Here is a 288,358-nt window from a genome sequence, read left to right on the forward strand (position 1 = left end):
CTTCTGTGTGGAGTCTGCATCTCCTCCCTGTGTTTGTGTGGATTTGCTCTGGTGCCCTGCCATTTTACAAAGACGTGTCTGCAGTATTAATCCCTGCGTCTCTGCTGAAAATTGGTTTTGTTCTGTCCGCAGTAAAATTGACATGCATTTGAATTTCAGACTTCAGGTTTCTGAATGTTTAATTCCTTGCATATTTGATGGTGCAGTGGTAGTATTGTTGCCTCACAGCTATAGATTTTCTGGTTTGATTCTTGGTTGGGGTGGTTTCTGTGTGGAGTCTGCATCTCCTCCCTGTGTTTGTGTGGATTTGCTCTGGTGCCCTGCCATTTTACAAAGACGTGTCTGCAGTATTAATCCCTGCGTCTCTGCTGAAAATTGGTTTTGTTCTGTCCGCAGTAAAATTGACAGGCATTTGAATTTCAGACTTCAGGTTTCTGAATGTTTAATTTCTTGCATATTTGATGGTGCAGTGGTAGTATTGTTGCCTCACAGCTATAGGTTTTCTGGTTTGATTCTTGATTGGGGTGGCTTCTGTGAGGAGTCTGCATCTCCTCCCTGTGTTTGTGTGGATTTGCTCTGGTGCCCTGCCATTTTACAAAGACGTGTCTGCAGTATTAATCCCTGTGTCTCTGCTGAAAATTGTTTTTGTTCTGTCCGCAGTAAAATTGACAGGCATTTGAATTTCAGACTTCAGGTTTCTGAATGTTTAATTCCTTGCATATTTGATGGTGCAGTGGTAGTATTGTTGCCTAACAGCTATAGGTTTTCTGGTTTGATTCTTGGTTGGGGTGGCTTCTGTGTGGAGTCTGCATCTCCTCCCTGTGTTTGTGTGGATTTGCTCTGGTGCCCTGCCATTTTACAAAGACGTGTCTGCAGTATTAATCCCTGCGTCTCTGCTGAAAATTGTTTTTGTTCTGTCCGCAGTAAAATTGACAGGCATTTAAATTTCAGACTTCAGGTTTCTGAATGTTTAACTTCTTGCATATTTGATGGTGCAGTGGTAGTATTGTTGCCTCACAGCTATAGGTTTTCTGGTTTGATTCTTGGGTGGGGTGGCTCCTGTATGGAGTCTGCATCTTCTCCCTGTGTTTGTGTGGATTTGCTCTGGTGCCCTGCCATTTTACAAAGACGTGTCTGCAGTATTAATCCCTGTGTCTCTGCTGAAAATTGGTTTTGTTCTGTCCGCAGTAAAATTGACAGGCATTTGAATTTCAGACTTCAGGTTTCTGAATGTTTAATTCCTTGCATATTTGATGGTGCAGTGGTAGTATTGTTGCCTCACAGCTATAGGTTTTCCGGTTTGATTTTTGGTTGGGGTGGCTTCTATGTGGAGTCTGCATCTCCTCCCTGTGTTTGTGTGGATTTGCTCTGGTGCCCTGCCATTTTACAAAGACGTGTCTGCAGTATTAATCCCTGCGTCTCTGCTGAAAATTGTTTTTGTTCTGTCCGCAGTAAAATTGACAGGCATTTGAATTTCAGACTTCAGGTTTCTGAATGTTTAACTTCTTGCATATTTGGTGGTGCAGTGGTATTATTGTTGCCTCACAGCTATAGGTTTTCTGGTTTGATTCTTGGTTGGGGTGGCTTCTGTGTGGAGTCTGCATCTCCTCTCTGTGTTTGTGTGGATTTGCTCTGGTGCCCTGCCATTTTAAAAAGACGTGTCTGCAGTATTAATCCCTGCGTCTCTGCTGAAAATTGTTTTTGTTCTGTCCGCAGTAAAATTGACAGGCATTTGAATTTCAGACTTCAGGTTTCTGAATGTTTAACTCCTTGCATATTTGATGGTGCAGTGGTAGTATTGTTGCCTCACAGCTATAGGTTTTCTGGTTTGATTCTTGGTTGGGGTGGCTTCTGTGTGGAGTCTGCATCTCCTCCCTGTGTTTGTGTGGATTTGCTCTGGTGCCCTGCCATTTTACAAAGACGTGTCTGCAGTATTAATCCCTGCGTCTCTGCTGAAAATTGGTTTTGTTCTGTCCGCAGTAAAATTGACAGGCATTTGAATTTCAGACTTCAGGTTTCTGAATGTTTAATTCCTTGCATATTTGATGGTGCAGTGGTAGTATTGTTGCCTCACAGCTATAGGTTTTCTGGTTTGATTCTTGGTTGGGGTGGTTTCTGTGTGGAGTCTGCATCTCCTCCCTGTGTTTATGTGGATTTGCTCTGGTGCCCTGCCATTTTACAAAGACGTGTCTGCAGTATTAATCCCTGCGTCTCTGCTGAAAATTGATTTTGTTCTGTCCGCAGTAAAATTGACATGCATTTGAATTTCAGACTTCAGGTTTCTGAATGTTTAATTCCTTGCATATTTGATGGTGCAGTGGTAGTATTGTTGCCTCACAGCTATAGGTTTTCTAGTTTGATTCTTGGTTGGGGTGGCTTCTGTGTGGAGTCTGCATCTCCTTCCTGTGTTTGTGTGGATTTGCTCTGGTGCCCTGCCATTTTACAAAGACGTGTCTGCAGTATTAATCCCTGCGTCTCTGCTGAAAATTGTTTTTGTTCTGTCCGCAGTAAAATTGACCGGCATTTGAATTTCAAACTTCATGTTCTTCAGAATACATAGTAGCACAACCTTTTTTCTAGCAATTTTCTAAGTTTATAAGATGAATATTTTAAATTTGTCCCTATTTTTGGGACTGTATTCCCCCATTATTGGCTTCGTCCAGGTTTTTGTGCTAAGGTTGACAGCTATGGCAAGAACTGAATTCACTGAATATGTTTGAGGGCTGTATTCCCTCATTACTGGGTTTGTCCAGGTGTTTTGTACTAAGAGGTTGACAGCTATGGTGAGAACTGAATTCACTAAATGATAGCCATTTAAGTTTCAGTCTTCCTCTCTTTTACAAAGCAGCTGATGTGGCATAGTGGCATGTTACTCTGACTGTTTTTTGCTCAGGGACCTTGACAGTAAAATATATGGTGGCAACACAACATTTTATTCTAGCAACTTTCCAAGATTATACAAGCAATGTTTAATGTGTCCCTGGTTTTTGGCTTTTGACCCCAATACATTTTGGCTTTTTCCAGTTTTCTTGAGCTGCGAAGTTGAGATGCAGTTGAGTATTGAGTAGATTTTACAAGGAGCTGAGAGCTGCAGGGGAATAGAAATTTAGTGCTTTGCCTAGTTAATACTATAGCACAACAGGTTGTGTATTTGCTTTTGATGCAGAAGGCTGTGGGTTCTACTCCCACAAGGGGTGGATGCTGCCGTACTGAGAATGTTCTCCTTGGTGAAGATACTAACTATGAGTTCGTTATCAGTTTGCCATCCATTTCCTCTTGCAATATTATTACTAGCTTATCATTTTTTAATGTAATATAGGCAATTTATTCCTGAGGGGCAACAGACACTTTATTTTCGATGAAACCATGAAATATAAAGGTGATTGCTAGCAGCAACCACTTCATTAGTTACAGATTTCTTTAATGTGGAATTATTTAGATGACTTACTTCAGCGATTGTGCATATTTACTGATAATGGACTGTAGAATTGTGCATATTTACTGATAAAGGTGGACTGTAGAATTGTGCATATTTACTGATAATGGTGGACTGTAGAATTGTGCATATTTACTAATAATGGTGGACTGTGGAATTGTGTATATTTACTAATAATGGTGGACTGTGGAAGTCTGAGTAGACTTTTTTATGATAAATGTTCTCAACTGGGCAGTTTTGCCATTATGGGTGCATATGGTTTGTTTCATTGCTTACTGGAAAAATGTTCAAAACAAATTTAAAACGCCCTCTAACAAGTGTACTGTATTGTACAAGGAATATAATTTTAGTACAATGAGGATGGTGTATCAAAGAGCACATGTATGTTTCATATGCAAGGGGCCTATGATTTGAAAACAGCCCAAAATTAATCTTTATCTGCCACTGGCAAAATGTATTTTCTTTGAATGTGGGTTTCAATGCTGTTTCAATGAATGTGAGTTTCAAGGGCAGAGAAGTTTTAATGCTAAGTTTTCATTGTGGGACTGCATTGCTTTGTTTAACAGATGACTTAGTGTTTGTGCTGTAAAATACAAAATAAAACTTTCAAATGAAGTCCAACTCATCATAGAAGTAAAGCAATATGCACATTAGTGTTTATGGTAAATGGAGTGAAATAGCCAAGTAATGGTTCATTGGAATGGCTGCAGAGGCTCCATTCAACCATTATTTTGTCAGGGGGGAAGGGCAGCAAACTCAGACAGGCCCAGCTGAACTATACCTCCCAACTGTCCAGATTTTCAAAGAATGAATAGATTTTTGCTTCTTATTTTTGGTTTGTTGTTCATAAAATTTGTAGTTTTAATTCCTAAATGATTTGCCAGAAGTCACTAAATAATAAGTTTCAGACTTCATAACCTTCAGAAAAATGCATGTTAAAGTAAGAGCTGTTCTATCAACTGTCTCAATTTATACAAGAACAATTTTTAGTACTGTTTATATGTGTCCCCAATATATTTGGCCTTGTTCAGATTTACTGCATTAACAGGTTGAGAGGTACATGCAAATAAATTGCTTTATAGAATTAGGCATAGCCAACCTCTCAACTGTTCCCAATTTTTGGCTTAAAATGTTGCTCTTCCCCCTAATAATCCCTCCGCAAAATAGCAATTTTGGAAGAAAACATGGAGGGTTTACAATTAAGAAATAACTGTAATAATCAAAGTTATAGATTACTTGAAATGCATGTAGATTCTTTTATTTTGTCAGCTGTTCAAGGTAGCAGTACTAATATTAAAGTGTCCCTTCTTTGACAGGTAGCAGCTGTATTGTGTGTCTATTTTATATTTTTGCATCACATTTTTGGTCCATTTTTCATAAAATTGTGTTTTTGGCAAATTAGTGACAAATCACTAAAGACTGAAGTTAGAAAATGACAGACATTTGAGTTTCAGATTTTATACCCTTCAGAAAATTCATACTAATGCCAGACCTATTCTATTATCTTTCTAAGTTTATTAGAGCAATATTTAAAAATTGTCCTTATTTTTGGGCCTTTGTCCCACTTCTGTGTATGGCTTTGTCCAGATTTCTTGCTCTTGAGGTTGAGAGGTATGACAAATGTGTCAGGGCCATCACAGTCAGCCAGAGAGATTTCAAATTGTGACATGCTTGTTGCACCCCACTCCCCCATGTAGTGACTCTAGATGTGTCCAAGCAAGGCAAGGAGTAGTTGTATCTACCTTGGATGGGGAGGACACACTGCATAAGTACTACAGTGGCTTTTCATCTGTCCTTGATTTTGCAGAATGGTCTGGTTTCTGTCATATTTTTGTACTGTTGATTTATGCTTATTACTCAAAGTGCCTGTTGCTCTGTGTTTAAGTAGCAATGCTTTAATGACCATAAGGTAAGCTTGTCTGACATCGTAAGATGCAAGTAAGCTTTAATAAGCATACTGTTAAAGAATTGCCAACATTGAAAGCCTTTCTGTTGTTGCCATGCAGAGAATACTTGACTGGATAATGTATAAGCCTTGGGTATTAAAGGACAGGATTCCATTATTTTAAAAAGCTCATTACACTTGTTGGAGACTTCCAGTCATCTCTACAGACTTTACCCATAAACTAAACAGAATGCCAATCATGTGTGGTCCATAACCTGTACAGTAATCCTTTAAGCAATGTATCTTGAGCTTGTTTCTTGTTTGCTTTTCATTTTTACTTTTATCATGTTTTCCCTTGAAACAAGTTGTCAGGCAGCAGGTCTTTTTGGATAAGAAACATTTTTACAAGTGGGGGCATCACATAGATTTCTACTTTCAGCATGTTACTTGGTACTTTAATAAAGCTGAATATATTATAATTAGAACTGCAGTGCAAGGAGAAGTGATTTGAGTTGAGTGCTTCTGGTTTTTCTTATACTTGATTTTGACTGGCATTCCAGTAATGTATTTAAAAAGTAATTTATTTTTTCATGCCTCACAACCTTTTGTTTCCATCTAGATATTAAGTAAACTGTCATGCAGCCAATGCATTGAAATATTTTTATTCTTCTACACTTATTTTTGTCTTGATTGGACTTTCATAATAATGGTTTGCCACCCAGGGCAGCGTATTTAATTAAAGTTAGTTTTTTGTGGTTTTGTGCATAGCTCCTCCCCTTTGTGGTTGACCACACCCCTCCCCCTTGACCCCACCCATTCAGCTGTCTCCTGCAGCCCCCCTGTGATTTGAAGTCACCAGCCGCCACTGACCCCCTGGGTCCACATGGGAGGAGGAACAGGAATAAAGAATGAAAAGTCATTCTAGACTTCTGTCTGGCAAATGGCTGGATAGCAGCCAACACATGGTTCAGAAAGATTTTCAGTCACAAGATCACATACAAGAGTGGCCAACATGCAATTCAGGTAGAATTCTTCTTTCTAAGGAAAGGGCACTGGTAGAATCAAAGATTGCAAAGTCATTCCCAGAGAAAAAGTTGGCCCACAGCATAAACCACTGGTTACCACAATCAGCTGCAAACAGTGGTCAGAGAAGGTTGTGAGGTCAACAGAGACCAGGCTGAAGACCTGGAAGTTGACTGGAGAAAAGAAGACAACAGTTCAAGGAATTACTCATGGTTCTAGCACCTCAAGAAGAAGAGGAAAATAGAGTTGAAAAATAATGGCAGTACCTCAAAACAACATGTGCGAGGACTACAGAACAGATATGTGGCCAAGCCAGGTATGGAAATAAGGTACAGAAGGAAAGCCGGTGGTGGAAGTCATAAAAAAGGAATACATGCAGGAAAAAGTGGGAAAGAGAAAAGACACACCAGGCTAGGAAGGATTGCTGGCTGACTAACAAAGAGGTTAAGGAGGAGTTGCAGTAGCAAAGAATAAGGCATCAGAGGCACTCTACTAGCTTCTGGAAAGTGACTCAATAGAAGCCACAAAGAAACTATATAAGGTTGCAAGGCAAAGACAGAAAGATAAAGAAGACAGTCAAATACCCTTTATAAGGGATACCAGCAACATCTTGCTCACCAGTCCACAGAATATCAAAGGAAATGGAATAAGTACTTCCAGCAGCTTCTGAACAAAGAAAAAAAAAACACAGAAGCTGCACTGCCTCCAGACACAGCCTACAATGAGAGAAGTGGAGAAGCCCACCATAGAACAAGTAAGAACAGCACCAAGGAAAATTAAGTCAGGGAAAGCAGCAGGCTCAGATGAGGACACAGCAGATATGATAAAGATGATGGGTGAGACAGGGGAGAAATGGCTCCTGAGGGTACTCATAGCAGTGGGGAGAGAAAGGCATATCACAGATGACAGGCAAAAAAGCATACTAGTTCCAGTGGTCAAGAACAAAGGGGACATTCACAACTGTGAATAGTACAGAGATATCAAACTTGTATCAGAGTGCATGAAACCTATGCAGAGGATGATTGATAAATGAATGAACAGACTAGTAGAAAGTAAGATGGAAGAAGAGCAGTTCAGATCCATATTTATTTATTTATTTATTTACTGACATATGTTTACTGGGAAAATTCTATTGGGCACAAGTGGGCTTTTTCAAGGGAAGCCTGGGGAGAAAAGCTCCAAGGTATCTTATTTTATGCAATCAGTATTTACAATAATATTTTTATAATGCAGTTTCAGTGAATATATAGCATAGTAGTCAGTATAACAAAATTTGTGTTGACATTCACAACATTAAATTTATAAGCCCTATACTAACACTTTACAGATTGAAGAGTGATGTATAATATAAGAGTAATTTAAGAAAAATAATAGAATGAGGCATTGGAGGGGATAAGCAAGTTTGAGTGTTAAACAGAGAAGTACTGATGGAATAATAATTTGGTTGTGATAATTAGAAGTCGGTATAGTAGTTTAAAAAGAACAATGAAGTGAGGTATTAGAAGGACATAAGCAGGTTAAGTGGTTTTGTACTTTAAGGGAAGGTATAAGAAAGGTGATGAAGGGTGTTAGAGATCTATGTCCCAGATGAAGAGCAAGGATAAAGCCAGGAGGCAGAGACAAAGTCTTTTAGTAATGGTATGAAAAGATGACGGTGTGTGATAGACCTGATTGATATAGGAATTTATTCCAAGTTATAACTACACTATTGGAATAGAGAAGCTCTTTATGGTTTGTAGATAGTAAGCAGCTGTTTATTATTGGACTGAAGAGGATGATTTGGAAGATAGTATTGGAGTAGGAGTCTAATTGCTGTGCAGGTGGATAAGGTATGGATGATTTTATGGATTAAGTGGAGATAAGTATTAGATAGTTTGTGAGGAAGGTCAAGCTAGTTAAGGGTTTTTAGAGCTAAACACAGTAAGGTTTACTGCAAGCGAATCTGTCAACATTGTTATATGACTCTTTGAGTTTAGAACTAAGCAAGGCATGTGTGTTGGTCATGATAGGAGCTCCATACAGGAGAAAGGGTAAGAGGTAAGTGGTAGCTAGAGTTACTTTGGCAAAGTCTGTACAGAATGTCTTTACTGTATGTAGGGTGCCTAGTTTTAGAGAGAGAGAGAGATCAAGGAATGCAGAGCAAACAAGTTTGCCTTTGTCTCTGTGAAAGTTAATAAGGCCGTGGCAGTGCTATGGTGGGTCAAAAACCATGCTGTGTTGGAGTCAAGAGTTCTTCCTGAAGAATATGTTAAAGAATTTAAATGTGAATGCACTTCTACAGAATTTTTGGCAAAGGGTATAATATAGTGTTAAATCTGAAATTGGTTGCATCAGATGAAATTCCTCCTTTATGAAGGAGGGATGATGAAGAACTTTTTCCATAGAGATTCCTTGATAGATCTGTTAATTAAAAGAAACACAGGATAGGCTATGAAACTGACAGCCAGCTTAAGGTATTCTGCTGGGAGATTATCTACTGAAGGAGAACAGGGTTTCAGTTTAAGAAGTAGTGATTTAATGTAGGTGGTTGGGATGGGTTTTATGGTGAAATAGGGGGTGTTTGCTGTCTGAGGAGAGGGAATGTCAGGATTGTTGGGAGGAAAATCCTTTTGTAAGGGCCTTAATGCTCTCTACAAAATGTGCTAAACTGTGCAGCTGTTTCGGAGGGTGTTATTTGGGAGAGGATTAGGAGTAGTGGATGTTCCAGCGTGACGTATATTATTAATAGAAGACCAGAATTATTTAGGGATGGAAGACTGATTTAGTAAGGGGTTACAAAACTAGATTTTATTGTCTGCAATAATCTGCCTTTTAGTACAGTTACATAGTTCTGTAAAGTGTTGAGGGGTTTGGGGAGGTCTGTATTTAACCACTCTTTCCGAGCACTATCTCTTTTATACATTAGGTGCCTGCTTTGACTGGATAACCAAGGAGTATGTAATTCTTTATTCTTTTTGTTCGAGTTGAAGGGAGACTATTGAGGGTTTTCAGGAAAAGTGATCAGGATGCAGCATAACTGACCCAATGTTTGCAGTGAGACCGATACTTAAAAAGGAGAAAGAAATGAGGAAAGAGTCCAGCTATGCATTCCTTGACTTGGAGATAGCATATGAAAAGGTCCCAAGAAAGCTGATTTGGGGAGTTCTGTAGTGGTTGAAGGTCCCAGATACATTAGAGCTGGGAACTATCGCCCCATTAGCCTGACGAGTCTGATATGCAAAGCTATGGAATGCATCATTATGAACCTAATAAACAAGGATATAGGGACTCTCCAAACTCTGAATTCCACACAGTTTGGTTTTGTGAAGGGTAGATCATGCCTGCTCAGCCTGGTCGACTTCTTTAAGTCAGTCACCAGAGCTGTGGATGAAGGCCTTTGATACCATTCCCCACTCAGGATTCAGAGAAAAACTTACTAAGCTAGGCATCAACCCCTATATCACTAGGTGGGTTGCTAACTGGCTCACAGATAGAACCCACAGTGTGAAAGTGGCTGACTACAAGTCAGACTCCGGACCAGTCACGAGTGGAGTCCCACAGGGTTTGGTCCTGGGTCCTCTCCTGTTTGGTATCTACTTTTCTGAAGTGCAGGCCAACATGAAGGGACTCTAGCTGACAAAGTTCACAGACGATTGCAAGTTTGGTGCCATAATTAACTCTCCAAGTGATGTTGACATCCTACAGAAAGGCCTCACTGAGACCAACAACTGGTGTCAGAACCATGGCCTTAAGCTCAATGCCAAAACAGGTGTTGTCATCCCCTTTGGGAAAAACCCTGGTTCCCATGAATTACCACATCGATGGTAGTCCACTGAACACAGAAGGCATTATAAGAGATCTGGGAACACAGGTTGACAACAACCTCTCTTTTGACCACCACATTGCCACTGTGGTCAGAAAGTCCTTCTATGTGGCACATCTCATCACTAAGGATTTTGCATCCAGGAAGAAAGAGATCATTGTCTTCCTCTACTCTTCCCTCATTAGGCCAGTTATCGAGTACAATGCCCTCATTTTGCATGTACCTCACTAGACACCTGCAACAACTGGAGTGGCCACAAATGTACCTCACAAAGAGGATCCAAGGTCTTAAACACTTGTCCTATATGGACAGACTCAAAAAACTCCAACTATTCTCTGTCTCATATCGCCTACTTAGTGGCTATCTCTGCTTGACTTACAAAGCCATGTCTAACCCAGCTCTGTTAGAAATGCTACATCTAAAGAAATCCCAATCCCTCCACACTACACACTCCAGAGACCTCAACCTTATTACCACAATCAACAGAACAAGTTGGAGGGACAGGTTCATAACCCAGAGGCTACCCATGCTATGGAACAGACTTCCCGTACATGTCAAGCGGAGCACCTCACTGGCCCTCTTCAAGAGAAATCTTGATGAGTGGATGAGAAATAGAAAATTCACCCTGGGGATCACACCAGTGACTCTACTCGACAGAGGCACTGGGAACTAAGATCAGGAAGCATGATGCCAGGGTAATCCTATGGGCTAGGCTTGTAAAGGCTCCAGGGCCATTAGCCTAGTACACACCTATGAATCTATTAGTGCAAGCTATGTACAAGGACCCAATGACTCAAGTATGAACAGCGTTCGGCCTCACAGATGGGTTCTCAATGGGAGTGGGTGTGCATCAGGGTTCAGATCTGAGTCCATTGTTGTTTATACTGGTGATGGACCACATTAGCAAACAGATCAGAGGAGACAGATCAAAGAAGTTGCATATGCAGACAATGTGGCATTACAGGCAGACTCTGAGCAAGAACATTAGCAAAGGATAGGAGAATGGAATGCAAAACTAAAGGCACATGGGATGAAGCTGAGTACAGATAAGACAGTTGTAATGGCAACAAATGGGGGAAATTCAAAGAAGATGAGACATACCTCTCAACCAGGAAACATCAAAAATATGGACAAAGGCCCACAAAAGTAGGGATCACTGGCCAAAAATCTGTACACTGATTAACATGACATTTGCATACATAATTATGTAACTCTGTCCACTCCAATGGAATTATGTGATACCAGCATTCAAACACAAATGGAAGAACAGACAAAATATTAAACACAAAATATAACCAGAACAATAGTGCTTTTATATATATATATATATATATATATATATATATATATATATATATATATATACCTGTCTATCTTCTGTCTGTCTGTCTGTCTATCTGTGTTTCAGTGATGTGCCAATAAACCTCATTGTGGCTTTATATGTTTGTGTGTTTCTCGTGGAGTGCATGGTATTAAATACTTTTTTCTGGCATATGTCTTATTCCACTCAGAGGTCACCACTGTTTTAGTAGAGTTTCTTTCTTTCTTTCTTTCGTTCTTTCTTTCTTTCTTTCCTTCACTATTTGTGACCAGACTGTATGTTGCTTCATTAACATACCTCTCAACTGTACAGATTTTCACAAAATGTCCAGATTTTTGCCTCATATTTTTAGTCCATTTTTCATAAAATTGTGTTTTTTCTTTCTTTCTTTCTTTCTTTCTTTCTTTCTTTCTTTCTTTCTTTCTTTCTTTCTTTCTTTCTTTCTTTCACTATTTGTGACCAGACTGTATGTTGCCCATACCTCTCAACTCTACAGATTTTCGCAAAATGTCCAGATTTTTGCCTCATATTTTTGGTCCATTTTTCATAAAATTGTGTTTTTCTGGTGAATTAGTGGCAAATCATTAAAGACTGAAGTTAGAAAATAATGATGGGCATTTGAGTTTCAGACGTCATATTTTTCAGAAAACTCATGCCAATGCAAAACCTGTTATCCTACCACCTTTCTAAGTTTGTAAAAGCAATATAAAAAATAAATTGTCTCTATTATTGGGCCTTTGTACCACTTTTATTTATGACTTTGTCCAGATTTCATGTTCTAAGAGGTTGAGAGTTATGTTCATTGCATCTGTCCACCCTGCTGTGCTGAATGCATGTGACATTTGTACCTTTTAGTAATTGCAAAATACTCAGTGATACTGTTCCATTGACCTGTGTGTGACCTCAGTGCCAAGTTGACTGTTTCCCATCTACGTGTTGTGCTGTCCATTGCCCTACTCTCACTTCTGTAGAAACGTTACAAACTCTTGTCTTGGCACATTAAACACGGTCAGCCTGGCACAGGTCTAAGTAATACTTATCTCTTTGAATCTAGTCCAATTTTTGACTAGTTTTAACATGTAACAGATGCATGACAGGCCATTTTCTATATAATGATCACTTGTATTATGGAAAAGTGAGTGAGATATTTCTTCACTAGAGCAGTCTTAAAGCAGTGAATAAAAGGAAAGATTAACTTGACTCACTTTACAGGCAGCAACATTTAAGAGTTAGAAAATATTAAAAAGCTACTTAATCCTGTTTACATTTATTCATCTGTGGCTCATTAAGATAGGGAAACTGATGATTTAAACTAAAACGTTCCATGCAGATTAAACTCAGCAGCACATATGTTTAGTAAAATTCATTACATGGCTTAACCTCATACAATATTCCTAGAAAACAACTGGACCCAAAAGTGGCAGAACTCTCTAGGTTAAAACAGTGTTTACTGCAAAATCATGAGCGATTTCGCAGCTACTTAAAAACTTATCACTATATTAACTAAACATCAAAAATAAAAGATCTAAAACACAGTAATAAAAAATGTATACATTCATAAAACATACAGTTAAAACATACACCAAACAATGTTGATGCAAATATTCACCTAATTAAAAGTCTAGACTTCAGTTTAGGTTTAATATGTACAAATTCATTCAGCTGTGCCCATGGTCACCCCTCAACCTAATTATCCATTTGGCTTCAGCTTGTTCCGTGATGTTCCTAATAGCACCTCTCCTCATAGTCTTAAATACTCTTGCTATAGCCATAAATTTGAAGCTATACGTAAAATCTGGAGCCAAAACATGCTTAGATAAAGCACTGAATGTACTTCTCCTATTAATGTGGTAAACATATTCTTTGACTCTCTCTCTCTCTCTCTCTCTCAATGACCTATCGGTCTTACCTACATAAAATTTTAAACATTTGATACAATACGTTAAATTAACAATATGCTCAGTACTGCAGGTGGCAAATACTTCAAAATGATATGTTTTATTCTGGTCTGGATGTTCAAATCATGCAGTACTGTCAATGAAAGGGCATCTAGAACATTTACCATATGGTAGAGTAGCTTTAATATTAAATTCTCGTGATCTACTAGCAGGATAACAAAGATGACTCTTCAGAGACTTCATATTTTTAAATAAAAACTTTGGTCTTGGATCTATCAGTTTACTTATGTCCCTGTCAGTAGTGAGATTGTTCTAAACTGAAGTCTAGACCTTTAATTATGTGAATATTTGCATCAACATCATTTGTTATGTTTTAACTGTATGTTTTATGAATGTACACATTTTTTATTACTGTTTTTTACAGCTTTTATATTTGATGTTTAGTTAGTATAGTAAGGTTTTTAAGAGTGGTTGTCATGTGACTAATCATTAAGGAATGGTTATTTAATACAGTAGTATAGTGCAATTGTGATTAGCATCTGATGAAGCAGCAGTAGCTGAGAAATGCTCATGATTTTGCAATAAACACTGTTTTAACCTGGAGAGTTCTGCCACTTTTGAGTCCAGTTGTTTTCTAGGAATATTCTGTTTCTTCGTTTTTGCTGGACTTTTTTGCTTGGGTAGACTGGTGGTTGTTTTTATTTGCTTATTCTTGATTTGGTTTGTTACCACCAGATCCCCAAGCATGATGGCAGAAGGATGTGACATTGCAGACTTAGATTATACTCCAAAAATATCACAGTTTGAGAAAATAAGAGGCAATGAAAGACTACATAAACTTATGAATAACAGAGTGAATCCACTTGTTGATTGTATCCCTAACAACACAGAGAACGATGTCCCTTTGGTGGATATTGTTCAGTTAAAAATCAAGTTACAATTTATTGAGAACTTATTTAAACTGAAAAAGCACCAGTTTCAGAAATTTAATTTAGAGGTGTGTATCAAGGAAGAGATAATTCTGAGGGGCTTGCTTGTTCTGAAAATGCCAACGCAAGCAGAATCTGATGCTGAATTGCTAGCCGAGTGGCAAAGGATTAATTTAAATTGTAGTATGGGGTACTTGAAGCTGCTAAATAAATTTTCTAGCAAAGAAGTTGAACATCTTTCTTTGCTAATTGAACAGCACTATAATGAACTACTCACTCAATTTAGTGCTGATGTGGTAGATAAACACATGACTGACATTCCTGATACACTTTCAGTGTATGAACGGAAACTAACTAGGATTAAATTTTAAAAATTAGCGAGAGATTGCTTTGATTTTCAACAAGGGAATGTGTTTATGTGGCTGAAATATAATGAAGTGAAAGAGAATGTTTCAGAGGCCATTGAACCACTGGTTACCATGATGACTATTACAGCATCCAATAGTATAATGATTCCTCCTTCTGAACCTGAAATGATGTTAGCAGTTGCTGCACTAAGAACTGAAGTAGAGAAAGACTTAGGAGCCAGAAGGAAGACGCTCCTGGTTACTGCGCAAGTGCATCAGACAGAGAACGCAAACAGCAATATTCGAAGAGAAAATTAAGATTTCCAGTGCTTGAATGATCAGCACCCTTAATTCAGCAAAAGCTTCCGTTCCCTTTACCCATAAGAAAATGGAAGCCACAGCAGCAGAATCAACGCATGTGGAGTCACAACAGGCACAAGAGGAAACCATAAGGGGACCTGATAGGTACTCCAAATATCAACAAGGCATTTACAACATTAAAAACAACTTAGTCTGTAATTTATCGTATTCATTAATGCACAATGAGCAGAAAGTTTTGCGGAAAGGATTTTTATTTATTCCAATGAGGTATTCAGACTTTACTGATGTAATTTTAGATATTAAGTTGTTCACTAAGAATCTTATGTTAAATTTAATGTACAAAGGTGAAGCAAATACTAATTTGACAATGTTTAAAAAACCTAGTACTTTTGTACCTGTTGTTAATCTTTTAGTTAATGCCTTTGAAAAACTCTGCATAGATGAGATATATAGAATGCATAGTTCTAAAGTCAAAGGCAGCAGATGTTTTAATCTAACAAGAGAAGAATTTGAAGCTTTAAAGAGCATTCAAAATAACAATGATATAATAGTTAGGCCTGCAGATAAGGGAGGCCCCATTGTAGTTTTAGATCAATTCTGGTATGACAATACTATGCTTAGTATGCTTAGTGATATCAGTTTTTATGTTAAAATCAGTCAGAATAGGGTTCAACAAATGTTGGTGAGTATTATGCAGATTTTGAAGAAGTTAGAACAAAGTTTAATACAAAAGGACTTGTTTGATTATTTCATTGTCAAAGACCCATTAACATTTACTATACAAGGGCTACCAAAGCTCCATAAGGATAGTGTATGTCCTCCTTTACGCCCTATAGCGGCAGGGCGTAATTGGTGTATGGAATCAATTTCAATTTACTTGGAAAAGTTTTTGAGACCTATTCTAAATAATGCTGAACATGTTTTAAAAGACATGCAGCAGTTTCTTAAAGATATATACAATTTTTTAGAACAATTTACTATGTCCATTACTGATTTGATGCTAATCACTCTAGATGTCACGTCGTTGTTTACAGTGATGCCCAATGAAGTGGGCATATTAAGTATTCAACAATTCTTAAGATTGTATTCTGAGATTGATGATAATCAGAATACACTTGTTAGTATTCTAATGAAATGTGTTCTGGAAAACAATATCTTCTTGCTTGGTGAGTGTCTCTACTGGCAAAGGAATGGTGTATCTATGGGCACTTCTTGTACCAACATCTATGCCAATTCCATTATGATAATGTGGGAACATGAATTTATACAGCGAGGTCCATTTAGTCAAGATGTTGTATTTTATAGAAAGATTGTAGATGACTTGTTCCTTTTGTGAAAAGGAACACTGGAGCAGTTTAGAGAGTTTGAACATTATATTAACAATACCGCCACGTTTTTACGTTTTACTATCAGTACTTCTTCTAAGAATATAAACTTTTTAGATGTAAGTATAGAGGTAGATGAACAAGGTACCCTATTCACTAGAATGTATAGGTACCCATGCCATGTTAAGCACCTTTTGTCCAGGGACAGCATGCACACCCCACACATTTTTAATAATGTGGTTAGGAATCAGATACTTAGAGCCTCAAGACTGAATGTTACAGAGAATGATTTCAATGATCAAGTAGATCTTATATATAGGGAGTTAGAATATAGAGGCTATGAGACAAATAATATTTTGGAAAATGTTAATGGCATCCAACATTTAAGGCTGACTAAAGCTAAACCATATTTTTCTAAAAATGAGTTGTGTCATGAACAGGGTAGGCAGACTTCATTGGAAAAGAAGTTGAGAGTTCATTTATAATATTCTACTAATGTTTCCTCTTATATGGAGGTTATTAAAAAACATTGGAATGTTCTCACTACTAACAGGGACATAAGTAAACTGATAGATCCAAGACCGAAGGTTTTATTTAAAAATATGAAGTCGCTGAAGAGACAACATTGTTATCCTGTTGGTAGATCACATGAATTTAATATTAAAGCTACTCTACAATGTGGTAAATGTTCTATATGCCCTTTCATTGACAGTACTGTATGATTTGAACATCCAGACTAGAATAAAACATATTATTTTGAAATATTTGCCACTTGCAGTACTGAGCATATTGTTAATTTAGTGTATTGCATTAAATGTTTAAAATTTTATGTAGGTAATACCAATAGTCATTGAGAGAGAGAGTCAAAGAACATATTTACCACATTATATGTTTATAATATATTTGAGTATACAGCTCAGCAAGCTCCTACCTGGTGCCCTGCAGTGTTCTACAGCAGCAGAGATAATAAAGAGAGACTTTGGATTGATTAAGTATCCTTTTTCTGCATTTTCTTGCTGCCTTTAGCTAATTCTGCCTAAAACGCAGATTTTCTAGAGTTTCTGTGATTTAAAAAGCTTGTTTCAGCTACATATTGCACTTATTTTACTGCCTGTACTTTAACAAAGTTGTTTTTGTGTTTAAATTACCTGTTTAACTGTTGTAGGCTACACACTCAAGTGTGATAGCCATTTCTGTGCATTTAAAGTGTTTTTTTTATTGTAACTGCTTTATTTTCTGAAAAAAAACAAAAAAATACTTGTTTTCCCGCCTTTCTAAGCTAGTATAGTCCAGTTTTCAGGTTAGTGCTGAATTCAGGGTTGTGTTACTAGTTTCTGTCTTTGCCCATACCTTACTTGGATAGAAGAAAGTTTCTCTCACTGTTAGAGACGGAGCTTTGAGCAGCCTATCTATCCCAGGAGGAGTGGTTTCAGCTCAGAAATTAGTAGTTTATTGGCCATTTTGGGCTAATTTCTATCTCTTTCATTTCCCTGCTATAAAACCCGCATTTGCAAGGTTTTTGTGCTAGTATACAGCTCAGCAAGCTCCTGCCTGGTGCCCTGCAGAGTTCTACAGCAGCAGAGAGACAAAAGAGAGACTTTGGAGTTATTAAGTATAATTTTCTGCATTTTCTTGTTGCCTTTAGCTAATTCCACCTAAAATGCCGATTTTATAGAGTTTCTGTGATTTAAAAAGCTTGTTTCAGCTACATATTGTACTTATTTTACTGCCTGCACTTTAACAAAGTCGTTTTTGTGTTTAAATTATCTGTTTAACTGTTGTACTCTACACACTCAAGTGTGATAGCCATTTCTGTGCATTTAAAGTGTTTTTTTGATTGTACCTGCTTTATTTTCTGAAAAAAAACAAAAAAACAAAAACAAATATACTTGTTTTCCGCCTTTCTGAGCTAGTATAGTCCAGTTTTCAGGTTAGTGCTGAATTCAGGGCTGTGTTACAAGTTTCTGTGTTTGCCCATACCTTACTTGGAAAGAAGGAAGTTTCTCTGTTCACTGTGAAAGAGGGAGCTTTGAGCAGCCTATCTGTCCCTTGAGGAGTGGTTTCAGCCCAGAAATTAGTAGTTTATTGGCCATTTTGGGCTAATTTCTATCTCTTTCATTTTCCTGCTATAAAACCCGCATTTGCAAGGTTTTACTCACCTGGCAGCACCAGTTAGCTAGGGTATAACTATTCCCAGCTCCACAAAGTCTACTCTTCAGTTTTTCCCTTGGAACTAGACAAACTTTCAACTTAAGCACTCAAACCATTCACTTTTCATATCGACACTTGCTCAAAACTGATAGCAAGTACTAATAAAACTTAGCACTAGACCCCCCCCCCATACTGTAGAGAAGGACAAGGCTCTCTATTCGACCTTACCACCCAATCAGTAAAATAGTTCACTGTACCTATCCAGGCATGTCCAAAGGGCAGTTTGTCCAACTGGTGAATCTGGGCATTTTGAGGCAATGTTACAATTGCCTCATACACAGACAGCCCTCTCCTCCTTCCACCAAACACTAATACATGCGAGAGATGTAATTATACAGCCAAACTGCAGGCTAAGCTCTCTCAACCCACGACTGGACCAGGCAGTCAAGAGGAGAAGGGAATTACTTGCATCACACCACCAGTCTCACATAGACCTATGAAACCAGCACCTGCAAAAAACACACATAAATACATGAAAACATACTCGGAGGCTCTAAATAAAAATCTGCAGAAGCAACAGAGACCTCCAAAGCAGACATCCAAGCAACCTCCACCCCTCCAACACAAACCATGAAACACATACTTCACAAAACCAGTGTGCTACACAATCACAGCCCTTAAGGCAAAATAACATACCCAACACACTAGTAATTGGTGACTATAGTCAGGCACACTGACATCCCACTCACTAGGCTGAACAAGGAGGAGGTTGCTGTTAGCTGCCTGTCAGGTGCCAGGATCCGCCACATAACACAAGCACTCAGATCACTCCAGAACAAGTACAAATATGTCTCTGCCATTGTCCATGTTGGTGTGAATGACCTGAGCCATACCTCCCTGGACTACATGAAAAGAGATATGGAGGAGCTCTTTGATCACATAGCCCAGGCTGGTATGACCCTGACCCTGAGTAGCATCCTGCCCTCACCAAGAATGATACCACGGTATAGAGAAAAAATTATCAATTTCAACAATTGGCTAATCTTCTGGTGTCATTCATTGGGGATCCAGTGTCTGTCAGCCTGGGATGACATGCTCGTTACTTAAGACTGAGGTGGGAAATTTCAAAGCCCCCATGCCAAAGGATAATGCTGTCCAAGCTGCAAAATCCTTTACTAATGCACTCTATGGGCACCTACATTAATGCATGGATTGTGCTATCCCAAATAAAACCAAGACTCACTCCTCCAAGAAAAGGAAACCAGTCTGGTGGACCCCTGCCATAAACAAGCTATACAATAGAAGGAGGAAACTAGTACAGAAAAGAGTAAAATCCCAAGAAGGGAAGACATCCCTGATCAGTATCAGCAAGAAACTATGTTCCCTCATAAAATCATCCAAGGCTAGCTTCGAAAGAAAAATTGCCATGGACTCCAAAGATAACCACAAGGCATTCTTTAGGTATGTCAAGAATCTAAGTGGCAATTCTCAGATCTGCTCGGAGTTAGTGCAGAATGGCACAAATACACTGAACCAACCGATATAGCCAACATCCTGGCAGAAAGGTTCAGTGCAAACTCCACCCCCCCCTCTCACCCCCAAAAGGGCCCATAACTATACCAGAAGAATGTAGTGCCCCTGAAATCACAGACACTCAGGTTAAAACAGCTCTCTCCAAAGCCAAAAACACAGCATCAATGGGACCGGACGGTGTCCCAGGTGGCGTCCTACATGAGCTCAAAGATGAACTAACCCCTCACCTAAACACACTGTTTAAACTCAGCCTCTCCACAGGCTACGTGCCCACAGAGTGGTACACAGCAACAGTTATTCCACTCCACAAAGGTGGAGCCACAACTGATCCCAGGAACTATCGCCCTATAAGCCTGACTAGCTTGGTCTGCAAAGCTATGGAGCACATCATCATGAATCTCATTAACAGAGGCATTGGAAACCTCCAAATACTGGACCCTACCCAGTTCGGCTTTGCTAAGGGCAGATCATGCCTCCTAAACCTGGTGGACTTCTTTGAGACAGTTACCAAGGGTATAGATGAGGGAAAGGTGGTCCACACAGCCTACCTAGACCTTGCAAAGGCCTTCGACACCATTTCCCACTCAGGTATTATAGACAAACTCACCAGTCTGAACATAAACCCCTATGTCACAAGATGGGTTGCCAACTGTCTCATGGACAGAACCCACATGGTAAGAGTTGCGGGAACTAGGTCTGACTCTAAACCGGTTACAAGTGGCGTTCCCCAGGGCTCAGTCCTAGGGCCCCTCCTGTTCGGCATATACTTCTCAGAGGTACAGGCACACAGGAGGACTATGGCTGACCAAGTTCGCAGACGACTGCAAACTAGGGGCTATAATTGACTCTCCAGCTGACACAGACATCCTCCAACAGGGTCTCACTGAGACAGATACCTGGTGGCAAAACCATGGCCTCAAGCTAAATGCCAAAAAGTGCATAGTCATCCTCTTTGGAAAAAACAAAGTACCCACAAACTACCACATAGGTGGTATCCCCCTAAATATGGAAGACATAATAAGGGAGCTGGAGACCCAAGTAGATAGTAACCTCTCCTTTGATAATCACATTGCCAAAGTGGTTAGAAAATCCTTCTATGTGGCCCACCTATTCACAAAAGGGTTTGCATCCAGATCGAAAGAGGTCATTGGGCCCCTCTATGCATCACTCATCAGACCCATCATAGAGTACAATGCCCCATTTGGGATGTACCTTACAAGACACCTGCAACAGCTGGAAAGACCAGAGAAGTACTTCACCAAGAGGATCGCTGGCCTCAAGCAGATGCCCTATGCAGCTCGACTGAAGAAACTCCAGGTGTACTCGGTTGCATACCGCCTACTCAGAGGTGATCTCTGCCTGACATACAAGGCCATGTCCAACCCAGAATTGATGGACATGCTCCACCTAAAGAAAACCATATCCCCTCGAGCCACACACTCCAGGGATCTAAACCTCACCACAACAATAAATAGGACATGCTGGAGGGATAGATTCCTGTCCCAGAGACTTCCCATGCTCTGTAACAAGATTCCAATCTACATTAGGCAGAGCTCCTCGCTAACCCTCTTCAAGAGAAACCTTGACGAGTGGATGGGAAACAGAAAGTTTACCCCAGGGATCACTTTAATGGCTCTGCTGGACAGAGGCACAGGGAACTAATCTAAGGGGGCAGCGAAAGCTAACACATTTCGGCTAGGCTTAAAAATGCCTTCGGGCAGATAGCCTAGTACCTACCTATGAACCTGTGAACCTATTAACAGGAGAAGTACAGTCAGTGCTTTATCTAAGCAAGTTTTGGCTACAGATTCTGCACATAGCTTCAAATTTATGGCTATAGCAAGAGTATTTAAGACCATGAGGGGAGGTGATATTAGAAACATCACAGAACAAGCTGAAGTCAAGTGGATAATTAGGTTGAGAGGTGATTATGGGAACTGACTGAATAAATTTGTACCTATTAAACCTAAACTGAAGTCTAAACCTTTAATTAGGTGAATATTTGCATCAACATCATTTGTTATATGTTTTAACTGTATGTTTTATGAATGTACACATTTTTATTACTGTTTTTAGAGCTTTTATATTTCGTGTTTAGTTAATATAGTAATAGGTTTTAAGAGTGGTTGTCATGTGACTAATTAATCATTAAGTAAAAACACCAGCAACACGACCATTTTAATTTTTAATTAGTGCTTACCCCTTCCTGATATACGATCTAATGAAGGAAATATCTGAAAGCGCTTATCATTCATTCGTTTCTGGGGACTTTTTTTACTGATTTTACAACCAACTATTGGATATTAAAAGAACCTTTAACTGTGTGTTATTGATGTCTTCGTGGTGGTGTTGCTGGTGTTTTTACTAAATTTGTCCTCTTTCTCTGGCACACCTTTAGAAGTTACAGGTATTTGTGTTCATTCAATTAATCATTAAGGGATGGTTATTTAATGTAGTAGTATAGAGAGATTGTGATTAGCATCTGATGAAGCAGCAGTAGCTGCGGAAGTGCTCATGTTTTTGCAATAAACACTGTTTTAACCTGGAGAGTTCTGCCACTTTTGGGTCCAGTTGTTTTCTGGGACTATTCTATTTCTTCATTTTTGCTGAACTTTTTTGCTCAGGTAGGCTGGTGGTTGTTTTTATCATACAAGTTAATGTTGAGTTGAGAACATTTTAATTTATCATTGTTGTGCCTTTTCTGTAAGATAGTATAATGGACGGTTAGTGTCACAAGAGGAAGATGCATAAGAAATGATGACAGAATCAATATATGTACAGCGGTTTAGAAAAGACAGAATAGGAAGGAACATCATATGAACAAAGAAATCCTTTATTGTTAGTATCTGCACAACAATACTCTTTACGGCAAGATAAAAACAAACTGGATACCGTGATCTGTGACAATAAGATAGAGATATTCCTGAATATTTGCATGTGATCATGACGGTGGATATTATACAAACTGTGCCTTCTTTCATAGTAATTTACTTCAAACTGGTAGTACATGATAATGGAAACGTTAACGGATGCTTTTATGAACTCCAGCTAGTAGCAGCTACTGATCACAGACTTCACAGTGCAGCAGAATCATTTCTGATACACACATTTTGTTTTTTATTCTTTTTTACTTACCTGAAGGCTAAGCCACCAGACAAAGTAAATTTTCTCATCCTAGCTAGTGCAGACATGGGTAGGCCCTGGACAGAGTGTTCTGCAGAACTTAAATAAAATCGCGCACACAGCTCCAGTCCAGAGTCTGCTCGCTGTTGCTGCTGCTGCTGGTGTTATAATATAATACAATCTGAATTAACAGTGACAATCTGAGTCTTCAGTGGAGACCAACCAAGTCCAACAGGTAGTGGTCTGCCTCATGAAGCTGATATCTTTATACACACCCCAGCTGAAAAGTAAGGTGTACAAAACAGAAGTGCGATCAGTACTACTGTATGGTATAGGAACCTGGGCAGTAAAGGCAGAGCAGTTGAGGAAGCTAGAGGTGATGGAGATGAAGTGCCTGAGAAAGGTGATAGGATGCATATTGTGGGACAGGCAAAAAAATGAGGGTATAAGAGCAAGAAGCCAAAGTAGCTCCAGTTGCAGAAATGGTCAATGATAACAGATTACGGTGGTCCAGGAACATCTGCAGAAAAGCAGAAGACAATCTGGTGAGGAAGATTTGAGACAGACAGGAAGAAGGTAAGAGGAAATGAGAATGTCCAGAAAAGAGGGGGCTGGACTGTGTGAGAAAAGACTTGTGACAGTCAGTAATGAGTGCTGAAGAAGGTAGGAGAGTGGCATTGAATAGAGAGAGAGAGAGAGAGAGAGAGAGAGAGAGATGACAACAGTTGACGCAACACCCTGACCTCGTGTAGAAAATGGGAAAAGGGGGGTAATGATGATGAAAATAGTGTACCTTAGAGGATATAAAATAGACTTTCCCATACAGAAGGACAATCTAAAAAATTACTGGACCCAATGAATCAAGGTAGAATTTCATCTTTTAGGACTGGAGTCCTGTCCACATCATGTTGGATGTATAGATGAAACCATATTCATGACCTCAACAAAGATGACAAATTCAAACTCAGTCCAGTAAAACTGTGGGATGTTCATATCAGACGTATTGCAACATTCCTTGAATGACTCCAGAGGGAAAGACTGTCTCACCTTGATGATATTATTTGCAAAGAAGCAGGCAATTTCATCACACTAACTGGAGGAAACAATTTTCAACAATAAGGCAGGCTATGCTATACAGCATATCCACGAGATGGATGGGATAAAATAAAAATCTCATTAGATAAAAATGGTGCCTTCTTATATGAGGTTTTTGTTTGGCATGCAGAATAGTATACAAATGAACCAGGTCTTTCAGTCAGATGGCATGTCTTCCATCATCTTGACTCGTATAGTTACATCAGTGTGCGACCAAATATTACTACAATGTTACTTTATTAAATTGCATGAATTGGACCAGGGTGATATTGTTACATTCAGCTATGCAAAGACTATTCTAATGAACTTTGGTAAATCTAATTATAACTACTCATACGCAATAAATGGAGTAATTATTAGAAATTGTGAACTGTATGAGGATTTTGGAATACTTATTCAAAGTAGCTTGAAATTCTCAGGCTATGTAAGTAAATTATTACAAATTGCTGAGCTATAATGAGAACAATATTGAGAGTTTATATTTTCAAGAGATGAAAACTTATAATTCTATTATATAATGTCATTAATAGACCTCTATACCAGCTAGCTCTGTAATAAGACACTGTGGCAGTTAAATGGTGATACCTCCACACCTGGCTTCACTATAAGTCATATATAAATAATAATTTAAAAAAAACTGAAAATGAAATATAACTAAACAGTTCAAGGAAAATAAAATCCCAGAATAAGACCATGGAAAGTAAACCACAGTCCTTAACCTAAGATGTAATTAACATCTCTGCACCTCTTAGAACCCAGCTACAGAAGATTCACAGCCTTGCAAGCCCTCAAAATAGGTCAGCAGAAAACAATCACATTCATTGATCTAAGGTACATTGTATTTCCATTCTGACTTAGAAATAAAACAGTATTGAGCATCCGTAGTCTCCAAAAAAAAAAAAAAAAAACAGCCAAGTTGGAAATTCTCCTCTAACATTTCATTCACAAATCCTGGATCACTTAAATATTTAAGCAAAATCAACAAAATACAGTAAGCCTTAGGTTTAAGAAAACTAGTCATCAGTATGTGTCAGAAAATCTAAAAGTGAAGAGCCTTCAGCATATAAGGTGAAAATATTCAAGTATTTTAACCCAACCCTAAATAAATCCTTTACAACCAGGCAGCAGTCAACAGAATGCCGAGTAGTTGATGCTCAGCATTGGAAAGTGAGGCACTGTCCTGGGAGCTTTTAGTCACAGGACACAATGATACTCCAGGACTTCAGTGATCCCACAATGCAGTTACAGTACATCTCCATGATAATACTATTCACATCACCTGGAGGCAGTAGCAAGCAAGGTGATTACAATGATAATGGTAATTATTCAGAAAGGTCCATCGTCTGACTGGTTTTCTCAGAAGATGTCTACAAGCATTCATCTAAAATAATGTTCAGCTTTCCATCTGCATATTCAGATGCTTCTCTTGTGAATTACTACAGTTCAGATCAGAATGCAATATACCTTAGGATTCAGAAAACAAAATGTCAGAATACAGAATTTAACAAACTAGAAACACATTGATACTAGAACATGGTGATGTGAATCAGTCCAAGGAACTCCAAAGATAATACTTTCCTGCCATATTATATTTATTTGTTTGTTTATTTTCCATTTACCAGGTAGAGCACTATTATTAAGAAAAGAACTGCCGAGAAAGTAATGCATAAGGCAGTGGCAATCAGTCTTTTCGTCTTACATACCATTTTGCATCATCATCATCATGTATGCCTCTCCTTGGTGATCATTACCATACGCATCGTCATAATGATCTATATGCCTTTGTTTTCTCTTTTGACTAATGCTGCTCTGACTAGCCCATCCCCCATTTCCTTCTGGGCTGTCTCCTTGATTAGTGTCTGCACTGACAGTACACTTCCTTAAGTGCATTTTTATTATCTCATTTGACCTTGCAATAGTCCCAAATTCTTGCAATACTTTCCATTCTCCTGTTCTTTCTTGATTGAGATGTAAACCATGCTGTAGTATATAGTCACAAATGACCAACAAGTCTCGCACCTTCAGATCCTCCACCTCCAAATGTAGAACTTTCCCTCTTATATTTTCATCCCCTCTCTGACTAAATCCTAGTCCAATACCTCAGTAATTTAATTCTCTTTTTCCACACTATGTGCTAGCATTCTCAGATCCACTGCAGTCTCTCCAAGCTACTACATTCTTCCGTTTTCCATTTCCTGTTAGTTGCAATCAGTGGTCTGTGAACAATGTCTGAACAGTACATTTCTCTATCCCTTCCCTTCCGTGATTATCACATAACCAGCATCCCTTCATCTTTCCACTCCCTCACCCCTTCACATTCATTGAGCTATATTCATTCACAGCCCTTTAATAAAATGACATTATGCTGTATCGTTCATCTTCTATCAGACTTGTAAGCACTAGTGACAGGAATAACCATGATCTAGACCTAGCTGTCATGTGCTCATGTCTCCTATTACCTCCGCATCCAGCTCTATTACTTTTCTTCTTAAGTTGTAGAAACTGTTCACTAATGTTTTCCATCGTGGTATTGTATTATCCTTCACTGTATCTACTTTTCCCCATTCAGAAAATCTTATTATTCCTTGTGTTTCTTTCTACCTTTGGCCTCCTCAGATAATCCATCCATCCATCCATCCATCCATCCATGAATCTATTCCACCTTTAATCATCCATTTACCATCTCTAGCATTATTTCCTCCTCCCTTCTATCTTAGTTTAAAGTACCAAAATTTAAATCTTCTTCTAAAGAATGTCTTTTAATACTGTTATATTACTTTTCCTTAGTGACTAGTTCCTTTTTCTTACATGTCCTTACTCAGTCTCCTACTGTTGTATATTCTTGCTACCTCCCGGCTACCTGAGGCTGCTCATACACTGACTGCCACACCTCTTTTTCCTTACACAACTGGTCCTTAACATAGGCAGCTTTCAAAGAATGTTACCATGCAACTTGGCAATCTATATGTTGTAACAAGCTATCTGCTACTTCATATTTCGTCCTCAACAGTTATTATTTATTTATTTACTGGGAAATTCCAACTGGACACAGGTCCTTTTTCAGCGGAGGCCCGGGGAGAAAAGTTCCACAGAACAGTAAATGAGCAGCAGAGTACATGAAGAACAATTGAATATACATATAATAGCAAATAATACATACTGCAGCAAACAGCGGCTATACATACAATATGTAACAGTTCCTTTCAATAAGTCATTGGAACTTATATGGGTCATTATATGAGGACACATCCTACCTTTTTTAGCAACCCTTGTTACTGCCTGGCTTTCCATTTATACCTCACCTATAAGGACTCTGTCTGCTTTCTCCAAATGTAGGCTTCTTGCTATTACAGTCCAGGCTTTCCATTTATACCTCACCTATAAGGACTCTGTCTGCTTTCTCCAAATGTAGGCTTCTTGCTATTACAGTCCAGTCTTGATTAATGTTCCTTTTATTTCTTTCCTAAGACTGTTCTGCTTCCTCTATTTTTGTATCCAGTTAACCTCGCTTGGTCCCTCCCATTCCTTTCTTTTTTGCTCCTTTTTAGGTATGTTAGCCTTAATCAGCCCTTCTTCCTGGTTGCTTTCTTAGTTACCCATACCACCTCCTGAACTGCATACTCTTCATCTCATATTTCTCTTGTTTTCTTTTGCCTTATTTCTCTTCCTTCAACTTCTATATTTGCCCTGATTTTCATGCCAGTATGGCCATTTGTCCATTCCATCTCACTTCTACTTTCTCCTGGGTACAACCCTCTGTAGAGCATCCATTCTTCCACTCCCCCCATCCTTCTTATTTAACCTTTAAGCCCCTCCATTTTCTTTCCAAGTCAATAAGTCCTAGGTGCCTCCCAGTCTTCTTCTACCCTTCCTGTTGTGTTCCTCTCAACATTGTCAGTCTTTGTCACACGTTCCCTACAGCCAGTATAAACTGACCATCTGGCAGCATGCAGCCATAGCTTTTCCCACTCAGCTCCCTAAACCATACCCCTCACCCTGTCTTCCAGCTAGATCATCTGACTGACCAACATCTTTCTATACCCTCTAACATCCATCTCACCTTCCAATTGCCTGCATCCTCCCAAAGCTTTTTTGAGCTAAAATATGCTAGAATGTGGATGCTGCAGGAAAGAATATGTGTCTCCAAGTAGTTAAAGTAATATTTGATATCACCAGCTATAAGCAGAAGGCTAATAGCAAAAGCAGTATCAGGAACAGAGTAGTGAGGAGGGCCTTAGTGCAGTAGTAAAATAGATAATGTGTATAACTGATTACGAGAAAAGATATAAATGCAAGAATTGATGGAGACAGAAAAATCAACAATTGATATGCTAAAGGAACCTGAGATGCAGAATGATCCCCCTAGGGGAGCAGGACATGGTGGTTGTAGGAGAAACAATCGGCAGTGAGATGGAAAAGGAAGTTAGGTGCAATACAGGCAAATGCATTGTACATATGATACATGATACAAAATGAACAGGAATAATAAGCCTACAGAAAAATGTTCACAATATAAACAAGCAGGGCAGGGGGTGCTTATGTACAACATTCCTTCGCAACGTTCACATGATTATAGTATGCACATTGCCTACAACTAACCAACTTAGAAGTGAGGGAAATTCTAAACAGACCATTTCAGTTCACATCCTCATCAACAAATTGTTACTCAACCTGAACATTTGATCAAAGTCAGACTTCCTTAGTTGAAGTGAAAGTGCCACGGCTGTACCACATCTGTATCATGCTACTTCCTATTTTATAGCTGCGCCTCTCTGTTACTATTATATTCGAATCTGAGCTAATGTCATTATTTGTGTAGTACAACTCTACGAACCGTTATGGTAAACCACTAATGTTATAAAATACCTCACATGTTTCATAGCTGTTTCATTTGGACACATTTGCTAACAAAGACAAAGCGAGTAAGTGATGGGAAGCACTATTATGGTAAGTGCACCTTTTTTCCATTCTCTGTTGCACTTGTCTGTGAAATTATTATATTACAAAAACTGATGCATTGCAAAACAGTGGTGTAATGATGAGCAAACACTTTGAGGTCAGAGTTGTGGTCTAGCTGATAGGATATATAACCTTTTTTCAGATTAAAGCAGCCCTGTTTGAATTATTCTTAAGTATTCTTAATTTACAAAGAGAATGTTAAAATCTCAAGATGATTAATTTCATAATTTATTTTTGTTTCCCAAATAATAAACATTAAATAGTATGTCTAAACACAGATGTTGCAGTTTAGATTTTTGTAATTAAGTACTGATTAATGTACTGCTAACTGAATAAGCACTGTTACCTTCTACGTTGTTTTTTTTTTTTTATTTTGTAAAGTTTTCCTCTTGAGAGTCTAAACAGTTTGCAAACACTGCAAAGCAAGTCTTGACTTTTAACTATCTCTAAAATCTGGCTCTTGAAAATATGTCCGGTGGCTCCCATAATTTATTTTATATTGCAGGTAAAGTAACAGTGAGTGAACATCTGTTTATCACATTATCAAAAACAAAGTTCTTCTCTTGCTCAAACTATATCCTGACAGATGTCATCATCTAAAGTGTGGGGGTGGCCTTACTGCTCCTCCTTTTATTTTTGCGCTTGCTACCTGTCTTACATTTATAGAAATGATGCCATCATAGCATTATTATTTCATTATCAAACATATATTATTAACATATGTTATTAAAGTTGAGCCTTCATATCACCTTTAGCAGAATACTATTTTTGTATCTGATCTCTGATTATAAAGAGGTGTAGTGCTTGAAAATTACTGTGAGGGATATAAGCAATTAGCATAGTACCGACCACTCTCAACAGAAACAATTTCAGAAGCTAGGGTATAGCTTCACATTGACAAAGAGAATAGATAGATAGACAGATAGATAGATAGATAGATAGATAGATAGATAGATAGATAGATAGATAAACAGACAGACAGATAGACAGACAGACAGACAGACAGACAGACAGATAGATAGATAGATAGATAGATAGATAGATAGATAGATAGATAGATAGATAGATAGATAGATAGATAGATAGATAGACAGATAGATAGATAGATAGATAGATAGATAGATAGATAGATAGACAGACAGATAGAGAGATACATTAAACATATCCTTTTTTCTTAGCCAGTCAAAGTTCCCTGTAAAGTAAAACTTACACTAATGGCAAACCAAAGCATGTTGATACATTTTTATCTTTAGTTAAAAATGCAGTTTCTGGTCTGGTCACACCGTCTTTATTCAATGTGTTGCAGTTGTGCAGGTGACAAGAGAGGAAGAGCATCTGCAAAATGAGGAAAGTGAAGAGGAAGTCTCGTGTTTGAGAATACTTTCAGCAGACTCTGTTCTCATTATTTTTTATTCTCAGTTGCTTTAAGCAGTAGAGTGAGATACTGAATTAGCTGTAAAGGTATTACAGCATGTAGGTCTTGATGTGATTCGCACTTCTTCCATTTGCATGCCTTGTGTTTGTACGGGTATCCTGTGACAAGAACAAAGTGTGCATCTCCCTTCAGTGCAAAAAAAAAAAAAAAAAAAAAAGCAAGACAACTGTGCCCAATTTGCCTTATCTGTTAAATAATTTATGATTTCTGAAAATGCTCAGACAAATTATGGATGAAATGAATTTTGACAGTAAAGAGGAAAGCTTCAGGAGGATATATTTGATGAAGCTATAGAAGCAAACTAGGATATTATCATTCTTAGTAATATTACAAATCCAGTCCTACAGGATGAGCACTGAAACCTGCTATATATGTCAAACATTTCCATAAGCCACAGAGATGGAATAATAGCTGGAATTAACTTTGTTATGTCTTCACTTTTTTTTTCTAAATAGTTACAATTTTCCTGGAACATTTTTCACCCCAGCAAGTGTGTGTGTGGAGGGTATGTTTCCTTCTGAGCAGTAATCTGTGTGGCTAGCTACGTTGCTGAATAAGGTATCCATCACCATCTTGTTAAAGTTATGAGTACTATGCATGTTTAGAGGTGGGCATGTTGTGCCAAAATGAAGGCTTTGAACTCTGGTTTTGTTGTAGATGGGATATCAAAATTGCTAATGAGTATGACAAATATTCCCCAACTTCAGTTCATCAAAGCTTTAGTGTCAACACTAACTTATTTCATTCCTTTGTTCAACATATTAGCTAAAACACAGCTTGATGACCTCTCCTTACATGACCTCTAGAACTGAAAGGTCTCGAGAAGGAGCATTACCTCTTTGCCTCTGTAGAGTGCACCTTGAGCATACTCCCCAGAATCCTGTTTGCTGCCAGTGTCCTTTCCCTCTGCTCCTGCTGGTCCAGTCCAGGGGTAATCAATACTAACAAATTCTGTTTTTATTCTTTTGCCATCAGATCTGCACCTCTCACATGATGCATTTTGTCCCAGTTATTTGAACATAGTGGCAGTTATTTATTTATTTAAAGTTTCAAATGGCAAATTCCTAGGCACTGAGAAAAAAAATCAAAAAACAACAACTGCAGTATTCAAATATGAAAACTAGAAAATGGTATACATTTTTTAAATGACAAAAAAGAAATAGTAACTTTTGCCTGGACCAATAAAAGCTGTACCACGAAAGAACCTCCTATAAGAAACCTTCATTTCTATCAGGGGAAGTAACCAATTCCAAATAGCAGCATCAAGGCAGATAAAAATAATCTGACCTGAGGTCTCCAACTGAGTCATTGGAATGTATAGAGACCCACCCACAACCTGATGATTTGACAGCCAGAGCAGGAAGTAATGATGTAGCAGCTCTTTTAAATAAACAGGACTGAAATATTGCAGGGCACAGAAACACCTTGCTACAACACACCACTTGTGCAAATCATGTAGCAGAGGTGTGACAGTACAGTACCATGTATTTGTCCTTACTAAGACTCAGACGCTACCTTGCTGCTCACCTGACTAATCTTTCTTAGACTTTACTACCTCATCTGCCACTGCTGCACCTCTCTGTGTCATCTGTATAGAGGCTACTCCCATTGCGTATTACCATACATACATCTGAACCAAACACTGAACAGTACTGCACCCAGGACCAGCCCTTGAGGGGCTCCAGTGGCCATTTTCTTTATCATTCAAATCATCCTTTTTACCACAACCCACAAAAGTAGATGGTACAAAAGGCAAATAAGGACATGGCAAATTTCTGGAAAAAGAGCAATGAGATTTTAAGTTGAAAGAGAGAAAAATTAAAAATCTCTTGAAAAATATGCTTATTGCAGGAAATACACCAGTATGAAGTGAACTTGATGAGGTTAAACTGAGAGACACATAACATTCTTGCTATAAGATATGGCTTCTTAAGGAATCACTAAAATACTTTGTTTCATAATTCTCTCAAGTAGCAGACAGCATTGGCAGAGCACCTGCATCAGCAAACAGTGCAAAGAGTGTCTGGCAGTTAGCCTAGATAATTAAAGCTCTGATCTGTTAAAGAGCTACTTCCTCTATCAAGGGTTTGCTTCCTTCCACATCTATTTGTCTCCCGTTTGATTCTGAACGAGTAATTTCATTAGATCGTACTCCCAAGTTGCCCATAAAAATGTGCACTTGTGACCAGTGGGCTTAACTGGTTAACAAACAGGAAAAAGGTGTTATTCTAAGGTTGCAATCCAGCGCAGAGAATGAGTCAGTAGTGATAACAGATATTTTTGTAAATCATTATGTGTCTGCAAATGGTCTATAGTGATCAGTTAACTACCCCTGTAAACAAGCTAAAATAAATAAATTGGTTATTTACTACTGAAACTAAGAATAGAAAAAAAGGCAACAATATTCAGGATTTTTTACAGGAAGCTGGGATCCCATGGGTAGCACAGGATCAGATGATAGTCCCTCTAAGCATAGAAGAAATCTGGGAAGTGATGCAGAGACAGGCCTTGTGTAAAACCCTGGTGAAGGTGATTTATGGACAGAAATTTGAAAATATAATAAGGATAAAGAGCTTCATTATTGGGGAAGAGTGTTTAATGATATTGTTACAATTCAACTAACAGCCCAATCATGGAACCAAGAAGTCGAAGCAGTACTGACAACTGAGGAAAACGTTTTGTGTTTTTCATCCTTCTATACGCCAACATCTCTATTCAGCTATGAGTGTAAATTATTTATGTCTATTATAGCCACTCATTTAAACACATGCCACAGCTGGTATATAACTGATCAATGTGGATTCGTAGGCAGGAAGGATTGTGTGTGTGTGTGTGTGTGTGTGTGTGTGTGTGTGTGTGTGTGTGTGTGTGTGTGTGTGTGTGTGTGTGTGTGTGCGTGCGTGCGTGCGTGCGTGTGTGTTTAATTTTAAAGACAGGGTTGCAAATGAAGGCAGAACAAGAAACTCAAACTTAATTTGTAATACTAAGTGTAAATGCAGAAAAAAAGCATTTGATACGGTGGAACAGTTTTATTTGACAATTACCTATGGTACAAAGACACGAGGGCCTTTCATTCTCCACGAGACCACTGAGCAAGAAGCAAAAAGTGACTTAACAATAAATGAAAGACTAGGTAGTAGGATATTTAGATCATTGAGGAAATTAAGATGTAAAGTACTGAATAAAATAAGATAATGGAGGAATCAGACGTTGAATCTTGGGGCGTATATGTCGTCTATAAGATACATAAAAATTCAGAAAGCTTATTTGTGTTTGTATATTTTTTATGCTCCAGCTAAGTTGTGACAAATATTTCATCAAGCAGATCTTCCATGCGGGGCTGTGATGTTGATGTGCAGTGTGATATATGGAAATATGGATCTTGGTTTGGTAGAGTTATAATGAGTGTTACAAAAGGTACTGAGCAAGACATTGGCACTTAAAACTAAATTGTTTCTATTTTAGGTTATGATAAATTTCTCGTGTTAGTCCACTTAATAATGATGGCAACTAAAAAAAACTAAAACTATGAGGTAGAAATCCAAAACCGTACCAAATATCAGGCATGTAGTAGACTTTATAAGTGTCACAGACCAGAGTAAAAGTAGAATTGCAAAAATATACTATTGTTATCAGTACGCTTTTAGATAGTAAGTAGCAATCGTACACATTTAAGGCATCAGTATCATTTACACTTATGAATACTGAATTAAACTAAGCAGGTTATATGGTGATTTTTGTAAAACATGAATGGTGGAAACTATCTCTCAGCTTTGGACTGATAATAAACCAGGAGTGTAATGGAGTTGGATCGGTGGCCTGGACAGAGGAGAGCCAGAAAAAAATATTAGTAAGAAAATATAGCCTTCTAATATTTTTAAAAAAGTGATGTTAGGCTGCTGGATGGACAATGTTGATTTACTGTGCAATATTTTTCTAATATTCATAGTGCATGGTAATGAAAAATATTAAGCATTTATTTTTTGACATTGGCATCTCTTTTCTTTTTTTATTTATTTTCTTGGAATTATATGTTTTTATCATTTCTTTTTCTGGGTGAAACACCTAAAGTGGTGAAATTAATTGTGTGTGTATACAGTGTCATGATGGTGCACCAACCAGTATATCTGTTGTCTGTTAAAATATGAAACCTTTGTAAGCCTCGATTAAATATGTAAAATGATGATAAAATGCAAATAAATGATAATCTGCAAATATTGTGTAGCAGCAGACCTGCTAGAGCGGTTAGAAAGAAATTGGTTATATGGCCGGTCACTATTTTCATAGTTCGATATTTTGGTGTCGAACATTTCAGAGTCGGCATTGTGAGCTGTCGACAATTTAATATAGACCCGAATTTTTCCATTAACATCTGTTTTTAGCCTTACTTCCCAGTCCCTACTCCATATATTTTTCATCACATATTTTTATTATTTTCATTTAGTTTATTACATAGTGAAAAAAAAACAGTTTTAAATCATGCTTATTTATATAAGAAGTCCTAAACTGCACATTTATCTTCCTTTTTTAGTTGTAGCTGCAATTTGTGAAATAAATAATCTTTCTGTGGGACTACTGCATTTCTTTTTTCAGTCTCAGGCACACATTTTTCCAGTAAATTAAAGCTTTCAAATGTCACTTCACAATTATTTCGGCACCCAAATGAATTAAAGCTCTTGTGACTTTAATGTTAAATCCTTGTGGGAAAATAATACTATCCATAATGTCATATCTGTTCAAGCTGCCATCACTTTTACTTTTTATTCTTACCACTGGGTGTGTCCTCCGTGCCTGTTGAGAAACCACAACTGTTTGTCTAACCTCAGTTCCTCTTTCCATTGTTCCTTAACTTTGCTGCATCTGCGTAATGTCTTCTTTCTTGTGACAAAAAAAAAAAACTGTTGCGCAGGTAAACCCTGAACATTGGCTACTCCACCAACTGAGAAGACCTCCTTTGTTTTCCCTTCACCAGTAGCTGTTTGTGTTTTCAGCCTCTCAGTTTCTCCTTTTTGTAACAAACTCTCATCTATGTCACTCCATCTAGCATCTCATTCCTTTGGCTCTGCCTGGTTTATTACATTTATCAGTACTCATATCTCCAATCCTTAATTTTCCAATTCTGTAACAGTTATTTCACCTCCTTCTCTTTTCTTTCTCCTGTGCCTCTCTCCAAATCTGCTGGACTCTTCTCCATCATGGGATTTCCAGAACAGCATTAACAGCCCTCCCACACCACCTAACAGCTCCAGAGAGTGCTACACTGCCTCGCCTCAAAAGAGTAGGGGGAGTTCCCTGACGCCTTGCACAAATTTCCCATGGTAGTATCAACACTACTTCAGGTCTTCTCGGAAAAGAAGATACTAGTGGTGCTAACCTGATCAACAAAAGGATAAATAAAAATAAATAAAAATCAGATGCTTAAGAAGTGAAATATAGCAGAATTAGCACCTTTAAATATAAATAAAACATTAACCTTCAAAAAATACAAATATTACACATATATGATCACAAACACAGTAGGCATTCAAGTGCTGAGCCTGAGTTTGAGTAATGAAATGCTATGAGTACTAAAGCATGCCAGGAATCTTGAAATCCTTAGATCAGTATAAAGAATACAGTTAGTCATAACCAAGTGCAGCAGCCTATATTCAATAACAAAAGGTACAGTAGAAATTAAGGTGGTCATAAAATAACATATACAAGATTATTCAATGTCTCCGGAGTAGTAACAGTCATTTGTATTGACTAGATGAGCATTTAGAGACTTCTTAAACAATGTATCATTGCCACTGTGTATACTAGTTTCAGAAACAGAGTTCCATCTTGCACAAATGATTTTGGAAAATGATCTTTCATAGGTAGACAGAGTAAATAGTGGCTTTAGAACTATATGGAGTTGGTATTATGGACAGAAAAGAATAGGTTTCTAATGATCAGTTTATTATGCAGTGGATCGCAATTAGTTTCATGCAGAAGTTTAAAAGTAAGGGTGAGCCATAGCTAGGTTATCTGTCACCCTGTGCAATTTCCTGAACTGACACCCCCCTCAATTCAAAGTTGAGAAGCAAAATAAATAAAAAAACAAAAAAGTAAGGATCCTCTCATAGTTGAAGAACAAAAAAAAAATCTTTTCAAGTTTGAATCTTTAGCAAGCCACATTCTACAAATGTAGTAACTGGCATGCTGCTGTAAAAATATCACGCTTCAGCTATGACTGCAAATACAGTATCAGTACTCCTTTCTGAATGCTGATACTCCACTACCGCACCATCGATATCACGCTTCAGCTGTGACTGCAAATACAGTATCAATACTCCTTTCTGAATGCTGATACTCCACTACTGCACCATCATTATCACGCTTCAGCTGTGACTGCAAATACAGTATCAGTACTCCTTTCTGTATGCTGATAGTCCACTACTGCACCATCGATATCACGCTTCAGCTGTGACTGCAACTCCAGTATCAGTACTCCTTTCTGAATGCGGATCCTCCACTACTGCACCATCGGCATCTATCAGTCATGCATCCCACCACCTTGCACCTGTGGCACTAATCCCCCCTTCCCCACCCTAGCTATACCTCTACAACAGTTGATCTATCTATAACAGTGAGCCAGTTACATCTGCATAGTGTAGAACTGTGGAGCACTCTGTTCTTAGGTAGGTGACTAAATCTAAGTATTTTCTTTGGCTTGATTGAGGATGATATTTTTGAGGAGCACACCACTAATAGGAGGGTCATATTCCAATCTGGGGAGCAGAACATTTAGTGTTATGACACATCTAGCTACAATGGCTAGAAAGTTAGAACTCTTGGAAGACAATTCTAATTGAGATAGAATTTTATTTACTTGGAAATTTGCATGTGCTTTAAAATGAGGTCTTGGTCATATAAGTGGTCTAGTTATTTTTTTGTTTGAGACATGATAGATGTGTAATTAATGGATCTGTAATATTGACTCTGTGTATTTCTAGCTTTTGGGGAGTACTGAATAACACTACTAAGGTTTTTAGAGTATTTATAATTAATATATTGTTATGAAGCCATAAATGGCTATGACGTCATTCTGAAGTTTGTCAGACAGGACTGATTTTTATTACGTTATGTAAGGACATTATCATCAGCATACAAAATACAGCTGATACGTGGTTGGTCCCAGGTAAGATCATTTACAAAAAGACAAAATAGGAGAGGTCAAAGCACAAAAACTGAAAGTACACTTTTGTCCTGCTGATAGGAAATTTGTGTATAGGATGTTAATGTTTTGATGTATTCTCCTTATAAATGAAATTTAAAAAGCAGTTAGAGATTTGAAGTTATATGTTTCGGTACGTCTATAAGATAATGCACCTTTAATTAATGTATTTTTAAGCTCTGGTGACATACTTTGAGGTTTTATTACCAACTGTTTAGTCTTGGGGCCAAAATGTAAAGTAATACTGTCAGAGAGGGGGTTACAGTGATAACAGAACAAAGGAACAGCAGGAGGCATTCAGAGGCATTGGTTAATGCTTTGCATGTCCACTGCATACAGAGGATATGTCTTCACTGCAACTTATGATCAAGAGTTGCTGTGCAAAGGTAAACCATGTGACAAAATTAAGTATTTATGAGGAATTATCAATCATAAAATAATTAAGATGAAACCTGCATTTCAAATTAAATATGTTTGAGAGAACTAAGTAGTCCCAGATATATCTTGTTCAAGACTAAAGTCTTCTTACTACCCAGTTGGGGGATAACATATATTAGTCGTGACCACAACTGGTCACTATAGTTTCTAAGGAATGCACTAGCATTTACAGTGGTCCTGCTTTGAGAAGTTGCCTCCCAAGACCCATGTACTCTGGGTGATAATTACACATTGTTTACAAATGAACCAGGAATATGTTTAATAAGAGAGGACTATTCCACTTACAAGATTTGAACATGTAGAAATGTTCTGTGTTCAAGTCCTAAACAATTACTTTTATAGATGCAAACCAAAAGTATCAGCAGGTGCGTGCAATAAGAACAGCCAAAAATCCAACAAAATGCTTAAAGAGTGTAAAATGCATACTACCAAGAGTTCCAGAGGTAAATCCATCAATAAAACATAAGAGATAAAACACAAGTTTAATAAGTGAATATCCAAAATGTATAAACTTTAAAATACAAAAGTCAGGTTTAGCTTCAGTTTTTGAATGTTCATAGGTATTGTGTGTTTTATGCTCTTTTAGACTTTTATAGATGCATCAAACTATAGTTTTACAGTTTTGTTTGGGGGCCTGTTTTCTTGTTCACAGTGTTTCATCCTAAAGAGAGAAATATTACTGCAACAGCTGATAAAAGAGTTGCCTTCTTTCAAGAAAAGGGCAATAAAACAATAATCTGATCATTGAAACCAAGTAAATAAATGTATATTGTGTTTACACAAGTAGAAATGTCAACCAAGCGGTAATATGCCTCAACAAAGTCAGTTGTATTAAGTGACTAGACAAATATATCTAGTTTCATGAAAAAATAAAACCTTGCGAATTTCATTTTTCTTTTTATGCTACAGCTCTAGAGATGTTTATTCAAACAGTGCTGACAAATTTTATGAGCAATTCTCTGCTTTTGGCTGGTTTGCAAACAGAAAATACAGCTGTGAAACGTATGTTAGAAAAATCATGGGCAAAGCAGGAGAATGCTCATGATGAAAGAAAACAAGGGAGGGTGGTAAGGCGATAAACAGCAGTTTGGTCTTGCCTATGTTTTGCATCACTTTCCTTTGTTTTATCTACTTATAGGTTCTTGTGGGTACAACCACCTACTCATATGGGTTTCAGTATATTTAGTGTGGGCAGGTAGCTTTCACAGATGGAGTAGTGGACAATCAAACAAAGTGCCTCAGCACAGGTGACAGTTACATACATGTTTCACAGAGCCCTGCAAATAAGAGGCAGATGTTAGTTTCCTAACACGTTTTCAGATTTATTTAGGTGCAATACAACCACATGGTGTTGAGTAACTACATCATTCAAGGAAATGTCTAAACACCTAAACACACACACACACACGCGCGCGCACATACGCACGCACGCACGCACACACACACACACACACACACACACACACACACACACACACACACACACACACATACACACACTCAAATACACAAATATGCACAAACACACAGCACAATAAGTCATTTCTCAAATGAGGATGGCTACGTGCTACACACGTTTCCATGTAGAATTTCTGTTATTACCATGTTTCTAACATGAATACTGAAGCCATCCTTTTCCCATTCTTCCTCCTCATACAAACCTTCTACATATCTATCTGTATATTTTCCATAACAACTACCCTCCAGCCATACATCCTAATTGTCCAGTCATGTTAGGCTACACTCCCCATCTTATCCTATGACTATATTATATCCTTCACAGTTAACAGTAATGCTCATGTAGTAGGACTCCACCACACCAGTTCCACCTATGTCAGATCACTCCTACGTCTTATCTCTTAGCCTAGTCATCATATGTGATTCATACTATTTATTTATTTATTTTACATTTGTTGACCGGGCCAGTCTAGCTGGACATATATCCGTTTTCAGTAGAGGCCCGGGGATAAAAGCTCCAAAATACAAGCAGTAAGCAACCATTAACAACCAAAAAAAAAAAGACAATAGCAAGCAAAAATACAGAATGGTACAATGGTAAGCATGAGTAAGACTAAAAGAGGAAAAAAAGAAAAACAAAAACAGACTAGCCAACTCAAGACCATAATTAACAAAAATAAATGAAACAGCTGGTTAAAAACAGAGATTTCAGGTATGCAGGATAGAAAGTTAAGAGTAATAAAAAGAGCAGATTAGGAAGCCCCCAAATGGCATAACATGGAGAAGAAAGAAAGAATAGGTCAAATTTATGGAGGATTCAAAATAAGGAAGTAGCTGGTATCAGTAAGTGTGGCATTTAGAGGCAACAGTCAGGGGAGAGTGAGTGAAGTTAGGAGTAAGGGGGAAGTGTTTTCAGTCAGGGTTAGCACAGGGACATAGCCAGTGGGTTTTTAAATGCTCTTTGATACTACTTTAAACCTAAGCTCTTTCTTTACACATCACAATACATCTCATCTTTTAGATCAATACCAGTACCATTCTATTTACCAAAGAAAACCTCTAGTTTCATCTTTCCTATCAGCCCACTGCTAATTAGAGGAGACAGTCACCCAAATCCAGGATCTGCAAGTCTCACTTTCTGTAACTCAACTCCTGTATCAGACAACAATAATAACCCAATTTTAAAGACTTTCCACATAAATATCCAAAGTCCATGCAATAAACTGCCTCAGTCCTGTGCCTGGGCTACTCTGTACTCCCCAGATATAGTAGTGATTACTGAAACTTGCCTCAGATCAGTTGCAAAACATGAGGAAATAGCACCACAACACTGTAACATCATCAGTGCTGATAAACATGCAGGGGAGTGGGAGGAGTAGCTATTCTATACTCAAACTGCAAAAGGTACCTTTTCCACTTGAAATTCCCAATTTTTGTAAAGCTGAATGACTACTCTCCATCATTAAGGTTAACCAAAAGAAATCAATCTGCCTAAATGACAGTTGCATCCCTGCTAATAGCAGCCTATCCACTATTGAAAATATCCTGTCCTGGGCCTCTGCTCACATCCCACAGGAAATCATTGTAATAGGAGATATAAATCTGGACTGGAACACTATCAATCAGGAGTACCCTCCTAACCCATTACTTCTATTTCAGGTTGTACAACTTATCTTCTGTCCTACCAGACATAATAAACTTACAAATAGAAGTGCTAATCTTGACCTGATACTAACATCATTTCCATAAAAAGGGGGAAAAATCTGACTCACAGAGTGGCCTTCACCAGATATATGCTTTCCATCAGTGCTGCAAAACTCATAAAATCACTACTGAGTAATTTAACTAACTTCAATATAGAAAGCTTTAACCATACTTTATCACAGTGATACTCCCTAAAATATCTCCCACTTGACTTGATGAGGCTGTCTCTGCATTAAGTAATATCTTCCTCTCTGTCCTAAATTCTCAGGTTCCAGCTTGACAAAAAAATTTAGAAGTTAACCCAGTACCGTGGCTTACTTACTCAACAAAGAAAATCCTACATCAAAGAGATAAAGCCTAAAGAAATGTGGTAAAAAAAATATAATAAGACTTCAACACATATAGGCACCTACTAAAATATCTAAATCCCTTGTTAATGCAGAGGACAAGAATTACTATCTTATGTTACAGGAAACACAATCTGCCAGTTCTAAGTCCTTCTTGTCAAACATACACAAGCTTCTAAAATCAAGTTAGAATACCCTATCCTCCATGAAAAAGATTATTTTATTACTTTAAATTCAATAACCACTTTATCAGTTCTGTTATCTGCCTCCTAAAGTCCAGTCTCCTGAGCACTATTTCTTCTTCTTTAAAACCACATCCATAACCAGATCCACTGCCTTCTCCCTTCGACCAGTATCAATAGGCACTATAGCAACTAGAACTCACAACACTGGCAGCTGATTACCTTTCAGCAGAAGACTTGAAGATTGCACCCAGTCTATAGCACTTCCAGTTTCCATTCTAATCAAAAAAATCCATCACAGAATCATATGTCCCAGCATTATGGAAGCAAACATTCACTGCACAAAGGTGGCAAATCAACTGATCTATCTAATATAGACCTGTTGTTGGAATTGCACCGCTATCCAAAGTGCTTAAAAGATTTGTTCATTCTCAACCCATGAAATACCTCATGGATAACAAACGTTTAACTCCTACCCATCATGTCTTTCATTCCAACCACAATATTGACACAATCTCACTTGCATTTGTAAACATCATTAACCAAAAAAGAAATGAAGGGCAAATAGTTTCAGCTTTATTCTTAGACTTATCAAAGACATTTAAGATTATGTCCTATTGAAAACTTATCCAAATTCTTAAAAAAAACTTAGCATGCACTTACAATGTGTAAGATGACATGATGCATTTTCTGAATATCTACATGTAGCAGCCAGTGTTCCCAAAGGTTCCATACTTGGCTTATGTCTGTTCAACATCTATATCGATAACCTGACCTTAGCTAGTGAGCAATCAATAAATGTCTAATATGCAGATGATGTCCTTGTCATTTCTTCTACCTCCTCATCTGCAGAGCTCCAAACTATAACTCTAGAATCATATACAGCCTTTAAAAACCAAGTCTCTTCCATCTACTCCTAAATACAATAAAAAATAAAACACAATCAAACAAACAAAATTCATGTTATTCCCTCCCAAGACATTGGCTGATCTTTGAAAAACCCTTTTTATTGATTCCTCAATAAAATATCCAGATTGAAATAGTTACCACCAAGTTCCTTTGAAACACTATTGATGAGCATCCAAAGATTGATGATCAAATCCATAACATCATTAGTTAAACTTCTTTATTGTGCCAAACCATTCCTAAAGCAAAACACCTATCTAACTATTGAGCTCTAAAGACAAGCATCCATTCTGCACAGAAAAATCACACAATGCGCACGGTGGGGGGGGGGGTGCTCTTCACTTCGCATAAGTTGTTAAACTACTGAATTCCCTCCCAAACATATTGAGACAAATTAGCAATTCTCAACAGTTCAAGAAAAATCTTAAAGCTAATGCACAGGAGGGAACTAAAGGTGGAGGAGTGTCAGTCTATATTAAGACTAATCTCCCATCCAGACAAGTTAAAGTATATGACCCACTGGAACTCCTATATGTGCAACTCACCATAAACAGGGTGCTGTACCATATCTTTGCAACATATAGGTCCCCGTCCATATCCCAGGAAACCCATACTGCCTATCTTAATGTAGTAGAGTCCCTCACTGTTCAACTCAATACAATATTCATGGGGGATCTCAACTACCCCTCTCTAGATTGAGAATCCTACATCACTTCTAATGCACCAGCCCACTGATTCCTAAACTTTGTTAATACCAACATGCCAGAACAGTTGGTCTATTCTCCTACCAGGGGTACAAACATCCCTCCTTGTACTCATGGACATGGAGGGTCAGTGTTCCCCACCCAATGTAATATCTTTGCTCATCAGATCTAACCATAAGGCAGTATTACTTGAAATAAAAATTAAATCTGGGGATCCAGCAAAACCAAAAACTTTTAGGAAGTATTCCAATGCTAACCTCTCTCTACTAAGCAACACCTGCTCTAAATTCCAAGCACCACCCGAACACAGTAAACACCACAGAATACACTGAGCTATTTACAAAATCTCTGCAGACCCATATTGATAGCTGTATATAGCAAGATCAATCAGTTATACAACAAAAGAAAAAAATCTTGGCCAATCAAGGAACAAAGTCATACATTCTAAACTCCCCCTGACCAATCTAAACAGGCAGCTAAAAGGGTAATTATTCCTTCAAAGGTTAAATTTGAAGAAAAAAATAGCTTCTTGGACAAATGACAACCACAAAGCTTTTTAAAGCTATGTCCATAACCTCAGAAGAAATACACAACAATGGGCAGAACTTATTGTAAATGGCATCACCCACACTGAACCAGAGGCCATTGCCAACCTTTTGGCTGACAGGTTTAGCTCAAATTTCTCCCCCTACTCCACCTAGTAGTCCAAAGAAAATACCTCATAATACAATCCTCCCAACCATTACTAGAGAACAGGTCATTAATTCACTTTCCAAGGCCAAAATCACTGCATCGGTGGGCCCGGATAACATCCCAAATTGCTTAATAAATGCCATCAAACATGACCTCTCTGGTCCTCTTGAATCACTTTTTAGCTGGAGCCTTCAGTCAGGCTTTATGTCCAAGGAATGGAAGATGGCTGCAGTTATTCCCCTGCACAAATGAGGTCCAGCCACTGATCAGGATAACTACAGGCCCATAAGTCTTACCAGCCTCATATGTAAGGCCATGGAAAGAAGCATCATGGACTGTGCACACAGCTTTCTTCAATCTGACCAAGACTTTTGATACAATACTCCACTCAGGCATTATAGATATGCTCACTAATTTATGTATAAACCCTTTTATCACCCACTGGATAGCCAACTGGCTCATGATAAGACTAAGGAAAAGGTAAAAATAGGTGAGGTCACCTCCACAGAGAGGCCAGTCACTAGCTGATTCCCCCAGGGTTTTGGGCCCACTCCTTTTTGGCATATATTTCTCTGAAATAGAAGCAAATGCTGGAGGTTTATGGCTGGCTAAGTATGAAGATGATTGCAAGCTAGGGGTTATTATCAACTCTCCTGCAGGCACTAGTATTCTTCAAGAATGTCTATCTCTGACTAATAAATTGTGCAAAAGCCTTAAACTCAATGCTAAGAAATGCATAATTGCACCCTTTGGTAAATCTACCATCCCGGCTAATTACCATGTTGATAATACACCCCTAAGAGTCGACCCAGTGGTCAGGGATCTGGGTATGCACATAAACAGTAGCCTTACTTTTAAATACTATGTGGCCACAGTGATGAAGAAATCCTTTTATTTTGCACAACTTATAAATAACGGCATGGCATCTAGGTCCAAAGAGGTCATTATCTCACTGTACTCCACCCTTATCAGACTAATCATAGAGTACAATGCTCCCTTTATTATGTACCTGACCAGGCATATGCAGCAACCAGAGCGACCTCAAAGGTTCCTTACAAAAAGAATACAAGGCGTAACAAACTTGCCTTATGCAGAGTGCCTTAAAGCCCTTTACCTCTACTAAGTCTGCAATAGATTGCTATAGGGTGATCTATGCCTAGCTTGCAAGGCATCCACAAACCCCAGACTTATGAATCTCCTACATATTCGTAAGTCAAACAGCACCAGAAATACAAGGTCTAGGGGCCTGAATTTTGTCTGTGACATAAACAGAGCATGCTGGAGAGACAGATATGTGTCCCAAAGACTGCCCTTCTTATGGAACAGGCTTCCAATCCATGTGAAGTTGAGTTTGTCTATTACTCAATTTAAGCACTACCTGAATAAGTGAATGGAGAATAGGAAATTTACATTGGGCTTGGCACCCAAGTCCCTTATGGACAGAGGTAGCTTAAAATGCCTGGCCCTCAATGTCCTATTTGGATGCAGAACATCATTATTCTTTCGGGGAAACTTGGCTAGGCTTAGAAAGGCCCCCTGGGTCATTAACCTAGTAACAGTCTATGACTCTATGAATCTAATGAACAATAAGCTCTGTCTCTGCAACTCTCTCAATGGTTGACCTATTTATATCAAAAGCTTCACATGTAATGTGCTATAAATATTGCTGATCTTGCATTTCTACCCATACAGTTTATTACTATGATTATGTATATTCTCATCTTCTTTGTGTGATTATTAATGCCATCATCATGAAGTCATATTTTTTTTCAAAATAATTCTACCATCCAGCTGAAATCTGTAAAATGTTTTTCTGTGTTATTTTATTATCTAACATACTCAATTGTTTGTTGTCTATTTTAAGATGTATTTCTACATTTGTATTCAGTTTTTCATGATGCAAACACATGTACTGTTTTCTATTATGCAATATGCAAATGGGGAGCTTTTCTGCCCAGGCATCTGCTGAAAAGGGGTCTTGCACGGCCCAGTCAAAATATACCATAAAAAATGCAAATAAATAAAGTAAAGAGGAGAAGAAGGAGGAGAAGGAGGAAAAAGATTAAAAAGAGGGAAGAATGAGAAGAGAAGTGGAAAAATACAGCAAACTTGAGGACATAACAGAGGTAGACATATGTCAATATGTTGGAAAAGGTTGGTTTGCAATAACCTCAACAGTAGTGGGGTTGGAGTATCCATTAATATCGGAAATGAGAAAGAAGATGTTTAGTGTGGATAGAAAGAGTTCTGCAACCTGTGCTAATTATGGTAACCCAGACATTTGCATGGATAACAGTAAAAAGTGGGAAGAATCTCAGGATGATTGTACATGTGGGGACAAATAACATCAGAAAAGATTGTAAATAAGCAATCAAGTATATTTGTAAAGTAAATTGCTCATTTTTTTGCAAAGAACTTGGATTAGATATAACTTTTTGCAAACTATATAAACTGAATGGTTCTATGGTTAATCATTAAAGACAATATCCATCAAACATCTTTTAAGTGAATACGAACCATCGAATGTGCTTTTTATCGTATAAGCTCATCATCGTACATCTATTCATCAAATGACCATCTGCAAGGAAGTAGCACAACAGGAAGCTTAGATTAATACCAGAATTTCATTATGTGGGGAGCTGTGCCCCCCTCACTCCTGGTAATTATATACATTAACTCCAAGATCGCACTATGGTGGGGAAAGGGCATGTTTGCTATCCTGTACTGAAAAAGGCCAACTATGAGTATTTAATGAATGGATTTACAATGATGAGCCTATACAATAAAAAGCACATTCAATGATTAGTATTCACTTAAAAGCCATTTGATAGGTATTGTCTTTAACGATTAACCATAAACCCAACTGAACGGGAGTTTGCAATCATGGTACAACAGGAAGCATCTTTTCTTTACTTAGTATAGTGCTTTAACATAAGATAAACAGTCTCTAATAAATGATAACATTAGCCACAGCTGACTGGATATTTAAATGATGGTTCAAACCAGGGACTTCCAGTATAACACATTAGGTATCTGTAAATCACCTGGGTCACTGTCCCTTAAGCCAAATTAATAAACTGGTCAAGACATTACTTTAAAACAGGTATTCCTGAACTGTTTAATAAAACATCATTAACTACAGTTGGTATCCTGTTTGAGAAAGAAATACTGTTACAGGAATACTAGAAAAACCCATATAGCAAGTGCCAAACAGTGATCTAAAGAGAGCATTGCCACTCCAGAATTAATCCAGTCAAACATGAAGGAAAGTAAGTCTGGTAGTACTCTGATGATAAGCTCTAAACTTTCACATGACATTATACTTCCAGAAATTCAAAAAAATCAACATCAAACGATGCCTTTATTTCCACAGCAATGAAATAAGTCACTTGAAATTGATGAGGTGTTATCAGGCCATTATGGTGCTACTACGGCACTAGAGTCTGTAAAATGGGCTATTTAAGATCAGGTGGTGCAGTCAGAAGCAAGAATCCAGATTTTATAGGACAAGTTAGATGGTTTTGGATGACTGATCTAGAAGGATGAACCTCTGAATAATAAGGATCATGGAGTAGCTTGAGAGTTGAACTTATGTGGTATTTGTCCAGCAGGACTACATGAAAGCACTGTAAGGGCACAAAGAACTTTCAAACCAGCAGCAGTGACCACATCAAGATGTCCTCATCATATATTGGTCAGGATGGAAATATATGCCACCAAGGAGCAGACATTGAGTACAATTTGTCATACAGGCAAGATCTGCAAGGTAGAACCTTAAACAGAATATACTGTGAATGACAATTCCGCAATTACTTGAAAGAAAAGAGCTCAGTTTTCATCTGTACTGTGGGATTATAGAGACAGGAAGATTTACTTTAACTTACTGTAACCTCCATCTTTCAAAGTCCTCCTTGTCTCTGAAAACTTCTTTTATGACACCAGCACAAGCTTTAGTCTTTCTAATGAAGTGTTAGGAAGAGCCTTTCCGGAGATCAAGACAAGTCCCAACAGGTGATTTCTGGAGAGTGAGGAAGACACACGGATGATCAGAGCCCTTCAACACAAGGAGAAATATAGAAGGTGAGTGTTTTTCCAATTTTCTGACAAGTACCAATAGGTGATATCTGAAGTGTGAGGAAGACACACATGATCAGAGCCCTTCAACACAAGGAGGAATATAGAAGGTGAGTGTTTTTCCAATTTTCTGACAGACTTTCTTTTCCATTGGGAAGAAATGAGGCACAGGAAGGAATACAAATGGATGGTTACATTAAACAATTTGAGCAAAAAAGCAGCAGGACTTGTAGGTATGTCACTTAGTCAGAGGGCCTTTGTCAAAGCACTATGCAGCTTAAGATCTCAATAGGCTTACGTTCCTTTTAAATATTTTATTAAAGCATTGTGCCATTTTCATCACTGATGGAATATGTACAATGGGGGCAATCAGGTGATAATCTAAATGGATCTGGATTCAGACTAAAATGTCTCTTACAGTCATGCAACATTTTATAGCCAATGGTGTAACACCTTAAAGAAGAGAAGTATACACACACACACATTACAAGAAGTGTGCTTAGAATTTAGGAGGATGCGCATTTGTGAAAGCACACATGCATCTGTTGAGACAGCTATATTGGAGGTCATAGGCTGCACAGGGGGTGGGGAAATGACAATCTGCAGGGCTTGCAGACTGGCCTGGTCTCTAACACCCAGCTCTTTCCTCCACAAGGGAAAGAATGGGTTGGAGAACTATTGCCTTGATAGAAAAACAAATTAGATATTAGGTCCATGAAGGGGACTAAATGGACCAATTTTGAAAACTGCAAAACAAACAAGTTATATAATCTTTTTTTCTATACATTACACAAGCAACAACAAATGAGAATAAAATATGCTCAATACATGCATTTTGCATTTTATTTGTATTTATTTATTTTATTTGTCCTTTGACAACAGGGAAAGTTCGACTGACCCAGTGGCCCATTTTTCAGCAGAGGCCTAGGGACAAAAGCTCCAAAACAGATTCAAAACATTTAAACAGACGTTGATGAGCAATTATATAGAAAGAGAGAAAAGCCCCACAACATATTAGATATTTTACAATTAGGTGGGGAAAAGGGTTCCACAAAAACACACATAAAAACATTTTATAGTATCTGCTAAGTAATTATATACAAGGGGAGAAAATCCCCACAAAAGATAAAAACATAAACAGATTGAAGTACATTTACAGAAATATTACTAATATAAATTGCAATCAAGAATACAAAATGTCCTGCAAATAGCAAGACAGTGCAGTAGTGGATAACCTATGTCAACTCAACTAATACATAGTTATTTAAAATATTGACTGTATTTCTACTAATAAATGGAGGTGAGAAATAACAGAGCATTCTGCTGCCAAAATAGACAGAAAAATAGAATGAGATGAGAAAGACTAGTGAGCAGGAGGGAAAATTAAGGACATGGAGAGAGAGGTGATTATTATTAGAAAGATGCAAATGTCATGGAAGGACATGGGAGAGGAAAATAAATCATAGTAAGCCTTGACTGAAGAGCTAGAAGAGTATGCCTTAGTAGTATGGTATAATTAAAGGGAGAGCAAGATATGGTGAGATATTGTGGTCATATTTGCTATGAAGGCCATAGTGCTTATAATTGTCTTTCTTTAAAAAAACACAGAGCTATAAGAGCCACTCCGGCTGACTGCATACCACTCCTTTTATTTTTATTTCGAGTAGTACATCACTGCAAGTGTGTGTGTCTGTGTGTGTCCATGAGTTAGAGTCTTTGATTTATTATACTCTATGCTTGTTTGATATATTGATAGTTGATCAATCTTTATCATATATGTTAGATGTAAGGGGAAAGTCATTTTGCATAAACTAGCAAAATCTTGGTTTTCTGTTTGTATATAGGTACCTGTAAAGCTAGCTGTTAACAATTCATCACATTATGTCAACAACCAAATATAGCAACAGTAATGCATTACGGGAATGCAGGGCTCCCTGTGCCATATGTCATTTTCATGATAAGTAGAAGCAGCTGTGGAAATCCTTTTCATTGACACTATTATAGGTTCATAGGTGTGTACTAGGCTAATGGCCCTGGAGCCTTTACAAGCCTATCCCATAGGATTAACCTGGCAATGTGCCACCCAACCTTATTTTGTTTCTTTTTTTTTGTGGTGCTAATTATGTCACTGTTACCTAGTTAAACAGTCACAAATGGAGGTAGTGTGACAAGAAATTGTATATAATCTCTGGATACAAGTGTTCATCTTCATTTTTTATAAAATTCTTCAGTTCTTTTGAAGTATACAGAAAGAGATGTACCTATGTTTATATAGTACTGCAAGATACAGGTAACCCCCCAATGCCCAGAAGCTGAGAAGCATAGTCTTGTAGTGGTTAGAGTCTTAATTCACTGTATTTGAAACTCCTGTGTTCAAGTTTGTGTCATAAGTGCCTTTAAGTGTGGTTTTCTTCAGTATTCTGGCTTCCTCCTACATGATAAGATATGCCATAGGTGCATTAGTAGTTATCTGATTTGCCAGTAGATCAGCATGCTCTGTGTGTGTGTGTGTGTGTGTGTGTGTCTGTATCTGCATTTTGCTATATTGTTGCAGTCCTATTTGGGATTAGTTTATTTGCCTTTTAACCACTAAATGCCTCAATATGCTCCATTTCCCCTATGTCCATAAACTGAGGGTAAACAGGGAATAAATGAATAACTGTACAGAACTTTCTTATTATTTCTTAAATCCTAAATTTAGGAATATAATTTACCTCTCTGAGCATAGAACAATCGTATTTGTACGTCCATTTAGTTATGCCTCATTATATAATAATAAACGCTCCCGTTATCTACAAAAGGTTTTCAGCGCATACACGTTATTGTACTAGCTGCAACCCCAGTGTATCTAAAACTAAATTATTACTATGCATTTACATATCTGCTGATGAATATTTATGTAGTGCATAGAGCACCATGATTATGGTAAAAATAACTGCCAAATTACAACCTGGTTTAGCAGTGCTAAAGTGCGAGACCTAACCTTAACAACTTTTAGAGGGTGCTCAACAACTGTTAATTGTTAAGCACTCCCCACATGCTGTTAAATTCACGTCTGCACTAAAAGCAGACAGTGCTGCCCAATAAACAGCAGCAGGTAGAAACAGCTTTGTTTCAATGCCCGTTTCTACTTGTTAATATTAAACTACATAGAGTATTGAATTAAACACATTCCCTTACACAGGGAATATATTAGGGCTTCTCACTCCACTGCTTTACTGTCTTTAAAGCCAATACAACACATTTTTTTCTTGCATATTAGTTTTGACTAATTTGTAGTACGGGGGAAGATAAATGTCCATGCACTACAAAGAATTATAATCATCTCTCCGACTGTAACTATATATTATGTGTTCTTGACATGAATTAATTTATTGGCATCCATGTCTAGAACACATAATAATTAAGTTACAATTAGCACCCCAATCATAATCCTCCATATTAAATGCATGCACATATAAATATTTATTTTTGCAACAAATACAGGATAACATCTATTCAGATTTAAAAAGTACAGCTCATGAACACAGATCACTTCATAGGCTCCCAACTAAAATGTCAGAGCTCAAAAATGCCAAGTGCAGACAAGCTGAAAAAAAAACAATGAAAACACAGAAGAGTGAATCTCAAAAATTACTCTTATCCTTAAAGCTTCTTTTTGCAAGGGGGGCAATCCCCCTGCACCTCCCATGTTGAGGGCCCCCACACCCCTGAACGTATACAAGCCAACTATGAGACTGCCATACCTCAGAGAAAAGGGAATATTCTGAGAAATGATATTGGGGACTTAGCATATGTACATATATTCCATTCAGTCTCCACATATCCAGAATCGCTCTGGCAGGTCCCAACATTTCAAATGGTTACCCATGTCACTTCAGTTCAAATGGATACCAAAGATGGCTCTAACTCTAGAAGCCACATTAGTTTACTTAGGAATAATTATGTAGAATATTATATTTATAAACTGGAGGACAGCATTCTAAAAACTGAACCATTGAAGGGATGAAGAAGGGAAAATCCAATATTATACCATGATCCCCCCAAAACGTGCACGCTGATTGGCCAGCGTGCCCGTTGTAAATCGAGTTATACTAATGGAAAAAGGTCCGGTCGCCCGGACTTTTTTCCATTAGTATAACTCGTTTTTTTAAAACACTGTCTCGCTATGTTAAATGGGTTTAACATAGCGAGACAGCTTTAAAATAAGCAACGGAGCCGTTGCTTATTTTAAAGCTGTCTCGCTATGTTAAACCCATTTAACATAGCGAGACAGTGTTTTAAAAAAAAGCAACGGAGAAAGCAAGATCTCCATTGCTTTTTTTTAGTGTTTCGCTATGTTAAATGAGTTTAACATAGCGAGACAGTTTTAAAATAAGCAACGGAGATGTCCGTTGCTTATTTTAAAACTGTCTCGCTATGTTAAACTCATTTAACATAGCAAAACACTAAAAAAAAAGCAACGGAGATCTTGCTTTCTCCGTTGCTTTTGCCCACAGCTCTGATGTACTGCGCAGGCGAGCAGTACATCAAAACTGCCGCGGATGCCAGACATCTGCGGAAGGGCAGTAAACAGGCATTATACTATGCCATTATTTAAGAAACGTAATAGTTTCTTTTCTTAAATAATGTCATGGTATAATAGCAATAACCCACTTCTGGGTGTGGCTAATGCTAAATTTACCCACAGTTGGCTTTGTTTGGTCCTCGGGCGCCCTCGGGACCAAACCACGCCAACCGTGGTAATTAGCATTACCCACACCCAGGCGTGGGTTATTGCTATATTATACCATGATCCCCCCAAAACGTGCACGCTGATTGGCCAGCGTGCCCGTTGTAAATCGAGTTATACTAATTGGAAAAGGTCCGGTCGCCCGGACTTTTTCCCATTATTATAACTCTTTTTTTAAAAACACTGTCTCGCTATGTTAAATGGGTTTAACATAGCGACACAGCTTTAAAATAAGCAACGGAGATCTCCGTTGCTTATTTTAAAGCTGTCTCCATGTTAAACCCATTTAACATAGCGAGACAGTGTTTAAAGCAACGGAGAAAGCAAGATCTCCGTTGCTTTTTTATGTTTCGCTATGTTAAATGAGTTTAACATAGCGAGACAGTTTTAAAATAAGCAATGGAGATGTCCGTTGCTTATTTTAAAACTGTCTCGCTATGTTAAACTCATTTAACATAGTGAACACTAAAAAAGCAATGGAGATCTTGCTTTCTCCGTTGCTTTTGCCCACAACTCTGATGTACTGCGCAGGCGCCGCAGTACATCAGAACTGCCGGATGCCAGACATCTGCGGAAGGGCAGTAAACAGGCATTATACTATGCCATTATTTAAGAAAAGTAATAGTTTCTTTTCTTAAATAATGTCATATATAATAGCAATAACCCACTTCTGGGTGTGGGTAATGCTAAATTACCCACGGTTGGCTTTTTGGTCCGGGCTTAGCCTCGGGACCAAACCATGCCAACCGTGGGTAAATTTAGCATTACCCATACCCAGGCGTGGGTTATTGCTATAAGAACACATGAAACTAAGGGTAGAAAAAACAGGCAGGAAAGGGTAGAAAGTAAGTGAAGGAAACTAACGAAGGAACCACACCATTAGGAACAACTAATTTGGAAGGGAAAAGTTAGAGAGTTGGATGAAGCCACTCAACCGATTGAACTGCAAGTCAGAGATTGCCTTCTGTATCACAGAGTGCTGGCAGAATATAGACAGAGAGAGAGATGAAAATACTGAGTGAAAGATCAGCTCTGGTTGTGCTGCTAGAGGAACCAAGAACAGAATATGCTATTATATAAGAGATAATTACTAGTGTGTGTGTGTGTGTATATATATATATATATATATATATATATATATATATATATATATATATATGTATGTATGTATGTATGTAAAATACTGTATGGCAACTATAAGAAACAATCACAGGAGATTAGTAAAGAATGGGAAGGAAGAATAGAATGTCGAATTACAAAAGAGTAATGAATAGAAATGTATAAAGTCTCTAGGTATGTTAATAAATGCAGAAGAGTTCGGATTTCTGCATGGATATGTTTGCTTATACTCTGGACAGAATTCAGAGGATTTTTCCTTAAGCAGAGAGCTGATGTTAGAGATCTGAAAGAAATGAGAGAGGAAGGTGGAAACATAGTTCATAGAGTTCATAGTTCATAGATTAATACTAGGCCAACTGCCCTTATGAGTCATTTTAAGCCTAGCCAATTACCTCAAGTGAGAGTCAAACGCTGCACCTTGTGTCTGTAAGGTAAACACCTTAAGCATTATGCCAACCTCCCACTCCCACATGTTTTGAGGATTATGTGAAGATAGTTGAGAATGACCTGGCACAATTATTGGGAGATATACTGTATTGACTAAAGGTGATGATGCAAATTAATTGGAGTCTAGGTTTAGAATTATTAAGGCATTGTTAAGGCCTTATTGAGTTTAATGTTACAATTTGCTAAAAAACAATCACACAAAGTGGAAACCAAAGATTAAACCAGCTGTAAATAAAGAAGACTTAGAGCAATGATAGCTAAGGGATAGAGGAAGTGAACTTCATAAAAATAAATTGTGCATTTGGGAACAATATATACAAAATCATGTTCATCTAGACGAGGATTAAAATAAGGAGGCTGGTAGAAACTGAGAAGTATATGAGTCTGTTGAATGGGAGTAAAGAAGAAAGTTATCATAGAAATTCTGTGTTTAAAACACGTATTATTATTATTATTATTAGCAGTAGTAGTAGTATTAATGTATATGGATTCATGTTGCAGATCAATAATGTGATGAATAAATAAATCTGTTTAAAAACAATATTCAAAAATCAGTGTTTAGAAAGGCATAATGTGTAGAAAGGGTACACTTTGTTCATGAAATTACTTATTTATTTGAATGTGTTCTAAAAATCTTTCCTTTTGCATTTTATAGGCTTGTGGTTCCAAGGCTTTTGTGACATTTCTAATTTTAAGCTGGTCTACAAAAGGTCATGCTGACATTGCATGTAGGAATGATGATGGACAACCTGTGGATTGGTGAGCATGATTTTGTAACATTATGTGTCTTAGTGAACTCATTAAAATAAGTATTTCAGCTTTATCCAGTATTCACCCTTCAGTCTTGTTACTGCTAAATCCTTTCCCTTTTTTAATTAAATTGAAGCAAAATACTGTGGAAGGGATAGGAAAGTGGTTCAGAGAAAAATAAGAGAGAAGTGGCCATTTTAGGTAGAATACGACTTTCACAAAATTAAGACACCATCAAAACTTCTATTGTGGATATAAGATAAACAATAAAGAAATAACATTTGCACTAACTAATATCAAAAAGCTTCATTAGAAATATAATCATGCAGATCTCATCAAAAGTCCCATCTTATGCATAACTAAAAGTTCCGGAGTATAGTACTTTGTTAAGAGAGAGAGACTTCTAATCAGCCCACCAAGAGGGCTTAATTTGTTTACTCAACAGTGTCAATAAGTGTTTTGTAGATCTTAGAGACAGGAGCATGAGCTAAACTTTTTCACATGAGACTTTGATCAGTAAATCTGCAATAGAAGTATTTTTATTATCAGAGGTCTCAAGCAACCTGTGCTTATCTTCCAGTCATTTTAAAGCTGACCCTTTTAATACTGGATAGAAATACCAATAATCCACTTACAGAAGAATTTTCTTCTGACAATACCAAAATGCAATACACATTCCTGCACTAACCACAACCAGCAATATGGTTTCATCCTCTGCCAAATACATAGTGTATTCAGTAACTCAATATGCCATATTGTGAGTATCCCAGCAAAGGTTTCCACAGTATCAATTTACGAGTTCTAAACAATTTCCTTGGAAAAAATGTCCATATCCCCTTAAAATACAATTTAATTATGCAAATTCTTTCAGCCTAGACATTAATGGTTAAGTGATCATCCAGTAACTATGTGCATTAGAAATATAAAAATTATGATTTCCAGCAAAATTCTTTAAATAGATCCTCTTAAACTTTCATATTGTAGATGTACCCAGAATGTAAAGGTATAAATCTTTTGCTTCACCTATCAATACTGACACTTGTGTTGGCTAAGACTCAACTAATTAAATGATAGTAGTCAGGATTCAACCTACTGAATAAAATTAAAAGCAAGTGTTTTTGTTTGTTTTGTTTTGTTTTTTTGTAGGGGAAAGTCACCGTGTACCCTCCTCTATCCTATGAATGTATATATATGAATTCCACAGTGACACAAACTTGAAGAAGGCAGAAATCTCCCAAAACAAGTGGAATCTTCATCAAGGTGGATCTCAAGGAAATGGGGGGAAGACAAATCATAACAGCAAATGTGTGGGTATCAATATCGACAAACTATGTACCTCACATTTGCCTTGATCCTTCCACTACTGGTAATCCAACCCTTATTCATATAGGAGTCCAACAATAATTATATAAATATTGACCTTATCATCTACCTTCCTCAGAGAGGATAGAGACAGTCACGGGATAAAGACATTTAGGAGTTAATGCTCAACTAGAATGGTTTTTAATATTGTTTATTAGACATCCCATAGTTTGCTGACCATAAGATGTGCTTTCTTACACCAAATAATTAATGTATGGAGATGCAAACACCTTAGTTTAATTTTTCCCGTAAAGTATTAAAACAGTCTCCAATATACAGTACTCAAATTGTATAGTTATAGGTTCATAGGTTGGTACTGGGCTATCTGCCCGAAGGCATATATTATCCCAGCCACGTTGTGCGGTATTCACCGCCCCTTTAGTAGTTCCCTAGACCCTTGTACTAGCAGCTAGTACCCTTGGCCCCAATCTAGTAGTGCTATTGGTGTGATCTCTGGTGTGAACTTTCTGTTACCCATCCACTCATCAAGGTTCCTCTTGAAGAGTGATAGTGAAGGGCTCTGTCTTATGTAGATCGGGACCCTGTTCCATAGTAAGGGAAGTCTCTGCGAAGGGAATCTATCCCTCCAGCATGTTCTATTCATTGTTGTGTTAAGGTTTATATCCCTAGAGCATGTAGCTCGAGTAGATTTGGTTTTGCTAAGATGGAGCATGTTCAACAATTCTGGGTTGGACATGGCTCTGTACGTTAGACAGAGATCGCCTCTGAGAAAGTGGTATGCAACAGAGAACAGTCTTAGCTTTTTCAATCGTGCTGCATAGGGCAATTGTTTGAGGCCAGTAATCCTCTTGATTAGGTACCTTTCTGGTCTCTCCAGCTGCTGGAGATGTCTAGCTAGGTACATTCCAATTGGTGCATTGTACTCAATAATGGGTCTGATGAGGGAAGAGTAGAGGGGCACCATTACATCCTTAGATCTTGATGTGAACCCTTTCGTGATCAGATGGGTCACATAGAAGGATTTTCTAACCACTTTGGCAACATGGTTATCAAAGGAAAGCTGACTATCTACTTGTGTCCCTCGATCCCTTATTTCTTCTTCAGATTTCAGGGGATTACCTCCTATGTTGTAGTTTGCGGGTACTCTGTTTTTTCCAGTGGGGATTACTACGCATTTTTTTGCATTTAGCTTGAGACTATGGCTTTGACACCATGCATCAGTCTCATTTAGGCCCTTCTGGAGGATCTCCATGTCGGCCGGATACTCTATTACATCACCCAGCTTGCAGTCGACCACAAACTTAGTCAGCCACAGCCCTTCTGTGCTTGCCTGTACTTCTGAGAAGTATATGCCAAACAGGAGGGGCCCCAGGACAGAGCCCTGAGGCACACCACTCGTTACTGGTCTGGATTCGGACATAGATCCCGCTACTCTTACTTTATGGGATCTGTCTGAGAGCCAGTTTGCGATCCATCTTGTGACGTAAGGGTTATGCCCAGGCTGGTGAGCTTATCAATAATACCTGAATGGGGAATGGTGTCAAATGCTTTAGCAAGGTCATGGTAAGACGTGTGTACCTCCTTTCCCTTATCTATAGCCTGAGTAACTGTCTCAAAGAAATCCACCAGGTTCAGGAGGCATGATCTGCCCTTGAAGCCAAACTGTGTGGGGTCCAGCAACTGGAGGTTCCCAATCTCTCCATTTATGAGTTCCATAATGATTCGCTCCATAGCCTTACAGATCAGACTGGTTAGGCTTATTGGTCGGTAGTTCCCAGGGTCAGTTGTGGCCCCACCCTTGTGTAGCAGGACCACCATTGCATGCACCATTCTATGGGCACATATCCTGTAGAGAGGCTGAGACTAAACAGGGTATTAAGATGCGGGGTTAATTCCTTTTGGAGCTCGCGTATGACACAGCCTGGGACACCATCTGGTCCCATGGAGGCAGTGTTTTTAGCTTTAGATAGAGCCTTGTTAACCAACGTATCAGTAATAATTGGACTTACACAATCCCCTAGAATGGTAATAGGCCCTGTAGGTGGTGAGGGGGGGGGGGGGGAATTTGCACTGAACCTGTCAGCCAAGATGTTGACAATGTCAGAAGGGTCAGTGTATTTTGTTCCATTTTGTACTAGCTCAGAACAGACCTGAGCGTTGCCATTTAGGTTTTTGACGTAGCCATAGAAGGCCTTATGGTTATCCTTGGCATCCTTGGCAACTTTCTTTTCAAAATTAGCTTTAGTTGACTTGATGAGGGCCCTCAATTTCTTACTAATGCTGATCAGGGATGATTTTTCTACTTGAGATTTGGCCTTTTTTGTATAAGTCTCCTCCTTTTATTGTAAAGTTTGCTTATGGCTGGGGTCCACCAGACTGGTTTCTTCTTGCTTGAGGAAGGAGTCTTGGTTTTATTTGGGATAGCACAGTCCATGCAATCCTGAAGATGTATACAGAGTGCCTTGGTGTAGAATTCCACATCCTGGATATCATTATCCTTCTGCAAGGGAATAGTGAAGCTTTCCACTTCGGATGCAAGTAGTTTGAAGTTTGCTTTGGAAAGGTTTTTGACTATGGTTTCTTTGATTGGGGGAGGTGGAAGAGTGAGGATGTCCAGGGTTATCAGTTTGTGGTCGGATCTGACCAATGAGGGGGTGATAACGGGTGTGGTACAATGGGCACCCATATTTGTGATGATTAAATCCAATATGTTGTCCCCTCTAGTGGGGGAATATACTAGTTGTTCAAGGGCATTTCAATTTATAAATTCTATGAATCGCTGAGCATAGGAGTTGGAACATTGGTAGTTCACCCAGACTATACCAGGGTAGTTGAAATCACCCAAGATTATGGTGTTGGGTAGGACCTTTATATTTTCCAATGTCTCAAGGAATGCAGAGTGAGCATCTTGGGACATGGTGGGCGATCTATAACTGGCTACAACTTGAAATGTGGTTTTGCCTGCTGATAGTTGCGCATGGATGATCTCTGGGGCATCATGCTGTGCTACTAACCTGGAGATATGGGTATCCTTGATGAATATGGATACACCTCCGCCCTTTGTACTGCGATCCGGTAACTGAGGCCAGAAGGTATGATATGAATTGTAACCCGGCAGTGCTGGGGTGCTCTCTTGAGCCTTGAACCAGGTTTCCGTCACTGCACAAACATCGATTTTCTCCATGCTGAGGAGAGCCTCGAGTGTGTGCATTTTGAGGTTGAGACTTCTGGCGTTGAGTAGCATTACCCTTAGTTTTTGTTTACCTGTGCTGGTTACGGTGGTTGGTTTGTCCTTTGAGCCTTGCCTAAAAAAGGCACTATGGGGATGGCAAGAGCCTTGGCCAGTATTCGAAAACCTAGAGGTGACAGGTGCAACCCATCTCTGGCAAAACAGCGAGGATTGTCTATCATGTCAAACCAGGCAGACAGACACTGGATCCCCTTAGAATGACACCAGAAGCTTAGCCAGTTGTTGAATTTGATCATTTTGTCTTTGTATTGTGGTATCATTCTAGGTGAAGGTAGTATGCTACTCAAGGTCAGAATCATACTAGCTTGGGCTACATGATCAGAGAGCCCCTCAATGTCTCTTTTCATGTAGTCCAGGGAGGTACATATTAGATCATTCACACCAACATGTACAATGACAGCATCATACTTGTACGTGTTCTGGAGTGATCTAAGTCCCTGTGTTATGTGGTGGATCCAAGCACCTGAGATGCAGCTGACAGTAACCTTCTCCTTGTTCAGCCTGGTGAGTGGAACATCCGTGTGCCTTACTACAGAGTCTCCTATTACTAGCGTGTTAGGTATGGTGTTTTGCCTTAAGGGCTGTTGTGAGGCACACTGCTGAGGTGAATTATGTGTTTTCTGGTTTGTGTTTGGGGGTGCAGGTTGCTTGCTTGTCTGCTTTGGAGGGCACTGTTTCTTTTTCAGATTGGTACCTAGTGCCTCAGAATATGTTTTGTGTATTTAGACGTATGTTTTGCCGGTGCTTGTTTTGTAGATTCATGTGTGACAGGTGGTGTGATGCAAGTGTGTCCCTTATCCTCTTGACTGTCTGTTACAGTCATGGGTTGAGAGTGCTTAGCCTCCAGTCTGGCTGTGTATTTGCATCTCTCACAAGTGTTTGTGTCTAGAGGTAAGAGGAGAGGGTTGTCTGTATACATGAGGCAATTGTGACACTGCCTCAGGATGCCCAATTCCACCAGATGAACTGGAGAGTACACCTGAAGCTGACCTCTGGACATGCTTTGAAGAGTAAATTGAAATTAAGTCCTGCGGACAATCAAGGGTCTTATGCTATATTATAATAGTGCTGTCTAGGAAATTTGGAGAATAATAGTGCTGTCTAGGAGATTAGGACAAGTGCTGATTTCTGTTTAGCAAGTGCTGCAATAAGAGCAGCTGATCTGAAGCACTTGAGTTGAGGCTTGCCTAGTTCTAAGGGAAAATTTACAGCGCAGACTTTGTGGGGCCAGGAATAGTATACCCCAGCTAACCGGCGCAGCCCGACACTGCTCTGTGCACAAGACCACGCAAGAAGAGAGTTGCATGGCTTTTCCTCTAGATAAGTGAGGAAAGTGAGTACAAAAACTGTTTTCCTCTAGGTAATGAGGAAGATAGAGTGCTATAGTAATTAGTAGCTTATTTAGTGCTTACAAGTTCTGAACAAGTGCTGAGCATGAACAAGCAAATTTAAGTGCTAAAACTAAGAATCTGTATCTGCACTAGATAAGTTACAGGACAGAAACAAGCGCAAATACAGGCTTTCAAATCAGAAAGTTGAGAGAGATGGAAGAGATTGCCCAAACGGCCAATAACTATAAATTCTGGGCCAGAACCACTACTTATGTGGTAGACAGGTTACCTAGTGCTTACCACTCCCACTGATAAACTAGAAGGCTTCCCTCCAACACAGAAAGTCTTGGGGGACTCAGAAGCTTACATACAATCCTGGATACAGCAAATCTGTATCTGGAACACTAGTTACAGGAAAGGTAGGAAACAGGCTTACAGTTTTTTTTTTTTGTTTTTTTTTTTTGTTACAGAAAAGTAGCAAAAACAGTAGTAAAAAATAATTCACATGCAGTGCAAGCTAGCACACTTGAGTATGCAGCAATATTAGACCAAACATAGTTTAAAAATGCAATTAAATTAAAAAAGACTAAAAGCAAGTGCAGAAAGAGTTTATTAGGTAGAATGTGGTAAAGAGATGGGACGGGGGAGTGTCCCAGATCAAATCTACAGTGGGGCGGGCAACTGCAAAAGCCACCAAATTTAAACTACAAACCAAAAATAGAGAGGGTGGGTGGGACAAAACAGTTTCAACAGAGATCTAAGCACAAACTAACAGTACAAACTTTAAAACCAAAAAAATATTCTCAGCTCTGTATATTTACCGATCAGTCTTTCAGAACAGTGATACAACAGTTTCAACACAGATCTAAGCAACAATTAAACTCTATAACCAAAAAATATATACTCAGCTCTGTATAATTGCAGATAATATGCAATCAATGCAGATAATATGTTATCAATCTTAAACCTGGAAAAGACACAGAAAACTAACAACAAGATTAACTATATTGCATATCCCACCATTGGTAGGATTAGGAATATTTGATAAAATATTATCAGGGTAAGATTCAGTGTAAGATTCAGGGTGCAAAAGATTTCATGTCTAAAGAGAGTAAACAGACATATAGGTGATTAAATTAAGTACCTTTACAATCATACTGGCATGGAGGATTGTGTCAACTCCCTTGGCCAGGTCAAGATAAGAAGCATGAACAGAGTGACCACAGTCCACAGCCTATGTAACTTTTTAAAAAAAGTTTACTAAATTCTGGAGCTAGAAGCTGCCCTTCACAAAACCAAACTATTTCAGTTATGTTACCTATGTCTGCATAAATGAGTTCTGCAATGATACATTCCACAGCATTGCATACAAGGCTGGTGAGGCTGACTGACCTATAATTACCTGGATATCTAGGGGTACCACCCTTGAGTAGAACAGTCACAGTAGCTATTCTCCAAGCATCAGGGCCAAACTCTGTGGACAGGGTGAGGGTGAACAGTTAACTAGAGGCTGAGATACCATGGCATTGATGAGAATACAAACTGGCATGTTATCTTGATCCATAGAAACATTATTTTGATTGCAGGGAAACTAATTTTCATGGCTAGTGGGCACAACAATGTAGGTAGATAGAGTAAAGTTATCAATATATTTGACTGCTGACATATTGCCTGTCTCTCTTGGAATGAAATTTCTGATTTTATTGTGAATAAATTCAGTATATTTTTGAACATCGTTCCTTAATTTCCCTACATAACTGAAAATGATTTGTGGTTTCCTTTGGTATATGCATAACTTTAAGCCTGTTCTCAGCTTTACAGTTTTTAATAGTGCTCTTAAGTTCCTTACTGATATGTTTCACTGTGGTCTTAAGGTATCTCTTACAACTTTTCATTATTTTAATTCTTTAAACTCATTACAGCCGAGTACGCCTCCAGGCATTTCTGCAGTTACCTCCTACTGTGCCTCTAGGTGTCAAATATTGCATGTTCATATTTGCATTAATAATTCGAAAACCATGCTACATAGAAGGTATCAGAATATTTTATCTTGAAGCATAATGATGATAAACACAATTGTATTGATATTTGACCTCTGTCAATAAGTATTTGTTAGAACTGTAAGATGATAGATTCATTTTTAAAGGCTCAGGCCACATCCACTGGGAGTTAAAGGCACACACTCAAAAGAGTTGTACTGGAGAGAATGAATTAACTTGCAGAAGTTCCTCAATTCTTTTCTGCAGCATACTGCTGTATTTGCAATATTCTGTAATTCCAGCTTAAGATGCCTGCATTTATCATCTGCTTTATTCCAAAATTGACTAAACCTGCCAATATAAAAAGGAAAATAACATTGAAATAACATTTAGATACATCCCATCCATTATGTATACAATAAGTCTCACTCGGACTTCCTTTCTCTTCAACCGAATCTCTCAAGATACTTGATGTTACCTGTTTAACCTTTTTAACCTGTTACAATATTTTCCTCCTCTATCTCAGTTTTTAGATACTTCTGATTTCCCCAATTTCCTGCAAGACCTCAGGAAAGAAAAACACCGACTATGTGATCATGCATGATATGTACATTTATGTTTTTAGGATTTATTTAATGAAGCTAAATTAAAGAAAAATGTGTACAGTTCTCATTTATAATCTCACTGATTAAAATGTTTATTGTTTGATTACTGCCTATATCCCTAACTATCTGGTCAACTCTTAGAAGTGTTTTATCAATGAAATAATTAGCTTAGGTGGACGATTTCCTAAAGGCTCTATAATGCATTTCTTTGCATTGAATTTTAATCCATGGCTTTCACATCAGTCATTTGTGGCAGACCCTTTAGTAGGATGTTAGTGTTGTGGGGGGGAATCTGTGGTAGCTCCCAATTTATAGTCATCAGCAAACTTGGTGAGCCAGAGGCCTTTGACATTAGTCTTGACTTCCAAGAAATATATGCCAGACTGAACCAGGCCCAACACAAAGGCCTGGGTACTCCACTGGTCTCTTGGTGGCAGTGGTCTCACGAATACTGATTTCTTGGTTCCTATTTGTGAGCCGGCTGCAAATTCAGCAAGTTATGTAGGGAATTATGGCTAGTTTTGAGAGTTTGTCAACAATACCACAGTGGGGTATTGTATTGAACATGTTGGCCAGGTCAAGGTAGGTGGTTTGCACTGTTTCCCCTCATCCATAGCCATGGTGACCTTCTCAAAAAAGTCTACCGGGTTAAATAGGTAAGACCTTCCCTTAACAAAGCCAAACTGGGATGGGTCCAGTGTCTGTAGGTTGGCAATATTCTTGTTGATTGATTGTTTCCAGGATAATTCATTCCATGGCTTTGCATGTTAGACTGATGGGTCTGCAGTAACAGCGATCAGTTGATGCCCCACCATTATGAAGAGGGATGGCCGTTACAGCCCTCCATTTACCTGGGACATAACCTGTTTTGAGGCTAAAGTTGAAGAGTGCCTTAAGTGGCCCTGCTAGTTCATGTTTTAGGCTATTTAGGAGGCATTGGAGATACTGTCAGGGTCCATTGAAACAGTGTTTTTAGCCTTAGCAAGCACCTTCAGGACATCCTCCCTGTTGAAAGGTGTGGAGGTTATGCTAGAAGGGATTTCACAGGAGTTTGGGGGGAGTGGGAGTGAAGTTGGGACTAAATTTATCAGCCAGTAGATTTGCTATGTCACCCTGGTCATTGAAGGCTGTGCCATTTACCACCAGTTCTGCACACTGCTAAGTATTACCTTTAAGGTTCCTGACATAGCTGAAGAAAGCCTCGTGGTTGTCTTTAGCTTGGCCTTGCTTAACTTTATTAGACCTCTTAGTTTCTTGTTTAATTGACTCAGAGAGTTCTTGTCTCTTTGATAGTTGCTGTTTCTTATTCTGGCCATGACATTTTTCTTTTGTTATATAACCTCTTAGTGTAAGTATTCCACTAGTGTGGTTTGTTTTTGGTGTTAGACTTGGGCTTACTTCTATAAATACAATAGACTCAATGCAGCAATTTAAATCTTTGTACAGAGTTTCTATAAATATTTCTGCATAGGTAGCTGTATTCTTAGGGTTTTGGGGGAACCCATGAATTTTGACAAACTGTCACTTAATATGTAGTTTGCCTTAGTATAGTTCCTAACTGTTATGGGTTTAGTTGGGTTTTCCATTTTTATTTCAAGACAGACAGCTTTGCAATCTGACTTTTCCAATGAGTATGTCACACGAGGGTGGTGCAATGGTCTCCCATGCTGGTGAGTATTAGGTCCAATACGTTTGATCCTCCGGATGGAGAGTGCAGCATCTGGTCCAGGGTGTTTGTGTTGATAAAGTCCAGGAAACATTGTGCCTGTGAGTTAGAGGCAGTGTATGTCTCTCAGTGTATAGAGGGGTAGTTAAAGTTTACCATGAATAGGATATCTGGTTGGATGGTGAGTGCCTCTGGTAGGTCTAGGAAAGAGCTGTGAGCTTTGTGGGTCCTAGAAAATGACCTGCAACTGGCCAGGACATGGTTGGGAACCTTGTCTGTGAAACCTGGATGTGGATGAACTCCAGGGTATTATCTTTTTTAACCAACCTACAATTGTATTTGCTCCTAACATAGATCAAGACACCTCCACCTTTAAGCCCTGTCTGTGCTGGTGTTGGTCTAAATGTGTGGAAGGCACTATACCCTTCCACTGCTGGAGTACTTTCTGCAGCTGTAAACCAAGTCTCAATAACAGCACATATGTCTACATTCTTCAGAGTGAGAAGATATTGCAGGGTGTGGAGATTCTTGTCCAGGCTTTGGTTTGAATTTTTTTTTTGCTATGTTGGTACTTTTGACATTGCCTAAAAAAGGCTCTAAGGAGATGGATACATATTTAGCCCATATCCAAAAGCCCAGGGGAAGACAGGTGCAGACCATCCTTGGTAAAGGAAAGTGGTCTGGGTCTGTTAACCACATCTTCCCATGCTGATAAACATTGGATTCCCCTGGAGTGACACTAGATCCTAATCAAATTATTAAAATCAATAATGTTCTGTTCATACTGTGGCATCATCCTTGGTGAAGGTATAATGCTGATCATTGCAAAAGGCACATACCTGTCTGTGACACGCATTCAGAGAGATCCATAATGTCTCTTTTCATATAGTCCAGTCATGTACACCTCAGGTCATTTACACCCACATGGACTATGATAGAATCAAATTGGTCCCTGTGGTGCAGTGACTTGAGTGCATACATGATATTGTGGGTCCTCAGATTGGTCCCTGTGGTGCAGTGACTTGAGTGCATACATGATATTGTGGGTCCTCAGATTGGTCCCTGTGGTGCAGTGACTTGAGTGCATACATGATATTGTGGGTCCTCAGATTGGTCCCTGTGGTGCAGTGACTTGAGTGCATACATGATATTGTGGGTCCTCAGATTGGTCCCTGTGGTGCAGTGACTTGAGTGCATACATGATATTGTGTGTCCACAGATTGGTCCCTGTGGTGCAGTGACTTGAGTGCATACATGATATTGTGGGTCCTCAGATTGGTCCCTGTGGTGCAGTGACTTGAGTGCATACATGATATTGTGGGTCCTCAGATTGGTCCCTGTGGTGCAGTGACTTGAGTGCATACATGATATTGTGGGTCCTCGCTCTGCATAGGCAACTAACCATTATCTTGTCCTTGTCCATCCTGGTGAGAGGAGTATCTCTGTGTCATACAATAGAATCCCCATGAGAAGAGTAAGTGTTTTATTGCTTTATGACATTTTGTCTTGAGAGATCATTGCATTTAGGCTTATTTGTAGTGTTAGGTGTTGCTTTTGGTGTGTGCTTTAGTGATTGCTGAGGGTAGATGCTGCAGTCTGATGACTTAAGAGGGCTCTGATGTTAGGAGCAGTTTCTTTTAAGTCCCTCAACATAAGAAAGTCTACGTGTGTGGTGAGCAGTAGGTATGTATGTGTGTGTTCTTGACAACCTTGTTTGTAAGCAAGATTTTTGTCTCCAAGGAAGTTATGTATGTGCATCTCTTGCATTCTGAGTTAGCTTCTTTAAGGTTAAAGGTTGCCTGAGTACATAAGACAATTGCTACATTATCTCAGGATGCCCATATCTATCAAGCGGGCCACAGAGACATTAGGAAATTGCAGATCCATATTGAAAGATCTTGTATGAATGTTGGGCTATTGTGGTTTAGGATCTTGGATTTACGGGGCTCACTTGCATGATGTCTAGAGTGAAGGCTAGATGTTAGATAGTACTATGATCTTAGTGCTTTTTGACACTGTAACTAGCTGTCCTAAGTTTACCTCCATGCAGAGCCTTTCTTGTTACAGGGAACAGTCCTAAGTACTAGCTTTATAGGTTTGCTACTATACAGAGTACTGCTAACCACCACTGAGCAGTGTACAGCTCCGTGAAAAATACACCTAATTTACAGAGGCAAGAAAAAAAGCTGAAAGCTAACTCCTGTGCCCTCTGGCCAATAAACAATTACACTTTATGCTCATGAAGTGCCTCCCAAATCAGAGAGACCTGGTAAATATCTTCGGCAACAAGATGGATGATCCTGGAACTTCTTAATGTAAAAGCACAGCAAATGTAGCTCTCAAGTGCAGATTAACACCCAATTAAGCCCCTAAAATGCCCTCTGGCTGACGAAACAATCTCACTTTATGCCTCCCTGTGGGTTCCCAACTCAGACTGGCCAGGCTACTTTACTACCACCACTAGAATAGCAGTCCCCAGTCTTCTTAATGTAAAACACACTTTGATTGTTCAAAAGTGAGAAGGTACCAACTAGCTAAAACAAGTAATTGACTTTAAGCACCTTTGTGTTTTTCCCAACTGGTACAGACCAGGCTATTACCTTTCTACTCCCATTAAAACTGCAATCCCAGCCTTCTTAATGTAAAAACACAGTTTATTTAGCCAAAAGTGAAACGGTTTCAGCAACAAATCAAATAGCACTCTACAATTAATTCTCATTTTAAACCTCCTGGTGTGTTTGCCAATTCTTACTGATCAGGCTACTTTACTGCTGCACTAGAATAACAGTACTAATGTTCTTAATATAAAACACACTTTGTTTAGCCAAAAGTGAAAATGTACCAACTAGCTACAACAAGTAATTGCCATTTTAAACCCCCTTGTGTGTTTCCCAACTCAGACAGACCAGGTTACCTTTCTAATCCCACTAGAATTGCACTCCCAGACTTCTTAATGTAAAAACATACTTTAGTTAGCCAAAAGTGAAATTGTATCAACTACCTAAAACAAGCGTCAGTGTAAGCCCACATTCTGTGTTTCCTATCTCAGAAAGACCATGATACCTTTCTAATCACAGTAGAGTTTCAGTACCAGCCTTCTTAATGTAAAAGTACACTTTAGTTAACCAAAAGTGAAAAGGTATCAGGAAACAATTCTAACAACTAACTACAAGTAATTGCAAAGCAATTCAAAAGCAGATAAAACTGCAACAAGGAACACACACACACACACACACACACACACACACACACACACACACACACACACACACACACACACACATACACACACACACTTTAAGAGAATTTCAAGGTACACTACCAGTCTAAGGGAAGAGCCTTCCCAGTTTCTTTTGCATTAATCAGTAAGATGATCAGAAGAGACAAGACTAGCAGAAGCTTCTAGGGCCAGGTATACAGGTATACAGCAGATACTGCACAGACATTGCTAATATCCTGTAAAGAAAAATAGAAGATCTGAGAGTTTTAAGACACATAGAACATAATGCAACAAAATAATTGATCATTGTGACAAGCGTGAGGGGGAATTCATGTAGTATGAAAGCATGGAATTTAGTCTAAAGGACCATATTGCCTGTATGTTTAAGGTGTGTGGAAATAGTATGTCAGGTGCAACAGTATGTTAATAAGCCACTAGCTGCAATGTTTAGACATGGAATATCAGGTAAATTGTTCAAGAAACACTTACTTAAAAATATGATTCTTTTTGATCCCTACTTGAGACACTGGAACATATAAACACCTTGAACAAAATTCCAGCCAGAATAAGCACAATCAACATGAACAAATGGTGAATTCAAATAACTGTATGAGAGTGAACATAAACAGGTGTATCACTGTAAGAATGCAAATGAATTGCCATGTTTAAGGAACAGATAAGAGTATCAGTACCAGTAAACCAGTTTTGGAGACATAAACAGAGCAAAGCAAAAAACAAGTTGGAGAGAACTGCAGGAAATTTCATTAGAGCAAGTTACTCAGAGTCACACTTCAAAAACAGTCTAACAATAAGCTCTGAAATAAAATGTACCACACTGCTTTTTGTCATGGGCAGTATTCCACACACCATGCATTCAGGGGTTTGTTCCCTGTGTACTCCCCTATCTTTTATAATCAGATCCAAGTTCACCCTTGGGGGCAGTTCCCCATCTAGTTGACTGTCAGATTAGTCTGGCATAAATGTCATAATATGCCTTACACACGAGCTCAGGAGTTTGAAACACAGTATGTTACACAACTATTTATTCGTATGTTGTTTTTCCAGTAATAAGCAAAAACATTTTTCAGACAAGCAGACTGCTTTCACTAAATTCCATTTATTGAAGTATAACTGTGACTCATGCCTCAGTTGTTTGTTTTCCTTTCAGCTTTTCCCGGTTAGGGGTCGCCGCAGCGGAACTCTGGTCCGCTAATGATTGGCAGTTGGGTTTTTATGGTGTCAAGTTGCCAGCTCGATGCCCAACCATCAACGAAGGCATGCCCATTCAACGCATGTCTTTCGAACGCCCACTCGACCGTGGGGAGGACATGCAGACTCCACACAGAAGTCACTCCCAAACCAAGCCAAGAATCAAACGGGAGAACCTCTTGCTGTGAGGCAATAATGCTACCGCTGCACCACCGTGGAAGTGTGAATCGTGCCTCAAGTGAGGCATGCAATACTCTGAAGATGTCTAAGAAGAGATCATTATAAAGTATAAATGAAACACCCACGTATATGTGATAAATTAAAACTTGTACAGATATTTAATGACGTATAATAAAGTGTAGTCATTTACAGATGCATTGACAATGCTTTAAGTAAATGCAAAATATTATGTGGTATTACCATATATTTATCTTTTACATGGAGACTAATTGCAAGCTGTTTTGATACCAGACAATTTTGTAATTAGTGATTAAATCGGTTTTGTAATCTATATAAGCAATGGCTTTGAATAATTTGACTGTCCCTTTGAAGGTAAAGTGCTGAGGTGTTAGGGCATATTTAAATAATTACAATTCTACCTTTGTTAATGCTGTCTGCGTGTCATATGAGGTTTTAGTGTTTTTCAATTGTTTTTATACTGTTGGAGATACTATGATGGCTTGATTTAAGGGCACCTTTAATACAGAAGCATTGACAGTACTTCACTAGAGATTTTAAACAATGCAGTACTGACATTTGAAGAATTTAAACACTGCATGAAGGAAGAAAGTAAATTGGCCTGTGATACTAAACTGCAGAAGGACTACTGGGTGGCCATTTGCATGCCACAAATTTCTCAGGAATTGGAAGAGATATTTTTGAACAGTGGAATTAATTTTATTGCAATGCACATTTAGGTGGCTTAAGATCTTAAGAGAGCACAACTTAAGAAATTATAATAAGTTAAAGGATCAATTACTAACATGGACAGGATTAGGAATAAGTATATTAGAGGGTCAGCCCAGGTTGGAAGGTTTGGAGACAAAGCCAGAGAGGCAAGATTACGTTGGTTTGGACATGTGCTGAAAAGGGATGCAGAGTATATTGGGAAAAAGATGCTAAGGATGAAGCTACCAGGTAACAGGAAAAGAGGAAGGCCTAAGATAAGGTTTATGGACGTGGTGAGAGAGGACATGCAGGTGGTTGGTGTGACAGAGCAAGATGCAGAGGACAGGAAGAAATGGAAACATGTGATCCGCTGTGGAGACCCTAACGGGAACAGCCGAAAGAAGATGATGATGACTAACATACACACATTTCTAAATGAAATTCTTCATAAAGGCTATTATAAAGAAAAAAAATGAAATTTAAGCCAAATCAGAGCCATGGGAACAGGAAGCACTCCAAAGAAAAAAATGTAAGTTAAACAGAGAAAGAGTACTGTAGGCCAATGTCATAAAGAACAACACCATCCCTGCCAGAGGAGCCCTTCAGGTGTACCTGCTGTCAGCAACAAAGTAACACCAGAACACCCATCAGCTGCCCGTCCATGTCACAGGAAGACATAATCACTGACATCATCTACCCTTCCAGTAATCCCACTGCTAGCATCCTGCCCAAGTTATGTGTCCAATACATATTTTCTGTTTTTAGTTTTGTATTATTGTGCCACAAGCCCCTGTATGTTTGCCGCCCTGTGCCCACTTCTTCCACTTCATTTCCCCCACCTAGTTTGTAGTGTCAATCTTGCATTATTGTGGCTCCAGTATCCACTGCAAATGTTGATGACTGTGACCCATACCATCCTCCATCCCATGTGAGTAGAGTTAATGTCTCAGGAATAGGGACACTATACCACACAGTAACCAGCAATGCATGATAGGAACACTGTGTGCACCATTTTAACTGTTTTAGCACATACACATCATGGTCCAAAGTTGCACCTCACCAGTGCTGCCATGTACCACACCTCATTGATGCTTAGTGACTCTCCCTGACCTACCTTATCATGCTATTGATTACCATCATAAGATGTTATCATTTATACAGATAGTCAAGATGTCCATCCTGCCTCCATAATATTGTGCTGTGCCTCATGACACAACCCCAAACATCATGCTGTTTTCATCAAATAAGTACTCTAAGGAACCTTCAGATGTATTCAAATACTGAAACTGTGCTTTCAGTAGCCCAGAGACATGCTATGTTCTCTGCCTGGGTATGAGCAGTGTTAAAATTTATCACAGCAAAAGCTTCACATTTCCAAGGAGGTATCATGAGCACAGGTTCAATAGTGTAGCCAGCATCAACTGCAAAACACAAAACAATATTTATTTGGGGGAGATATTTGCTACATGCATAATACAAGTATGTGTAAACATGTATTCTATACACCATGCCAGCACTAACTAACAAGATGCCGCTGTGAAAAATCACCAGGTAGGAAATAGACACAGAGGGCTGATGCATGCAATATGTAAGAATCAGTAAAATTTCCTTGGATCACACACATACACATTGGAAATGAACCCCTATGGATCACAGACTACCTGGCACTAGAGGGAATCATGGCCTTTCTTAATGATGTACCCCTAGGATTGTGGGCCAGAGGGAATGGTTAGAGTCACATGAGTACACTCTATGGCACTCAGTACCTCAGGGAAGTGGGAGATATTGTTGAAAGCATGTGTGGTGCTGGCCCTCACCAACTACAGTCCTAGGAAAGCGTATGTACTTGTCAATATGTAGCAGCATAACATTAAGGAACTTAGTAAGTATAAAGCAGATGCCTGGGAAATATCAAGTGCATCCTCAACTGTTTGCTGAGAAGTCCCTCTAGCTAGGATAGTAAGAACTACATATAACTTGGCATCCACAAGTATAGGAATACCATGCATTCCCTGAGATCCAGAGATTAAACAAATGGGTAAAATATGTCAACCAAGTCCCACATAGTATCCAAGTCTGTCCTTTAGTGACCTACTATCTGACCATCATTGAAGGAAAGACAGGTCAGGCACTGCTGGCAATACACACACCAGGTAGTACAGTACCACTATAAGAATACTTATTAAAGCACACAGATGTAACAAAAATGAGAAAGCTTTCACATATTACATTGCTTTTTTTCAAATTCTAAAATAAGCGCTGAAAGAATTAATAAATAGTTGCATCACATGACAGTAAAAGGTACAAATCAATGTTCTAGTGAAGTGATTTGAGAATAAGCTTTAAAGCTGAAAATCGTGGCATATGGAATTTGCCATAAAGAGCTATGAATGTAAAATGTAATCATTAGTGTTAAATGGATATATACAAAAAGGCGACATGAAGAATGAGTTACGTTACACTGTTTCATGGGAATTTTTAGGTAAAAAAGGGAGTAGGATTATCATTCTGCAATAATTTGTAGATTTTTCACCCAGCCAAATAAAGCAGCTGTCTTATTCATATCAGAATTAATGGAAGGATAATTTGCAAATATTCCAATGTCTGATTCTTAATATTTCTTCATCACAATGCTTCATCGACAAAGTATCTAATTTCCTGGGTTGATATGGGCTTTGTAACCCATATTACATTAGGTAATCATTAGGGGGTGTATCTTACCTCTTCCGACATGACAGAGCACTAAGTTACCATTCCATTACAACTTTGTTTTCATTTGATACTTAGATATTTTGTATTTAAGTCCCAGATCAGTGTACAGAATTAGATTATTACATGCACAGAGTTTAATGTTATTGTACTTTTTGTTGCATTTTTGTAAACTGTCAGAGTCACAGTATTAGAAAGCAATTCTTATGAAGTGCCTAATTTTTGCTGTGAATCATATGTGTGGTTTGCTCCTTTTATCGCAGGAAAGAATGACAGTAATTACAATTACTGGATGCAAATTCATTAAAAAAATTAAAGGCTTCTCTTCATTCCGTCTTTGCTTCAGAAAAAAATGTATATTAATTCACATATTGTTATTCTGTCAAGGAATCTAGTTAACAGTACTGATATGTTAAGTGTCCCTGTCTTTCTATTTATTTTTGGATTTGTGCCGGATTCTGATGAGAAGTGTCTGATTTGTAAAGAATGAATGGTACAGAGGCAAACTTTTTGTGGGGTATCTTCCTGTCATGGCTGCCAGCCTGCCAGTACTGACTACTGCTGTGTGTTTGTTGTTGCTATATAGGACAGATAGGGACTTTGCTGACTGTTTTATGGAGTGGATATATATGCATTCTTAATTTATCAATGCTGTTTTTATTTCTTATTATTTGATTATTTCTACTGATTAGACTTTTAATGAATACTACACTCTTTTGGGGTGTGGTTAGAGAAAGAAAGATATATGATCTCCTACTTCATCAAGGTTGTTTTTATCTATTATTAGTTGATTGTTACTTTTACTCATTGGACCTGGACTTTCAATGAATGCTACGTTGCTGAATGGGGTGGGTGGGATGAGTTCTTAATTCATCAAGCAAAGCTTTTTTATCAATTAGTTGATGGACTTTCAATAAATGCCATGCTGTTTTGTAGGAGAAAGATATGAGTTCTGAATTCAGCAAGGCTGTTATTATCTATTATTAGTTAATGAATGAATGCTATTTCCTTAAGGATTTTCTGAGAATGGTTTTGTTCCAAGAAGATCACTGTATATTTGCTTTGCAGCCTTTGCTTAATGTACATCGATTATCCTACATTTGCATTATTTACTTCTGGAATGCAATTGGTACTGTAGAGTTTTTCCTCTGATGATTTGGTGAACGGTGCTTGTACATATTGTGGTGGATAATAGGGAGATGAGACAGAGAATTCCCCAAATTTTCTTCACATGGAAGGAAGGACTTTCATGGAATTCCATGCATGCATAACATGCTGATGCCATTCATTGTTCAATTGTTTATTAATAAAGTGTATCAGAGAAACTGCATGGTCTGTCCAACTCCAGATCCTAGCTCCACAGATGGTTCTGTTTGCGTACTGAAATACATTGCTTACTTTTCCTGCCTGAAAATGAGAGTCTCAGAGTCTCACCCTGCGTTCAAAATGGCCTGGCTACTCATCTGCCTGCTCTTAACCCTAACGGTGCAACTTACCTTAAAAAAAAAAAAAAAAGCTTTGCATAACACTACCACTACACAAGACAGCTGAAGACACTCACTGCACATGTGTGCGTACATACACACACACACACACACACACACACACACACACACACACACACACACAAAACACTACTTACTTAACAATTACCTTAACCCAAAAACACACACACTAGCATACATACTAATTCAGTTAAAAAAAGAAAAAAATACAAGTATCCATCAGTAACCACACAGTGTTTTATACTAAATCGGTTACTAACCTCACTTAGCCTAAGATGTACACACTCACACATAAAACCCAGCCCACACACAAACCAATGTATCTTTGTCAACCAAACTGGAAATCACCCAATCCAATGTTCACACAAACTGGCCTTCTCATAAAATGCATTACAGTTCATGTAGTTGCACACATAACTGTTTTACCAAGTAAACTGCAAACACACACATATATATGTGTGTGTGTGTGTGTGTGTGTGTGTGTGTGTGTGTGTGTGTGTGTGTGTGTGTGTGTGTGTGTGTGTGTAAAATTTATTTTTTATATGTTTTTGCATACATACAAACATATAAATGTATACATATACAAATATACAGTACATATATATATTTCTCATCAGATAGGGTTTGAGTGTTTTCTTCTTTTTTTTTACCCCCCCCCCCATTCTATATGATATGGGTTAGAAAGGCACCCAACATCTATCTCCCAGGTCTTTTAATCACTTCAATCAATGCTCCCCTTTGCCCTAGATAAGAGGCTCTGCCTATCTAAATGAATTACATGTATAAGGGAGGTGGATCAGTCCATTATACTGCCAGTGCAATTCTCAGCCCATCTGCCAGTAAAGATGTCTCCCATCTGACCTTGCTGCATCATTGTAGAGCTCCAGCTTCCCACCTCTGATCCATTCATTTTGCCAGAATGTGGTCTTGTTGAGATGCTGCAAAAACTGGAGCCATACTTCAGGGTCAACCCACAAGTCTTGCATGACCCTGACTCAAATGGTGTTCCTGTTTGGCTTCTTTTAGCATGCAAGTTAATGATCTGCTAAATGCATGCCCTGGAGCAAAAGCCTAACAAGCATAGTTAAGCAACTGCTCTATGACCTCCTCTGCCTTCACCTTTCTTTTCTGCATTATCAGCTCTATCTTATATCACACACAGGACTACTTGCCCCCTGGGAATCACACTGACTGCTCTACAGTGTCAATCTCTAATCCTAAAAAGGTCATCACATTATCTGTCGCAATCCTACTTGTCCTCAGCTCCCCGAAACCTCCCAGTTCTTCCTGAGATGTCCTCCTTGAATGTGTCCATAATCATAATCAGAATATCATTGAAATAATGTATTGATACACATCATTCCTCCTGAGATTCCTACATCCAGTTTAAGGCTGTGCTGAACTTTTCAGAAGGGGCACATGCTACAGAGCAGCCTACGGGCATGGCCTCATCAAAATAAAACTTCTCTCCCAGTCTCATACCCAAAAGATACCAGTTCTTCAGATGTACCAGTAGCAAATGAAAAGTCAACTTCATGTCCAACTTTGCTGTCTGTCTGAACTCCTATGCCTTTAGCACGTCGGCAGTGTCATCCAGCAATGTGTATTGTACCCTGACCTCCTTTTCTTGACTGAATAGTTGATGGACTCCCCTTCAGGAAACCAAAATTCTCCCATTTTTTTCTTGGGAACAAAGCTGAGAAGGTAGCCCTTGTAGCTTGGACATGGTGGGATATCAAATGGGCTGACCAGCTAACCTAGCTGTATTTCTTTGTTGAAAACTGTATAAAGCTTTCCTACCCAAAATATTTTACAACTTTTGGATTGGTTAAGGTGAACTTTAATCATAAAACCACATCTGAACCCCTTTACCATCTTCATGGCCACCCCCCATATTGGTAGCCAGCCAATATACCATTAAGATCATCATTTCTGACTGAAGAATGCCCCCCAGATGCAGGTTGGACCTCATGCTCCACAAAAGAGTGTGTTCCCCTACTGAAACCCTTGTTGTGGGACCTGGGATCTCCCCTGAAGTCAGGTCTTGCTAGCTGATTCCCCCCCCCCCCAACTGAATGGGTCTTGCTTGGAAATGAAGTGCACAATCGGGAGTGGTCCCCTGAAATGGGTACATTGGTATGCAAAACAACAAGCCATCCAGGGACATTTTCCTGCAATGAAAGTCTGACAGTTCCTGGAAACCTGCCTCACCTACAGTGGCCCTTGCCAAGACAGCTGTGAGTTGTACACAGTGTCAAGCCATTTGTCAATGTGTTTTGACTCCAAGGGCAAGGTTTTGTCTACTGCCTTCAAACTATGAAACCTTTGGTCATAACAAACCCATGGTATACTGCCCCTAAGGTTCTATGAATCCTTCATGGGACATTTGGTCATAACAAACCCATGGTATACTGCCCCTAAGGTTCTATGAATCCTTCATTGGACTTTTGGTCATAACAAACCCATGGTATGCTGCCCCCAAGGTTCTATGAACCCTTCATGGGACTTTTGGTCATAACAAAGCCAAGGTATACTGCCCCTAAGGTTCTATGAACCCTTCATGGGAGTTTTGGTCATAACAAAGCCATGGTATACTGTCCCTAAGGTTCTATGAACCCTTCATGGGACTTTTGGTCATAATAAACCCATGGTATGCTGCCCCTAAGGTTCTATGAACCCTTCATGGGAATTTTGGTCATAACAAACCCATGGTATACTGCCCCTAAGGTTCTATGAACCCTTCATGGGCAGGAAATACGTTAGCATTGGTAGCCTTTGTTGTGTACCTTATTCCAAGGTCAAAGCCATAAAATACATGAAATTCATCACCCAATTTTTCCTATTCCTCACCCTTCCCTGCAGAAGCTCTTTCCCAACACTACCAGAGCTTTGATGCAAGCTTTACTTTGGTGGCAAGTATTTTCTGGATGTCTGTAGTGTCAATCAAGCTAAATATCTAAATGTACTTTTTCATCCATATCCTCTATTTGGCTGATATTAAAATATGCACCATCAGGCACACTCATTCATTTATAACACCTGACAACTGACACACCATCTGGCCTAAACAACCACTATCTGCTTCCCTCACACATTCAGACTGGTGAGGTCCACTGTTGCATATGCCTGGTTAGGTACATGCCAAAGGGGGCATCGTACTCAGTGATGGCTCAGATAAGGACCGAGTAAAGTGGTGCTATAACTTTCTTGGACCTGGATGCCATACTCTTACTTATAAGTCGGGAAGCATAGAATGATTTTCTTACTATCTTGGCTAGGCCAGATTACTGTTTAAATATGTTCCCAATCCCTAACTACTGGGGAAACTCTTTTGGGTGTCTTATTAATGGAGTAATTAACCTGGGTGGACATTTCCTCAAAAGGCACTATAATGCATTTCTTGACATTGTGTTTTAATCTATGCTTTTGACACCAGTCATTTGTTTTTGTTAGACCCTCTTGCAGGAGGTTAGTATCATTGGGGGGATCTATAATAGCTCCCCATTTGTAATTATCAGCAATTGTGGTATTCCATAGGCCCTTGACATTAGCCTTGACTTCTGAAAAATAGATGGCAAGCAGGAATGGGCCCAGCACTCTTCCCTGAGGTACTCCATTGATGACCGGTCTCTTGGTGGAGGTGTTCTCTGCAATTCTGATTTTATGGGTCCTATCTGTGAGCAAGCTACAATCCAGAGAGTTATGTAGGGATATATGTCTAGTTCAGTGAATTTGCATTGAATGCCTTAGCCATTTCTAGGTAGGCAGTATGCACTGTGAGTTGAAATTGAAAGATACCCCTGAGATTATATGTGGGGGTTTTGGTGAAAAGGTTACTGGTGGAAGATGTCTGAGGAGAAAGGGCTTTGTAAATTTGTAGTGGGATGGCTCTCAAATGCACTGGAAGCCATTTAGCTTTGATAAGAGTTAGGTAGTAGTGTTCATTAATGGAGGAGTTAGTAATGAACCAGCAGATTTTATTGGAAATGGTTTGCAAAGGTGGTTGCATTTTTCTTTGAGGCTGCAGCTATTATGGGTATTCCATATTAGAGCTGAGGTAAGAGTATTCATTTGCCTGTGGCAGCTTTTACTGGTTGGTCAGAAGCAGTGATAACTTATTTCCCCAGAACAGTAGTTTTTTAATGTTTTTGCATGTGTTCTGAATGTGTAGTTGAAAGTTAAGAGAGTGATCTGGCCAAATGCCAAGGTATTTGTAGGATGTGATCATTTCTATAGTGGTATTGTTAACATCATTAATATTAAGGAAGCTGGGTGCTTTAGCTATGTTTTGGTTGGTTGCAAATACCACTGCTTTTGTTTTTGAGGGATTGATTATAAGTTTCTGGCCTATTAGCCATTGGTTGAGGAGGTCATCTTGGAGTTGAGTTTGTATAACAGAGTGGGATTTGTTTGACCTGTAGATAGCCATGTCATTAGGGAGATAAGATGGGAGTTTACTGATAAATAGGGGGGTAAAGTGGAACTCTGAGGGACTCCTTTCATCTGAGGAGCTGTTTTAGAGTTGATGGTACCTACTTTCACCTTGTGGGATCTATTGGTGAGAAAATCTACAAAACAAGGTTTTGAATAATCACTAATGCCTATTTCAGTTAATTTGTCAAATAGTAATGATCAATTAGATCAAAGGCTTCTGTGAGGTCAATAAAAGTGCCTGTCAGGTTGCCTTTGTCCATATTGGATATGGTGCCATCTGTGAGGAAATAGAGACTTTTACTTTACTGTTTTTGAGTATAAGATTTATTTTATGTGGAGTATAGAAACTTCTATTCATAAATTCCCATGTATACAATTTCCAATATAATGAAGAAGCAGTACCATACGTAGATTTCAATAACAATGTTTTGGATTCATTAGATATTTGTTTTCCATTAATCTTTACATAGTAATTCCAAAAATCTGAGTCAAACTTTAGAGTGTGTTCTCTTAGTATCTTATAGATAGGTGAGATACTTAATTTGTGATCATCTGTCTTTTCAAGACACCTAATAAAAAGCTGGATCAAACTAGGTACATATTCAGTCTCTAGATTGATTGATACTCTCATTTTATTTTCTATAAACTGATGTAATGAGTGTATAAACAACCAACTGTCTTGATTATTATCAAAACTACATAAAAGAGAGTTTAGTGGTTTAATACTCTTATTTTCAATAAACTGATGCCAGAATTTCAAGTTATTTTTCTTTAATTTTTGCATTGCATTGATGTTGAAAGAGTCTAGGCAATCAGGGGAGTATGTTATAGGGAATATAAAGAATAGGAATTGTTTAATGTTGTAATTACAATCAGTTATAGTTTTAAAGTTATTAAATATTTGATTAATGCCATAAGAAAAAATGATCGAACTTCTTATTAAATAAACAAAATTCACGTAAAAGTCAATGAACTGTACTTATTCCATATTGTTCCATAAATTGATTTTCTATAATTCTGACATCAGTTATATTAATCTCATGTATTATTTTCCAGTCAGATATATAGGTAGGTGTGATCCAATGTAATGTTATATTAATTATAACTGATTTGGAATAAAGATCTCAGCTAGGGAATGCTATCCCATTACTGTCCCAAGCTCTAATGTGCCATTTATATGCAATTCTAGGTTTTAAGGGGAACCATAAAAATTTTAGCAGCATGGAATCTAATTTTTTTAATAAGTTTTTGGGAGGGGGTAGTATTAATGACTGTATATAAAACAAACTTTTAGGTAACAGTGTCATTTTAATTAAAGAGAGCCTATCCTCCATTGTGAAGAATATTTTACTCCATCTTTTGATTAGCTCACTAATGGTGGTTATTAAATTATTGTAGTTTATTTTAACAGACTTTTTCCATGTACTCTTTATACTGGCACCCAAATATTCTAATACATCATTCTCCCAATTAAACAGGCTATTCTCCCTTACATTTTTGTTGATCTTCTTGTTAATTAGTAATGTTTTGGATTTATTAGGATTAAATTTAAGCCCTGAAATTCTTTCAAACTTGCTTAAGGTATTTATAACATTATGTAAAGAACCATCAATATCACCCAACATTAACAACATATCCTCAGCAAATAATTGTATCTTAGGACAATAGTCCTTATTAACTTGAAAGCCTTTTATATTTTGCTTGTTTCTGATATATGTACCAAAAGGTTCCATTGAAAGAGCAAACAATAATGGCGACAAAGGACAACCTTGTCCAGTTCCCTTGAGGATTTCTAGTGGTGAGGATAGACATGATCCGATTTTCATTAATAAGATGACAAAATTTGAGGAGAATTCAAAACCAATCTGGATTCTTTGTAGATAAGACCAACTAATAGAATCAAAAGCCTTTTCTATGTCTAGGTTGATAATAGTTAGTTTTTTTTTGTATTTGCATGCTATGTCTATTTAATAACGTTATCTTGCACTTTTCCATGAAGAATGAACCCTGTCTGATCATTATGTATTACATTAGATAATATTTTCTTTATCCTATTAGCTAATATTGGCATGAAAATTTTATAATCAATGTTTAGTAATGAAATTGACCTATATGAATCACAAGATTTGATGTCCTTACCTTGTTTTAGTATGGGGGAGATAATTGAATATTTCCATGATGGGGGTGTTATACATTTTTTCTTAACCATAATAAAGGCACTCATCATTTTCTTTATTCTATATTCAGGAAAAATCTTATATAGTTCAGGAATTATTCCATCCAGTCCAGGAGTTCTTTATCTTTTAAATTATTTATTTGCTCTTTTACTTCTGTTAGTGTTATTTGCTTACATAATATGTTATTTTGTTGCATTGACACCGTAGTAGTTATATTTTCTTGAATAAAAGTATTTATTACATTATCTGGCTCCAAAAGTAGTGTGTTATTATTTATATTTTTATAGTAGTATTTAAACACTTTGAATATGCCCATTAAGTTAGATGTACTCTTAACTGAACCATCATTTTTATATTTAATCTCATTAATAAGATTTTATGTAGCTATTTGGGATTTACAGCATAAGATTGTAATTTCAATGTTTCCAGGTTTATGGCTACCTTATGGTTCAAAACTAAAAAGTATTTTTGATTTAACTTGGTTTTGCATCCATTTTTATCTTGTCTATGTTTTTTGTAAGTCTAAAAGCTCTTTGTCCCACTCTTTTTTTTTTTAAGGTACCAAGATTTTATTCTACCATATATATAATCTTTAACGTTGTCCCATAGTATAGTATCAGTCACTTCACCATTATCATTTGTTTCCATAAACATGTTTATTCCTTTCATTATCCATTCCCTAAAGCCTTTTAAGTTAGTTATGTAAGCAGGAATTTTCTGTAGAAATCTTAAAGCATATATATGAGTAGTTAATGTAAAGTTTATACCATTATGGTCTGAAAGTTGAGAAGTCATTATAGATATGTCACTTATATTTCAAGAACCATCAGATGATTTAACCATTTTGTCAGTCATATATCTAATATTTTTCATGTAAGGATCTGTTGAATATATATATATATATATATATATATATATATATATATATATATATATATATATATATATATAAAAACACTTATTATAACATAACTATTATATTTTATACTTATACACATATTACCCATATGTATTAACAAAAAAAAGGCTCACAACCCTCTGTTTAGTTACTAAAATTTAGTTATGTAACATAAGTCCGATGTTAATATGCACAATGAGTTTTCTAATGCAGCTCCTAGTTCACTTGATGTCATTTAGTTACTAATAGTGTCAGTGAATTTGCAGAATGTATGCATCTATAAAGCAACATAGGTATTTTCAAAGGAGTCAAACACTTCCATCAGAATTAATCATTTGCCATTTCAAGTATCTAAGTGAATGATAACAGAATTTCAAGAGAAAAGAATTCTAAATACAACCATTTAATAATTTCAAAAGGCCAAATGATGTCATCACTGTTGTTTCCTCAAGCTGCAGCTTCATCAACTTGTTAAAAAGTATATAAATAGGCTTATGCTCAACAGAGGTTGTCTTTAGTGAGGAAAAAAGCATTTTCGGCAGGAAATTCTAGTCTTGAAGCTTTTAGAGTTTACAGAAAGCAAAAAAAAAAAAAAAAACAGCTGAGCTGCCTTATCAGTGCATGTCATGAATGTCCACAATAGGATCAGTCACACAGACCACAAGTTTACTCACAAAACATCAACATCATGAAAAAATTAACCCTTTCATATAAAAACAGCTATTTAGAAAAAAAAGAACCTAGTGTATAGTTTTCAGAATCAAATATATTATGATTCATAAAACAAAGCATTTAAAATTAGAAGGAATTTGTTCATTTGTCCTTTAGTTTCTTAGTTTTGTTTGCTCCTTCCTTCACAGAACATCCATTTTTTGTTGCCTGTCTCTTCAAACTCTGGGATGACCATTCCATTTATTCTATGTCCGACAGTCTTTTCTTCCTTTGGATAAATTATACTGTTTCTTGTAGGGAATCAAAGATCTTCACTGCTTCTGACAAGGTGATTTTTATTCTTGCAGGAAAAAGAATTTGAGCTTTAATATTGACTTTTTTTCAAGGACTTAATTAGAGGAACACACTCCTTTCTTCTGGATATGACTTTAGAGGTGTAGTCATTGTCAAAATGAATAACTTTTTCACCCATCTTGATAGGGGAATTAGCCTAAGTTGATTTCAGTACTAAGTCCATGTCTTGTGAGGAAATAAATCTCACTATTATAGACCTGGGGTTAGATGAATTCTGAGATGAAGCTGGATTTGCCAGGGACCGATGAGCCCTCTCAAGTCCAAAAGAGAGGGATTCAGGCATGTTTAGTGCTGATGAAAGACAATTACTGAGGAACTGAATCATGTTAGCAGCCTCTTCTTTGTCAGGAATTCCATATAATCTTATGTTATTCCTCCTTGATCTACTTCCAAGGTCTTCCTGTTTCAGAAGAAATTCATTGTGATGTTCATTTTCTGTCACTCTAGTATCTAGGTCAGTCACTGTTTCCTCTAAGGCAAGAATCTGTTCAGATTGTTTTTTTACTATTCCATTTAGAAGTTCCAGTTGTTAAGTGCATTCTTACTTGATAATATCCATTTTGTTTTCAAATTTGTCCATTTTTAGTGACAGTTCTTGGATGTTTGTTATTGTAAGATGTAGTTCTCCAGAGATCTCCAGCAGAAAACGTCTTGACAGGAATAATTACAAAATTCTCTTGACTATATATTAATTTTTAGAAAATAATAAAGAGTCTATGTTAATCTATCTTTCAGTATACTTTTAGATCATTTTTTCTAAAAATTAAAGTACATTTCCTGTCAGGATATTAAAATCTAAGCAGAGCTATGGATTTCTGCTGATATTAGACTGGCATTAAGCCATGTCCCCCTGGACTGAGTATTTCTGATGCCACTTGACTTGCTGATGTTCAGTAAGTCCATCAGTATTGGGGATGAGGATGCCTTGTATGCCAGACATAGGTCACCTTAGCACTCTGTAAGATACAGAGTATAGTGATAAGGCTTTGAGGTTTTCCATGCAAGACCTATTTTTTAGGACTCATATCCTTTTAGTAATGTATCTCTGTGGGCATTCCAGTTGTTACATGTGTCTGGATAAATACACGCCAAAGTTGGCATTATACAAAATGATTGGCCTAATGAGGGCTTCATAAAGGGGGGCAATAACATTTCTATATGTAGTCACAATAAATTTGTTCATAAGCTGTGCAATATAGAAATACTTTCTTATGACACTGGGCACATGTTGATTGAAAGTTAGGTCACTGATCACACAAGTTCTCAAATGTCAAACAACTAGGTCAACTCTCACTGGGATATTGTCAATTTGGTAGTCTCCTGGGGTAGATAACTTCCCAAAGGATACAATAATGTATTTTTTGGAGTTTAGTTTCAACTCATGATTCTGGCACCAGTTACTGTTTGGGACAAACCTTCCTGCATGATGGTTAAGTCATTTGGGGATTTAATAATTGCTCATTGCAGTCATCTCAAACTTAGTCAGCCATAGCCCATTGGTATTTGCTTTTACTTCCAAGAAGTAGATGCTAAACTAGAAAAGTCAAAGCACCAAATCCTGGGGGACTCCACTGGTGACTGGTCTCTTTCTAGAGGTAGCCTTCCCTATTTTGATCTCCTGCATCCTGTGAGCCAGTTGGCTGTCCAGCCTTCTGTCAGAAGGCTTGGGCAGGTCAAGGTAATGCAGCGTGAACTGTTTTACATTCATCTATTGCTTTAGTGACAAGAGTAAAACTTAACATTTTCCCATGATTTTGAGCCTTTCACACTCTTTCTCCTTGGTTCTTGCCCTAAGAGGTTGAGAGATCAGGGCATATGTTAAACTGTCCCAGATTGTGTGTCATATTTTTTGGTCTATTCCTCATAAGATTTGTGGTTTTCTGGCAAATTTATGGGGATTCCAAAACTTAAATAATGATAAACATTTGAGTTTCAGACTTCTAGATTTCACATCTTTCAGAAAATGCATGCCAATGCAAAACCTGTTATTCTAGCAACCATGCATATAAGAACAATGTTATACTTAAAGTCTGTCCCTGTTTCTGGACCTTTGACCTTTTTCCCAACCCATTACATTTTTGGCTTTATCTCTACAGCTATGAGGTTTTGACTTATAAATAAGAACTGTGAGCAAAAGCTGTTTACCACTTTCAAGTTCAACCTGATGCATTTTGTTCATTTTTTCAATTAAATAAAATAGAAGTGCAACAAAAAGTGGCCATCTTGAAAAACAATAAAATAACCTAAATGAAGGCTTAAAGTCAGGCAAAAAGCTTTAATAACTTTTTTATGAGCAGAATAAAAGTCACACTGTATTTGTATTGTGCTATTAAATAAATTAATGTTTCTTGCATGATTTTAAAAATCTAACAAAACTGGGGCCAACTTGGAGTAATGAAAAAAATGAAAAAAAAAAAGATTTAAGGCAAGAAAGAAACTGTATTAACCTCTTCTGAAAACACAGTTAACAGTGGGGTTAAAGTTATCCCAGTTTCTTGACTTCATTAAGTCTTATTTTATCATCACCATCATTATTATTTTTACTGTTATTATTTCATAACTGACTGCCCAGATTGTACCTGGGTGGGCTGCTGACACTTCAGTTGAGGTCCACAATCCACAGAACTGCACTGGCATGTTCAACAACATGACCATTATTAATTAACAGTAAATAACAGTGAAAACCATAAACTATTGGAAGTTGCAATGAAACAACAAAGTGTCAGTTGTAAAAAATAATAAGTGCTTCCGTTCCTTTATTGCTAAACAAAAGTGCTTATTTTTTACAGCTGACAGTTTGTTCTTTCATTCCAACTTCTGATAGTTTATAGCAAATAACAGTGCAAAATACCAGAGCCAGATTGTGGTCAAATGGGGTCCTTGGCAGGGTAATACATATGGGGCCCCCGAGAGCAGCCCCTCCTGCAGCAACCCCCTATCCTCCCCCTGCAGCAGCCCCCTCCCCAGCCATTCCAGTGTTCTCTTACTTGCCTATTTTTCACTAGTTACCATAAACATGGTTTAAACCCATCAGTGTGCATACTATTTTCTTATTTACTTCTACAAAGTTTACAGATATTGAAATCAAATAGCACAGACACTGACAGCCATTTGCTAAACAAACAATAATGTCTCACAATGAAAACAGAAGTAGCATGAGCAGTAAACGTCTCTGCCCTTGAAATTCAGATTCATTGAAACGACATGAAAACCGACATTCAAAGAAAATGCATCTGGTCAGTGGAGGATCTGGTCTACCTTTGGGCTGTGCTCCTTGCACACATTTTTAGGGCCATGCATACATGTATGTGTTCTTTGATTCAGCTTCCTGATTGTATTACATTTTATTGCTTGTATAATACAGTACCAGTTGTTAAAATGTTTAAAATTTGTAGTTTTGAACATTCTTCCAGTAAGCAATGAAACAAAATGTATAAACCAATAATGACAAAACTACCCATTTAGAAAATTTCAACCATAAAAGGCCAGTCAAACTTATGTTTTTACAATCCATCAATATCACGTAATAAGTACAATCTCTGCAGAAGTAAAAGTCATCCAAATAATTCCACATTAAAGAGATCTGTAACTAATGAAGCCTCTTACAAGTTGGAGGGCACTACCCCCACCTTGCCTTTGTGAGATAGTACAGTATTTAGAAGCAGTAGTTGGTTTGGCTAGTTTTGGAGTGCCTATAGTTGTTTTCCATATCTGAGGCATAATGTTATTAGTTAAGCAGAGGTTGTATATGTGAGTGAGAGGGTGGGGGATGTCCTTACAAATCTTCTTGTACCAGGGGAAAGTGCTAATACTCACAAAAAACCCTCTACTTACGCACAGTTAGAATTGTAGAAATGAAAGCATAACATTAGCACGTATTTGGAATCCAAAGCTGAAGACCTCCAGCATACCATTCCATCATGTTGAAGAAAAGGCTGCAGTAGAACCAGTGAGTCTTTAAGCAGAAAAATGAAAGAAAACATTGAAGGGGGAGAGGGCATGCAAATTACAGTACATAGTTTAACCAAGCTGTCATTCAGAAGGTCAGGTGACCATATTAATGCAGTTTACTAAACAGCATCACTTCCAGCGTGGATGGTGTAGCAAAGGAACATGATGCAACTATAGCAGTGGACCACCGTCCATTACAGTCCATAATGTTACTCTGGGCCGGAAAAAACCTCTTACTCCATCTGTATGCATTCTTCTGCCTTTTGTGCTTGTTGAATAAAATTTAAGAGTCAGATGATAACATTCGCAGTTAAATAGTATTTACTGTGCATTTGCAAGCTGTACCAAAATGCCTTGGTCATTATATCAAATATTAATTATAAACTGCATTTGTGATTTGTTTTGTACACCAAAATGCAATTAACAATAATACTAAAAATTAATATTAGAGTTAGAAAATTAAGTCAGCAATGTTAAATGTATTTGTAATTATTTATGTGTGTTTTTTCTTTACTGCAGGTTTATAGCATATAAGTTGCCTGGAAGAGCAAAAGGAAACCTTAAGGGGCTACAGTACTTGTACATGGACCCATCTACAAATGGTTGGACAACTGGAAAATATCTTATCAATGATACTAGAAATGCAGTGGCACAGACTTTGCTACCACTTTATAAAAACCCTACTTATGAGGTAGGAACTGATAAATAAATACTTTGCTTTGCTGTGACATTTAATTTCTAATGACTTCTTTTAGAACAGTGACAACTTACTTTTTTTCCTTTTTTAATTCCTTATTTTTTGTTTGTAGTATGTTTAATGAATTCCATTCAGAAGACTTGCATTCTGTTTATAAGCGGAATAGTTCTGTCATTATTTTCCCTAAGAGTCTCACTCATAGACTAGTACAAAAATGACTAAAACTCAAAGGCCAAAAGTAAAAAGATAAACAGCATGAAACACTAAATGCATGGCAACTTACACAATAAAACACTGCTGCCATATTTTTTAAAATTCACTGAAAATACAATTATTTGTTCTAATCTATTATAAATTATCCAGAAAGGCAAACAAGTAGGTCATAAGACATTTAAGTATATGCGATGATATATAATAGTAATGCACAAAGTACAAAGAGGAACTCCCAAAGCCTAGTTTAAGTATTTTAGTACTAAGAAATTTATGCTTTCTTCTTTTTTCACAGCACAGTGAAACAAACATCCTAGCAGATAACTTCAATCAGTTGCAGAATGTTATGGAATGACAAGCGATTAATTTTGCTGCAACTGACTTTTTCATAGTGCAAGTTGTTAACCTGTGATGCACTGAAAATTCAAACCATTTAAAAAAGATCACAGTCTAAATCTAGTGCACAAAAAAGGAGCATTTAAAGTTTACAGTGGTGCATGGTAAAAACTAGTAGATATTTGTTCCACCTCACCTTCCCACCTACAAACACACACACACACACACACACACACACACACACACACACACACACACACTTTATTTGCATATTTGAACACAAAGCTCACATAACGATAGGAAGTAGAAACTTTATTTATGCATCAACCGTCAATGTTCCTTTATCCTCAAAGATGTGTAAGCTTAGAAGAAAATATAAACGATCCCCCACAGAGGGCGGATTTGGGCCCCTGCATTAATATACATATATTATGTATTGCCTTGTAGTGCTTTTGTGCTTAAGTATTCATTATTCTTGTATTTCTCATTTTTTGAAGCAGTGTTGTAGGTGGAATCCGTTCTCCAGCCTGTGATAGTCAGGAGTGGAAAAGTAGTTGAAAAACATGAATGCATTCTTGTTGAAGGCTGTTTGTTGCACACTGACAATAACTATACAGTGTCACTTGGTTCTTGTAAGGAATGTGGCCCAATGTTGGATAAAGATGCTTTTCCTACTGTATCCACTACTGTGACAATGCTAGTGCAGAGGCCACTAAACACTATGCAGGAGGCAAAATAAATAAACTACTATGTACATCTACGTACTAAAACTTATAGGAAGATATAGACAACATCACACTGCTGTACAAGATCATGTGATTTTCAGCTATAGGTTAGAGGTATATTATGGGTTCATAGGTGTTTACAAGGCTAACAACCACAAGTGACTTTTTAAACCTAGTCATGCATCTCAAATCTCTGACAAGTTCTGGTACCTTTGATAAATGTAAGCAGGGCATGAGAAATGAAGAATTTACAAGCAGGGGCCTGGGAGATAAATCATTTACAGGCTGCCTGCATCCATAAGAGACATAGGTGCCAAACCAGTGATGAATTTCCTGTTCCCCATCTGACTGTGCAAGTTACAGTTGAATTAGGTTAGGGAGGAACTCTGCTTAACATGGAAGGGGGAATTTTGCAGAGAAGGGGTAGTCTCTGGGATACATACCTGTCTCTCTAACAAGACCTATTTATATCACAGGCAAGATTTAAGTCTTTAGAATGAATAATTCTGGTGGTGTTTGTTTTGTAGATATGCAGGAGATCCATCAGAATGGGGTCTTTCAATGCCTTCTATGCCAGGCATAGATCTCCTATTAACAGCCTGTAGAAGACAGAATACATGGATAGGGGCATTGATGTGGTCTGCATAGGATATGTTACTTATGCCCTGTATTCTTTTAGTGAAGAACCTCTGTGGATGTTCCAGCTGTTGGATATGCCTGTTTAGGTACATACCAAAGGGGGCATTGTACTCAATGATAGGTCTGATGAATGCCAAATACAGTGGAACAATGACTTCCTTGGACCTTGATGTCATACCTGTGCTTATAAGTTGCACAGCATAGAATGATTTCCGCACCTCTGTAGGCAAGTGATGGCCAAAGGCTAGATTACTGTCTACAGTAATCGAGCCTTATATGTGATGGTCAAAGGCTAGATTACTGTCTATGTGTGTCCCCAAATCCTTGACTACTGGTTCAGCTCTTAACGAGTGTGTTGTCAATATGATAGCTACCAAGGTGGCTGACTTCCTGAAGGATGCTATTATGCATATCTTGGCATTTAATTTTAGTCCATGGCTCTGACACCAGTTGTTTGTCTGTGTCAGCCCTTCCTTTGTGTTAGTGGGGGATTCAATGATGCCTCCTAATTTGCAATCATCTGCAAATCTAGTCAACCAGAAGCCGCTGACATTGGTCTTCACTTCAGAGAAGTAAATGCCAAAAATGAGCAGTCTCAGGACCGATTACTAAGGACTTCCACTTGGAACTGGCCTCTTTGTAACTTCCTGGGTCTTGTCTGTGACCCAGCTTGCTATCCACTGGGTGACATAAGGGTTTGTACCTAGCCTCTTGAGTTTGTCAACAATGTCTGAGTAGGGTGCTGTGTCAAATGCCTTAGCCAGGTCAAGGTAGGCTGTGTGAACCATTGTGCACTCATCCATTACTTTGATGAAATTCTCAAATAAGTCCACCAGGTTGAGTAGTAATGACCTGCCATTGACCAAACCAAATTGGGTTGGATCAAATGTCTGGAGATTTCCAGTGTCACTATTAATCATTTCCAAAGCAGCATGGTCTGTTGGCCATCTCCTTCCATGCTGACAAATATTGCACCCCCTTAGAATGATAACAGAAACTAAGCCAATTATTGTCAATCATTTTTTGTTCATAATATGGCATCATCCTTAGAGAAAGTAAAATGCTGCTCAATGCTAGGCTTATACCAGCCTAGGACACATATTCTGATAGCTCCATGATGTCACTCTTCATTTGGTCTAGGAAGGTACATCTCAGGTCACTTACACCCACATAGACTGTGACTGAGTCACACTTGTACTTGTGGTTCACTGACCTGAGTGTGTGCATAATGGGGCAGATCCTGGCCCCTGATAAGCAACTGACTATGATTTTCTCCTTACTCAGTCTAGGGAGAAGGACATCAGTGTGTCTCACAATAGAGTCTCCAATGACCAGAATCTGGGATTGTATGATGGCTTGCCCTATAAACTTAGAAGTAGAAGCTACATGAGATGTGGCTGTATGTGTTGATGTGGGTGCTGTTCTGAAAGAGTCCAATCAGGGCTGCTAAGAGTATTTGTTAAGTGTACTTTTTCTAGGAAATCTTTGGGGTATAGGAATGTTTCATTTAAGAGCCTCAGCGTATGTGGGTCTATCTGTCTGCTTTGAATTGTGTTTGATGTGTGCAGCATGTGTACTACTGACAACCTGATTGACATTAGGAGTGTTTTTGTGTGAGAGATTTGCTTCCAGTGGCATTGTGTAAATATATCTCTGACATACCAAATCAGTTTGTTTGAGATTTAACTGGCTGTCAGTAAACATGAGACAATTTCTACATTGCCTCAGGATGCCCATATCCACCAAGCTGGTAACGGAGATAGTGGGAAAGGTCCTATCCATGGCAATAGACCCTTTTTATTGATTAGACAGTTGGAGTGAGAAAATAAAATAATTCCAGGAGGACCTGGTATGCAACTCTGAAGGCACTGCTTGCCACTGCAAACTAGTTGTCCTGTGTGCACCTAGGTACTGGTGAAATTTCAATGGTGCTTTTACAAGAAAAATGTCAACTCATGGTGTCTGTGTCTATAAAGACCAATGCCAAAGACTTGCAGAGAAACTAATAAGTAAACCCTGATGATTTATGGAGGAAGTATTTAGGCAGATATTTTGAAGTTATATTAGACAACAGCAAATCAAGTAGTATTTACTGAAAAGAAGGAATTAGCTTGTCAAGAATGATGAAAAGATGGCAGTCGCCTGAATAGCTACTGCCTGACTACTGCTAGTGCTGGTCTCACCTCAGCTTCATGTTGCTGGGATACAATGCTCTTTTGCTTCTTCTCTCACCAGAAGCAAAACAGTAGCACCAATCCCAAGATGAGAAGCAGACAACAGGCTCTTTGGTGATCAACAGTCTTGTCCCAGATGATGGAAGGGTCTATAGGCTTGTTGTAGCATTTTCCTGGTAGATGGCTTGAACAGCAACCAGACCAATGAGGAACATCAAATACAGGCACTCACTGTCCAATCAAACAATCAGAAATCAATGCAGTCTGCTCCTTCTCTCACCAGGAGCAAAATATAAGCACAAATTCCAAGCTGGTACCTATGAAGCAGTTGTTAGGCTTTCCAGTGATCAGCGGTGCCCAGGAAATAATGTCCCTGTGCTCCTTCTCACACCAGCAGCAAAACAGGAGTACTAATCCTAAGATGACTAGAGTCAGAATGTGGTCTCCAATAACTGGCGGTCTTGTATTAGATGTTGCAGATTTTACAGGCAATACTGAAACAAATGAGTTAATATCCTAAGAGCTGCAGTGTACACTAAGCAGTTAGATATGAAAGAGGGGTAACGTAAGCCTTGGGTATCTAGCTGGACAGCCACTAATTTTAAGAGCAAGATAGATTAGAAGGGGGTGGGCATTTTGCATTCTGGTTCCAGGGAATATAGTGGGATGGCCAATGAATTTAAATAGCTGAAGGGGAGTGAGTTCACAAAATGGTAATTTTGTGCTTACTCACAATAGCCAATGAAAGAAGACAGGGAAGGAGATATGTGGTCAAATTAACATAAGGGGCAGGTAACTAGAAAGACAGTTGAGTTTAAAAACACACCACCACCTGAGTGGGAGAGTGAGGAAAATTTTAATTTTTGTGTGACTCAGAGAAAACACAGCTGTAGTCTTCTTCCTAGGTTAAATATAGAATTAAAACCAGAATACGAGTAAAACACAGTGTAAAGAAAATAAATCCAAATATACAAAACAGAAGAAGACAATGAAGCAATACATAATGCAAGAAAGCAAAAGCAAACTAACCTTTCCCTCACAAGTTGTGACAGAGTCTGGGTGAGCTTTTCCAGTAAAGCTATTATAAGACAGAATCATACTGCAGACTCACCTTTAAGATATATCCCTCCTCTGAGGGCTAACAGTACTCTACAATCCACTGTAGTGCACCTAATGGTAGCACTCTGCTACCATGTGGCCACTCCATTTGATATCTACCACAAAGGTCTGCTGGCCCCATAATGTGTGCTTAACTCTGACGCAACCATGTGGCTGAAGTGAAAGTTGGGCAAACATAGCTATGTTTCACACTAAATGAGGGAATCAAGCTGCACTAGTGGTATGGGCAATAGTGCATCAGTGCCACACACAGTGAACAAACAGATATTCAGCAGAATGTTAGTAAACATACAGAGAATCAGCACAATGTTAGTGAATGAATAGAGATTTAACACAATGACAAGAACTCATGCATCTGGTAATATATGCATTTCACTAACTGCAATGGGTTTTTATTTATAAAAGTGTAAAAGTGCACTAAAAGCTCACAGCAATCACAGTGTGCTTCTCGCTCTGTCTCTTTCTCTCCATCTTCTGCCCCTTTCTGTACTTGCATACATTAAACACAAACACACTCCCATAAGCATGCACATACATGCACACATGCACATTATATATATATATATTTATACTACTAAATATGTTTTTATTCACTTAATATTTCTGACTTTATTTACAGAATGAAGATTTTGGGTATCTTGTCTACAATGATCAACCTCCAAGGAATATGAGTATAACTGGTCATAGAGAAACGGAGGAAGAGCTGCCCGTCAGTGCATCATATGGACACAGTAAAGGTGATGTGACTAAAAAAGGATTTACTATGATTTTTTGTCGGTGTTAATGTTATACTTGAATATAATTTGGTCTGGCTGCCAGTTTCTATTATTTCATTTGAACTTAATGCAATTGTATGCTACATACTGTATGAAGAATTCCAGCTAGAAGAAGACAAAAGTAAAAACCTATCTAACTAAAGGAGTTCTTAGATGTCCAAACATCTCAAGAAAATAAATTTTGCAAATGTTGCTTCATCCGATCTGTTCTCTAACATTCATTGTACTCAGATAGTCTGGAAGGCTGGACTCATTTGTCCCCAAGCCATATGATTTTAATATCACTCAGAACTCTGATTTGAAATTAACATTCACTGGAAATTACTATAAAATACAATTCTATGATTTGCAGGGTTAGAGTAGAGCCACTGCTAACTTTTAACTGGAAATATCAAACCAAACAATAAGTCTGTCAAAATATGCCTTTTATAGTGCAACCAGTTTGGTATGGTCAGTAAACAGAAAAATGTGTAGAGACTGCAGAAAAGCATAGGGTGATATATTAGTAAATGCAAAAGGTATAGATAAAAGCATACATAAGTAGACAGATAGCTAGATAGATGGATAGATAGATAGGTAGATAGATTTTTTTGTGTTCAAATAAAATCAACTTCTAGATCTCAGCACAGTGCTCAAGTATTTTCGTTACGTTCTACACCTTCCTCTTCCTTACTCTAATGCTATATATTAAATCAAACTGCTAGGTCTGAAACAAATGTTTTCTGTTGGTTTTCTTTGAAATGGGTAATCTAATTATGTGGGGCTCTGACAATTTGCACTGCTATATTACTAGGCAAGTCTTATTTGTGGTGCTATAACAGGTTTGCTTTGAGTTTATTTCTATTTTTTCTGCCAGTCAATGATTTAATTTTGAATTTCTGACTTTGTCACTTTCCCAATATTTTACCTACAGTATATGCATGTGAACATTCCACAGTATGAAACTGCATATTTATTTATTTTATTTGTATTTTGCTATTTTTACTGGGTTTGTCCAAATGGATTTAGCTAAAAACCCTTTTTCAGCAGAGGTCTAGCGAGAAAAGCTCTAATACATCAAAATATTTTTACATAGACATTTAATAAGATACATGAACAGACATTAAATAATATGCATTAACAATTACACATACATTTGCTAATTAGATTACATTCATATGAAAAAAGAGGCAACTATTGCAATATAAAAGATGCAGTAGCAAATATCAAAACACTGAGCATGCGTATTAGTGAGTTTGTCATATAGATAATAGATCACGTGATTAGTGCTTATAAATTCAAAGAAATGGAAATAAGGAAAAACTTAAAACTTGGTAGGCACAAATATTAATATTGTTGTGAAGCACTATGGTATAAAGCAGGTTAAGAGATAATTACACACACACACACACACACACACACACACACACATTACATATATATTATATATATATATATATATATATATATATATATATATGCATATATAGGTATAATGTTTATATCAGAAGTATAGAGATGGGTGAGAACAGTGTCACAAAAGTATATATATATATATATATATATATATATATATATATATATATATATACATATAAACAAAAAACTTCAAAGGCTACGTGGAAGAAAAACTCAGAGGCTAAACTGGTGTATTTAGCACTTTCGTTCTTTAGTGGTAGTAGAACTTCATCAGAAATGTAAGAAAATGCAACCAGAGCACAATTTATTATAATAACATAGTCATAAAAACCCAGATCTACCTATCAACTGTAGTAATTCAAAAAGCAATAAGACAGTGGCCAATGAGAAACTAACAAAGGGAAGTAGGAGAAGTGGTGTCACTTGTACCATCGTAAGGCAGATTTGATATTGTAATATTCATTGATACCTGGGGCAACTTCAGCATTTAAGATAAGCTGCCACTTAAGCTCTCTTACTTCTAGAGGGGAGTCACTGTCCCCATAAAATGCATCTAATTGTTTCAGTACAATACATTTAAAACAAGAAAGCCAGTGCATAAAGAGCTATGTTTCCCCAGGGCATTGCTGTAATCCTTATGTTATATAGCTGCAATGTGTTCTTTGATGCGGTCTGACAATTTCCTGCAGATTTTACTAATGTAAAAAAAAAAACTGCAGTTATCACAGATGTCTAAATAAACAATGTTGACACCATGGCAATCATAATATCTGTTAAAACAAACTGTGTAATTGCAGTGTTTGAGTACATAACTATTTCCTGTGCAAATGAACTTGCAAACAACACACCCTCCACAAGGAAACATCCCTGAAGGTTTATCTGCTCTGTTAAAGTTATGAATCAACAGAGGCAGATCATTTTTCTCAAAAAAAGCTCTGTAAGGTCTTAGCTCTTTTATAAGCAAAATATGGACTTTCTCCTAGGGTGGTACCAACTTGTCGAGGGCTAATAATAATGTCCAGATTTTTATTAATAATAGATCTAATGACATGCATATCCCTGCTTACTGGTAAAGGAAAGCTCTGAGAATGGTCAATTTGAAAATAAATCTTTAACTTGGGTTGAAACCCAAACCTCCGAATACATTTTAATTTAGTGTAGCTAGCAGCAGCCACTTCAGAGGAAATAGTTTCAACCAAAGCTTTAGGGTAATTTCAATACATGAACAGCTGTTGTAAAAAGGTGGACTCATTCACATAAATGTCATCATCACTAAAAATATGAGGAAAGTCTAATGAACTGGCCATGCATCACACTCTTCTTCATAAAGAGAGGGTGCTGCCTCCTGTAGTAAAAAAATATTCCTGCAAGTTTCTTTTCTAAAAACATTAGAGTGCAAAACACCAAATCACAAAATAGTCAGAAATAATAGTATCCAAAAAAGTAACAGAAGATCCATAATTCAAAATAAACTGCAAGAAACAATACTGTCTGATAAAGACTGTACAAATAGGCCCACATCTTGCTTGGTACCAACACACACAAAAATATATATCATCAATATAAAAATATTATAAAATAATATTTCGGAACTCCAACAAATGTATTAGACCCCATAGTCACTCTCTTTACCTGCTGATAAATTTTCTCATTGAAATGAAAGAAATTATTGCACAATATTGCAGAAATCAAGACACAAATGATGGCCACTTTGAATTGAGCAAATCCTGCATATTTGGTGAGAAACAGCTGAATATTACTTAGACCCTCTTGGTGAGGAATGTTAGTGAACAAAGAGACTATATCTAAAGTGACCAACAGAAAGTCTGAAGCTCAAATATCAGCTAGAAACAGTTCATTAAGACAGGCCCATGAATCTCTTAAATAAAACGGGGTTAACTGCACTATAGGATTCAGCACAGAATCCACAAATTCAGCCATATTTTCAGTTTTAGTTCTTCTATTTGAAATAATATGTCTAAAAGGTGGATTCTGGGTATCCTTATGTATTTTCAGGATGCCAAATAATTTGCCGACACTTGGGTTTGGTACAGTCATAAATAAATATTCATCAAGTGACAAACAATGGTTTTGTTCTAGTCTCCATAATAAACATTCTATGTCAGCAAACTATCTACAAATTTAATATCCACTTGTTTGTAGAATTCATTATCCACCAAAGCAGCTTCAATATTAGTGACATAACCACTTTGCTCCATAAGGACAATACTCATGCTCATGTCAGCCTTCATGATGCATAACTGCTAATCCTGGCACAGATTTTTTAATGCTCTAAAGTCACTTGGTCAAGGTTAAACCATTTCTCACAATGTTTTGTATTAAGTAGGTCTCTTAAGTCCAGGTCACAAATTCTAAAAAAAAACTAAATTAAATTATCATTGTTTTGATTTTTTTTTGTTTGTTTGTTTGTTTTTTACTTACTGTGGACACATTTTCCCCAGGTGCCTACCAGAATGAATTTGTCCCATATGGGGTTAAACAATCAATAAAATGTAATAAATAATTAAAAATTATAAGAATGCTCTAAAGAGAATATATGCTTAAGTTCTGTGAATGAACAAGCTCACAAAAAAAGAAAAGGAAGCTGTGACAAGGTGGCAACTAAATGGACAATTACTTGTAATCTGAAGATGTGACAACTGGGTGACAGTTTTGTGAAACAGATGTCACAGATCACTGAATATGAATGTGTATGATCTGTAAATAAAATATAGAATCTTAAAAAATATTTATATAAAAGTGGGGAATTTACATAAAAAGGTGGATAATAGCATGAATGAATATTGTATACGATTGAACTAGTAATAGTTGTCTTTCTTCATACAGTGAAATTATGTTCACAGTAGACCTGATAGATTATGTGAGACGTATCCCATGGGAAGAAGCTTTATATGGTGTCTCTTATACCCCAATTTCTACATCTAGCTTCTGTGAATTACACTTTCCCTGCTCCTTCTTCCTCCTCTGCAGCTCTGCTCTCCTTTCTCATGTTCCTTTTTTACCTGATCAGTAGATTTGCATTCTACTTCCTCCACTGAAAAGTAGCTTCATTGAACCATTACTCTTCTAGTACAGTAATAGCTTTTCATATCTTGTCTAAAAGCAGTATAATCACTTAGCCATTACCCCATCACTATTCCTGATTTTCTTCTTCAGCTCTATCCCTTGTACATATTCCCCAGTGATAATGCAGATTCATTATGTCCACTTTTTCTTTCTTATAAATTGTGTACTTCAGGCATCTTCAAGCAGATGTTTAACCTCCAGTACTAATGTCCATTATTGTCATTGTCACATTTCTTTCTATATTTCCAGGGATGGGGCCCATCTTGACGCAAGGCCTCCAAATATGGGTGCTTAACTTATTTTAACATTCGTCACAATTTACCCACAAAGCACGAGTGCTCTCCATGTAGCTCAATGATTAGACCTCTAGCATACCCTGAGTCTATACCACCTTAAAACAACACAAAACATACTATACAGTTCTACAAATGCCTTGCACTTTCATGCCTCCTCTGTTTATGCACTCCCAACACAAAACTAAAGACCCATCACCACTATATCAGTTAACCATTTTGATGACACACTTTACTGATTATATAGATCTACCCTGAGATTCAGTAATGTCTGCACTAAGTGTACACTAAGTGTACACCATTCTGAGTGAACACAGACATAACTCACATGTTCTTCCTCCTAATTTCAGTTTTCCTGCTGATATTCTTGCAGCTTTAAATGTTGACAGGCATTCATAAAGGTTACCACAAAGTGTAAACTACATGTACACCGTGTAATCTTTCTGAGTGATTAGAAAGCACAAAAAAAGTGATAGGAATGTTCTTGAATACATATCAGGTATACGTATTGTAGGCTTTATTGAATCCGGCCCCTAAACTATTAAACTCAAGACTTCTTGACCTAACAGAAGACCCAGTCTAAAACTTCAACAAAATATGAAAAAAATCATCTAACCTTCTCATGGTCATGCTCCTATCAAACCTAAATAGACAACCAAACCTTCTTCTTAATCACACATAGACTTTCTTGTTTCCAATATATATCATTCTATATCATCTCTCTTATATCCTTCCTGTTTTCTCCCATGAAACATAGCACAACTAGAAAACAATCCTACACAGTGTAAATATTGTAGCTGATCATAATGTGCTCATTGTTCTCTGTAGGAGTATACAAATTTCTTGTTCAGGTGCTGTATTAAACGGTTATTTGCATGTGTTTGTGATATTATTTGTATATACATTTGTGATAAACCTCTTATTCTGTTGTGTTGTCAATTTGGTCTTTTCTCCCTGGTACATTACTGAAAAGCAGCCTTCTGCCCAGTTGGACTATCCCAGTAAACAAATATAAAATAAAAAGCAAAAAATATATATTGTTAGTTACTGCCTTGTCAGATAAATGCACTAGATACAAATCGCTATTTTTCAGGGGAGGCTTTGAAGCAGTCAAGTGATTTGTTCAGAGTTACTCAGTATGCTAGAAAGATTCAAACCCAGTACAGCAGGATGAAGGTTCAGATTGGCTCAAAACCTTAACCCCCCCCCCCCCACTTGAGCTATATTGCCAATACAATATGATGAGGCAGAAACAGTTCCTGTAGCTGCTTTCCTTAAAACCTGGAATGACAACGTTTGAGTACAATATCTCAGACAGGTAGCATTATTCAACCTGGCCATCTACCTTTTAATCAGCGTCTTTGTTACATTTCCCAAGAGGGGTATCATATTTGGGACAGATAGGAAGAAGGTAAGAGGAAATAAGAGCATCCAGCAAAGAGGTGGATGGATTGTGTGAAAGAAGATCTGCAACAGTCAGGCATGAGTGTCAGGCAGAAGTGTGGCACTGAATCGAGAGATGGTGACAGTTAACATGATACCCCGACCCCATGTAGAAAATGGGAAAAAGGGGGCTGCTGCTGATCGTATCAGCTTTGCAAGTACATAGTAGTTGTCTCACAAGTTGAGACGCTTTTATGCAGGGAGACCATATCTTCTGCTCAAATATGCCAGTCTAGTTTCTAGAGACAAACTATATAATCCCATCAGTGGATGTGCCTAGGTACCTGACAGCTTTTTCATATACCTAGAGTGATGATAATTAGTCCAGTCATCCCCTATCCCTTGATCCACCTAGTCCATTAAACCTTTTACTGAATCAACATCAGTCCATTGCTGGCATCCTGCCAAACTGGCTTCAGTTGAATACTTCTCCCAGCCACTCTTGGGATATAATGTATACTGACTACAGCCAGTTAGTCGTGTGCTTCCTCATGTTTGGTGCTAGTAACTATGAAATGTGTGGCTTTCCCATAATCTCTCACCTATGCACAATGGAGCCTTCTGCATCTCCATAGTCAGCTCTTCATACTAACATTTGCTTTCTCAGTGTCTTTGCTCCCCTTTTCGTAGTCCCCTGAGGAACCTTTTGTCATTTTGCATTCTTTTGGTTCTCACAATTTCTTTCCACTTCACTGGAAACCCGTCTCCACTTCTCCTGCTGCTATCGTTATTCTTCATACTCTTGATGTGCTTAGTATGCATGTACCATATCCCAACATGGTAGGTGGTCCTTCAATATGTCATTTATGATAAGCCCCATGTTTTCAGACATTTGTGACATTTGTTATGCTTTACAATATACATGTATGGTATGACCAGCACCATGGCACAGTCACTGTTAATCTAAAAATTCTTTAACACTTCCTTAAAAGTAGCCAGGTACAGTAAGGTTACCTGTCTGAGACATTCTACTTAAAAGTTGTCCCTCCAGGTTTTAAGAACAGTGGCTACAGGAACTGTTTCTGCAAATATTCTCTCTACTTTTTTAAAATTTGCATCCTTCCTTGAACTAATACACCATGTTGAACCTTTTAGTCTACTTTTAGATTATTATGTACAGATGGACCATTTATGTTCTTTCGTCATCAGAAGTGCATTCCCATCTCTGTGTAATAATAGATCTGCTGCACCACATCCCACTGCTCCTCTTCCTCCTCACCCACTTCTTCATATGCTCATTCAAATGTCCTTGTCATTCATTCTACCTTTTATATTCCCAATAGTCCTCCTCTCAAACACCACATTCATCCCTTGCATCCAGTCACTAACATTACAGAACAAACTATAATGGGTTATAACAATAATTAAAAAAATGTTGGGAAAAAGCCCTTCTTACACCATTAACAATCTTATGATTCATTAACTCTGACATCACTTAACCTTGGAGATAAAATAATATTCCTTTACCTCCCAGGATGAGTAGCCTCAAAGCTACCATTGCAGCACACTGCCATGCTTCTATGCATCACTTTTCCCCATGATGTTACTATATATGATCAAAGTGACGTCAAAATAACTGTGGGCTCTTATATTATTTTGCTTGTTGTTCACATACCCCTGATATCTTCTAAACATGTGCCTTCCATCCAAGGTCTGACAATCACACCTGACTGCCCACCACCACATCATTTTCCTTGTATACATCTGTAATAAACTAATCCTTGGTGTAAACAGTTTTCACTTCATCCACCTCACTTCCATGTTCAGCATCCTTAACTGTATAAACAGCACCCGTACACATTCCACAGATTCTGTCCATGTTACAGCTTTACATACCTAGTACTTTGCCACTTTCTTACCCTGCTCTTACTCCATGTTTCTCATCTAGGAATCATGTGTTCAAGGCTGGATTTTGATACACTCTACTGTCTCCTTATGGGACAATGCATGTAAAAATAATTATAGTTGAAAAACAGTAATAAATATTTAATAAGTACCAATTACCTCAACAATAAGAATTCATGTGTGACTCATATGAAAAAACAAGGGGAACAGATAACAGTATTTCATTTCAAAATGCTTTAAGGAGGCTGAAAATGAAAGTGGGATGGAGGAGGTGAATATTGTTCTAAGTCACTCCCAGCAATCAAGTAAGATAAGACTGTGAATAGAAATAAATGATTTTCTTTTGCCATAGCCACAGAATGACAGAAACCTTTCCAGAGGACAGGTCTTGAATCCAAACAAACCAAACAATGCAAAAAGACAGCATGAGTCCACAGTAGATGTTAGAAACCTAAATGGCAAAAGCCCTACCAAAAGTGACACTCCCAGAACTGCAGTACAACCACACACACACACACACACACACACACACACACACACACGCACACACAAGTTCAGTTTTATTTTCTTGAGGTTAAGAATGCTCTGTGTAGTGCTGGAAACAGCTGAAGCACAAATTGTCATAAAATGTTTTGAATGAGACAAGTCACTGAAGGGGAAGTGGTGAGTCTGGTTTTGGAAAATTGCTTGGAAAGCCATCCTTCATCTTTTAAAATTCAAGCTTTTGTCATATAGCATGAAGCATTTCATCAGTCATTTTGCTACAGCACTACCAGGTGAAAAGAGGTTCACAGGTCCCATCTCAACTTATTATAGCAGAAGAAATGGAGGCAAAATATCAGAAATATTCTGCACATACAGTGAAAAGTGGGGTTACTATATAATAATCACTATCTGACTATAAGTGATGCATGATTTATCCATGACTAGCACAGCTAACTCTCAGGAGTGAAGTCTGCGTGGGATCATTTTATTGCATTTGAGTTAAGTCTTGCATTATCTATGATCAGGTCATTGTTGTTAACATTATATATGACAGACAGATTAAAAGATATTTATTTCCTTTGAAAAATAACTTTCATCATATAACAGATTTTTTCTAGGAAATGGGTGTTTCCACCAGTTCAGAGAAAGGTGCACCCTTCAGATCTGCAGCATATGTGCATGTTTTCCTATGTTTCAGTACAATATGTCAACTGTGGCAGTTCATGCCACTGATATCAAGGCATGCTTTAAGTAGTTAATAACACATTTTATTAGCAAAAAAGAGAGAGAACGTCAAGGGTAAAGGGCCTCACAAAGTAAGAAAGCAGTCCAAATGTAAAACACAAAGTGAGGCTCACCACGACAATCGAAGCAGACTGTTAAACTCTTTATTCCAAAGAAGTCATAATACAGTAAGCACTTTCACATCTCAAACGACACTTCATCAGACTTTAAAACTAAAGCCAACCAGTAAAACATGGACATCAATTAATAATCTCATTAATAGTTTAAAGCTACAAGTACAAAAATGTTACCAACTTACAAAAAACATATGTGTGATTTATAAAATGTCTCCTATAGCTTACATAATAACTTATGTAATATTAAAATATAAGCATATACAAATCTTATGAATTATATAAAAATTAAATTTAAAAACTATCTAAAAAATATAAATATTTATATTTCAATACATGCATGACCAGGATATTAATGTGATAATGCACGGCTGGTAGAAAAGGCTTAATAGAGACCTTTTCATTCAGACCATGACCTTTGTCAGCTTGGAGTCTAAAGATCCATTTACCCTCTTGTTTTTCAGTGTGGTTTTTAATATTTCCTAGTCTCTCTGTCCTATGCACTGTCTCTAGTACCATAAACACAAATTTGTGTGTACTGTCAGTTTGTACCACGTTTTGCAAGTGCATTGGTTTCATCCATTTCATTTATTGTGTATATATGTTCTCTCACACGCTCCCTAAGGGTCCTATTCGTTTTGCCTACATAAAAACATTTACATTTTCCACACATTGCTAAGTAAACTAAATTCCTAGATTTGCAGTCACTGTACTGACTGACAGTGTATCTTCTATTGGTATCTGGATATATAAACACATTGCTGTTAGCCATATATGTACATTGGTTGCAGTTACGACATGGAAAAAGTCCCTTCCCTCAGAGAATTAATTTGTTTCTTCTTATTATTTTCTTCATAACAAAGTAATCTCTTTAAGGACTTAGTGTTCTTGTAACACATCTTTGGTTTTTCACCTACTATATCTTTTATTTTATCATCTAGTACTCAGATATTCCAATTCTTATTAATTATCTCCAGGATTTTCTTGTTGTTATTGGTATAAGGGATGGTTACTCTGTGTATAGCTCATTGGGATATCTTACTGGATCTTGTGGTAGGTGCTATGTTATCCCTCTTAATAAACAGTTTTCCTGCCTCCAATCTATCAAATTCCTGTATGGCTTCTAAATCTCGTGAATGATAGCCTCTATCATAAAAATCCTTCTTCAAAGTATGTAACTTATCTTTTAAAATATTGTCATTACTAGTAAGTCTAGTGGTTCTTAGTGTTTGACCCTTAACTATATTCTTATAAATATGTGTTGGGTGCATACTGTTGTGGTACAATAAAGCATCCCTCCTACATTCTTTCCTGAAGATCTCTGTATGTAAACTGTCACCTTTTTTGGTCAACTGCACATCCAAAAAGTCTATCTGATATTTGGACCACTTTGCTGTAAAATGTAAAAACTGTGTGGTTCCATTGATATAATCAATAAACTTCTCTAAAGCCTCAACAGTATCTCTCCAAATCAAAAAAAACATCATCAATGAAATGTTTATAATAAACTATGCTTTATACATAGCTCACTTGCTCCAGTATAAAAGTGCTCTCCGAATATGCCATCACTGCGTTGGCATATGGGTTAGCGCAAAGTGTTCCCATTGCTACCCCATTTAATTGTAAAAAATATGTTCCATCATATACAAAAACATTGTTATTGAGCCCTAAGTCCATTAACATTGTGCATTTTATTATTTCATCATTGGCAATGCCTTTCCCAAGTAAGAATAATCTCATGTATTCAATTCCTACATCATTGGGGATACTGGTGAATAATGATGTAACATCTAATGTGACCATATAATCTTGTCTTTCCACCTTATACTCTGATAATGTCATTAGAAAATGCTGAGTGTCTCTCAAGATGGAAGTGGCTTCATCTATTAAAGGTCTAAGTTGCTTTTCTATATATATCAAAAGCAGTTCTGTCAACCAGCCTTTACTCGACACAGTAGGTCTAAGTGGAGGGTTGACCAATGTTTTGTGTACCTTGGGTAATCCCCTAAAAGTAGGTACTAAGGGATGCTCAACTAAAAAATATCTGTACATATCCATGTCCAAAAAATTGCACATTAACATATCATATAAATCACTGGAAACATTTTTAATAATTTTATCCAATTGTATATTAATTATCCTGCGATATGTGTTGCCATCAGCTAACATGATTTCCATGGTTGTCTTATAAAACTCACTATCTAAAATAACAACTGCTCCCCCCTTATCTGCCTGTCTTATAACAATGTTATCATTATTACTTAAAGTTTGCAGCACATACCTCTCTGAGCTGCTCAAATTATTGAAATCAGCCTTCAAACTACTGTTGTTTTCAAAGGTATCCAATAAATCCTTCTCTATAGCTTTCTCAAATGATTCTAAAAGAAAGTGTATCTGTGGAGTAAAAGTAGAAGGTTTCCTAAATATTGTTTAGAAATTTTTGTATCATTCTTTTCTAGGTTGTTGTCACCAAAAAACAACTTCAAATTAACATTTCTTAGGAAACATTTTAAGTCAATAATAATATCCACTATATTAGTGTTCTGTGAAGGAATATATAAAAGTCCTTTATCTAGTACTGCTCGTTCAGCAACAGAAAGTTTATATTTAGAGAGATTTAACGTTAGGATTTCAAAACTGGTTTCAGTACCTTGTGTTGAAACTCATGTCTCTCCTCTCAATATTTGTGTTTTTCTCCCTGAATATGCTGGACTCCATGCCTGCTTCGTTGCAACTTGATATGGTAAAGGGAAAGGGAGTGAAAAATCCCCAGTGGAGGTCAAAGCTAATGGTTCAGAAAGAGGCAATTTCTTCCTGACATCTGGATATGAAGATGATGCATGTCCAGCATTACTAAAAACATGCAAACTCGCTTCTCCCGTTGAGAATGAGGCTTCCTCCATTCTTGCAGTGACACTTCCTGTTTCAGCATGAGACATCATCTCAGTGGGTGGAGTAGACTGTTCAGATGTAGTTAACCGGTTATTAGGGATAGCATGTCCATTTCCTTGAGTCCATGGAGTGGGTTTCGGCCAAGAAAATACATTTCCTTTCATGAAATCTAATGAAGCCCTCTGCATTTTCTTTTTCTTAGCCTGTAACAGTGTGCTGTCAAGTCTTGTTAATGTGTTGTTCAAATCTAATAAAAACTCAGCTATCTAAGCACTTGACATTACAGAAGCCAATTGAGTTGTCGAATATTGGCTTCATTACTTAAATCATTCTCAATTGTTGTGTAGTTGTTTATTAGTAGCCTCATATACCTAAAACTCATTTCCAAGTTTCATTTCTGCCAACTTGCTAATAGTTCTGGGTAAAGAGACCCTGAAGTAGGCATTTTTAAGATACATAGACCCCTAGGAATTATTTTGAAGCACAAACAGGCTTCCGTGTGTTGCCTTTGCCATTGTGTTTGCTTAAGTTTTGTCATTATATTTTCAAGTTTTCTCATTCATTGTAAAACCTCTATATCAACTGATTTAATTATTGACTCTTGAGCATTAGTAACCAATTGTTGACGTGAAAGTTTCAACAGAGGATTGCTCTCTGTTCTTCGTAATCGCAAAAAATTAACAGTACCTTTTGACATCCTTTCTCCATCAATAGGCGATTGGTGGGTCTCTTCTGTCATGTCCCTTCCATTAACCAAATAACAATGCAGCAAGAAAGAGAGAGAACGTCAAAGGTAAAGGGCCTCACAAAGTAAGAAAGCAGTCCAAATGTAAAACACAAAGTGAGGCTCACCGCGACAATTGAAGCAGACCGTTAAACTCTTTATTCCAAAGAAGTCACAATGCAGTAAGCGCTTTCACGTCTCAAACGATGCTTCATCAGACTTTAAAACTAAATGTTAAAAGCTGTTTAAATGCCACTTGTAAATCAGCCAACCAGTAAAACATGGACATCAATTAATAATCTCATTAACAGTTTAAAGCTACAAGTACAAAAAATGTTACCAACTTACAAAAAACATATTTTTTAGCTTACAACACTACTTTAATAAAATGAATCTACCTTGATTTATATTACCTTATACTTACTGTTAAAGTGCACAAGTAAATAACAAAGAGTTTTACATTTTTAGTCCCGAGTCAAGAATAACGCTTCAGGATGTGCAAAATACTGGTTTGTTCCATAAACAGTTCTGGGAGACTACCTTTACAAAATTTCAGATCAGTCTCATAGAACAAAGGAAAAAATAAATATACCTTTCCTTATCAATTTCACACATGTAGAACTTTGACGTAACATAGGTTTTAACAAATCATACAATTTTAAAATGATTTGTGCCCTCGTGTTTCTCGCTTAGAGCTTCACGTGAACACTTGACAAATATGTCTTTTTAAAACACAGATCACCTGACCTAGCAATCTGTCTTTTGACCTTGTATCATTCAGTAGCAATGCACTATCTTTACAGACATCCTTAAGACTCATCCCCCAGCCTGAGAAGGCCAGAGCTTACAAAGATTCCTGACACATTGTTTTTCTTTCTTTTCTTTATTGACATTTTGAAACCAGACTCTTTTAAACATTGGTAACATCCCTTAACTCATTCAGCACTTACTTTGCCGTCAGCTGTCTGTCAGTACAACTATAAAGAGAACAGAGTTAAAAGGTGCTTGAAATATAAAGCTACAACTTACATAAAACTATATTTTTGACAATCATGCATCTGTTTTACCTTTTAATTTTAACATAAACATATTATAAACATTTTGTTTGGCTCATTTGTGAAGAAACTCCAAGTTAATATGCATTTTGTGAAAAATAATCATGAGACAATATAGTTTTCCATAACAGTCCTTCCCATTTGACACTATCGGTGTCACACAACACACACAATTATATTTTAATTCTTTATAATTTGATAAAATATGCTTCAGCATCATAGGATTCAGCATCTAAAGTGATGAAATTTTCATTATCAGATACTTCTATAAATGGCATTTCATGTGCAGGTGAGGATAAGCATTTTGCAATTACAGCCTTTAGCACAGAAAATAGTAAAATAACTAAAATAATTTGTTTGTGTCTTTCGGCTTTTCCCGGTTAGGGGTCGCCACAGTGGAACTCCGGTCCGCTAATGATTGGCAGTTGATTTTTACGTACCGGCTTGCCAGGCCTGACGCACAACCTTCAACGAAGGTACGCCCATTCACGCATGTCTCCAAGCAGAAGACGCTCTAGCTGAGAATCGAACCGGACAGCGTCTTACTGTGAGGGGACAATGCTACCGCAGCACCACCACTGTTATTGTAATGATATATAGTAATATACTAGTTCCCAGGTTTCCAAATATACTGCCCAACCAACCAAAAAGTGTTCACTGTTTAGATGTGCTGTCCAGGTCCTTGGCCCTCTGTTCCATGAAATCAGCCAACTTTTCTTGTTCCTCATGATTGTCACTAATATAAGAGCAACAAGGCACATGACCCCCTTTGGCCACAAGCATTATGTCAAGTGCTAACCGATTTTGTAATAGCACAGTTCGAATTTCAGTCATTTCTCAATTTGCCATCCTGATGTGATGTGAAATATGATTTGCCATCTCCTGAAGAATTTGAACAAGCATGGTGATTTTGAACATTGTCCTTTGTACTCCATACCCATGGGTAAAGACTGAAAATACTTGCTCTGCCCAGTGAATTGTATTTTTATTTCTCATTCTGCCTGCTGGAGGTTTCTCAAAATGTTGAACAGCAGGAGCAATATTGCCCACAAAACAACATTTAGACCACCATAAATGTAATAACAATCCTCTATCATGCCCATTTCATGCCCCCAGTCATTGTAAAGAGTTCAATACACTTTCATATCTAGTGTCATTTCATTTGCTGGTTTCCACTGGCACAGTTCCAGTTTTTGCATAGCATGTGTCTCTACGATTTGTGGTTGCAAGCTGAAGAGACACAACCTTTGAAAAGTCAGTCACATTATAATAAGTTTGATTAGTGCCATTCAGATACTTTTCAAATGTCACATGTGATGCAGGGATTGGAATCATGGGAATATCTGCCTTAGAATGATGACATAGTTGTGAACACACCCAACAGTTTGTCACATTTAAGTTTACAGCATATTGGCAAAGAAACAGCAGGAAACTATTTTCTCTCAACTAGATTATAAGAGGAAACACCAACAAAAACAGACCAAAAGTACCCGTTGTCACTGGATGCATCATGGACTGCTGCCTGAATTGATTTTCTCTTAATCCTTCACTGGGGCAGATGATTTGTCTCTCACACTAAGATCTTCCTTTGCTGACAAAGATGATTCATCTGGAGCTTTCACAGAATAAGACTTTATTTGAAAAGTTTTAACATAAACCCAATCACTGGGCCACAGTTGCTGACAGAGCTGGTCAGGAGCTTAAGAAAGAGTTCTCATACAGTTCTGTGATACTGCTGCAAGAAATATATAAGCTTTGTACAGTAAGACAGTATAACGTCATCAGTTAGAGTTAATTCTTCATTTGACACATGGAGAGTAGCTGGAAGGGCCATGGGTCTCCCCATTAATATCTCATAGGGACTCGATCTCCTTTTAGTATTTAATGTACATTTCTTACTCATTAATGACAAAGGAAGTGCCTCTGGCCATTGAACATTTGTTTCAGTACAAATTATTGAAATCTTATTTTTAAGAGTCCTATTAACTCTCTCTACTAATCCAAATGACTTTGGATGGTTGGTACAGTGTAAGACTCAACTTAGTATTAAAAAAAGCTTGCATAGCTCTCTGATCAGGGAATTAAAATGAGTTACCTAGTCACTATTGATTTTACAAGGTACACTAAATCTAGGTATACATTTAAGTACAATTTTTTAACAACTATTATAAAATCTGCTTTGTGATATGCGTAAGCTTCCACCCATGCAGAAAACATAGAGACCACTACTAACACATACTGTAAATTACAAACGTTTGGCATCTGGACAAAATCCAGCTGCACATTAACAAAAGGTCCCCAAGGTGGTGGTAAGCATGCAACCCTAATGTTTGCATTTTTGCTAGCATTATACTCTAAGCATATTACACAGTTATTAACAAACTGAATTATCAAAGAGGAGACATGAGAGGTATACCAACTGTGGGTAATTTGATTAAATAAAACTGTCATACCTGCATGGGCTGGTAAATCATATGACCTTACCAGGTAAGGTAGCAAGAAGACAGGAACCTCCAGTCAGCAATCTGGATGTCACCATAACCCATTAGGGAACTTAGAACATCTGTCCTTAAGTCATCTCTGAACTTCTCCTCATGATGCTTCATTTTGGAAAGCTGATATTCTTTTAAAATCAAACACATCATCTCTGTTAGAGTCTTCCAACAACATCACATGAACGTTTGTACAAAGTCCTTTTACAACTTGCTTAGCAGCTTGATTTGCCAAATTATATTTCTTTGAAATAGTATCTGTACCCCTTTGATGGACACTACATTTAACTATTGCTAATTAATATTTTTTTAGGTAACAAAAGAGACTCTCATTTTTTGTTAAAGCAAAATATTATTACTCGTGCATTCAGATATTCTTGCGACCAAATGTTTATTTCGATCTCTTCCAAAGGCATCATCCACAAATAGATCCAGTTCAGCTTTGTGTATAGGAGTGTCCTTTAAGTCATTTCTAGAAAAAAGCAGATAATTAGTCACACACGCACACAATCATGCTCTTCACCATTTTTAGCAGTAGGAACAAGGATGCCGAATTTTAGAACAGGACAGAGTATGAGGAAATAGATGGATCAGAAAGAAGTGTAAGTTTATATTTAGTAAGACATCCAGTCATGAGTGTTTGAGTTCTCATTTTAAGTAACAGAAATGATACAGAATGAAGAGTGGCTACTGTAAGATCATGCCCAAGCACCAGTGATTATGCAAAATCGACTAGAATGGCAGCAGCAGCCACCGCCCTTAAACATGGTGGAAATCCCTTTGCAACAGAATCAAGTGCTGTACTATAATAAGTTAATGGACGACTGTTGTTCCCATGTTTCTGTGTAAGCACCCCCTGAGTAAACCCATTTCTTTCATGACAAAATAAAATGAAAGTCTTTCCATAAACTGGTAACCCTAAAGCTGGAGCAGTAGGTAAAACTTGCTTTAAATTTTGAAATTCATTTTCCTCTTCAGTATTGCAAGGGAGGGGCTCTGGTGTATCTTGTTTTAAAAAAAAAAATTTCCAAGCTCAAGCAACGTCTACATAGTTAGAAATACCTTGTCTACAATATCCTGTCATACCTAAAAAAAAATCTAAGCTGATGCTGAGTAGTTGGACATGGGGCTTGCTTGCTTGCAAGCTATTTCCTCAGTATGAGATGGCAACATCTGGCTGCTACCTTGAGATATTAAATGACCAAAATAAAGTACCTGAGGTGACCATAGTTGCAATTGTTTTTCTTGACACCTTGTATCCTTTTTCCGCAAGTATAGTTAAAAGGTGTAGGGTATCTTGTTGACGTTGCTGAAAAGAAATAGATGATATTAGTAAATCATTTACATATTGCACTAACTCAGATTCACCTGGAAATGTCACATCTTCCAAATCTTTTTTTTTTTTTTTTTTTTTTTTTTTTTTTTAGAAGTGAGAAAATAATGAAGGAGATTCAACGTATCCTTGCAGCAATCATGTCCATCTATACTGCTGTCCCTTATAAGTAAAAGCAAACAAAACTGACTTTCAGGGTGGATAGGTATAGAAAAGAATGCTGAAGGATTTATCACAGAAAACAATATTTGACTGTAGGTGATATGCAACTCAGTATTGTTGCTGGATTTGGAAGCACAGGAAAAGTGGGTAATACTGCATTGTTTACAGTCGTCAAATCTTGCACAAACCTGTAAGTATCTTTTCTTGGCTTTTTCGCAGGGAGAATAGGAGTATTCCAAGAGCTTTTAGCTGGCACTATTATTTCTTGTTGTATCAAAGACTGAATTACAGGTTTGATTTCCTGTTTTCTGGTTTCAGTGGATACTGCAGAACTCTAGTGAGAGGTTTAGATATATTTAATTTTATTTTTATTGGTTTTAGTTAGCAGGTACTGCTGCACCAGTTTTTCATTTGTATGCCTTCAAAATGATGTTCCTCAGTTTCTGTTAAGACTGCTAATACTTCCCCCTCTGATTCTGTTGGAACATCCAAATACACCTCTACTGGTGTGCAATAGATAGTACAACCCAGTTTGCATAACAGGCCCCTCCATAGCACATTAACTGGTGCAGAAGTACTCAAGAGAAAAGAATGCTTATTTTTTTTAATTGGTTTTAAAGAAATGGGTATAGGTTTTAAAAGAGGATATATAACAGTAGAATTTGTTACAACAACTGCCTTTACTTTATGTTTTGATACTGGTATTTGACTATCTGAGGTAACTTTTAATACAAACAAATGAATTAGGTTAAGATGTAACAGTACCATGCAGACCTTGTGTCCAATGGACAGTTTTCCAAAATGCAGGAGTCTGAGAAACTTGTACAGGAGCTACCCATACTGGTATATATGGGGGTGGGAGTGCAGTCCTCTTTAGAAGTCTCTGCTTTTTGGCTATCCACAGTTTCGTCCAAACCTGCCAAAACAGGATAAAGGGATCCCTTTTTACTGGTCTGTACTGTCATTTTTAACCTCTTTCACCTGTAGTAACATCTTTTTATTAGTATTTTGTAATCCCCTTAAAGCTGGTTCCTGTTTTCTTTTAAGAGCTTTAGCATACCAAGAATAAAATACTGCCCATTGTTACCCACTTACCTTGCTTTTCTTTTTTTATCAAAATAGCCTTCAAATTTTCTAATTTATCCTTACCATAAGTTTCATTTAATGGAGATACTTTACCAGAGCAATTTTTAATAAACTTAAACCACTCATTCAAATACTTACAACTTTTTTTCTGAATTATGATACATAATATATGCAGGTGTTTCCTTTACAAAAAACTGATCCTGCCTGATTAACTTTGCTCCCATTTTTCCTATTAAGACTTACCTTGCAGATCCTGGAAATTCAGAAAAAAATGACTACATCAATTCACACAAAATTCAGGGAGGGAAGAGTAGGGCTTCTGTTGTCACACAGTCATATCGTCATACCTACATCCCAACATGCTATGGGCTCATAAACTTGATTTACCAGCACATACATCTATGTCCCAACATGCTATAGGTTCATAGGTTCATAGGTTCATACTAGGCTATCTGCCCTAGGGCATTTATAAGCCTAGCCAGAGTGTGTTTGGCTTTTGCCACCCATTTTAAATTAATTTTGCTATGCCCTTTTTCGAGGTTAGTATACTGTGCCTCTGTCTAACAGTGACACAGAAGTGATACCCGGGGTAAACCTACGATCCCCCATCCACTCATCAAGATTCCTCTTGAAGAGAGTCAATGAGGGACTCTGCCTAACCTCGACTGGGATTTTATTCCAAAGTGAAGGGAGCCTCTGGGTTATGAATCTGTCCCTCCAGCATGCCCTATTTATTTCAGTGCTGAGGTTCAAGTCTCTCGAGCGCGTAGCTCGATGGGATTTGGATTTTCCGAGGTGCAGCATGTCCATTAATTCTGGGTTGGACATGGCTTTATATGTCAGGCACAGATCGCCTCTGAGTAGGCGGTATGCCACTGAGTAGAGCTGGAGTTTCTTTAACCAGGCAGCATATGGCATCTGTTTGAGCCCTTTGATCCTCTTGGTGAGGTACTTTTGGGGTCTTTCCAGTTGCTGCAGGTGTCTGGTAAGGTACATCCCAAAAGGGGCATTGTACTCAATTATGGGCCTGATGAGGGATGAGTAAAGAGGCATGATGACCTCCCCTGATCTAGATGTGAATCCCTTCATGATTAGGTGGGCTATATAAAATGTTTTTCTAACCACTTTGGCCACGTGGTTGTCAAATGAGAGATTGCTATCAACTTGGGTCCCTAGGTCCCTAATTACTTCTTCTGTACTTAATGGATTACCACCTATGTAGTAATTTGTGGGCACTTTGTTTTTGCCAAAGGGGATGACTATACACTTTTTGGCATTTAGCTTGAGGCCATGGCTCTGGCACCAGTTGTCTGTTTCTATGAGGCCCTTTTGGAGGATGCTTGTGTCGGCTGGAGAGTCGATTATGGCACCCAGTTTGCAGTCATCTGTGAACTTGGTCAGCCACAGTCCTTCCTTGTTGGCTTGTACCTCCGAGAAATATATACCGAACAAGAGAGTTCCCAGGACTGAGCCTTGTGGGATGCCACTTGTAACTGGTTTGGAGTCTGACATGGCTCCAGCAATTCTAACCATGTGGGTTCTTTCCTTGAGCCAGTTTGCAACCCATCTAGTGACATAGGGGTTTATATTTAAGCTGGTGAGCTTATCTATAATGCCCGAGTGGGGTATTGTATCGAAGGCTTTTGCGAGGTCCAGGTAGGCTGTGTGGACCACCTTCCCCTCGTCAATGGCCTTGGTGACTGTTTCAAAGAAATCAACCAGGTTTAAGAGGCAGGATCTGCCCTTAACAAAGCTGAACTGGGTAGGATCCAGTGTCTGTAGGTCCCCAATATCTTTATTCATGAGGTCCATGATGATCCTTTCCATAGCTTTGCAGACCAAGCTAGTCAGGCTTATGGGGCGATAGTTTCCAGGATCCGTTGAGGCACCACCTTTGTGGAGAGGGACCACTGTTGCTGTACGCCACTCTTTGGGTACATATCCTGTAGTAAGGCTGAGATTAAACAGTAGTTTTATGTTTGGGTTTAGCTCTTCTTGGAGTTCATGTAGGACGCAGCCCAGGACACCATCTGGTCCCATTGATGCTGTGTTTTTTGCTTTGGAGAGGGCAGCTCTTACCTGAGCATCTGAGATGTCAGGGGGGCAGCACTCTGCTGGGATAGATATTTGCCCTTTTGGTGGGGGGGGGGGAGAAGTTTGCACTGAACCTGTCGGCTAGGATGTTGGCAATGTCTGTGGGTTCGGTGTATTTTTTGTCATTTTGGACTAATTCTGAGCATATCTGGGAATTCCCACCCAGGTTCCTAACATAACTAAAGAAAGCCTTGTGATTATCCTTAGTGTCCTGTGCAATTTTTCTCTCGAAGCTGGCCTTAGACGAATTTATGAGTGCTCGTAGTTTTTTGCTAATACTGATCAGAGATGCCTTCCCTTTTTGGGATTTTGCTCTATCATGTAGTAGCTTCCTCCTTCTATTGTACAGTTTGTTTATGGCTGGGGTCCACCAGACAGGACGTCTGCCTTTGGAGGATTGGGTCTTGGTTTTATTTGGGATTGCATGATCCATGCATTCCTGAAGGTGTTCATAGAATGCGTTTATAAAGGATTCTGCGGTCTGGGCCGTATTTTCCACAGGCCCGGGGGTTTGAAGGATTCCACCTCGGTTTTGAGGAGTGTGAAATTTGCTTTAGAGAAGTTTTTCACTGTGGTTTTCAGGGCAGGGGATGGAGTCGGGATGTGAATATCCAGTGAGATTAGTTTATGGTCTGATATTACCAGTGAGGGATACACTTCTGGTCTGGAGCATAGAGTCCCCATGTTGGTGATGATCAGGTCCAGTATGTTTTCCCCTCTTGTGGGAGTGGTAACAAGTTGTTCCATAGCATTTGAGTTTATAAATTCTAGGAACCTTTGGGCTAGGGTGTTGGAGCTAGAGTAATGCTCCCAGTCTATGTTTGGGTAGTTGAAGTCTCCCAATATAATGGTGTTTGGAGAGACCTTGATATTTTCCAGTGTTCTCAGGAAGGCCGAGTGGGGTTTCTGGGTTTGGGAGGGTGGTCTGTAGCAGGCTATAAACTGGAAGGCAGTTTTACCCACTGTTAGTTGCACATGGATAGTCTCTGATGCTTCATGCTGTGCCACCAACCTGGAGGTGTAGGTATCCTTGACGAATATTGATACTCCCCCTCCTTTTGTGGTTCGGTCCAAGTTTTGGGGCCGAAAAACATGGTATGAGGTATAACCTGGTAGTGCTGGGGTGCTCTCGGGAGCCTTGAACCAGGTTTCTGTTACTGCACAGATATCAATGTTCTCCATGCTAAGGAGAGTTTTGAGTGTGTGCATCTTGAGGTTTAGACTTCTGGTGTTGAGTAGCATTACTATTAGTTTCTTATCCCTTGTGATACCTATGGAGGTGGGTTTGTCTTTTGAGCCTTGCCTAAAAAAGGCACTATGGGGGTAGCAAGAGCCTTTGCCAATATCCGAAAGCCCAGGGGTGACAGGTGCAAGCCGTCCCTAGCGAAGCATCCTGACTTGTGGAGCATGTCATCCCAGGCTGACAGGCATTGGATCCCCTTTGAATGACACCAATACTTAAGCCAATTGTTGAAATTGATCATCTTGTCTTCATATTGTGACATCATTCTTGGTGAGGGTAAGATGCTACTCAAGGTCAGGGTCATACCAGCCTGGGCTACATGCTCAGAGAGCTCCTCTATGTCTCTTTTCATGTAGTCCAGGGAGGTACATCTCAGGTCATTCACACCAGCATGGACAATGACTGAGTCATATTTCTACTTGCCTTGGAGTGACCTGAGTGCTTTGTGTTATGTGGCGGATCCTAGCGCCCGACAGGCAGCTCACCATGACCTTCTCCTTGTTCAGCCTGGTGAGCGGGACGTCAGTGTGCCTGACGATAGAGTCATCTATTACAAGTGTATCAGGTGTGTTGTTTAGCCTTAAGGGCTGTGACTGTTTGGCACACTGGCTTTGTGAGTTATCTGTTGCACGTGTTTTGTTTTGGGGTAGCGGTTGCTTGGGTGTCTGCTTTGGAGGTCTCTGCTGCTTAGGCAGATTTTTATTTAGAGCCTCCGAGTATGTTTTTGTGTGTTTATGTGTTTGGTTTGCTGTCGTGGTAGGTCTATGTGAGACTGGAATTGTAGTGAGTGTGGTTTCCTTCTCCTCCTGACTGGTTTCGCCAGTACTGAGTTGAGAGAGCTTAGCCTCCAGTATGGCTATATGGTTGTTAATGAACTTGATTAAAACAACACATACACACACACACGCGCATACACACACACGCACACACACACACACACACACACACACACACACACACACACACACACACACACACACACACACACACACACACACACACACACACACACACACACACACACACACACACACACACACACACCTATGTCCCAACATGCTATAGGCTCATGAATTTGATTTAAAAATACACACACCCTTATATCACAGTATGCTATAGGCTAATTAAATTGTATTTAACAACACACACACCTATGTCCCAACATGTTACAGGCTCATGAATTTGATTTAACAATACACACCTATGTCTCAACATGTTACAGGCTCATGAATTTGATTTAGCAACACACACATATGTCCCAACATGCTATAGGCTCATGAATTTGATTTAACAACACACACGTATGTCCCAACATGCTATAGGCTCATGAATTTGATTTAACAACACACACATATGTCCCAACATGCTATAGGCTCATGAATTTGATTTAACAACACACACGTATGCCCCAACATGTTATAGGTTCATGAATTTGATTTAACAACACACACCTATGTCTCAACATGTTACAGGCTCATGAATTTCATTTAACAACACACACGTATGTCCCAACATGCTATAGGCTCAAGAACTTGATTTAACTTTAACTTTAACTTTTTTCTCTCTCTTTTTAGTCATACATTAAACAACACAAACCATCAGCCATATATTAAACAACACAAAACATCTCTCATGCCTCTTACATTTAGTCCTGTGGGTACTACTTTCAACACATGGCACCTCCCTTTGTTAAATTCCCTTTTTTTGTATGCACATACACATTTTCTTATTTTCTGTGGGGTCCTCCCACTATTAAGCAATTTCTGTGGGATCCTCCCAGTATTACCTTATATATACCTAACAAACAAATTTCTGTGGGGTCCTACCACTATTACTTTACAGATACTTAGCAAGCAAATGTCTGTGGGTTCCTTCCACTATTACCTTACATATACCTAACAAGCAAACTCAGTCATTCAACAAAACAGCTATTTACTCATTCCATTTTTTAACTACGATTATCTAAAAGACAGAAAAAAAAAACATTTTTCACAAATCCATTTTCCACATTTCCACATAGTATGTTTGCACACCCTGAATAGTTAAATATCTGAATCTCTGACAATTCATTACAAAACAGTGTGGAATTCACAGAAGAACTTTCTGTGCTAGGTCCTTGTAATTTATTCCACACTGCCCTGCAGCAATACCAAAGTTCAAATCTGAATCACGGCACCAAATGTTAAAGTGCACAAATAAATAACAAAGAGTTTTACCTTTTTAGTTGAATCAAGAATAACATTTCAGGATGTACAAAGTACTGGTTTATTCCTTAAACAGCACTGGGAGACTGTTTTTACAAAATTTCAGGTCAGTCTCAAAGAACAAAAGAAAATAATATTACATATATACCTTTCCTTATCAATTTTTATGCATGCAGAACTTTGACGTAATATAGCTTTTAACAAATCATACAATTTTAAAATGGTTTGTGCCCTCATGCTTCTTGCTTAGAGCTTCATGTGAAAACTTGACAAATATGTCTTTTTAAAACACAGACCACCTGGCCTAATAATCTGTCTTTTGACCTTGTATCATTCAGTACCAGTACACTATCTTTACAGACATCTTTACAACTCATCCCCAGCCTGAGAAGGCCAGAGCTCACAAAGATACCTGGTACATTGTTTTTTCTTTCTTTTCTTTAATGACATTTTGAAACCAGACTCTATTAAATATTAGTAACATCCCTTAATTCCTTCAGCACTTAATTTGCCTTCAGCTGTCTGTCAGTACAACTATAAAGGGAATGCAGTTGTAGGATACTTGAAATATAAAGCTACAACTTATATGAAATTATATTTTTCATAATCATGCATCTATTTTACCTTTTAATTTTAACATAAATATATTATAAACATTTTATTTGACTCATTTGTGAAGAAACTGCAAGTTAATATGCATTTTGTGAAGAATAATCATGAGACAATATATTTTTTCATAACAATACTATCTGAAAGTGAAGGTATTATTTTTATTATAGATACTTTTCACTGATCATGCAATATGGCTTAATGACATCAAGTTAAAATTAACTTAGGTGTTTGCTGAAAAGATCTTTTTGTCATGGCAATTGTTTTCCCACTGCTAAAAATGTCCATTTTGCCAAATAGAGGCATTCAATGGCTACACTATTTTTTTTTAGAAATAATATGTAGTATCAGTTATAGTATCAGTGTTCAACAGAAAATGTCACATGCAGTACCTTCACACAATACCACATGTACCCCAATCATACTATTTAAATACAGTGCAAAACAAAAATAGAAGAAAATGAGGAAAACACAGAGCCATGGCACATATGATCAGATGGGACTCTCATATGACTTTGTTAAAAATCTGGCTCCAAACTTATATTAACTACACAATTTATAAACTTGCATTCCCATGGGTGAATCTTCAGCCATAACTGCTAGCTTGCATTGTGCTGATGATACCTTCGAATAAAGTCATTTTGTTATGTTACTCAATGAATATAAAATCTCTCACTTTCATAATGCACTCTGCAGAGTTTATTTTCAACACTCAAAATAACTTGTACATGTTGTCCTTGAAGTTAAAATTTTAAATGTAATATGTAGTGATATTTCTCATTTTGTAAGGCTGGACATTGTACAACAATATGGAAGAATTCAAGCACAACTGCTTATTACTACACTGATATCATTCACAATTTTTGTTAATGTACCCCAATACATTTTGCATTTTCAGTATTTTAACTTCTTTTTTACTAAACAGACAGTATTTCAGCCTACCCCATGAATGGGCTGCAATGCATTTTACAATATTAAATGTTCATTCGCTTTCAATGTGCAGAATCATTTTCCCATAGCAGATTCTTGTGAGTCCTTTGCATTATATTAGTGAAATTGAATGGCTATTTCTGTGACACTATAATGCTAAATAGATAAGTATTCATATTTTGCTCTGTTATTGAAAAAGTTGAATTCTACCATAAATATTACTATATATAAGTAGGACTACATTAATGAAATTGTAGAAAATAACTAAAGAAACAATGTTTTATTGATATGTCTGAGAATAATGTCAAGCATGCATAGATGTACAAATAATTACAAATAAGCTTCAAAGTTTCACTTCAGTTGAGTGGTCACATAAAAAATACAATATAAAGTACTGTTACTTCACTATGTGTTAAAATTACCTGCAGAAATGCACTAGTGTGGAATGTTATTAATTTTCTGTCAGGTCTCACTGATTTCAAAACTTGTCTATGTTTAAATTACATTTTAGGAGTCATCCTACTTGATACAAAAACAGGCATCTGGTTAATACATAGCACACCAAAATTTCCTGCCCAAAAGAACTACACCTGGCCTTCCAATGCAGTCCGCAATGGTCAGTCATTCATATGTGTCACCTATCCATATGATCAGTTTAAGGATATTGGTAAGTGCTCGAAGTGTGATTAAAAAATAATTACATGTTATGCACATAATGAATGATAAAATGTTAAAACAATTAATTTGCATTAATTTATATTTTCACTATTTTTTCTGATGAAACTGAGTGAAAGCATAGCAACATGATGGGTTTAACTTACCAAGAATGCTACATCTAGTGAAAAAGGTTGTCCCCAGAAAGATGCACAGACTGAAGGCAATTTAAGAATGGATTACAAAACACTGCAAGATTTACTTAAAAAAGAAAAAAAAAGAAAGAAAGAAAATTTAAGGAACCTAGTGTGTCCTTAACTGACAGGAATAGTCAAACTCAGTAACTGATAGGAGAGTGTCTCCATACCTCCCAACCGTCCCGAATTACTCGGTTTTTACCGAGTTTTGGGGTCCAAAAATGGGGTGCCACGATTCCCGAGTGGCACCCCTTCATTTCCGATTTTTTTCTTTTTTTTAATTATGTTTTTCCCTTTTGAGCCGACGTCATCACTTGCGCGATGACGTCAGCTCCATCGGCGCTACCAACCTGTTGGAATTGAGCTGAAGGGCTCACATTTCCGGCTACCAACTGTTACTGTTCAAATTATCTGCGAGCGGGAATTCTGGTTGTGGCTTGGCTCGGCTTCTGCGAGCGTGAAGTTGGGAACTCGTCTGAAAGATTCAACCAGGGAGGGTTTGCAAGTGACAAGAAGTGGACCTGGGTACTGCTCTGTCTGATAACGTAAGTGGAAAACATCAAACATGTTTTATTTTGGCTGCGAGTGGGCAGTCAAGTGATTAAGTGAATCTTATTTTGGGCATTCTGTTTCTTCCGTGTAAAAGAGTATTTGCATTTTAGTATAGTTGGTGTTTACAGCGCTGCCAGCCTGGGCTACTTCTGTAGCTCTTGCTTTTTGCAACAGAACTCATGCATAATGGTGTGACAGAGGTTGGCTCCATTCCAGACGGCCCCATTTTTGCATTTAAATGTATAAAGCTGTGTAGTGTAGTTTTCTTTGAACGCTAACGCTCACTGGGTTGTCATTAATGGCCCTGCTCATTCTTTGCTCACAGTGGTATGTTATCGAGTACTGGAGGAAAAACCTTTCCAAAATCACTAATTTTGAAATTGTTTGTTACGAGCCAGAGGAGCTCTGTAGCACTCATGTCTTGTCAGTTGAAATCCTTGATTTAGAAGAGGAATGAAACAGACATCCCCAAGATGTATCATGCACCAGCTTGGGAAGCAGTTACTTCTGACAAAAGCTCTGCACTTTTAAAGGAGGCTAGTTATTCTTTTGCCAAGTGTGACACAAATCCAATGTTGCAAATGCTGCTATACTGGCATGTGTTTCATATGACCGTATCTGAATTTCTTGGCTTACTTATGCCAATTAACAGTATTAGAGAACTTTTATAAATCTGGTGCAGTCATACGTTAAGACTGCTGCACACACAAATTGTGCAAACCTTTAATTCAGATGCCGGTAAACGGACCTGAGACTAGTGACGCATTGTAATGGTGTTTGTGTAGTGCCAATTATGATGGAGTGCAATTTTAACAAGATTTGAAATTAGTAAGGGGGTGTGACCATCGTTAAAAAGCATTTTTAAAATTACAGAAATCTGTAAATATAGCGCTCAGAATGATGGAGGAAACATGTTTGTTTTGTTAAGGAACAGGTGGACATTCAGTACAGGTTTTTTAGGAACAAATGGACGTTCAGTACAAGTGCAAATTTCATTTGAATGCTGCCTTTCATTGTACGTGTTTTATACAATTAATCGGACAGTCATGTTGTCCACTGATTTTGCTGTCGCACTCATCTATTTGGTCAGCAACTCTCAAGGTTAGCAACTGTGTGAATTAAACTGAATATTGCTTGGCCTTCATGTAGCCATATGAAAGTTTAAATTATTTTGTTTGTGATTAATGTCCTTGGTTTGTCAAATAAATGGTGAACATCTTACAGAAGGCATGGCTTGGTTGGGATTAACTTCTTGAAAACTGTTTAAAACATTTAGATTCTGTTCATGTTATTGAAGTTCTTTCTTGTAGTTGCTTCCATCGAGTCTGGGTCATATACTGCTGCTTTTTGAACAATTAAAGGTGCCTTTTTGTCCAAGACATATTAAGGTTCAGCTTTGTTATGTTATGTTTATTGTTGCAAGTAAGTGCATATTCATATGCTACAAGCAAAAAGCCCAGGAACATTTGAAAAACAGAGGTATGTTGAGGCAGTAGCAGAAATAACAGCAATATCTACATATCTGTTTGAGGATTTATCAGAGTGCATTTTCATTTTGATGTTAAACAAAGCAGTTATGTCGGTGCCTGCCATACACAATACAAATTCAAGTTGATTGCACTAATTCTAACATATAATTCAATAGCATACTGAACCATGAAGACCCAAACAAAACGTGTGACAGGAGACAGGTAGTTTTAACTGGAACATATTTTTGTATCACATTCTCTATAGTATCTCAGGGGACATCCCTTAACTAAGTGTAGAATTAGAGATCTAGGTAGCATGCATTATAAAATTTCAGTAACCATTACACAGTGGCTTTAGCTGCTCTGCCTGTTTGCTTTCATAATAATCCTGTGTACCTTTGGCACTGCTCATGCTGCATCAGTCGCCATAGTTACCTCACTTCCAATTCCCAATGGACAGAGATGTATACAGCCTTTGGCAGATAACTTTTAATGCTAAGTCTGTTTTTGTTGTGAGACAGTATTGTTTTGTTTAGCAGATGTATGTTAGTGTTTGTGCATTGATAGTGCCGTAAAATGTACAAATAAAATTCAACCCAAGTAATCATTGTAGAAGCAAAGCAGTATATGCACATTAGTGTTTATGGTAAATGGGATAAAATAGAAAGGTAATAGGACATTGGAATGGCTGCAGGGGAATTGGGAACATATTTTGGTTGTCTGTTCTTCAATTTGCGTTTGAAAGTTGGTATCCCACAATTCCATTGGAGTGGGTGGGGTTACATAATTATGTATGCAAATTTTATGTTAATCAGTGTACAGATTTGTACCTATTTTTCATAGGCTTTGTCCAGATTTTTGATGCTTCCAGGTTGAGAGGTATGAGTGTCTCTCTAACACAAGTGAGACTGCTATCTCTCTCTCTCTCTCTCTCTCTCTAGGAAACAAAGAATTGGAAGGAAATATAAATACTACTACCTTTAAAAATTGGAGGTGGGGGGTAGTTTGGAAGAGATGTGCTGAAGTGTTTTTTTTTTCCCAAGAGGTTGCTAACTCCTGGATTGGTCATCTTAGGGCAATGAAAAATAAATGTGATATGCATGGGAAAAGGATGTTAACTTGTGCAACAGTGCTAAAAAAATGAGTCCTCTGTTATCTGGGACTGCCTTCTTTTGTCCATACATGATGTAATTGTGACAATGTTAGGAGGGCATGCACACCTCAACGTTCCTCATTTGTTTCTAGGTGCTTTTATTGTTTTGCTGTCCTGCTAGTGAGCAATGATTGGACAGTTCCTTCATCTGATGCTTAAGAAACAAAGACCTGAGTCTGTATGTGACTTTTGCAATGAGGCCAAGTCCAAGATTTCCATAGATGATAGCATGACTACAGATAGAAGTTAAAGAACCTAGATTTCAAGCCAAAGATTGCTAGGTTTGGTTCATCTTTGCTTTCTCTCAGTTAGTTTCTATTATCTGGTGAGCAGAAATAATGCAAGTCTTTGCCTTCAGACAGACAAAAGGCTGAGTGGTGATGTTCTGCTCTTCCATAGTACCATTTAATAGAAGTAAGGCCCTGGGTTTATCCATTGCCCCCCCCCACAAACACACAGACACACACACACACACACACACACACACACACACACACACACACACACACACATTTTCCTATGTTGATATAAAATTTATGAAAAAAAAAATCCCTTGGGCAAATTTCTGGATTTGAATGTAGGCCCTTAGACTAACTGCTTTATTTCCTTGGTGTGGATATCTATTCATCGAGTAAATGACTCCCCATTATGTGCCATTGCAGTGCTTTGTCCACCATTACACGATGATGTGGCATTGACTAATCCTTTACTCACATTACTGGGTGCTCACAGGGCAGGAATTATGTAACTGCAGCCTTGTTTAGCCATACACTTAGCCAGGAAACCTAAGTCCACAGATAACATCCCTCTATTTTTGTATCTCCATATGTTTGTGGAGTAGCAGGAATTCCCAAATAGATTTGCATGTCTAACTTTTAAAATCTAGTCAGTTCCAAAACTTCAATCTAGATTTGTTTCTTTTCCTTAGCAACTGTAGCTATCATTTTCTGACTTGTATGATGCTAAATAGCATCTCGTGTAATTATCACTGCTACAAGAGGGCATGCATCATTCTGTCTAGCACCCACTACCATTACCTGCCTCTAGGTCTGGAGACCATTGCTGAATCCCTTGTTGTTTTAGTAAAATCCTATAGTAATAAGTAACTATATATAACATTGCCTGTTACTGTAAGAGACAGTCATAACTAGGCACCTCCAGTCTGTTAACCTTTTAAGTCATCAGATTCTTTAGGCTTGTGCTGACAGAAAAATTGCTAAAAGAAAAAGTAATCTGTGCTAAAAAAAGAACAAAGCATAATAAGAATTATTCAAACACTGTGTTTTGTTTGTTCCTTCTGGTATTTCTTTTACAAGGGACAACGTCATAGCACAAACAATGGGACTCTAAAAGCAAATGTATTTAATGCACATAAGCATGAGTGTCTGGGCTATTATTTGTTAAGCATTATCATGCTGTTCATTTTAGAGCCTTTTGTTTCTTAGTCTTGTTAACTATCACTTCAGTGAAATAAGCATGTTTGTTCAGGTGTATGAATTTTCATTCTGATCTTAGTTCTCTACTATCCGTAGAAAAAGTTGATGTTTGTTCAACTTTGATCCATGAACATCAACATACTAACCATACATGGTTTTGGCAGGAATCAATCCATGCATAAACAACTACTCTAGATTTACAATGATGACACTGTTTATCGCAGAAATTGTCTCTGTTAAATGAAATATTTTATCTATAATTAGTATAACCAAAACTTTCATTGTCATTTTTGCTTTAGAAACTGTATGTTTAAATGTAATGTTTCTACTAGTACTTTTGTACATACTGTAACAAGAGCTTTGATTGTAATTTTGTTTGTAATTACTGTTTTGTTTGTAATTATTGTTTTGTTTTTGGAGCTTTTCTCCCCAGGACCCCATTGAAAATGGGTTCTTCTAGGCCCAATGGACTATCCTGGTAAACCAACTGCAAATAAATAAATAAACAAATAGGCTTTCCTTCCCCTCACAATCATAGTATATGCAAGCACCTATGTTAACAGTATCCACAGCTATATTACCCCTATCTCAGGCCTTTCCCATAACACTACCCAGTTAGGTTTTAACATTTGTATAGGTCAACTGCTCTAAAACACATAACTGGAACTAGCAATTAGTCTCATTGTGCTCTGCTCAATGGGATCCTGGTCCCCCCAAGTCTGGAATTTGAATTTGATTCTGTGCATATATCTGGGGGTTGCTTTTTTGGCACACTCATAACTTAAGCAAATATCCCTTGTATTGTGGCATTAATTTTAGCCCTCGGTGCTCAAGGATGTCATATTTGCTTCTGACTTTCCGTATCCTTAATACATTAATTACCCAACTCACTCTTGGGGCTATAGAAATGGTATCCTTCTCTCAACTGCTAAAAAATGGTTAGGCAAACAAGAAGTTACACTTACTATGTATGAAGCCTACGTCCTCAAGTGAATTCTGTGATTTCTAACAGTGTTACAGGTTCAAAATCACCTTATCTTCACATAACTAATAAAACTCAAAAACGACAAACCAAAAATGAAACACTGGCAACTGGTTCAGACAAATAAAATGGTAGACTCCAGTAAGTGTATTTAATTGATAAAATAAAGTGCTTTTTGTCCAGTATATTAACTTGAACTTCTTCAGATAAAAAACAAGTACAAATTAGAGTTTTAAATACCCCTCCCAGTTCTCCCTTGTGATTGTTCAGTAGCAAGCTGTTAAAGGAACATCACTACAATACCATCCAAGGTCATTCTTCACTGTTACATAGGTCTAAAAACATTGTAAAAAGTCTCAATTATTTAACCTGTGTAAAATATTATTTAGAAAAACATTTTAATAAATCACATATATTAAAACATATTTTAGAGCATATATTAAAATGTTTATCTCCTCAAGTTTTTCAATTTTAGCATGCAATGAATTAAGCACATCTTGTTCAGTCCAGGGGCAATATATGCTTTCAAGCGGATTTGCCACAGTAATTCTAACTGTTCAAGAATTACTGTTAGGGGTCCACCCCTTGGGTCAATGTAAACTTGTTCTATTACCCGGAATTTGAAAGTGTGGTTAGGGTTTGTGTTTACATGTCTAGCTAGTGCATTCTCTGTTTTGTTTTTTGAAATGTTATATGTGTGTTCGTAAATCCTATCTTTTAGTTTATGTTCTGCCTTTTCTACATAGAAGGAAGGACATAGTTGGCATAAAGCAAGATAAACTACCATTTTGGATTGGCAATTACATCTATTACTGCTTTTAAAAATGTTGCCATTAATTTCTACACTTTGTCCAACCTGTATGCAGTTGCAGTATGGGTAGCTAAGACATTTAAACATTCCGGGATTTTTAATTATGGTGGGTCTCCTAACCTCCAATAAGTTTTTCAAGTTCTTCCCTTTCCTGAATATAATTTTGGGGCCTGTGTTTAGTTTGCCCATTATTTCCCTGTTGTCCGATAATAAATTTCAATTTTTTTTAGCATGTTTCTGACACTATTGGCTTCAGGACTAAACATTATGACAAGTCCAGTTTTGAAATTAATGCTAACCATGTTTTCTGCATCAGTATTTTGGGTTGCTTCTCTGGTTTCTAAATTATCTTGTGTTTGTTTGCCAACCAATATAGGTTTATTAAAACCAGTAGATATTTTGTTTGTAACTTCCTCTATTAACTCATTCAATAAAGTTGTAGGATAGGCTCTCTTTTAAAACACATGCTTTAAATTAATGCACTCGTGTTCAAATTCTAAATCAGTGGTTACCATTCTCGCTGCTCGTACCAGTTACCCTTTCACCACTGATCTTTTTTGGTGAAAGGGGTGAGCACTTGAATAATGCAAAAAGGTGTTTGAATATGTGCAATAGTTTTGAAAAGCAGTAATAGATGTAATTGCCAATCCAAAATGGTAGTTTATCTTGCTTTATGCCAACTATGTCCTTCCTTCTATGTAGGAAAGACAGAACATAAACTAAAAGACAGGATTTATGAACACACATACAACATTTCAAAAAACAAAACAGAGAATGCACTAGCTAGACATGTAAGCACAATCCCTAACCACACTTTCAAATTCCGGGTAATAGAACAAGTTTACACTGACCCAAGGGGTGAACCCCTAACAGTAATTCTTGAACAGTTAGATAAAAATTGGAGAGCTACAGCTATGGCAGAAAATGTATTAGAATATAAAAATATAACTTAAACAAGAACCACAGACTGTAATAAATCCAGTGATTAGGTGTTTTCACCCAAACACTGTCAGAATTCTTCAGAACAATTTAAAATGTGTTTAACCAGCAGTATAAATTTATTGCAGTCTGTGGTTTTCATTTATTAAGTTATATTTTTTTATATTCTAATAAATTTTCTGCCATAGCTGTGGGGCTCCGATTTTTATGTAGTTTGCTTTCTTGGATTTTTTTGGTCTTGAACAGTTAGAATTACTGCGGCAAATCTGCTTGAATGCATATATTACCCCAGGATTGAACGACATGTGCTCAATTCATTGCATGTTAAAATTGAAAAACTTGAGCAGATAAACATTCTAAAATATACTCTAAAATATGTTTTAATATATGTGTTTTATTAAAATGTTTTTCTAAATAATATTTTACATAGGTTAAATAATTGAGACTTTTTACAATGTTTTTAGACCTATGTAACAGTGAAGAATGACCTTGGATGGTATTGTAGTGATGTTCCTTTAAGAGCTTGCTACTGAGCAATCACATGTGAGAACTGGGAAGGGTATTTAAAACTCTAATTTGTACTTGTTTTTTTATCTGAAGAAGTTCAAGTTAAAACACTGGCTGAAAAGCACTTTATTTTATCAATTAAATACACTTATTTCATCTGGAGTCTACTGTTTTATTTGCCTGAACCAGTTGCCAGTAGTTCATTTTCAGTTTGTCTTTCGTTTTTGAGTTTTATTAGTTTGTTTGAACGAGTTCATGGCATCTGATGGTTTAGACAGCACTCCACCCATCTTTGCTGAACCTGGAAGTGAGAGGGAAACGCTAAACAACTTGAGCATCGTTGTGGCTACTTTGAGCCAAAAAGTGGAAGCTTTACAAAGAAGACTGGATAACTCTACCATGAGAGAGTTGAATCTCTCTAATGGGCACTTGAGCAGCTATGAATCTTCCACTCCAGTATTTCCTGATACAGCCAGAGCACTTGGTAAGCAGATGCATTTAGAAGCAGGGGCTTCCAGTACAAAATGAACATAGACCCTCCTCAACTGTATCTCGCTAGACATGAATCAAGTTTACATCAACAAGAACTGAATCATGATTTGCATGCAGTGAGAAACACTCCTCCAAGGCTTATTGGGGATCCCACGTTGAAGGAATCACTTGCAGCACATATCAACTTTAAGCAACGTATTCCTTGCTCAACATCATATCATCCGGCTGGAGGTAATACTGTCCCTATTTCTACTAACTTGGCACCATTTGACAACAAACTACTCAAATACAAAAAAATTATACTGGGAGATAGAATACTTTGAAGAATGTATTCAGTTAAAAATAGTCCCAAAAGGAGTATGATTTTGTCAGTACCTGACAGGGTTAGTGCCAGCCTCTAACTTTCACAAGGATTTGATTCAATTATTTAATCAGCAGGGTTTGGATGTCCTAAACCTCATGATAAAGAACTACCAAATAATGGCCAAGGAAATAGTACAGGATGTCCAGAGGCTTGATGAAGAGATTCACGGACATACTGACTTTCCAAGATATAAATATGATTACAATAGAATATTTCATAGTATTGATCAGCACATTGGAAAACTAAAAACAACAAAAATTAAAAAACTTAATCGCGATCACTTACAATATGAAAAAGGCACTGCTTTTCCATGCCCACCTCCTTCACAAATATGGAAAACAGAAGTCAACACCCACCCAATGCATACGCATGAATTGGAGGCAGGAAATGATGCAAATTACCTTCCTACAACTACTGAATGCAATGTAATGGAAGACAAGGTGAAGGAACATCAAATAAAGCATTGGGAAATAGAACCATACAGCAAAATGAACATATTCACAACCAAAACCAAGGATATACAATGAATAACAACTATGTACACCGAAATATGAACTTCCAGCAACAACATCAACAAATCATTCATCAATGCAACAATAATCCATCCTCCAACAACCAGGGTTTTACCACTGCCAAACACCAGATGAAAAACAACAAGAGGAAAGCACACAACAAGGAGTGGAGGTAAATAAAACACAGGACTGTGATATAGTACAGAACTGTGTAATTGTAAAAAACATTGAAGGTGATTTTCTTATTTACAACTATTCATCCTTTGTGGTACCTCCAGAATTGGTGGAACGTTTAGCAAAATGTTTAACATTTATTCCTGCACAAAGAATGGACTTAGCTAAAACTATTGTGGACTTGAAAATGTTTGTAAGAAAACTGAATTTAAATGTGATTTTAGGCAATAACAATGCTGAACCTAACCACTACTGTGTATACAGTATGTTTAACCTTCCATTACATGCAACATTACATACATTTGAAAAAGTGTGCGAGCTTGACATTCGTGATATATACCATAGAAAAACAGGCCATAAGGGAAACATGAGTAAAAATGAATGGGAGATTTTAAAGTTATTAAAAACAGCTCAGGTAAGGGTGATGAAACCCGATAAACGTCGGGGGTTAGTATTTATGGACCTGGATGACTATGAAAACAGAATAGAAAACTTATTAGACACTAAAGCTTATGAGAAGATGTCTTCAAACCAGTTCAGTATTGCTAACCAACACATTAAAATGTACATTAACAACTTGTTTATAGAAGGGAAAATAGATCTAGAAATGTACAATTATATGAACATTCTGGCTCCTTTAACATTAGTCATCTTTGGAGTACCAAAAGTCCATAAACATTTACAGAATCCCCCACTGAGACTAATTGTTAATGGAAGAAATCCATCACGTACGCCAGTGCTAAAGTTGTAGACAGCATACTGAAGAAATATGTAGCAACTGAATACCAAATATGCAAGGACTCATGGTCATTCCTAGAGAAAATCAACTTACTTAAATACAATAACAATTACAACTTTCTAACAGTAGATGTGAAAGACCTCTATACCTCTATCCCCCACGCATTGGGTACTGAAAGGGGATCTACCGTGATGAAAAGGAAAGGGGGCCCCCAATACAGAAATACATCTAGTGGAGGAATTATTAGACATTATCCTTACCAACAATTTCATTTTTTTTTTTCAAAAATAAGTATTACCTACAGAAAACTGGTGTGGCCATTGGTTCCCCATGTGGAGCCTGCTTTGATAATTTAGTTATGGCCTACTGGGAGCATGAATATACTTTTGGTAACATTGGAATGGCCATCTATATCATTTTCTTTACCCATTACCTGAATGATATATTCATGATAATCAAAGGAGACGTAACTGTAGCTAGTGAATTGGCGAATTACTTTAATAACACCACTAATTTTTTACAATTCACATTTACTTATAATCACCAAGAAATCCCTTATTTGGATATACTCCTCAGGAAAACCAGCAAAAATATACAGAAAAAACACATAATCAAACACCTTTTCACATTATTCAAGTGCTCACCCCCTTTCTCCAAAAAAAGATCAGTGGTGAAAGGGCAACTGGCATGAGCAGCGAGAATGGTAACCACTGATTTAGAATTTGAACACGAGTGCATTAATTTAAAGCATGTGTTTTAAAAGAGAGCCTATCCTACAACTTTATTGAATGAGTTAATAGAGGAAGTTACAAACAAAATATCTACTGGTTTTAATAAACCTATATTGGTTGGCAAACAAACACAAGATAATTTAGAAACCAGAGAAGCAACCCAAAATACTGATGCAGAAAACATGGTTAGCATTAATTTCAAAACTGGACTTGTCATAATGTTTAGTCCTGAAGCCAATAGTGTCAGAAACATGCTAAAAAAAATTGGAATTTATTATCGGACAACAGGGAAATAATGGACAAACTAAGCACAAGCCCCAAAATTATATTCAGGAAAGGGAAGAACTTGAAAAACTTATCGGAGGTTAGGAGACCCACCGTAATTAAAAATCCCGGAATGTTTAAATGTCTAAGCTGCCCATACTGCAACTACATACAGGAAGGGTGAAGTGTAGAAATTAATGGCAAAGTTTTTAAAAGCAGTAATAGATGAAATTGCCAATCCAAAATGGTAGTTTATCTTGCTTTATGCCAACTATGTCCTTCCTTCTATGTAGAAAAGGCAGAACATAAACTAAAAGACAGGATTTACGAACACATGTACAACATTTCAAAAAACAAAACAGAGAATGCACTAGCTAGACATGTAAACACAAACCCTAACCACACTTTCAAATTCCGGGTAATAGAACAAGTTTACACTGACCCAAGGGGTGGACCCCTAACAGTAATTCTTGAACAGTTAGAATTACTGTGGCAAATCCGCTTGAACTCATATATTACCCTGGGATTGAAAGTCATGTGCTCAATTCATTGCATGCTAAAATTGAAAAACATGAGCAGATAAACATTCTAAAATATGCTCTAAAATATGTTTTAATATATGTGTTTTATTAAAATGTTTTTCTAAGTAATATATCTGATGTTGTAAATCTTTGTTCTTTCATTACAGCTGGAACCCCGGTTCTGTTCTTGGAACCGATAAGGCTGTTTCCCAGCTCGCACAAGCCAAAAACTCTCAGCTAAGGCCTACCCATATTGCTCCTCTCCTAGTTACTCCAGATCTCGTTTGCCAAATTCCTAGTCAGACGTGCTAGCCATCTCTCTCAAAGCTAAGTACAAAATTGTTAATTTTAAGACAGTTTCTCTTAAAAATAATTTCATTTTAGTCAGGTTAGTCTTTTCTTACTGTCGCCTATAACCTAAGCCTATTTCCTACCCTTTTCCTTGGTAATGTAATTTTTTTACCTTTATTGGTACTGTCCCTCTCGCCTGTCTTTGACAGGCCTTTCCTTTCTACTAGTGGTATTTCTTTTTAAATAACATCACTGGTATTTTCTCCCTTATTTTTTCTATAGGATAGTCTTGTTGCCTTACTATGTCAGACAAAGCTAAATTGGGATTTAAACAGTGTGACAAGTGTGGACGTAAGATGCCTAACTCAGATACACATGTTCGTTGCGTCTACTGTTTGGGTGTGGATCTTATAAGAGCTGACTGTGACATTTGTGCTATTTTTAGAAATTGTACACTAGCAGAACATAATAATAAACTTATCTTAAAAGGTTTACTCAAGGCACCTTTTTCGGAGGCTCTATCTGAGTCAGAGGTCTCACCCCCCCCAAAGACCAAAAAACATAAGGAAAAGTGCATTACTCAAAAAACCCTTTTCAAAGCCGCTATCTGGGTCAGAGGTCTCCCCCCCTCCAAAAACCAAAAAAAATAAGGACAAACGGAGTCACTCGGTTCCTGCATCTCCATCATTTATGGAACTGAATTAGCTCTGTGCTTCCTCGGCGCAGACCTCTTCGGCACCAGGCCTTGTGTCTTCTCCCTGTCATATCCATGATATTCACCCCTATTTCAGCTCCGACCTCAGCACCAGTGACTTTGGTGCCGTCCTTGGATCTGACATCAGCTCCGATGACTGTACCTGCTTTGGCACCATCCCCAGCCATGGTGCCGACAGTTTCTTTGGCTCCATCAGCTCCAAAACTCAAATACCTGCCAAGGACAAGATACCTCCAGAGCATACTGTCTTGGTTCTGACAGCAATTTTTCCCTGTCGGCACCATCCACCCTTGCTGCATTGGCTCCGGTGGAACCAATGCTCTCCCGAAGCAGTTCTTGGGCCATCCGTACCTTGGTACCTAGCCGGGCACCTATTTTCTCGCTGGTGCCATCTATGTCCATGGCTCCAATGGCTTCCAGTTCTCTCAGACGTCCTCACCTGGAGGTGGGCTCCTCACGGTAAGGTGTGACCCCTGTTCCGAGGTTCTCCCTCCTAGTTCTGGCCTCCCATCCCTCCTCAAGTGGGCCTGTGGAAAAGATAGTGGACTCACAGTCAGCACCAATGACATCAGTATCAGAACTCTCCCCTAGCATGCTCCTCTCCCAACCCTCTATTTCAGGACCTTAGGCATGGGAGTCACAAGAACTCTCTTTGAAGGGAACCCCTTCTCTGGAGTCCTCCTCAGAAGATCCCACTGGGGAGCCATCCCGGAAGAAACGGTGCAAGAGGAAGCACCTTGATTCACCAGAGGAATCTATCACCAAAGACACTGATTGTGATGAGGGGGAAGGGTACCCACAGTCTCCCCAAGATGACATCTCATTCGGAGACATTCTCAAAATCCTCAAGCAGCAGGGAGACTGGAATTCCTATAACCCTTCTTCTGAGAAATCGGTGTTCCTGCAGGCCTTCTGTGCCCGGCCATTTACTTCCTGGGTGACCCCACTGGCAGATGACCTTGTTAAACTCATTGTGCAGTGTTCCTGGAAGGCCCTGGACAATGTAGAACCTGTCCCTTGGAGGCCAGACAAAATTTTTATCTACACCTGAAGACCAGCCTCATTGGTACTAGCAGTTGACAGTTAATTCTATGGTCATGGCGGTGGCCACCAAGAGGGAACTGGCAGAAGATAGTTCCTCCGTCCATCCTCCAAACAGATAGTCCCGTACCATGGGCAGACTAGGGAAATGGACCTATGCTTCAGCAACATTCACCATTCAGTCTCTGAACTATCTGGCACACTTTACTCATCTCCAAAGAGACCTAATTTCTGAAATATCTTCCTCTTTGGTGGAGTACTGCCTGATGTAGTGCATGATACTGTCGCCTCGCAGCTAGCTACCCTTGAATCCATCTCGAATCCCTCGATGCGTTTGATATTTCACTCCACCGAGGGGGCAGCTTGAGCTGCCGCATCAGGTGTAGTCATGAGATGTAATGCTTGGATGTGGTTGTGTGACTTTGCAGACCCCTTTAAATCTTCCTTCGTCAATGCACCTGTCGGCGAATCTGCACTTTTTGGACCCAAAGTACGAGACACACTTACATGTAGTGAGAAAGATGGAAAGACCTTGTCTGCTGTGGGCATATGCCTTTCCAACTCCCAGAGGTGCTACTCCAGGAACCAGAAGGGATAAAATGTGGTTCAAGAAATCTCAAGGAACTTTTTGTGACACTCATGGTAAACAATCCCCCTGGGGCAGAGGAAGACGTCCCTTTTGGGGTAGAGGGGGTCCGAGTAACCAGGGAACTAGAGATTCTTTCTCCAGCAGAACCTACCCGCGCTCCTGAGCAGCAGCCAGATTGCTTCCCTCTGGAAGCTGTCAGGGGTCATTTTTCTCTGCATCTACCAGCCTGACATCTTATTACTACCGATGTTTGGGTGCAGAGAATAATATCCAGAGGCTACCAAATACCTTTCGACTTAACTCCCAGACCCATCAAATGAATCCTTGATGTACCACCCAATCAGAGGGAATTATCAGCCTTAGAGCTAGAAAAGCTGCTAAGGAAAAGAGTCATCCATCCAGTCCCACCTGACGAGACAGGATCGGGGTTTTACTCGAGGTTCTTTTTTAGTGCCAAAAATGACAGGGGACTACAGACCAATTCTGGATCTCAGCCTATTGAACAAATTTTTCAAACCTCAAAAATTCCAGATGGTCACAATACAGTCCATTCTTCCCTTCCTAGGGAGGGATAACTGAATGTGCTCTATAGACCTCCAGGATGCATACTACCACATAAAGATGAATCACTGCTCCCGGAGGCTTCTCCGCTTCGGGCTGGGAGCCAATCACTACCAGTTCAGGGCACTGTCATTCGGTCTCTCGACAGCCCCCTGAGTGTTCACTAAATGTATGGTAGTTGTGGTAGCTCATCTTCAACTACAAGGATTCCAGGTGTTTCCCTATCTAGACGATTGGCTCCTTACCGCTCCGAACAGGAATCTTCTAGTCCGCAGCCTCTCTTACACTCAAGCTCTTGCTCTCCGCTTGGGGATTACAATCAACAAAGACAAATCTCAAATGTCCCCAACAAAGACACTGGAATTTATTGGAGTGGTCTCCGACACAACATCCTGTCAAGCTTCTCTTCCCCCTCACAGGATCTTGAAAATAAGACACCAAATCCAAGACCTTCTTCCTCAGACCTGTGTATCAGCACATCTTGTACTGCAACTCTTGGGCTCCATGGCAGCTGCCATTATGTTAGTACCACTGGCGAGATTGCACATGAGAATCCTGCAGTGGCTTCTTTCTGCACAATGGTCATTGCTAACTCACCCACTCAACTACATGATATGCCTTACAAACCATTGCAAGGAAGAAATGCTATGGTGGATGAAGCCACAAATGAATCTTTGGTATCGACCTTTCTATCTTCCCCAGCCCACGGCCACTGTGAAAATGGATGCTTCTCTGTTAGGGTGGGAGGGCATTTCCAGGGAAAGACTGTCCAAGGCACCTGGTCCCCCATGGAGGCCAACTTACACATAAATGTCCTGGAACTGAGGGCAGTTCTCTTAGCATTGCAAGCGTTCCATGCAACCCTTCCCTCGGGGGCCATTGCAATTCAGTCTGACAACATGTCAGTCATCTGGTATATCAACAAGCAAGGCAGAACCAGGTCTTACCCCCTGTGTCGGGAAGCCATGAGGATTTGGCACTGGGCGATAGTTTCCCACTGCTTTCTTATACCAACGTACATTCCTGGGAGTTCCAACCTTATTGCGGACAATCTGAGCAGAAACATCCTGATGCCTCATGAGTGGTCTCTCAACCCTGTAACAGCAGATCGGATCTTCCAGCACTGGGGCAAGCCTTGCTGTGACCTCTTTGCTACCCCTCTAAACTACAAATGCAGAAGCTATTTTGCCCTGACTCCCCCTCAGGGGGAACCACCGAGGCACGCTCTAACACACAATTGGCCCCCGGATCTTCTGTATGCCTTTCCTCCATTTCCCCTCATCCCAACATTTCTCCAGAAAGCTCAGAGGTTGAGAAGCAAAGTGATCCTCATTGCCCCCTACTGGCCACATCAAGTCTGGTTCCCGTTTCTATGGCCTCATCTGATTCACAGCCCGTGGATCTTGGATCATTTCCAGGACCTGTTATCTCATCCTCAGGGACTGATTCATCTGAACCTGCACAGTCTCAAGCTCACAGCTTGGTTCTTCCACTTCCAGTGATTGCCGGGCTGCCTGACATCCCATCTCCTGTTCGTGAAATTCTTCTGACCTCACACAAACCTTCCAGTAGAAAAGTTTATTCTAGTAAATGGACTAGGTTCTCTATTTGAGCCAAAGACCAGAACTTAGACCCTTTCTGTATACCTATTCAAAAGATCCTACAGTACCTGACTACTCTTTTACATGCAGGAGCCTCAGCTTCAACGATCACTGTACATTTAGCAGCTATTGCCAATTTTCATAATGGTCTTGATAATTCTTCAGTTATGTTGCACCACCTATGCAAGACCTTTTTGATGGGAGTATTACATGTTAAGCCTCCGGTCAAGTCTCCCTTAGAACCCTGGGACTTGACTCTGGTGCCTCAGTCTCACACAGGCTTTGCCTTCAAACCCTTTGATTCATGGGAGGGTGGCCTAATGGTTAAGGTATTTGCCTTACAAACACAAGGTGCAGAGTCTGAGTCTCACAAGGAATAATTGGCTACGCTTAAAATGACTCGAAAGGGAAGTTAGCTTAGTACTAATCTATGAACCTATGTGATTTGAAATTTTTGTCATGGAAAACCATATTTCTAGTAGCATTTACCTCAGCGAGAAGAGTATCTGAGCTGCAGACCTTGAGTGTCAAGAGTCCTTACTTGATCTTCCAGATGGATAGGGTGTCCCTTCGTACTGACCCTTCTTTCTTGCCCAAGGTCATTTCTGGCTTTTCCATTAAACAATCTATTGACCTGCTGGTTTTCTTCCCTCGGTATTCTAATAGAGGGGAGTATCTTTTGTACACCCTTGGTGTGCATTGGCAGCTTTGTTGTTATTTGGACAGGACTAAATCTTTCAGGGAAACAGATCAATTGTTTGTGGCCTTTGCAGGACCCAGATTGGGTAAACCTGTTTCCAAAGTGACTTTATCCTCTTGGTTTAGAAACGTCATTACCTTTATCTACCAACAGAATAAGCTATCCTTACCTTCCAGAATAAAGGCTCATTCCACCAGATCTATGGCTACTTCTGTAGCTTTTCATTCCAGAGCCTCAATGGATGATATATGTGCAGCAGCCACTTGGGCAAGACCTCATACCTTTATATCTCCTTACAAATTGGATTTGACCTCCAGGGGACGAGCATATTTTGGTTCTATGGTGTTCAGGAATATCCTTCCTTAGGGCCACCCAGGACTCAAGTAGCTGGGGACTCGATCCTAGCTGTAATGAAAGAATAAAGATTTACAACATCTAATAAAGAAGTTATGTCTTACCATAATGTTCCATCTGTGTTGTAGATCTTTGTTCATTCATTACTTCCCGCCCTCCTTCCCCCTACCTGGACTCCCAGTGCACTTAAGGAACTCCTGGTTAGGATATTTGCTCAGACAGAGACACCCACTGTCTTTTCTATTCCTACATCATTTATCTAGGGCAGGCAAACTTGATCTGGAGTAACTAGGAGAGGGGCATTATGGGTAGGTCTTAGCTGACAGTTTTTTGGCTTGCGTGAGCTGGGAAATGGCTGTATCTGTTCCGAGGACGGAACCGAGGTCCTAGCTGTAATGAATGAACAAAGATCTACAACACAGATGGAATGTTATGGTAAGACATAACTTCTTTTTTACATAGGTTAAATAACTGAGACTTTTTACAATGTTTTTAGACCTATGTAACAGTGAAAAATGACCTTGGATGGTATTGTAGTGATTTTCCTTTAAGAGCTTGCTACTGAAAAATCACATGGGAGAACTGGGAGGGGTATTTAAAGCTCTAATTCATACCTGTTTCTTATCTGAAGAAGTTCAAGTTAATATACTGGTTGAAAAGAGCTTTATTTTATCAATTAAATACACTTATTTCATCTGGAGTTTACCATTTTATTTGCCTGAACCAGTTGCCAGGGTTTCATTTTTACCTTGTCTTGACATCATATCAGTCTAATTGCATGATTAAATCAAACCAACAAAAACTGACTATTTGCACCATACTATATGAATTATTGTTCATACCAGGACAAACTTAAAGTGCATTTTACTAGCACATACTAATATTATATTATATCATATCATATCATATCATATCATACTATATTATATTTATTTACTGGGGTAGTGCACTGATTGTAATGGACCATTTGAAAACACAGCCCAGTGTACTGTATGTTATTGAACCAAATTAATTATTTTTGTGCAATGTCAGCTCTGTTTTCCTTTGCATGCTGATAGCACAGTCTATTTATACCATTCCCTACATTATTGTGTCATTTATTTTCCTGTGTGATCTTCCAAATGTTTTTTATTGATCAGACCTATGTGGCACATGAAGACTTTTTCTCATGCAGCCCCCTCTGTAAATGGGTACAACCAAATAGGGCCAGCTCAGTCAGCAGTGCATGATAACAACATAATCTGGTTCAAAAGAGTGAGCACATCTCATCTTATTGCAGCTAACAGAAAAAAAAACAGTGAAAAAATGCAAAAAAAAGTGCTTTTGCAGGGGGCAATTTCCTGGTCTCCACAATATGAGGGATTGTGCCTCTCACAACTTGAGACTGTACTATCATAAAGAAAGGAGAACAGTTCAATCCCTGTATAAGAAACTGATTTCTATCCAGGGAACTGTTCCCCTTATGACAGCACTCAATGAAATGGACCTCAATAAACTGACTTAGTCAAGAAATGGGAACTCAAAACATCAGTAAAGAGGCTGTCAGTGAGATATCTCATGCTGAAACAGACTACACAGTTATAATAGCAACAATAATAATAATAATGACAATAACAAAAACAATGAGTGGAATAGTCTGAATTGCAGAGTATGGCACCAGTTCTACTAGGAGTATAATAAATCAGGTTTTAATGCCATTTCTTTCTGGCCTACAAAAAATATACAGAGCTCTGACCAGTCCCACGACATCACTTATATCATTTTAGAATGGTAATAGCCAAAGCTCTGATGATTCTCATACACCTTCCAGCAGGGTTTTGGATGAGATTACTCAACATGACGTATGCCTACTGGCACATTAACATCTGGAATCTGAAGAACATATAATCTCTGGCTTGCCTTGCATGACTGGAACTTTCTTCCATCCTAAGGTGTTTTTTTAGGCATTAGTCATGGTGCAAAAGTATCATGGCATTCTCTTACATGGCATATCACTTGCTGGCGGTTCTCTCCTGCAAGCCTTTTCATAAATTTGCAGGTCTTGGCTTACAACCTGAAACAAACCTTTCCTTTCCTTTTCTTTCTTTTCTCTATCACAGAGAAAGGGTAGAGATCCCGCTTCAGTTTACCTTGTTTATAGGCTGCTGAAGTTAAGTACAGAAATGTCCCCTTATCAGCTTCCCAGTCTAGTTTTCAGTTGAGGGTGATACTGGTCTTATAGCTTCCAGAGTCTGTCCTAATACGTATGCTCCTGTGCTTTGTTACTAAGGTCAAACATCCATGTAGTGTGAAAAACTGATCAAGCAGGTGAAAACTTCCTCTTATTCCCTCTGCAGGGGAGCAATCTACACAAGGGAGTGAAGCACAGCTGCTCTATTTGTCTGATGCCAGTGTACAGTCCAGGGAGTAAAATGCTGTAGAGGATGTTTTTGTTTTTCTTTTGGCTTTTCCCGGTTAGGGGTCGCCACAGCAGAACTCCGGTCCGCTAATGATTGGAAGTCAATTTTTATGGTGCCGAGGTGCCAGCCCAATGCCCAACCTTCAACGAAGGCACGCCCATTCACTCATGTCTTTCGAACTCCACTTGACCATGGGGAGGACATGCAGACTCCACACAGAAAATGCTCCAGCCGAGAATCCAACGGGAGAACCTTTTGCTGTGAGGCAACAGCGCTACCGCTGCACCACCGCGAATAAACCAAAGCATGACTACAGTATTGCAGGAAATCTGGCTAGCTCAGAAAACTGTGTGGACTTCCAGAAGTGGGGCCCTCCAGAAGCTGACCTGTTTACAGATTTGAGAAAAGTCAGTTGCATGCATGTCTTGATCCCTTTAGCAAGGCAGACGAGAGTGGTTGGTACCAGAAAATAAGGTCTGAGTGAGCTATTGTATTTCTACAAAATTATCTGTACAGTTTTTACCTTCTGAGTCATCCTACTGTCAGCTTATTTTTTTTATTTATTTTATTTTATTTGCAGTTGGTTTACCAGGATAGTCCATTGGACCAAAATGAACCCGTTTTCAATGGAGTCCTGGGGAGAAAAGCTCCATAACAATCTCAATACAGTAGGTTATTAATGATAGTTATACAATGCAAAAAGTTCAAGCAAATAATTACAAAAAAGTTCAGCATACATTAGAAATTCTGCATACTAACAAAGTAACATTACAAAGTAATACTGGAAGTAAATTCATATTATGATGCATAAACTTAAGAAGTGCAGTCTAGTACATTATATCAGAGTAGGACATTTTTGCAAATTACATAGGAAACAGAGTGTGAGTGTTAGGGAAAAAAGGAAGAATTACTGGAGAAGCAGGGGAAGGATGGAAGATGAGGTAGCCAGAGTTAATTATGTGGGGTGGTAGCATGAGCATTCCCACTGGGATGCTAGGTGCGAATGAAGAGATCTTTTGAAAATCAAATGGTTAGGGATTGTGCGAATGGAAGGTGGAAGGGAGTTCCAGAGGCGTGCTGGGTCGTAGGATAGTAGGTTTTTTCCAGGAGGATGAATTGGTTTATGTACTTCTAATAGATTTTGATTATGAGATCTTAATACTCTATTTGGCAGATGCATTTTAAAGGCAGAAGAAAGTGAGGGACAAAGGGAGGGGTCGAGAATGAGTTTGTGGGCAAGAGTTAATTGTGTGTAGGTTAGATGATTAGGTATCTCTAGCCATTTTAGTTTTTGGAGAGAGAGACAGTGGTGGGTTGATGACCTATGGCTAGTAGCGAACTTGGCAATTTTGTTGTAGCAGGAGGAGAGTTGTTTTTTTACAGAGGACTGTAGATTAGTTAGGAGTGGAGCTCCATAGAGAAGGGAGGGGATAAGAAAGGAAGTAGAAAGAGTGATTTTAGTTGCAGGTGTAAGGTAATGATTTTGTCGGTAGAGCATACCTAGTTTTTGGTGGGGTTTTTTTATATTTAGTTGTATGTGGGAGTTGAATTTTAGTTGATTATCAATTTGGACCCGAAGTAACTTGGTATCTGTCACCAGTTCCAGATGTGTGTTATTTTGACTCATGATTGAGAATGTATTCATATTGAAAGGAGTGGCTTTAGTGGGGGTAAAATTATTGACTAGATGAACCCAATTTCAGACTATTCAGATCTTTATATGTTTTTCAGTTCTTTTTTTCTCAATTTTTATTGAAACTTTTAACAACAAAACATTAATATATGACAACAGAAATATTATAAAACCAATATATATATATATATATATATATATATATATATATATATATATATATGTAAAGAACAATAATAAACAACTAAAATAACTATTTACAATGGTGTCTACTATAAAACAAAACTTTTTAAACAGAAAAAGAAATGTGAAAAGAGTAATTGTTAGTTAATTAGTACAGTCTATTTATCCAGCAGTTCTTTGAATTTTAACCACATATTATATGAGCAGGTGATTCTAGATGTTCTTGTCTTGATCGTGATAAGTTCAAGATGAAAAACGTCAGTTGCAAAGTGTACAAATTCCTTCATAGTAGGAGTTGTATGGTTCTTCCAGTTCTTAGTGATGACTTTTCTTGCTAATGTTAAGATACTCTATAAAAGACGACATTTTATTTTTGTGACACAGGTGGGAGGTTTATTAAATAAAAATAAGATATTTGGGCAGCATATATTTATCATTAAAAACAGACTGCAAAAGAGAGAATTCATATTATTCCAATATGTTTTAAGTTTTATACAATCGTAAAACATATACTGCCAGTCAGCTTTAACATTTAGTTTGCATCTCCAGTATCCTATGTCCTTATTATACATCAATTCAACTTTATGTGGTGTGATAAAGGTTCTATGTACGAACTTCCAAGAGAATATCCTCCACCTTAGTGATGAAGTAGTTTGTTTTGAAGATTGGAGTATCAGTTTTTTTATCATCTTCACTTGGGGAGTTATTATCAACAAGTCTAAAACAATCCCAATAACTTTCTCTGTGACATACTGTTGATTTCTTAAGTACCTTATATATTTTAGATAGCAGTCCCTTTCCAATTATAGTCTGGTACTTTAGAATAATGAGTAAATTAATGAATGTGGGGAAAGAATTTCTAACTATTGGTTGCATTAGATTAATCTTATGTTCAACAAATTGACTACAATTTGGAATTTCTAACCACCTATCTTTGCTTAACTCAAACTTATTAATGATATGGCCAACAGTTTGTAACTTCCCATTGTCTAGTAAGTGATATCAGTATAACAGTTTTTTTTTGTTTTTAAATGTAGTCGTTGTTAAATTAAATGTATTAATACTATTTTGAGTATAGGCAATTGGTAATACAAAGAAAATCCATGCTTTATAGTCAGGGTTCCTGAAAACGAAATGCTTTAAATGAGGCTATTATTGTATTAATATAATAAGAGTTAAATGGTTTGTTTTTGTTTTCTATAAAATAGTCTTTTAGTAACCAATGAAATGTATTAGTAGCTATATTAGTATGATATGATTTTGTTAAATTAGTTGATTTACACCAAATCCCTCCCTGAATATCTTTCCATTTGGCATTACAATTGTTATTTAGCCAAGAAATTATTGTCTTAACAATGGAGTATATGGAATATAATTCTAAATCTGGAAGACCAGTAATACCCAATGTCCAATCTCTAATGTGATGGTTTAAAGCCAATTTTAGGCTTATTAGGAAACCATAAAAATATCAGAAGCACAGAATTATACTATTTTATATTTTTGGGGAGAGTAGGAAGGATAAAGATTGCATTGTATGTAGAATTTAGGAACGATAATAGTTTTAATTAAGGAAAGCCTCTGTTCGATAGTGAAAAAAATTATCCCATTGTCCAAGAGTTTGTCTTATGGAATTTAAGTTATTCTTATAATTAAGGGTTGATATGTCTTTAATATTATCAGACAAGATTATCCCTAAGTAAGTGATTTTATCATGTTTCACAGAGTATTTATGTAATTTCTTATCTATTTTATTAATATTATAATTAACAAGTAGTATTTTAGTCTTATTCTCATCAAAACTGAGTCCCTGACTGCTAAATAGTCTAACATTTTGAAATGATAATCTCCTCCAACTGAGGACTTGGCTGCTTGAGTAGAACCTGTTCCTTACAGAGGAGATTTTGGAACTTATGCAAGCTGCCAGGAACTCTTCAGTCAAAGCTGCATATTTTGTCAAGTGAAAAAATGTCTCCATCTCCGTTGTGGGATATCCTCAGTTTTCTATTCATTGGGTATACCTGCCCTACTTCATGTGGCCTGTCAGCTGAATCTCATTTACTCCAGCATTATGGTATGTTGCTTGGCCTTTAAATATCAGTTGGTGGACAATAATGTGACCCTTTGCTAACTGATTAAAAACTTTCTGAAGAAAATTCTTTATTTCAAGTTTCATTTGAAGAACCCATATTGTCTGTTAAACTTCAGCTTAACAAATGACATGCTGTCTCATCTGCTGTTCCAGCCAGTTGGATCATTGGATTAAAATTTCTATTTTGAAGACATTTGTCCTAGTAGCTATCACCTCAGGTTAGTGGTTTTTAGAACTTTGTGCTCTTATGTTAAGAAGCTATATTTGGTCTTCAGTCAGAAGCAGCCATTCCTAACAAGAAAATTATTTTTTCTTCCTTAAAGGTGCTATCTGAGTAATTGCTCGGATAGTCTGTTTGTCTGCTATTTCCCCCCCGTCCCTGCCCCCCGCCCCCCGAGGACAGCACATACTCTACACCTTAGATGTTCATTGTCAATTTTTACCTTCAAAAGAATCACTGGCATGAAACTGTGGAGTATTTTTTGCTTTGTTTTGCTTTCATCCATGATGTTACAACAACCAACCAGGTGCTGTATAAGTTGATTGTCATTCTTTTTTGTGAAAAACAAGCTACCAGATCTTTGGCAAATTTGGCCTAGGGTTATTGCACCAAAACAGTTTGCAGATTTAATGCTTCCTTCAGAAACTGCTTAGCCATCATTACATGCATCTACAAAGCATTATAGTTTAGACCTCATCTCCAAGGGCAGAGCATCCTGTGAGAGGACTGTCCCTTCTTGTACTATGCTCTGAGGCACTCGTTTTACCTTTTGAAGGGCTTCTTTTCTTGGTATTGTTAATTCTTCCCATGTGCTCCATCCATTACAGGGGGCTGCTCAAAGCAAAACACAACAGATAAATGAGTAATCACAATATTAGTTGTCTCTCTGAGGACCCTCCTCCCCAGAAACACACAAACACACATACACACACACACACACAGACACACACAAGCATACACTTGTGTCTGGCTCTAAGTTGCATAGGCACATTTCTTATATTATTTTCTTATATTTTGTGCATTGTTGTGCATTTTATTGCAGTATGATAAAGTCGTTTTCCATTGCATATTAAACGTTCTGCTTAGGAGAAAAAAAAGCAAAGCTGTGTTTCTTGGTGAGTCACAGGAATTAGAAGAGATTAATTACCTGTGAATAAAAGGTGGAGATGGGTACTATTATTTTTATTTAAATGAAAAATAAGACATTTCAAACCTTTACTGAGAAAATCTCAAACTAACTCTGCCATACACAGCTGTGTGAGAAAGGTAGATGCTTTGGTTTGCATCTCATATACTTTTCTTCTATTTTGTATATTTTTGTATATTTTTATTGTAATGTGTTAAAGTCCTGTTCTACTGTGTATTCAAAGTTCCACTTAGGAGAGAACCCAAAACATTGTCCCTTGGTGAGCCACAGGAATCAGATATTTTCCCAAACTCCTCCCTGTTTGTATTGTGTTCTTAAACCCACTGATTCTCAAGTCATCTGCCCTTTATATCAATTTGACCACAATCTTGCCTCTCTCCCTCTCCTACTTACTAGATCTTGTTACCAGGCAGAAAAATATCATTTTATGAAAGCACTCCTCTTAACACATTTAAGTTTGTTAACCCTACCACAGAGTTTCACAGACCAAATGTACTGAGTGCCCAAAGATTACTAGGGGTGTAACCAATTATTCCTCATGCAAAGCTTTACTCAGAATTGATCCCCTGCTATTGTAACTAAGCTGGCTGTACATTGCATGTCCTAAGCCATCATTGTTTACACTGATTTTAGCTCTATATTGTGTGTACATTCTATTACCAGCTATCTGTGTTATTAATTGACCCAAAAACAATACCTGTCAAAAATGGAATCCCAATATGCTTTAGCCTCATCCTATTAGTATTTGATTTTCCTAAGACAATTTATCAGCTGCCTTGTGTTTACTGACAACCTACTTCTTCAAACACATTCTGGGTGTATATGTGAGACATTAACTCATTTGTCATAATCGGAGGCTATGATCCCACCCATGGTCGGTACAACAGATAACCATAGTTCTTCAATTTATCTCTTGCATATGCTGAGGTAGTAAATAAATCCTTGCCTAAAACTTTTAGGTTTCATAGAAATCCTACCAGCTTACCTGTAGGTAGACATCTCCAGTATAATGTAGGTATGAGTGTATTATTAGAATTTTGTTACTGGGGGGGGTCACCTGTACTGCAAGTCTGTGCACTTGTGGTTGAAGTCATAGCTACACTCAATATCATTAATTATCATATTATAGCCAATTGTATAATCTCATCTATAATGCTTGTAGAGCATGAAGAATACCATAACGCGCACGAGAGACTTGAACCTCAGCACTGAAATAAATAGGACATGCTGGAGGGACAGATTCATAACCCAGAGGCTCCCTTCACTCTGGAATAAAATCCTAGTCCAGATTAGGCAGAGTCCCTCATTGACTCTCTTCAAGAGGAATCTTGATGAATGGATGGGAGATCGTAGGTTTACCCAGGGTATCACTTCTGTGTCACTGTTAGACAGAGGCACAGTATACTAACCTCGAAAAAGGGCATAGCAAAATTAATTTAAAATGGGTGGTGAAAGCCAAACACACTCTGGCTAGGCTTATAAATGCCCTAGGGCAGATAGCCTAGTATGAACCTATGAACCTATAACCTCTTAGAAAAGTTAATCATCAAACCAAATACCTTTGTTATGCGTAACTTCATCTATCCACTCAAAAAGTGACAACCATACTACCCACAACAAATATGCCAAGATATTTCTGGGCTTTGTAAATGCCAATACACTTGACCAAATTGTCCTCTGCTCACTGGAAGTGGTATTCTTCTTGACCTTACTCTCATAATGTTTCTTCAACTTGTCATCCCCTCCTTGACCACCCTAAAGACCTGCTTTGCAGTCTGTAATAACTCATTACTGACACATATTATTGATAATGGCAAATGATATAGCTCCCAGCAGACCTTGTACCTGAGGCTGCTGCCTACCCCTTTAAATGTTACTGCCTCTTGGACAGATATATTGAAGGATCAGTACTAATCAAAGGTAAGCACGATGACAAGTTTAAACCTAAACCTATATGGCGGATCTGTCACATCAAAAAATTGTAGAAGAAAAAGAAAAAAGCTCTTGGCCATCTCTAAAAGATATGAACTTCATCATTCTAAAACGGTTTAAAAATTTAGCTCATGAGACTTACTATTAGGAAATTATAGGATCATAGGAGGTTACTAGACTATCAATCTAGAGGTAATTTCAACTCTATCCATTTCATCCCAATGTAATACCATAGATATTCTAGTCAATACCTAAGACTGTATTTAGTAATGACTGCCCATGTTCAGGAGGTTGGGGGCGCTATCTCCAGTAAGAATTTGGGGTGCCACATCCACTCATCCAGGTTCCTTTTGAACACTGTCATAGAGGTATTCTGCTCCACATGAACTGGCAGCCTATTCCAAAGATGCAACAGTCACTGGGAGGCAAATCTGTCCCTCCAGCACATCCTAGTCAAGTCACAGGCCATATCTAGGTCCCTGGAATGGCTAGCTCTAGTCCCTTTTGATTTACAGATGTGCAGAAAATTCATTAGGTTTTGGTAAGCCAGGCATAAGTCTACCCTAAGAAGTCTATACAATACTGAGTATAGTGACAGGGACTTTAGTCAGTCTGTATAAGCCACATACTGGAATCTCTTGATCTTCTTAGTTAGAAACCTCCAAGGTCTCTCCAGTTGCTGCAGGTGCTTTTTACGGTACATGCCAAAAGAGATGTTATACTTGATTATGGGCCTGATTAGTGATGAATATATAGGGATTATGACCTCCATTGCTCTAGAGGTGATGCCTTTGATAATCAAGTGTGCTATGTAGAAATCCTTCCTTACTACAGTAGACACATGGTGGTAAAAAAGTTCACAGTCTACTTGTGAACCCAGATCTCTTACCACTTTGTAGGTACATAAGGTATTGTTAATTTGATAGTGTGAAGGGACATTGTTTTTACCAAAGAGAATGATGATGCATTTCTTTGCATTCAGTTTGAGACCATGACTAAGACACCAGTCGTTGGTCAGTGTAAGACCCTCTTAAAGTATATTGAAGTATATACCAAACAGTAGGGGGCCCAGCACTGACTTTTGTGACACTCTGGTGGTGACAGATCTGCTGGTTGATATGGAGTCACCCACTTTGATAGTGTGTGACCGGTTTGTGAGCCAGCTGGTAACCCATCTACAATGGGTCTATATTACTAGAATGAAAATTTGTTTCAGCGAAACCCATTTGAGAGACACATTTTGAGCGAATGTCTCAAATATATCAAAAGTGAATGGAGATTGCCATAGGGAATTCTTCCCTTTACGTCAATGGAGTGCAATCTCAGAGTTGGTATATTTAAGTAGCGGGGGGTGTGGGGGTGTAGGGGGGCTTGCCCCCCTACATAAAACAGTTAGTGATTGTTTTCATCTGTTAGGTTTTTTATTTTTGGTCTTTGATATTTGAGACATTCGCTCAAAATGTGTCACTCAAACGGGTTTCGCTGAAGTGAGTTTTCATTCTAGTAATATAGGCCCCTTACAACAAAGGTGTTTAGATTCAGTTTGCTTGGTTTATTGGTAATGCCTGAGTGTGGGATTGAGTCAAAGGGCTTTGCAAAATCGAGGTATGCTGTTTGCACATATTTGCCCTTGTCAATGGCTCTTGTCGCATTTTCGAAGAAATCCACCAGGTTTAATAGGCAGGATCTGCCCTTGACGAAGACAAATTGGGTCAGATCCAGGGTTTGGAGGTCACTTTTGTCTTTATTTATGAGGTCCATGATGATACATTCCATGGATTTACAGATGAGGCTGGTCGGGTCTATAATTTCCTGGGTCTGTTGCTAAGCCATCTTTGTAGAGGGGTATAACTGTTGCTGTTCTCCATTCTGCAGGAGCAAAGCATCTGGCTAGGCTGTGATGGAATACAGTGCTTAATGGTGAAGCTAGTCCATGTTTTAGTTTATTTAGAAGACAGCCTGGGTTGTCATCTAGTCCCATAGAGGCTGTGTTTTTTGCCTTAGACAAGGCTTTAATAACCTGCTCTTTGAATATGTTGGGTTGGGGGGAAGTTGGGGGCAAAGTTTGTGATAAGTTTGGAGGGGATAAGGGAGTGACATTTTCAAGAAATCTGTCCACTAGCAGGTTTGCTATCACTGCAGGATCAGTGTGAGTGATATGTTAGTTCGGCACATGCTTGGGTCCTACCTTTTAGACTATGCATGTAGCTTTAAAAGGTGTTATGGTTATCCTTGGATGTGATTGCTAATTTTTTCCTCAAAGTTACCCTTACAGGATTTGACATGTTGTCTTATTTGCCTGTTGAGGCTGAGGAGGGTGCTTTTCCATTGTTGGGGCCTCCCCTTAGTTTCCTTAGACAGCAACTTTTTGCGTTTGATGTAAAATTTGTTGATGCTGGATGTCCATCAGGGCAGCTTATTTTTACTTCAGACTCTGGCTTTGATTCTCTCTGAAGCAGCTGAGTCTATCCACTTATACAAGTGATTGTACAGGACTTTACCATAAGCTTTGGTGTAGTTACCAGTTCCAGCTGGGGGTGGGGCTTGGAAGGCATTTATACCTTCCCCTAGGAGGGCATAGTTTGCTTTGGTGAAGTATGTTAGTCTGACTTCACCCTTTGAGTTCTAGGTGTTAGTGCCAGTTTGAAGGTGACTGATTTGTGGTCAGATCTGACTAATGATGGTCTGACAGCTGCAGTGGTGCATCTGTTTGTCATGTTAGTGAGGACCAGATGTAGCATGTTTGTTCCTTTTGTTGGGGTTTGAACAATTTTTCCAGGGCATTTGAGTTAACAAAGTCAAGGAACTTTTGCATTAGTGAGTTAGGCCTAGAGCAGGTTTCCCAGTTGATGATGGGATAATTGAAATCCCTCATGTCCAGAGGGTTTGGCAATATTTGGATTGACTCCAGTTTGGTCAACTAGGCCTCATGCACACCATGATACATGGAGGGGACTCTATAAGTAGCTATGTCTTGAATGGTGGTCTTACCAACAGTAATCTGAACTTGGAGCAACTCCATGGAGTTGTCCAGTCTAACTAGTCAGGAGTTGAATTTATTCCTACTAAAGATAGAAACACTGCCTCCTTTGGTTCTCATGTCTATGCTTTGTAGTCTGAAGGTGTGGAAGGTATTGTAGCCTTGCACGGCTGGGGTACTCTTTGAGACCTTGAACCAGATTTCTGTGATTGCACAGACATCTACATCCTCCAGTGATAGACGTGCTTCCAAGATGTGCAATTTTGGTTTAAGCTCCTAGCGTTTAGCAGCATAACCCTTATTTTGTTATGGCTGGCAATTCATAGGTTCATAGGTAGGTACTAGGCTATTGGCCCAAGGGCCTAAGTAAGCCTAGCCAACAAGGTTTCCTGGCTTATGCCACCCAAGAAAGTTATTTTCCTGTGCCTGTGTCGAACAGAGCCACAGAAGTGATCCTCAGGGTGTATTTCCTATTTCCCATCCACTTATCAAGATTTTTCTTGAGGAGTGCTAATGAGGAACTTTGCTTGACATAGATGGGTAGCTTGTTCCAGAGTATGGGAAGTCTCTGGGACAGAAATCTATCCCTCCAGCATGTCCTGTTTATTGTGGTGACAAGGTTTAGGTCCATAGAGCATGTAGCTCAGAAGGATTGGGATTTCTTTAGGTGTAGCATGTCCAACAGCTCTGGGTTTGACATAGCTTTATATGTTAGGCAGAGATCACATTATAGTAGGCGATATGCTATGGAGTAAAGCCGGAGATGTTTGAGATGGTCAATGTAGGGCATCTGTTTGAGGCCAGTAATCTTCTTTGTAAGGTACTTCTGTGGCCTTTCCAGCTGCTGCAGATGTCTTGTGAGGTACATTCCAAAAGGGGTATTGTACTGTATAATTGGTCTAATGAGTGTCGAGTAGAGGGGAACAATGACCTCTTTTTTCCTAGATGAGAAGCCTTTTGTGATGAGGTGTGCCACGTTTAAGGATATCCTGACTACTGTGGTGATGTGATTATCAAAGGAGAGACTACTGTCTACTTGGGTCCCCAGGTCTCTTATCACACATTCGGCATTAAGTAGACTGCCACCTATGTGGTAGTTCATGGGTACAGAGTTTTTACCAAAGGGGATGATAATGCACTTTTTGGCATTGAGCTTGAGGCCATGGCTCTGCCACCAGGCATCTGTGTCAGTGAGGCCCTTCTGTAGGATGTCCACATCATTTGGGGACTCAACTATCGCTCCTAGATTGCAATCATCTGTGAACTTCGTTAGCCAAAGGCTTTCTATATTAGCCTGTACTTCAGAGAAGTAGATACCAAACAGGAGAGGTCCCAGGATTGAACCCTGTGGTACTCCACTTGTCACTGGTTTGAAGACAAATTTGGAGTCTGTGTGGGTTATGTGGTGGATCCTTGCACCCGACAGGCAGCTGACAGTAACCTTCTCCTTGTTTAGCCTTGTGAGTGGGACATCAGTGTTCCTGACTATAGCGTCACCTATGACTAGTGTGTTGGGTATGATGTTTTGCCTTATGGGCTGTGATTGAGTGGTACACTGAGTCTGTGGGCTATGTGTCATTTGGGTTGTGTTGGGGGGTGGAGGTTGCTTGTGTTTCTGCTTTGGAGGTCTCTGTTGCTTGAGCAGATTATTATTGAGAGGCTCAGCAAATGTTTTGGTGTTTCTATGTGCGAAGTTTGGTGGTGTAGGTTTAGTGGGACTATATGATGAGTGTGGTGTGGTGTGAGTGTTTACCTTCTCCTGTCAAGTTCAGTCTTGGTTGGAGAGAGCTTTACCTCTAGTTTGGCTAGATAAGTGCATCTCTCACAGGTTGTGGTATTGGGTGGTAGGAGGAGAGGGTTGTCTGTGTACATGTGGCAATTGCTACATTGCCCCAATATGAGCAGATTCATCAGATAGACAGGAGAGAACACTGGGAGCTGAAGGACATGCCTGAATAAAAAAATACTTTCCTCTAGACAAGTGAGGAAAGTGAGTATAAGAGCTGTTTTTCTCTAAGCAAGTGAGGAAAGTAAGTACAAAAACTATATTCCTCTAGATAAAGAGGAAGGTTGAGTGCTGTAGAAATTTGTAGCTTATTTAGTGCTAGCAACAAGTTCTGAACAAGTGCTGAGCACGAATAAACAAATTTGAGTGCTAAAACTAAGAATCTGAATTCTCACACTGGCAATTTTGTTTTTGAGACCTTGCCTAAAAAGGGCACAATGGGGGAGGCAAGAGTCTTTGTCAGCAGCCAAAAGCCTAGTGATGCCAAGTGCAAACCATTTCTGGCAAAGCAGAGAGGTTTGTCTACCATGTCACCCCAAGCTGACAGAAACTGGATCCCCTTTGAATGACACCAAAAAGTAAGCCAATTATTGAAATCAATCATTTTTTGTTAATACTGTGGCATCATTCTAGGTGAGGGTAATATGCTGCTTAAGGCTAGGGACATATCTGTCTGGACACTTACTCATAGAGCTCAACCATGTCTCTCTTCATATAGTCCAGTATGGTATGTCTCAGGTCATTTACTCCAACATGAATTATGACAGAATTATAATGGCACTTGTCGAGAGACCTGAGTGCATGCATAATCTGACAAATCCTGACACTGGACAGGCAGCTGACTGTGACTTTCTTCTTATCTAACCTGGTGAGTGAGACATCCATGTGTCTCACTATGGAGTCTTTGATAAGAAGAAAATTTGTTTTTTGAGTGTTACACCTTAAGGGCTTGTGAAGCACTTGTGCTGTTATGTATCTTGAGTGCTGTGGGACTGTGTTAGTTATAGCAGTATTTTGTTCTGGAGGTCTTTGCTGTTTCAATAAGTTTTTTTTGACAGACCCTCCATGTATGTTGATTTATGTGTTGAGTGCGTGCTATGTGTATTAGTAGTGGTACTATGTGCATGAGTAGTAGTGGGTGAGTTGACAACCTGTTCAGTGTTCTGAGCACGAGAGAGCAGGGATTCAAGATTCTTGGTTTAGATACATCTCTCGCACTCTTTGCAAGACTGAGGTATTAGTAGAGGGTTGTCAGTGTACATGAGGCAGTTGCTACACTGCGTAAGGGGACCCACGTCAACAAGGCTGGCAGGAGAAACAAGGGTAGTCTAAGTGTCCACAATGCTAGGTTTGAAGAACTGTTATCACAAAGGGGATGTTTTCAGGACAGATCTAGGCAGTGCTCTGTAGATGGGTATTTCTGATGGATTTTTTGGCTGGTGGGTTAATAGGTCACAGCTCACTAGCAATACTTCTTAGATCAGAGATGTACTAAAGATGAGGACTACACTAATATACTACAGCTGTATCCAAGGGAAAAATTGTCAAAATTATCTGTCTGGCTATGGCACACAATTGCGCAGCAATGCATGGCATTGTGCGATAAACAAACAAGCAGAAACTATCTCAAACTCAGGGTTTATATACCTAAAGCTAAAAACTTAAAAAAAAATAAAAAACTCAAAAGAACCAATAAGAGTGCTTACTCCAAGCCCTAGACCAACCACCCTTCACCAGATTCCAGTCAGCACACACGTCTCTCACAAGGGTGCAGAAGGGCCCTTTCCAAACAAAGATGGCTTGGAAAATGTGCTCAGAATATAACAGCCACTACAAACAGACCTAGATGCAGCAAACCTGTGTTTGGACTATGCACAGCTACTAGCCACCCTAAATTAGGTGGGAAACAAAAAAAAATGTTTTAAACAATAGAAAAACAGCAAACAGACACTAAAGAATGTTTTAAGCAGCAAACAAATCAGTTATTTAAGACACAGCTGTGGGAAAAACAGAACAAACCAAACAGATGCTTTGCAAAGAGTGAAAACTAACAAAAATTACTTTGCAAACAGTGAAAACAGCAACAGATATGATTTTAACAGGCACAGTAAGGCAGACAAATGCAGTATAAAACAGTGCAGTTTAGTTCACGGTATTAAAATACAGTATTAAATAAGCATAACACAATAAAAGTGCAGTAAATAGTATAAACAAGGAAAAAAAAAACAGTCAACTTATGTTTTTGCTACAGCTACTAGCTATCCTAATTTAGGTGGGAAACACTAAAATGCAAGGCCAACTATGAACTTGGGATTGCACCTACTTCAAAAGACATTCATAAGGCCTTTTTCAGGTATTGTGCAAGGCTTAGAATTAACCAACAAGTCTGTACAGACTTAAACATATACTACCACATCAACAACACCAGTCTACATGACAGGTAACTAACCCAACATATTCCCCATTTGTGGAACAGGCTGGTCTTACATATCAAGCAGAGTACTTTCATAGCAGCATGGATGACTGAATGGTTGATCACAAGTTTTTAATTGGGAAATGTAGGGAAATATATTTGAGGGGCATTGCTAGTATCCCATCAATTCTGGGTGATGTGGCTGAGGGTCTCCATAGTCTGCATGGCCATAAGCAAGCCAAGAGCATATGAGTCTTTATAATTGAAATCCATGCAAATAATAAATGTGTAATTTATTAACAATAAGGGAAGTGTCTGCATATGTACAACACCTACTATCCCCTCACATGCAGAGATGTTATGAGCAGGCTCCAGGAGACCAGTAAATATGTGAATTCAATATTTTTAGAAAATTCATGCAAAAAAACAAAGAAACACTAAAAATAAGTTACCATGTCTTCCATTCACTGCACAAAACATCATCTGATAAGGTGAGCAATGAGATTTATTTTATACCTTGCAGTGTGATTGGCATTCCTGTTCCACACTGTACCTCTTCTACTTTTATTACCATGTCATAGAACCCTACTATTCATTCAGTGAGTACAGTTTTATTTGAATATGAAAAGCAGCATAAACTCACTAAATGTTTCCAAAAAAATGAAACTGTTTTTGTTAACTATATAACTGTTAACAAAGACATGTCTTTAAAAAGAAACTCTTTAGCCTATACCTAGCTCTCTTGGTCGTGTTAATCTTGCAATACTTCTAACCCTGTCTAACCTGCAGATCATGTCTGAAACTGAAGATATCATTTCATCTGTGGTACAATCATATATTATATAAAAGTAAGCACTTCAAGGATGTTGCGTCGCCGGCTGAGGCATATTGATAACAGCACTGCTGCTTGCATAGTTTCATTGGGTACCATATCACACTGGATAAACTAAATGCCAATTACAACAAGCAGTGGGAGAGTCAAGTATATAGTTCCTAAGCCCTATTAGGGAAATGTTTACCTAGCTAGGCTCTGGAAAATCACATCAAATTTCACCAGAACAGAGAACTGTTTTCTTTCTCTGGCTAGACATTGTTCTATGTATTTTATTTTATTTTACTTTTTCTTTTTTTTTTTTAAATTGGGGTAGAACACTGATCCAGTTGGACCATTTTTCAGATTCTGCCTGGGAAGTACAAAAACAAGAAAAACAACAATAGTGTCATAAGTATAAATTAGGTTTGAGAACAAAAGTGAGTACAAACTGAATGACATTTGCAGTATAAAATGTGAGAGACTAAGATAACGCTAGTTTGTACATAAGTGATTGTAGACATGGTAATAATTATTTGGTTACCTAAAAGACACAATGCCACAGCTGAGTTTTCTTGTTTGCTTCAGCTACTGCACTTTTCATGTAGCTCACTGTGAAAGTAACATTTAGGGAAGTGATGCTATATATTTTAATTTCATTTCCTTCTTGTTTACATTGCTTGTTTTCCATTCTGTCACTAAATGTTGTACATTCTGTATTTGATGCCATCACGGTAATCATACCGGTTTAAAGATACGTGAGAAAATGCCAATGGCACCTTTTTTAACAAGTGCTGCTTACAACTCCTGTTTACTACATTCTAGAATATTTGCTTCCAGTGGGTGATACTATCTAAAACTCTTTTGCCAATATTAAGAAGTAAAAACAATTTACATCTTTCACAATTTGTACAGCATGTAAATTGTTTTTACTTTTTAATAACTTGTTGGCAAACAAAACTAATTCTTTGCGTTTGGATGTAGTGGAACTTCCTACTGGGTGTACTTTTAACTGACGTGTGCTGATGCAAGGGAAAAGTGTTACCTTGGGGAATGAAACTGTTTTTACCACTGATTTCTGGTATTTTGTGTGTCTCATTTAAAAGGTTTTATAGTCTGTTGATATTTATTTGTTTACATTTTAATGAAAGAAGGATAAACAGACCTTAAGTGAATTTCAGGTACTGGGTTTTATCATATAACAGTCTATAATGGATCAGAAAGCTGTTGAGAAAGGTTAATATTCCAAAATATATCTTGGCTGTTTTGAGAGTAAAACAGCAAATAAAAGCTGTACCCAGGCAGTGAGTATTTTTTTTCTAGTCTTTATGCTACCATGACAGCCTCCAAACTTAATTATTTTGTAAAGTCAAAGACTGGAGACTACAAAACCACATCTTCTAACAACATGGTAGTTAAGTAGGGCAGGTTAAAAGGCTACTATAATGTAATGTATTTATTTACCCTTTGTTAATGGGGTTAGACCCCACTAGATCAGAGGTATCTTTTCAGGTTAGATATGAATTGATGTGCTAATACATAATCCTTACAAAAGTATTTATTTTCATATAGTCACGTTTCTTCTTTACAAATCTGTCTAAGGAGGTTATAGTAAGAATATACCTAAATGATAGCTGTTAAAAATTATTTACTACACTTATTTATTCAGATGTTCATCATACATAATCAAATATAAATCTAAAACAATATTTCTCTCATATGTGCTGTTAAATCAAAAGTTCTGAACATATTCTTCTAAAACTGCTAATAATGAACATAAGATTGCCCTCATGACATTGCATTTTACAAGCTGCAAAATCATTTCTGCAAAGATTTATATATAAACTGATTTTGTGCTGTAGCATCAGGAATTATTTGGGATAGCCCTACACAGGAAATACATAATGGTACCTAACCAGAAAAAAAGTACAGTTGTGTAAGTAAACTTACCATAAAGGTAGATGTTCAAATGATCACTGCTACAGTAACCTTAGCTCTATGGGTTATATCCTGTCAAGGACACAACAGATGACCAGCTTCCAAAGCTTTAGGGCATCTTTCACGTGCCTAAACCATTAGTCACCTGAAGCTGAGCTGGTTTGGCTGCTAAGCCCTTCAGAGCTTTCACACCAACAGAGAGAGGGAGGCTGAGCCCCGAAAAGAAAATGCTACGAAAAAAAAAAGTATTCACATCTTTGCATAAACAACACACCAAAACAAGGGGGGTGGAGGGAGGGAGCAGCAGTGATCATTCAAACATTTGCTGTTAAGGTACATTTACTTACACAACTGTATTATGTTTATTGGATGCTGCAGTAGCCTTAGCTATATGGGCGGAATACTCTAGCTTACTATATTTGGCAGGTGGAAGGGGAAGGGCCAGCAACCCTTAGAGAATGGTATCTGTTGGCAAAGACAAAAGTGGAGATACAGGCTTTATGGAAAGGAAAAGGGACTGCCAGGTTTGGAGGGAGGTATAAGGTCCCTTAAATAGTGATTTTGACCTGTTGGGCTGACCTTTTTTTTGGGGGGGGGGGGCTCCTGAATTATTTTTGGAACCCCTGCCATCTTTTCTTAAACATCTGTTTACCAGGATTTTGTTGACACTGTTTATTTTGTTTTTTGCCAAAACTGGATGAGGGGGTTACAGAATACCCTTACAAAATTTGGAAAAGGAAGGCTGCAACTTCTTAAAGATTCTTTATATCAACTTACCCCTTTCATCACACTTTTAGATAAACTTCTGCTGCAGGGGACCCAAAACTAAATCTCTACTCCAAGGAGAATTTAAAATCTCATTTTTCACATCATCTGGGAAATTCTGAAAATGCAGCCAGGCAAACCGCCTCAAAACAGTACCAGTAGCCATAGCACTGGAAGAAGTATCAACTGAGTCATACAACACTTTAAACAATGACTTGTGACCTGTAAGATGGAAGAACCTAAACAATTTAAAGCAAATTGTTACTCATAAGTGGAAACTGCAGACAAAACATTTGTCATATTTTCACAATTAGTCAGAATAAACTTTAACATATAAGCCTGACAACTCAAAATTAAATTATTTTCAATAATATTCCCATCCTTGCCAAAGAGAGTAGGAATGGAATTAACCAAATGCTCAGAAGCAGTAGGATTACCTAAAGCTGTTGCTGCTGGGTCAGGTTTTGGAAGAGTGCATAAAAACTTAAAAGACTGAGGAACTTTATACATTTTATTTGCCTTTTTTTCGGGCAGCTGGCTATTAGGAAAATTGCGAGCAATGACTCACACACCCTCCAGAGCTGATAAAAACGGGCAAATGGATGAAGGTTCTAGAAAATCCATCTGTAATAGCTCATAGTTTTTTTCCTGAGGGACTGAGAAACCTCAGTGTTCTCTGACTGTAAACACTGGCACATTCTGGAAATAGTTTCAGAGAAAGAAAAACCCAGACAAGGATAATTTTCTCTGGGTCTGAATCAGAAAACTGAGGAGAAAACCCTGTATCTGTCCCTTTGTTTTCCTGCCCAGATTCAGAATCTTGAATCTGTTCAGGAAAGGAGGTATCCCTCTTTTTTTACCAGAATCCACCTTATAAGAAGAATCAAACTCTAAGCCTGAACCAATAAACTACTGAGAAAGTAGACGGATGTTTAGTTTTCTGTTTCTTTTTCACTGGAAAAATGGGGCCAACAGTGTTATTAATGGCAGCAGCAGCTTGCCCAGGGATGGGCACAACATTCTGACTAAACAAGGAAGCCTTCCCTCTTCCCTTTCCCAGGACCAACAAGAGTGGCTCTCCCTTGCCCACTGAGGGGACCCAAACAATTGCAGAGGACATGGCTAACCCCCAGTCCATAGTGGCTGCAGATGCTACTACAGAGGAATCCAGAGTAAAAGATGGTCGGTATGAGGAACAAGCTATGGTCACATCAGAGTCAGCCACCTGTGGCTTAGGCTAATTATTAGTCTGCAGTGGTGACAAAGGCTGCATGGTTAACTTTTTTCTTTTTGTAGTTCAAAGAAGGACTGATTATGAGACTGGTAGTTTTTTCCCTAGAAAAGCCAAACATGGTGCCTCTTTCCCAGTCAAAACAAGCAGCACAAGCCGGCAAAACTTTAAAGTCTTTAAAAGTTACTTTTTTACACAAAAACACAGTAAAAACACTTTAAAAACATGCTGCCAGCCCCAAAAAGTAAAATAAACACAGTCACCCCACAGAAAATATGGTGTTCAATTACTTTAAACAATGTTTAAACTGACAAGAAAAAAAAAAAGATCACTACCATTTAAAAGTACAACTAAGTCTTGTAACAGTCCATTAAAACTATACACCTAGCTTAAAAATAACCTTCTTGAACAGGAAAGTACAATAAAGCACAATTTGTATAATGTGGAAGGTTTTTCCCCAAAGGGAACTTATCTTCCCAGCAAAGGAACAGCACAAGCCAACTGTCAGTGGTTGAAAGCCCCACAGAGGAGCTTGAGCTAACACGTTGGGCTCAGGGAAGGTGTCATGAAGCTTGGAATCTGGCTGTCTGTTATATCCTTGGCAGAATATAATAACCCGTATAGTTAAGGCTACTGCAGAACTGATCAATATGATGAACATACATATTTCTAGCTGGCTTGCGCCATTACTATATTTGTGCATGATGTTCTGGAATCATTATTCACTGCTACGGTGACTGTTGCATCCAATCAGTGACAACACCATGCCTAAGTATCACTGCTGGTTGAGTTAAGAAACTACATTGCTGGTTTGCATATGCAGGCAGATGTTGTAGCATTATTGCATTTGTCAGGGGCCTTATGTCATTGCACACGAATGTATTATAATCAAGCTAGTTTGAGTCATACTGAACAGAGGTTCAGATACAGAAATAGCAAGAATCTCAAAAGATTACTTTGTACTGAAAGGACAATGGTCAAACAAAACATAAGTAGGCGATTTTTAAGAAATGGTACCTTCCCATGTAATAAGTGTAATATGTGTAAACATATTGCTGATGAACAATAATTTGTTCACCCTTGTCTAGATTATATTTTTACCCCCAGATTTCATGCTACTTGTGATAGCTTGAATTTAATATACTTAGCTACATGTACAGAATGCACAGCATTCTATATAGGCATGACTTCCAGAAAATTAAAAGACAGGGTGTACAATCATGTTTATGATATCAGGAAACTGAATCCATCTAATGCTCTAGCCAAGCATATTGCTACACACTTAGATCATATATTTAAATTTAGGGTCTTACAGATTGTGTCTGTTTTAGCTGCACGTAGATAATTTATTGATGTTTATCAAGTTGTATTTTAATTTTAATTTTATTTTTATTTATTTTGTTTTTGTATTCTCTGATACGCATACATTATTTTCATCCATTATTCATGGGTTTAGTTATTAGATATATTATTAGATATGCTAGAATACATATTTATAGTTATATTAACTTTGTTTAGTTTATGCTATATACATGACAGAGCATTATGCTTCTGCGGTGTTAGTTACTTTTAAGCTTTTCATTTGAAATGTTTTACTGGAGTAATGTTATGAAATTAAGGCTTTGCTTTGCTTTGTTTTTAAGGAGTAAGATTGAATGAGTCATTTATCTGCTCCTACTATCTGTAGTAACAATTAATCTATCAGTCTATTAGTCTATTAATCTATTAACCTATGAGCTTTAGATTTGATATGTATTTATACTCCTTGAGATTCACTGTTGTTAAAACCTGAGGAAGCGTGTCTTTATACACGTGAAAGCGCTTGTTTTTCATATTAAAATCAGTTTATGTTTTATTTCATCGTGGTGGTCTTTTCCTGCTGTTTTTGGTCATACTGAACATACTGTAAGTCTTTGATGCCCATATCTTACTTTAGGTTATATTTTTATATGCTTCTTGCCTTAGTTGCCAGCGAACCACCAAGCCTTTTTCTACTACTTTTAAGCCCATTTATTAACAGGTACCAGCTATGCACTGAGCTGAGATGTTACACTGGGCTGTGAAGTCACTGCCATTGTTGATTTATCGCTTCACTCTTTGTTCTTGGGATGTTTTTTTTATTATGACCTCCTTGCTTTAGTCTTGTCTAAGTGTACCTGGAGTATGAACATGTTTTACGGCACACTGTCTTCATTTTGTGCCCAAATTGTTGTTATTGTTACCTATTTTTGCTAACAGTAAGATGTAGTCCATCTTTCTGTGTGATGTACTTGACACTTGTCAGTATAATGAAGTGTGAGGCACCTAGACCTGTCTTCACCTCACTATGGTGACAATTCAGGAAAAATAAATAAATATGCAGCATTAGATGACATTATTGAATGACAGCTGATCACGCATAGCTCACCTAAGAAATATGTGAAAACTAAATGATAAAAATGAGTCTATAAATTCCATTATTAAATTGTATGCTAAATTCTTGAGTAATATAATCATATTATTATAAGTCAAATCATATTATCTGATGCATCTAGGACTACATATGCATACTGTCTTCACCATGTAGAAAATGAAACTGAAAATATTAGTTTTTCATTTTTTCTTGTACACCCAAGTAGACTTATGGGCATTACATTGGTAACATGGAATATGTAATACTCATTTCAATAATGTATTTAAAAAGCAGTCTTACTTGTAATCTGTAACAAAGAAAATTACCCACTTATCAGAATGGCTATACAGGTTTTGTTATTCAGGTCTTATTTCATTACATTTCCCTTTCTAGTTTTAGTGCACATGCTGAACGTCACATCTAAGCTTCCTGTCCCAATTATTTGGAGGTTATTGGCCACAGTATGGATTTCTGTAAAAATAATAAATTATTATCTGTAAGAAAAGAAAATGATTGTGTAGAGGAAGGACCCAACAGCAGCTGTCCTGCATCATCATCATTTGGCAAAAAAATGGATAATTAGTGATGGAAATTACTTCCTGTCACTTTATAGGCTACTCATGCAGCATATCTCTCAACTTGCAGAAACTTAAAATAGGAACAAATGCCTTTGAAAAGTAGGAACATACAGCTAAAAATGTAGGCATTTAATTAGCATAAAATTTTAATACCACACAACACGACTTTTCCCTCTTCCAATAGAAATGTGAAAAACATGATAAAAATGCTTGACACATATAAGCACATTATCAAAGAGATGGTGTAAAATCTATGGACTCTAATGAACTGTATCATAAAATTCTGCAACAAAATGTTATTTATTTTGAATTGTAAGATGTGAGTCTTCTTTGTTTAAATTATTGTTGCCACTAGTATGTTGGTCATGCAGTATGGTTTTCTGTGTATCAGACAGCTTCAAAACTCAGACGTAATGAGCGGGGTTCAGAAAATTGTATGAGGGGGTAAATCAACTCTACAAATAGTGACTTACCGTAAAAAATAAGGACACCCTACATCAAGCCTGAAAATATGAACATTCCTCCAAAATAGGGAAAGTTGAGAGATTGTCAAAAAAAATAACCTAGTAAATCATGATTTACAGAACAAAGGGCATCAATAGCATCCCTTCAACAAGCCCACAAGGAATAAGAAAACTGTATTTTAGGGACATAATCATACTTCCCAACTGTCCCGATTTTTGCCTCATATTTTTGGTCTGTTTCTCATAAAATTTGTGGTTTTCTGGATTTTTGTGGTGAACAAGTGAGGACTGAAGTCATTATATAATGACAGGCACTTGAGTTTCAAACTTCATATCCTTCACAAAATGTATGGTAACAAAAGACCTTGCATTCTATCAACTTTCTAAGTTTATAAGAGCAATATTCAAAATTTGTCCCTATTTTTGGGGCTTCATCCCCCTATTATTTTTGACTTTGTCCAGATTTGTTGAGCCCAGATGTTAAGAGCTATGGACAGAATATAGTGAAACAGCACATACATTATACTAAAGTAAAACGTGCACAAAATACATTCATTCATTCTTAGCATAGCCAGATTTATGACAACATTGAGCAGATATAGTAATAATGTAGTAGGGTAAGATATGGTAAAAAAGAGCAAAGCCATTTGAGAAAAGAAAATCATCTGAGGAGTGAGTCCCTGGGCATTAGTCACCCAGACTTTCATTCACTTGGCAAGGAAATACAACATGCCCTGTGGCTCCACAACAACAGCATTGGTTAGATATAAGCAGGCAAGGGGTTTCAGAAGGAGGACGAAAGGATACCAAATGTACTCTGGTAGCTTTTAGTGATCAAAATAATCTATGAGGAGGAGCAGAAATTGATGAAAGCAATTTGACAATTCCTATTTCATTAGAACATAACTTGACAATAAACAAGGAACCCTAGAAAGACAGAGAGAGAGAGACAGACAGACAGACATATAGAGAGATAGACAGATATATGGATGGTATGGCAAGTGACTATATGTTTCTTCTATAGAGATTCTTGTTCATCACCGCAAATACTTCAAAGGGAAATTAATTAATGCTATAACTTTATTGATGTTTTTGCAAAATGTATCTTCACAAGTTGTTAGTATACTTACTATGTTATTTGAAGTTCATGATATTGACATGTCTACCTTTGTGTATGCAACTGTGACTCTTACTTATCTATTCATAGGTTCATAGGTTCATACGTAGGTACTAGGCTATCTGCCCGAAGACATTTATAAGCCTAGCCGGAATATGTTGGCTTTCGCCATCCCCTTAGATTAGTTCCCTGTGTGTCTGTCCAACAGAGCCATTGAAGTGATCCCCGGGGTAAACTTTCTGTTTCCCATCCACTCGTCAAGGTTTCTCTTGAAGAGGGTTAGCGAGGAGCTCTGCCTAATGTAGATTGGAATCTTGTTCCAGAGCATGTGAAGTCTCTGGGACAGGAATCTATCCCTCCAGCACGTCCTATTTATTGTTGTGGTGAGGTTTAGATCCCTAGGGCATGTGGTTCGAGTGGATATGGTTTTCTTTAGGTGGAGCATGTCCATCAATTCTGGGTTGGACATGGCCTTGTATGTCAGGCAGAGATCACCTCTGAGTAGGCGGTATGCAACGAGTACAGCTGGAGTTTCTTCAGTCGAGCTGCATAGGGTATCTGTTTGAGGCCAGTGATCCTCTTGTTGAGGCACTTCTGTGGTCTTTCCAGCTGTTGCAGGTGTCTTGTAAGGTACATACCAAATGGGGCGTTGTACTCTATGATGGGTCTGATGAGTGATGCATAGAGGGGCACAATGACCTCTTTTGATTTGGATGCAAACCCTTTTGTGATTAGGTGGGCCACATAGAAGGATTTTCTAACTACTTTGGCAATGTGATTATCAAAGGTGAGGTTACTATCTACTTGTGTCCCCAGAGCCCTTATTACATCTTCCGTATTTAGGGGGCTACCACCTATGTGGTAGTTTGTGGGTACTTTGCTTTTTCCAAAGGGGATGACTATGCACTTTTTGGCATTTACCTTGAGGCCATGGTTTTGACACCAGGTATCTGTCTCAGTGAGACCCTTTTGGAGGATGTCTGTGTCCACCGGAGAGTCAATTATAGCCCCTAGTTTGCAGTCATCTGCAAACTTGGTCAGCCATAATCCTTCTGTGCTTGCCTGTACCTCTGAAAAGTATATACTGAACAGGAGGGGTCCCAGGACTGAGCCCTGGGGAATGCCACTTGTAACCAGTTTAGAGTCAGACCTAGCGCCCGCAACTCTTACCAACCCATGGCAACCCATCTCATGACGTAGGGGTTTATGTTCAGGCTGGTGAGCATGTCTATAATACCTGAATGGGGAATGGTGTCGAAGGCCTTTGCGAGGTCTAGGTAGGCTGTGTGTACCACCTTTCCCTCATCTATAGCCTTGGTAATTGTCTCAAAGAAGTCCACCAGGTTTAGGAGGCATGATCTGCCCTTAACAAAGCTGAACTGGGTAGGGTCCAGTGTTTGGAGGTTCCCAATGTCTCCGTTTATGAGATCCATGATGATGCGCTCCATAGCCTTGCAGACCAAGCTAGTCAGGCTTATAGGGTGATAGTTCCTGGGGTCTGTTGTGGCTCCACCTTTGTGGAGCAGAATAACCATTGCTGTGTGCCACTCTATGGGCATGTAGCCTGTAGAGAGGCTGAGCTTGAACAGTGTGTTTATGTGAGGGGTTAGTTCATCTTTGAGCTCATGTAGGACGCTGCCTGGGACACCGTCCAGTCTTACTGATGCTGTGTTTTTGGCTTTGGAGAGGGCTGTTTTAACCTGAGTGTCTGTGATTTCAGGGGCACTACATTCTTCTGGTATGATTATGGGCCCTTTGGGGGTGAGACAGGGCTGAAGTTTGCACTGAACCTGTCTGCCAGGATGTTGGCAATATCGGTTGGTTCAGTGTATTTTGTGCCATTCTGCACAAATTCCGAGCAGATCTGAGAATTGCCACTTAGATTCTTGACATAGCTAAATAATGCCTTGTGGTTATCTTTGGGGGTCTATATCACGAAATCAAACTACCAAAATGTCGAACACCATAAGTTTGAACTTGGAAGATCGAATTCGTATAACATCGAAACTTAAAAACAGCGAATTGTTTACCAGGGAAAAAAATTTGCTGTTTCGAAAAACACACACAACACAATCACACCAAACACCTTCAAAACCTAAATAAACCTAACATACACCACTATCTATGCACTATCCTTAACCCAGCCCTAACTCTAAAGTCCGTCACTACCACACACTTACCTGACCTGCGCCCTAACCCTAAAGTCCGTCACTACCGCACACTTACCTGACCTGTGCCCTAACCCTAAAGTCCATCACTATCGCACACTTACCTGGCCCGCGCCCTAACCCTAAAGTCCGTCACTACCCATTCGTACACTTACCTTGACCCGGTCCGAAAATACCGAAGCCGCAGAAACGGCCAACCAAATTCTTTCCCTGGGAAAGAATTCGGGTTTCTGCGGCTTCTACATTCTCAACTTTCGAACTGCCAAGTTCGGCCTTCCGGTATTCGGCGTTCTCAACATTCGATTTCACAATAGGAACCCATCTTTGGAGTCCTTGGCAATTTTTCTTTCGAAGCTAGCCTTGGATGATTTTATGAGGGATCATAGTTCCTTGCTGATACTGATCAGGGATGTCTTCCCTTCTTGGGATTTTACTCTTTTCTGTACTAGTTTCCTCCTTCTATTGTATAGCTTGTTTATGGCAGGGGTCCACCAGACCGGTTTTCTTTTCTTGGAGGAGTGAGTCTTAGTTTTGCTTGGGATAGCACGATCCATGCATTCTTGTAGGTGCCCGTAGAGTGCATTAGTAAAGGATTTTGCAGCTTGGACAGCGTTATCTTTTGGCATGGGGGCTTTGAAACTTTCCACCTCAGCCTTAAGTAATGTGAAGTTTGCTTTTGAAAAGTTTTTCATGGTGGTTTCTTTGACTGGGGGTGGGGGCGGAATGTGGATATCCAGCGTGATTAGTTTATGGTCAGATCTAACTAGCGAGGGTTTGACCTCTGGTGTGGAACCATGTTGGTGATGACCAGGTCCAATATGTTGTCACCTCTGGTGGGAGTGTTGACCAATTGATCCAGGGCATTTGAGTTTATAAATTCTAGGAAATATTGGGCAAGGGAGTTAGTACTTGAGTATTTCTCCCAGTTAATGTTTGGGTAATTGAAATCACCCAATATCAGAGTGTTTGGTAGGACCTTTACGTTTCCCAGTGTTTCCAGAAATGTGGAATGGGAGTCCTGGGACATGGTGGGTAATCTGTAGCAAGCTACAATTTGAATTGTAGTTTTGCCCATTGTTAGTTGCATGTGGATGATCTCTGAAGCATCGTGCTGTGCCACTAACCTGGAGGTGTGGGTATCCTTGATGACTATGGATACACCTCCACCTTTTGTATTTCGGTCCGGGTTTTGTGGCCAAAATGTATGGTATGAGTTGTAGCCTGGTAGTGCTGGGGTGCTCTCTGGAGCCTTAAACCAGGTTTCTGTTACTGCACATATATCAGTTTTCTCCATACTGAGGAGTGCCTCAAGTGCGTGCATTTTGAGGTTTAGACTTCTGGCACTGAGTAGCATTACCCTCAGTTTTTTGTTACTTGTGCTATTTATGGCGGTGGGTTTGTCTTTTGAGCCTTGCCTAAAAAAAGCACTATGGGGGTGGCAAGAGCCTTGGCCAATATTCAAAAGCCTAAGGATGACAGGTGCAAGCCAACAATAGTGAAGCAGAGTGGCTTGTCGAGCATATCATCCCAGGCTGACAGACACTGGATCCCCTTTGAATGACACCAGAAGCTTAGCCAATTGTTGAAATTGATAATTTTTTTCTTTATACCATGGTATCATTCTTGGTGAGGGCAGGATGCTACTCAGGTCAGGGTCATACCGCCCTGGCTACGTGATTAGAGAACTCCTCCATGTCTCTTTTCATGTAGACCAGGAAGGTACAGCTCAGGTCATTCACACCAACATGAACAATGACAGAGTTGTATTTGTACTTGTTTTGGAGTGACCTGAGTGCTGTGTTATGTGGCGGATCCTGGCACCCGACAGGCAGCTAACAGTAACCTTCTTCTTGTTCAGCCTAGTGAGTGGGACGTTAGTGGGCCTGACTATAGAGTCACTTATTACTAGTGTGTTTGGGTATGTTATTTTGCCTTAAGGGCTGTGATTGCGTGGCACACTGGTTTTGTGAAGTATGTGTTTCATGGTTTGTGTTGGGAGGTGGAGGTTTTTTGGATGTCTGCTTTGGAGGTCTTTGTTGCTTTTGCAGATATTTATTTAGGGCCTCTGAGTATGTTTTTGTGTATTTATGTGTGGTTTTTGCCAGTGCTGGTTTCATAGGTCTCTGTGAGACTGGTGGTGTGATGTAAGTAATTCCCTTCTCTTGACTGTCTGGTCCAGTCTTGGGTTGAGAGAGCTTAGCCTCCAGTTTTGCTGTATAATTGCATCTCTCACATGTATTAGTGTTTGGTGGTAGGAGGAGAGGGTTGTCTGTGTACATGAGGCAGTTGTAACATTGCCTCAAAATGCCCAGATTCACCAGTTGGACCGAAGAGTACACCTGAAACTGCCCTTTGGACATACCTGGATAGGTACAGGGAACTGTTTTACTGATTGGCTGGTAAGGTCGAATAGAGAGCCTTGTCCTTCTCTACAGTATAGGGGGGGGTCTAGTGCTAAGGTTTATTAGTGCTTGCTATGAGTTTTGAGCAAGTGCCGGGCTGAGAAGTGAATGGTTTGAGTGCTTAAGTTGAAAGTTTGTCTAGTTCCAAGGGAACATTTGAAGAGTAGACTTTGTGGAGCCGGGAATAGTTATACCCTAGCTAACCAGCGCTGTCCAGCGTGCAAAACCATACAAATGTGGGTTTTATAGCAGGGAAATGAAAGAGATAGAAATTAGCCCAAAATGGCCAATAAACTACTAATTTCTGGGCTGAAACCACTCCTCCAGGGACAGATAGGCTCCTCAAAGCTCCCCTCTCTCACAGGTGAACAGAGAAACTTCTTTCTATCCAAGTAAGGTATGGGCAAATACAGAAACTTGTAACACAGCCCTGAATTCAGCACTAACCTGAAAACTGGACTATACTAGCTAGGAAAGCAGGAAAACAAGTATTTATTTTGTTTTTTGGGGGGGGGGTTTCAGAAAATAATGCAGATACAATCAAAAAAACACTTTAAATGCACAGAAATGGCTATCACACTTGAGTGTGTAGCCTACAACAGTTAAACATAAAAATGACTTTATTAAAGTGCAGGCAGTAAAATAAGTACAATATGTAGCTGAAACGAGCTTTTAAAATCACAGAAACTCTAAAAAAATTGGCGGTTTAGGCGAAATTAGCTAAAGCCAGCAAGAAAATGCAGAAAAATGAAACTTAATCACTCCAAAGTCTCTCTTTTGTCTCTCTGCTGCTGTAGAACTCTGCAGGGCACCAGGCAAGAGCTTGCTGAGCTGTGTACAAGCACAAAAACCTTGCAAATGTAGGTTTTATAGCAGGGAAATGAAAGAGATAGAAATTAACCCAAAATGGCCAATAAACTACTAATTTCTGGGCTGAAACCACTCCTCCAGGGACAGATAGGCTCCTCAAAGCTCCCCTCTCTCACAGGTGAACAGAGAAACTTCTTGCTATCCAAGTAAGGTATGGGCAAATACAGAAACTTGTAACACAGCCCCGAATTCAGCACTAACCTGAAAACTGGACTATACTAGCTAGGAAAGGCAGGAAAACAAGTATTTATTTTGTTTTTTTGGGGGGGGGGGTTTCAGAAAATAATGCAGATACAATCAAAAAAACACTTTAAATGCACAGAAATGGCTATCACACTTGAGTGTGTAGCCTACAACAGTCAAACATAAAAATGACTTTATTAAAGTGCAGGCAGTAAAATAAGCACAATATGTAGCTGAAACGAGCTTTTAAAATCACAGAAACTCTAAAAAAATTGGCGGTTTAGGCGAAATTAGCTAAAGGCAGCAAGAAAATGCAGAAAAATGAAACTTAATCACTCCAAAGTCTCTCTTTTGTCTCTCTGCTGCTGTAGAACTCTGCAGGGCACCAGGCAAGAGCTTGCTGAGCTGTGTACAAGCACAAAAACCTTGCAAATGTAGGTTTTATAGCAGGGAAATGAAAGAGATAGAAATTAACCCAAAGTGGCCAATAAACTACTAATTTCTGGGCTGAAACCACTCCTCCAGGGACAGATAGGCTCCTCAAAGCTCCCCTCTCTCACAGGTGAACAGAGAAATATCCTTCTATCCAAGTAAGGTATGGGCAAACACAGAAACTTGTAACACAGCCCTGAATTCAGCACTGACTTGAAAACTGGACTATACTAGCTTAGAAAGGCGGGAGAACAAGTATATCTGTGACTTTTGTACTGTATGTGCTTGTTAATGTGTAGCATTTCTCCCCAGGCTTCCACTGAAAGTGGACTCATTCCAGCCCAGTGGACCATCCCCATAAACAAATTCAAGTAAATACATAAATAAATAAGCAAACGTGCAAGTGCAGGTGAGGTCTCCCAGTGTGCCAAATACACATCATGTGCCTGAGAACTTTGTTTCTGTGCTTGTGTTTTTTGACCTGGTACATCTGAATCAAAATCCCTTAACTTTCATTACTCTCACTCAGAGTAAAAGTGACAGCCTAACAAATGGTTCCTCATGTTAGTTTCTCTGTTCCTAAAAGCTAAAATGACAGTGCTAAACATTTGCATGAACTACATATGGTGTGTCATATAGAATATAACAGAATAACTTTCAATGCAGTTATATTAAAGGTATAAATTATTTGTGCAATGCTTTGCACTTTATGGCACTACAAATGCATATAGTAGAGACACATTCACTGACCAGGTGCTGTACATATACAATATACCCCACATGCATGTCTTTTAGTTATCTCTCCTTTTCCTTTCTCTTCTCTCTCTATTACTCTTTCCAGCATGTTCCTGCAAACAGGGTTTCACATGCAACAGATTTTCCAATTTAGTGTTTCCCTTTTACTGTAGCATATAATCTGATAATATATAAGGTATAAATAATTCAAGTAACTGTAGACAGTGTACTGGCTTTATTAGTCCAAATGTAATTATACTGGTTAGGAATTTCAGTGAACCAGACTCATGCCACCCTCTTCACCATCTCCAGTGTCACTTAAAGCACATGCATGTTCCAGTTCTTATCACATGAAATATATTGTTTATTAAGGAACATTTGTAGAAGCATATTTCTAGAAATTATGAATAAAGTATTACTTTTTGAGATAACAAAGTGACTATTTGGACCACTGGCTTCTATTTGAGCTGAGACTGGGACAGGCAAAGAACCACATTTGAAGCATATAGCCCTCAGAATGCAACTGCAGAAATGTCTGGAGGTTTCCCCAAGTTGTAATGAGTGATATAGGATACATGAAGATCTCTGTCTGATCAATAAGGCTGTGTCTGATCCACTTCTACTTAAAAGTGTGGAATTGGCATGCAGCACTGGCTGATGTTACCACCAAACTGGGAGCTTAGTACTAAAATTATGTATCAAAATGAACTATCATAAAGATGAAATTATGACAGATACATTATACAATATCTTCCAACAGGAACAAGCTTCCCCTTGCAATCAGAACAAGTCGTTAAAGTGACTTGATGATATTCTTACATTGTTGTTTCTTTGATTGTGATATTCAGCAGTTATGTTGAATTCCTGCAACTGTTGAATGGTTTGTGGTCATTTTTCTTTTATTTTTTAACTGTAATTTGTGTTCATGTGATGCTCAGCCCATCATCATTTTTTTGTAGAATGCCCTTTGATATCATACCATTTGCCTAGGCTTATATAGGCCCTAGGGCCAATAGCCTAGTACCTACCTGTGAACCTATGAACCTATGAGAAGGTTTCCTGTATGACTTCCAGTTCAGTTTATGAAAGTGATTATGATGGCTGTGAATGTTTCTTCAGCTGACGGTAGTGATGATGAAGTTGAAGAAATATGTTCTGATGCAGGATTGTGCGATCTTTACAAGGATGATCCTTATATGAGCTCATCAGGAAGTTTTGAGGACAGTGATACTGATTTTGATGGAGAGAGGTGGCCAATTGCCTAGGGCCTGGTGCTAGTTGGGGAGAGGGGCCCATAAACATCTCTCAGTAGTACAGGTTTTAATAATAAAAAAGTATCATCCTAGAGATTCCTACTCCCCCATCCCATTTTCCGCATCCAACCTGCCCATCCTGTCAAATTAGTATTCTGAGTCTTACTTGATTTATGCCCATCTATCAGTTGTAGAACAAGTGAACTTACGTGTTGAGTTTTAGCATCTTCCATTTGGGGTACGTGTTCTCTTTTTTACTTAATTTAATTTGAAATTGTCACTATTTCTTATTTCTTTTCAGTTATTTATTTAAATAATCTTTTCTGCAGTATTTGCAAGTTTAATTCCCATATCCCTCTATATCCCCTTGGTTTAGTGGATCCCCCCACACACACCCACACACACTTTGCAGTGGAGCAGACCGTGGCAAGGCCCAGTTAACCATATGGATCACTACAGTAGAGGTACTTTATGTACTTGATACCACATGGAGGTATACAAGCAAAGACAAAGAAAAAAAATTTAAGACAGCCAGTGTTGTTGCTTCTTATAGGGAATGCATTGGACTCAATTTAATCAACAGATTGTTCTGGCCACCCGGCTGTCCTCAACTTTTAAAAAGTAATTACAATCTGAGGTTGCAGTTGTATCTATCCTAGCAGATGCTAGGTTAGCATTAACTTTATTCACCCCCACCACAAGTAGCAAACCTAGTAATAGAGGATGCTGACAGCAGTAGTAAGCATGTTGGTCCAGTCTGGCAGTGTCAGCCACAGAACGTATTTTAGTTTCGTGCAGCAGCTCCATATCTAGTAGCCCTGTCCAGCACTGACATGGCACCTGCTGGCCAGTTAGAGTTTCATGTTTGTTAGCTTGCAGACTTAGAAGTAAATGTGAATGTCAACAACTCAATCATCATGGTGTTAACCCATCAAATTAGCAACAATATCCTATGTACCTACAAAGTGGTAAGAGATCTGGGATTGCAAGTAAACTGCGAACTTAATTCTGACCACCATGTGTCTACTGTAGTAAGGAATACATTCTACATAGCACACTTGATGAGCAAAGGCATCACCTCTAGAGCAATGGAGGTTATAACCCCTCTATAATTGTCACTAATCAGGCCCATAATTCAGTATAACACCCTTTTTGGCATGTACCGTACAAAGTATCTGCAGCAATTGGAGAGACCTCAGAGGTTTCTAATTAAGGTGATCAAGGGACTCCAGCACATAACTTACACAGACTGACTAAAATCCCTGTCACTATACCCAGTATTGTATATGATGCTTAAGGGAGACTTATACCTGGCTTAAAAAGCAATCTACAACCCACACCTAATGAATTTGCTGCACATCCGTATATCAAATGGGACTAGAGCTACCCATTCCACGGACTTAAATATGACCTGCGACTTGAATAGGACATGCTGGAAGGACAGATTTGTCTCCCAGTAACTGCTGGATCTTTGGAATAGGCTGCCAATTCATGTGAAGCAGAGCACCTCTATGACACTGTTCAAAAGGAACCTGGACGAGTGGATGAGGCACCATAAATTCTTACCGGGGATAACACACACAACCCTCCTGGACATGGGCAGTAATTACTAAATACAATCCTGGGTATTGAGTAGAGTATCAATGGTATTACATTAGGATGAAATCGTTAGGCTTGAAAGGACTTGTGGGTTGATAGCCCTCCTATGATCTTATGAACAAACTTTTATTCCCCCCCTAAAAAAGCCTATGTATTTCTCTACCACTTAGTGCAAGAAATCTAGACAAAGAAAAAATAATGGGGGGAAGGGCAAAGGACCAAAAAAGGACTCAAATGCCTGTCATTATTTCTAGACATCAGTCCTCAATTATTTGCCATAAAACCATGACTTTTGTGAAGAACACACCAAAATTATCAATCATAAATCTCATTGACAATTGGAATTGCAGACAGTTGAGAGGTATGGGGTACAAATAAATGAGACTTATACCTCTCAGCTGTCTGCAATTGAGAGGTACGGGGCACAAGTAAATGAGACACTATGTTCCAGGGCATTCTGAAATAAATATTACACCTGTCTCACTCCCGTTCATAAATTAAATAACTACAGAGAAGTCTGAAAATAAAGGAATACATATATAAACATTTACTCAGAAAAGAAGTAAGCCTTAAATGTACATTTTGACAATAATGGAAGCAAATGTGTCTGTACTAACAATAAGATGCACAGATGCAGCCTTTATCGACATTTCCCACAACTACCACTAGCTCCAATTAATTATTAAGCCAGTTAAAATATTTCAACACACATTTCATTAATGTGAATGAAACACCCAAGCGACAAAACGGAACAAAGATGTATAAACAAATCCCCAAATCACTCCCAGTCACTAACTGCTGGTAGGGGCTGCTTTCCAACCAGCAAGCGAACCGTCAAAATGTTTATAAATCCAAGAAATCAGAGGCAATATAAAGCTGTATCTCATCCAAGTGCAAGATAAAATAATCTTCACGGAGGATCGCATACATACAGTATGCACATCATAGTTTTTGAATAACACGTTAGAGATATGGTTTTATGCCTTATGAAGTTTGATCGTTTGATATTTGGCCATTTCAAAAGATATTTTACTATATACTATTTTACTATACACCATATATTTAATGGTCCACCCTTCGCTAATGGGTATACATTCAGTATGATACCCGTACAAGTATAGGCTTTGTAAGCCGTAACATTCACCTGAAGGGTTATACAATCGACTGGATCCTAATAGTAAGGATTTAATCATAATATTTTATGAGATAATATTGTTTTTAGTTCTTTAATTTAACCTGGTGTCTATGGCAAATTGATTCCCCCGCCCACATTATCGAGTGGTGTATACAACTTCCTGACAGTTACGGGAAATCGGGGTAGTACTAGATTAGAAAATTTTAACCTGAATTTAGTCCTTAGTGATAGGATTTGTTATTTCTATTTGAAGATTATGTCTTGATGTTTGTCTCACACTTGTAATAGTTTAACACTGGAGGATGTGCTCAAACAGCGCTTGAGCAATGAATTTTACTAATTAGTTGAACCTAAATGTGTGCGTCATATGACGCGAATGCGCTGTCAATTTCATTGGTGGTTAATCTTGAGTACGTATTTTTAAAAAAGTACATATTAAAGTTTTTAATTAATTCTAAATTTGTCTGAAGAAGCGGAGTGCATTTCTCCGCGAAAGCGCTCACAAATAAAAAGTTTTTTACAGTTCTGTGAATCAGATGATTTTGGCTTTGGATTACCTACGTGTTTTGTTCCAGCAAAAAGTCTTGGCTTGAAACGGTAACGGCATAACTGCTATCTCTTTGGATTTGGTACAGTTTTATTTTATCTTGCACTTGGATGAGATACAGCTTTATATTGCCTCTGATTTCTTGGATTTATAAACATTTTGACGGTTCGCTTGCTGGTTGGAAAGCAGCCCCTACCAGCAGTTAGTGACTGGGAGTGATTTGGGGATTTGTTTATACACATTTCATTAATGCAGACAGATAATTAAAAGAAATGTATTTACAATGATGCCAAATTCTCCAGCAATAAGCCATAGTCAAGCAATAAAGGGAAAAAATAACCAGCTTCACTCTGAAGTTTCCCACTCTACACTGCCTCTGTTTACCTAATATAATTTCATACAGGGGGCAGTGATTCAATGAAAAATTAGTTCAGCATGCCCACAAAAGCTCCTTTGTGAAGACATCTTTAAGGAAATAGAAATTACAGCCAAAGGAAAAAAAATTACCACAACAGCAAGTACATTTTGCATAGTAAACGGATACTTCAGAAATCATAGCAAATAATTTAACTGCTTTCAAAAATGTAATCATGATGCAAATATAGGAAGCAAGTAATGTTAACATGGGGTTATGGCAGTCAAGCTTCTTAAAGGCCAGTAGGTTGTAAGCTTGACCAACAATCCTTTGCAACAGTGAACCTGGAGACTTTAGAGCATAGCCAAGAACACTACTGTAGAGCAGAAAAGTGGCCATGACCTTTTTCTGGTAGACCCCTAAATCAGAGTAGGGAGGTTGGCAAAGTGCAGAGATACCTAGTGATTTAATGAAATGATTAATAAATCACCATAACCTATCTAGAAGGACAAACAAGAGTACAAAGTTTAGTGTTTACTGATTTTTAGACATTATTTTGTAGTAATCAAAGAAAAGCATCAGTTGAAATGGAGTTACACTTAGTCTGATTGTGGAACTGATACTAAATGCAGGGCCCTCAGCTGTATATTTGACCTTTCCATGCAAAACTGAATGATCCTAGTATGGTACTAGAAGAAAAACAGACTTAACAAGTTCTATAATGTTCTATAAAGGAATATAATTCTAAACAGAAACTTTGTTCTAGGGTTCTATAGGACATGTTAAAAATAAACAGTGCAAACTCAAAATAAATTGTTTTTTTTTTCTGGTATTAGCAGTACTAGGGCTACCCGTGTCTCTAACAGTAAAAAAATCTAAAAATTGGCAAAATACTCTCTGTTCAAACAGTCCAAGTAAATTCCAAAAAATGAAAGAGTATACCATGGCTGGAGTGTCGTAAAAAACTTGAATTCACCATAAAACAATAAATGCAATAAAACATGGTAAGTGCTTTCACAGTCTATAATACAACTGCTTCTTCATACCTAAAACCATTAAAAATAGATACATTGTTATTCAAGACTAAATACAAAAGTGTACAAATTAAATTAGTCTTATCTGATGTCATATGATTACCAACAGTTAAAAAAGACCTGTACTGAACAAGGGACATAATCACAGCTTTAAATTTTTAGTATTAGAAGTCTTGGTCACAAATTCAAGAGGGGGGAAACTTTAAGAACTTAAGTGAGGTGAAAGAACAAGTGTGGATTATACATTTGAGTAGTGATAAGTTCCCCGAGCTTAATGGCAGGGTCTCTTTGAAAGCAGTTTTGAAAGCACGACACCTTAGTCATTAAAGGTTTCTCTGTTTGTTGCAACCTACCTGAGTGAATGAGATTCCTTAATTAATGCTGCCTGCTGATTGGGCTTTTATTCGTATAAATGAGTTTAGGCTGTGTGTGGTTTTACGCCTGAAGAAGCAGTTGTATTATAGACTGTGAAAGCACTTACCATGTTTTATTGCTTCTATTGCTTTATGGTGAATTAAAGTTTTTTTACAGCACTCCAGCCATGGTATACTCTCTTTCATATTTTCATATTATGTACATATAGCAGTTTTTAAATAAATGTAATTAGTTATGTATAAGTAAAAATGATGTAACTTTGGACATTTTAATATAGAATTTATAATATGTTAGTGCAATTTATAATACCGTTTAATATACCATATTATTAACAAGGATAGAGTTTATTTAGGTAGTGATGCAAGTATTTGATAAAATAACTGTGACTTTAAGCTAGTAATAACTTCTAATTGATTAATTGCAAGTTTTTGGCGGTTATTTTAGTATATATAGGTTTGTTTAAAGTGCATTAAGTGTTCTGATGAAGTCTACGAATGCGTAGATGAAAGCGCTTAACCTGACGTATTATTATTTGAAATTGGTTTATCAATTCAAGCATGAAACTGATTGGTTATTATCATGATGCACTACTATTTAAACATTGCTATAATTGTCTCAGTATGTCTGATGAAGCAGAGAGGACTCTGCAAAAGTGCTCAGTATGTCTGATGAAGCAGAGAGGACTCTGCGAAAGTGTTTACATTTTATATTTCTATTAAAGTGTTGCCTGCCAAATGTTATCCAATGAGTTATTGTTTTATTTTTGCTCTTCTTAGTTTATTGTTGGTTACTTTATCCAGCTTTGGGGATTTTATTCTAATAATTCTGAATATCCAGCATCACCTGAAAGAAAAAAAAAGAGAGAGAGAGGAGAAAATGGGGGGACCAGTAAGAAGTATTTAAGGATTTAGAAATACATTTTACCATGAATAACTGCTTAAATACCAGTAAAATGACTTCTGTGCATCCTACGAAGTAGGCAGAGGCGGTAGAATTGTATGCACTGTGAGGATGATGAGCATCCTCAAGCATCACACACAACCTGGTAATTAATGGAATGGTACCCTTTTCTACTGTGGTACTGCTCTCCCAGTGGACCAAATGGGGCCCTTAATTGCAACATGGGTCTATCTCACTGAGTACCTCAGGGAAATGTGCCACCCAATAAAAGGCACATAAGTCCTAGCTCGGTTCTGAGGTGACACTGGAATCCACATGTCCTAAGAATAAATCCAGGAAATGACAAAGTATCCTTGGGTCAGAAGCCTGTGTGATACCAAGTCTGTCTCCAGCCTGTTTCTGGAAGGTCTCTGTGGCAAATATAGTGAGTGTTATACATATCATACTATCGACAGGAATAGTAAGGCCACACATCCCTGCAGCGGCCCTGTGGGGGGCTGTACAAACTCACTACAACCCTTAAAATATCCCTGTTTTCTCTGGACCTATCAAGTATCTCCTAACTGTCAAACTTATAGTGGGTAATTCTCTGCCTGTATCTCTGTCTTTTTGGCCAGCGAGTGCCACTAGCCACAGGCAGTTTTGACTAAGCCAAGACAACCAGTTCACACAGGGAAAAAGCTAGACTAGCAGCAAATGACAGCATCATTGCAAACTGCAAAGTAGATAGAGAAGGTGCTGCTCCACCTTTGATAACTCACCTGTGCTCATAGCAGAAAACCACAACAATTTTATTATGAATCATAAACAGGCAAGAGAAGAATTCATTAGCGTATGCTGTTTACATTGTTTTGCCATCAAAATGTTCATTGCATATCATCATCATCACCAATTATGCAAACTCCGAACTCCAACTGTTGAAAAAATTTAACACAGATATTCCAAACCGCAAAATCTTGCCCCCCCTTTTAACCCATGTTAGCACTCATTTTTAGGTGTGGAGCAGTAGGAAATGTTGCCATTCAGGGCTTTTTTGCCATTTTGTAAAATTGGCAGTTCGGATTTCACATAAATTTGTCGGCGATGTGCACATTCGACTATGTGCAATCAACATTTTGATGGTAAACCATTTTATATCACTTCTCGGTTACATCTCATTATGACTTCATTTGCTTAAGCTTATTTGTGGACATCGCTATTAGAGTAAGTGGCTTCTATGAATCGTGGCTTTGCTGTGGAAACTTGCTGAAAGCCTTTAAGCAATCCCATAACAACGTTGTATACCACCCCTAGTAAGGGCATTTCATATGCTTTTAGTTTATCAAATTATTTTATTGTTTTTTTTTTCAAACACCTTTATAAATTATTTTATTGCTAATATTTGTGCATTGTTTATATTTTAGGTTTGCTGTCTTTTAATATAGTGTTCTGTTTGCTTTATGTAAAATGCTTATGATTTAGCTTTGTGAATTCTTTAAATAAAAGAAAAATAAGTAACTAAATAAAAAAAAAAAAAAAAAAAGACAAACATACAGGTCTCTGATTTGTTTTTCAGGGAGACCTGAAATAGTACTTATACTAGTAAGGAGAGGTTTCTCCAAAACACTGCAAAAACTCCTTTTGAGGGGAGGGATGATGCTGAGCACACTTCCTGAAGGGTGGGTCACAAACTAAAACCCTGATAACAAGAATGAGACACAACTGACAGATTTTGCAGATTCCCAAATGCAGAGTTATGAAATATTGTACAGTACGCTTAAGGAAAGACTGCGTGATAAAAGTGCAGGAATCTGAGTCCTAAGCAGAAGGAGCTGTCGTAAGAGAGATCACTGCATTGATTTCACAGGTGGTATGTCATCTGATCTTGATCAGGAGGCGAACCCAAAGAGAGACAAGGTCAGAAGACCAAATGGAAAACAGAGGCTAGAACAGATATCATCAGGAAAAAAAGCATAAGTTGGGGCAGATACATACAGACTGCAGAAATTATTCAGTAACACATAGTGGATTGTCCAGAGGGAATTAAACTATTGACAGATTGATACACATGGATACGGCACAGCCTGTATGTGATACTTTCTATGACAGAAGTGGCTTGTGCAAGTGGGATTTCAAGTAAGGACCATATGGTCCCCAGTGCATATTCTGCTAGAAAGCAGTAATTATGTTAGCTTTCAGATACAAGCTTTACTGTTTAATCTTGAATGTTTTGTAGCAATTAAACACCAAAATGAAAAGAGAGCCAAACACTCTTCCTGTGTAGTGAAGCAATGTCAAAAAGAGATTTACTGGATACGCTGCAAAGACTCTGACAGACTGGGGACCATTACAGAAAACTGTTAAGTTATTTTTATGAAATGGGTCTGGAAGATTGAAGCTGTATGCTGCTGAAGAGAAAATGTTATATATGCCAGATATTATGTACACTAGACAGACAGATATATTTTGATTTATGCCAGACAGCCAAACACATATTAATCCAGTTGAAAAGAGTAACACATTACATAACAGTGTCTTTCCAGAGTATGGAATATAGGCAAGTGAAGAGACAACATGGTGACAGATTGCAAAGGTTTGTATACCAGGTATTAGAAAGTTCTCAGCTTTTACTTGTTGGAATTAGTGGCAAAGCAAAAAATAATTAGAGGAAAAGTCCAGAAATTATAGACACTTTTTAAATAATGGTACTATTACGTTAGAACTGCTCGAAATAATTACCTATTTTAGGAGAAATGGAAGTATCAGGAAAAAACAAGGGCATCCTTAAAAATAGGGACAGTTGAGATATAGAGGTTATTTCTGGCTGTAGTGTCATATACATGCATCAGTATGAAGATGTTTGAGGAGGATGTTAACTGGTAAATTCATAAAGCAGTGGGAGCTGAGTAATTCAGTAAAATCACACGTGTGAATAAAGATGAGAGGAAATTTACGAATGATGGATAGGTTATAGGAGACAGAAAGATATGCTGTGAGCAAAACCTCACATCACTAGAGCTGTCTGTGCACCTTACACCACACTATGACCTTCAGCTCCTAATAACGTATGAAATGTATCATTACATAGAACTATAGTACTCTTATGGTACTTCTCCACTCCTACCATCAAGGCTGCACACATTTCTTTTAGTACAACTATACTTCCTTCGCTCCGTCCTACACTCTAATCTAGATATGATAAAGTCCTCTTATTCTACCTCCAGTTACTGCTAAATAAAATTATTTTTCTGACCTCTGCTTATATTCCTTAATCTGTTTCCTTAACACCTCCCTCGGTCCTTTAAGCCATTGCTTTACTTCTGATAGCATGTTTGAAGTGTTTCATTCATTGATCTTGAATCATTTCATAATTTCCAGTTAAAATTTCTGTGCTAGTGAGTTATACCTATGCATTCCTCTAATTTCTACTCATTTCATTGTACTCCTCCATGTTTTCTTTCATTCAAGCCTGTACATCTTTCATTAAACACTTTGTTGTTATACTTGACCTATAGCATTGGTTCTGACTGAAACGTATCCAGTACCAGCCCACCTACCCAGTCAACAAACACTTAAGTAAACATGCAAAATAAGCATAATATTAGAAAACAAACGTGATTTTGGAGGATAGATAGGAGTCATAGAAACAGAGTTTGATTTATTTATTTATATAATTTGTTGACTGGTTGGTCAGCTTTTCCATTATTAGCCTATCTGAGCAACAACCTGGGAGATACAGTAGAGAACTTTTAAGTTAATATACCATTTTAAAAAGCATTTGTTGCAGTACAAGACTGAGCTACATTTCCACATAGATAAAGTTTAAAGTTGGTATTTGTAATACAGAGTATGAGAATTAGAGACAGAAAGTATACAACTCAGCTTTAGTATGCAATGCATATACCTACAGAGAACTGTAGACAATAATGTATTGCAGCTGCAGGTTTTATTATGTCCAGAGCTGTCAGGAGCGGAGAGTAGCAGATAGTTGGCTGATGATGATATGGGATAGCCAAGCACTGGATAATTAAGAGGGGTGATACGATGGGAGGTTGAAGGGAAAGACTGCCAAACTGGAAGTGATAGCCTTATGGAGGAGGAGAAAACAGAAGCAGTTATATTATTAGGTGAGTTATTCTTATTGTGGATGACTGGAGCCTTGTCAAGTACCCCAACTTCTGTGTTGTTTCTTGGGGTCCATGTCACCTTACTCAAAAGGACTATACTGAAAATCATAATACTGAATGTAGAATGTTGAAATGTCAAACGTGTACAGTGCTAGCCGTATTCCCTCTCGGTAGTACCTATGTTAGTACTTGTTTTCAGGTTTCACTAACAGGGAAGGCATATGATTTTGCTGACTGGCTGCAGTGTACAAATGTAGTAAATGTATGCTATTAGTAGGTATTTTGAGTTCAGCAGTGTACAGAATAAATAATTTGACATTTCAGAGTTTTGTATTCAGTTTTATCCCTTTCATTAACCACTGCTCAGTAAGTTACCACATATCCATTTTCTGAGCTATTATAAAGAGATGGCAGTATGCATAAGAAGAAAGTATAGTGTTATGTGTTGCCTCATGGGATATTGTGTTACAGGGGGATGACTAAAGCTTGTAAAGAACTCTGCTACTTAGGTGGGTAGTTACTTTTCCCTGAATGTAGTATGAGGTGGTGAATTTGATGTAGAAAATGACGGCAATGGTTGGCTAAAAATTCAACAGGGCCTGGAATAAATAAAAGAATAAAGAATAGCTTAAAAGACTTCCACTTAAACCACTTCAATAGATGAAGAAGGGTTAGAAAAAAGTATGTTAATTGGAAGAGCGTAATCCTATCAGATTAACAGCTATAGAGTGGATGAAGAAAGACACTGCCATTTTGTGAACAACATACATTGATTAGCAAAGGAGAGAAGACAAAAGCAGTTATCATGAGTAGAATTTTGGATAATGGTGAACATGCAGTATTTGAGAAGGGTGTTAGGGAACATGATAGAAATTGTACAAGTTTGGGAGATTTACCTAAGCTCTAAGGAAGAATCCGTATTTATATAAATCTGCTGTGACGGAATAGAAGCTCATGTTCATAGGTTCATAGGTTCATAGGTTTGTACTAGGCTAATGGCCCTGGGACCTTTACAAGCCTAGCCATAGGATTACCCTGGCATCATGCCACCCAACCTTAGTTCCCAGTGCCTCTGTCAAGCAGAGCCACTAGAGTTATCCCCGGGGTGAATTTTCTATTTCCCATCCACTCATCAAGCTTTCTCTTGAAGAGGGTCAGCAAGGTGCTCTGCTTCACATGTATGGGATGTCTATTCCATAGCATGAGCAGTCTCTGGGTTATGAACCTGTCCCTCCAGTACGTTCTGTTGATTGTGGTAATGAGGTTGAGGTCTCTGGAAAATGTGGTGCGGAGGGATTGGGATTTATTTAGATGTAGCATCTCTAACAGAGCTGGGTCAGACATGACTTTGTAAGTCAAGCAGAGATCGCCTCTAAGTAGGTGATATGAGACAGAGAATAGTTGGAGTTTTTTTGAGTCTGTTCATATAAGACAAGTGTTTAAGGCTTAGAATCCTCTTTGTGTGGTACTTTTGCGGCCTCTCCAGTTGTTGCAGGTGTCTACTGAGGTACATGCCAAATGGGGCATTGTACTTGATGACTGGCATAATGAGGGAAGAGTAGAGGGAGACAATGACCTCTTTCTTCCTGGATGCAAAACCCTTAGTAATGGGATGTGCCACATAGAAGGACTTTCTGACAATAGTGGCAGTGTGGTGATCAAAAGAGAGGTTGCTGTCAAACTGTGTTCCCAGATCTCTTATAATGCCTTCTGTATTCAGTGGGCTACCATCAATGTGGTAATTCATGGGAACCGGGTTTTTCCCAAAAGGGATAACGACAGATTTTTTTGGCATTGAGCTTAAGGCCATGGTTCTGACACCAGTCATTGGTCTCAGTGAGGTCATTCTGTAGGATGTCAACATCACTTGGGGAGTTAATAATAGCTCCCAACTTGCAATCATCTGTGAACTTTGTCAGCCAGGGTCCCTTCGTGTTGGACTGGACTTCAGAGAAGTAGATACCAAACAGGAGAGGACCCAGGACCGAACCCTGTGGGACTTCACTCATGACTAGTCAGCAGTCTGACTTGGAGTCAGCTACTTTCACACTGTGGGTTCTATCTGTGAGCCAGTTTGCAACCCACCTAGTGATATAGGGGTTGATGCCTAGCTTAGTGAGTTTTTCTATGATTCCTGAGTGGGGAATGGTATCAAAGTCCTTGGCCAGATCAAGGTAGGCTGTATGAACCACCTTGCCTTCATCCACAGCTCTGGTGACTGACTCAAAGAAGTTGACCAAGTTGAGCAGGCATGATCTACCCTTCACAAAACCAAACTGTGTGGGATCCAGCGTTTGGAGATTCCCTATACCCTTGCTTATTAGGTCTATGATAATGCATTCCATAGCTTTGCATATCAGACTGATCAGGCTAATGGGGGCGATAGTTCCCAGGGTCTGTAGTCACTCCTCCTTTGTGGAGAGGGATGACTGTAGCAGTGCACCATTTGGTAGGGACAAAGCCTGAGGTGAAGCTGTGATTGAACAGGGCACACAGGTGAGGTGCCAGTTCACTCTGTAGCTCATGTAGAACACAGCCAGGGATAATGTCAGGTCCCATAGAAGCTGTATTCTTGGCCTTGGACAGTGCTGTTTTAACCTGTGCAGCAGTAATACTGGGTGCCTGGCAATTTATTAGTATTGTGATTGGTCCTTTGGAGGGGGGGGGTAAAGTTGGCACTGAATCTGTCAGCCAGTATATTGGCAATATCATTTGGCTCGGTATAGGAGGTACCATTGTGCAGTAGCTCAGAGCAAATCTGGGTATTGCTGTGGAGATTCTTTACATAACTATAGAAGGCTTTGTGGTTGTCTTTACTGTCTGCCGCAATTCTGTTTTCATAGCTAGTTTAGAGGATTTGATGAGGGATCTCACCTTTTTGTTGAGGCTGATAAGGGACTTTTACCAGTCTTGGGACTTCACCTTATTCTGCATCAGTTTCTGCCTTCTGTTGTAGAGTTTGTTTATGACATCTTGTAGAGTTTGTTTATGACATCTTTTGTTGGAGGGGAGTGTCTTGGTTCTATTGGGTATGGCGAGATCCATGCATTTGTGTATGTGTTCGTACAGTGCATTGGTGTATGATTTGGCAGTCATGCAACTATTCTCCATTTGCATGGGTGCCGTGAAGTTAGCCACCTCTGCTTTTAGGAGCCCAAAGTCAGCTTTGAAGACATTTTTCATGGTGGTTACCTTTGCGGGGGGGGGGGGTTGATTTCCAAGGTAGTTTGTGGTCAGATCTAACCAGGGAGGAGATGACTATTGGTGTAGAGCAACGGTCGCCCATGTTAGCAATGACTAGTTCAAGGATGTTGCTACTTCTAGTGGGGGTAGGAACGAGCTGGTCCAGGGCATTGGAATTAATGAACTCCAAGAAATGTTGGGGAAGTGTATTGATACTTGAGTAGTTTTCCCAGTTAATGGAGGAGTAGTTGAAGTCGCCTAGTATGAGAGTGTTAAGTTGGACCCTAATATTCTCCAAGGTGCTTAGGAATGTGGAGTGTGAGTCATGGGACATGGATGGGGACCTATAGCAGGCTATGACCTGAATCTCTGTCTTACCCAGTGTTAGCTGCACTTGAAGTATCCCTGATGTGTTATGTTGAGCTACCAGTCTGGAGGTGTGCGCATCCTTTATGAATATGGAAACACCACCGCCTTTGGAGCTTTGGTCCAAGTTCTGGGGCCGAAAGGTATGGAAAGAGTTACAGCCTGGTAGCGTAAGGGTGCTTTCAGGTGTCTTGAACCAGGCCTCTGTTACAGCACAAATGTCGATGTTCTCCATTTTAAGGAGTGCTTTGAGCGAGTGCATTTTGAGATTTAGACTTCTAGCATTGAGCAAAATGACCCTCAGATTACATTTGTTTGTAGCTGTTACAGTGGTAATTTGAACTTTGGAACACCACCTAAAAAAAGCGCTATAGGGGTGGCAAGAACCTTGGCCAGTATCCGGAAGCCCAGGGGTGACAGATGCAGATCATGTCTAGCAAAGCATCGAGGTCTGTCAGTCATGTCATCCCAGGCAGACAGATACTAGATCCCCTTAGAGTGACACAAGAAACTTAGCCAATTGTTGAAATCAATCATTTTCAGCATGCAGCAGAAATGTATATGTTGCCAAAGGGTTTAGAGCCCGAAAGAATAAGAATATTCTTCAGTAAAAGGGGGCACTATATAGGAAGAAGGCTGAGGGAGTGTTGTCACTGATTCATCCCGTGCTGTGTATTGGATTAGTGAACATGGTTTTATTGGTGAAAGAAATGTAGCAGTAGAACAGAAGCTTATTTGGTGAGGTATGGTAAAAAAGTAATAGGGCTGGGGAGATAAAGGAATATGAGAAAATATGATTATTGCAGGGATAGGTTACAGTTTTTAAAGGTGTTAATAAATGGAGGATGAACACAGGCAACCAGTGGGTATGAAGTAAGGGTTAAGAACTTACACTTTAAACACTGAGAGGGAAACAAGGTAGAGAAAACAGACCCTGGACAAAGAAAACAAATTACAGGCATTTGATATGACAAATAATTGAAAAAGGAGACTCTGAATGAACAGCCGATTTACAAGGTAACATAAAAAAATAATGCAACTGACAGAGAGATGTACAGACTGCAAGAAGGTATGCCAACATGCCAGAAGAAAATAAAAATAACATTTTGCATTCCCAAGTATGAGAATATTATATCCGCGCCGTCTGAAATATAGATGCAGAACTTCGAGAGGAAATGGAAATGGGGGTGGGTAGTAGCTGTGATACTTTGAATGATTTATGTCAGAAAATGTGATGTAATATTGAATGTTCTTCTTTCAGCTTTTCCTGGTTAGGGGTCGCCACAGCGGAACTCCGGTCAGCTAATGATTGACAGTAGATTTTTAACGGGTGCCGAGGTGCCAGCTTGATGCCCAACCTTCAGCGAAGGCATGCTCATTCTACGCATGTCTTTAGAATGCCACTTGTCCGCGGGGAGGACATGCAGACTCCACAAAGAAGGCGGATAACACACCGAACAGCCAGTACTTCTCCAGCAATTCTCCTTTATTTTCAAAGACCTGGTACCTCGGCAATTCGCCTTCAAAGGATCACAACTCAATGCAACACAATGGCAGTTTTTATATATGCATTAACTGAATAATCAATTAATTAATTGTATAATTAATTCCAAAAAAGGAGGGAAAAGACTTGTGTACATATTTAAAGTAATCTCACAATAATTTCTGAATAAATATTCATATAAATAAAATTATACATATTACATTCATTATACATCCCAATTATATTATTTTATTAATAAATTCATGTATAAATATAAACATATTATTCTACTTCTTTGTTTAATTACCAAATGTATTTACTGATATAATATATAAATTCATCAAATACCTAATTCTAAATTAAGACCAAAGGGTTTTAAGGTATTGAACTTCAAAATCATCCTGGTTTCCAGCTCCAACAATCTGTCAGAAATATTATCACCTCTGCAACAAAAAGGCTTTCCCAAAATGCTGAATTTTAAACTATCTGATTTCCCCTCATGAGCTTCAAAGAAGTGTTTGGCAACTGGACTAGATAAATTTAAGTTCCGAATGTCCCTTAAATGCTCCAAAATTCTAACTCTGACCATTCTTTTGGTTTGTCCAATATACCATGTGTTATTACAACTACACGTAAGTGTATATACGACACCAGTAGATTTACAATTAAAATAATGCTTGGGGTTATGGTTAACATTATTAATAGACCTGACGTTTATTATTCTATCACATAAACTGCAAGAGCCACATCTAAATGATCCCACATTAATAGTGTAAGAGGTTCTCTTGATTAAGAGGTTATTATTTAATATTTCTTTTAAATTCTTTCCCTTTTTGTATGAAAACGTTATGTGATGTGGAAAGAGCTCACCTATAGAATCATCCTCGCTGACCAAGTACCAAAATCTTTTAATTAAAGAAACAAATTTTTCAGAAAAAGCTGTGTACCTGGTCACAAAAATATCTCTTCCACATCTCTTTCTTTTTTTGTTGGATCTAAAACATCCATTTCAAACTTTGTGAATGTTCTATGCTTATTCATAACATTGTTCATACTTTTAAATAATTGCTTTTTTCATACCCTCTTTCAATTAATCTTGAACAAACCTCATTTAACTCATAATCCAACTCAGATTCTATGCTAGTATGCTGATATATTCTTTTAAATTCTCCATGAGGCAAAGCTCTCAACAAATGGGGAGGATGCATGCTGGTAGCATGCAAAAACATATTCACTGACGTACTTTTTCTAAAGGGTCTAAATTCAATAATATTATTTCTTTCAAATAGGGTCAAGTCCAAAAAATTAATTTGATTTCTATTCATCTCATATGAAAATGAGAGATTATGTTCGTTGATGTTCAAAGATTCAAAAAATTCACAAAATTCTAACACATCCCCTTTACATATGAAGATCAAGTCGTCAATAAAACGTTTATACAAAATTACTTTGTGTTTAAAGAAATCCGTAGGGTAGATAAACTTTTTTTCAAAAGAATCCATATATATCACAGCATATGTGGGAGCATAAGCAGCTCCCATAGCAGTCCCCTTAATTTGTAGGAAATACTCATTGTTAAACACAAAATAATTGTGAGTTAGACAAAATTCCAATAAAGAAATCAAAAAACTAGTCCTAGGACCTTCACCTAACATATTATAAATGGCTTCAAGTCCCCACCTAATGTTAATATTTGTATATAAAGACTTAACATCAATAGTCACCCAATAATAGTCACTGTTCCACAAAGAAGGCGCTCCAGCCGAGAATCGAATGGGAGAACCTCTTGCTGTGAGGCAACAACGCTACCGCTGCACCACTGTAGCATAAGAAATAGAATAGGGACTTTGTGGGAAAGAAATAAAATAATTTGTGAAGTGATGGAAAATTAGAATGGATTAAGGGAAATAATACATAATTGTCTCTGAACCTGCTTAATGTTCTACCTCTTAACTACAATATTAACATTTTCTGCCCTATCAAGTTCCTTCCCTCACTTCCATTTCTTTGAATTTCTAATCACTAATCACAGGAACTGTACCTGACAAACACAGTAATATACCTCTTTAAATGTTCTATGTTCAACACTTCTAAATGCATATGTATCTTTTATGCTATAATATTTCCTTTATTTTATATGACTGTAACCTAACAGGCAAATAAAAATGTAATTGTTAATCTATACTACTTAATGTCTGATTAAAAATGTTTGCAATATTTTGGACCTTTTCTCCCTGGGCCTCCACTTAAAAGCGGTTCTTGACTAAACCCTGTCCGAAAAGCCCGGTAAACAAAAGCAAACTAAAAAAATATATATCCTTGTTTAGTTTTTTTTTTTTTGTCCTCTTCAGTGTAACTAGCAACCTCTTCCCTTCCTACAGATGTACCACCATATTGTACTATGTATGTCTTGTGTCTCTTGTCAGATACCTAATGGAACTCTGAATGTCTCTTCCACATATTTTTTTTACCTTGTAATATTGCTGTTTACATCTGATTATAATCATTATCTGTATGGGGCTTTCCCCCCTGGGCCACCGCTGAAAACGGTCTGTCACTCAGTCAGACATACCCAGTTAACAAATGTCAAAATAAATAAAAAATAAATAAACATAATAGTGGTCTAGTGAGAAAGAAAAAAAGAGAACTAAGAAATTTATGTACTACTGTAGAAAAAGCTACTGTGTACTTAAGAATTTTCTCTCTTATATGATGTGTGAAGTAGTAAACATACCTGGGTTCTTCAAAATAAAAAACAAAAAAAAAAACAAAAAGAGAGATGAATGTTAGTAATACAACATAAACAGGCTTAGATTTCATCAAAATAATAACACAAGCTATGGGTGCAACACAATGAAAAGAAAGTTCAGTCCATTTCCCATATTCACAGTCTCAGCAGAAAATCAGTGCTTAAGGTAACAGTCTTTCCTAATTACCGTCTTTAGAACCAATCACAAACAGAAAATTATTTTATGTGAAGCAGTCTCTTTCCTGAACTAGAAACTCTCATGTATGGGTTCAGAAAACTAAACAGTATTATTCCAACACAAAATAAAAATTCTCTCACGTGAAGGTGATAAAACAACAGGTTACTAAAATCCATCCAGTACTACACAGGTAACCTAAGTCCGTAGCTACCACAGCCCTCCATGATAAAATGCAAATAAATATTCCACAGGACATCCAGCTCACAAATCACAAGCAAAAGTAGTCATTTTCTGCTTCAAACAGTTCCACAAACAAGTGCTCCAAACTCCTGTGGACTTTTCAGGACTTTTGCCATGTTGAATTTGCCTACATCTTAAATAGGAGCTGATTTACTCTCAGCTACATTCTCACTTGGAATTCAGGTATGGTGGCATAAACGGGCCACAGTAAAAAGTACAGTAAAACTGGCTTTCCAAATGCTTTTATGCCATAGAGGTACTCCTTGTCTGTCCCAAGTACCTGCCGTTTGACCTTAATTTGCTGTCGCTTATGACAAAGCACCCTGCTATTGCCTGTGGTGGCGTACCTGCTAAGCAGTTTACCTAGTTTAGCCACCACACCATGCTTCACATAGTTAATAGTCTAATGACCTGAACTGTTTGAAATGAAAGATACTCACAGGTGCATATGATTTTATACGAAGTTATGTTCCTTTCTGATAGAGTTGTAGGTTCATATGTTCATATGTTCGTATGTTCATAGAAGGTTAGTAGTCTAATGACCCTAGAGCCCTTACAACCTAAGCCATATTTATCCTGAGTTGCTCCAATTGTCGGTTGTTAGGTGAGTGAAGTTTACAGAGATAAGGGTCTATGGTAGTTAATACCAACTTTTTCTGTCTAGCGGTCACCCATCCATGGATTTAGGTTGTGTTTGAAGAGGGTCAGGAAGGGGCTCTGTTTCACATGAATTAGAAGATTGATCCAGAGAAGTGGCAGTCTCTGGGAGATGTATCTTTCTCTCCAGCATGACCTGTTCATGCCAGAGGCTAGGTTAAGATCCCTAGAGTGAGTGACCCTCGTGCAGTTTGATTTACGAATGTGCTGCATTTCCATCAGGGCCAGGTCAGACACTGCCCTATAAGCCAGGGACAGGTCACCCTTTTGCAACCTGTAGGAGACAAAATACAATGACAGGACTTTCAGTCTTTCTGTGTAAGACTTGTTTTGTGTACCGTGTAATTTCTCGATGGGAAACCTCTGTGGTCTCTCCAGTTGTTGCAGGTGTCTGATGGGGTACATACAAAAGGGAGCATTGTACTCAATTATTGGTCTGATGAGGCTAAGTATAATGGAATTATAACATCTGTAGATCTAGATGCAATGCATTTACTTATAAGATGCGTCACACAGAAGGATTTCCTTACTACTGTGGATACGTGATGGTCAAAATTCATATTGCTATCAAACTGAGTACCCAGATCGTGTAGATCATGTACCGCTGGGTCTGCCCTTACAGGACTGTTGTCTATAAAGTAATTAGCTTTCCCAAAGGGAATAATAATGCATTTTTTTTATTTAGCTTTAAGCTGTGGCTTTGGCACCAATCATTTGTCTGCAAAAACCCTGCCTGCTGTATATTAACATCACTGGTGGACTCAATGATTGCTCCCAATTTGCAATTGTCAATGTGCTTGGTCAGCCACAGACCATCCAAGTTTGCCTGGATGTCTGAAAAATAAATTCCAAAAAGTAAGGGGCCCAGCACAGAACCCTGTGGTATGCCACTGGTGACTGGTCTTTTGCCACAGGTGAAGTTGCCCACTTTGACAGTATTTGTCCTGTGATTGAGCAAGTTGACTACCCATCTGGTAACATAGGGATTAATTCCCAAATGGGTGAGTTTCTCTATAATACCTGAGTGGGGGATTGTATCAAATGCCTTGGCTAGGTCAAGATAGGTGGCATGCACTGTCTTTCCCTCTTCCAGTACCTTGTTGACTTTCTCAAAGAAGTCAACGATGTTTAACAGGCATGATCTACCTTTAACAAATCCGAACTGGGTTGTTTGAGAGTTTGGAGATTACCTATGTCCTTCTTAATAAGGTCCATAATGATTCTTTCCATTGCCTTGCAGATGAGGCTAGTCAAGCTTATGGGCCAATAATTCCCAGATTTGGTTGATGGTCCTTCTTTGTGCAGAGGAATTACTGTTGCTGTCCTCCATTCTGCTGGAACATAGGCGGTTTGCAGGCTGTGTTTAAAAGGGTTCCAAGTGGGTCTGCTAGGTCATGTTTTAAGTAATTTAAAAAGCAACACAGGATGTTGTCTGGTTCTGTTGATGCTGTGCTTTTGGTCTTGGATAGCGCTGAGATGACTTGGTCTCTTGAGATAATAGGATGAACAATGGTGGCATGTATACTTTGGGAGATGACTAGAGAGGACTGGGAGTGACGTTTGCTCCAAATGTCAGCTAGCAGGCTGGCTCTTTACTGTGCCTTATCTTTTTACAAATAGCCCTGCTTTACTTTTGATACGTCCTAAAGTATCTTTAACAACTTCCTAAACTACCACTATCTCAAGCAGAAAGGTCCAAAGTTTAACATTTCATCCAAGTGACAGCATGTCAGATGTACAGCTTCCCTCATCTTAATACTGCATTATCAGTGTTGAACCATAAGTCAAAGCACTTGGCATGGGAACTGAACCAACAGCTCTTCTGTTTCTCCATATAGTATAGGCTAGTGTGCAGCTTGATAAACTATTGACGTTGCAACTGCAATTCTGCCACTCAGTACATAGGTAAGGTATATGAGAACATCCAAAGAAAGCAAATTTTGGAAAAAAAGTTTAGCCAGAGGCTTTCATTGAAAACATAGTCTAGCAAATGTACTTTAAAGTTACCTTGACAGGGAATGCTGTCAATTTAGTTCTTAACTTATGAAATTTTACTAGATGTGGCTTGAAATGTGAGTACATGGAGTCCATACTACTAAAAACAATATGTTTAATGCAAGCAGAGTATGAGTATAGGTAAACACAGCACATACTTTCTTGAAATTGTATGCTTTAATGCAGTCTTAACATCTAACTAAACAAGTAACCCCTTATATTTTATAGTTTGCTCCTCAACTTTTTTGTCACAGTGAAACAGATGGGTCATTTGATATGAAATATTTTCATAAGTGGGTGAAATATTTGCATAACTGGGCGTGACTTATTATGCTACAAATTGTATTATTCATACAAATATACTAATTTACGTGCAGGCAATAAATGTAATATGAATTTTTGTCACTATTGCAGAAACAAATTTTTTCTCCTTTGTTTTAGGTGAACAGCTCAGATATATCCATCCATACTGCTATTACTGTTCTTTACCTGAGACATATCCAGCAAGTCTACAGTGTGCTGCCTCCGCAGGGTGCTATCCTAACTATCCGCCATGGCAAAGACAGGTCTCCTTGATGACTGTGGGACAAAACAAGTTTGTCAGTTTTGCAAAGTATTCCAGATTTGGAGATGGTGAGCCGGATTCTGTACCTAAACAATAATTCTGCAGGTCTAAGATTTTATTTAAATGTTCGAAAACTAGAACTGGAGTTAAAAATCATTTGTCAGTGATGAATACTAACTTAGAGTAGGGATTAATTCTAGATGTAATAGAACATACAATGTGTGTCTACACCTGTAAACAAAGACTGGTTAAAGACCATGTATACCCGTGGGATTGGTCAGTGTGTAGAGATTGCAGTAATAATTTAAATTGTCCACTTTTATGTTTTATGATTAACCTTCATGAAGTAAGGGATCACAGATCTGTTCCTCTGGTAATGAAAATAATTTTGCATAATGAATGCAAATATTTTTATAAGCAAATGTACATTTTTCAGGATCAGAAAATGTCACCTACCACAGTAACACAGTCACAAGTGAAACTGAGAAATAAGCATAGTTAAGACACTGAGTTCATTAGAATAAACAGTATTGTACAGCTGGCAATTTGAAGCACCTTTCCCACAACTTGAACATAGTTATTTTATAATGAACCAAAGCATGTGGTAACTACTATATTCATGAAAATTGTTATTATATTACATGGGAGTTGATAATGAGTGTTGACAAAGCTACAGAATGCTTAAATTAAATGTAGCACAGCAATATTACTATTTTACAATTCATTCACTATAGAACTTCAACATATTTTTTTATGTTATTTAATAAATGTATTTTAAACATCTGTTAACCAGGTGTGACCTTGGACCACATCATGGTCAAGTGATTTGCTCAGTATCACACAAGAAGCAAATGTAAGTGAAAGGAATCAAACCCTGTACCCTTGACTACAGGAAGCAACTCATAACCCTTATCCCCTACACTAACTGACAAATAGAAAAAAAAGCACCACAGATGTTTGCACATGCCCTAGAATATGATTTTGCAAAACAAGAACACAATGTCTGTATGAGGTAAAATGTATTTATATGATTCAGAAAAAAAATTACATCATAAATAAGAAGTGCTAGGAAAGAATTATTACATTATATTATGGCTAATAGGAAAATAACCAAATATAAGACCACAATCATCGATTTAATTGCTGCATCATAGCTTTGGAAATTAAAAAAAAAAATTCCATAAAAGTTAGTGCAATATTTTTATGACTTTGCATCATAAATACTGTTGCTAAAATAATTTCCTTAAAACTAGGGTTACTAGTTTTTTAGAAGGAAAAAGTGGGACATTATTTATAGAAATGTGAGATTTTACTGAATAGATTATAGGGACAACCAGTGTGCAAAGATATGAACTTCACTTTTTTTCCAAAATAAAATCCCACTCTTATAGAATTTGATTCGATTATAGTATTTCATATAATATTAAAGTGTTTCAGATACAAAATAATTTATTTAAGCAACGACTAGAAGAAACCTTAAAATATTTTGCCCTAAATTCTCAGGGCATTTGCTACTTTTTGTGTTTTTTGCAAGATGTAATCACCCAAAAAGGGGCTGTCCTACTTAAAGAAGGACAGGTAGTGGCACTATCTCAAATAATATCACATCTATATATTTTGAATTTGCCTAAATCAATGAGATAAGACTGTAGGTAAGCAAAGAAAGATAAATGATAACAAAGTAATACAATTCTGCAACAAAATAACAATAACTTTAGTACTGTGCTTCACTGAAAACACAGAAATTAATCCCACTGACAAACCAAGATTTTAATTTTGTGAAATAAACAATCTAAAAATGTCTCTGTGTATACATCTTTACTTACATATCCCCACTCATTTAACCACTTAATTTAGACTGTAGAGCAAGACAAACGGCCTAAACTATGAAGTCAGTTCCAAAGCAGAACACAATCTTACAATGACGCAGTGATTATACATGTTAATGAACACTTTAGCATAAACACTTGCATTACCATCACAAATATTACTGCCTGATTCTTGCACCTCACAACTTCAAGGAGTTACATGTATCTGTCAATACACACCCACAATAGGAAATGTCTCTAGATGCTATATCAAGGTTTACATTGTAAGAAATCTGGCTTGGGATTATTGTAATACAGATTTCATGTGTGGTAGACTTCTGTGAAGCTGAAAGACTTGCATTTGCTATCACTATCCCTAGAATCAATTCATTTTATTTGAAAATAAAATCAGAAGCCTTATAACTTTAATATCAAATTGATTATTTTAAAAATAGAACCAAATTATTCTTTTGGAGCTGGAAAATACATTTCAAGCATTGGTTTAAAAGTGTGTAATTTTATAATGACATCCAATATTACAGAACATCAAAAACATGAAGTGTATGCATGTATGCATGTATGCCTGTGTCTATAGATAGATAGATATGGGTATAAGTTGCTTTGTCTGCTAATTATACATATATTATTTATTATTATATATACCAACTCTGAGATTGCACTACAACATAGATACAACACATTATCTGATCCCTACTGTACTGTGCTGCGATCTCTCACATGAACAAAGCCAGCATGTTAGAGCAGCTGTTTTTCAGTTCACTGTGCTGGCTTCTTTTTGTGTTCGACAAGTTGTCATTCGGCAACTTGTCTGTCACTCATATACAGATAAAGAATTAAAACTTCCTCATAGAAATAATTTAACAAAGGCATCTTAAGATCCAATCACAGGTGAGAACATAAAGAAGTTTGTCCTTCTTCTTCTTCTTTCGGCGTTTTACCAGTTAGGGGTCACCACAGCGGATCACCTGTCTGCTCATGATAGGCAGTGGAGTTTTATGGTGGCGAGTTGCCAGCCCAACTTTCCACAAAAGGCACACACACGCATGCACTCACGCCTTTGGGCAATTTAGAGTGTCCAATTCACCTATAGCAAGTTCATCCTATCATATAATAAACAATATACAGGAAGTTGTGTTGACCACATGACAGCAAGATTTCATATACATAGAGATCAATAAAGTATTCAAGAAGAGACTCAGGGGTATGCTTTTAAGACAACTGATTATGAAAAATGTGGGAGAAATTGAGAGCTAAACCCCTCAAAGAGGGAAAGTGTTGTCACAAAACAAAATGTGGCAAGCATCCTTAAAGGAGTATGCGTGTGTGTGCGTGCGTGCGTGCGTGCGTGCATGTGTGTGTGTGTGTGTGTGTGTGTGTGTGTGTGTGTGTATGTGGTGCTGTTACAAAAGAAACTTTTCCACTGAGGTCAGTAAATTAGTATATTCAAAAAGGATCTGAAAAAAGGAAAAATAATAATGATGTTACAAAGGGTGGAGTGGAAATGATGCATATTGCAGTCCAAAAGGCAGATGGCAAAGCCATTAAAGGTGCCAAACTGCCCAGTGTAAAAATTAATAGATGACTTTAAGGAGGTTTAAGCAGGTGCATCAGCAAAAACATGAAATCTAACCATAGCATTGCCTTGGTTTAAACAAAAGTCAACACACAGACAAGGCTGAAAACACATCAGAAATATCTCAGCAACAAGTGCTGCTGGGAAATAATGCGAGTATGAGCTGGACTGTTAAAATGGTCCAGGAAAAAAGTTAAAAAACCATGTACTGGAGTTAAAATTCTCAAGTGCACCTTCACCAGACACAGAAAATAAACGACCAAAACTGCAGGAGAAGAGTGAATCTCATACACCGGTCTTATTGCTTAAACTTCTTATTTGCATGGGGTGTTGAGCCCTCCACACCCCCAAACCTATATATACTAACTCCAAGATTACCATATCTTGGAGAAAAGGGAATATTCTGAGAAATGACCATCTCAGACTTGTTTTTTCAGCCATTCATTCTCTGTGTTTTGGGACTTTCACTAGCTGGTTCAAACATTTCAAATGTTTATCCGATCAAGCACTATTTATTATTATTAGGTTCAAATAGTGAACCAGGTACTACAGGAGGCAATCAAAGGAGATCGGAGTGAACAGCTAATGTTGGTTCCCTTATCCCTGGGGGAGGACAGTAGTATTATTTGCTGCAAAACTAAAACCTCCTGGTGAAACAACACTGAGGGCAGACTATGATTGCTTAGAACTGGCCATGTCACACATGCATGGTATCTCAATGCAAAAGTATGCAGAAGCATGCAAGTGCACCAGTGAGAAAGTATAGTAAGGCTGAGAACATCATTCACAAGGGACCAGTTAGTCTAATAAGCTAAAAACAAAGGTTCCTCCCACAAATCGTGGCCTACTGGCACTTGACTCTCACCCCTCTAACATTGACAATAAGATAACATTACCAAATGATAATCACCTCTAGGATGAGGAGACCACACCCATAGAATGATGTTAGATGTAATGTCCAGATGGCTAGAAGAAGAAAAAATGGATAAACTGATAAATAAACAAATAATAATAATAATAATAATATTAATAATAATAATGAATTACTGGAATATGGTCACCATTGCTGTACTTATTTAGAGAATGGAACTTGAAATGACCTCATAAATTACATGCCAATAAGCCTGGGGTCCATGTAAAAAGCTATTGGAAGTGATGTTTGGACGTATTCTGAAACCAAGATAAATGTGTGCTTGACTGATGTGATTTAACTTGACTTTAGTAGAACTTTTGATTTTGTGCCCGTCATGTTGCCAATGAGGAAAGATAAAGGTTAGAGTAGGAGGAACTCTTAATGGGGCTGGGGCTTTCAGTACTTTCACTCCACGTCAGTTAATGACTTTTAGATAAAGTTAACCTGCTCACAAGTACTAACAATGTGGTGGCAATAGTTATCAAAGAGCTCAGAAGTCATTAGCAAGTCTTAGCCTGGTGGAGTGAGCCAGGATGTTTCATTTAGATTTAATGTAAAAAGTATAACTTTGTGCACTTAAGACAAAAATACACAAGAAAGGTTTCTGTCATTGTGAGGATAACTTCAGTCAGCAAAAGAAGAAGAAAAGGGTTTAGACATGAATGTCATGTCACTGATTAATAATTCTAGCTTATATGACTACTTGCTTGTTACTGTATAACCCTAAAATACAAGGTTATAACTGGCACTGAGACTAAATATAATCATACATGTTTTGCATGCATAAGCTGTGCAGTTCTGGAAACTGTAGCGGAAGACAAAGACATTAGGTTTTTGAAAGGTCGCAGTAGATAGCTACCAGAATGGTCCTTGGTATGAAAGGGTTGGATATTTGGCAGTAGAAGGCAGGACCCAGAAATGTATTTTTGAGAAGCAAGATGTGACAAAAAAGGCATGATCTGAATCTCAGGGGTGGAAGATTGTTAAGAGCATGTTCACATGGAAAAATTCACTGAAATTAAGAGGCATTTAATTATAAAAAAAGAGTTATAGATGTATGAACTGCCCTACATCAGGACATAGTTAAATTGATCACAGTAGAAGGGTTCAAGAATGGCTGAGACAGATGGCAGGCATGTAGTAAGGGTATTGTGGTAAATAAGTAACTGTTTACTATGTGCATATTAGGTGAACCAGATATACACAAAGTGACCTATATTTGATGCAAGGCCATACTTTTTGTAAGTTAGAATTCTGTATTTAGTTTGCTGTGCACGAGATAGTAGTTCATTATTTTAGCATTTCAGCAAGTGTTACATAACCCTATATAACCCATATCCCTCTTTTAGTATTTTTAATATTAAGGATGCCAAGGATAAGGTAACCATAGCGTACTATGTATGACACTACAAAGCCATTGGTATTATATCCAAACAAAAGCGCAGACCTCAAGTGTACTATAGAACGGTACACTTTTGGCACAAATCTTTCTCGGAAGTATCTTTGTAAGGTACATGAATCACTTATTTAGTTTTTATTAAAAGCAGAACAAGGCTATTATTCTGTTTATCATAAAGAATTACTGAATCCTCAACTAATTTATGACTGGCCATTTGCTTATTCTCCCATTGTTATACTCAGACACACGGACAGATCATTCCTGTCACACCCAACTGTTTGGACATTAGCTGGCACATACTATGAAATGTTCATAGATTCTTACTAAGCAGGTGACCTGGGTGACCATGTATATAGTCTAGACACATAACCCACAGACAGTGAATGGATTAGCCACCCTGTTTAGTTAGGGCCATACGGCTTACCCCAGGTGTAAATTTGTGGCTACCTATGTAATTGTCAAGGCAGGACTTGAATGAGGTCAGTATGCTACACTGTTTGACATGAAAGGGGAGCTTGTTTCACAGATAGAGGATTATTTGAATGAGGAACCTATCTCTCTAAAAGTCTTGTTTATATTGCAATGAAGGCTGAGGGCTTTGTTTTTTAGGTTCATAGGTTCATCAGTGGTTACTAGGCTATCAACCCAAGATCCATTTTAAGTCTAGCCAAGCTTACCCCAAATTTACCAAAATATTGCTGACGTGTCAATACCCCAAGGAATTTTATTGTTACAATATAGGCTTGTGGCTTGTACATATTAAGCAGTCACAGGCTGCCCTATCCATTATGGACATAGGTATCAAATTGGGGTAAATTTGCAATTTCCCATCCATTTGTCTAAGTTACATTTGAATAGGATTATGCATGAGCTTTGCTTCAGATAGATAAGAAGTTTGTTCCTGAGAAGGGTAACCTTTAAGACACATAATTGTACCTCAAACATGTCCTGTTTATGTCACAGATGAGGTTTAGGTTCTTAGTATGGGCATTTCTGATGTTATTTGTTTTGCAGATGTGCAATAAATCCAATAGTGTGGAATCACAGGATGCCTTGTAGGCTAGGCATAGATCACCACATAGCAATCTATAGAAGACCAAGTACAGGGATGGACTGGGTTCTGGAATGGTCCTTAATGGACTTGGTATTTACTCTGTGTATTATTTTTGTGAGTAACTTCTGTGGTCTCTCAAGTGCCTGGACAGCATATGCCTGAGGGTGCTTTCTACTCAATGATTGCTCTAATGTGAGCTGACTACAGTGGAACAATGATCTCCATGAATCTGGATGCCATACCCTTATGTACAAGTTGTGCAATGTAGAATGATTTTCTCAACACAGTAGACACGTGTTGGTCAAATGTCAGTTTACTACCAACATGCATCCCCTGATCCCTGACCACTGGCTCTACTTTTAGGGATGTGTTATCAATGTGGTAATTTCCTGGGGTGGTCTTCTTTACAGAGTACTACTATGCATTTTTTCACATTGAGTTTAAGTCCACATATCTGACACCAGTTCTTTGTCTGTGTCAGGCCTTCTTGAAGAGTATCTGTCAATTTAGGAGATTCAATGACCATGTAGTCATCTGCAGACTTCATCAGCCTGAGGCCCTTAACATTTGCCTTGATTTCAAAATAGATGCCGAAAAGGAGAGGCCCAGCACAGAGTCCCTGTTGGATTCCACTAGTGACTGGCCTCTTTATGAAGGTGGATTCATCTATCCTGTTTGTGTCTTATCAGTGAGTCAGTTGGCTATCTATTGGGTGGCTTGTGTGTTTATGCCTAATTTTGTAAGTTTATCTACAATGCCTAAATTTGGTATTGTGTTGAATGCCTGGCCCATGCCAAGATCAACAGTGTCCATAGCTTGAAGAAGTCCACCAGGTAAATAGGCATGAATGGCCTTTGACCAAACCAAGCTGGGTAGGGCCCAGTGTCTGTAGGTTTCCTATGTCATTATTTAACAGATCCATGATAATTCTTTCCATGTCCTTGCATAAGAGACTAGCCAGAGTCATGGGTCTGTAGTTCCCAGGGTCCATTAAAGGCCCTCCTTTTTTGTAGAGGGATAACCATTGCAGTCCTCCATTCATTTGCCACAAAGCCTGTCTGGAGGCTACGGTTAAATAGAGATTCTAGTGTGCTTGACAGGCGATGTCATCTTTGGAAGAAGAGTTTTCAGTATTATCAGTACTCCTGAGGTGGAATAGATCTAATAGAACTGGACCTTTCATAGCCCAGAAGGTGTGGCGGAGATCACCATGTAAGAGCCAATATGACGCAGAGGAATGAGAGAGGGATTTTATTCTCTTTTGGGAGCTAAAAGAAATTAGTCATATGATATTTTTTAAAATAGAAAACAAAGTCTTTCTAGGTGGGTAAGGTATTTGGAGTGGTTTACTATTAAAACGCGACACTCAGAAGATTGAGTCTGCAAATCACCACAACCTTCCCTCGAAAGTCAGCCTGCCTAATACTCACATGCATGAAAATAACACCGAATGCCAAAACTGAAAATAACACCGAATGCCAAAACTCCCTAACACTCCAGTCCCAGAACTAGTGCTAACATGGGTCTGGAAAGGGGGCAAGTTCCGACAGTTTCACTGTCGACATGCAGAATTCGTTCTGTTGGATCCAACCTTCCAAGTGGTGACTTTTTAATGGTAAACTATTTGGAGTGCTACATTCTAAATTTTGCACTATACTCTATGACAGGGCTGATGAGGGCATTATGGCATTCTTAGACATAGAGGATTAATTGGGCAATACAGAAGGATTTTCTAACTATAACTCATACGTGATGATTTATGTAGTAATCCATAGAAGACACTGATTTTCCAAAGGTAGTTAACCTTTACTTTTTGTTATTAAGCTTAAGGCCATGATCAGTACATTAAGTGTTAGATCTGGCAAGTCCTTCTTGGAGGATATGTGTATCTGTGGAAGAGTCATCAGCAGTAATCAGCAGACTTGGTTAACAACAGACCTTTTTGAATTTGTTTCTGCACTGGAAAAGTAGATGCAGAAGTAGAGGAGACCCAGGACAGGAATGTGAGGGGCACCTGTAGCAACATGCCTTTTACATGAGAAGGAACTCCCAACTCTTATTATGCTGTGCATTTTATCAGAGACCCAATTGTCAACCAAATGGGTGACATGGGGTTTATGTCTAGACTAGTGAGTTTGTCAATAATGCCAGCATGGGGGGTCATATCAAAGGCTTTAGGAAGGTCCATGTAAGTAGTATGGCCAGAATGGCATTTAACAGTGGCATCTGTTACATTTTAATGGAAATTAACCAGATTTAGGAGGAAGAAACATCTTTTCACTAAACCAAATTAATTAGAGTCAGGGTTTAGTAGGTCACCAGTTTTATTGTTTATGAGGCTGACCAAGATATGTTCTATGATTTTACAGATATGATTGGTAAAGCTAATATGGCCTTAGGTGCCAGTGTCTCTGGTGCAGCCACCCTTGTGGAATGGCTCCACAATGGTCATTCTCCAGAGGTGAGGAAAAAGCCCTGTGTTAAGGTTTAGGAGGAGTTCAGCAGTGTTGTACTTGAATTAAGCAATGTTGTATCTGTACTTGATTAGGAGACAGACTAATATAGTGTCTGGGGCCATGGAACTATTGTTTTAGGTTTTGGATAGAGCTTCTAGTATCTGGTTCACATTGCTTCTGTTGAAAGGTGAGTTTAATGCTTCAGAGAATGTAACACGGGGATAAGAGGGTGAGAGGTTCTCATTCAGGTGCATATAACACACCATAGCTCTAGAATACCTTTATCAAAGATTTTTTCCATTCCTGTGCAATTCAGGAAAATGTAAAGGACTTCCATCTGAACTTCTCCATCCTTCATGCCTTCTTATTCGCTCATCCCAGAAGAGCAATCATTCAGTGTAATATGACTACCTAATTCACCTGGCTATGACTTGAGCATCTGCTGTCCTTACCTGTGGCATATCACTGATGATCAAAACAATTCTGATTCTTGTCAGTTCCTGATGCACTGATTTATGTAAAGATTATCATTTTATTGGCTGCTTGTTGTAGTTAGGGCAAAGGATAACATGTAAAAAGGGAAACACTGGACTCACAAGGCATGTTGAAGTGCCAAAACTAAAAGATTCACAAAATAGATAGTGTTAGCATAAATTCACAAATACTTCCTTATTGTCAGTCAAAGTATCTGAATTCAGAGACACTTTGTAATGTGTTAGGGTTTGATAAGTGAACATTAACATTTTTTCAACAATTTATTCTGCAAAGGATATTCTTCCCAACAATTGATTTAAGAAGTTGTAGAAGGTGAACACAGCCACAAATAAAATATAGTTGTAGTACAGAGCTGCATGCTTAAAAAATTATACTTCTTTCCTTTAGGGTATTATCAAGTAGAAAAAAAAGAAAAAAGAGGAATTTGTTTTTCAATTAGACAAATAGTAATTATTTGTAATAAGCTTTAGAAACTCAAACTCCAAGAGTGGATGCGCTCCGAAACCAGCTAAACACTCGTGAATAACCAAAGTTCACCACGTAATAATCCAGTAAAATACTTTAATTTAAGCTCCCAAATGCTGAATACAAGCTTTTCATCAGTATAAACAACGGACTTCTTCAGAACGGAAACAGCATCATGCATTTAAAATTGCTAATAAATACTCAGTTAAAATCACGTGTTCGATATAATCTTCTAAAACATCTTATCTGAAGAACTCTACAAATGTTGCATTGCTGTTACTGCTGACTTTAACAAGTACTCATAACTTTTATAACACAACCACTCTGAGTATAAAATACAAAAACAATGATACACCAACATTTCCACTTCGGCATGCGAGGCTCAGGAATAAAATAACATTAAAAACAAAAATAAAAAATATATTACTTAATCATAGAAAAACTGCTTGAACTTGTACAACTACCTATCAAAAATAAATCTAATATAAATAAACACTGATGTGGTAATTAATTCTAACCATAATATCAAAGTTTTGAAAGTTCGAAACTTCAATAAAAAAAAACATAGAAACAAATTTTTTTTTTTTTTACATTTATGCAGGGCAGCAAGCCCACCTGCACACCATCTGATAATTAAATATACCAACTCAGTGGATAGAATGGTAAATTTCCCATTCCCAGCTGTATGGCGATCTTCATTTAAACTGTTTGAATTTCTGAAACTTCCAGTTTCCAAAGTAGACCCATATATATATATATATATATATATATATATATATATATATATATATATATATATATATATTTGCAAATGTTAAATCATTTTCTTTTTAGAGTTTTCAGCTTAAGAGATAATTTCAGGTGCATAGGCTATTTTGCCTCTTATCACAGATTTGCAAGGTTCTCCAAATTCACAATATTGCATTCTGTATTAACAGCCTTGGACCGCTTACTTCATGATGAAAAATAAATGTCTCTTACAAGAAAATTCTTCTATGGCTTCCATTATGTCTCTGAATTTACTTTTCAATTCTCAAAGTCTGTCTTTTTTTCTTTTAAAGAAAACAGTAATTCTCCAGAGCTCTGGACGAGGATAAGGCGGTCCACACAGCCTATCTGGACCTCAACAAAGCCTTTGACACCATCCCCCACTCTGGAATTATACATAAACTTACTAAGCTGGGCATAAATCCCTACATCACTCGATGGGTTCCCAACTGGCTTACTGACAGAACCCAGAATGTAAAAGTAGCCGACTAAAAATCCATCTCCAGACAAGTGACAAGTGGAGTACCTCAGGGTTCAGTCCTGGGACCGCTCTTGTTTGGCATCTACTTCTCTGAAGTACAGGCCAATACTAAGGGACTCTGGCTAACAAAGTTCGTAGATGACTGTAAACTGGGAGCCATTATTGTATCCCCAAATATGTGGATATTCTACAAAAGGGCCTTACAGAAACAGATGCTTGGTGCCAGGGCCGTGGGCTCAAGTTAATGCCAAGAAATGTATAGTTATCCCCTTTGGGAAAAAACATGTACCCATGAATTACCACATAGGTGGCAGTACACTAAACACCAAAATTGTGATGAGAGACTTATGGACACAGGTGGACAGTGGTCTCACCTTCGATAACCACATCGCCACAACAGCCAGGAAATCCTTCTATGTGGCACACCTCATCACTAAGGACTTTTCATCCAGAAAAAAGGAGGTCATTGTCCCACTGTACTCATCCCTCATTAGACCCATTATAGAGTACAATGCCCCATTTGGTATGTACCTCACAAGACATCTGCAACAGTTGGAAAGGCTGCAGAAATACCTCACTAAAAGAATCACAGGCCTAAAGCAGATGCCCTATGCTGACCATCTAAAAAAACTCCAGCTATACTCTGTGGCATATCGTCTACTCAGAGGTGATCTCTGCTTAACATACAAGGCCATGTCAAACACTGAGCTGCTGGACATGCTCCACTTAAAGAAATCCCAATCCCTCAGTGCCACACGCTCCAGGGATCCAAACCTTGTCATCGCAATGAACAAAAGATGCTGGAGGGATAGGTTCCTGACCCAGAGACTCCCCATACTCTGGAATAGACTGCCCATGCATGTCAAGCAGAGCGCCTCCTTGGCCCTCTTCAAAAGGAACTTTGACAATTGGATGGGAGATAGGAAATTCACCCCGGGGATCATGTCAGTCGCCTTGCTAGACAGGGGTCCAGGGAAGTAAATATTGTGGGAAGAAATATCCAGGGAATTGTTATGGCTAAGCTTGTATAGGCCCTAGGGCCGGGAACCTAGTGCCAACCTATGAACCTATGAACCTATGTTTAAAACCTTAATGGCTTCCCTGCCTGTGTTGGACCCCTTGTGGTTTGTCCCCAAGACAAATTGCAGTGAAAACACTGAACCCAGGACTTCCAATTTTCTGATCAGTTTTCCCACAACATTAGATATGATGTGAGACTAGTGGTCTGGAGGAAGAACATAAATAACTGTGGGGTCAAACAAGCTAGTTTTCAATTTTTCAGTTAAAATTAAAAAAAAAATGAGACCCAAAGAATAAATATACATGTCTGAATTGTGCTTGGGCTTTTTGTAGTATATGACTACTGAGAAACGTCAGCTCCATTACAGAAAGACCAAGAGTAGGCTGAGGCAAACCACTACTATCTTCATAATAGGGAATAATCATTTTTCTTCTGACACCATTTTATGTCCCCAGTGGAAGATGCTTGTTAGTTAACTCTTTGGAATGACATACAAAGGCAGTAAAACAAGAGTTCATACACAGAGATGTTTCCACTTCAAGTCATTACTCCAAAAGGGAAGACCCAACCCAGTTATATGAATCACAGCCAAGAATGTTGATACTTTTAAAGATATAGTGCATCAGATAAATGGAAATAAACAAACAAGATACCCAACAAGTAGCGTACGACACCAGGACTCCACGGGTCTACACAGGAATATATCCAAAATAAATTCCGAAATCTTGCTTGACACAGCTGGTTAAAAAAGGATACTTCCTCGTTATTTCTTTGTTAACGCACTTTATTATAAAACGTTTTCGCCTCAATAACAAGAGAGGCTTCATCAGACAATGAGAACACCAGACGCACTCAATTTAAACATATAGAAAGGAAATGATGTCATTTCCCTTCAAGTGTACATTCTTTTTACTATAATTCAAGTACACTTTTTTTATGTATAAAATAAACATTTACAGTTCATGTAAAAATGTACTGAGATACACAATCTCATCAGATGGTTCGATTTAACAAAATGATAAAACTATTTATATGTATATACACAAGTCCGCTAAAAAGAACATTGATAAAACCTAAAGCATGTTAAATAAAACTGATCCACTCTCATTTTATATATACCAAAAATCAGCTTCCTCAATATTTTTAAAAACCATTTAAAAATGTTGCATAAAAATGCTGCATAAAAAGTCCAACACCAACTAGGGTGTTTGAACACTTCTTACTGCGTTCCCCAAGCACCCTTTCTTAATTTATACTCTAAAAGGTACAAGGAAGAAAAAACATGAAAGGGCATAAGGAGTAAAACTGCTACCTTAAATAACTTTTATATTTCAATACTGCCAAGATATTACATGCTTCGTTTAACCCTGGATAAGAAAAAGCGTTAAGGCGTAGTTGCCATTCCAATTCTCTGATCTCACTTGTGTATATACATATAAATAGTTTTACCATTTTGTTAAATCGAACCATCTGATGAGATTGTGTATCTCAGTACACTTTTACATGAACTGTAAATGTTTATTTTATACATAAAAAAAGTGTACTTGAATTATAGTAAAAAGAATGTACATTTGAAGGGAAATGACATCATTTCCTTTCTATATGTTTAAATTGAGTGCGTCTGGTGTTCTCATTGTCTGATGAAGCCTCTCTTGTTATTGAGGCGAAAACGTTTTATAATAAAGTGCGTTAACAAAGAAATAACGAGGAAGTATCCTTTTTTAACCAGCTGTGTCAAGCAAGATTTCGGAATTTATTTTGGATATATTCCTGTGTAGACCCGTGGAGTCCTGGTGCCGTACGCTACTTGTTGGGCATCAGATAAATGGTATGCGACAGAGAAATACATGAAGGGTCTAATGGAATGTCATGATAAAACATTTAATTGAAAGGAAGTACTCCTTGTAATGTATATGTCTGATACTTCAGATATTCAAGTTGACTGTGACATAGCAATCTCAGAAATTATTCCAACAGGGGTATGTGTGGTTTCAGTCTTACCAAAGTATACTGAGCTGTTACATGCTTATCTTGTTTAATTAGAATATCTAGGGGGGGTTCTGTGATATGCTGCGTTGGGCATATGTACATCTTTATCTATTTTCCATGAGCATTTGGTTTGAAATGATTTCAGTGAGTTATTGTGTTTAGTAAGAAGTGATGAAGTCCACATATCTTGATCGTGGTCCAATGAGATCAGCGCATCTCTATGGAATGTTGAAACACCTTGTTTGCCTGGTACAACTGCAAGCTGTGGCACAGCCAGCAAGCGCCAAACCAATATGTAATAAGTGATTTCCAATTTACAGACACCATGCAGTGCTGTGTATTAGTTACGATCTTTTACCACTCCAGCAGACAAAAACAGAAGCAGATGAATGTGGGGCTAAGCCTACTTCACACAGCCATGTGTCTCCATACTTAATTACTCTCACTTAGCAGTCATCATTGTCACATGACAGCACTCAATGCATTACATTCTCAAGTGCAGAATTCTGTATTCATAAAACGGGTATTGCATGATTCCTGTATTTTGTCCACAAGACAGATCTCATAAATGTACCTACTCTGTCCCTTCTGCCTTTTATTTAAGAGGTTGATTACCATAGAAACAAACTATCATTAATCTGTTAAGCCAAATATGTCAGAGAATATCTTAATGCCTTTTTCATGGAAACTGATGCCAACAGAGAGTTTTAGTTAAAAGTCAGCTTAATTTACTTATTTGTTTTATAAATAGATAGGATTTAGCAATTGAGAAAGGTATCTTTGATGGCATCTTTATTAATGTTCTTCTTTTATCCTATGTTCATTTATGCTTTTCAGATCTCTACTCTGGCTGGCTGGCAAATGCATTAAGAGACAATCTGCTTGTTGAAAGTTGGGTAAAAGTACGAGGCCGTCTTCCAACCAACTGCTCCATGAAATACCATGTGTATAATGTGAAAGAAATCCAGATACACAAGGATATAAAATTCAAGTCAACCACTGATCATTCTAAATGGTGCATTACTGAAGGCCAAGAGAAATGGACTTGTATTGGTGGTTTAAACAGAAATAAGAAAGCAAGTCGTAGAGGTGGTGGGGTCATATGCACAGACAACTCACTTGTGTGGAAAATATTTCAAAGTTCAGTCAAAGTGAAAGAGCCATGTCCATGATTACATTGCTGTAAAATTTTCAAAATGTAATTCATTACTGTACAAGTGAAAAATATAATTATTTTGTATGTTAATTTAAGCAAGCTTAGTAATCATATGCCATTGTTACTTAAATCTTAGGAATATAATAACAAAGTTTTCAGCTTTGTCACAAGTATATAGTATGGCAATGACTACTTTAATGTACTACCAGGCACTACAGCTATAGTAATTGTATCAGCAATGACACTGGCAGCATATGCACTAGAGGTAACAGTAGCATTAATAGTAGCATACTGAATTTGTAGTATTAGTAGTAATAGTATCAATATTAGTAGTAACAGCAGTAGTTTTATATAGGGCTTTTCCACAGAATTATAATCATTAGACTTGATCAGCATCAGCTTTCATCAAATGCACATAAACAAGCCAAAAAAAGAATAGAAAAGATAAAGAAATAAGTAAACCCAGAATAATGCAACTCCAAAAAGCTCTTCAGTTAGTATTAACACTTTAATTGCTCTTAAAATCCACAAGGTGACTACTTCAACCTGATTATAAAATAACACACAAATATTTTATACAGTAAAATCTAAGCAACCATGTAATTTGAAAAAAAAACCACAATCAAAATGCTATAAAACATTTTAAACACACTTAAATACGTTACATTCTTCAAATGATTGCTGTATGCAACAATAATAAAGAATAGCAATGACATATAACCTCATCTTTTCTTCCCAATAGGTTTGTCTTAATTTGCATTGGAAGCATGTCTTATTGACTTATGTGCTTCCAAATTAAATAGCTTCTCATATTCCATGTACTCTGATGTCTCCTGCCTAATGCCATCTCTGACATCTTCACTTACACAGCCTAGAACAAAGAATAATTTGCTTTCTAAATCTGTACAACTTGATGTATTTGCATCTGGGGCAAGGGTCTATATTACAAGCAGAAAAATGTTTCTGAACAAATACAGAAACAGCGACACATATTCATCGAATCGCATTTAAGCAATTCGATGAATATGTCATAGGGCAAGGAGGTAGTTGGCCAACTTCACAGTTGCCCTTTCCTTTCCTATAGTGCGATCTCAGAGTTGGTATATTTAGCTAAGGGGGTGTGGGAGGCAGAGCACCCCATGTTGGGGGGCGTGGGAGGATCAAGCCCCCTACCTGTTTATGGTGTTAAATTATTTTTTTTAGCGAACGGCCATGCAAGTTTATTCCCTAGGGAAAAATTTGCTTATGTGGCCATTTGCTATTTTTAGGTTTCGTGCATTATGTGTCGAATTTTAAGTATTCGCACATATGTACTTTCGGTCTCATAATATAGACCCCCAGGGAAATGATTACACTCTTGTGTTTAATAGTACTTGTGTTCAAACATTCAGTTTCTAAGTTCCCTAGCTGTCTTCTCTACATAAAAAGAGTCCTAGGTAGAACAAAATGTCATGTATATACTAAATCCCCAATATATTTTCTTTCACTTGACCAGACCATGCCATTATGAGAAAATCTAGCATTCCCCACACTAGAATGAGATTTATTCCTAGTATGCATTTATTAAAAAATAAATATGCTATCGCTAAATAAATCAACTACATGGTCCTACTTTGCCTCACTAGTGGTGTGAGGTAGTGTTGTGTGCTGAAGCCCTCTACTCCATTGAGTCTTTATATTTAACATCAGTGATGTGTGGCTGGTGAGTTCTTCACGAATGTTTCTGTCTCACTCACTCTTCCATGTTCGGATGATATTACAGATTAGGAGAATTATATATTTTAAGTGTTTACTTTGTTGGCAGGTCCTTCAAAATGCTATTTTTGTTATAGAAGCATGTTAAAATGTTTTACATGCTTTGGTGTTGACTTGGTCTGCAAATGTGGTGTATCTATTGAAATGGAAAATTTTTCCTTTGAAAGTTTAAGATAGACTATATTTTCTTCTGAGTCATGTCAACTGAATACTTTCAGACAGGCATTGCAGTTGTTTATCTACTACACATCTGTTTCAGAAAAGCATATTGTAAACATTAGTATTTTAATACTTTTGCCATCTCTCTATGAAAATGATTCCTTCCAAGGGCTCCCTTAACATCCCCAGGATATCCACACAAATAATTTTGGGTGTCAATTGGCTAGTCTTTTAACTGCTAATGGTTGTAATGATTATTTTATCTGAAATAGAAAATACAATTAATACAAGGTGAAGTTTATGACTGCATTTCAATCTGCCCAACAAGAGTTCCAGTCATTAAAGATCAATGGACAAGGGACCTAAACATACAAAAAAAATAAAAATGTCACTTCTTATTTTCAGTCTGTACTGCGGTGGTGGTGCTGCAGTAGCATTGTCATCTCACAGCAAGATGTTGTCCCATTCTATTCTCAGCTAGAGCATCTTCTGTGTGGAGGCATACGTGAATGGGACATGCCTTCGTTGAAGGTTGTGCGCCAGGGCTGGTAACTCAGTACATAAAAATCCACTACCAATCATTAGCGGACCGGAGTTCTGCTGTGGCGACCCCTAACCGGGAAAAGCTGAAAGACACAAACAAACTAGAAGATCAAGGGGTTGCTTAAAACAGAGTACAGAGAAAGAACAGTCTTACCCATGGTGGTGGTGCTGCGGCAGCATTGTCGCCTCACTGTAAGATGCTGTCCGGTTCGATTCTCAGCTAGAGCGTCTTCTGCATGGAGACATGCATGAATGGGCGTACCTTCGTTGAAGGTTGTGCATCAGGGCTGGTAACTCAGCACGTAAAAATCAACTACCAGTCATTAGTGGACCGGAGTTCCGCTGTGGCGACCCCTAACTGGGAAAAGCCGAAAGACACAACAACAGAGAAAGAACAGTCTTGCTTCATAGCTTAGCTGCAGGTACCTAAATAGGATGAAATATCTTATATAAAATACTAGCAGAGAGAACTGGATAAACACTTTTGCTTAACTACGATCATTTCCAAAGATTCTCATTTTGTGCAAAACAGAAAGTAAAAACCTGGTGTCCACAGTTCGCCATGCTAAATTTCAAATATGTGTCTAAGAAAGCAAAATATCGCAGGACAATCAGGACTCCATAGTAGCAGAGTAGAGATGCAAGAGAACTTGCAGTTTGATTGCAATGCCATTCTTTTCACACATTCTACTTGCTTTGGGCCCACCAGTACATATCAACACTTCTCTAGTCTGTTTAACAGTACTTTAGTTGAAAGATTAATTTAATAGTTTATTACAAAAATGGAATGTTAATTATTTAAAAGGCAGTTCAACCATACATGGTAGTTAACTCCATCAGGAGTTACTGTTCCCTTTCTGTAATATCACCTTAGTATAGTTTTTATGAGCAGTCAGTCTTCAGTACATTTAATTCCTTAATTTCTGTCTTCATGTGTTAGATCATGAAGGTCCTACTACCTTTTTTTTTCCGTATTCAAATATTGCATTGCTTTTTGAAAGTTATTCATCTCATCATGGTTTGACATCATGACATAGGGCATAGGGCCAGCAAACTTTTTTTTTTTTTTTTTTTTGCAGTTTTCACTAGCTTGTATCCTAAGTGCATTTCACTGAAATATATATATATATTTTTTTTTAAGTTAGTCATTGGAGAAATCTATAAAAAAAACAGCAGGTATTAAATGTCCTGCCTTATTATAAAAAAATATCGTTTAGTGCTGTCTTTCTTGGCTAGTGGCCAATGGTGTTATCCAAATAACTGTAGAAAATTAGCAACAGTACAGAATAAAAGAAGTTGCATGACAATGACTGCCTCACTAGGTCTTCTGTGGCAACTGTCACTAACAGATAAGTGTTATACCCGACACCTACTTAAAACTCATTACAGCCGAGTGCACCTCCAGGCATTTCTGCAGTTACCTCTTACTGATGTCTCTAGGCATCATATATTGCTTATTCATATTTGCATTAATAATTCCAAAACCATGCTGCATACAAGGTATCAGAACATTTCATTTTAAAGCATACACGATGGCAAACACAATTGTATTGATATTTGACCTCTTTCAAAGATTATTTGTTATAACTGTTGGGTGATAACTTCATTTTTTAAAGGCTCAAGCCATACCCACTGGGAGTTAAAGTTCCACACTCAAAAAGCTGTGCTGGAGGGAATGAGTTAAGACAGTGTGGGGGGTGGTATGCATGCTTGTCAGAACTACAATCTTAAGTGCCTAAGAAAGCCTGCAGTTTAGCTACTCGGCTTGGAATAGGAGTTAAGTGCACTATTATATTATTTTAATGCCTTACACTTACAAAAAGTGCTGATACTGTTTCTTGAGACAGTTTAAGAAGTCAATGATTCACAGCACATTCACTGTAAGTGAATGCCAAAACAAATTACCTTATAGGTTCAAGACTATGCTAGTCTATACAGATACAAAGTACAATGTAGGAGCAAGAAAAATAGAAAAGCAAAAATACTTCAAAATAGTACCTCAAATCTAGGCTGTTTTGGAGCATGCTAAATTGCTACAAACTAGTGCTAGACACTTTAAATGATTCTGAAGCAGTAATACTGCACAGAAGCCCAAGATAAGATGAAAAACATATATTTTTCAGTTTGCTGGTAAAATTTGTGCTAGGCTTAAAAATCAGAATATATGTCATAAGCAGGCGCCATGTTAGCAAATTGATGGGAAAATGGGCTGCACCTTTAATAAATAATTTTATAACTCGGCAGAATCCCCATCTAGAATAATTATTTTGTCTGATATCATGCTCTTAATAACAAAGTTTAACCATTTAGGGCATGTTACCAATCTGAACTGAAAAAGATTTTTACTTGGGGAAAAATACCCTTGCATGAAAAAAACAACCTTCCAAATAAACATCATTAGCAGTGGTGCAGCGGTAGCGTTGTTGCCTCACAGCAAGAGGTTCTCCCGTTTGGTTCTCGGCTGGAGTGCGGGGAGTGCCTTCTGTGTGGAGTCTGCATGTCCTCCCCACGGTTGGGTGGGCATTCGAAAGACATGTATAAATGGGCATTACCTTCGTTGAAGGTTGAACATCAAGCTGGCACCTCGGCATTTGTGAAAATCTAATGCCAATCATTAGCGGACCGGAGTTCTGCTGTGGTGACCCCTAACTGGGAAAAACCGAAAGACAAAAAAACAACAACAAGGGTGAGTCCCTACAGCTAAACACAATAATGTAGAATATTGTGAAAACACCTGTACAGTCCTGCTTGATTTGATAACCAGTAATTAGAAGCATCTTTAGTCTTGCAAATGTAAGCTTCTCATTTAGATTATCTCAAAAGTCAGAAAAGTTTGCCTTACGTTTGAATTTTTGTCATCTCATTTCTAGGAATTGCTGTTTATGCTTTAACTATGGTGGCAACGAACTTCATGCAATGCAGCACATATTCAGTGATCACTGTTTACCACAGGGCTGGTAGATTTGCTGAACTCTTTTATTTATTTTATTTATTTTAACCCAGGACAGAAAGTTGATCAAATTGGGCCAGTGTGAGGTTCGGTCTGAGAGAAAACAAAACACAGCACAGTGAAGACATTCCAAAAACAAATGATACTGCCAGGAATATGTCTAATAGATTTATATGCTACAGTATTAAAGGTACATTTAAACATGAAATACAAACATTAAACAGAAAATATGAAACAAACTGAAGATGGCAATAGGCTATACAGTCACAAGAATAATGCATTATAAAATGGAATGCACCATTTGAGATAATTACATATACAATGTAAAATATTTACAAAACATACACTATTAGAAGGTGCATTGGAAATGGAAAGTGTTGGGTTGTTAGTGAAAAGATAAAGGAATCGGATTGATGACAGGGAAAAAGAAAGAGTAAAGAATACAAATAGTTACTAGGCTGGATAAGAGGAATAATAGTAAGGTGATGTAAACTGCTATGGAACTGAGGATTACTTTGGGATTATTACAAGGTGAACTTTCTGCTAATGAGAAGAATAGAGTAGATAAGGGATTCATGACATGCTATTTCTTATGAAGTATTTGCAAGTGGCTTCTTTAAATAGGAATTATTTGATCTGCTTTTAGAATTTCTGTAAAGGGAGGACAACTTCCATACTGACTGGTAAAGAATCACAAGCTTGGGGAAGTACCATTAAAGAAAAATAATGACCTACAATGTGAAGCTTGATTTGAGGATGTTTAAAGATAGGATGGTGGATAATTGTAATCTATGGTTATAGAGGTGGTATATTTTGTTAACCTGCTAGCAAAGAAGAGTAAAGCTTCTACATTCAAACATTTGTAGGTTAGCAAAGGAAACAGTAGTATACATCTGTACATAATGGCAACTAGTTTGAATTTTTTTTACAGCTGAGCAATGACATTGTCTTTAAGGGGGGCCAGGGTGACAAATCTTCATATGTTTTTTAAAGCATATTTAACAATTGGTAAGCTGTAATTCTGCTGGGCAAGTAGAACTTCTTTGCCTGTTTCCATTCATCTCTTTAATGATAGTGTGAGACCTTTTTTGACCAAAATAGTTGTTGCTGATTTTGAATTTGGTTTCTTTCATCTTAGGATGGAAGTTCAGAGACTGTTCAAAATAAATTCCATTATATTTATAGTATGGTGTACTTCCTAGAAGTTCTTTGTGGTTCTCTATTATATCCCAGCTATTATAAACTAGAGCAACTAGAGGTCTGTCTGGTCCAAAACCACTTTTTTTTTCATTTTCTTAAGATTAAGGTTGTTTTGTGTCCACCATTGACTGAGTTGTTGAAATTATTCTTTAGAGTGTTTTAACAACTCTGTGGGATGTACTTTTCCTATAAATGTTCATGTCACAGCAGTAGTTTCTGGTAGGTCAGCAGGTAGATTGTGAAAATAATACTGTTTAAAATACTGATCCTTTTGGAACACCCTTAGTGAGTTGAGAGAAACAAGAAAAAAGTAGTCCCAGTTTGAGCTTTATATTGTCTATTGCAAAGGAAGATTTTGAACCACAGGAGTGAGTCTGTGCATTTTCCAGCTGAAATTATTGAGTTAAGCAACAATTCATTATCTGCTAGGTGAAAAGCATTGGTGGGATCAATGAAAACTAAGCCTATGAGGAAGTCCATCCATCCATCCATCCTTCCACAACCTCCTTTCCCATTTTGCACATGGGGTCAGGGTGTCACTTCACTAGTGGCAATAATCTAGAGCCAAGGGTCACCATAGCAGGTAGCTAGCCACACCACAGTAGTTTTTCCACACCCCACACTCATATGGACACTCACACCTATGGCCAGTTTGGAGTTTCCAATTCACCTACTGCGTGTCATTGGAAGTCTCTGTCCATATTTCTCAGTATGTCATCTATTAGCATGTAGATACAATAATTATGCTCCATCCCAACCAAAATCCATGTTGTGAGGTGATAGGATACTGTATTTTTGATGTAGTCAGCTAGTTGTGTTAAAATAAGTTTGTCAAAAATTTCCCCGTGGGGTTGGCAATACTGATATTAGATAAAATCCTTTAGCTTTGGGAAATGGCTTTATTATGTTTATTTTTTTTCTATTCAGCATGCATTGTATTTTTGGAAAGGCAAAAGTTGTAAATGTAGTAAATATGGGAGATTATGTTCTTTACAAAGTACAATAAATCAGGGCAGAAGACCATCCACTCCAGTTGGAACTATCTGGAGAAAGTTGATCTATTATTTTTTTATCTTTTTTTTGTTTTGTTTTTTTAAGTAGAAAGTGGGTTTGTGTGGAAGTAGTTGTTTTAGTGGGTGATGGGAGTTTGGTTGACTACAATGAGACAAAAAAGTAGAGAAATCTTTCACAAAGTCATTTAGGGAAAGGGGGCCAGCAGATGTGTTAATCATGTCCCCTTTTAAAGGGTCTTTATGTTGTAAGCACCAGAGATGCAGTTCACAATGTCCCAGAATGGCTTCTGTGCTTTTTTCATATAGTTCTGTTTAATTTGAAGAAAGTTGGTTTTGTGTCTTCTAGTTACTTTTTTCAGGTTCCTTAGGAGAATGGTGGATTTTGTGGGAGAGCTTAAAATTGAAATACCTAAAGAAAAACATGTAAGCTACAGTGATCACTACAGTTGTGTGGAAGAACTTTCATCTCTAAGACATTATTTCATATTTTAGTTATTGGTAGGTCTAGGAGGGAGAGATTGCCCAATTTAAAGTTATGCCTAGTGGGTTTCTGTGTAAGACAAACAGGATATCCACTACATTTGTGATGGAGGCTCCAAGAAAGTAATATTAAAATCCTGTAACCAAAAACAAACCACAAAGGGTCCCACAGCTCTAAGACAATGACTAAGAACACCACATATAAAATAGCTGCTTCCATGGCTGTATAAGGACCACTAGCCAACAACGAATCACTGGAAGCGGGTGAATTATACAAAATAAAGCTTTTTGTAATTTTTAGCATGTTGGTGGTGAACTGTGTGAACTGGATTTTCCATACACCTTTTAATATAATTCACTTATCTCTAGTGATTTTACCATGTTGGTAGTGTATTGTGTGAGCAGAATCTCTGTACACTTTTTGAGATTTTATATAATTCACCCATTTCCAGTGATTTGTTGATGGCTAGTGGTCCTTGCACAGCTGTGGAAGCAGCTCTTTCATGTGTGGTAATGTTAAAATCCCCCAGAATTATAATATCTGTAAGACGCATTGAAAGCTGTAAGATTTGAGTTAACAATAATGTGAATTTTGCAAGGTGGGCAGAAGGAGCAAGTTAGGTGATTACAACAGTAAGGGAATTAGAGCTTTGCAGCTGAGAAGATTAATAACCAGACAGATAGACTCACTCTTATGTCAAAAGTGTTTTGTCGAAGGAGCAGAGCTTTAAATGTTGCTTTTTGAGAAGGGCTAGATAGCCCCATATTCTGGTTCCTGTTCTAGCATTAAAGTTGTACCCATAATTGGGAAAGTACTGGCTAAATTTGAGGATGTCTGTTTTTACCATGATTCAGTAATTCTTTGTCCAGGTTGTTGGTGAATAAGAATGAGTTTAACTGTTCTAGTTTGTTCAGCGTTTCCTGCACTGAGTAGTGTTATTGTGAGGTTATTGTGAGTAGTGTTATTATCTGATGGAGTTACACTGACACTTGCTTCTTCTGGTTGGGGAGTGGGAGCAGTTGATGATTGGGATCAATATACTCTAGGTGAGTGCCAAAGGAAAAAACTTCAAAGACCAATACACGTAAGGTTCAGTTTAAGGCACTTTTAATTCTTGCAGCAAGGAGACAAAAACATGCAATAATACAGAGTTTGTCTGATTAGTAACAGGAAATGAAGCCATTCTTATACTGTTTTACAAGACATTGCCTTCTAAAGCTGACGTAATCAAATAAAAGCCTACAATATTGTTTTTCACAGTAGATATTGTTCATGATTTTCTGCTGACATGACATTACATTACTAGATTTGTGAGAAACTTTTTGAAAAATAACATGGCCTTGGAGACCACTAGCTAGTTACAATTATTTCTACAGTGCTGTGTTACATTTCAAGGTACTCTGCTAATTCAAGCACAAAGCAAACACAGATTATAGTTCATATTCTTCAAGCAGTCTTTGTTCTACTTATCTATCCTTCCTGCAGCTGTTTATGTTCTCATAGCACAAACAGAGCTAATTGTCTAAGTTTAATAACATTATAGAAATGGTATTGTTCTATTCATTATTTTCCTAACCCAGCAGAAAATCATCTGCTTCTCAGTAAATTTCCAAAAGCATAAGCAAGATTTCAGCTGTGCTGACAAAATACAAGGTCAAAAAGCATTCACAGTTTATATGGATTTATGCAGTATGAAATAGAATAAATGTGTTAACCCTTTTGGGCTTTTAATAGCACTAATATACACATTAATACATATTTTTCTAACATTTCCCCCCATTAATACTTTTATTCTACTTTCAAAAGCATAAACAGTTTGTTTCTTCTCCTAACCTCTTCATCTCAGGATTTGCAGTTAAGAGAGTCATTCAGTTTAACTTATGAAAGCATTTCAGTCTTTAACAGTTCTTCAAACTCAGTACTTTGATATAAGGTTTCAGAAACCGACATATCTATAAAATCTTTGATCAATCTTTTCATGCAGGGGATGCCACAACAAACACATACTCCCAACAGGAGTATACCTACACAAATGACAATCAAGATGTTCATTAGGATGGTACCCCACCCCCCAAACCATTTCTGGAAAAAGTCCGTCAATGGGTTTGGGCCTGGTTTGGTCATGGCCGACACTTGCTGAATCACCTCAAGATGGTTGTCTATCTCGTGCTGGTTGTCAGGAATGTATGAACAGCACTCTTCTTGGATTAAAGCACACGTATCACCTCTCACCACTAGGGTGAAGTCAAGAGCCATGCGATTTTGAAGCACCACAGTTCTCATAGCATTCAGTTCATCAGTTACTAATTCGAGAGTGGAAAAAGTTGCATTGCTCATTACTTCGAGGAGTTTAGACAGTTTTCTCAGCTCCCAAATTGATTTCACCACTCCATATGCTGGTAATATGCCTGCCCACGATATAACAGTATCACTCAAGTCCATATGTGCCAGTTTATCGCCCATGGAATGATGGTTTCTCCAGCCCGCCTCGATTTGTCCCACTGGATTCTCAGGTTTCTTGACAGGTTTCTTGGTGACCTCTCAGGCATTTTGAATTTTACCTTGAGGCAAAACTGCAGTGTGTCGTATGGCCGGAACCAGGTAACCCAATAAACAACTGCCGGACCAATTCTCAGGTAACCATTTGTATGCCTTTTTGCCACACACAAAATAACAATCCTCTACCTTAGTAGTAACCTTGCTATTAACATATACTTCCCCTGCATGAAACATTTTCCTATCAATTATAGACAGTTGCTTAAAAAGAACATCATTATGTTGTACTTCATTAATTGTTTTATGCATCAATTCAAGAAATGAATCATAGTTTGTATTACAATAAGAACCTGCATTATTTGCTTTAGTGTAACATTTGTAAGGAACTGTCACATTGCAATTGCTCTAAACCACCTGAACAGTATCATTTTTATAGAAACACACATTTCCCTTCTGTGGAACAGACAAGTGCAATGCTATTTTATCTTGTGATTTAACAGTTGTGGTGTCATAAATTAAGTTTTCCCAGGTCTCATTGACCCGTGGGGGAACTGCAGTCATTAATATTCCCCCGTATGCTGTCGGTAAAGCTGTACAGATCCAGCAATTCGAAACATTAAAAGTCTCAGCATACACATATTTAATTGCTTGGTAAGTGGTAAAGTTTGGGTGCCAGTCTATGAGTAACGCATCACGTTTATTCAGTTCAGCTTGTGTGGCTGGAAAAAGGAAAGGCCACAACAAAAAGATTAGTGTCACCAGTATAGTTAACAGGATGATCATGCAATACTTCTGTGGTTGTTCTGCATTCCTGTTTGCTCTGGATTTTGTCATTTTTATTCTAGTTGTGTAACAGTAACAAGATTTTTGTCCAATTCAAAGTTTTTCACCAGTTTGCAGTGTGTCAGGTGAATCCAAGATGATCGCTCCACAATCTTGACTGCGGTGGGTGTTGACAGTAGCACTTGGAATGTGCTTTCCCACTTTGGTATCGTCCAGTTCTTCTTCTTTTTGATGACCTTCACCCAGACCCACGTGCCTGGGACTACTGCTGCTTCCGATGGTCTGGTTTGTTCTTTATCTGAAACAGAATTTAACTGCAACAGATGTTTAGAATTCAACAATCTTCTCATATACTCAGCAAGTGTACAGTCAGCTTCCTGGTCTGCGGGCATGAGAGGTTTCCACTGAGGTATATAATACGCTCATCCAAATAACTTCTCAAAAGGAGTCAATCCCTTTGCATTCGGAACAGTTCTCATGCTCAACAGTGCCAGGGGCAGACAGTACACCCAATTTCTATGTGTTTCCTCTATAAGCTTCCTTAACTTATTCTTCAATGTTCCATTGTGTCTCTCTGCCAATCCTGCAGATTGAGGATGATACGCACAATGATTTTTTAAAGAAATTCCAAAATACCTGCTCAGCTGTTGTATGGTTTGGTTAACAAAATGTGTACCATTGTCACTGTAGCTCCTTTCCGGTATGCCAAATCTAGGAATGATTTCTTTAACAAGGGTTTTCGCAACAGTAGCTGCGTCTGGATTTTTGGTCGGAAAAGCTTCCACCCATTTGGAAAACATATCTACAATGACAAGACAATACTTCTTATTTTTGCATTTGTTCAATTCTATGAAATCCATACAAATAGTGTGAAACGGATATGGTGGTGTAGGGAAACTCCCTTGCTTGGGCTTTAACGCCCCTTGTGCATGATGTTTATTACAAATGTGACATGACAAACAAAAATTTTTAGTGTAGTTTATGAATCCATATGTTGTGAACACTCGGTTCACTAATTGTACCATCCCCCCTGTTGAGACATGGCATTGCCCATGGCTCAACAAGGCTGCATATCTAAACAAGTTAGATGGCAATATCAGTTTTCCCTCCTTGGAGATGTACAGCCCTTTCTCGAGAATTGCTCCTAGTTTTATCCATCTCTGTTTCTCAACTTGCGTAGTAAGTGTCTGCATTGTTTTTAACATTTCTAAGTCTAAAATCTCAGAAGGTTGAAATTCCTCATTCAAAAGAAATACTTCTGAAGCTGAAGCTGCCTGCTTTACAGCTGTATCGGCTCTCGCATTACCTTTTGAAATTCTATCCTGTTGCTTGGTATGAGCTATGCATTTACAAATAGCTACTTTCTGAGGTAACTGAATAGATTCTAAAAGATCTAAAATAAACTGTGAATGATTGATTGGTTTGCCAGTAGATGTTATCATTCCTCGATTTTTCCACTGTTGCGCAAAAACATGTACAGTAGAAAAAGCGTACTGGCGTCAGTAAAAATGTTCACACATTTACCCTTTGCTAAGGTACATACCCGTGTTAAGGCAATCAGTTCTGCTGCCTGTGCAGATAAATTGTGTAGTAAAGATTTTGCTTCTATAATCTCAGTATCAGAAACTACTGCATATCCTACTAGGTTCTGTCCTGTGGGACCCCTTTTGCATGAGCCGTCCACGTAGTATGTCACCTCGGCATCATCCAAGGGAACATCCGTAAGATCTTTTCTAGGCAGTGTCTTTTGCTCAATCTCCTGCAGGCAGCTGTGCAGTGTGCCACTGCAGGAGTTGGAAGCAAGGTAGACGGATTCAAAGTCGTGTATCGTTCAATTGTCATATGAGGTTGGCTCAACAATATAGTCATACAGGAAAGATGCCTAGCAGGAGAAAGATATGCTACTTTTTCTTGCAGTAAAATAATTGCGACTGCATGAGGCACTCTCAATGTGAGAGGGTGGAACAAAACTACTGAGGCCGAAGCCTGCACTGCCATTGCAGCTGCGACTACTGCTTGTACACAGTGGGGTAAAGACCGCACCACTGGGTCCAGATGTGATGACTAGTAAGTAATGGGGCGTTGCTTGTCCCCATGCTGTTGTGTTAGCACTGATGTCATATAACCTTGCTTACAATCTACAGTTTGGAAAAATCGTTTATGATAGTTTGGTAATCCTAAAACTAATGAGGATGCTATCAACTGTTTCAATTTGCAAAAAGCAGATTCTGCTTCTGGTGTCCATTGTAATAAATCTTGCGCTGCCATAGGCTTCTTGTATATTAAGTTAGTCAGAGGTGCAGATTCCAAGGCATAGTTTGGAATCCAGCTCCGACAAAAATTAGTCGTACCCAGGAAGGACATCATTTCCTTCTTGGTAGTGGGTTTCGGTGCTTGCAAAATCGCTATTTTTCTGTCCTCATCTAATGTTCTACCCTCTTTGGATATTACATATCCTAGGTATTTAACTTGCTTTCTCCAAAGCTGCAATTTATTTTTGTTTACTTTATGTCCTTGAGTTGCTAAAAATTGTAATAACGCTATGGTATCTTCTTTGCAATCTTGCTGGGTGGGGGCTGCCAGCAGGATGTCATCAACATAAAGTAAAATCTGACTGCTTCTCAGTGGGGTAAATCCTGCCAAGTTGCTTGCCATCTCTTGTGAGAATATTGTCGGACTTTCACAATATCCCTGTGGTAGTCGCGTGTATGTGTACCTTTTCCTCTGAAATGTGAATGCAAACCAATGTCGGCTGTCAGGGTGTATTGGTATCGAAAAGAACGCATTGCTGATATCTACCACAGAAAAATATTTCTGTTGAGATTTTAAATCATTCATTACTGCATCATTTACAGCTTGTAAATCTTGGACCATACGCCATTCTCCATTTGCTTTCCTAACAGGAAATAAGGGTGTGTTACATGGTGAATCAGGAGATTCCACCAGTACTCCTTCCTTAAGTAAAGCTGCTATTATAGGTTTGATTCCTACTTCTGCATCTTTTCTCAAGGGATACTGTCTCTTTTGTGGTCTAAATGCCGACTTTGGCATGATAGTAACTGGTCCTGCTATACGAATAAGTCCTACATCTGATTTGCCTGTTGACCAGAGAGTTTCTGGTATGCTCCATAAGGCATTTTCTTCCTCTTCTAGTAAGAGTGCTAATCAGCTGTCCTCGCTAGACTGCAAGTGTACAGCTGGGTGTGTCTGTGTTATCCAATTTAACTTCTGCTTCTGTACTCCCTGTTCTGACAGTTCTAACTCTGTCTGTTTTTCCATCTCGTGACTTTTTCTCCTAAGTCTGCCCATTTTACATTTTTGACCTTAGTCAAGCTAACATGTGGTAATCGATTAGATTTGTAAAGTGCAAAGAATTCCTGGGGCAATGAACAGCTAACTACACTGTTCCCTTCTATGTCCCAGTACAGATTACGCAATACTAACCTGTTTGCACAGTTTCTAAACAATTCTTGCTCATATTCCTTATCAGGTCCTGGTGTGCTACAATAATACAGAGTACAGTGCAACAAATGTTGTTTATCAGTGTCAAGGGAGGGGAACTTGCTGATGGCTACGTTCATCAGCTCTTCGGTTACTGCCCCTGGACCAGTCGTAACCAAGTCCTGGCTGTACCAATAGAATGTTTCACCCTCCGATTGCACTGCAAAAGTGTCAATTTGTCGCTGTGCTTCCATACCCTGCATAGTTGGAACTACTGCTATACCAAATAGCTGCATAAGGTCTCTGCCCAAGAGGTTTACTGGGCATTTTGCAGAAACAACAATTTTGCTTTTCTGGGTCAATCCTGAAACAGGATCAGTTATTGCGATGTTATGAGAGAGGGGCTCTCGATACAGCTGTCCATTAGCTGCTTTCACTAATATGTAATCAGGTGACTCTGAGTTCTCTGGCAGTTTGGAGGGATGTATCAGGGTCCGTGAGGCCCCTGAGTCACACAAAAATGTGACTTCCCTCCCTTCTACCAGGAGTGTGACCTCTGGTTTTGTGTCTGCTAAATAGAGCTCCAAGCTCAATAAAGCCAAATCCAATATTTCATTTTCTTCACTAACCGTGACTTCCTGCACTTCCTCTATTTCTTCTGTCACATTCTCTACTCCCTCTATCACATTCTCATTTGTCCTTTCTCCACTATCCCCTTCCAGTGATTCCTGACTACCATATAGTCAGTCCTTACCCTCCTTATCTTCCATAGTTGCCTTCTTGTTTTTCTTGCAATCCCTTGCCAAGTGTCCCTTTTTACGACATTTAAAGCACTCCCCCCCTTTCTTTCGTCCCTCAAAGTCCTCTGATCGTTGATCTGATTGTTTGTTTCCCTGGGCATTTTTCTTGCCCTTTTTCCCGAACTGTACTACATAAACTTCTGCTCCATCTTCTACAGAAAATACTTGCGTTTCTTTTTCTTTTTGCTATTAAAATGCCTTTCGGCATGCCTAGCATATTCAAGCAATGACTGTAATCTGCTTGTACGATGATCTACCATGTGCTTTGTGATAAAGCTGCTTATGGGTGCAATACTGCCTTTTAAAAATGCATTCTTTAGCTGCTGCTCATATGGGAAATCATGTGTTTGGTCTTCAGGAACCTGCATTCCACAATGGTTATTAAAACACTCTAATAATCTGGCATAATATCTGTCAACAGTTTCACCTTCTTGTTGGATGCATTGATTAATGCAAGTCCAGTCTGCTCTAGACTTCCATTTCTCAGAGATTCGGTCTGTAAGACCTTTCACTCTGTTGTCTAGCTCTGCGCTGCTATGTGGGAGTGGTTTGTGTTCTGCGTCATGGGGATTCCAGTTGCCACTGATCATGTGCCAATCTGGTCCCACGATTTGTCTGACTACTTTTTCTACTTCTTCTCCGTTTAGGTTATAACTTAACCTCATGCCTTGTAAGTCTTCTAAGAATTTTCTAAAATTAACTTTTGGATGGGGAATTCCCTCAGTGGCTTTCCAGATATCGTCCGGTGTCCACAGTCTGTATACTAGGAGAGTTGGGTCCTGTCCTTCTTGTCCTGCCTGAGGATTAGATACTTCTATAAGTGGGCATATTTCTTCTTCACTCACATATCATGAATTTCTACCCATTTGATATAACTCAATGTCCCCTTTTGAGTTTCCTGCCCGTGTTCGAGACCTGGTCTCGACGGGATCTCTAACAAACGGTGTTGCCTTTGTAGTGTCTCTACTTACAGTGATAGCAGGATATCAAAGGGTGGACTAACTTGTTCACTTGCCTCATATTCTGGTAAGGGAGGCGGAGGGGCTGATGCTATTACTAAGTTATTATCCTCTTTATCTAAAAACATTGCTTTTGAATTATTACTCTTTTGTTCCCTACGGTTTGCTTCCTCAATCCACCTGTGTGCCTGAGGAATTCCTAATTTACGTTGCTTTTTTACCCGACCTCTGGAATCGGTTTTAAGCTGTTTGACAAGTTTAACGAGTGAGGATTTTTCTAATTTACCATCAAATTCATACTTATTAACCCATTTTGAGTAATATTTAATATTATCGGCACGTTGTGATTGCATATATTTTGCGTCTTCGGTTAACGGCGGAGTTTGGGGTCTTTTTGTGCACTTATTTCCCATTTTGTTCTAACCTTTAGAATGTTACGTAACCCTGCTTATCTTTTACGTGATACCACGGGGTTTTTTATAGTCTCTCCAGAATGACTGCCTACCTATTCTGTTTCCCTGATCTATGACAAGACAGCAATCGTTTTGTCCCTGATCTGTACAAAACAAATCTCCTGACAAAACAATGCTAATCAAGTCCCTGATCTAAAACAGAAAAAGAGAAGGTAAATTCACCTTACCTGAGCCTTCGTGATTGATCACCTGGTTCGAGGTAAACCCGTCCTTCAGTCACAGATCAGAAAGTGGCTGGCCTCTTTTGGATGACAATTCAGTCGGAGGCCTTTTCAGATAAGAAGAACCGATGTGGTTTCTTCCCCATACAGTTTCAAGCCACCTGGCCTGTCTAATCCGAGGCGAAGTGAAGGTTTCCGGTCCAAAGGACCAATCTGTCAAAGGAAAAAACTTGAAAGACCAATACATGTAAGGTTCAGGTTAAGGCACTTTTAATTCTTGCAGCAAGGAGACAAAAACATGCAATAATACAGAGTTTGTCTGATTAGTAACAGGAAGTGAAGCCATTCTTATACTGTTTTACAAGACATTGCCTTCTAAAGCTGACGTAATCAAATACAAGCCTACAATATTGTTTTTCACAGTAGATATTGTTCATGATTTTCTGCTGACATGACATTACATTACTAGATTTGTGAGAAACTTTTTGAAAAATAACATGGCCTTGGAGACCACTAGCTAGTTACAATTATTTTTACAGTGCTGTGTTACATTTCAAGGTACTCTGCTAATTCAAGCACAAAGCAAACACAGATTATAGTTCATATTCTTCAAGCAGTCTTTGTTCTACTTATCTATCCTTCCTGCAGCTGTGTATGTTCTCATAGCACAAACAGAGCTAATTGTCTAAGTTTAATAACATTATAGAAACGGTATTGTTCTATTCATTATTTTCCTAACCCAGCAGAAAATCATCTGCTTCTCAGTAAATTTCCAAAAGCATAAGCAAGATTTCAGCTGTGCTGACAAAATACAAGGTCAGAAAGCATTTGCAGTTTATATGGATTTATGCAGTATGAAATATAATAAATGTGTTAACCCTTTTGGGCTTTTAAAAGCACTAATATACACATTCATACATATTTTTCTAACAGTGAGGGAGCTGGAGAGGGCTTATAGGCATTAGCCTATGTATTTCCAGCACTTTATTTACTTCTTTGGAACTGATAATCTCTCAATGTTTTCCTGAAAGGTAGTTTTTGGTCTATATTCCTAATGTTGACCGTGAGATTATTCCTAACATCTGGAACTATTTTAAGAAATATCTGCCATTTGCTCAAATATGTTAGTGCTCAAATTCCCACTGATTCAATCTTCCGTAACAACTTAGCTCCCATAGCCCTACCAGAACCCTAACACGTCCAGCTCCCTAAACCTAAAATTCCAACAACTCCACTCTAAACCTAAATTCCCCGATCATTCCCTAACCCTAAAACTCCCTTTCCACTCTCTAACCCTAAAACTCCAATCCTCCACCCTAACCTTAAAGGTCCCTTCCCACTCCTTACACCTAGAACTAAAAGCTCCATCCCTAAACTTGAAACTCCCTTCCTGCTCCCTAGAAACCCTCTCCAGCTCCCTCACCACGGTAGCTCTAGTTATCTAGCAGTAAGAGTTAGCCAATTGTTTGGGTTACTAGTAGTGCAGTGATGTATATGCTTGGAGTTATACCAAATAACAATCAAACGAAGGATACAAAGTTTCACACAGAAAAGTTAAAAAAAAGCTATTAGCATATAGAAGTACCCCAGATAAAGTAGACTTGTCACTGTGTAATACCTTAAAACTTCTTTGAAGGAGGCCAATGGGATATATGGAAATGGACCCTTAAGGACATTCAGTTGTTTCAACTCTAAGCCATCTAAATGCTCAGTGAGTTTTTACTTTTTTAAAAGATTTTAATAATGCATTCTGGCCTTTAAAAATCAAACCCCACTAGCTGGAGATATGACACATTCTGCCTTTTTATGGGTTCCTCAGAACAGCATAAACAGTTAGTATGGCCATTCTCTGACAAATTTCAGCTTATAAAACAGCTAGATGTCCTTAACATTAAGATAATTATAAAATACCTCAAATAATCAAGACAAAGAATAAAAAGGTCACACAGAAAAGGCAAAAGCTAGCAATAAATGTAAAGACCACAGATAAACCAAAGTCTTCACTGTGTAATACCTTAAATCTCCTTTGAAGGAAACCCATGGCATATATAGTATTTTTTCATAGTAGTGGTAGGAGAAAGTTAAGGTGGTATTATCAACTAACTGGTAAGTTTTTTTCATTAAAGCATGTAAAGTGGGTTGTAATTTGGGTATGGTTGCAGGGTGGGGACATATAACTGTGGATGGTTTGCAGTAATGCTGAAGATTATGGAAGGTATTCCTAAGTTTGTGAGAAGTAGAGAATGCTAAGGAAAAGTAGTGATGGTCCTATAGGAATGATTATGGTGGAACAGGTAATTTTGATTCTGAGTGTGAAATGTAGACAGAATAAAATAAATTTTTGCAAGGGAGTAGCAGAGAAAGCTAAAATTCAGAAACAATGTTTGATATAATTACTTGAATTAACAACATTTTTAGTGTAATAACTGAATTTTGGAATGAAAGTCAATTTAGCCTCTAAATAATAGGGAAATGTGTAAGAGATAGTTTAGCTGAAGTATACTAGGTAGTTAGTTTAGTGTTGTGGACCTTCAGGAGGTGACATTTGGTACACTGAATTTAATAAAGCAATTGTTGTGGTGTTTTGTGTGTGTGTGTGTGTGTGTGTGTGTGTGTGTGTGTGTGTGTGTGTGTGTGTGTGTGTGTGTGTGTGTGTGTTTGTTGCTATGTGCAGGCTGGGCAATCATCTGTCCAGAAATGGGGTGTACTAGAACAGAATAAATAAGCTGCATAGCAAGTGTGTAATACCATATGTAGCATTCCTGTCATAATCCCTGGAAATCTAGTACATCAGGCTTAGGAGGAAAGGTAAAATAAGTTGTAGAAACAGTTCTGTGAGCTGTTGCTAGTGAATAGGGAAGTAAATGAATATGTCAGAGTAACACCAGTAAGATGTTATGCCAGCAATGAATCTTTAAAATGGTGTGTTGAATGATGTAATGATGGGAGTGGCTATCATAGTGTAAAGCTGTGGTGGAGCATGGTGGCTGGGGGTTTAAGAGCAAAGCAAGTCAGTAACAGATGGCAGTGTAGCCATTCAGTATGAACATGTAAATTGGAGGGGACAACAGAGTGCCATGACTAACAAGTATGTGGAAAAAATATGTATATTGCAAACAGAAAATGTGAAGCAGTTCATCCGGCATAATTGTTTCCCTGCCCATAAGATAATATATCAACCTGAAAAATATCCAGCTCTTCAAAACCTACTTACAATCCAGTCTAACACCAGACATCTCAGATCTTCTGATAAACTCCTCCTACAAGTAACTAGATCTAATAACTTCCACGGAGACTCTCTTTTCTCCAATAGTAGCCCTAGAATATGGAACATGACCCTTCAGTCAATATTATTCACTGCACACCCCCATATATTTAAAACACTTCTCAAGACCCATCTAGCCAAATCATGGCTCGGCTCCTGTCTTAATCCCAGCTGAATAATACTATTTCTTTTAGTTCTGCTAATTACTACTAAACTAAATTTAGACTTAATCACTCTCCTGCTAAGTCACCTTCATGTATTACACCTACTATCTTCTAATACTTCCTTTGACTAAAGTAGCACTAAGTCTCTTAAATAATATTACTTAACCCTTTAAGCTATACTAAACAAATTATCTTTATTAATGCTAGACAACAAAATTGCACTATGTACAAAATGTCTTCTTTATATGTAAAGTCTATGTGTGTATCCTCCTAATTTTGTAGCTGTTATTTTGTACTGATGTACTATGTGTACTTCAAATGTCTCAATCTGCATATTTTTTACTTATATTAATGCCAGTATAACTTAAATATATGTACATTTTCATCTTACTATATTAAACTGTAAGTCTCATTGTATCTTGGGTCTTTTCCCCCAGGCCTCTGCTGAAAAAGGGCTAACCACCCAGTAGGACTGTCCCAGTCAACCAGTGTAAAAATAAAATAAATAAATTGTACCCGTCATGGTTGGACCTCGCAGATGTGGGTGTGGTCTGTTTGACTGACATGTCAGATGGTCATGATGTCATATGCACATGATGTATGCTTGACTTGACGTGCAGATTTGCCTGTGACATCATGCAAAAGCTATGAATCAAAGCAATGTCTTATCAGTAAGTCTCGAAAAACAGGAGCTGTCACAGTCGAAGCAGTAGTGCTTTAAACGTCATTCAGACTTTGCTGATAAAAAAATTACTCCTTTACACAGCAAAGGAAGGTAAAGCTTTCCTACTACTGGGAGAGGAAGTTAAGCTAGTTCAAGATTTCTTCAAACTGGTATTACTTGCATTCATCCCAGTGCCTATTGTGCCTGGACAGTGGTGTTCCAGCCTATCCTATTTTTAATATTTTATTGTTTTAGCTGTAGTTATTTAGTTTTACACTGTTGAAAGCATGAAACATGAAAGACTTGGTTCTATCATGAATATATTTTTACTTGTCCAATTAGAAAAAATGTTATCATGCTCGACAGAGTAAATGCCTCCGTGCTTTAAAAAATGTAATAACAAAATATCCCAAAGTAACAAGCAATGGATAGGCAAAACACGGATATTCAAATCAAAATAAAACCACTGTATGAATCAAATGAAATAAAATATTTTATTCGGTAAGCGCTTTCAAAACTTCTTCTTCAGACCGTAAAAACAGAACTAAAGACCAACTACCATTTATATACTGGTCAGGTGACACTTAACAAATTAATCAATTAACTCTTAAAATCATACTACTTTTGTTGCTCCACGATACTGCATAAAAGAATCACTCGTTTATATCCACATAAATAAGAATCTCTTGCAAAAATACCTGCTTATAGAATTTCTTTGTCTATTAAAGATTTAAATATGCTTAATATTCAAGACCTTTGTTTTTCCGGTATTGAAACCGAATACATGATGAAATGCAACTATCATACTTCCAAAATAAAACATTCTATAAAAATGATAACATTCTATCTAAACATTTAATCTCCTACTCTATTATGGCTATAAGAAAATGTTCCTCATAAAATTTTCCAAAGCAGGTCGATTGTAAAATAAAAAAAAGAAAAATAAAAAAAGAAAAGAAAAGAAAACTGTCTCCTGCCTACAACTTTCTATACATGTAACTTCAAAGTGCACATGTACTGAACCATCGTAAAATACAGGTAGCATTACAGTTCTTCTCTAAGAGACATCTAACTCTTATCAGAATGAATATTCATACAAAAATCATATATCTACTTGACGTTCTATCAAAATATTTAGACTACTACATTTTTGTGGCGATAGAAAATGTTCATCATAAAATTTTTCGGAACAGGTCAATGGTAAAATAAAAAGGAAAACTGTCTCCTGCCTGCGTACCTACTATACATGTAACTTCAAAGTACGCATGTACTGAACCATCGTAAAATAGGCAGCATTGGAGTTCTCTCCAGGAATAAACATCTAACTCTTATCAAAATGAATATTCATACAAAAATCATATATCAACTTAATTGTTGAAACTTTTGAAATACTATATATATGCATAAAAAACATAACTACTAATACTTTGCATATTAAATAATAAAAATATATAAATTTTATGTGCCCACATAAAGGACAATTTTTTATAAAATACTAATTAATGAATAACATGCTTGCTAAAAGTATTATTTAAGATTTTTTTATAAAATACTAGAACATGCAGTATGAGTTTGGGTCTGAATCAGGCTCTCAAATAAAATATTTGAAATTAAATAATATAAACAGTAATCATATATATAAATATATATATAAAATATATTAAATCCACAAAACCTAAACCATTTGATAATAGTCCAAATGATACTTAACTATAAGCCAAGAAATGTATCAATATAATTCCAGGACACTTTGAGCGGCAATACAACTAATCATAGTAAACACTATAAAGCATTTAACGCTTTGATTTCGTACTTAGAGCATGTGTCTTAGCCTAGTAATATGGGTATATTTTATATCCATTAAATAATATAATGGGTAAATAACATACTTGCTATAAGTAGACATGATGAAAACAAATAAAGCTGAAGGGCTTCCTTAAAACTTCTTCATTCTAATAAACAAACTAAAGATATCTCTTTTGATGTCATTCCTTTACCAATTATTGGACATATTTTTGCCCAGCGCATCATATATATATATATATATATATATATATATATATATATATATATACACATTAAACTAATCTATACATCAGCCATTATTGCCAGAATTTGATTACATCAGCCATTTTTTGATCCTGATGTTATTATTGCATGTTAAACCATTTGCTAACTTCATAAAAAAGGGGGCAAAGAACTGACTTAATGATTCGATATTTTCTGACCACACTAAGCTAAACTGTATTCCCACACATCAAATACGTCTATTTCTAAGAACTGTTTTAATGGATACTTTCTCATTAAGGCCTTTGCCTCTATCCGCACACATTTTAATAATCCAAAGCATTTCTTTGTTTTCCGTTTTGTTCCTTATATTTCCCTCCTTTATGGTGGGTTCATTGATATCAATAGCCATGAATTTAAAAGTGTGTTCTATACCACATCTTTTGGTATGTTTTGCTAGAGCATTATGTTCATGGTTCACTCTAATGGCATACATGTGTTCCCTTATTCTCTCACGGAAGGATCTATCAGTTTTTCCTATATAAAATGAAAAACATAACTGGCATTGTGCCAAGTATATTACATGTTTGGTATTACAGTCTGCATTTACTTTAAAATGATAGATTTTCCTACTTTGTGAGTGTATAAATTTATCTGTGATTGTAATATACTGACAATAATTGCATGTTACACAAGGACTAGTCCCAGAGAATATTTCATCAACATTGAATTTAGTTGGATGACATAATATTCTCTTGAGATTGGGTTTATTTTTGAACAAATACGTAGGTTTGTCCCCCACTATTACTCGAAGTTCTTCATCTAATGTCAGCATACACCAACGTTGCTGTATGATTTTCATTACTTCTTGATTGTCTACAGTTTAATACATGGGAATCTTTAAGGTTTGATTAGTATACTGAATTTTATTAATTAGCTTACTTTCTTGGGAAAAGAAAGGTGCTACTGTACCTAATCTAAGCAAATTCAGATCTTGCCAACTATTTTCTATTTCTTCTGGTTTATAACCACGTTGGATCAATCTATTCTTAAATGTACTAATTTCTTTCTCAAAACCTGCATGAGTGGCGTTAAGCCGTGAAATTCTCATACCCTGGCCTCTGATGACATTATGAAATGTATACCTGGGATGCATACTTGATCTGTGAAGAAAAGTGTTCTTATAACATTTTTTTCTATAAACACCAGTGTTTAATGATGTGTGCATCACCCTTTCTACTTATACATCTAAGTACTCGATTCTATGTTTAGAAAAGTTCAAGGTAAACTTTAAACAATTAGTTAATTGATTCATAGATTGTATACTTTCCTTTAGAATCCTTTCTTCTCCATGCTAGAGAATAAAAATATCATCGACAAAACACCGATAAAACAAAGCATGTGTTTCAAACCAACTTTCCTTGAATAGGTATTTCTCTTCCCACAGGGCTAAGAACATGTTGGCGTAGCTATTGGTGCAAGAAGTTCCCATTGCCACGCCATCACATTGTATGTATAATTGCCCTGCAAATTCAAAAATGTTGTTCTCAAGGATGATTTCTAAGAACATACATATTAATTCTATTTTAGACGTATTATATTCACTATGTGTGCTCAGATATTCCTTGACATATTCAAATCCCATGTCATTAGGTATTATAGTAAACAGTGATTGTATGTCTAATGCACCACCAACTCTGTATTGCCTGCATTATTATGGGTGGTTTCCTTGGTGGGGCCTGCAGGCTGGTTAAAGTTATTATAGGTTAATAGGTTAATAGGTTACAGAGTTGGTGGTGCGTCCTAAGAATAATGTACTGACTGATTTGACATCTAGAGTCAGTAGCACTCACAATGATGGTCCCACCGGAAATCAACCTTGAGAACAACATTTCTGAATTTGCAGGGCAATTATACATACAATGTGATGGCGTGGCAATGGGAACTTCTTGCGCCAATAGCTACGCCAACATGTTCTTAGCCCTGTGAGAAGAGAAATACCTATTCAAGGAAAGTTGGTTCGAAACACGTTTCATTTTATCGGCATTTTGTCGATGATATTTTTATTCTCTGGCATGGAGAAGAAAGGATTCTAAAGGAAAGTATACAATCTATGAATCAATTAACTAATTGTTTAAAGTTTACCTTGAACTTTTCTAAACATAGAATCGAGTACTTAGATGTATACGTAGAAAGGGTGATGCACATATCATTAAACACTGGTGTTTATAGAAAAAAATGTTATAAGAACACTTTTCTTCACAGATCAAGTATGCATCCCAGGTGTACGTTTCATAATGTCATCAGAGGCCAGGGTATGAGAATTTCACAGCTTAACGCCACTCAGGCAGGTTTTGAGAAAGAAATTAGTACATTTAAGAATAGATTGATCCAACGTGGTTATAAACCAGAAGAAATAGAAAATAGTTTGCAAGATCTGAATTTGCTTAGATTGGGTAGAGCAGTGCCTTTCTTTTCCCAATAAAGTAAGCTAATTAATAAAATTCAGTATACTAATCAAACCTTAAAGATTCCCATGTATTATACTGTAGACAATCAAGAAGTAATGAAAATCATACAGCAACATTGGAGTATGCTGACATTAGCTGAAGAACTTCGAGTAATAGTGGGGGACAAACCTACGTATTTGTTCAAAAATAAACCCAATCTCAAGAGAATATTATGTCATCCAACTAAATTCAATGCTGATGAAATATTCTCTGGGACTAATCCTTGTGGCACATGCAATTATTGTCAGTATATTACAATCACAGATAAATTTATACACCCACAAAGTAGGAAAATGTATCATTTTAAAGTAAATGCAGACTGTAATACCAGACATGTAATATACTTGGCACAATGCCAGTTATGTTTTTCATTTTATATAGGAAAAACTGATAGATCCTTCCGTGAGAGAATAAGGGAACACATGTATGCCATTAGAGTGAACCATGAGATGTGGTATAGAACACACTTTTAAATTCATGGCTATTGATATCAATGAACCCACCATAAAGGAGGGGAATATAAGGAACAAAACGGAAAACAAAGAAATGCTGTGGATTATTAAAATGCGTGCGGATAGAGGCAAAGGCCTTAATGAGAAAGTATCCATTAAAACAGTTCTTAGAAATAGACGTATTTGATGTGTGGGAATACAATTTAGCTTAGTGTGGTCATAAAATATCGAATCATTAAGCCAGTTCTTTGCCCCCTTTTTTATGAAGTTAGCAAATGGTTTAACATACAATAATAACATCAGGATCAAAAAATGGCTGATGTAACCAAATTCTGGCAATAATGGCTGATGTATAGATTAGTTTAATGTGTATATATATAATATCTGATGCGCTGGGCAAAAATATGTCCAATAATTGGTAAAGGAATGACATCAAAAGAGATATCTTTAGTTTGTTTATTAGAATGAAGAAGTTTTAAGAAAGCCCTTCAGCTTTATTTGTTTTCATCATGTCTACTTATAGCAAGTATGTTATTTACCCATTATATTATTTAATGGATATAAAATATACCCATATTACTAGGCTAAGACACATGCTCTAAGTACGAAATCAAAGCATTAAATGCTTTATAGTGTTTACTATGATTAGTTGTATTGCCGCTCAAAGTGTCCTGGAATTATATTGATACATTTCTTGGCTTATAGTTAAGTATCATTTGAACTATTCTCAAATGGTTTAGGTTTTGTGGATTTAATATATTTTATATATATATTTATATATATGATTACTGTTTATATTATTTAATTTCAAATATTTTATTTGAGAGCCTGATTCAGACCCAAACTCATACTGCATGTTCTAGTATTTTATAAAAAATCCTAAATAATACTTTTAGCAAGCATGCTATTCATTAATTAGTATTTTATAAAAAAAATGTCCTTTATGTGGGCACATTAAATTTATATATTTTTATTATTTAATATGCAAAGTATTAGTAGTTATGTTTTTTATGCATATATATAGTATTTCAAAAGTTTCAGCAATTAAGTTGATATATGATTTTTGCATGAATATTCATTTTGATAAGAGTTAGATGTTTATTCCTGGAGAGAACTCCAATGCTGCCTATTTTACGATGGTTTAGTACATGCGTACTTTGAAGTTATAAGTATAGTAGGTACGCAGGCAGGAGACAGTTTTCCTTTTTATTTTACCATTGACCTGTTCCGAAAAATTTTATGATGAACATTTTCTATAGCCACAACAATGTAGTAGTCTAAATATTTTGATAGAACGTCAAGTAGATATATGATTTTTGTATGAATATTCATTCTGATAAGAGTTAGATGTCTCTTAGAGAAGAACTCTAATGCTACCTGTATTTTACGATGGTTCAATACATGCGCACTTTGAAGTTACATGTATAGTAGGTATGTAGGCAGGAGACAGTTTTCTTTTCTTTTCTTTTTTATTTTTCTTTTTTTTATTTTACAATCGACTTGCTTTGGGAAATTTTATGATGAACATTTTCTTATAGCCATAATAGAGTCGGAGTTTAAATGTTTAGATAGAATGTTATCATTTTTATAGAATGTTTTATTTTGGAAGTATGATAGTTGCATTTCATCATGTATTCGGTTTCAATACCGGAGAAACAAAGGTCTTGAATATTAAGCATATTTAAATCTTTAATAGACTAAGAAATTCTACAAGCAGGTATTTTTGCAAGAGATTCTTATTTATGTGGATATAAATGAGTGAATCTCTTATGCAGTATCGTGGAGCAACAAAATTAGTATGATTTTAAGAGTTAATTGATTAATTTGTTAAGTGTCACCTGACCAGTATATAAATGGTGGTTGGTCTTTAGTTCTGTTTTTACGGTCTGAAGAAGAAGTTTTGAAAGCGCTTACCGAATAAAATATTTTATTTCATTTGATTCATACAGTGGTTTTATTTTGATTTGAATATCCGTGTTTTGCCTATCCGTTGCTTGTTACTTTGGGATATTTTTACTTGTGTAATTAATGCTAATGTTTAATTATGTAATTCACTTAAAGTTAGGCTGTACTGACCTGACAAATACTTGATGAATATTGATAAGGACAGTGAGGCCTTCTCCATGAATTTCATTAGATAAGAGGGTGTTGGGTGGTGGGCAGGATTTGGGTGGGCCTTGTTTCTGTGCATCTGTGAGGGATACTAGGATACAATGATGCTGTTCACCCTTAAGGCTGCTTTCTAGGATGAATGTAAAAGTTGTATTACAGTTTTAACAGTAGCTGCCTGTGGATCAGATTGGAGTATCCATGGTCCTCTGCTGATATATGAATCAGAGAGTAGCAGGTTATGCAAGGTACAGCCAGAAGTTACAAAGTAGTATAATTGTAATGTTACTATGGAAGAATGTGTTATTGCTAGCACCAGTGTTTATGCACAATCAATGGAGTACTCCAAATGTAAACAGAGAAGAAGTGAGAGATGTGCAGACCTGTAGGAATGGTCTGAAATTACGTTATCCATCAAACCAGACGGGGATATATTTTAACTACCTAACACCCATTTCAAGAGCATACCTAAGTGCAACAGGGGCAGCTCGGTTTGGGAGTAAGCACACTCCAGCTATAGAGATACAACTGATGAGGAATAGTGCATTTTGTTCTGTTCTTTTATTATCGGTACTGTCTGATCCATTCAGAAACAGCTAGAGGAATGTTAAATAAAAAAAGTTAAAGAGAAGGATGGAAAAAAAGAAAAATAGTTACATAATATACGTTTATGTTTAATTAAAATTAGCTAATGAAAGAATTTCAGATATTAGAGCTAATGCTAAGAGAGCAAGGGTGACAAGCATGACAAACCTGTACTACAATCTGAACACCACAGCAACCATAGGACTGGCATGCATTACAAAGAAATGGACACATTCAATATAAATGATACCAGTAATACATACAGAATATCTTAACTACATCCAATCAGGCTAATATTATCTATCATCTATATAAATGTGGAAGATAATGCCCACTGTACAAATTAAAAAAAATGACTGACTTGATATACAACACAGAGGCGATATTAGCCAATCCTGTTTTGCTCATAAACTTTTACATTGTACAATATGCACTTCACTAACACTCTGGAGTGGCATATCCTTGATAAAGATGTAAGACCTGGTCAAGAGATCAGTCTGTAAGTGCAAGAAACATGCAGAGTTAAATAGTTTTTACTCAGTACTATTATCAAGAGCTCTTTCATCCTACTCTTGAGTGCAGCCCTCAAAACATTATATACTTTAAGAATTTACTACTTGATAGTTATTCGAAATTTAACAAGAACATTAAGGACCATTAATAAAATAAGATTATGAGAGTGCCAAATTTGCTATTTATCTATAGAAGCCATCTGTATGATTGTCCAAAAGTTTTGAGCAAATTTTTAGAAAATTATATATAATTATTTGCAGTTATAGATGTTGACTGTACTGATAAAACATTTTTACTGTTATGCATTTGTTTGCTTCATTGTGTATTCCTTTGTTTTTCTCAATAAAAGATTTTTGACAAAAAAGGAATGTGTTGCTTTGGTTATAACCTAAATATATATTTTTAATTTTTATAAGATCTGATACGTACCTCAGCCTATTCTCCTCAAATGAAAACCTCCCAAATTATGCTTGTATTTCTTCTTATTCTTATCTCACCATCCTCTGCAAACTTTATTGTTATAGAATGCATGCTGTCCCTCTGAGTTTCTGCAACAATAACCATTTGCTCTGTTTAGAACAGCACCTTGCCTTATCTCTAATAGATAGAATAAATAAACACAATTAGGTGCCGTTTAGGCAGAAATATACCTTAAAGGTGCACCTGATACGGTAAGAGGTTACTCATGTGTTACTGATATACAGTCACTTGTTTTACAGTCACATTCATATGCTAATATCTGCACCTGTCCAAGTGTTGCTTCACATTGTCTTGTACAGTGTTATATATGATAATGAATCTATTCATATGCTCTAAGTAATAAATTAATTGTATTCTGTCTAACATGCTGCATGAAACATTGCTGCCTCACTTGTTTCTACATGTCACCTGTTCTGCAGGGTCTCTGTTATAAATGGGGGATGATCAGTTCAACTATAACAAAAAGAACCAAAGTTCTGACCCCTAACTATAAAAATTGCATCCAAACATCCAAAAAAGACCACATTCTGAACTGTGCTTTCTATATTGTAAATCACATTTATACAGCAACACCACAGCAAATTAACACTCAGTCAACCAATTTCACTTGCTAGCTTTGTTAGGAAAATGTAAGTTTTTTTTTTTAATCCTATATTCATGTTTATATAAAAGCAATAAATGACACCATAATAGGACAGTATTTCTTACTGGTCAAACTTCCACAAAACACTACAGACATGTGCACGCTATATTATTTCACAACATACCAAAATGATATTAAATCTATATGAATTGTTTAATTTTCAATTTCTTCCACATATAATCTTATAACCTGAATAATTTCCTACACTCACATTCAAGAACTGAATTGTATTATTAATTTAAACCACAAGGTGGCACTCATGTAACACTTCATCTGCTTTTACGCTAAATATGCTACACTCGGCTATCCATTGGTTCTCTTCACTTACACCTAACAACAGCAGTCACTTCAGGACCACAGGACTTAAATGAACACACAAAATTATTTCCTGTTCAGGCCACAGTTCAAGTACAATTTACTAAAACAGTCTGAATCCAACTGTTCATCCAAAGGGCATGTCACTTAATTCAATACTTTCCACTGGGTAAACCCTATTACTAAGTCAATTCACACGCATCAGTGACAAACATTCTCATATGATTCCCTGCTACTGACTTTCCTAATCAAGCACTTAATTCTCTAAAACTCCCTTGCTTCTTCTTCTCCTTTCTACTATTAATTTTATTTTCCCCTTTTCTGTTCTTATTATGTTAATATGTACACGTATACTGCTTGTATTTTCAGTGTGCATTCACATATGTTAACCTCTATGTAATTGTAAACGAATATAAAAAAATAAGAAAATGAACACAAGTAAAGTAAAATTTGAAAAAGAAATGCAAAGTTCTACATAAATAATATCTTCAGACTAAAAATGAATAAAGTGTAACATCTGAAATTTATTTCACCAACCCAAACATAAAGGTTTGTTTTAATAACTTATTTACAACTTTCATGCTGACCAAATGGAAACATGCTTTAACTGTGGCTGTACTTGTAGTTTTTACACAGGATTCATAGCAGATTCAAGGCTAGTTTTCTTGAATGACCATGTACACTTTACCAATACTCATCTTTATGTTCTACCTCCTTTCTCAAGAAGGACAGGCCAGCTAGTGCCGGAATAAATTTGAGGTCACCAGCCTTCTAGGCCTAACTTGAAGGAAGATATAGAATCACATTTTTAACATAAATAGGACATTTATTATAGAAAAGGGGAGGTACTGGAAGATGACTCTATCTCTCCATCATATTCTGTTTATCTACTAATCAAGGTTATGTTAACTACTCCCTTGCCAATTGTTCTCTCATTTTTAAAGTAAATGTCAGTTTACCGCACAGAAGTTCCTCAAGTGTGGGATTACTATGTAAAATATTCAAGCTGGTGCTAATTCATTGCATGATTATATCATTGTTACAAATCTAACCCATTCACAACAATTTCTGAGGCCTGTATTTCTCCAACAGTTCCTGTCTCTGCATCTCCAATAACACTTGTGTTTAGGTCATTTAATAGGTTCACATCAAAGCCTCTTTCAAAAAAATTATTTTTCATCTGAGACGTTCCTCAATACATCTTTTCTTCACTTGAACAGATACATTTTAATCTCATAACTTGTGATTTCAGTGTATTTATTAGAATATAACATAGGTGGCAACTATTAATATGTAAGTGGCGCCTATTATAAACATTAATGTGTTTGGATCTGTACCTTCCCAATGAGTTTCATGGCTTAGTGTCCCAACACCGTATGGAATAATAAAGATACTTAAAGACAGATCTGCTTAGTATTGATAACATGCCTTGCAATTGAAATCAGGAAAACAGTCATTTACATGTTGAGGGAAAAACTTGCATTTATTCCATAAACCCTTCCACCTAACAATGGCATCTTCCAAGTAACATTACGTTAATCCTTTTCACCATTCCAGTCATCATCTAACTGAAAATTCCAAAGCTCTAAATGCAGGACACAGTTAAATTCTAAATTATACAAGTGTTGGTTTTCCTATCACCCTCACCAGAGCAGTGTATGCAGGGACTACTGTAACTCCAACGCAGTACCACTTATCATGCATTTCTTATAACCTATCTTTTAACAGAATAAAATAATTAATTGACAGGTAATGACATGTACTGTTTGCTTTTGAAATAGTTTGTTCCACTGCATGTTAATCAGTATTAACTCCATATTTTATTTATCTATTTATTTATTTATTTACATCTTGTTTTCGGTGGTGGTGCTGCAGTAGCATTGTCACCTCGTAGCAAGACGTTGTCCCGTTCGATTCTCAGCTAGAGCGTCTTCTGTGTGGAGGCATACGTGAATGGGGCGTGCCTACATTGAAGGTTGTGCGTCAGGGCTGGTAACCCGGTACGTAAAAATCCCCTACCAATCATTAGCGGACCGGAGTTCTGCTGTGGTGACCCCTAACCAGGAAAAGCCGAAAGACACAAACAAATTTACATCTTGTTTTCTGGGAAACTCGGACTAGTTTCTTACAAAAAAAAATTAGAAGAGGCCCGGGAAGAAAAGCTGAAGTACTGTAGTAAATATTACAAAACATGCATTAAACAATGTGGTTGCAGATAGAACAGTTTGCTATAGAAATTACATTTCTACTAGGATGAATGTAAGAAAGACATTGTTTACATTTCCTGAAGAAAAAAATATAATTTGTAGATAATTTGTTCAAATTACTAAAGCCGAGATTTCCCAGGGATTTTTTTAGAAATAGTGATAAATAGGTTTGGGGTAAAAAAAAGTAATGGGTGTAGAGAAAGGAGGTGGTGTAAGTTTGGAGAAGGAAGTAGGAAGATAAAGATAAATGAGTTTACAGCAGAAGTAGTAAGAAATGATAAGGGAAAAGATCTAGAAGTACAGCTGTATTTGGTGACCTGTAGCTTTAGTAAGCAGCATCTCTCAGTCGCCTTGCCCTCTCTGGGCACAAATGCTTTGTTGGAGGGGGGCTTTTAAAACTTGGCATACTCATATTCAGCATCCTCATTGTTCTGTCTCTTCTTTGCAGGTGCAGTAAATGACCAAAATTGCCCATTGTTTTGCACCCCTACTGATGAGAGCTTTTGTAGCTCAGTAAACCCAACAACCAACTGCAGAAAGTCAGAAATCCCAGAAGATGAGCAGTGGTTCCAAACTGAAATGCATGTTTAAGTAATCTATGTAAAGCAAACTTCATAATTCATGAGGATTTGGTGTGTTCACTCTCCCAGTAATGCTACAAACTAGGTTTCCCATTAGACAGTCTTACTAAGTTCACACAGTATTATAACCACTTCTTCTTCTTATATACTATGCTACTGTTAAGTATGTTTGCATCATAAAGTCTTTAATGTGTTGGTATCTTTATGGTTAGCTTCACTTCTGCCTGAGGCCCTATCATCTGAATGGAAGTAAGGTATATGTCTACCACAAAAAGCTTTTTTACTTATCAAAGGAGCCTTCTCTACAACTGGTCATCATCCCATAATGCACATATAGCACCCTCTAGTACACATACATTAAATGATGGGCTTCCACTTACACATACCTCTCAATTGTCCAAATTTTTGCAGCATGTCCAAATTTTTGCCTCATATTTTTAGTTGTTCCTTCATACAATTTGTGATTTAAAGGCAAATTATTGAGAAATGAAGTCATTAACTAATGACATAATTTTAGGTTTCAGACTTTATATTCTTCTGAAAATGCATGCTAACACTTAATCTGTTATTCTAGCAACTTTCGAAGTTTATAGGAGCAATATTTAAAATTTGTCCTTAGTTTTGGGCCTTTATCCCCCCATTATTTTTGGCTTTGTCCAGATTTCTCACATTAAGATGTATGCACTAACATGGTAGCTGTGTTTGTTTTGCTTTTCTCTGACTCCCAATTCCCCAGTTACCCCTTTATACTGCACTTTCTTCCAATGTCCCCAAACCAACTTACCCTCCCACAAGTGCAGCCCCTTAAAGGCAAAACTACTGATTTTTCTAAAAAAAACCTTATTCTAATCACCTCTCACACAAAGAACTAACTGCATCAAACCCAAAGAAAATTGCTTGTACATTTGTCCTCATATCAGCAACCTACTCTCCTAATAATCATAACCTAAACTCTTCACCTACTCCAACACGAACACAGAGCAAACTTTCTCTGTCTCTCCATCGCTCGCACTATACATAACCCACCTTTTACCTCCTCCACCTTCTACTATACTAATCATATAACTAGTACTACACATCTATCTCCAAGACCAGCATCAGGGTGTGTGTGTAAACAACCCCCCTCACTTTTACAGCAGTCAAGCATCCTAGTACAAACCATCCCTACTACAAATCCTTCAACTCCATGCATACCTTTATCTTCTCCCTAACCTTTCTATCATCAACCAATAACTGTACAGTAACACCTCATACCAGCTCTTCAAATATTCACGCACTCCTTCCTTACATTAAACCAACCTCATTAACCTCATCCACACCCCATCTTTCCGCTGTACAAATAATATTCATCAATAAGACCACATCAAAAAACAAAATCCCCTACTTCTCCCAAAAAACACTCTGCAACAACACCCAAGACACTCTCTCACTTAAAGCTCACCTACAGGAAGTTCTGCAGATTCTGCATAAGACAAACACACATCCAAATCCTCCTACTGCATATAGAACCCAACCAAGCCCCAGGCATCCAGATATATTCTCTTCACATTGCCCTGCTTAATGTAGGAATTATGCTAAAGAAGATAGAGCAACTACAATCCTTCCTTGCCTCAAACAACCCTGATATTCTAGCCATTTCATAATCTTGGCTAAAGCTCAGCACCTCTAACCTCAATGTCCATATTTCCCGACTACTCTTTCCTCTTTAATGCCAGACCAGGCAAAAGGACTGGAGGAGGAACTCTCTTCTTCATAAGGAATGCAATAACTATTAACTCCCACAACCAATGATCATGACCTAAACTGGTTAAGTATCTCAATCATTAACAAAAGCTACCATCTAACAACAGTAGTAGCTTATCTTCTCCAACAGCTAATGCCAACAAATTGAAATCTTTATTTCACATCCTCGACTCCAACAAAACCTCTAAAATTATATAATTTTAGGTGACTTCTACTTTAACGTACCTGATCCCAAAACTACTCAGAATCAGAGGACATCTTTTCAAACTTCAGCTTGACACCACTTGTTAAAGACTCCACCTGGCATAATGTCACCCCCAATAATTATTCCTAGCTAGATCTCATAATCACAGGTGACCCTTCCTCCATTCAGAATATTTCCATCCCACCCCACTCCATCAGCAACCACTGCCCAGTGACCTCCACCATGAAACCTCCCATCCACATGGGGGGCTTATTCTACCTCTTTTTGTCAATTAGAAAAACAGAAGAATCAGTTCTCAGAGATGTTCTCCTGTACAAAGACTGTGTGCAATATTTCTCTGAAAGAATTTTTTTCCCTACATGCTTAACTTTATGCACCAATCGCACACTAAAGGTGAGTCAGGGATGAGCTGACTTGTGCATCTCTCATTTTCTTTCTCCCATTAACACTCGGGTGTTTATTCCTTCTGTGTCCTAGCTCCTGGCAAGTCTCTAAAGTCAGTGAGATTTGCATCTGGATATCATGCTGTTTTGTTTTTTTCAGTCTAATTACCTTCAGAACTTCTGAATGTAATAACAACAAAATATGCACAACTTTCATGCCCAGCTCTCACGCACATCTGGAATGGGATACTAACTCTAGATATCCCTGGTGATATAACTAGCTGTCTTACAACTTTCTATCACAAACTCCAAAATTTCCACCAGTCACCAGAGTCTTTAAATCCTCACCCAACAAATGGCTTACCACATAACTAAAAGAACTTACACAAAACCAGAGACATAGCCTAGGCCACCTGGAAATCTAAACCCCATCCCAAGAAAACTGGGGCCACTTCACTCACCTAAGAATCCTTGCCAAAAAAGTCCACTAGATGTCACAAAACTAACCTCTTCACCTAGTCACAACACATAACTCTATATAACCCAAAGAAATACTGGAGTCTTGATAGCGGCATCACTGTTAGATTCTCACCAAAAGATCCACTGCAAAATGCTACCATTCCCACTTCATCAGTACCTCTTACATCAGATGAATTTCTGGTAGAATTTTTCCACACTCCCAAACGTTTGTCACTCCTCTATAAACAATGATGAACATTCTGAATATAACAATCATATTGACTAACCTCCTTTCTACTTTAAATCCATTACCAAAAAAGGCCATTGCCAAAATCATCAATAGAATCCCCTCAGGGGCACCTCCTGCGAGTAATAGCGACCACATCTGATTTATCCCCCTCCCCCTCTCTCTCTGTCTCTCTCTCTCTCTCTCTCTCTCACTCTCAAGACCACATTTTTACCCCTTTCAAACATTTCTGTTACACCTGTCTCATCAAGGGAGTTGTGTTTCATCAATGAAAAATAGCCAAGGTTATATACATTCCTAAAACCAACAACACTTCCACAGCCACTGACTTCAGAACTATAACAATCCTGCCAACTTTAGGTGAAATTCTAGAAAAACTCATCTATGACAAATTCACCAACTACCTGTAGACTTATAAAATATTGTCACCCCATCAGCATGGACTCTGTTCTGAACAAAGCACAATGACCACAATCTGCATCCTACCAGATGACATTCTTCTAAACATAGAAAAGAGTAACCTCACAGAGATAATTTCCATTGAACTGACCAAGGCCTTCGATACAGTGGATCACTCTTTGTAAACTAACTTCCTTTTCTCAATGTAGAGGTCAATGAATAAGCTACCAAATGGTTCTCCAGCTTCCTGTGTTATAGATCTTTTTTTGTGTAACTTGGAACCACTACTACCCCCACTGCCTCCTAAACAAAAGTGTCCCACAAGGCTTATGCTATCAAAGATACTGTTCTCATTATTAGATTTGCGGCAGGCCTGCACAACTTACCATTTCTATTCTTTGTAGGCAGTATGTAATTTATAGATCAGGCCTTGATTCCTCCAATATCTCTACTCTCCTTCAACCAGATCTCTCTCTCTCTCTCTCTCTCTCTCTCACTTTCCCCTAGGTCACTGACTCAGCCTAAACAAATATCTCCTAAACTTAAAACATAAACAAAACCATGCTATTTAACATCCCAAAGGCTCAGAAATATCTCTTAATAAATGGCACATTAACATGAAAAACATTGTCACAACTGGAAACGTTCAAACCAACACACACTCCAGTGGCTGGCTGAACACTTTTCTCAGTTTTCAACAACACATCCAACTAACTAAACCTAAAGTAAATAAACTACTACTTTGGGCAAAAACTATGTTACATTTCCTTTTCCCCAGGGCAGAAATGCTATAGGCAAAAGAATCGTCCTTCCACAACTGTAATGTGTCATATCTTTAATAACCTCCATCTCCAAAAAACAAACTATCTCTAACTGAAACCATCGCAAACACCTCCTGTAGATTTTTAAACACCACCACTACTAAACTCTCACCAAGGCCAAATGGCTTCCCATCCCTTAGAGAATCACCCTCCTGAAAGGATTCCTGATCTTCAAATTCATTCCTATGGAAACTTTCCTTCTTCACTAGCAGACTCATACAAAGATGTCATTTTACAACCCCAGACCCCTCTCCTACCTACCGCAAATCTCCTCACCCCAAGCACAAACCTAAAACACTCAGAACAAGCCTTCGTCATCTTAAACTCCAAAATCCGGAAATCCATACCAAAATAAGTAACTAACATGCCTTCCTTCCCCACCTTCAGGAAAGAACTCAGAACATATTTCTTTAAACAAGTAAAATGTAAATGCTTTAACAAAGGCGATGTTAAATAGGCATAGTTCTCCATTCATTGCAATTAAACTTAATCATCACATACTATAAGCTAGGAATCAAAATGTTTCCAGTTGTGCTACTTAACATTTAATGTTTTCACATGCTGTTCTAAACAATTGCAGCACTGCTGTTATATGCAAACAGCATAATGATTGCATATTCTTCCAATATATGTTTACCGTATTTTACTTTTTTGGAATGTATACATTGCGCCTCTAGTTTGTGTATAAATGCACACCTGGGCTGAACTTTAAAAGAGTCCTTTGGATCAGTGTTCTACCCCAATCAACAATTAACTAAACAAAATAAGTTGTACTGATGTTTTGTTTTTATAATTATCCTGCTGAAGAATCAGTTCTCAGAGATGTTCTCCTGTACAAAGACTGTGTGCAACATTTCTCTGAAAGAATTTTTTTCCCTACATGCTTAACTTTATGCACCAATCGCACACTAAAGGTGAGTCAGGGATGAGCTGACTTGTGCATCTCTCATTTTCTTTCTCCCATTAACACTCGGTGTTTATTCCTTCTGTGTCCTAGCTCCTGGCAAGTCTCTAAAGTCAGTGAGATTTGCATCTGGATATCATGCTGTTTTGTTTTTTTCAGTCTAATTACCTTCAGAACTTCTGAATGTAATAACAACAAAATATGCACAACTTTCATGCCCAGCTCTCACGCACATCTGGAATGGGATACTAACTCTAGATATCCCTGATGATATAACTAGCTGTCTTACAACTTTCTATCACAAACTCCAAAATTTCCACCAGTCACCAGAGTCTTTAAATCCTCACCCAACAAATGGCTTACCACATAACTAAAAGAACTTACACAAAACCAGAGACATAGCCTAGGCCACCTGGAAAACTAAACCCCATCCCAAGAAAACTGGGGCCGCTTCACTCACCTAAGAATCCTTGCCAAAAAAGTCCACTAGATGTCACAAAACTAACCTCTTCACCTAGTCACAACACATAACTCTATATAACCCAAAGAAATACTGGAGTCTTGATAGCGGCATCACTGTTAGATTCTCACCAAAAGATCCACTGCAAAATGCTACCATTCCCACTTCATCAGTACCTCTTACATCAGATGAATTTCTGGTAGAATTTTTCCACACTCCCAAACATTTGTCACTCCTCTATAAACAATAATGAACATTCTGAATATAACAATCATATTGACTAACCTCCTTTCTACTTTAAATCCATTACCAAAAAAGGCCATTGCCAAAATCATCAATAGAATCCCCTCAGGGGCACCTCCTGCGAGTAATAGCGACCACATCTGATTTATCCCCCTCCCCCTCTCTCTCTCTCTCTCTCTCTCTCTCTCTCACTCTCAAGACCACATTTTACCCCTTTCAAACATTTCTGTTACACCTGTCTCATCAAGGGAGTTGTGTTTCATCAATGAAAAATAGCCAAGGTTATATACATTCCTAAAACCAACAACACTTCCACAGCCACTGACTTCAGAACTATAACAATCCTGCCAACTTTAGGTGAAATTCTAGAAAAACTCATCTATGACAAATTCACCAACTACCTGTAGACTTATAAAATATTGTCACCCCATCAGCATGGACTCTGTTCTGAACAAAGCACAATGACCACAATCTGCATCCTACCAGATGACATTCTTCTAAACATAGAAAAGAGTAACCTCACAGAGATAATTTCCATTGAACTGACCAAGGCCTTCGATACAGTGGATCACTCTTTGTAAACTAACTTCCTTTTCTCAATGTAGAGGTCAATGAATAAGCTACCAAATGGTTCTCCAGCTTCCTGTGTTATAGATCTTTTTTTGTGTAACTTGGAACCACTACTACCCCCACTGCCTCCTAAACAAAAGTGTCTCACAAGGCTTATGCTATCAAAGATACTGTTCTCATTATTAGATTTGCGGCAGGCCTGCACAACTTACCATTTCTATTCTTTGTAGGCAGTATGTAATTTATAGATCAGGCCTTGATTCCTCCAATATCTCTACTCTCCTTCAACCAGATCTCTCTCTCTCTCTCTCTCTCTCTCTCTCACTTTCCCCTAGGTCACTGACTCAGCCTAAACAAATATCTCCTAAACTTAAAACATAAACAAAACCATGCTATTTAACATCCCAAAGGCTCAGAAATCTCTCTTAATAAATGGCACATTAACATGAAAAACATTGTCACAACTGGAAACGTTCAAACCAACACACACTCCAGTGGCTGGTTGAACACTTTTCTCAGTTTTCAACAACACATCCAACTAACTAAACCTAAAGTAAATAAACTACTACTTTGGGCAAAAACTATGTTACATTTCCTTTTCCCCAGGGCAGAAATGCTATAGGCAAAAGAATCGTCCTTCCACAACTGTAATGTGTCATATCTTTAATAACCTCCATCTCCAAAAAACAAACTATCTCTAACTGAAACCATCGCAAACACCTCCTGTAGATTTTTAAACACCACCACTACTAAACTCTCACCAAGGCCAAATGGCTTCCCATCCCTTAGAGAATCACCCTCCTGAAAGGATTCCTGATCTTCAAATTCATTCCTATGGAAACTTTCCTTCTTCACTAGCAGACTCATACAAAGATGTCATTTTACAACCCCAGACCCCTCTCCTACCTACCGCAAATCTCCTCACCCCAAGCACAAACCTAAAACACTCAGAACAAGCCTTCGTCATCTTAAACTCCAAAATCCGGAAATCCATACCAAAATAAGTAACTAACATGCCTTCCTTCCCCACCTTCAGGAAAGAACTCAGAACATATTTCTTTAAACAAGTAAAATGTAAATGCTTTAACAAAGGCGATGTTAAATAGGCATAGTTCTCCATTCATTGCAATTAAACTTAATCATCACATACTATAAGCTAGGAATCAAAATGTTTCCAGTTGTGCTACTTAACATTTAATGTTTTTCACATGCTGTTCTAAACAATTGCAGCACTGCTGTTATATGCAAACAGCATAATGATTGCATATTCTTCCAATATATGTTTACCGTATTTTACTTTTTTGGAATGTATACATTGCCGCCTCTAGTTTGTGTATAAATGCACACCTGGGCTGAACTTTAAAAGAGTCCTTTGGATCAGTGTTCTACCCCAATCAACAATTAACTAAACAAAATAAGTTGTACTGATGTTTTGTTTTATAATTATCCTGCTGAAGAATCAGTTCTCAGAGATGTTCTCCTGTACAAAGACTGTGTGCAACATTTCTCTGAAAGAATTTTTTTCCCTACATGCTTAACTTTATGCACCAATCGCACACTAAAGGTGAGTCAGGGATGAGCTGACTTGTGCATCTCTCATTTTCTTTCTCCCATTAACACTCGGGTGTTTATTCCTTCTGTGTCCTAGCTCCTGGCAAGTCTCTAAAGTCAGTGAGATTTGCATCTGGATATCATGCTGTTTTGTTTTTTTCAGTCTAATTACCTTCAGAACTTCTGAATGTAATAACAACAAAATATGCACAACTTTCATGCCCAGCTCTCACGCACATCTGGAATGGGATACTAACTCTAGATATCCCTGGTGATATAACTAGCTGTCTTACAACTTTCTATCACAAACTCCAAAATTTCCACCAGTCACCAGAGTCTTTAAATCCTCACCCAACAAATGGCTTACCACATAACTAAAAGAACTTACACAAAACCAGAGACATAGCCTAGGCCACCTGGAAATCTAAACCCCATCCCAAGAAAACTGGGGCCACTTCACTCACCTAAGAATCCTTGCCAAAAAAGTCCACTAGATGTCACAAAACTAACCTCTTCACCTAGTCACAACACATAACTCTATATAACCCAAAGAAATACTGGAGTCTTGATAGCGGCATCACTGTTAGATTCTCACCAAAAGATCCACTGCAAAATGCTACCATTCCCACTTCATCAGTACCTCTTACATCAGATGAATTTCTGGTAGAATTTTTCCACACTCCCAAACATTTGTCACTCCTCTATAAACAATAATGAACATTCTGAATATAACAATCATATTGACTAACCTCCTTTCTACTTCAAATCCATTACCAAAAAAGGCCATTGCCAAAATCATCAATAGAATCCCCTCAGGGGCACCTCCTGCGAGTAATAGCGACCACATCTGATTTATCCCCCTCCCCCTCTCTCTCTGTCTCTCTCTCTCTCTCTCTCTCTCACTCTCAAGACCACATTTTTACCCCTTTCAAACATTTCTGTTACACCTGTCTCATCAAGGGAGTTGTGTTTCATCAATGAAAAATAGCCAAGGTTATATACATTCCTAAAACCAACAACACTTCCACAGCCACTGACTTCAGAACTATAACAATCCTGCCAACTTTAGGTGAAATTCTAGAAAAACTCATCTATGACAAATTCACCAACTACCTGTAGACTTATAAAATATTGTCACCCCATCAGCATGGACTCTGTTCTGAACAAAGCACAATGACCACAATCTGCATCCTACCAGATGACATTCTTCTAAACATAGAAAAGAGTAACCTCACAGAGATAATTTCCATTGAACTGACCAAGGCCTTCGATACAGTGGATCACTCTTTGTAAACTAACTTCCTTTTCTCAATGTAGAGGTCAATGAATAAGCTACCAAATGGTTCTCCAGCTTCCTGTGTTATAGATCTTTTTTTGTGTAACTTGGAACCACTACTACCCCCACTGCCTCCTAAACAAAAGTGTCCCACAAGGCTTATGCTATCAAAGATACTGTTCTCATTATTAGATTTGCGGCAGGCCTGCACAACTTACCATTTCTATTCTTTGTAGGCAGTATGTAATTTATAGATCAGGCCTTGATTCCTCCAATATCTCTACTCTCCTTCAACCAGATCTCTCTCTCTCTCTCTCTCTCTCTCTCTCACTTTCCCCTAGGTCACTGACTCAGCCTAAACAAATATCTCCTAAACTTAAAACATAAACAAAACCATGCTATTTAACATCCCAAAGGCTCAGAAATATCTCTTAATAAATGTCACATTAACATGAAAAACATTGTCACAACTGGAAACGTTCAAACCAACACACACTCCAGTGGCTGGTTGAACACTTTTCTCAGTTTTCAACAACACATCCAACTAACTAAACCTAAAGTAAATAAACTACTACTTTGGGCAAAAACTATGTTACATTTCCTTTTCCCCAGGGCAGAAATGCTATAGGCAAAAGAATCGTCCTTCCACAACTGTAATGTGTCATATCTTTAATAACCTCCATCTCCAAAAAACAAACTATCTCTAACTGAAACCATCGCAAACACCTCCTGTAGATTTTTAAACACCACCACTACTAAACTCTCACCAAGGCCAAATGGCTTCCCATCCCTTAGAGAATCACCCTCCTGAAAGGATTCCTGATCTTCAAATTCATTCCTATGGAAACTTTCCCTTCTTCACTAGCAGACTCATACAAAGATGTCATTTTACAACCCCAGACCCCTCTCCTACCTACCGCAAATCTCCTCACCCCAAGCACAAACCTAAAACACTCAGAACAAGCCTTCGTCATCTTAAACTCCAAAATCCGGAAATCCATACCAAAATAAGTAACTAACATGCCTTCCTTCCCCACCTTCAGGAAAGAACTCAGAACATATTTCTTTAAACAAGTAAAATGTAAATGCTTTAACAAAGGCGATGTTAAATAGGCATAGTTCTCCATTCATTGCAATTAAACTTAATCATCACATACTATAAGCTAGGAATCAAAATGTTTCCAGTTGTGCTACTTAACATTTAATGTTTTCACATGCTGTTCTAAACAATTGCAGCACTGCTGTTATATGCAAACAGCATAATGATTGCATATTCTTCCAATATATGTTTACCGTATTTTACTTTTTTGGAATGTATACATTGCCGCCTCTAGTTTGTGTATAAATGCACACCTGGGCTGAACTTTAAAAGAGTCCTTTGGATCAGTGTTCTACCCCAATCAACAATTAACTAAACAAAATAAGTTGTACTGATGTTTTGTTTTTATAATTATCCTGCTGAAGAATCAGTTCTCAGAGATGTTCTCCTGTACAAAGACTGTGTGCAACATTTCTCTGAAAGAATTTTTTTCCCTACATGCTTAACTTTATGCACCAATCGCACACTAAAGGTGAGTCAGGGATGAGCTGACTTGTGCATCTCTCATTTTCTTTCTCCCATTAACACTCGGGTGTTTATTCCTTCTGTGTCCTAGCTCCTGGCAAGTCTCTAAAGTCAGTGAGATTTGCATCTGGATATCATGCTGTTTTGTTTTTTTCAGTCTAATTACCTTCAGAACTTCTGAATGTAATAACAACAAAATATGCACAACTTTCATGCCCAGCTCTCACGCACATCTGGAATGGGATACTAACTCTAGATATCCCTGATGATATAACTAGCTGTCTTACAACTTTCTATCACAAACTCCAAAATTTCCACCAGTCACCAGAGTCTTTAAATCCTCACCCAACAAATGGCTTACCACATAACTAAAAGAACTTACACAAAACCAGAGACATAGCCTAGGCCACCTGGAAAACTAAACCCCATCCCAAGAAAACTGGGGCCACTTCACTCACCTAAGAATCCTTGCCAAAAAAGTCCACTAGATGTCACAAAACTAACCTCTTCACCTAGTCACAACACATAACTCTATATAACCCAAAGAAATACTGGAGTCTTGATAGCGGCATCACTGTTAGATTCTCACCAAAAGATCCACTGCAAAATGCTACCATTCCCACTTCATCAGTACCTCTTACATCAGATGAATTTCTGGTAGAATTTTTCCACACTCCCAAACATTTGTCACTCCTCTATAAACAATAATGAACATTCTGAATATAACAATCATATTGACTAACCTCCTTTCTACTTCAAATCCATTACCAAAAAAGGCCATTGCCAAAATCATCAATAGAATCCCCTCAGGGGCACCTCCTGCGAGTAATAGCGACCACATCTGATTTATCCCCCTCCCCCTCTCTCTCTGTCTCTCTCTCTCTCTCTCTCTCTCTCTCTCTCTCTGTCTCTCACTCTCAAGACCACATTTTTACCCCTTTCAAACATTTCTGTTACACCTGTCTCATCAAGGGAGTTGTGTTTCATCAATGAAAAATAGCCAAGGTTATATACATTCCTAAAACCAACAACACTTCCACAGCCACTGACTTCAGAACTATAACAATCCTGCCAACTTTAGGTGAAATTCTAGAAAAACTCATCTATGACAAATTCACCAACTACCTGTAGACTTATAAAATATTGTCACCCCATCAGCATGGACTCTGTTCTGAACAAAGCACAATGACCACAATCTGCATCCTACCAGATGACATTCTTCTAAACATAGAAAAGAGTAACCTCACAGAGATAATTTCCATTGAACTGACCAAGGCCTTCGATACAGAGGATCACTCTTTGTAAACTAACTTCCTTTTCTCAATGTAGAGGTCAATGAATAAGCTACCAAATGGTTCTCCAGCTTCCTGTGTTACAGATCTTTTTTTGTGTAACTTGGAACCACTACTACCCCCACTGCCCACTAAACAAAAGTGTCCCACAAGGCTTATGCTATCAAAGATACTGTTCTCATTATTAGATTTGCGGCAGGCCTGCACAACTTACCATTTCTATTCTTTGTAGGCAGTATGTAATTTATAGATCAGGCCTTGATTCCTCCAATATCTCTACTCTCCTTCAACCAGATCTCTCTCTCTCTCTCTCTCTCTCTCTCTCTCTCTCTCTCTCACTTTCCCCTAGGTCACTGACTCAGCCTAAACAAATATCTCCTAAACTTAAAACATAAACAAAACCATGCTATTTAACATCCCAAAGGCTCAGAAATCTCTCTTAATAAATGGCACATTAACATGAAAAACATTGTCACAACTGGAAACGTTCAAACCAACACACACTCCAGTGGCTGGTTGAACACTTTTCTCAGTTTTCAACAACACATCCAACTAACTAAACCTAAAGTAAATAAACTACTACTTTGGGCAAAACTATGTTACATTTCCTTTTCCCCAGGGCAGAAATGCTATAGGCAAAAGAATCGTCCTTCCACAACTGTAATGTGTCATATCTTTAATAACCTCCATCTCCAAAAAACAAACTATCTCTAACTGAAACCATCGCAAACACCTCCTGTAGATTTTTAAACACCACCACTACTAAACTCTCACCAAGGCCAAATGGCTTCCCATCCCTTAGAGAATCACCCTCCTGAAAGGATTCCTGATCTTCAAATTCATTCCTATGGAAACTTTCCCTTCTTCACTAGCAGACTCATACAAAGATGTCATTTTACAACCCCAGACCCCTCTCCTACCTACCGCAAATCTCCTCACCCCAAGCACAAACCTAAAACACTCAGAACAAGTCTTCGTCATCTTAAACTCCAAAATCCGAAATCCATACCAAAATAAGTAACTAACATGCCTTCCTTCCCCACCTTCAGGAAAGAACTCAGAACATATTTCTTTAAACAAGTAAAATGTAAATGCTTTAACAAAGGCGATGTTAAATAGGCATAGTTCTCCATTCATTGCAATTAAACTTAATCATCACATACTATAAGCTAGGAATCAAAATGTTTCCAGTTGTGCTACTTAACATTTAATGTTTTTCACATGCTGTTCTAAACAATTGCAGCACTGCTGTTATATGCAAACAGCATAATGATTGCATATTCTTCCAATATATGTTTACCGTATTTTACTTTTTTGGAATGTATACATTGCCGCCTCTAGTTTGTGTATAAATGCACACCTGGGCTGAACTTTAAAAGAGTCCTTTGGATCAGTGTTCTACCCCAATCAACAATTAACTAAACAAAATAAGTTGTACTGATGTTTTGTTTTTATAATTATCCTGCTGAAGAATCAGTTCTCAGAGATGTTCTCCTGTACAAAGACTGTGTGCAACATTTCTCTGAAAGAATTTTTTTCCCTACATGCTTAACTTTATGCACCAATCGCACACTAAAGGTGAGTCAGGGATGAGCTGACTTGTGCATCTCTCATTTTCTTTCTCCCATTAACACTCGGGTGTTTATTCCTTCTGTGTCCTAGCTCCTGGCAAGTCTCTAAAGTCAGTGAGATTAGCATCTGGATATCATGCTGTTTTGTTTTTATAATTATCTTGCTGAAGATCTAATCTGTTCTTCTGCTTTTTCCAAGAGATGGTGTGCAGTAAAGTCAGAGAAGGATGTGTTCTTCTGAGCCTGCAGTTTCCAATAGTTGGAGGACCTTCATACAGATCAGGGCAACCACAGTGAGAGCATGTTAGCACTAATTAATTATACTGCTGCAACCAGAGACTTGTGTCCTGCACACTGACAGACATAAAATAAAAAAGACAAGGCTCTGCAAACTAGAGCAATGCGGAATGAAGGCACCAAGACAGATCTGATAATAGTAGGAGCAACCAGGCTAATAAAGAAATAATATGTCAACATAACCAATACAGGTAAATCCATGCGAACTACAGAAGGAGGCAATTTTGGGCACGTTGTAGGTGCTGGTGGGAGCAGTCTTGGTAAACATCAAACTACTAATTTCATGAATTTTAATAGCACCAATGATTTAAGAATGGTGTCCACTCCTGTCATGATATCAGAAACTCTAAACATTTGAAAACATTAAAAGAAAGTGTTAACCAGCTGTATTCCCCATATTGCAGTTCTCATATCTTTCTGTTTAAACTGGCTATACAACTGTTAAAAAATACTTCCAGAGACCTTCACTTGGCTGTTTCTTCTGATACTGAATAAAGCACTGAATCAAGTAGATCGAAAGTTCATCAAAAGTATGACCTAATGGGGTGATCGACTCAGACTTCGGAATCATTTTTCTAAGTGTCACAGATATACTCTCAGTACATATTCACATGAGAAGTATTAAGCGTAAACAGGGTTGACATTTATACTTGGCATGTTTGCCAAAAATGTTGGACCTGACATGTTTGCATAACCTCTGCAATAAAAACTTCAGTAAAAAATGTAAACCTTTGCAGTTTCAAACTGTATAAGTATTACAAGGCAATAATAAAGTTTCCAGCTGATATTAAAAAGTATAAACTTTAATATAAACCCATTGTGTTCAAGTTAAAACAGATTTGTTGGCTTTCTGATGCTCATAGTAGAACATTTACGTAAGATTTTTACAAGACATTCCATTACCTCAAACCATGAAAAAGACTTCTTTTTCATCTTATTGTCAAAGTAAAGGCTCGCTGATGAAAGATTTTGGCTGTGTCATATTCTTTCAGAGATTTCAGATATAGTGTCATGTTTTCTGCAGTATTTAAAGAAGAGAGCTTTTTCCCAAAAGATCTCGGCATTTACATTTTTCATATTTTAACAGAAAGCAACTGTAAAACTAAGAGGAGTTTGAGAGGCATTTGCTTGGGTAAGTTGGGCTAAAAATAAATCAACATTTAGAAACAACAGAGTAACGCATAGCCAACACCAGAAAGTGAGTGACAGAAAAGAGGGTATCAGGAAATTAGCAAAGACATGGAATACAAGAAGGCTGGCAGGAATGGATGTCAAAGGAGCAGCTGACAAGATAGGGAAGGATATTTTATTTTTGTGGTGGGTCTCTGTTTCCATACACAGCAGGGGTAGGTAGAGAAAGCAAAGGAAAATAGGGGACAGGACATCATTCAGGAAAGAATTTATAAAGCAGATATACTGTGCAAATGCAACAGTGAAAGACAGGACACATAGGGCTGGCAAATAAAGAAGTAATTGTACAAACAAAAGGTGGACATTAGGAAAGGTGGACATTAGGAGGGAATGTGTAAGCAAACTAGCATGCAATACAACACTGAAGAAGAAAATACAGGCACTGATCAAGCACACAAAGAATAAGTCATTGATGAGCATGCCTGCCTAACCAAGTGTCCCAGTATGTCAGTGATGCACCCAGCATGACTTGACATCCTCAGCCATAATCCAGTAATCACATGGTTAGGACGCAAAAACAGATGCAGAGCATATGGATTTCCCATGCACATCATGTAGAGATGCAAATAATACCATGTGCCATGCATATCATTGCAAAGGCTCATATATAACAGGGATTGCATGTGAGACTTGACAAACTATTCCACAGAATGCAAAGTCAAAGTAAACTTTATTGTCGATCAGATACACACAGCAGTGCAAGCTGAACGAAATTACGTTGCATTGGTGCTCTTGCAAGACATAACAATGAACACATAGTTTGAATAACAGTAAGATTAATGTACATACAGTAATAATTAAAATATTAACAACAGAATAAATTACCACAATTGGACAGGAAGACATTACACAATATTAAACTAGTAGGTATTGCAAGACTATGACTTCACATTGTGATTGCTTAGATATTGCACTTTATCACTTGTAGTATGATATATTCTGATGTTTATATTGCATGTGTGGAGTGGTGACTCAGTCCTGATTATTGCACATTCAGGAAGTAATAGCATAAGAAATCAGGCTAACTGTACCAGTTACTGAAGCAATTTGCCAGAGTGATTACTATAGATGATGCTTCACAGCAAGTGGCATATTGATCAGATTATTTGCTGTCATGCCTGGCATTCAAGTTCAGCAGCCTTATGGATAGAGGGAGAAGGTCCTGTTCAGGCTAGATGTTTTGCAGTTTAAGCAGTGATACCCCCTGCCTGAAGAAAGGCAGAAGTGCATGCCATGGGCAGAGTGAGTGGTATCATCGATTATCCTCATAGCCCTTCCCACACACCAAATCTTGTGCAGATCATCCATGGATGGGAGCGAGGAACCAATGGCTTTTTCTGCTGTCCTCACTACCCTCGGCAGAGCCTTGCTGGATGCTTTGCAGTTATCATACCAAACTATGATGTTATTTGAGAGGATGCTCTCGACAGTCCCCTGTAGAAGGCTTTTAGGATGGACTGAGACAGGTTTGAATGCCATGTACTGAAATGTAACATGTACAGGAAATGAATGCAGTAAGCCCAATGCATGATGCTAAAACAGATGAATATCAGGCTGCCCAATGTTCACAGCAGGGCATGCAGGAAAACTGTGCACCAACACATATACCATAATGGCCATAGGTGGTAAACTTGGATGCACACTTGTAGTCATCCTTATCCAGCCCACTTCACAATTATGTCATGAAAGGTGGAAAACAGAAGAAAGAATCACAAATGGTATACGAAAAGACAGAATAAAAAAACATTGAGTGACTCATGAGGGAATCACAAAACGCTGAACACTTCTCCATCACTAAAAAAAGTTCTATATCAGAAACTGAGAACAAGTCTTATCTTGGTAGTGATACTATTAGGGGAAAGGGTTTTAGTAACAGAATGTATAAGGTTAAGGTTAGGGGCAGGAGTAGAGTTAAGGTGACTGTTAGGGTTAGTTAGAGGGGTGAAGCACCATCTTACTCATGTGTTAACCCTAACCATAACACTAACTCAAGTCCTACCCCTGCCTCTAACCCTAACCCTGCCTCTATCCCTAACCCTAACCCTGCCTCTAACTGTATCCCTACCCCTGCATCTAGCCTTAACCCTACCCCTGACCCTATCCCTAACCCTAGGTCTGCCTCTAACCCTAACCATACCCCTGCCCCTATCCCTAACCCTACCCCCGACCCTATCCCTAACCCTACACATTACATTACTAAAAATTCTTTCCCTATCAATACCACTACATAAGACAACAAAACAGAAGCCACACAGCACAAACCCTGCACAACACTGAATCTATCCCCTTACAACTCTTACTCTAACCCTAACCCACAAACACTTGCATATTCACAACTGCTATAACACAGTCTTGCAGTTTCACAAACACCACTTTTACATTCAAACATTAATTTTTATGCACAGTCCTACTTATGCACACTATATAAAACTAAATTTAAGCATATGTGATTCACAGAAATGAGTATTCACTCATTTGTGCATTCTTTGTTTTTTATACCCATAAAAACTTTTCTTCCAAATGTACCATGGCACACAAAATGTGCACATATGGACCTCACCTGCATTGCACACATTTCAACAATTAAACATCAGGGAATAGAACAAGAAGACATGGAGGCCTTTTCTCCACTCGATAATTCCACTATTTATTTATTTTATTTCTTTTATTACATTTGTTAACCAGGTTATGTCTGACTGGGCCATGAGCCCATTTTCAACAGAGGCCTGGGGAGAAAAGCCCTACAAGCAATAACAAAGTTTACATTAATTATAAATATAACAATAGTACACATGTATATGGAGTATATAAACTTAAACAGAAAAATTAATTGCAAAGATTATTTTTAAGTTGGAAATACTAATTACAAAGTGTGCAGAAAAAATAAAATTGAGTGCAAGCTGTTATGGGTCAGCAGATTTAGAGCAAAGATAAAGGGAGTATAATTGGAGGTAAAGTAGGTTAAGGTATGGGAGGTAGCAGAATTAGCCTGGTGAATGACAGGAGCAAAGCCAGCGTTTGGCTAGATAATGTTTTAGGAGTAGTTTGATTTCATGGTGGTGAGGATTTTGTGTGATGGACTGTGGAAGAGAGTTACACAATTTGATTATTTTGTGGGAGTAAAAGGAGTCACCATGGTAGTTGTGGGAGCGGGATACCTTTAGCATTAGTTTGTTGGAAGATCTGAGAGACTGGGTAATGGTACTAGGTTGGATAAGGTTAGAGAGGGCAGGGCAGTTATTGGGTTGGTATATTATTTTGTAGGCCATGATCATTTGGTTGTGTGATAAAAGATTAGGGAGTTATAAACAGTTGAGCTGAGAGAGGGCAGAGCAGTGGACAGTCTTCTATGACTGATTAGTAGCAAATTTGTCGATTTTGTTGTATCAGGATTCAAGGTTATTGAGCTCAGACTTACGAAGGTTTGTAAAAATTTGAGATCCATATAGGAGGTTGGAAAGCAGGTGTGACCGAGCAGTAGCAATTCTGGCACTCTGAGTGAGGTATGGTTTAGCCCTATAGAGGGTGCCAAGTTTGGTGTGAACTTTCTTGATGGTAATAGAGATATGCTTGTCAAATTTTAGGTACTCATCTATTATGACACCCAGCAGTTTAGCCTGGCTACTGGGCTGAATTATGGTTCCATTTGAAGACAGAATTGTGAGCAGGAACTGTCCAGGTTTGGATAATTTGTTTCTGAAGGCAATAATCTTAGTTTTGTTTGGGTATGGTATGAGTTGATGTGCATAGAGGTATCTTTCTACGTCCTGAAAGGAAGTTTGCATTTTTATTTAAAGTTCTTGTGGTGAAGGGGTTGAGCATATAAGTGTGGAGTCATCGGCATACTGGACGATGTGAACCAGTTGAGTTGCTGAGCTGAGATTGATAGTAAATATGGTAAAGAGAAGGGGGCCAAGAATGGAGCATTGGGGTATGCAGACTGAGATGGGGAGTAGGGGTGAGAGACTGTTAGCGCATGTCGCTGCTTGCTGATGGTTCAAAAAATAACTGTGGGACCAGGTTAGGGGTGCAGTAGTGAGGCTATAAGATGAGAGTTTGTCTAGAAGTAGTTGGTGAGAAACAGTGTCAAAGGCTTTAGACATATTGAGAAAGATAGGCGAGACATAGTGACCTTCATTTAAGAGATTATGAATGGTACTGGTGAAAGATAATAGAGCTGTGCTAGTACTATGTTTAGGACGAAAGCCACTCTGAGAGTTAGACAGCAATTTGAGATTAAGTAGGTGGTGTAGGAGTTGTTTGTGGATGCATTGTTCTAATATTTTTGTGAAGGGGGAGTGGATGGCTATAGGACAGTGATTGTTTAGCTCCCTGGAGGGTCCACCTTTGTGGAGGGGAATGATGTGCGATACTTTCCAGAGAGGAGGGATGTACTGTTCTGTAATTGAATGATTAATAAAGATAGAAATGGGGTAAGTGATATAAGGAGCTGAAATCTTTAGAAATTCATTAGGAAGTAGGTCAGCTGCAAGTCAACAGGGTTTAAGCTTGATGAAGAGTTTTTTATGTAGTTGGTTTGAGTGGTACTAAAAGTGAGGGGGGTTGGGGTAATCTGGGATAGGAGTAGGAATGGTAAGTGGGTTGGTGATCTGGGTACCTAGTAGGGTGGTTATGGACTTAATAAAGTGGAAGATGAATTGGGTAGCAATAGGGTCAGTGTTGTTTGGAGAGACAGGGGCAGGGGTAGAGGTATGGCCAGGTTTAAGGAGATAGTTAATGCTTTTCCAGAATTTTTGAGGGTTGTTCTGGTATTTTTGTTGACTGGTTAGGAAATAGGTTTGTTTGTCCTTTTTGATTTGTTTTTTAGCTATGTTACAAATCTGTTTATATGCTAAGAGGTTGGCTGAAGTTTTGGTAGTCAAATATACTGTCCATGCCCTATCTCTATGTTTAAGTAGCAGTTTGGTATCATTAGATAACCATGGTAGTTGCTTGGCTCTTAAGTAAACCTTCCTAGTCGAGCAAGGCTATTAAGTATGTTAAGGAAGGTGTTGTTGAAATATTGGACAGCCAGGTCAAGGTGGAGGTGTTTAAGTGGTGACCAGTCACATTGTTGAAGTAATAGGTTAAAGATAGAGGGGGAGAAATGTTTTGTGCTACGTATGTATTTGTAGGAAATGTTATTGTGTGTAAGCGTTTTCTGTAAATAAAGGTTGGGGAATGGTCAATATGGGAATCTGGCAGGCATCCTACTAGGTAGTGTAGGTTAGGCCTGTTAGTCGGAATCCAATCAAGGGTTGACTGCTTATTAGAATGTTTGTCTGTGTGAGTTGGACACATTATGGTTTGAGTGAAATTGTAGAGGTTTATGTGATTTGAGGGGGAAATAGATATGCAGGAGTATGGCATGACATGCACTATGCAGTAAGACATGCATGGAGTGAGTAGACATGCACTATGCCTCTTAGAAATACAACCGGTCGAAAGATCAACTGGAACTGGTCAAAGCTTCAACAGTATGCAAAAAAAAAAGTTGTTCTTTTTTTTTAGAGAGCAAACATTCTGAAGTCCCCACCCCCATGCTTTTATATAGTACCTCCACTGCTGCACAACCATGGAGAAAACTGAAATATTACAAAATCTTTGACTCACTATAAAGCGCTTATAGAAACCACATCTACAGTGACTCTAAATGGAAAACACCGACCAGTGAGTTGCAGCTCAAGGAAGTGCACATGATGAGCTAGAACCTCATCCAGTTCACAGTCAACCAAGGAAAGAGAAATTATGATACTCACACACCCTGTATTTTTATAAGCCATTCCGTGAGTGTTTATATGCATATGTTCTTTAACATTACTAAGATGTAAGACATCCACCTGGATAGGATGTATCTGCAGCACCACCTAGTGGTAGCACATCAGATATGCTGCATTTGCCTCTACTAAGGGCTTTGTGTCTGTGCATGTAGTATGCATAGGTATGCACTACTAACATCAATTTCAAGCAAGTTTTGCAGGTCTGCATGAGATCCAACAGGTAAGTTTTACTGTGTTATGTTGTGCTGCCATGAGTGCAATGCAAACATTTCACATACTTACATGCATCATACTTCCCCTTACAACAGCCACATCGGAGAACAGACAGGAGCCTTGTCAGATATTAGTACTATACATACTGGGTGTCCAGCCACATGCAAACAGATAGCTGGTTGTACATATAGAACACTGTTGTTATAGCTGCATCACTTCTCTCTAACAATGACATCTTGGAGTACACAGGGTTGCAATGGGACTTTGCAGCCAGTGCTTCCAACTAGGAATGATTTGGGAAGGGCAGCCACTGCAGCCCAAAACCTGTAAGTAAACAGGGCCTGACAACAGCAGGGAGGTAACCAGTAGTAAGTGAGGAGACAGCAGATGAGGGCAGTGGCAGCCAGGGAGGCAAGGATATGCAAGGGTTGTGTGCTGTGCTCTTACCTGCACATAAATAAGTGCAGTCCAATAAGCACTTTCAGTGGTAGAGCATGGGTCCTATGCTGAACTTTGGAGGGCATTCATGGTGTTTCTCATGTACTACACACTCTGTATGACAGTACTGAAAGATACCATGCTGAATATCTGGCAACTATGAAAAGAATGATGTCTTACTCTACGTGTGGCTAATAGCTCTTAACAGCACCAGATGACAATACTGAAACATATTTGTCACTTAACAGTATGCTGACACAAATGTGGTATGCATATGCATAGCCAAAGTAATCAATAGTGAATGTTGTTAGCTAGTGTTGCTACAGCTGTGCAGGATGTGGGCAGAAGCACTACAGCCTCACATATAGTGTTCACTTCAGCATGCAATGGCCATGCAAACCACCTAGGAGTGATGTTTCATTATGCATACTAACTTCTCAGTCTGCCACATATAGCCCTGCACCCACCAGTGCAAGTCTACCAATTCTAGAATTGAAAATAATCTGCAGGGTTTCAAATGGGAAGTTTTAGTTCAAGGTGCCACCTCGAGATCCTGCAGCTTATATGGCTTTGTCATAGTGCATCCCTAGTTCTACCCCTGTGAATCTGAGATGTTTTGTTCTGTGTGTGTGTGTGTGTGTGTGTGTGTGTGTGTGTGTGTGTGTGTGTGTGTGTGTGTGTGTGTGTGTGTGTGTGTGTGTGTGTGTGTGTCTGTGTGAGACCTGTTGGCTGTACAGATAATAACTGTTATGCCTACACAGATGAAATGTATGACTGTAAACAGAGCTGGTATCTGATGTTACAGGATATCAACAGATGTACATATCAGTGTGCCCTGTATTGCATGACAGCTGTATCTGTGTGGACATAATACTTCTCTGTGTACCTGACCTGCCTACAGCATGTCATGACAAAGAGCTTTGTACTTCACTCTGCCTTATCCTTAGTGCAAAGGCATTACTGAGTATCTGCCCCTCATGCACTGGTGTTCCTCCTTCTCCAGTCTATTCTACATGCTGTCCTGTGGCTGGTCAGCTCCACGTGTCTAGCATTCTTGGGGTTGGCCACCAATTCCCTCAATTGGAAAGCCACAGTACCTGTTTGTTCTCATGATGTGCAAGACTGAACACACATTGACAACCTGAAAGGTTGTCTTGGATGTGTACTGTAGAGTACCTTCGGATGTGCCCAGATGACTGAATCAGGATTTCAGAATCCAAGCTTTCCTCAGTGACATTCCTACTCTGCCCATGTCCTGTGATATAAGCTTCATTTGCAGGTGACTGGTGGTGGTGAATAGATATCATTAGCTATAACTTCAGGTGGTAAATGTTGTCTCTTTAAAAACATAAACAGAATTCAGTATCCGCACTGTTTCCTTATCCTTCCTTTGGCCGAGCCACATATTCCATCAGATGAGTTTTGCACACTCACCTATTAGGTGTCCTTCAAGGATGGCATAGGTGGCTAAAGCTGTGAAAATGAACTAGGTGACACTGGTTTAATTAGTGTCTCAGGCATCTGTTGCAGCTGGCAAGGGAAGAATGGGGAAGGTAAATGGATTTGCTCAATGCCATGATCCTTCAGAGGTAGGGCAGCATCGTACAGAGGCAATATTGAGGCTTGCTTTCCACTTACCAAGCTACAAACATGGTAGTCTTCAAACATACGTACATGGTAGTCTGTTGTCAAGATGCTGACACAGGTGAAACCAATCTACAGGAAAGTCCCCAGAAATGCATGGTATTCCTGCAGAAGTTTGGAAGCTAGGAGGGAAAAACTAATAAAGATCTGGAAGGTTTTGTTTAACAGTATTTTAAGAGGAGGAAGAGAAGTACCAGCATTCTGGAAGAAAGCAATGGCAGCTGTAATACCTAAAGAGTTTAAAGACCCATCAGACCCAGCTTCATACAGGCCCATTTCAATACCAAACCATGATTGTAAAGTGTTCGTGTCTATATTGGCTAAAAGAATGACAAACGTAATGCCAAAACTGATAGAAAAGGATCAACATTGTTTTACGGAGGGAAGGCAAACATTTGACAACATTAACAGAACACTGATAATCCAGAGGGAAGCAGGATGTAAAAACATATCATTGTTGTTGGTGGGTCTTGACGCAGAGAAAGTATTTGACAGAGTAATCTGGGACTTTATGAGCAGGGCAATGGAAGCATTTGCATTTCCTGAAAAAATTATAAGGTTGATTAAGAGGATATATGAGGGATCAGAGGCAAAAATTAAAGTGGGTGAGGCCCTCTCTGATAATTTCTGCTTGAGCAGAGGAACCAGGCAGGGGTGTCCTCTTTTCCCTTTGTTATTTGCATTATATTTAGAACTACTAGCAAAGAAAATAATGGACTCAGAAATTCAAGGATATAATTGGTATGGTCCTTTGGCTTCACACACCTTGGTCAACTGGTTCTTTATTCTTTGTCAGCTTGCCATAGTCCTCTGCTGACATCTTTGCCTGCTTTCCCTGACTAAACTAAACTAACAAAAGAAATAAAACTGTTGTGAAATGAAACTCTGACTATTTACCTTGAGGCTGCTGAGAGGGCACAGCTTTTAGTGACAACTGCCTACAAACTACAGAAGTTCAGTTAATATCCCGCCACTGTCACCAATATGTGATGGCCCCTCTCTCTGGGCCAGTAATCAAGGAACCTGAATCCTCCTCACCGATTCTGTAAAGGGACATTCACTTGAAACAAAAATAGATACACCCAATAGTTCTAGATGCAGCTCTCTGCATCAAACACAATTTTCCTTAAGAGCACACAGGGAACACACAGCCCCGTGGTCTGGGTTTCTCTCTCTGTCTCTCCCCAGGTCTGTGGTAAGGCTTCCTACTGGCACAGCTGTTGAGTTAATTCCTCAGCCAAGTGCCCAAGCCAAGTCCTCCAGCACCCTCTCTGTGAAACCAGCACTTCATGTCCCTGCCCCAAGCAGCTGACACACACAATCTTTGAGATTTGATTTGCACGCACACACACACACACACACACACACACACACACACACAATCACACACACACACACACACACCTGGGAAAGGCTGGCACAGGTTTACTAGCTATGCCCCCTTTTGCCCAGACTATAAGGTAGTTACTGCCACCAGACACTCCCAAGCCAGCTACTCTAAGGTTCTTACAAGGGTACCCAATTATCCTGACTGAAATCAATATTAATATGAATGGTAGTTTGACCAGTGCAGTAAGCCTTTCAGGACTGGACACAGATTCACAAAATAGATATGACTACTCTCAAAGGGTAAAATATTCTCTAAAGGACCAGCCACAATGAAAAGTTTAAATATAATTAATAATAAATAATAAAAGAACATGAAAATACTAAATATCTATTTACAATAAACACCAGAGTTTCAACCACAGGAAATATTAAAATAACACAGATGAATAGATTCAATTGATTCACACAGATACAATAAAACAGTACTTAACTAATCTCAATATATTTTCCTGACTAATCTAAAGAATAATTATTCCCTGGCTACTTACTAGGGCAAGGCAAGATGAAATAGGTGAGTGATCCTTTTATGTCAGATTTCCAAAACAATGTGCCATGAGACTTCAGTCTCAACTAGTATTAACCATTATTTTAGTGATGGATTCCAGAATGACATCACATACATCTGGTCATCAGACTCCTGGTTCCCATGCAACCCCCATTGCTAGAAACTGCCAAGATTTAGCACCTATGTGTCAATAATACACATACACAGAGCCTTGCTAAGATTTCCTGCAGCTCCTGGAAGTCATAAAACCATAAAACACTTCCACTCTTCCTACAGGAGCTAATAAGCCATACTTCTTACAGACACTGTCTCTAGCTTCATTCAAAACTGTGAGATAACATCTTAATGGCCTAGGCCCAGTAATTTAATTTCTTACTATTTTTAAAGTTTGAGATTAACTTCTTCTCTTCCAGTATCCTTTGTCAAAACATATACATTTGAACAGTTACAATAATGCATATACATTTTCTGTCCAGCAGGAAACGCTGTTGATAATTTTTTAAGACAATCATCTGTACAAATCATTTTGATATACAAATGACATATAATTCTTTACAAAATTCCACCTAGCTGTGGTGGCATATGTTATACATTTACTGCCTTACTTCTCCTGGCATAGCTGGCAATACCTCATATCATCACAGAGTATAGATTAAAAATTATTCTGGTGTGGCAGCTACAGATATGTGGGAAGAGACTAAATAAAAGATAATATAAAAAAATGATAAAATGGAAGCTTTGTTATATCGATATAGATATTAAGATACAAGCCAATACTGGAATGAAGAAAGGATATTCTGCTGATAGGGATGACTGCAATTAGGGATACAGACAATAGGAAAGAGGGGTCTGGAATTTATTGGAGAAAACTGGCAAAGCAATAAAGGTATTGGGAGCAAATAACTGGAGAGCGAAAAGTAATAGAATGGGAAGAGGCCAATAATTTATTTGGACTGTAGGTTAGAGATTGACTTCTCTATCAAGGATTGATATCAGAGTATAGGCAAAGAGAAAGAAATAGGGGGGTGCTAAATGAAAGACCAGCACTAGCAGAGTTTTTAGTAGAATCTAGAACAGAAGCTACCATTAAAAAAGGAATAATTAGTAGAGCATATAAAATATTGCATGATAACTATAAGAATCAATGCATATATGTATGTCTCCTAAATATGCAACAAAGTCTAGAAGATTTAGAATTTTTACTTCGAAATGTTTCATAGGTATTTTTATACCCCAAGTAGACTCCAGAGAATTTTTCCTCAGGTAGACAGCAAATATTGGTGTTGTGATGGGGAAGAAAGAGGTACTTGGGAACATATTTTCTGGGAGTGCAGTGGATTGGAGGACTTTAATGATTCCCTGTGGGATGCACTGTCAGAGATGCTGGTTGGGTGGTTTGGTGTGATAAGGGAGATGATTTTTCTGAGCTATGATAGAGAATCAGAATCGCCTAAACATGGTAAGGCCTTGCTGGTCTAATTATGGTGGCTGCCAAAAAAGCAATTACTAGAAAATGGAAATCAAAATCTAAACCAACTATATTAAACATAGTGAATACAGTAACAGAAATAAAACAACTGGAACTGAGATCTTTAGAAAAGGGTAGGAGCAAACTACATAAGAAAAAAATGGGAACTGTGTAATGTTTGATTGAAAATGATTGGGTAGATTATAAGTGATGTATGTTATTTGCAACTGGGAGTGTGTCCGTATGGTTTGTGATGTAAAATGCTTGTATATAGGATTGTGTCTGTGTGGTTTGTTTTTATTTACATAAATGTATGATAGCTTATGTCATAAGTGATGGTTTAATAAAGATGTTTCTAGTTTAAAAAAAGGACAGGAATTGAATAACTTATGTAATGTTGCTTAGGTTATAAAATATATGGCAAAGTATGTGAAGTATAATGTTTAATGTTAATGTGTTAATATAGTTTGATTACTTTTGTATAAATGTAAATTTGCCTATGTCCCAAGTGATAATTCAATAAAGGTTTTTAAAAAATTTGCTGACATGGCACAAAGTACCTGCATGGTTGCATAGTTATCTGGATGATTGCACCTCCAAATGGTTCTCACATCTATAGTGAGGCTACCCAGCACAAGGACACAAATGAGCTGTAGTACCACAGGGGATAGTTTGATGGTCAGTAGGCATGAAGAGAGAGAAAAAAAAATATATATATATATATATATATATATATATACACACACACACACACACACACACACACACACACACACACACACACACACAAAAGATGACATGCATGATAAACCACTGCCGTAGGCATATATTTTCTAGATAAAATTATTATGCAAACAGCCAGGGAATGATGCTAACAAGCCACGATGCTTCGCTAGGGACGGCTTGCACCTGTCACCCCTGGGCTTTTGGATATTGGCAAAGGCTCTTGCTACCCCCATAGTGCCTTTTTTAGGCAAGGCTCAAAAGACAAACCCACCTCCATAGGCATCACAAGGGATAAGAAACTAAGAGTAATGCTACTCAATGCCAGAAGTCTAAACCTCAAGATGCATGCACTCGAAACTCTCCTTAGCATGGAGAACATTGATATCTGTGCAGTAACAGAAACCTGGTTCAAGGCTCCCGAGAGCACCCCAGCACTACCAGGTTATACCTCATACCATGCTTTTCGGTCCCAAAACTTGGACAGAACCACAAAAGGAGGGGGAGTATCAATATTCGTCAAAGATACCCACACCTCCAGGTTGGTGGCACAGCACAAAGCATCAGAGACTATCCATGTGCAACTAACAGTGGGTAAAACTGCCTTCCAGTTTATAGCCTGATACAGACCACCCTCCCAAACCCAGGAACCCCACTCGGCCTTCCTGAGAACACTGGAAAATATGAAGGTCTCTCCAAACACCATTATATTGGGTGACTTCAACTACCCAAACATAGACTGGGAGCATTACTCTAGCTCCAACACCCTAGCCCAAAGTTTCCTAGAATTTATAAACTCAAATGCTATGGAACAACTTGTTACCACTCCCACAAGAGGGGAAAACATACTGGACCTGATCATCACCAACATGGGGACTCTGTGCTCCAGTATATAAATCACAATGAGAATAGCAACAAGTTCAAGTTCCAAGAATCCAATACACTTATACGCCAAAAGGTTTAATAGAAGCAAAGCTTTCGGGTTAACCACCCTTCATCAGTACATAAAATTGAATGAGTCTAAAAGCATTTAAATAGGAACACAATTTCATCACATGATTCAGCCAGCCTAACAAATTCTTCAAACAATTAATTTCTTAAAAAAACAGTATGTAAATTCTAAAAATCTATATGTTACCTATAATATAAGGAATAATACTAAAACATATACATATATCCATACACATTCATATTACACTTAAAATATGTCATATAACTTACATAATTAATATAGGGAATAATTAATAAAACACAACAGTACTACAAGTAATGTAAAAAGTGTTAAAAGTATACATATCTCTCTCTCTATCACTCAATCAAATTTGTTGGTGTGTTTAGTGTAGAATGCAATAGAATCTAAATATTTTCTCTTTGTCTTTTGACAAGAACTGGTTTCAGACTAGTTGCTACATTTAATCCAGGTTGTTGTTCTGCATCTAATCTAATTATCCATTCGAGTTCTTTCAGTTCTAAAGCATTATTAATATCACCCCCTCTCAAACCAAGGTTAACTTCACAAATCACGCTAAACTTAAATGCATGCCCTTCATTTTCATTAATATGTTTACTTAGTGCATTTGTCATGATTTCCCTTCTAATTTCAGACTTATGTTCTATTGTGCGCTCTTTTAACTTTCTAATAGTCTTGCCTATATAAAAACTTTTACATTTACTGCAAGTCGCAAGGTAGACAATTTGACAGGTGTTACAATTAGCTAAACATTTAAATTCAAATTTTTCTTTTGTTATTTGGTGTTGAAATATATTTGAAGAAACAAATACATCACCACAACATGTACAATTGTGGCATTTTTGCATTAAATTTTTCTTGAATAAGTACTCTTTTCCTCTCTTTCTTTAAAATCTTTATAACATAACTTCTGTTTGAGATTCTCCATACTCCTAAAGGAAAAACTTGGTTTCATTCCTAACAACTCTTTAATCTCCGGTGAAGCTAGCATTATCAGCCAGTTTTTTTCCATGATATTACAAACATCTCTTGTATGGGCATTGAAAGTAGTTACATATCTTATTATATTTCTATTATCTGACAAATTATTTAGTTGTCCATTAGGTCCACTAAAAACAGGTTTATACTCATTGTTTCTTTTCATTTTAATCTCATCGTGTATATGTTCAATAATTTCTAATGGATAGTCTAACTGGATAAAATCTTGCATCATTTCACCTGCCTGTATTGCAAAATTTACGTCTTCTGTATTCAGTTTACTAGTTCTAATCAATTGAGCTTTAAGCACACCTTTAAATACATGTTGTCGGTGCATACTATTTTTTCTAATATATCTATTTGCACTCACTTCCTTTTTATAGATTGTTGTGTGTATACCATGTTCCTTCTTATATATATATATATTTAAATGCTTTTAGACTCATTCAATTTTATGTACTGATGAAGGGTGGTTAACCCAAAAGCTTTGCTTCTATTAAACCTTTTGGCGTATAAGTGTATTGGACTCTATGCTCCAGACCAGAAGTGTATCCTCACTGGTAAGATCAGACCATAAACTAATCTCATTGGATATTCACATCCAGACTCCACCCCCTGCCCTGAAAACCACAGTGAAAAACTTCTCTAAAGCAAATTTCACACTCCTCAAAACTGAGGTGGAATCCTTCAAAGCCCCCGGGCCTGTGGAAAATACAGCCCAGACCGCAGAATCCTTTATAAACGCATTCTATGAACACCTTCAGGAATGCATGGATCATGCAATCCTAAATAAAACCAAGACCCAATCCTCCAAAGGCAGACGTCCTGTCTGGTGGACCCCAGCCATAAACAAACTATACAATAGAAGGAGGAAGCTACTACATGATAGAGCAAAATCCCAAAAGGGAAGGCATCTCTGATCAGTATTAGAAAAAAACTACGGGCACTCATAAAATCGTCTAAGGCCAGCTTCGAGAGAAAAATTGCACAGGACACTAAGGATAATCACAAGGCTTTCTTTAGTTATGTTAGGAACCTGGGTGGGAATTCCCAGATATGCTCAGAATTAGTCCAAAATGACAAAAAATACACCAAACCCACAGACATTGCCAACATCCTAGCTGACAGGTTCAGCGCAAATTCCCCCCCCCCCACCAAAAGGGCAAATATCTATCCCAGCAGAGTGCTGCCCCCCTGACATCTCAGATGCTCAGGTAAGAGCTACCCTCTCCAAAGCAAAAAACACAGCATCAATGGGACCAGACAGTGTCCCGGGCTGCGTCCTACATGAACTCCAAGAAGAGCTAAACCCAAACATAAAACTACTGTTCAGTCTCAGCCTTACTACAGGATATGTACCCAAAGAGTGGCGTACAGCAACAGTGGTCCCTCTCCACAAAGGTGGTGTCTCAACAGATCCTGGAAACTATCACCCCATAAGCCTGAATAGCTTGGTCTGCAAAGCTATGGAAAGGATCATCATGGACCTCATAAATAAAGATATTGGGGACCTACAGACACTGGATCCTACCCAGTTCGGCTTTGTTAAGGGCAGATCCTGCCTCTTAAACCTGGTTGATTTCTTTGAAACAGTCACCAAGGCCATTGACGAGGGGAAGGTGGTCCACACAGCCTACCTGGACCTCGCAAAAGCCTTTGATACAATACCCCACTCGGGCATTATAGATAAGCTCACCAGCTTAAATATAAACCCCTATGTCACTAGATGGGTTGCAAACTGGCTCAAGGACAGAACCCACATGGTTAGAATTGCTGGAGCCATGTCAGACTCTAAACCAGTTACAAGTGGCGTCCCACAAAGCTCAGTCCTGGGACCTCTCTTGTTCAGTATATATTTCTCGGAGGTACAGGCCAACATGGAAGGACTGTGGCTGACCAAGTTTGCAGATGACTGCAAACTGGGCGCCATAATCAACTCTCCAGCCGACACAAGCATCCTCCAAAAGGGCCTCATAGAAACAGACAACTGGTGCCAGAGCCATGGCCTCAAGCTAAATGCCAAAAAGTGTATAGTCATCCCCTTTGGCAAAAACAAAGTGCCCACAAATTACCACATAGGTGGTAATCCATTAACTACAGAAGAAGTAATTTGGGACATGGGGACCCAAGTTGATAGCAATCTCTCATTTGAAAACCACGTGGCCAAAGTGGTTAGAAAAACATTTTATATAGCCCACCTAATCATGAAGGGATTCACATCTAGATCAGGGGAGGTCATCGTGCCTCTTTACTTATCCCTCATCAGGCCCATAATTGAGTACAATGCCCCTTTTGGGATGTACCTTACCAGACACCTGCAGCAACTGGAAAGACCCCAAAAGTACCTCACCAAGAGGATCAAAGGGCTCAAACAGATGCCATATGCTGCCCGGTTAAAGAAACTCCAGCTCTATACAGTGGCATACCACCTGCTCAGAGGCGATCTGTGCCTGACGTATAAAGCCATGTCCAACCCGGAATTAATGGACATGCTGCACCTCAGAAAATCCAAATCCCATCGAGCTACGCGCTCGAGAGACTTGAACCTTAGCATTGAAATAAATAGGACATGCTGGAGGGACAGATTCATAACCCAGAGGCTCCCTTCACTCTGGAATAAAATCCCAGTCCAGGTTAGGCAGAGTCCCTCATTGACTCTCTTCAAGAAGAATCTTGATGAGTGGATGGGAGATCGTAGGTTTACCCTGGGTATCACTTCTGTGTCACTGTTAGACAGAGGCACAGTATACTAACCTCGAAAAAGGGCATAGCAAAATTCATTTAAAATGGGTGGTGAAAGCCAAACACACTCTGGCTAGGCTTATAAATGCCCTAGGGCAGATAGCCTAGTATGAACCTATGAACCTAAGAGCTGGAAAAATCTGCTTACCTGCTGCACACACTGACATTTAAGTAAGTTGGGAAAGGGTGGCTTTATTGTTCCAATCAAAGGCCCCAGGGGATGTTGCACATCCCCCATAAAAGTGTTTCATGACTGCATGGCAGCTGGATGACATACAGAAGAACCTATGACAATAGGATTTATTTATTTATTTATTTCAATTTGGTTACCGGGGAAGTCCACTGGGCCAGTGGTGTGCCCATTTTCAGTGGAGACCCAGGGAGAAAAGCTCCAATAAGCAATATGGTTACAAGGTTACATAATGCAATGGTAAGTACATACATAAATGGATACAAAGGTTACATAATACAGTGGAAAATACATATATGCAATCAGGTATAGGGGATAAATTGGCATTGAAATACAATTTTGACATAGGTAGCACAGTTTGTAGGTATTTACATTCAGGTCAGTAGGTTTAGATTGACTGGACAATAAGTATATATGACTTAGTTGATATTTGCAATATATACAATACTTGGAGTCAAGAGAGAGAGGATGCTTAGTCTGAGTATGTTAGCTTGGGTTTAATTAGGATAATAGAAAGAGGTAATAGTGCAGAGAAAAGCAGGAGAATGAAGAGCTCAAAGGGGAATAAATAAATAAATTTCACATTTATGATCATTATATTGTATACATTAACATACAACAATACTTAATGTTCCCACAATTAATAAGGTTTCTAGAGTACTGTAGGTAATTTCATAATTGCCAGTCAAAGTGAGTGAGTACATGGAATTATGCTCTTGTAAAGCCTAATATAGGTAATATTAGTAGAGCATTTAAAAGTAGGGTCATTGAGCAAATTACAGATATGAGAGATGGCAAGCATCACTAGTGTGTTACAAAGATATCTGATCATTCAAAGAGTAATTACACGTTCACTTTCAATACTAATGAATATTTATATGAGAACACTAGGAATTCCTATTCAGATAATTGATTACAAATCAGGGAAGCGATTTAAATGACTTTTTTACATTAAAAACTACTTGCAAGCCTAGTCTGATTGAGTTGGCAGGAACACTGAAGTAGATGTGTTTGTGAATCTATACTGAATTATTATTACTACAGAATACAGATTAATCATGCAAGAATGTTTTAAGAGCCGGTGGTTTTAATTCACATTCATTCAAGTTGCATTTAAGTGGACATCTTATGGCTAATATGAAAATTACATATGATTCATAAAGCTAAAACAAATTCTGAAAACAGAATGAGTACATAAGAAAAGCACTTTATGGTTTGACAGTGCATTAAATAGGTTAAGTATGCTTAAAAGGTGTGTATTCTATTGAATCTGATCATAAACACATGAGAGATTCTTTAAATTTCAAGAACCTATCATAAGTTTGCATTACTGGTGATGTAATTTAAATGCAGTTTTTAAACAATTTGAATTGTTCTTTGCTCTTTTGTATTTTTTGATAAGCCAAATGTGTAATTGCTTAAGGTCTGGAGACTATTTTGTTGTTTTTATACAATAAATGAACAGTCATGTATATGATGTCACGTGATGTATATTAGTGAATGGGTGCTTGACTTCATATGTAAACTACCACTAATCAGCCTGCTTTTGTGTTTTGTGGTTCTTAATGTCTTAGCAATGCTACAGAAAATTCCAGACATGTATAAATATATTACATTCTATTAAGGGACTTTATCAGTGGTAAACCTGGTTTCTGATTTGCAAGATAATTTTAGACTTCAACCAGAAGCTGCAGGGTGCAAACAGTGGGCTAGATTTAGAAAACTTTTCCACATCAAGCTAAGCAAATTTGTATGACCAATAGACATGCACAAGGTGTGTGTGATTCAGAAACACAGATGCCACAAGCCACGCAGGCCAAGCAGCGTGGTCAGGTGTGTTAATGAGTAACATTATTACAATGAGCATCTCAGGGTATGCGATTAAGGCAAAACAAGATGGCAGAGCAACTCATAAATGTATAAATGCCACACAATGGGGTTGTGCCTACTGCATATTTGAACTTAGATGAATATCTATGTTTAGACTACGGAAATCAGAAAAAGAATGTTAAAGAATTTCCACAGCATTAGTAAATGTGGCTCTTATAGCCACTGCCATGACTGATGATGTGCAACATCGCCTGTAGAGATGCCAGATCATTCTACTCCACCTAATGTTTTATGGACTCCACAACACTGACATCGTGGACTGGTACCATGCAGATAGGGACAGTATCCAAGAAACTGTGGACATGTATTTGCCTCATTTCCACCCCCATGGGAATCATTGAGTAGGTATCCCAGTGGATACTATTTTACATATAGCAGTTACACAGACCATTCAGCGATCTACTGGGAACATGGTGGGGGTGTCTCAGGCATCTGCCTCCAGAATACTCCATCTGTTTCTTGATGCCATGCTTTAGTATATGGAATAGCACACATGATTCTCTCATATCACAGATTAGAGAGCTAATATCAAGCAGGATTTCTACAATATGGCTAATTTCCCTGGGGCACTGGGGGCCATGGAATGTACCTGCATTGAAATAAAGACCCCACCTAATGAACTGGGAAGGAAGTACGTGAACAGAAAAGGGTATCACTCTATCAACTGCCAGATGATCTGAAATGAACATAGTATAATCTACAATGTGTATGCAACCAAATTAGATAAGTATCGCAATTCTACATATGGTGCACCACTGACCTGTGCTAGCATTATGCAAGGGGTGACTTCTCACATGGCCATGTTGCTGGTGATGCTGGATATGTCCAGGAATCCTGGATCATGACACCCATAAGAAATTCACAAAACCAGAGTAGGGGTACAACCATGCCCACTCACAAACATGTAGCATTAGAGAACTTATGGCTGGGCAGTTGGAGGCACTCTTATGCTGTCTGGATTCATCTGGTGGCGCCCTGTAGTATGGCCCTGACATATGTGCAAAAATAGTACCAGTGTGTGCAGTGTTGCACAATATCATACTTAGGAGGCGATTACAGCAGGGTGGCCACTTTTAGGTACAGCAGACCCCAGCACATCAGGCAGTGGAGGCTGAGACAGAAAAGGAGTCAGTAGAACAGCCAACAGCAGGGGATAATCATGCTAGAGGGAGATGAGCACAATATGTTGTGACACTGGCAAAGAGGCAGCAGCTTGTAGATAGCTTCAGAACATAGAAGACAAGAATAATGCAAACATAATGCAGTTAAATGGTGTACAGAAACCAACACTAGACTGTGCTTACCCATGCAGAGACTGTCCACCCTGTATCAGACATAGGCATCTCAAGTAACAATGTACAAAAGGCAGGGCACAGCATCATTACAGGTGGGGAAGGAAGCTCATGAGTGGATATCTTTCACAGGGAAATGTCTCGCTCAGCTCAGTGAAGGTGGCACCATGTACCACCGATTCACACTGCTTATTAGTCTGAGGACTAAATAGTTTTGCAAAATTTCTTTACTTAAATAATTATATATGTTTACACTTGTTTGTTTATTTTTAAGGAAATACTCTATAAAATTTGAATTAAAATCTTTATTACTGTTTCTTAGAGTTTTTATATTATCTTTTATATATACACACACAAGAGGGTGCTGAAAAGTTCTAAGCCTGATCAACTGTCTAAATTCTGATTGTTGTTTTGCTTCTGTAGCTGAAAGACAGGTTTATTTTATCTTGTAAAGTGCCAATCTGAGAATCATAGCACTATGTTTTGACATTGTTTCAGATCATTGATTGAACCATGTCAATGAAAAGTGTGGAATTTTCAAGTGTGGAAGTCCAAGCTGTCATAAAGTTTCTATTCCTGCAGAAGAAAACTCCAAAGGAAACCCATGAATGTATGATGCAAACATTGAATAACAAGTGCCCTTCTTACTCAACTGTGAAGAAGTGTGCAAACTTTCAGCGTGGAGATTTTGAGACCGAAGATGCAGCAAGGTCTGGGAGGCCTTAGACGGTGTCACCTCCTGAAATTGTTGACCATGTCCATGACGTGATTTTGTCACATCTGTGAATATCAGCTAAACAATTGCTGAGACAGTACAGATATCCAGGGAACATATTAGGTATATAAGCAATTAACAGCTGGGTATGTAGAAGCTGTCAGCCAACTGGGTGCCCAAATGTTTGAATGCCAATGATAAAAGACATCAAATGGACACTTCTAAGTTGATTTTATGGCATTTTCATCGAGCTGGTGCCAACTTTTCAGAATGACTAGTTACTGTTGATGAAACATAGTTAAACCACTATGATCCTGAGACAAAACAACATTGCATATAATGGCGGCACGCAGGTTCACCAAGATCAAAGAAGTTCAAGACCCAGACGTCAGCAGGAATGGTCATGGTCATAGTGTTTTGGGATCAGGAATGTAATGACTGACTATCTTCCAAGGGGTCAAACAGGTAATGTAGAATACTACTGTAACTTGTTGTGCTGATTAAAGGAGACATTGAAAGAAAAAAGGAGAGGGAAGCTGTGGAAAGGAGTTCTCTTTTTACAAGACAATGCAACTGTTCACAAGGCTGGCAAAATTATGGATGGTTTGACAAAACTGGGGTTTGAGTACATAGACCATCCACCCTACTCACCAGATCTTACTCCATCTGACTATTTCTTCTTTCCAAACCTTAAAAAGAGTTTGAAAGGGTGGCAATTTTCAAGTAATTCGGAGGCGATTGCAACAATGGAGCAGTATTTCAGTGATCAGACTCCGGTCTTTTTTTGGCAGAGTTACAGAAACTTCAGACAAAATGTGGCCCATGTGTTGAACTTTGAGCTGAGTATGTTGAATAATTTGTAAGTTTCATGGTTCCACTTCATTCCTTTCTAGGTCGGGCTTAGAACTTTTCAGCACACCCCCCCCTTGTATATATGAAGTTGCAAAAACAGCTGACAAAAAATAAAACTCAGAAATAACTTTAATTACATCCAGTAAGCGCTTTTGTCTTGAACATATGACTTCATCAGAATTAATGAATTGTACTCAAACAACAATTTATAAAAAGCATAAATAACATATCTCAATCTATCAACAATTAAATCTCTTCCATTTAAGAAACACTTTGAAATTTTCTCTGTCATTGAGTCCATGTGGATACCCAGCATCCAGTTTGACCTGCCACAAATACGCTTTCAAGTCAAGTTTGGCCTCAGCATCAAATCTTGTTTCATAATTAATAACTTGATCTAAGACTATAAACTTAAAAGCAAACGTGCAGGCATTATTATTGCTATAATGTTTACTCAGGGCATTTTTATAATCACCTACTGTCACTGCATAGCAGAACTTTGATGTTATTTTATTTTAGAAGTTTTATTAATGACCAGTATTTTTTCCTTTTCAATAAAGTCTTTGTTGCTTAGACATTGTCAAATCTGATGGTAAACTGTTCAAACTATGAAAGTGGGGTCTGAATGAAGAAAGGATAAAATCAGTAAGCAAAGTAGAGTAGTATTGCTGGAATTGAATTCATCCTCAAGTCTGGTTGAGTACCTTCATGAGGTGGACCCATTTATTTTACAAATTCTCGCCAAGGCAACACTGATATATAGAAAGATTTTATATAGCATACATCGTGGATAGAAGTAGGTTAAAAAAATCAAAAAAGACAGCTGGGTGCACAAGTCCCAGGATAAAAAGTGCACAATCCTAGTAGTCACACCGGTGCCAGGATTGGAAAAAATGATAGTGTTGAATACTCAAGACATGGAAATGTTCCTACAATGGGGTGGCCAGGTTCAGGGGGAGGATGCACCCCCCCCTCCCCTTTGTAGAAGGTAGTAGTAGTCAACAAAAATCCAAAAAAATTGATAGGCCAAAAAACAGCCATAAAGATGCCAGAGTGGACTATCAAGGATAAGAAAGAAATCCTCTGCTTGCTGCATGTTGAAGACTACACTCCTCTGCTTGCTGCATGCTGAAGAAATAAAGCTGTATTTTAAAAGGAATCCATGGCCTCAGGCTGACGTTCTGAAGTGTCTGCAGTATTCTTCCTACCTACAGTTTTTATGTATTAAATATATTGTTACTATAATGCAAGAATATACAAGAAGATTAAGAAAAATTAGAGTATATTGTTACTATAATGCAGAATCCCAGAATTTATAAACAGAAAATATACAAAACGATTAAGAGAAATTAGAGGAAAGAAAAATACTTGCACAAGAAAAACTGTCAAAGGCTTCAAATGCAAATTTGTGTTCATTAATACAGCAGAGTGATTAAAAACATTATAGAGATCATGAAACATTAGGCCATTTGGAAAAAGAAGTACCCGGGGAAGTATGAAAATGTAAAGGACAAAATCGAGGGACTTTTGAAAGGTATAAAAAAGAAATATGGACATGAGAAAGAAAGAGACATCTGATATGGTACAATATTTATGCAAAGGAGAAAGCTAAATTAATCAATACAAGAAAGCTGCCCAAAGATATTCGAAAAGAAATACAAGCAAAGGCATCCAGATATGGAAAATTTCACAAAATAAAAAAATAAGACTGCAAAGGGGGAACACAGCAGGGACGTCGGGAGGCATACGCACTGTACTGATTTCAGTACAACTTTTTTAGAAGGAGGGTAGCATTTTTGAAAAAAAAAAAAACAAACAAACGTACGTACATATTTCTTCCTTTTTAAGGAGGTGCTGGCTCTTTAAGGAGGATACCAGCCAGTCGGAAGTGAGCTCACATCATGTCCAGCTGGCTGGCTGTGAGCAGGAACCAAAGCAAGCAAATGGAGTTGGAAGGAAACAAAGCAAATGGATTATCTGAGTTGGAGTTGGAAGGCAAGAGCAGGAAACAAAGCAAATGGATTATCTGAGTTGGAGTTGGAAGGCAAGAGCAGGAAACAAAGCAAATGGATTATCTGAGTTGGAGTTGGAAGGCAAGAGCAGGAAACAAAGCAAATGGATTATCTGAGTTGGAAGGCAAGAGCATTCACAAATGGAAGGCAATCAATTGAAGTAAGTGGTCTGTGTATGTGTTGGTGGCTTTGAACGATCACAATTATTTGCGTGGCTTTGAACGATGAATAATCACAATTATTCAAGTGTATTATGTGAAGGCTTTGAATGTGTGAACGATTCAAGTGTAGTGTATTATGTGAAGGCTTTATTCAAGTGTAGTGTATTATGTGAAGGCTTTAGTGTGTGTGTGAACAATCGCAATTATTCAAGTGGCTGTGAACAATCGCAATTATTCAAGTGGCTGTGGCTTTGAACAATCGCAATTATTCAAGTGGCTGTGGCTTTGAACAATCACAATTATTCAAGTGGCTGTGAACAATCACAATTATTCAAGTGGCTGTGGCTTTAAACAATCGCAAGTGTGTATGTGTGTGTCTGTGTGTGTGTGTAAATGCCCCCCACATAATACACCTGCTGGTTTTAGGTGTTCAGGCTCAAACCCTGTACCTTTGCTTCAGGGTAAGAAGAGCCTAAAGTCCCTAACCACCACCATTTCTGAACTTTGTTCAGATTTGCTTTTATAATGGTTGTGAGCTATGGTGAGAAGTGAGAACTGAAGTTGTATTTCTCCCATTATTGTTTTTGTTGTTTGTCCAGGCTGTTTGTGCTAAGGTGTGAAGTGAGAACTGAACTTGTATTCCCTCATTATTGGCTTTGTTTGTCCAGGTTGTTTGTGCTAACAGGTTGAGAGCTATCTAAATGATAGCTATTAAGTTTGTCTTCATATTTTTCAAACTGCTGATTTAGCATAGTGGTATATTGCACTGACTATAGTGCATATGGTTCTGGGTTCAAGACATGCATGGTGATAATGCAGCATTTTATTCTAGCAACTTTCCAAAATTATACAAGTAATGTTTAAAATGTGTCCCTGTTTTTTGGGCTTTTGTCCCCCCCCCCAATAAATGTTGGCTTTTTCCAGATTTCTTGTGCTGCAAAGTTCAGAGATACAGCTGAGTGTCGACATTTTACAAGGAGCTGAGAGCTGCAGGGGAACTTAAGTTTAGTGCTGCTTATGCTTCTGCTTGTACTGTTAATAGCACAACAGGTAGTGTACTTGCTTTTGATGCAGAAGGCTGTGGGTTCTTCTCCCACAGTAGGTAGATGCATTGCTGATACTGTACTATGTTGTAAAGGGGGGTGGATGCTGTAGCCTGTTTTGGCGAAGATATCTAGTAGCAACTATGAACCTGTTATCAGTTTGCCATCCATTCCCTATTGCAATATTACTAGCGTATCATTGTTTTTAATGCAACATAGACAATTTATTCCTCAAGGGCAACAGGCACATTATTTGTAGATGAAACAATGAAATATAAAGTTGTTTGCTAGCAGCAGCCTCTTCATTAGTTACAGATTTCTCTAATGTGGAATTATGTAGATGGCTTTTACTAGTTCAGAGATTGGGCATATTTACTGATACTGGTGGACTGTAGATGTTTGAGTAGACTTTTATGATGGAAGGTGTATCAAAGAGCATGTGTATGTTTCATGTGCAAGGGGCCTATGATTTGAAAACAGCCCAAAGTTAATCTTTATCTGCCACTGGCAAAATGTATTTTCTTTGAATGTGGGTTTCAATGCTGTCTCAATGAATGTGAGTTTCAAGGGCAGAGAAGTTTTAATGCTAAGTCTAGTTTCATTGTGAGACTGCATTGCTTTGTTTAACAGATATTTATTGGTGTTCGTGCTGTAAAATGCAAAATAAAACTTTTCTGGCAAATCATTTAGGAATGAAGTCACTAAATAGCCGACGTTAAGTTTCAGACGTCATAATCTTCAGAAAAATGCATGCTAAAGCAAGACCTGATATTCTATTAACTAACTGTCTTAAGTTTATACAAGGTCAATTTTTAGTACTGTTTGTATGTTCCCCCAATATATTTGGCCTTGTCCAGATTTCCTGCATTAAGAGGTTGAGAGGTATGTGCAAATAAATCGCTTTATAGAATTAGGAATATCCAAACCTCTCAACTGTCCCCAATTTTGGCTCAAAATGTTGCTCTCCCCCTAATAATCTCTCTGCAAAATAGCAATTTTGGAAGAAAACGTGGAGGGTTTACTTTTTATAAAGAAAACTGTAATGATCAGAGTTATACATTACTTTTATTTCAGAAATGCATGTAGATTCTCTAATTTTGTTAGCTGCTCTAAGTTAACTGTGCTCATATTAAAATGGTGTCCCTTCTTTGACAGGTTCCCAGCTGTATTGTCTGGCAATTTTATATTTTTGCATCACATTTTTGGTCCGTTTTTCATAAAATTGCAGTTTTCTGGCAAATTAGTGGCAAATTGTTAAAGACTGAAGTTAGAAAATAATGGCAGACATTTGAGTTTCAGATTTCATACCTTTCAGAAAATTCGTACTAATGCAAGACCTACTACTATTCTATTATCTTTTCTAAGTTTATAAGAGCAATATTTAAAAAAATGTCCTTATTTTTGGGCTTTTGCCTCAGTTTTATTTATGAGTTTGTTGCTCTATGAGGTTGAGAGGTGGGTGTGTATGTGTGTGTGTGTGTGTGTGTGTGTGTGTGTGTGTGTGTGTGTGTGTGTGTGTGTGTTAGGTAGGTAGCATACCTCTCAACTGTCCAAATTTTGCAGAATGTCCAGATTTTTGCCCCATATTTTTTGTCTGTTCCTCATAAATTTTGTGATTTTCTAGAAAATCATTGAAGGCTGAAGTTGCTAAATAATGACAGATATTTGAGTTTCAGACTTCATGTCCTTTAGAAAAATTCATACTAGCACAAATCCTGTTATTCTAGCAACTTTCTCATACTAGCACAAATCCTGTTCTAGCAACTTTCTAAGTTGACGAGAGCATTATTTAATATCTGTCCCTGTTTATTTTAGGCTTTGTCCATATTTCTTGCACTAAGAGGTAGGTACTGTAGGGGTGTGCGTGTGAATGAAACATCTTATTTAGGGGTAGCAGGTGGTTAGTAATTTACTCAAGCTCAAAACCTGTACCTTAGTTACAGAAAACAAAAGCATAAATTCTCTACCCCAACTACCATGCTGCATTTTTCAAAGAACTGACATTTCAGGTTAATTTTCAATTCAAGGAACCAAGTTTGAGTGAATTTATATTATATTACTGAAGAGGCATTACAGCGAATGCCTCTTCATCGACACTAAAAGAGCGAACCGTGAATTACGAGAATGGCCGTAGCTTGGCTGGGGAGGGGGGTAGCAGTTTGAGAGCTGTGAGTACAAATTTGAAAATCCTAGCTACACCCCTAGAACACAGAACAGAAAATTAGTAAAGTAGAAGATAAAAAACATAGAAGCTTAATTTATGGGATACCTGCAAAGTGAAGGATTTAGTGCAGAAAGTCTAACACAGGTTATATCACATGATGGAATGAGTCCCCCAAGTAAAGAGAAACAGGAAGAACAGCAGACATCTGAAGAAGAAATATGGACATAGGAAGGAAAAAGAAATTTAATATCGTGCAATATTTATGCAAAGGAAAAAGCAAAACTAATCAATACAAAAAGAGCACCAACAAAGATATTTGAAGAGAAGTACAGGCAAAGGTATCCAGATATGGAAAATGTTACACTACAAAAAAATAAGAAAAGAAAGAGGAAAAGTAGAAAGGAGGATTAGCAATGGAGACATTAATGAAGTAAAATGAAAGGCAAATAAGTGGCAAATCAAATACAAATAAAAACAAAAAGTCACTTGCTGTACTGAGACTGGGAGAAATGAATGTGAGCAATTTTAAGTGTAACACAAATTTATTTATCCACTTTCCATCCAAAGGACTTCATCAGAAAAAACATTGCATTCAAAGCTGAGAAATTAAAGAAATAGAAACTGAGGCTATACATTACCTGCAAAGTGAAGGATTTAGTGTAGAAAATTTAACGCTGATAACACCAGGATAGAATAAATCCACGGTAGTGAAGCAGTAGCGTTGTTGCCTCACAGCAAGAGGTTCTTCCGTTCGATTCTCGGCTGGAGTGCGGGGAGTGCCTACTGTGTGGAGTCTGCATGTCCTCCCCGCAGTTGGATGGGCATTCAAAAGACATGCGTAAATGGGCTTGCCTTCGTTGAAGGTTGGACGTTGAGCTGGCACCTCGGCGTTCCTGAAAATCTACTGCCAATCATTAGCGGACCGGAGTTCCACTGTGGCGACCCCTAAGCAGAAAGACAAACAACAACAACAACACCAGGATAGAATAATGAATCCTCAAATTAAGGAGAAACCAGTGGAGCAGGAAGCATCTGATCAGGTGCCATATGAAGACAATTTGGAGCTTTCAAAAGGAAACCAATGTAGAAGTTCATTTGGAATTGTGCAGCAAGGGAAAGAAAAGGAGACTGTGGCAACTCCGACACAGTCCATGTTGTGGAGTGATAGGCCAGTGAGTTCCCATATGAAAGAGCAACAGGTGATACAGGATGAAACTGAAGAGAACGTGGCACAGGAAGATGTTCTGGAACTTTCTGTAGAATGCCCACAGGAAATGAAGAACAAGGAACGTGCCCTCAGTTTAAAAGAAAATGATCTAAGGGAAGAGTTGCTTGATTTAATAGAGATGGATAGACATATTAAGATCAATGAAAGAAATAGAATACAGAAAGTAAGACCCAAAATGTTAGAAATTTGATAAAACAAATGAATACAGTAATTAGGACTGTTCATAGAAATTCATGCAATATAACAGAAGTAAATAGGTTATATTATGGTGCAGCTAAATTAATATCATATAAAGTCTAAACACAAAAACACAGGGCAGTAAGGGAAAGGAAGGGGAGAAATCAAATGCCATCATGGAAGTACTGAATAGAGAAAACTATAAAGCAATTAAGACAACAAGTGCCATTGTTAGAAGAGGAAACAGATCAACAAAAATACTCAAAAAGATAGATGTGATAAAAGCAGCACACAGTATCAGAACAGATCAGGATCTATCATACATTACTGCAAATAAACTAAAGATATCAGTGCGAGCAGATACACTTAGAAGATATGCAGATAACTATAAAGAAAAGTACAAAATAAGCAATGTATTGATGATCCCAAAAGGTTTAATAGAGAATTGGGAAACAAGGCAAAAGGAATTGAAACACCACTAAGAAAAGAAGAAATGAACACATTTTGGAGAAATATCTATGACAATCCTGTGAAACATTACAAAGATCCTGAATGGATAGAAGAAGTAAAAGAAAGAATAAGAAGTTCAAGTGTACAAGTTATAACATGGGTTGAAGTAAAGGCAAGAGAAACTGAAGCAAAATTAAGAAAAGTTCCTAATTAGAAAACCCCCAGGCCCAGATGCAGTGCCTAACTTCTTGCTAAAAGTATTAACATCTTTATATGAAGATTTAGCCATGAGTAAGAACTATTGATATGCACACCCTGAACAGACAACAACCTGGGTAACGACAGGAGAAACAATATTCCTCCTTAAGAGCGAATCTGCAAGCTATCTTAAAAACTATAGACCAATAACTTGCCTTCCAAAGATGTATAAACTATACACTGGAATTGTTACCGATAAGAGTTTATAGTCATTTAGAAGAAAATTCAATCTTGGCAATAGAACAAAAGGGTAACAAAAGAAAGTCATATGGAACAAAGGATTATTTGTTGTTAAATAAAGTCATAATGGAATACTATAAAAAAGAGGAAGAACCTAAGTATTGCATGGATAAACTACAAAAAAAGCATTTGACAGCATCCCACATTCATGGATAAAAGATTGCTTACAAATGTATAAGATATACCCTACACTGATCAATTACATTACAGTGACCATGA

At 38.0% G+C, this 288,358-nt stretch overlaps 1 protein-coding gene across 1 annotated transcript; it reads left to right on the forward strand.

The window, feature by feature from the left end:
* The first annotated feature begins 28,959 nt into the window (after window positions 1–28,959).
* Window positions 28,960–211,381, forward strand: LOC122808045 (deoxyribonuclease-2-alpha-like). The gene is made up of 7 exons (XM_044079033.1): window positions 28,960–29,136; window positions 55,241–55,344; window positions 88,026–88,197; window positions 94,026–94,143; window positions 120,927–121,082; window positions 194,010–194,201; window positions 209,414–211,381. Exons 1-7 carry the CDS (start codon window positions 29,119–29,121, stop codon window positions 209,746–209,748), a joined length of 1,095 nt encoding a protein of 364 aa, XP_043934968.1. The 5' UTR covers window positions 28,960–29,118; the 3' UTR covers window positions 209,749–211,381.
* The last annotated feature ends 76,977 nt before the right edge of the window (window positions 211,382–288,358 follow it).

Source organism: Protopterus annectens, chromosome 8.part0 (genome assembly GCF_019279795.1).
Source record: "Protopterus annectens isolate FY-2018-M chromosome 8.part0, PAN1.0, whole genome shotgun sequence".
Lineage (NCBI taxonomy): Eukaryota > Metazoa > Chordata > Ceratodontiformes > Protopteridae > Protopterus > Protopterus annectens.

Excerpts from the sequence above, each read along its gene's own strand:
- LOC122808045 (XM_044079033.1), top strand. Across the intron at positions 88,198-94,025 it reads ATAAAAACCCTACTTATGAG|AATGAAGATTTTGGGTATCT; the intron begins GTAGGAACTGAT and ends CTTTATTTACAG. Across the intron at positions 194,202-209,413 it reads GTATTCCAGATTTGGAGATG|ATCTCTACTCTGGCTGGCTG; the intron begins GTGAGCCGGATT and ends TATGCTTTTCAG.